General features: G+C 44.5%; 2 protein-coding genes across 4 annotated transcripts in view; one reads left to right on the forward strand and one right to left on the reverse strand.

Moving 5' to 3' along the window:
- Positions 1 to 9,750, forward strand: part of SCLT1 (sodium channel and clathrin linker 1) — a 281,942-nt gene extending 272,192 nt beyond the window's left edge. The window contains exons 21-22 of the mRNA XM_068279885.1: positions 3,499 to 3,594; positions 9,413 to 9,750. Coding sequence (XP_068135986.1) covers positions 3,499 to 3,594; positions 9,413 to 9,475 — 159 coding nt within the window. The 3' untranslated portion in view covers positions 9,476 to 9,750. The remainder of the gene's footprint in view (positions 1 to 3,498; positions 3,595 to 9,412) is intronic.
- Positions 9,751 to 63,390: 53,640 nt separating this feature from the next.
- JADE1 (jade family PHD finger 1) lies at positions 63,391 to 229,074 on the reverse strand. 3 transcript variants are annotated; one of them, XM_068279870.1, is made up of 11 exons: positions 229,006 to 229,074; positions 184,326 to 184,401; positions 131,556 to 131,635; positions 127,564 to 127,721; positions 98,258 to 98,448; positions 96,822 to 97,033; positions 95,061 to 95,228; positions 94,740 to 94,856; positions 81,806 to 82,327; positions 76,283 to 76,403; positions 63,391 to 70,991 (listed from the first exon to the last, which is right to left on the reverse strand). In XM_068279870.1, the coding sequence occupies exons 2-11, from the start codon at positions 184,375 to 184,377 to the stop codon at positions 70,108 to 70,110; spliced, it is 2,505 nt and encodes an 834-aa protein (XP_068135971.1). In that variant the 5' UTR covers positions 184,378 to 184,401; positions 229,006 to 229,074; the 3' UTR covers positions 63,391 to 70,107. The 3 variants fall into 3 exon arrangements, with proteins under 3 accessions (XP_068135971.1, XP_068135954.1, XP_068135962.1); XM_068279853.1 differs by lacking the exon at positions 229,006 to 229,074 and adding an exon at positions 228,839 to 228,988; XM_068279861.1 differs by lacking the exon at positions 229,006 to 229,074 and adding an exon at positions 227,358 to 227,470.
- Positions 229,075 to 288,358: the final 59,284 nt, after the last annotated feature.

The raw sequence follows: 288,358 nt of genomic DNA on the forward strand, positions 1-288,358 counted from the left end.
TCTCACCACCAGAATCCCTGATATATATGTGATACTTTACCTTGGACAGTAGAGTATTATCAGTTGTGCAAGGAATGGCCCTTAAAAAGACTCATGTTTATTCTAGTTAAGTTTTTCATCATTTTTCTTAACACTAACAGAAGTAAGTAGAACCATAATAAGAGTTGTACATTTGCCATATGACTTTAACTTGTAGATTAAAAATAGATTTGAGTGTATTGCAGTTGTTGTAGTGCTGCATCAGCATTTTATAACTCTTTAGAATTCTGTTTGTGAGATCTTCTGGCTAGAGAATCCTGTGTTCTTTAAAGGACAACTGTAGAGAGAGGTGTATGGAGGCTGCTATATTTATTTCCTTTTAAGCAATACCAGTTGCCTGGATATCCTGCTGATCCTCTGCCTCTAAAGGCTCGTACACACGTCCGATGAAAGGCAACGACGGGTCCGTCGTCACCTCTTGCTGGGCGGGTTTTCAGCAGACAGTACAGCGTGTGTACAGTCTGTCGGTGGACTTATAAGGCTGTTTGTGAGCGATCAGACGTGTGTACGAGCCTTAATGCTTTCAGCCATAGACCCTTAACAAGCAGGCAGCAGATCAGGTGTTTCTGACATTCTCAGATCTGACAAGATTAGCTGCATGCTTTTTTCTGATGTGATTCAGACACTGCTGCAGCCAAATAGACCAGCAGGGCTGCCAGGCAACTGGTATTGTTTAAAAGGAAATTAATATGTCAGACTCCATTTTCTTCTCAGTTAAGTTGCCCTTCAAACGAGCAATTTCATGGTGCACCCTTTTATGTAAAGACATTATTATCATGATTATTTAGTATTTATAAAGCTCTGACACATTCGTCTGGAGTGCCTTGAAGAAACCTATGAGGAGAACATACAAACTCTGTGCAGATAGTGCCCTGGCTGGTATATAAACCACGGAACCAAGCACTGCAAGGGGAGAGTGCTAACCACTACACCACTGTGCCATTTTGTGTAAAATGTTTCTTCGCATTATGCTATGTCAACCTGCTTTAGGTTTTGCCTTCAACTACCAAAGATCACCTTCTCTAATAACCTTACTAACCACCCTGATAACTATCAGTATAATCTGATATCACAACTCCCATTCCTGGATGAAATACTTATAATATTGTAACTGCTATCTATATTGGCATATCTCTGCATCCTATACTCTATATTTGTAAACCTACAGAGAAGTGTGAGTTAAGTCCGTTTATAAGAAAAGAATAATCATTTAAAAAAAAAAAGTGTAATAAGGGTGTAGAACAGGGGTGGGCAAACTTTTTGACTCAAGGGCCACATGGGGTTCTCAAAACTGACTGAGGGGCCTGCCCAGAATAGGAGTGAGTGCGGCGTGCATAGAAAAAATTGGTGTGGCCACGACAAGGTGAGGGCGGAGCTAACTGTAATTTAAAAAAGCAACACAAAGACAGTGGGTCCGAATTTTCCCCTAAAACACAGACAAAGTGACCCTAAAGGTAATTAGACAATGTTCCCCTCCACCCACAAAAAGCACATGGCAGCAGCCAGACTTCTTTTACAGCCCAGGGACACCAGACAGACCCCCTCAGACAGCAAGCAAGTGAACAGCAGGCGGTTCCCCAGAAAATTCAGATAATTTGCAGCATTTCCCCAGAAAATTCACATATGTAGTGTTTCCCCAGAAAATTCACATAATGCACAGCAATTCCACACAGCAGTCACAAAATGCGCAGCGTTTCCACAGAAAATAAACAAGGCAGTGTTTCGACCAAAATACACATAATGTGGCAGCAACTCGCCAAAATAAACAATTGGCAGCATTTCCCCTATACAAATATATATTAGGCAGTGTTTCCCCCCCTTAAACATAAGGCAGTGTTCCCCTGGCCCTGGTGCTATTGGTGCAGCTGAAAAGAAAACCATTCTATTCTCCTGGCAGTAAACTTGTCTCTCAGCTTTCAGCGTTGCTCCTTGATCGATCTCTTCCGCGCCGTAGTTTGTTCACCGTTGGTGTAGACCATCTTTTGGAGAGTAGCAAAAACTAACACAACCTGCAATCAGTTGCAAATTCTCATGAATGTCCCAGAAACGCAGAGTGAGGGAAGATCTCCCTAATGGGGACACAGCTAGTAGTTAACCCCTTAAGGTAGCCATACACTGGTCGATTTGCTATTAGATCAACCAGCTGACAGATCCCTATCTGATCGAATCTGATCAGAGAGGGATCGTATGGCCACCTTTACAGATCTTTACAGATTGTGAATCGGTTTCAGCCTGAAACCGATCACAATCTGTTGAGCTGCTCCTGCCACCTGTCCCCCCCCCCCGTATACATTGCCTAAAGCTGGCTCCGGGTCCTCTTCTCCGTGCTGCACCCCGCACCGCATCCCAGCGTACACTGTGTCACTCCGTGACCAGGAGGTTCAAATAGAGCGCCCTCTATTTGAACTTCCTGGTCACTGGAGTGACACAGGAAGTTAATGTACGCTGGGATGGAAGCAGGAACAGAGCGGTGCAGCGCGGAGAAGATGCCCGGGAGCCAGCGTCAGGTAATGTATACCTGATAGGATCGGCCGCCGCTAGCGACGCGCTCCCTACCCGCGGGTGATCGACGGTATTTTTCCGCACGGCGCGATCGACGGACCAATCCGATTTCGGGAGGAAATAAGATCGGCGGGTGCGTTTAGCGTGAACGATTGCCAGCAGATTCGATCCCAGTGATCGAATCTGCTGTCGAAACGGCCACAAATCGGGCCAGTGTATGGCCAGCTTTACTCCTTTTCCACACTATGCAGAATTAAAAACAGTAAGAGGATGTAGGGCTGCCGGTGATTATCCACCGCCTCCTCATTAAAGCGCTTTAAAACTCTGACAATTTTTAACAAAAATGTGTTTTCCTACTTTTTATAACCCATACAATTATCATATTTGCTTTTGTGCACAATTATTATTATTCATTTAGACATTATAACTTCCCAACGTTTAGTTAATTTATTTTTAAAGCTGCTGGTGCATTTTATCCATAACTGTTGTAATTCTGTTGTGAATGTAGCTACCAGTGATTTCTGACCTGTGTTTCACCCCAGGACTCAAGTAAATAATGTGTACACAAGATAAGCTTAACAGCAGTTCGGATGCGTGTTCTCCCTGCAGAAGAAAGAGTCAGCCCTGTGATGTAACCCTTTGAATGATGTTTTGCTAAAAAAAACAAAAAACATTGTGTTAGTATATTATATGCTGTAAATAATATACTTCCACAGGTAAAGCCCTGTAGGGGGAGAAACCGGAGTTTCATCTCTTTCTTTTCATTTTTTACAATATGGCCGCTAGAATCGAATTCTACTGTCTTTTGCATGAGGCCCAAGCATTATTAGCATAATTAACATCTGAACACAAAACAATTACAGTGCTATTCATATGGGAATTAAAAAGTGCTAGAAGAAGCATTGCGCTCATTACTCACTTAATGCACTTAACTTACTTGTATTTGTTATTGAACAGCTCGAAAAAATGGTAGTGGAATTGCAGGAAAAGAGCAACAGACTGCAGAAAAGGCTTGACCATGCAGAAGAACAGGCAGTAGAGGCGTCAAAACAGGTACAGTAGATAACTTCTATTTATTATAGTTTGCTGGCAATGCCAAGGAACAGAGTGACTGTATTGTGTAGCTGTTGTAATTGTGTTTAAAGTGATATTCCACCTCATCCACTGTTAGCACTTCTGTATTTCATAGAAAAGATTACCTGTACTGGTGACTTTCAAAGCACACCTGAAGTGAGGATATGTAAGCTAACATATTTATCTTTCAAGCAATGCACATTGTCAGGCTGTCCTGCTGATCCTCTACCTCTATTACTTTTAGCTATAGACTCTGAACAAGCATGCAGATCTGGTGATCTGACTGAAGTCTGACTGGATTAGCTGCATGCTTGTTTCAGGTGTGTGATTCAGACACTACTGCAGCAAAAGAGATCAGTAGGATGCCAGATAACTGGTATTGTTTAAAAAGAAATGAATATGGCAGCCACCATAAGATTCTCACTTTAGGTGTGCTTAAAAGGAACCAGAAGTGTGGGACCTATGGAAGCTGCCATATTTATTTCCTTTTAAACAATACCAGTTGCCTGGCAGTCCTGTTGATCTTTCTGGTCAGTAGGGTCTAAATCACACGCCTGAAACAAGCATGCAGCTAATCTTGTTAGATTTGTCATAGACCTCTGATCTGCATGCGTGTTCAGGGGATCAGCAGGACAGCCAGGCAATGTGCATTATTTAAAAGGAAATAAACATTTCAGCCTCCATATTCCTCTCGCCTTGGGTTCCCGTTAAGCAGTGTCTCACCTGCTAGAAAGTCCATCGCTTTAGTGCCTCTTCAGGTATCCCAAGTGGGTAGAGAGAATGTCAGTACTGACTTGTCAGGAGCCAGATATGTGGACATACCTGTGCATACATCAAGGAAACAAAGCCATACTTTGTGTACAGACTCTGCCCCATGGAGAGATGTGTGGATGAACAGGGCAGGGATTTTCAGCCTGTCAGCCACCTTACACTGCTGGAAGTCAGCTACACAAGTCATCTTTACAATCCAGTATGGAAACACTAAAAGTGCACAAGGTGGACAGTGATATTTAAACATAACTTTAACCACTTTATCCACCACTACAAGTATGTCTACATCCTCTGTGACTTCGTCTTAGCCACGAGTCAGTAGATATACGTCTTGTAGCAGAAGCAGTGCTGTGCAGGATTGGGCTTGCTCCTGTGCACATTTCTGGCACTATCTGATGCAGCACTAATTGGTGAATGGGAATATATGTTTCCTGAGCTAATGAGATTGATTTTTACCATTAAAAATACTTTTATTTTCTCAGTTCATAGTGAAAAATACACTCTGTAGCATTATTTCAGAATCAAATATCTTCACCAAAAATTGTGACCGGAACATAATCTAAGTTTTGGGATAAGCAGTAAGAATAGCCAAACAAAATTTTTGTTTTTTATCTACAGTAGCACTTTTTATTTTTATACTGGAATTGGTAAAACTGAGAAATGTTTTTTCTATTTTTTTCCTCGTTTTTCCATTACAATTCATAGAAAACAAAAATGTTTGAGGAAAAAAAGGCATACAATGAAAGCCTAGTTAGTCTTGAAAAAAAAAAAATACATTTCATTTCTGTGTCAAGTAAAATTATTTCTGATTGAATAAGGACATAGCTAAACTGTCAAAACTGCTCTGGTCCATAAGTGGGAAACAAGGTCTGGATGCAAAGTGGTTACATTTTGTTGTTAAACAATATATATATATATATTCATTGTGTATTAAAGCTGTGCACATTTTGGCTCATTAGCAATATGAGAGAAGCCTTTTTTCAGATCATGATCTTGTGTAAGCGGTCAGTTCAAACACCCGGCATTGTTTTGCGTGACACCTTAGGTTGGAGTGCTGTACAGATGCACTGCTCAGTTCTTGGCCAAGTAGCATGTTCTGTTCCATAGATTGTCTACCAAGATAAGTAATGATCATTAGATCCCACTTTATATTTTATTTAGAAAACTGGGGAAGGAATGTTTGCATTAGAGCACAACACATAATAATAGTTCTGCCTTTCTCAGCTCTTGAGATCTGATACTGTACATGAATATAATGAACTGAAATAGTTCACCAGAAGTAGGTGAAAAAGTACTGTCAACATTATTCTGAGTGTATTCTTGCTTTTTGGTGGCTAAAAGGCATTTTATTGATATGCTAATGAACTATCCCCTAGGAGAAAATTAAGGAAATAAAGTTAATTGAATAAGGGCCATTGAGCCTGATGCACTGAAGTACGGTAAAGTTGCCATCGCACAGCAATTTTACCATTAGTAGCGCAGGAAGAGCATCAGCAGTTAACCCATTAGCGAGTTACCAGGTTAATGTGTGTTGCTTTGGTAATACACACATTACCATGGTTACACACATACCACTAATGGGTTAACAGGCGGTGATCCCCCTGCGCTAGCAACAGTAAAATCGCAAGGCACTCCTTGCGCATGGCAACTTAAGGGCTGGTTCACACGGACGGCAGGCGGCGGTCGAGTGGCTGGAAGCTGTGACGTCTCGTTCGGGGGTCGGCAGTACGGCGATCGTCTGCTTCCCGTCTCGATCAGCGTGTTTTGTCCCTGCGAGGGGACATGAATCCACGGCGGCTAGGCGACCCTGGACGCTGCATGCAGCTTCTAGGGACGGCTGAAACGACGCAGTAAATCGGGATCGGAACGCCGCATTTGTGCAATCGACGGTAATTGGCAATAACCGCACGATGTTAAATGCTCCCATTCAAGTGAAGGGAGCGTTTAGCCGACGAGTCCCGAACGCTTGCCGGTAAATGCCGCCAAGTGTCCGTGTGAACCAGCCCTCACTGTACTTTAATGCATCAGGCCCATTGTATCTAACAGTACAAAACACTTTGCTGGAATTAAATTTCAATTGCAATTTATTTTCTGAGGATGAATTGACTATGAAAATATTAATGTATTTTCCATAGGTTTCTAATATGTATATAATTGAAATCTGGTCAGATATGGTAGCCACAAAAGCATTATGTAATAGGGTTGATTTCTTTAGCGCTAAAAAAAAAGGGGGGGGGGAGCTGCTGCTCATATTACAACTCAAAAGGACACTATTCTCTGTTTCCTTGTCAGACTAATGTATGCAATTGGTCCCATTAATGGTCATATAAATTATACATATATAGAAAGTTGATATCGCTATACATATTCATGGTCATACACTTGTGGAACAGCGTGATAAAGTATAAGCCATATAGAAATGTCCTTGAAGAATTTCTGCCAAAGTATAATTATAGCGCACTGAAGAATCAAGCACAAGCTTTGTTTAATGTAGAGTCAGATCAGCTAGGAATTTATATATCGTCTACTTGCTAATTAACACTTTTTAGTTACAAAGAGAGACGCTATAAAATGAGTGGCAGAATGATGTACAAGCCAATTATCTAAACAACAAGTGATAATCATTTATCTATTTTTTTCCTCTACTGAGACTGCGGTTCACTCTGTGAAATATTCAGGAAAAGACGCAAAATTTGATCTCTTTCAAGTAAAGTTGAGTTTTATGCATGCAAAAGAGGCTCTCTGCTTGATGTTGGTTATTGTGAAGTTATAAAAGTCAATTGATGCTCTAGAGGCAAAATAATTTACACCTTTTTAATTGTGGATTATTGTGTTAGAGTTTTTTTTTTTTTTTTTTTTAATGCCCTCAACAACAAAGAATGTCTGTGCCGTAATCGTATAATGTGTATTCTTTATTCTGTGTTTATGCTGTCATCCGTGTGATTTGGGCCTTTTTAATCCCGGAGTAAGCATTTTGATAAGCTGTCAAAGGCAAGCTAGAGCCAGACACAGTTGCCAGAAAGTTTGCAGAGAAATAAACCACCTACCTGCTGTGAGGCATATGTGAAAAAAGGGCACAGGGAAAAATGTAGGTGCCTGGGTGAAGCCACTAGTAGAATACTGGCAATGCTGCCAATATTCTCCAAATGCTTTACCTGAATTGTCTCTCACACTAAACATCTTCCTACTCCCAACACTAACCCTACCACTAACTACACCCAACACTAGCCCTTCCACTACCTACCCCCAACACTCACCCTCACCCTACCAACTCCTAACACTATCCCTCCCTCTATCTACTCCCAACACTAACCCACACCCTACCCTCCACCCACCACTAATCGTACTTCCTGCACTTTACCTTGTATCCGCTATACGTCAAAAACCAGATTACCTGCCTTGGCTATGAGGCCCGGAGGCATGGGGTAAATAATTCAAGCTGAATTACTCCAAAAAGTGCTACTTGCAGCATGTCTGCGTTTTTAACCAAAGTTCAACACTACTGTGGTAACAGCCTCATTTGGTGACTCTGCACTAGGGCTTTGCCCAATCACCCCCAGTGTAAAGCAACGCTCACCGTGTACGAGAGGATTCGCCGCCGGGAGACGGGTGCAGGATGCAGGTGGTATGGTTTATCCTGCTGCTGCACAACTTCCCAGCCACGTTAATTACTATTCCCCCGTCTAGGTCCACGTGGATGGTGGGGAATTATGTAATTCGGCTTCCAGCTATTGCTGGAGGACGAATTAGAATTTTCTTAAAGTAACTTCAGCTTCATCTTCTGACGGCGCCAAAGTTACTCCCTGTGCACTGCTATAGCCGCAATTCCTATTACGGTCTATGGTGGGCCCTGTTGCGCCCAAGTCTCCTGCGCTAGATTGCCAGTGTTCGCAGGCAGGGCATTCTTAAAGAGAATCTGTACTCTAAAATTCTTACAATAAAAAGCATACCATTCTATTCATTATGTTCTCCTGGGCCTCTCTGTGCTGTTTCTGACACTCCCTGCTGCAATCCTGGCTTGTAATTGCTAGTTTTAGGCAGTGTTTACAAACAAAAGACATGGCTTGTGATAGGCTGAGAGGAGCTCAGTCTGTGACTCATACAGAGCCTGCAGGGGGCGTGGAGAGGGTGTGTATAGCTTCTGCCTATAACAAGCAGCGCAGCACATTCTTGCCTGAGTGCCTGAGCCCGACAAAGCCGTCAGAGGAAAGAAGATTAGATTATATAACAGAGATAATACAGCCATCGTGCAACTAGGAAAGGCTGCAGTAAGACAGACCACATTAGAACAGGTATAAAAACTTATAGGATAGAATAAATAAGGCTGAAAATGTTGTTACAAAGTCTCTTCAACAAAAAATAGATCAATTGCCAGTGCTGGTACTCTGACATGTTATTTTCCTGGTGTCTGAAGCAATGCCAATAATTTGCATTATACATTTTATATACTAAAAATGAAAACATACAGAGGGTTGACTTATTTAATTGAGGGTCAGGAGAGGGGGGAAAAAGTGTAAGCATGAAAGAGAGGGTGGGTGGACAGTATCAAAGTCCAGACCTTAATCCTATTAAGAATCTGTAGCATGCCTTGAAGACTGGTGTACACAAACACAACCCATGTAGCTTGAAACCGTTTTGACATGAGGAATGTTCAAAAATCCCAGTCTCTGAATGTGCTAAGCTAATGGAGAAATATATCAAGAGACTTGCAGCTGTAATTGCAGCAAGAGGCGTCTAAAGATTTTTTTAGTACTGGATGAAATTAATTTTTTTGCTTGCTTTATATTTTTGTTTGCAATAGTTTTCAAATCAGTAGCAAAAGATATTGCCAAAGCCCACCAGATAGCATTACTGTTCTGTGATGGCCACTGACACCATAATATGTCACAACTACAGCAATGTCAGGCTGATGATTTGGATTATTACTAATATCTACTTGTCACAGGTTGCTTTCAATGACCTCTTCCTGTCTCTAGTATTACGTATACTTAATACACGTTTATAACACATTTGTATTTGCTTACAGCTCAATCTTGTTGTTTCCCAGAGGAGGAAAGCTGCTCACAAGCTGGACCTTGGACATCTCTAAAAATAACATTACATGTGGTTTAATTGGGATTATATAACCTGCAGCACCACCACCAGAGAACACGATATAACGACTTCTTTCCTGCAATGTGCTGGATGCCAATAAACACCTGAACTTAAAACAGTGATATTTTCACTTATAATGAGAACAAAAGGACTTTGCCGTCACATTTTTTGTAACAATTAATTACTTGCTCTGAAAACCGTTTACAAAATGAAATTGTTTAACAGTTTGTTCACTTATATTATTAAAGTACTTATTTTTATACATAGAAACCTGTATTTAATTTTTTTTTTTAATCTCGGGCCATTTTATCATTTAATCTATACAGCAAGTTGAATAGTAAAAAAAAAAAACATATTGACCATAAAGAATAAAACCGTATGAAGAAAGAAACAAGGATGGAGAGGTTCAGGGTCTTCCTCATTAGAGTCTGCAGTTTGATAGGGGCTGGGGATTATATGAAAAGCCTTCAAGTCTTGATAAGGGAGAACCAGCTGTGTAGAATTCACTGTATAACAGAAGAGTGTATGGGGATGGTGCAAATAGAATACTTGGAATGCATTCTTCTCCATGGTGTGTAACAGTTCACAGGTTCAGGATAAAGCCACACTTAGGATTTCGGTTACATTTCTTTACTATGGCAAATTTAGAAAGTTACATTACATGGCTTATTCTGTGCACAGGTTGAGGATGATAGCTGAATATTGGTAACCAAAATATACCGATATTCTATCAGCTTTGCAACAATGCTTTTGTCTGAATTTTCATGGTTTCTTCCCCATTTGTGGCTATCCCCTAAACAATTCCTTTTTTCCTCCTCATTTCTAACCTCCTTGCCTAACATAGACCTATTTGTGATGCCTGCCTGCCCGCCCTGATAATTACCAAGATGGAGCCTATGAGTGTGGGGTCCCGCTTCCTGAGCAACACCAATCCATGTGGTTTCTAGCATTCATAAATCAGATCCTGTAAGTCCATGAACCCAAGCATAACAACTTGCATTGAGACTTTATAAAGCCATGGTGTTCGTTGAGGTCTGATTTACACATGGAAAGTAGTACTGGATCACCATGACTCACCGCAACAGCCAAAACCAAGGGGGAGAGCACAGCAAAACACACGTCAATCAAATTCTATCGTTATATAATAATTTATAAATGAATATTGTAGAAAAATAAGTAATTTTGTTGCCATTTTCACTACAGTTCCTCTTTAACCACTCTGCAACCGCCTAACGCCAATCGGCGGCCGCGAAGTGGCTCCCCCAGGACTGCCTAACACCGATCGGCGGCTGCAGAGTGGCTCCCCCAGGACTGCCTAACGCCGATCAGCGTCAAGAGCGGTGGGTGGGGATTAGCAGGGTACGCCCGCGTATGCGTGATTGTTCCTTGCCGAGACACGGAGTGGAGCTCAGTGATCACCCTGTTAGCCCGTGATCACGGCTGGCAAGCTGTTAAACCAGTTTTGTTTTTTTTTATTTTTCTTTTGCACAGCGCTGCTATCTAGAGCAGTGCTGTAATGGGGACAACCCTGTCGCTTGGCTGTCCACCTTGAGTGGCTCCGAATCTGATCTGAGAGGTGATCATGGTGATTGGGTCTCCGGGGGGACACAAATTAAAAAAAAAAAAAGACATTTTTGTTCCAAATTAAAATTAATTTAAAAAAAAAATAATCGCAGCAGCAATCAGATGCCACCAACAGAGAGCTCTGTTGGTGGTAAAAAAAAGAGGCAACGTGCAGCAAACTGTTAGAGCTGCAGAATGCTTAATTGTAAAAAATGGCCTGTTCACTTGGGAAGGGGCGGGGGGGGGGGTGTAAGCCTATGGTCCTCAAGGAGATAAGAACTCTTTTTAAGTAAACTACATCTTTACGGTTACTGGAGATCCAGTCTCTTTAACCACTTAAGGACTGCAGTCATAAAACCCCTTAAGGACCGGACACTATTTTCCCATTCAGACCACTGCAGCTTTAATGATTTATTGCTTGGTCATACAACCTACCACCTAAAAGAATTTTACCTCCTTTTCTTTTCCCTAATACAGCTTTCTTTTGGTGCTATTTGATTGCTGCTGTGATTTTTAGTTTTTATTATAGTCATCAAAAAAGACATGAATTTTGTCAAAAAAATGATTTTTTTAACTTTCTGTGTTGACATTTTTTAAATAAAGTAAAATTTCTATATACATTTTTGTCCACATTTATTGTGCTACATGTCTTTGATAAAAAAAAATCCAAAAAGTGTTTATTTATTGGTTTGGGTAAAAGTTATAGCGTTTACAAACTATGGTGCAAAAAGTGAATTTTGAAGCTCTCTCTGACTTTTCTGAGCATCTCAGACTTTTCTGAGCACCTGTCAGGTTTCATGAGGTGCTAGAATTTCAGGATAGTATAAATAACCCCCAAATGACCCCATTTTGGAAAGAAGACATCCCAAAGTGTTCACTAAGAGGCATGGTGAGATCATAGAACATTTTATTTTTTGTCACAAGTTAGCGGAAAATGACACTTTGTGACAAAAAAATAAATAAAAAAAGTTTTCATTTCTAACTTGTGACAAACAAAAAAGAAATCTGCCACGGACTCACCATGCCCCTCTCTGAATACTTTGGGATGTCTACTTTTCAAAATGGGGTCATTTGTGGGGTGTTTTTACTGTCCTGGCATTTTGGGGGGTGCCAAATTGTAAGCACCCCTGTAAAGCCTAAAGGTGCTCATAGGACTTTGGGCCCCTTAGCGCACCTAGGCTGCAAAAAAGTGTCACACATGTGATATCGCTGTACTCAGGAGAAATAGTATAATGTGTTTTGGGGTGTATTTTTACAAATACCCATGCTGGGTAGGAGAAATATCTCTGTAAATGAGATTTTTTGGATTTTTTTTTTTACACACAATTATCCATTTACAGAAATATTTCTCCCACCCAGCATGGGTATGTGTAAAAATACACCCCAGAACACATTATACTTCTTCTCCTGAGTACAGCGATACCACACGTGTGGCACTTTTTTGCACCCTAACTGCGCTAAGGGACCCAAAGTCCAATGAGTACCTTCATGATTTCACAGGTCATTTTGAGACATTTGGTTTCAAGACTACTCCTCATGGTTTAGGGCCCCTAAAATGCCAGGACAGTATGGGACCCCACAAATGACCCCATTTTAGAAAGACACCCCAAGGTATTCAGTTACGAGTATGGTGAGTTCATAGAAGATTTTATTTTTTGTCACAAGTTAGCGGAAAATGACACTTTGTGAAAAAAATAAAAATCAATTTCCGCTAACTTGTGACAAAAAATAAAATCTTCTATGAACTCACCATATGCCTAACAGAATACCTTGGGGTGTCTTCTTTCTAAAATGGGGTCATTTGTGGGGTTCCTATACTGCCCTGGCATTTTAGGGGCCCTAAAGCGTGAGGAGTAGTCTTGAAACCAAATGTCGCAAAATGACCTGTGGAATCCTAAAGGTACCCATTGGACGTTGGGCCCCTTAGCACACCTAAGCTGCAAAAAAGTGCCACACATGTGGTATCGCCGTACTCAGGAGAAATAGTATAATGTGTTTTGGGGTGTATTTTTACACATACCCATGCTGGGTGGGAGAAATATCTCTGTAAATGGACAATTGTGTGTAAAAAAATAAGTCATTTACAGAGATTTCTTCCACTCAACATGGGTATGTGTAAAAATACACCCCAAAACACATTATACTACTACTCCTGAGTACGGCAATACCACATGTGTGACACTTTTTTTGCAGCCTAAGTGCGCTAAGGTGCCCAACGTCCTATTTTCAGGCATTTGGTTTCTAGACTACTCCTCACGGTTTAGGGCCCCTAAAATGCCAGGGCAGTATAGGAACCCCACTAGTGACCCCATTTTAGAAAGAAGACACCCCAAGGTATTCCGTTAGGTGTATGGTGAGTTCATAGAAGATTTTATTTTTTGTCACAAGTTAGTGGGAAATGACACTTTGTGAAAAAATAAAATAAAAAACAATTTCTGCTAACTTTTGACAAAAAATTAAATCTTCTATGAACTCATTATATATCTAACGGAATACCTTGGGGAGTCTTCTTTCTAAAATGGGGTCACTTGTGGGGTTCCTATACGGCCCTGGCATTTTAGGGGCCCAAAACCGTAAGTAGTCGTCTAGAAACCAAATGCCTCAAAATGACTGTTCAGGGGTATAGGCATCTGCAAATTTTGATGACAGGTGGTCCATGAGGGGCCGAATTTTGTGGAACCAGTCATAAGCAGGGTGGCCTCTTAGATGACAGGTTATATTGGCACTTAAGTGCAGGAAGCACAGGATGTTCTCAAATCGTGACCTGGACATGGCAGCAGAGAAGATGGGCATGTGATGTATTGGGTGCGTAGACCAATAAGACCGCAATACATTGTTTTTGACTAGACCCATGTTAAGGAGAAGGCCCCAAAAAATGTTACGTTCGGAATCTTGGAGTGGCTTCCACCGAAAAGGCTGGGCATAGTAGCTTCTTGGATTGGCGGTTGCGTATTGTGTGGCATAACGGTGGTCTCGCCACAGTTAAGTCGTACCAGCAGTGATCAGGAAAAAAAAATCTGTCACTGCGATGGGGCGGGTGAGGGTTTGATCAGGAGCCCACATGGGTCAAATTAGGGCCTGATTTGATGAGTAGGTGTGCTAGGGGGTGACAGGAGGTGATTGATGGGTGTCTCAGGGTGTGAATAGAGGGGGGAATAGATGCAAGCAATGCACTGGGGAACTGATCGGGGGTATCTGAGGGCGATCTGAGGGTGTGGGCCGGTCATTGGGTGCCCACAAGGGGCAGATGAGGGTCTGATATGATGGGTAGCAGTGACAGGGGGTGATTGATGGGTGATTAGAGGGGAGAACAGATGTAAATTATGCACTGGGGAGGTGATCAGAGGGGCTGGGGGGCTATCTGAGGGTGTGGGCGGGTGATTGGGTGCCCGCAAGGGGCGGATTAGGGTCTGATCTGATGGGTAGCAGTGACAGGTGGTGACATGGGGGTGACGGGGTGATTGATAGGTGATTAGTAGGTGATTACAAGGGAGAATATATGCAAGCAATGCACTGTCGAGTTGATCAGAGCAGGTCTGGGGGGCTATCTGAGGGTGTGGGCGGGTGATTGGGTGCCCGCAAGTGGCAGATTAGGGTCTAATCTGATGGGTAGCAGTGACAGGTGGTGACATGGGACTGACGGGGTGATTGATAGGTGATCAGTAGGTGATTACAAGGGAGAATATATGCAAGCAATGCACTGGCGAGTTGATCAGAGCGGGTCTGGGGGGCTATCTGAGGATGTGGGCGGGTGATTGGTTGCCCGCAAGGGGCAGATTAGGGTCTGATCTGATGGGTAGCAGTGACAGGGGGTGACGGGGTGATTGATAGGTGATCAGTAGGTGATTACAAGGAAGAATATATGCAAGCAATGCACTGGCGAGTTGATCAGAGGGGGTCTGGGGGGCTATTTGAGGGTGTGGTGGGTGATTGGGTGCCCGCAAGGGGCAGATTAGGGTCTGATCTGATGGGTAGCAGTGACAGGTGGTGAAGGGGTGTTTGATGGGTGATCACTGGGTGATTAGAGGGGCGAGCAGATGTAAACAATGCACTTTCGGAGGTGATCTGAGGGTGGGTCCGTGGGCAATCTGAATGTGTGGGCGGGTGATCAGGTGCCCACAAGGGCAAGTTAGGGTCTGAGCTGATGGGTGGCAGTGACAGGGGGTGATTGATTTGTGATTGACAGGGGAGAATAGATGTATACAGTACATCTGGGGGGGGGGGCTGGGGAGGATCTGAGGGTGTGGGGGGTGATCAGGAGCCCCCAGGGGGCAGTTTAGGACCTAAGCTAAAAAATAGTGGTGACAGATAGTGACAGGTAGTGATTGATAGGTGATTAGGGGGGTGCTTGGGTGCAAACAGTTTTCTGGGGGGCGGGCAGGGGGGTCTGAGGGGTGCTGTGGGCGGGCAGGGGGGGGGGGCAGATCAGTGTGTTTGGGTGCAGACTAGGGTGGCTGCAGCCTGCCCTGGTGGTCCCTCGATCACTAGGACCACCAGGGCAGGAGGCAGCCTGTATAATACACTTTGTATACATTACAAAGTGTATTATACACTTTGTAGCGGCGATCGCAGGGTTAACAACCCGCCGGCGCTTCCGAATGGCCGGCAGGTTGACGCCGCGTGTGGGCGGAGCCTAACGCCGGTGGATCCCCGGCCAGCTAGTGTCCCAGTACCCGACGCCAATTGGCTTTACGTGGTCCCGGGGCTGCCACTTTGCCGCCGCCAATCTACAGTGGGCGGTCGGCGAGTGGTTAAAGGGAACCTAAACTGAGAAAGATATGGATTTTTCCTTTTAAAAGAATACCAGTTGCCTGACTTTCCTGCTGATCCTGTGTCTCTAATACTTTTAGCCACAGCCCCTCAACAAGCATGCAGATCAGGTGTTCTTACTGAAGTCAGACTGGATTAGCTGCATGCTTGTTCCGGGTGTGTGGTACAGCCACTACTGCAGCCAAAGAGTTCAGCAGGACTGCCAGGCAACTGGTATTTTTTTTAAAAAGGAAACATCCATATCCCTCTCAGTTTAGGTTCCCTTTAATTACTATTGGTTTTCTGGCAATATAAAGCACTGTATATATACTCAATTATAAGTCTAGAAATGTAGGACTGATCTACTGCAGTGAAGTAGGGGAGGGTGACTTATACTAGAGTCTGACCTAAATTTCTGACTTCTAGTCGAGTACTAAATGCCCCTCTGCTATACCCCCCCCCCCCCCCCCCAATCTGGCCGCCTGAAATGCTGCCACCTCCGCTGGATCAAGTGCCCCTCTGTATTTACCTGCATTTTGGCCGCCAGTAATGCTGCTCCCCCTGCCTTCTGATAATTTACCCCTTTGGATTTACTGATAGCTAATTTGCTACTCAGCTGCAGTGTCCGTGATTGGTGCCCAGTCTTTGGCACGTCTTCAGGTGCTGCCGGAACTGCAAGATACAGTGCTGTATCTCTTAGTGAAGCCCTCTGCCACCAAGCCTGCTCATCTGCTGTCATGCCAGGAGTCTCCACCAATATCATGCCGGCTGTCTTCTCCCACTGCAGCCAGAGGGCATCCCCGTCCTGCAAGGACCCAGCCCCAGGTGCCTGTAGTGTCCGGGGCGCCTCAGCACTCCTTCCGCAACTCCCAACTAATGGTCTGCCTCCACTTACGTACCCGTCCACACACGAGGCTGCTCTTCCAGACTGCTACAGCCATCACTGTGGACCTGGCCACTCACGATGCTGCAAACAAGAGCATCCAATCCTGCTGTGCAGCATCAGAGCAGCATGACAGGTATCAGAACCCTAGCAATTAACCCCATCATGGTCTGCAAGCATCTTCTCATTATTGTGCTGCTGTTAATGATATGTATTAACACATTAATAGCAGTATAGTGTTGGGAAGATGCATGGAGATCATGAAGAGTTAATTACTCCATACATCTTGCCTCATAAATATCAGCATCTGGGGCATCTGACAGTGTCACTACAGGCAGGGCACTTATACTTGAGCAATCATAAAATTCTAGATTAAAAATGTCAAATACTTGGGTTGACTTATACACAAAGTCGACTTGTATTCAAGTATATACGGTAAGTATTGCATTTTGGTAAATACTCTGCAGTAGTTTCCCTGTTTTCTCAAACTTTGATTCACTTACCCATACAACTACTTTTTCAGTGCATAATTTAAACCTGCAGTCGCTACTCCAAAACCTATAAACAAGACCGATGACATCATTAAGGAAATAGGACAATTTTTCATCATAAAAGCCTCAGATCTGTTAATATTATCAGACTTTATGCGCAGTAGTGACGGCATAAATACAACAAAAGGACAGTTTTGCTGTGGTAAGAATTGACAAGCTCTATGACTCTGGTGACAGCAGCTATACTCCTTACTGTGAGAGAAATATATATGTGAGAACATCCACCCATGTGTGCTACATCTTGTGGAAGTATGCCAGCCTGTCACAGCTCAGAGCTTCAGGCCAAAATGGCCCCTGCATTATTTTTATTCAGGAAAATATTTAATCTTCCATTAGTCACCAAGAATAATTTGTACATTAAATTTACACTTCAAAAGGAATGCAAATGATGTGATTTCTCCCTTTAATGAAGGGCATATTTTCCTCATATATTAGCTGGCTCCATTAGATAGGATTTTTAAATATATTTCTTGTTCAAGATAAAAGGTAAGATGTATTTATTATACATGCAAAGTGGGTGATTTGTACTATATATCTAATATGGGAAAATGTGTTTGGAAAGAAATAGCTTTTTATAGTTCTGGTAGAAAAAGTTTCTTATCTGCAGCTTAAGATGTGCAGAGATAAGATATGAAGGTAAAATGAGACCCTAGGTAAAGATCAACACGAGGCCTCCTACATTTTAGTGCTATACTTACCCTAAAGGTGGCCATACACTGGCCCGATTCCCGGCCGTTTCGACAGCAGATTCGATCCTGGGATCGAATCTGCTGCCAATCGTTCGCGGTAAACGCCGCCGACGATCCGATTTCCTCCCGAAATCGGATCGGTCCGTCGATCGCGCCGTGCGGGAAATTACCCTCGATCGCCCGCGGTTAAGTGCGCGTCGCTAGCGGCGGCCGATCCGATGAAAAATACATTACCTGATGCGGGCTCCCGGGCGTCTTCTCTGCATCTTCTCAGCGCTGCACCCGCTCCATCCCGGCGCTTCCTGGGTCACTGCAGTGACCCAGGAAGTTCAAATAGAGGGCGCTCTATTTGAACTTCCTGGTCACGGAGTGACACAGGAAGCGCCGGGATGGAGCGGGTGCAGCGCTGAGAAGATGCAGAGAAGACGCCCGGGAGCCCGTATCAGGTAATGTATACGGGGGGGGGACAGGCGGCAGGAGCAGCTGAACAGATTGTGATCGGTTTCAGGCTGAAATCGATTCACAATCTGTTTGCAGTAAAGGCAGCCATACGATCCCTATCTGATCAGATTCGATCAGTTAGGGATCTGTCAGCTGGTCGATCTGATGGCACATCGACCAGTGTATGGCTGCTTTCACAGTGGGACGTTACAGGCGCACGTTAGAGCAGCCAGTAACGCAGCCCAACTCACAGTAATGAAAAATCAATGGGCTGTTCACAGTGCCCACGTTGCGTTACAGTGTAACGCTGGACATTCAAAGTGCAGCATGCTGTGCATTATAGGTGGTTTTAGCTGCGTTAGACTGTTTGCACATGCTCAGTAAGGGGAGAGTCCGCTATTGTTCCTAGACACATGGCTAATTAATATTCACTGCACTGTAGTGCTGTCCAGAACAATTCGGATCTTTGATCCGGATCTTTTTTGTGAGTCGAATGATCCGGATCATCACAATGAAGGATTCGGTTCGCAGTGGATCTCTGGAAGAAACAGGAACTGCAGCTTCTGTGCACAAGCACAATCTTCCTGCTGCATCTCTCCCTTCCCCATTAGCACCCTCAATGTGCCCTCATTCTCCTGCACCTCCCACTCTGCTGCACCCCTGCTTCCTGCTTCCCTAGTAAAATGATTCAAAGATTTGGTTCAAAGATCCGGATCTTTTCAATGATCCTATTTGAATCATCCGAATCATTAAAAAGATCCGGACTTTCCAGGATAGCACCAAGAGCCTCATAACGCAGCTCAATCTGATGTCCAACTTCAACACCACCATGCATTGCATTAGGGGCACGTTATGTGACCTTAACGTCCTCTAAAACGCAACGTCCTGGTGTGAAAGAGGCCTTAACCTATGCTGACTAGAGTTGGGCCGAACGTTTCGCCTGCGAACGGTTCCATGCGAACTTCAGTGGTTCGCGTTTGCGTCCCGCAGGCGAACTTTTGCGGAAGTTCGGTTCGCCCCATAACGCCCCAACTTTGACCCTCTACATCACAGTCAGCAGGCCCAGTGTAGCCAATTAGGCTACACTAGCCCCTGGAGCCACTCCCCCCCCTAATAAAAGGCAGGCAGCGGCGGCCATTATGCTCACTCGTGTGCCTGCGTTAGTGAGAGTAGGGCGAGCTGCTGCAGACTGTCTCTCATAGGGAAATATTAGTTAGGCTTAGCTTGTTCCTGGCTGCATACCTGTTCTGTGAACCCACCACTGCATACTTGTTCAGTGAACCCACCACTGCATACCTGTTCAGTGAACCCACCACTGCATACCTGTACTGTAAACCCACCACTGCATACCTGTACTGTGAACCCACCACTGCATACCTGTTCTGTGAACCCACCACTGCATACCTGTTTAGTGAACCTGCCACTGCATACCTGTTTAGTGAACCTGCCACTGCATACCTGTTCAGTGAACCCGCCACTGCATACCTGTTGTGTTCAGTGAACCCGCCACTGTATACCTGTTCTGTCATTCAGCTACATCAGCCAGGCGACCATATGGGCTGTAAAGCCACCAAAACCTGCACTCTCGCCATGGTGCGCACCAGTCCAGCACGGCCGTCACTACACAAACAGCTGTTTGCGGTGCGTTACACGGTGAGTTTGGTGTGTCAGTGTGAAGCAGTACCTTAATTACACTACCTGATTGATGTATACACATGCAAGATGTTTTAAAGCACTTTAGGCCTGTCATTTAGCATTCAACGTGATTTCTGCCCTTAAAACGCTGCTTTGCGTCAAATCCAGATTTTTCCCGGGGACTTTTGGCATGTATCCCACTCCTCCACCTGGGGGTCCAGGTGTTAGACCCCTTGAAACATCTTTTCCATCACTTTTGTGGCCAGCATAATTTTTTTTTTTCAAAGTTCTCATCCCCATTGAAGTCTATTGCGGTTCGCGAACTTTTCGGCGAATCGAACTTTCCGCAAAGGTTCGCGAACCCGGTTCACGAACCGAAAATCGGAGGTTCGGCCCCACTCTAATGCTGACCTATACAGTCCCTTTTGGGAGGCTCCTTACAAGCTCAGGCCCCTAAACAGTTGCCCATATAGAAGCTCAGCCCTAAATATTTGGGATTATTTATTTATTCAAGTATTTACAGTATATAGCGCCGACATATTACGCAGTGCTATACAGAGTATATAGTCTTGTCACTAACTATCCATCAGAGTGGTTCACAATCTAATCCCCACCATAGTCATATGTTTGTGTATATATTGTGTAGTGCATGTATCATAGTCTAGGGCCAATTTAGGGGAAGCCAATTAACTTATCTGTATGTTTTTGGGATACGGGAGGAAACTGGAGTACACGGAGGAAACCCACACAGACATGGAGAGAACATACAAACTCCTTGCAGATGTTGACCTGGCTGGTATTCGAACCGGGGACCCAGCGCTGCAAGGTGAGAGTGCGAACCACTACGCCAAGAAATATGCATTTATTCCTCTTCTTTCAGTTACCATATATACTCGTATAAGTCTAGAAATTTAGGTCTGACTCAAGGTCTCAAGGTGGGTACACACGTCAGATAAAAGTCTTTGGAAAATGAAAGATCACAGACCAATTTTACCCCCTTCCATGTAGTATGAGAGCCATACCTACACAGTCTATTCTATGGAGCTGAACTCCCCATCAGATAAAAATCTTGGCAAGATGCTGCACACAAAGATGCTGTACACATTCAAAATATCAGTATCCGCAAAAGATCCATTCCTGCAAAATGCATTCAAAGTCTATGATATCTGCAGATCTCATACACACCTTGTTTAACGGACAATTATCTGCTAATTGTCTGATCTGCAGATGAAGGTCCGTTAAACAAGGTGTGCATGAGATCTGCAGATGATATACACTTTGAATGCATTTTGCAGGAACGGATCTTTTGCAGGAACAGATCTTTTGCATGTGTGCAGTATCTTGGTGTACAGCATCTTGCAAAGATTTTTATCTGATGGGGAGTTCAGCTCAATAGAATAGACTGTATAGGTATGGCTCTCATACTACATGGAAGGGAATAAAATTGGTCTGTGATCTTTCCTTTTCCAAAGACATTTATCTGATGTGTGTACCCAACTTTAGTTGTACCCACAGTTATATTGCCTAGAGCCCGATCAATGTTCTTTGTACTGGTCTGCACCCTCTACAAGTACTCTTGTATACCTTAAGTATAGTAAAAATGCATCCCTGGTGTACATAAAAAACACAGAGGTACAGTAATCCTTAAAAAGTTAGAATGTCACAACATTGTTTAACCACTTGAGGACTCAGCCTTTACCCCCCCTTAAGGACCAGCGCTGTTTTTTCCATTCAGACCACTGCAGCTTTAACGGTTTATTGCTCGCTCATACAACCTACCACCTAAATGAATTTTGGCTCCTTTTCTTCTCACTAATACAGCTTTCTTTTGATGCTATTTGATTGCTGCTGCGAGTTTTACTTTTTATTATATTCATCAAAAAAGACATGAATTTTGGCAAAAAAATGATTTTTTTAACTTTCTGTGCTGACATTTTTCAAATAAAGTAAAATTTCTGTATACATGCAGCGCGAAAAATGTGGACAAACATGTTTTTGATGAAAAAAAACCCATTCAGTGTATATTTATTGGTTTGGGTAAAAGTTATAGCGTTTACAAACTATGGTGCAAAAAGTGAATTTTCCCATTTTTAAGCATCTCTGACTTTCCTGACTACCTGTCATGTTTCATGAGGTGCTAAAATTCCAGGATAGTATAAATACCCCACAAATAACCCCATTTTGGAAAGAAGACATCCCAAAGTATTCACTGAGAGGCATAGTGAGTTCATAGAAGATTTTATTTTTTGTCACAAGTTAGCGGAAAATGACAGTTTGTCACAAAAAAAAAAAAAAAAAAAGGTTTCCATTTCTGCTAACTTGTAACAAAAAAAAATGAAATCTGCCATGGACTCAACATGCCCCTCAATGAATACCTTAAAGTGTCTATTTTTCAAAATGGGGTCATTTATGGGGTGTGTTTACTGTCCTGGCATTTTGGGGGGTGCGGAATTGTAAGCACCCCTGTAAAGCCTAAAAGTAGTCATTGCACTGTGGGCCTCTTAGCGCAGTTTGGCTGCAAAAAAGTGTCACACATATGGTATCGCTATACTCGGGAGAAGTAGTACAATGTGTTTTGGGGTGTATTTTTACACATACCCATGCTGGGTGGGAGAAATATCTCTGCAAATGACAATTTTTTGATTTTTTTACACACAATTGTCCATTTACAGAGTTATTTCTCCCACTCAGCATGGGTATGTATAAAAATACACCCCAAAACACATTGTACTACTTCTCCTGAGTACGGCGATACCACATGTGTGGCACTTTTTTGCACCCTAACTGCGCTAAGGGGCCCAAAGTCCAATGAGTACCTTTAGGATTTCACAGGTCATTTTGAGACATTTGGTTTCAAGACTACTCCTCACGGTTTAGGGCCCCTAAAATGCCAGGGCAGTATAGGAACCCCACAAATGACCCCATTTTACAAAGAAGACACCCCAAGGTACTCAATTAGGAGTATGGTGAGTTCATAGAAGATTTTACTTTTTGTCACAAGTTAGCGGAAAATGATTGTTATTGGGTTTTTTTTACCAAGTGTCATTTTCCGCTAACTTGTGACAAAAAATAAAATCTTCTATGAACTCACCATACTCCTAACGGAATACCTTGGGATGTCCTCTTTGTAAAATGGGGTCATTTGTGGGGTTCCTATACTGCTCTGGCATTTTAGGGGCCCTAAACCGTGAGGAGTAGTCTTGAAACCAAATGTTTCAAAATGACCTGTGAAATGCTAAAGGTACTCATTGGACTCTGGGCCCCTTAGCGCAGTTAGGGTGCAAAAAAGTGCCACACATGTGGTATCGCCGTACTCGGGAGAAGTAGTACAATGTGTTTTGGGGTGTATTTTTACACATACCCATATTGGGTGGGAGAAATACCTCTGTAAATGACAATTTTTTGATTTCTTTACACACAATTGTCAATTTACAGAGATATTTCTCCCACCCAATATGGGTATGTGTAAAAATACACCCCAAAACACATAATACTACTTCTCCTGAGTACGGCGGTACCACATGTGTGGCACTTTTTTGCATCCTAACTGCGCTAAGGGGCCCAGAGTCCAATGAGTACCGTTAGCATTTCACAGGTCATTTTGAGAAATTTGGTTTCAAGACTACTCCTCACGGTTTAGGGCCCCTAAAATGCCAGGGCAGTATAGGAACCCCACAAATGACCCCATTTTAGAAAGAAGACACCCCAAGGTACTCAATTAGGAGTATGGTGAGTTCATAGAAGATTTTACTTTTTGTCACAAGTTAGCGGAAAATGATTGTTATTGGTTTTTTTTACCAAGTGTCATTTTCCGCTAACTTGTGACAAAAAATAAAATCTTCTATGAACTCACCATACTCCTAACGGAATACCTTGGGATGTCCTCTTTGTAAAATGGGGTCATTTGTGGGGTTCCTATACTGCTCTGGCATTTTAGGGGCCCTAAACCGTGAGGAGTAGTCTTGAAACCAAATGTTTCAAAATGACCTGTGAAATGCTAAAGGTACTCATTGGACTCTGGGCCCCTTAGCGCAGTTAGGGTGCAAAAAAGTGCCACACATGTGGTATCGCCGTACTCGGGAGAAGTAGTACAATGTGTTTTGGGGTGTATTTTTACACATACCCATATTGGGTGGGAGAAATACCTCTGTAAATGACAATTTTTTGATTTCTTTACACACAATTGTCAATTTACAGAGATATTTCTCCCACCCAATATGGGTATGTGTAAAAATACACCCCAAAACACATAATACTACTTCTCCTGAGTACGGCGGTACCACATGTGTGGCACTTTTTTGCATCCTAACTGCGCTAAGGGGCCCAGAGTCCAATGAGTACCGTTAGCATTTCACAGGTCATTTTGAGAAATTTGGTTTCAAGACTACTCCTCACGGTTTAGGGCCCCTAAAATGCCAGGGCAGTATAGGAACCCCACAAATGACCCCATTTTAGAAAGAAGACACCCCAAGGTACTCAATTAGGAGTATGGTGAGTTCATAGAAGATTTTACTTTTTGTCACAAGTTAGCGGAAAATGATTGTTATTGGTTTTTTTTACCAAGTGTCATTTTCCGCTAACTTGTGACAAAAAATAAAATCTTCTATGAACTCACCATACTCCTAACGGAATACCTTGGGATGTCCTCTTTGTAAAATGGGGTCATTTGTGGGGTTCCTATACTGCTCTGGCATTTTAGGGGCCCTAAACCGTGAGGAGTAGTCTTGAAACCAAATGTTTCAAAATGACCTGTGAAATGCTAAAGGTACTCATTGGACTCTGGGCCCCTTAGCGCAGTTAGGGTGCAAAAAAGTGCCACACATGTGGTATCGCCGTACTCGGGAGAAGTAGTACAATGTGTTTTGGGGTGTATTTTTACACATACCCATATTGGGTGGGAGAAATATCTCTGTAAATGACAATTTTTTGATTTCTTTACACACAATTGTCCATTTACAGAGATATTTCTCCCACCCAATATGGGTATGTGTAAAAATACACCCCAAAACACATTGTACTACTTCTCCCGAGTACAGCGATACCACATATGTGGCACTTTTTTGCACCCTAACTGCGCTAAGGGGCCCAGAGTCCAATGAGTACCGTTACCATTTCACAGGTCATTTTGAGAAATTTGGTTTCAAGACTACTCCTCACGGTTTAGGGCCCCTAAAATGCCAGAGCAGTATAGGAACCCCACAAATGACCCCATTTTACAAAGAGGACATCCCAAGGTATTCCGTTAGGAGTATGGTGAGTTCATAGAAGATTTTATTTTTTGTCACAAGTTAGCGGAAAATGACACTTGGTAAAAAAACCCATTAACAATCATTTTCCGCTAACTTGTGACAAAAAGTAAAATCTTCTATGAACTCACCATACTCCTAATTGAGTACCTTGGGGTGTCTTCTTTCTAAAATGGGGTCATTTGTGGGGTTCCTATACTGCTCTGGCATTTTAGGGGCCCTAAACCGTGAGGAGTAGTCTTGAAACCAAATTTCTCAAAATGACCTGTGAAATGCTAACGGTACTCATTGGACTCTGGGCCCCTTAGCGCAGTTAGGGTGCAAAAAAGGGCCACACATGTGGTATTGCCGTACTCGGGAGAAGTAGTACAATGTGTTTTGGGGTGTATTTTTACACATACCCATATTGGGTGGGAGAAATATCTCTGTAAATGGACAAATGTGTGTAAAAAAAATCAAAAAATTGTCATTTACAGAGTGATTTCTTCTACCCATCATGGGTATGTGTAAAAATACACCCTAAAACACATTGGTCTACTTCTCCCGGGTACGGCGATAGCACGTGTGGCACTTTTTTGCAGCCTAACTGCGCTAAGGGGCCCAACGTGCAATGACTACCTTTGGGCTTTACAGGGGTGCTCACAATTTAGCCCCCCCCCCCCACATGACAGGACAGTTAACAAACCCCACAAATGACCCCATTTTAAAAATAAGACACCACAAAGTATTCCATGAGGGGCATGGTGAGTTTATAAAAAAAATTCTTTTTTGTCACAAGTTAGCAGAAAAGGATACTTTGTGAAAAAAAACAAAAAACAACAATTTATGCTAACTTGTGACAAAAAACAAAATCTTCTATGAACTCACCATGCACCTCACGGAATACTTTGGGGTGTCCTCTTTCCAAAATGGGGTCATTTGTGGGGTCTGTCCTGGCATTTTAGGGCCTCTGCAATCATTACATGTATGGCCAGTATTTCTGCTATACTCCTTATATTGGGCATACAGGTAGTGCATTCTGGGCTGAAAGGAAAAATGAATGGCAAACATCCCTTCATTCGCATCGATCAATGTGGATGAACAAATATCTGCCAAAAAATGTGAAACAAAAAGAAAAGAAAGAGAGACATAGGAGCTGCCACCCCAAAAATCCAAACCCACCAGCTCGTATGCCCAGGCAATCCTGATTTATTCATCCACATTGATCGATGTGAATGGAGAAATCATTGCTTGAGTTCTTTTTTGATACAAAGTGCTTGCCAAAGCATATGAACCCCAACACCACACCTTGGCCCATATGCCTCGGCAAACGTATCTTTTTTACTGTGGAGGAGAAATCTCGTCCTACAGCGCTGCATGCACTGATTTTGTGTAACCTGACAGAAGCGCAATGCTTCTGTCAGGATGCACCATCAGTGCTGCAGCTGATTGGTCGGTCGGTCGGTCGGTCTGGATAGAAAAAAGAGAGAAGAAAAACGAAAAAAACAAAACAAAAAGGAGGGGAAGGCGTCCGCCTGGACATAGGAGCTGCCACCCCAAAAATCCAAACCCACCAGCTCGTATGCCCAGGCAATCCTGATTTATTCATCCACATTGATCGATGTGAATGGAGAAATCATTGCTTGAGTTCTTTTTTGATACAAAGTGCTTGCCAAAGCATATGAATCCCCAACACCACACCTTGGCCCATATGCCTCGGCAAACGTATCTTTTTTACTGTGGAGGAGAAATCTCGTCCTACAGCGCTGCATGCACCGATTTTGTGTAACCTGACAGAAGCGCAATGCTTCTGTCAGGATGCACCATCAGTGCTGCAGCTGATTGGTCGGTCGGTCGGTCGGTCTGGATAGAAAAAAGAGAGAAGAAAAACGAAAAAAACAAAACAAAAAGGAGGGGAAGGCGTCCGCCTGGACATAGGAGCTGCCACCCCAAAAATCCAAACCCACCAGCTCGTATGCCCAGGCAATCCTGATTTATTCATCCACATTGATCGATGTGAATGGAGAAATCATTGCTTGAGTTCTTTTTTGATACAAAGTGCTTGCCAAAGCATATGAATCCCCAACACCACACCTTGGCCCATATGCCTCGGCAAACGTATCTTTTTTACTGTGGAGGAGAAATCTCGTCCTACAGCGCTGCATGCACCGATTTTGTGTAACCTGACAGAAGCGCAATGCTTCTGTCAGGATGCATCATCAGTGCTGCAGCTGATTGGTCGGTTGGAAAAAAAGAGAGAAGAAGAAAAAAAAAAAAAAAAAAAAAGCAAGCAAGCAGCAAAGCACTTCAATAACATTAACTTTTTAAACTTTATTAAATATGTTCAAACCAAACAATAAAATTGGTAACCAAATATTAACTTTTTTGCTTACCTGTTTTTTTTTTTTTGTTTTTTTTTACCTGCGAGCTGAGGATAAACTTCTCCTCCCCCATGGGTCAATGTGCAAAGTGCAAATCGCACAGATATGTGGCGAAGTACATTATGCATTCTGTCCCAAGTGAAAGGAGAGGTTTCTGGCAGGCCAGTGTATTTGGATCTCTCAAAACCTGATGTTTGGGTTCACACTGCATACTGGCCTATCCGGTCGGTCGAGCCCGCCGCACCGTCTCGCCCAAAATAGATCTTCAGGGAATACCACAAGAGTAGCATTCGGCCTAGTAATTAACTGCGTCGCCGTAGACTAACATGACTTCCGGGCCGACCTAAATTGCCGCAGAAGCCACGCAGTAACGTAGGCATGCACTAGCGTTAAGTCAAGCACTTCCGGCGTAGGGGGGGACCGCAAAGTGTGACTTTTGCTAGGCAATTTGCCCTAACGCATCGCGCCAGTGTGAAATAGCACTGAGAGACCCTTGTGTGCCTACTGCTGTGTCTGTAGTTCCCTAGGTTCTAAAAGTGTGCCTTCTCATGGTACCTCTCATAACACTCCCCTAGGCATAGGCCAGGCTGGTCAGGACAGCGGGGACAGTAAACGGGGGTGTCATGCCTTATTCCAGCCTTGCTGCAGACACGACATCTTTTTCTGGGGTTGCGTTGAGTTGGGGTACTGGGAATCGGGTAGGCGTAATGCCTTCCATGCAGCCGGCTAGTTGCATTTGGGGGTTGGGCTCTGTCACCTTCTGGATAGAGGAGTGCCGAAACAATGTCTTCCTGGAATTGAAGGAAAGATCCAGTTCTCCCAGCCTTACTGTAGAGAACAAAGCTGTTGTACATCGCCAATTGAATTAAATACACAGACACTTTCTTATACCAGCGTCTGGTTTTCCGGGAAATTAAATAGGGCCCTAACATCTGGTCATTGAAGTCCACCCCTCCCATGTTGGCATTATAGCTGTGGACGGCGAGGGGCTTTTCAATGACCTCTGTTGCCCGTGTAATTTGTACTGTCGTGTCTGTGTGAATGGTAGACAGAAGGTAAACGTCCCTCTTGTCCTTCCATTTCACCGAGAGCAAGTCATCGGTACACAAGGCGGCCCTCTCCCCCCGTTGAAGTCTGGTGTTAACGAGCTGTTGGGGGAAGCCCCGGCGACTAGGCCGCACGGTGCCACAGCATCGGATTCCTTCTAATTTTAAGTGCTGAAAGAGGGCCACACTTGTGTAAAAGTTGTCCACATAAAGATGGTACCCCTTCTGGAACAAGGGTGACACCAAGTCCCACACAATCTTTCCACTGCTCCCCAGGTAGTCAGGACATCCGACCGGCTCCAATTTTGAGTCTTTTCCCTCATAGACCCTAAAACGAGATGTATAGCCTGTGGCCCTATCACAGAGCTTATACAGTTTCACCCCATACCGGGCGCGCTTGCTTGGGATGTACTGTTTGATGCCAAGGCGCCCGGTAAAATGTACGAGGGACTCATCTACACAGATGTTCTGTTCAGGGGTATAAGCATCTGCAAATGTGGATGACAGGTGGTCTATGAGGGGCCGAATTTTGTGGAGCCGGTCATAAGCTGGGTGGTCTCTTTCATGACAGGTGTCGTTGTCATTGAAATGCAGGAAGCGCAGGATGATCTCAAATCGCGTCCTGGACATGGCAGCAGAGAACACGGGCATGTTATGTATTTGGCGTGTAGACCAATAAGAGCGCAATACATTTTTTTTAGTAATACCCATGTTGAGGAGAAGGCCCAAAAAAATTTTAAGTTCGGAAACTTGGAGTGGTTTCCACCGAAAAGGCTGGGCGTGGCAGCTTTTCGGATGGGCGGTTATAAATTGTGTGGCATATAGGTTGGTCTCAGCCACAATTAAGTCAAGGAGATCCTGGGTGAGGAACAGTTCAAAAAAGTCTAGGGCCGATCCTAGTTCAAATGTCTCCACCTGGACTCCAGACTGGGCGGTGAAAGGGGGCAGTATGGGTGCGGCGGGATCAGGGGAATGCCAATCAGGGTTTGCCAGCACCTCTGGAAAACCAATGGGAGTACGGGCCCGTCTACTTGGTGGCTGCGGATCGGATCTTAATTCACGTACCACCGAACCAGTTTCTACTTCCAGGATGGTGTCCGCCACTTCATCAGGGTCTTCTGCGGAAGTACTGGTGTTGATAGGCCCAGGAGATGCTGCGCTGCTGGTGCATGCCTCACCAAGAAAAATAAGATCAGCGCCACTCTGCTGCCCTTGAGACTGATCTTCCGCCACCTGCAGTCCAGTGACATGGGGTGTGGTACGCCTGGCTCTAGCCGGGACCTCAACCTCGTCATCGGAACTATCGGTCTGAGAGCCACTGCTGTCTACAGGATCGTACTCTGAACCCGAAGATTCGTCGAATAAGTCGACCCAATCATCCTCATCCGACTGGTCCATGTACCTGTAGATGTCTTCATTGGAAAACCTCTTTTTTGCCATGGTGGCCTGCTAAATTTAGGAGGTATTCCTCTGAGACTACCCAGGAAAAGAGCACCTACCTAGCGAAAGGGAGTACTTGAGAGGTAGAAAGCTGTGGTCACTGAGTTTAGATAAAAAAAATCAAAACTGATGTTTACAGTGCCACAGCTTGTGTACAGTGTTTTTTGCAGTGATCAGAAAAAAGAAATTTCTGTCACTGCGGTGGGGCGGGCTGAACGCAGTGCAGGCGAACGATCAGGTCTGATCGGGCAAACACTGCGTTTTTTTGTGGATCCTAGAGACCCTAATATAGATCTGACTGTGATCACTAATAATCACTTACAGATACTATATAGTACCAATGCTGATTAGCGACAGTGATGACGCTAATTAGTGACTGTGGTGCAGTGGGCTGAGCACTAACTGACACTAACAACCCTTTTGCTTAGATAACTGGCCTAACTGTTTGTTACCACTAGTGATACTAAAAATTTTTTTAGATCACTAGGACAGTGATAGTGATGGTGATGGTGAGGGGGGGGTTGGGAATCAGAGAGCAATCACAAATAATCAAAAACAATCACGAGACAATTACAACACAATTACAGCAATCGGCGCAATCAAAGCCAATCACGGACCAATTGAATCCAATAACGTGACAATCAAAAACCAATTACGTGACAATTGAAGCCAATCACACGACAATCGATACTAATCACAGGGCAAAACAGCCAATCAGTGGGCAATTGGCACAATCAAAACCAATTACGGACAATTGAAGCCAATCACGCGACAATCGAAGCCCAATTACGTGACAATCGAAGCCAATCACACGACAATCGATGCCAATCACAGTGCAATTGAGACAATTGTAGCCAAACAAAGCACAATCAAGCCTTACAGACAGGAGATAAGATACACAATGGCAGGGGGGAGAATATACGCAATCAATGAACTAGGACGGTGTGGGGAGGATCGGAAGGGGTGGGGGGTGATCAGATACCCCTAAGGGGTAGTTGGGGGTCTAATCTGATGGATAGGAGTGACAGGTGGTGATAGATGGGTTATTGACGGGTGATAAGTGGGTGTTTACAGGGAAAAACAGATGTAAACAATGGACTGCTGATGTGATCAGGGGGGGGGGGGTGTCTCGGAGGGATCTGAAAGGGTGGGTGGGTGATCAGAAGCCCCTAATGGGCAGTTGGGGGTCTGATCTGATGGGGGGCAGTGGCAGGTGGTGACAAGGGATGATTGACAGGTGACGGATAGGTGATTGACAGCTGATCAGCGGGCAATTACAGGGAAGATAGATGCAGTATACGGGGGGGGGGGGGGAGATCTGAAGGGGTGGGGGGTGATCAGATACCCCTAAGGGGCAGTTGGGGGTCTGATCTAATGGGGGGCAGTGACAGGTGGTGACAAGGGATGATTGACAGGTGACTGATAGGTGATTGGCAGCTGATCACTGGGGAGATAGACAGATGCAGGGGAGATAGATAGGTTCAGTATACAGGGGGGGGGGGGGGGGGGTCGGGGGGAGATCTGGAGGTGTGGGGGTGATCAGATACCCCTAAGGGGTAGTTGGGGGTCTGCTCTGATGGATAGAAGTGACAGGTGGTGACAGGGATTTATTGATGGGTGATATGGGGGGTGGTTAGGTCTGATCTGCGGGCTGCAGGGGGGTACAGGGGGGTGTCTGATGGGTGCTGCGGGTGATCGGGGGGTCTGTGGGGCTCCTAAAGTGTGTGTGTGTGTTGCTATACTATGCCTGCTCTCCTCGCTGGTGGTCGATCGCTAAGTGTGACCACCAGCGGGAGGCAGGCAGTATAATACAGTTTGTTACATAAACAAACTGTATTATACTCATTCTATTGGGCAATTTGAATGTTTACAGCCCGCCGGCGGTGCTGATTGGCCGGCGGGCTGAAGTCACATGGGGGCCGAAGAGTGTGACGTAGCGATCGCGCGGCTACAGCCGCGCGATCGCTCGTTAATCAGGCTGCAGCCGGCGACGCAGTACTGCGTCGCTGGTCCTGCAGCTGCCACTTTGCCGACGCACGGTATAAGCGTGCGGTCGGCAAGTGGTTAATAAGATTCACTGAACCCCTGTATCAGCTCGGTTACGGTTCATAGCTCCGCTTTCTTGCAGAAAAGGGCCCTGGCCTTTTCTATATCACATATAGAAAGGTAGAGGCCTTTTTCTGCAAGGTAGCAGGGCTACACACTGGAACCAGGCTGATATAGGGCTCCGGTGAATCTTAAGGTCCGTACACACGCCGGACTGGAGGCAACGACTGGTCCGTTGTCACCTCCCGCTGGGTGGGCGTTCCAACGACAGTCCAGCATGTGTACGCACTGTTGGCGGACTGATACGGCTGTTTCTGAGCGATCCGCCGGGCGCGTCGTTGCCTCCAGTCCGGCGTGTGTACGGACCTTTATACAGACGACATTCTGGGACAAACACTTTGGCAATGACAGGCCAGGATGGCCTAGATATCTGAATCCCTAAATATTTTAGGCTCTGTGTTTGCCATGTGAACTGGAACTGTCCCTTAAGTAAGTTATCTAGTTGGGGAGTGAGCTGTATGGGTAGAGCCTCGGTTTTTTCCTGGTTGCCTTTCAGCCCCGAGGCTAGTCCAAATGTTTTTAATAAGTTTAAAACATTAGGGAGTGAAGTGATATGTTGAGTTATCGTCAGGAGTAAGTCGTCTGCAAAGGCGTTGCACTTATAGCAGATGCTATTTTAATATAACTTTAACCACTTGCCGACCGCACACTCATACCGTGCGGCGGCAAAGTGGTAGCTGGAGGACCAGCGACGCACATCTGCGTCGCCAGGTGCCTCCCTAATTAATCAGGAAAGGCCGCTCGCGCGAGCAGCCGTTTCCTGTTAAATCACGGAGCGGGTCTCCGTGAATAGCCTGTGAGCCGCTGATCGCGGCTCGCAGACTAAATGTAAACGCAGGAGACATTTGTCTCCTTTGTTTACATTGAACGGCGCTGCTGCTACAGCAGCGCCGTAAGGCAGATCGGCGATCCCCGGCCAATCAGCGGCCGGGGATCGCCTCCATGTGACAGAGGACAGCCTCCTCCCGTGATAGCGTCCTGTGCAGCCCCGATCACCAGGGGTGAGAGGGAGGGGGGAATTTCGCTGCGGAGGGGGGATTTGAGGTGCCCCCCCCCCCTCGCAACACTCAGGCAGGCAGGAGCGATCAGACCCCCCCTGCACATCATCCCCATAGGGGGGAAAAAAAGGGGGGCGATCTGATCGCTCTGCCTGCAACCTGATCTGTGCCCACCCAGCACAGATCATAAAAAACCACGCTGGTCCTTAAGGGGGGGTAAAGGCTGAGTCGTCAAGTGGTGAAAATTCCTAAGCTTTGGCAGTGATGAAATGCCTTTTATGTTACATTTTTGGTGGGGGTTGGGGGCTTCCCGCTGGGGCAGTTCACTTACTCAATCTCGCGCTATGATATATTTTCTTGATGACATGCCTTGGTATTGCTATAGGGATGTTCTCCATCTAGGTGCAGGTGTGCGATCAGCGCACTCTCCACTCTAAGGGATGGGCTTATTTGGTTATTATTGAGCGAGTTTATGTTTACTATCTATTATAATTCTAAATTATGCTGGCCTTTGTGCCGTATTATACATTCATTAGGGTTCTTTATTTACAAAATAGACAGATTGTATATTGGGGGCATTGCTCCATTTATCTGCTAATATGTGTTGGACGCTCGCTGTTTTTGTGCCGCCGCCGTCGGATCCAGCCGCCCTCTGGTGTCTCCCGCCCCTTCCCCTGAACCTGCGTGCGGGGGGGCGGGGCTTGGCGGACGCGTCGGGTGCGCTATTGGGCGCGCCCGCCGTGTCTGCCTGCCCCCTCCCCCCCCCCCCCCCGCATTGGCCCTGGGGTGGGGGCGGGAGATGCCATATCTGTGGCCGGATTGGATGGCGACCTTTTCACTGAGCCACGACAACCGGGCTGAACAGTGATACATATACTGCTTCTGCATGAACTTGACGCTTGATGTGACCATATGCCTTGCTATACTGATACAAGCTAGGCTGCTGATCTGTGTGCTTTGTCCAAGTGCTTGCCTGCTGAGCTGCATACATAAATTGTGCTTTTTGCAACAAAGATAATATGGCTGTCAACCATGTCTGAACTCTGGCTGCACTAATACGTCTGAGCTGCTGCTTCAGTCTCTCTGCTAGCACATCATACTGGCTGTCTTATGGACATCTTGTGAATTCTGTCATGATATGTTGCTGTGGTGAGTCACAAGTATAAGGAGATATGAAGATTTCATTCTGCCCTGTTGGGCTGATACACCTACATTGACTGTATTGAATTTGCAACCCTCTTATGTGGAGAATCAGGGATCTAGTCCTGGAAAAAGAAGTGAGTGGATTCACCCTAAAAACCTCTGCGGCGCGCAGCTAAGCATAGCGTGGGCGTTGTCATGGGTGGGGCCAAATATACATGGCCTTAGCAGTGGTATAAAAGGTCTGCCAGGGGAAGTTTGAGCTCTGTCGTAGTGTATCCCCAAAAAAGTAGATGTAATCTGACAGCATTTCACCAAAAATACACATAATCTGGCAGTGGTTCCCCCAAAATAGACAATCTGGCAGCAGCAGTTCCCCCAACATACGCATAATCTGGAAGCAGTTCCCCAAAATACGCGAAACCTGGCAGTGGATCATCCAAAATACACGTAACACCCAAAATACATGTAATCTGGCAGTAGTGGTCCCCCAACATACACAATCTGGCAGCAGTTCCCCAAAATTCACGTAATCTGGCATCAGCGGTTCCCCAAAAATACAGATCTGACAGCAGTTCTCCCAAAATAGGTACCCCCAGTATAGCTAGCCAGGTCTATAGGTGTCCCCAGTATAAGTAGCCATGTGTATAGTTGTCCCCAGAATAGGTGGTCAGGTGTATAGATATTCCCAGAATAGGTGGCCAAGTGTATAGATGTCCCCAGAATAGGTGGCCAAGTGTATAGATGTCCCCAGAATAGGTAGCCAGGTCTATAGGTGTCCCCAGTATATGTAACCAGGTGTTCAGCTGTCCCCAGTATAGCCAGGTGTATAGGTGCCCCCAGTATAGCCAGGCGTATAGGTGTCCCCAGTATATGTAGCCAGGGGTATATGTGCCCAGTATATGTAGCCAGGTGTATAGGTGCCCCCAGTATATGTAGCCAGGTGTATAGGTGCCCCCAGTATATGTAGCCAGGTGTATATGTGCCCAGTATATGTAGCCAGGTGTATAGTGGCCCCAGTATATGTAGCCAGGTGTATATGTGCCCAGTATATGTAGCCAGGTGTATAGGTGTCCCCAGTATATGTAGCCAGGTGTATATGTGCCCAGTATATGTAGCCAGGTGTATATGTAGCCAGGTGTATAGGTGTCCCCCCAGCTGGAGGGGAGCAGCGCAGCAGAGAGGAGCATTGTGCGCAGCGTGGGGAAGGGCGGATGTTTCCCCCCCCCCCCTCCCTCACCTTGGGGCTCCTCTCCGTGGCTCTCCCCTCCATAAAGAATGCGGCGGCGGTGGCTAGCAGCGGCATCAGTGGGCGGGACTTACCTCCTCCAGCGTTCCGGCAAGTGGACACTGTTCGTGCAGCTACTCTGGTCTAGTGAAGACCAGAGCAGCGGCACGCACAGCGTCAACCCGGAACGCTGGAGGAGGTAAGTCCCACCCACTGATGCCGCTGCCAGTCACCGCCGCCAGCCACCGCTGCCGCATTCTTTATGGAGGGGAGAGCCACGGAGAGGAGCCCCAAGGTGAGGGAGGGAGGGGGGGGGGGGAACATCCACCCTTCCCCACGCTGCGCACAATGCTCCTCTCTGCTGCGCTGCTCCCCTCCAGGGTGCTGGGGGGACGGCGTCCACTGTCCAAAAAAAGTGAGTGGACGCCGTCCCCCCGCATTCACGCAGGACTCGACCCCTGTGGAGAATGTACCTGTTCTGCCTGCAGGCAGTAAATTAAGTGAAATTCTAGTGGAATTTTTCAGGTTCACTCTGCAGATCCGAGTCATTTGCGAATTTGCAAAATTGTCTTTATCTATTTTTTGAGCTCAGACAAAAACTGGGCAGTTATAGAACCGGTTTATGTGTATATGATACAATTTTTGAGCAGCCTGTCTGGGGGGATAAGGGGGAGCGGGTGGGTTTATGTGGATGGGGGCCATTTGGTGGGAGTTATTTCATGTTGTATGTTTTAACATTTTTGATAAATTAATAAAGTTTTGTACTTTTTTGAATTAGATTCGTTTGTATTCAATCAGGTCACACCCCTCCTTTACCTTATCTCACAGTTTATTTTATGTTACATACTTTCTACCAATAAGATTGTTATATGCAAATTAGAGGAGTCAGTGGAATCGGACAAATCTGAGTTGGATGATTTTTGTACTGACACATCCCTGGTTTAAAAGGAATACAGTATAATCTTGTTATAGTAATCTGAAAGGGCCAGGAAAGGAGGTTTACTATATCAGAAATTGACCTAGTACATTCTCTGCTGCAAAGGAGCAACTCTGTCCTCCCATTTGGTGGACTACAATGTTAAGCATACCATAGGGCAGCGATGGCGAACCTATGGCACGCGTGCCAGACCCGGCATACGTAGCCGAATCTGCTGGCATGCCATCACTGCTGCGCTATGTCCCATCCGATTGCATTAACTGGCCGCTGCATCTAATAGACGCCGCACCAGTTCATAGCCCGCAGCCCCGCTCCAGCCTGCATAGTCTTCCAGCAGGCAGAGCAGGGCTATGGGAAGATGGCATCCGAAGCCCTGTACTGGAGACTATTTGTGTCTCCAGTACATGGCTTCAGGCGCCATCTTCCCGTAGCCCTGCTATTTGCATTCAGCGCAGGAGATATGCAGGAGCAATATCTACGGGGGAGCTGCACGCCAGAGGCCGGCCGGGAGAGGAGACTTCTGTCAGGTGAGTAAATTCCTTTTTTTTTTTTGCAGGTGAAATGTTGCCTACTGCGTTATTTTCTGCTGAAATGTTGCTCACTATGTTATTTTCTGCTGAAATGTTGCCCACATTGTGTTTATTTTCTGGTGTCTGGGGTAAATGTTGCTGCATTTATTATTTAATGGTCATAGTTGGCTATATTTGCTACTTTGGGGTTACGGTATACTAATAAATAGCATCACAGTTTCTGCACACCCATGATGCGAATCCTCGTTTCACCACATCATGGCGGAAACACTGCTTTCTTATGCATCGCTGTTACATCATTACGTTAGCTCCACCCATACAATGTCATGACCACCCCCAAAATCTGGTCACTGTAGGTTTGAGGGCCTGATATTTGTCATCTCTTATGTTCTGAGGAGGAGGGGGGGGGGTCATTTTGTTCAAATTGGCATGTTGGCACTTTACGAGAGACAAGAGATTTTTGAGTTGAAGTTTGGGCACTTGGTCTTGAAATGGTTTGCCACCACTGTCTTAGGGCTTCATAGCCAGGGCTCCTTAAAAATTGTAGCAGTCACTGAATAGAGGCAACCACTTGTTTCCTGTGCATGGCTCCGATACCTCCGTGGGCGGGACTTGCAGCACGTGTCCTGCAAAACTTTCTGCTCACACTTGAGCCAATCATGAAGCTTCTCTTCAAAATGCAGCCAATCATAATAAACCACTTGCATCTGTAATGCGAATGCCTGATACCTCTGCGGGTGAGACTTAGCACTCCCCTTTCCTTAGTTTTTCAGCGAGAAGGCACGCTCTGATCTACACTACAAATGAAAGTAGCCTGTACTGCACTCCACACGCTACCAGGGGCATCATCGCTAACAAGGAAAGAGATACCCAAGAGTCCGTACAATCCCGTGGGAGGACTGTGACAATACTTTTATCGGTGACTGTAAAGTATAAGTGGTAGCACCGCATCCTGTTTTGTTTGGGTTCACATTATTCCTCATTTTCCCCAGGCTGCTCATTTGTACAGTACTGTATATCCTGCACCAGTGCCATTCTTCTTGTCTTACAAATGTTATCAGGCATCAACTCCCTTGCAACCAACCTGAAGACAGCAACCGACTATGGTGGGTTTTATAGGCCGCATGCACCGCCCAGGTTTTACTTTATCCGGAGTCAGCATCACATAGGGGCCAAAAAACATGTTTACTATAACAGAAGTTTTATTATATCAGAGTTTACTATACCAAGCGTTGCTCCCATAGACTTATGGATTGTCTGGGACCTGGAGAGGTAGTTTACTATATCAGAGTTTATTATAACAAGATTATACTGTAAATATCCCTCTCACTTCAGATGTCCTTTAACCTTGTATGACTTTAATATTCCCTACTATTCTGTACCCGACTACCCTCCTCCTCACCCCCTACAATCTTGACCCTTAGCGCCTTTATTACAACCTCCTCTCCATATAACCCCAATCATAACCTTTTTGACCATCACTTTTTCCACTCAACCCCAATTCTAACTTTATGCCTTTTATAAAATTCCCAGTATAGTGCCTGAGCTATTGTCAACTCTAACCTTAACCATACCCTCTTCCTAACAATGCCCTATAGCTTAATGTTTTTTTTTTTTTGAGGAGTATGCATTAGGACTCATTACAAATATTGATCCATTTTTAACTAGTATAGAACTCTTGAAACATAATTTTTTCATTCCCAGTAATCTATTTTCTTCAGTTACTACATGTTATTTCCAGCACTGGCTGGTACAGGGAGAGCGAGAGAGAGAGTTTCGTTTCTAAGTGACTGGAAGCCCAGTGTCAGCAATGGTTTGTGTATGCGCCAGTGACAGTTCTACTCTCTTCCATAACAACCACGGAATATTGTTAACATATATCTAAAGTTACCAAGTCAGTCTAATGAATCAAGTTACAACAGACCATCAATGTATAGGTTGACAGTGGAATAAATACATGAGTTTATTAGGAGAATCACTATCCTTTAGCCCCCATCATACTGCTGGAGACAGCTGATGGGAGAAACTCTGTAGTGACATCAGATCTTTGCAGCTCTATAAGGAAATGATGAGATTTGACACGCCTGTCAGAGGAAAAGGTGGAATCCTTTTATGAAAGATATATTTAGACTTAATGATTCTAAAGGCTCACTAGCAATAGTATCTACACCTTAGGAAATCTGCACTCACAGTATATTATTGGTCAGACTTCTCCATATGTAAACTTCTAACAACAACCATCTTAGCAAGACTGTATAAAAAATAAAACCAGTTACTAGTGCCAACTACAGAATAACGAAGCACAACTTAAAGGAAATCTGATGAGTGTGGAGGCTGCCATATTTAATCTTTAAAAATGTAATTTGCTCTGTTGTCATACTGATCTTTTGGTTACAGTAGTTCCTAAATCATAACCATGTAACAATGGAAACTACAAACTGATTGGAGTACTCAGTCGTGGCATTTCAGCTATGAGGTCAGAGCCTGAATGTGTGTGTCAGGCAAGTATTTTAAATAGGGAATATAAAAGCGTTTAAACTAGAATAACAAATTTGAAATGTACAGCATAAATAAAGAAATATCAAATATAACAAGCTAATGGCAAAGATCTATCCACTTTTATTTGTGCATGCTGTGGTGTTTTAGAAGTGTGTTAAAAAAAAGAAAACTAATAACTGTTCAATAACAACCAACTTATCTATGAACATTTCCTGCAGCTCTGTGAGGAAATTGTCAGGGGCAAAATATTTTACAGCAAAACGTGAGGAGAATTTGCTATCTCCTGGCATCTGTCATTCTCTGTAAGAGTGGCTTTACCCAATAAATAAAATACAAATATAATATACTGTAGATGTGCACACATACAGAAAGTAACAGTGCCTGTTTCTGTCTTCCGCTAATATACATTCATAATAGTAGTAAAGGAAAATGTTGTATTACGATATTGTGTTATTTAAAGAAATATAGATTGTAACTGCTAAAAATTAACATGAAAACTGGCCAGAAAAATCAAATGTCTTCTTTATAAGGACAGCAATAATACAGCTTGATGTCCTGCACAACCCCCACATATCTTCTGGCATTTAGGCCAAGTTAACATTATTTGTGCTGTGTAAAACCTGTGCTACAACGTGGGCATGATACCAGTGCACAACTCATAACGTGCATGTTATTTTCATGACATGTAGAACTGCTATGTACAATAACATACCGATTATTACACACGTTATCAAAAAACCCACTGTAGGTCCATTGCAATGCATTTTCCCCCCATGCAAACTCGGATGGGAATCGCAACCTATTGAAATCAATAGCCTGCTTCCTGATTTGCATGCAGGACAGGAAAGGGGTGGGGGGTGTTAATGTAGCAGTACAGGTGTACTGTAGGGGGAATAGGGGAAAAAAAAAAAAAAAAAGAGTTGAATTTACCCGAGGCTTCTAACGGTCCCTCGCAGACCTCCTGTGCCTGCACAGCCACTCACCGATGCTCCGGTCCCCACCTCCGGTACACTTCCGGAATTTGCGACTTCAAAGTCGGAAAACCACTGCGCCTGCACAGCCGCACCCCCCCCCCCCTCCCCCTTGAAGTCAACGGGAGTGTACGGCACAGGCCTAGTACAGTCTGCGCCTGCACAGTACGCTCCCGGTGAGGTCAGTGGGAGCAAGGAGGTGGCTGCACAGGCGCAGTGGTTTTCAGACTTTAAAGTCGCAAATTCCAGAAGTGAACCGGAGGCGGGGCCGGAGCATCAGGGAGTGGCTACGCGGGCACAGGATGTCTGCGGGGTACCATTAGAAGCCCCAGGTAAGTTCAACTCTTTTTTCCCCCTCCAGTATTCCTTTAAGGCATGTGCATTGTTGCTTTTTTTCTTTGCATTTAAATTTTGTATTTTTTATACATTTGTTATTTATTCACATTTTCAAAAAATGAGACTAAAAATACATTACTAGATCTCTTTATAAAACTACTTGCCTCTGCAGCTCCATAGGAAAGCATTGTATGCTAATCGCATACAGCATGTGAGAAAAAGGAACGTGCGATTTAAAAAACGCCCCAAAAAATTCGCATTGGAAATCACACACCAATGCAATTTTTGTTTAGAGCAAAGAGGTGCAGTATATGCAATTCACATGCATTTTCTTCTATACGGGAAAATGCATGCAATTCCAATAAGTCAGGCCTGGGCAATGTTGATTCTTCCTCCACCCCCTCCCCACCGTAAAATTGCGGGCGGGCGGGGGGGGGGGGGGGGGTGGATTTGAAATTTGTATAATACGTGTTTAATGAACTGTGTGTAATACGCTGGCGCATCCTGACTTCACGTCATGTGATGTCCTGTTGTTATGGAGATGTGACGCAGGACATCGGTGAGCAAGGTGAATTTCAAATCCCCCACTGCCCGCTCACAATTTTACAAGGGGGGGGCAGGGAAGGAGTGCAATCCGACCGCCTGTCGGCGTGCTGAGAAGCAGCGCACGCGTGGCGGATGCAGTCCGCAGGCTGTAGTTTGCCCACCGCTGCTCTACAGTGTAAGCTCACAAGGGCAGGGCTCTCTCTCCCTTCTTTTGTGTCTCATCGGTTGTTGTACAACTGTCCCTGTAACTTATTATATATTGCCTAATATTTTTTTTTATTTTGTACCAATGTCTCTTTGGGCCCTTTTCCACCAGCGCTGAATCGCAAAAACGCAAACCGCTAGCGATTTTACAATCGCTACGGTTTGCTTTTTAACATAGGAATCGCGGTAGGTCATTTCCACTACCGCGATTCGTTTTTGTCGGGAACGCGAACGCGCGGCGGAGCGTTATTTGCCACGATTTTGCTATGCAGTGCATAGCAAAATCGCGGCCGCGAACGTCGGGGAATCGCCGGTAATTGCGATTCAGCAATCGCTAGCGTTCAGTGTGAACGCTAGCGATTGCTAGTGGAAAAGGGCCCTTTATGTACCCACCCTGTTTTTACTCTGTACAGGGCCACGGAAATGATAGCACTATATAAATCAAAAATATAATTGTATGGGCAGTGCCTTCACAAGCAGCATTGCATGTAGAGTGAATAAGAATTGTGTATGTTGAACACTAAGTAATATTAGGAACCCCATGAAACATTATAGCCAACAGAGAGGCCACAGACAACACAACTCAATGCAAATTGCTAGGGCCACCTCCACATTACTGGTTATACTGGTACTCCTCTCGACTGAGGCAGAGACATCATCTGATCAGGTTGACTGGTAGCGCATAATAAACCATGGAACACAGGAGTAGGTGAACCAGCTGATTTGGGCACTATCGCTGTATGGAGATTCAGCTGAGTGCTGCACAAATTAATAGTGTAAGAAAAAAAATATTTCGGCCGCCAGCAATAGACTATCTCCAAATTACATGTTCCCCCCTCCCCCTTGTGGCTACAACTTGGAGGGGGAATAGAAATCAGCGCAGGTCTGGAGTTTGTGCAGAAGCAGGGTGAGCTGTTTTTCAGCTTCACCTTGCACCAAGATTGCCCGCACCGAGAATAAATTATTATTATTATTTATTGTATTTATAAAGCGCCAACATATTACGCAGCGCTGGACATTAATTTAGGTTACAGACAATATTTAGGGGTGACAAACAGCAATATGACAATACAGGAATACAAGAAAACCAGATCATGCAACACAGTATGAGTAATAATAATAATAATAATCCGAACATTTGTATAGCGCTTTTCTCCTGCCGGACTCAAAGCGCTCAAGAGGCCACCCTGCAGTGTTAGGGAGTCTTGCCTTGGACTCCTTACTGAATAGGTACTTGACCTAGCCAGGATTCGAACCCTGGTCTCCCATGTCAAAGGCAGAGCCTTTAACCAGTACTCTTTCCAGCCACCACTACCAGGTAATGCTTAGTCAGTCACTGGAGGGGAGCATGGAGACTAGGCAAGTTAGGTTCACTCAAATGCATAGCATGGGTGCACAGTAATGGAGGTGCATGATCAAGTAGGACACAAAAGGAGGAGGACCCTGCCCAAAGGCTTACAATTTAGAGGGAGAGGTAGGGACACGAGAGGTAGGGGACCAGAGTTTAGCTGTGGGTTTAGAGCAATTGTGAGGGGTGGTAGGCCAGAGTGAAAAGGTGAGTTTTGAGGGCCTTCTTGAAGGTGTTGAAGGAGGGGGCTGCCCTAATGGGTGGAGGTAGGGAGTTCCATAGTGTTGGAGTGGATCTTGAGAAGTCTCGGAGGCGTGCATGGGACTGGGTGATGCGGGGACGGTCAGGCGAAGTTCATTGGAGGAGCGGAGTGAGCGGCTTGGTGTGCGTCTCTGAGTAAGATCAGAAATGTAGGTTGGACAGGTTTTGTGGACGGATTCGTAGGTCAGACACAATATCTTGAATTTGATTCTGGACTGGATAGGAAGCCAGTGGAGGGATTCACGGAGGGGAGCCGCCCTGGTGGAGCGATGGGAGGAGTGGATATTTCTGGCTGCCGCATTCATGATGGACTGCAGTGGGGCTATTCGGGTCATAGGGAGACCAGACAAAAGGGCATTGCAGTAGTCGAGGCGGGAAATTATGAGGGCATGGATGAGGTGTTTGGTGGTGGCAGAGGTCAGGAAAGGGCGAATCTTACAGATGTTACGAAGGTGGAAGTTGCAGGACTTTGTGAGGTTTTGGATGTGGGGAGTGAAGGAGAGTGTGGAGTCCAGGGTAACACCCAGACAGCGGGCTTGAGAGGTAGGGCGAATGGTAATGTGGTTAACAGTGACCTGCACATCTGAGAGGTCCAGGGATGACCGTAGTGGGAAGATCATAAATTCAGTTTTGTCTAGATTTAGTTTCAGGAACCTAGCGGACATCCAGGAGGAGATGGCAGATAGGCAGGAGGAGACCTTGTCCATGGTAGTGGTGGATATGTCGGTGTGGAGGTAGATTTGGGTGTCATCTGCATACAGATGATAGTTAAAACCCATGGAGGAGATAACCTTGCCAATGGAGGATGTGTTAAGGGAGAACAGTAGGGGGCCAAGGACTGAGCCTTGGTGGACGAGGACTCATTGAAGGAGGTCGTGAAGGAGCGGTTGGAGAGGTAGGATGAAAGCCAGGTCAGGGCAAGAATCGTGAATGCCCATGGATTGGAGGGACTGGAGGCGTAGGGGATGGTCTACTGTATCAAAAGCTGCTGAAAGGTCAAGGAGGAGGAGAATGGAGTATTTACCTTCAGCTTTAGCCAAGGCAAGGTCATTGACCACTTTGGTGAGAGCCGTTTCGGTTGAATGGGCAGGCCGAAATCCAGATTGCAGTTGGCATTGAGGTACTGGGTCAGGTGTTTGTGAACCAGACGCTCAAGGAGTTTTGAGGTGAAGGGGAGGAGGGAGATCGGGCGGTAGTTGGAGGGTAGCGAGGGGTCGAGGGAGGGTTTCTTGAGCAGGGGCAGTACTGTGGCCTGCTTGAAGTCTGAGGGGAAGGTGCCTGTGGATAGGGAGAGGTTAAACAGCGTAGTGAGGACTGGGGCCAGATCCATGAAGTGAGGCTGAAGTAGATCAGAAGGGATAGGGTCAAGGGGGGAGGTAGTGGTATGGGAAGTAAATAGACCCCTTATAAGAGATCACATGCATCAGAGTACTTTATACCACCCTCACGGGCAGGCGGAAAGTGAACAGAACACTATCCTCAGACTCCAACATTAGAAATGGCACCAGTCAGCACTGTCCCCTCCCACTGCTGTGTTATGCAGTCTTTAAAACCCTTGGTCTGTAAAATTAGGAAAAACGTAGATGTTACCGGCCTAAAAAGTGCTCAAAAACAGTAAAAGGTAGCGGATTGTGCAGATGACGTGCTTTTTTTTTCCACATCATAAATTCCTTAATTGCCTATTTGCCTCACCCAACCTCATGACAGAGTTTAAACATTTCAGCAACTCCACATTTAAAATAAACCACGACAAATTAGTAGCAATGGGAGTGCCGATTCATCCATGATTAAAATGAACCTTTTTTCCCTAGACTTCTGTAGCACTGTAGCACTTTCCCATCTCTGGCCAGTTCCTTAACATTATGGATGGGATGGATGGCGTGTAAGGAGACACCAAAGTAACACTACACAATGCACAGTTCTATTAATATACAATAATCGGAGTAGATAGGACCCTCAGCATCATTTTGGAGATCTTGCAATACTCACATACATGGACTACATCTTCCTGCATGCATTGCAAGGGGCACGACACCGCCGGTAAAATGAAAAATGCAACACTGTTCGTGTGAGGAACATGGTGCTCTCCATATGGACAAGAGCCTTTTTCCTCTTTTGTGTACTAATGATGTGTAATATACAGTTAGGTCCATAAATATTTGGACAGAGAACTTCTCTAATTTTGTATCTGTACATTACTATAATGAATGGTAAATAAAACAATTCAGCTGCAGTTGAAGTGCAGACTTTCAGCTTTAATTCAACGGGGTGAACAAATTGATTGCATAAAAATTTGAGGCAACTAATGCATATTTTTTTTTTTACACAATCCCCATCATTTCATGAGCTCAAATGTAATTGGACAAATTAAATAACTGGAAATAAAATGTTAATTTCTAATACGTACTTGAAAATCATTTGTTGTCCATGAGTTCAAGACTTCAGGCGATCATTGGCCATCACCAGATGCTGGGTTTCCTCCTTTTTAACTACGGACCTTGATGATTGAAATCTACGCCCTGTTTTGATGGCTACCTAACGTGGATTTTAATCCATCGTTGCCGTGCGTTCTCGCCGCTTTCGCCGCTCCTGACCATCTCGCGGCTGTCTCCATCTTGGCTGGATAGTGTAATGGTTAAGGGCTCTGCCTCTGACACAGGAGACCTGGGTTCGAATCTCGTCTCTGCCTGTTCAGTAGGAGACCTTGGGCAAGTCTCCCTAACACTGCTACTGCCTATAGAGCACGTCCTAGTGGCTGCAGCTCTGGCGCTTTGAGTCCGCCAGGAGAAAAGTGCGATATTTTTTTTTTTTTTTTTTAATATCTTTAAGACAGCAGAGCACTGTGAGCAGGTCAGGAGCCGATTTCATTGGCTCCTGACCCTGTCTTATCAACATAAGTTGCTCCCATTGGCTTACATTGATAGGCAGGGTCAGGAGCCAATGAAAGCGGCTTCCGACCGGCTCACAGGAACTCTGCCGTCATAGAGACGGCAGAGTGGGTGGGCCAGGTTCCCGACGTGCGTCGGTCAACGGCAGGTATGTGCGGCAATTGCTCGGTATCAGTCGCTATTCCGCTGTTTCTGGTACCAGCAGTCTATGGTCCTTAAGGGGGCAGAGACCGCTGGTACTTAAGTGGTTAAAGGATACCGGAACTAAACTCAGTTGGAAAAACGGGGAGGGGGAGCAGGCATGTGTGGGAAGCAGTCCTCAAGCTCCCGACTGTGGGTGAGCAATGGCTTCAATTCACTAAGCAGTTTAGACTAGTCTACAGATGGTTTGGTGTCATGTTTTATGCTGGGAATACACGGTTCGTTTTAAATGATCAATCGAGCAGCTAATGGCTCGATTGATAATTTCCAACCTGTCCGATACCCCGCCGGAACGATTCCGTGCTTGATACCAGCAGGGAGAACAAAAGAAGAAACGCACAGAAGATTAGGAAATGCCCGCGGGGTTGAGCGGGAATCGATCCGCACGCCCGCGGATTCCCAGCTGTATTCCCAGCAATAGACCTGGTTTTAGACCAGGTCTAGCATTCAGTAATTACACAATTCACAAAGGCAAACAAGGAGTAACCACGCCCACTTTTTCTGACAGATTAGACCAGCTGATTTCTGTGGGTAAAGTAATTCTGTGAGGTATTTTAGATGTGGGGATAGAACCTTTTTAATTAATTACGCAGGCGTTTAATTGTATGCAGAGGAGAGCTCATCAGAGGAGAAGGATGTCAGTCATAGCTAATCGTTTGTGAATTGCATCTTTTGATCATTTCCCCTGCTTTACCAACCTAATTACCGAATGTCGATAGACTGAACGCAAATGATCGCAACTTATGCTTCACTATGATTTATGATGAGACGTCGATCTCTTTTTTGGACATCCGTATTTTTATAGACGCGGATGGTCAGGTTTCAACTGACTTGTTTAGAAAAGAAACAGCTAGTAATGCACTTTTACACGCAACTAGTTTTCACCCGTTTCACACCATCAGGGGAATTCCGACTGGACAATACCTGAGAGTGAAGCGCAACTGGTCATCAGATGAGCGGTTTCGCGTTCAGGCAGATGCCTTACGCTCACGATTTATAGATAGAGGATATCCTGATGGGATACTCCGACGGGCATTTAAGAGGGCCAATACAAGGGATCGATCGAGCCTTTTATGTCCCAAATGACGGGGTTCTAGTATGCGTGGTCAAGCCAGATAATGAGTTGCGGTTTGTGACGAGGTATTGTGTCCAGCATCCCGCCCTGCGTCGGATCTTGCGGAAGCATTGGTATTTGCTCCGTAGTGATCCAGTAATTGGTCAAGTTGTGTCAGAACAACCTTGCCTTACGTTTAGGAGGGCTAGTTCCTTGAAGGACAAGTTAGTTCAAAACCACTTTATGGGAGTCAACCCTAGACGTCATTGCATCGTCTTAGGGACATACACTTGTGGAGGTTGCCCTTATTGCCGTTATATTAAAGTCGGCAATAGTGTCCCTTTACCTAATGGCACGATATATACACTAAACATTATGTAAATTGTCAAACGGAGCTGGTAGTATATCTTCTCCTCTGTCCCTGCGGAGCTTTTTATATAGGCAAAACTAAGAGACCATTATGGAGACGCATCTCTGAACATTTACAAAATGTCGGCAACGGGGAATCATTAACCCCCATTGCACGACACGTGAGAGTCTGAGAGAATGTAAATTATGCACCGGCGACAAACTGCGATTCGTCGGACTTGATAGATTTCATGGTACGATACGCGGGGGCAATTTTGATCGTCTCTTATTACAGCGCGAGACGCGCTGGATTTATAATTTGAAAGCGAGTCAGCCTCCAGGCCTAATGAGTCTTTTAGTTTTGCACATTTTTTGCCCCTTTAGAAACAAAATGGTTTTAGGATGCTGCGGTGCCCCTCTGTTCCCTGTCTAATGTGTGCCCTTTTGCTCCCCGCCTCAATGGCGGACTGCCTCTCACTGCGGCTCTATTTGAGTGCTTCTATTTTTTGAAATATTAAGATGCGTAGTGATTGTTATCACAATGGATGATCCCCTTAGTGGGATTCATCATCATTTCGGTTGTAGATACAGTTTTTGACACTCCTCTTTTTCTACATTTTTTCTTATGTATTTAGTTTAGATTTGATATCTTTGCATGCATTGGAGTGTTAGAATTGATGCGTGTGGCTGATGGTTGCCTGGTCGCCCTCAGGGTTTGGTGGTTAGCATCGCTGCGGCTGGGAACGGAGGCGACTTCCTGCTTCCTCTTCTCTGCTGGAGCGCATACGTCATCTCCTGCTTACGCCTTTCCTGCCCCAGCGGCCGAATTGGATAAGGACGTGCGTATTGGGACACGCCTTCTGAAGACGCGGGAAGCCGGCGAAACATGTCAGGGCTGTGACCCTCATGAGACGCCGTCCCACCACTTGATCCGCGCCTCCCCGGTCATCTTACCATCCAGAATGGGACTCACACTCCACTCCATCAGGTCGGATCTTCTCCACCGTGGATGCCCCTGTAGCCGCATGGTGAGCATTCCCATAAACTGTTCATGTTTGCTTCATCGTTGCCCCCAGTGACTTGCCGCTCCTGGGAGACGCTTTTCCAGTCTCAACTGCACTGGGACTAAGCTTACTGTAGCTACGTGCAATTTATGCCTGTGCTGGGAACTTTGCTTGCTTTTGCTTTATCCGCTAGCTGTCTCGTGTATCATGCATGACTTGACCCGGGCGGTTGCAGCTGTCTCTTGCTATTTGTTCTTTTAAGCATGCAAGCTACGCATACATGTGTATAGACTCTACTGCTGGAGTTGGTGTATACCCTTGACGCACAATCAGGCACGTACTGGATCTTGCTGCAGTTCAATATTGCGCATCATGGTGGAACTCTGATCACTTTGGGTAGAGAAAAAAAAAGAAAGAGAATCGAGAGCCCCCAATAGTGTATTACTGTTGTACAAGTTGCGTATTAAGTAATGAAAGAGATTATACTCACAAGTGTAGGTTGCCAGCCTCAGGCAACCACTCTCAGTGCGTATGGGGAAATCAGACCTGTCCCCACTCAGGCTAAAAGAAGTCGCTCTCCATAGAAAAAGAAAAAGGGTACAATCACCCATCCACCAGGTGGATTCCAATCTATAAGAAAGAACAGAGGCGCCAGCAGATTAAAATAGTAACCAATTAAAACCAATTAAAATGTTGGTGGCGAGGGTGGACTCGTCTCCCCAACAAAAAAACACAACCGCTGTGTATGTTACAACAATTTTAATCAAATTTAGTAAGTACTCCAAAAACAACTGCAACGCGTTTCTCGGGTCTCAAGCCCGCTTCATCAGGCAAAAATGCAATAGGAGTAACTGAAACATAAACATATAAAAACAATACATATAATATAATATAAAACAAACAAACAAACGTTTTCTTATATTCAAAGATTGTATGTTACTCAAAAAAAGCTGCGGCAGATAAGACTTCCAGCCCCTACTGGGATCAACAGTAAATTGCAATGAAGCAAGCATAAGGTTGTCCATTTTTAATGTGTCATAATGACACAAACAATTTCTATATATAATAGTTCATCCCCGTATGTATTAGAGCAGACCTTCTAATTAATAAATTATTACTTTCTATATTAACCCCCCCTAGAATTACCTTTATTAGTAATAAAATAATAATAAACATATGAAAATAATACACAATTCGCCCAATGTAAGTGGTGGGTAGTCTTTAATGCTATAAGTCCCCTAAATGACAGCATGGTCCTGTTCCCAACATCCCCATGTATTGAATTTCCGTTTGGGTAAGATTAGTAATAAGGAGAGGGACTTACCAGCGCAGTAGTGTGTGCTAGTGTAGCATCTCTGCAGCGAACGGACGCCACACCAGCTGTTCAAGTACCCTCCGTCCATAGACTGACGCGGACGCGACCTGTAAGGGGGCGTGGTCCCACAGGGCGGAAGCAGCCATACGTATCCCCCTTTTTTTTAGGCCAATCTCCCAGCTCATCCAGCTACACTGAAGCAATGTGGATATAAAACTTCTTGGAGTGGTTTTCCATAGCATAACACAGGCTTTCCCTGTAGCGGTGCATGCTTATCTGGCCAGTGGGCGAGTGTGTTGGGAGGACCTGTGTGTGGTGGGATGGCCATCTCATGGTATTTTTAACTAAATGTGTTTTTAGATTACTAGAGATATTTAATAAAGTTTTTTGATACTAGCAATAATATTTTGTTATTTTTATTTGGATTACCCATAGTTCTGCTTCCTCTCCAATCTTTTCAATACTAATTACCGAATGGTTTAGACCAAGTCTAAAAACAGGTCTAAAACATTTGGTAATAGTGAATACCCCTTTGATGCAACTGACCAAACCATCAGTAGACTAGTCTAAACTGCTTAGTGAATTGAGGCTTATGTAGGCTGTGCGAAGCTGGGCCAGTGCCTGCACACTAATGCTTGACCCGAAAGAGGCTGCCCCCCACATTTAGTTAGCAAAGGGGGACAGAGAACGGGGCGGGGAGCGGTGGGCATGAGGACAGCTTCCTATACATACCTTCCCCCCCTCCTTTTCTCAACTGAGTCCAGCTCTGGTATCCTTTAATGCTCTGTCAAGCCTTTACTGTTTCTGTCCTGTGTCACATCATCAATAAACACTAGTCCCAGTGGCTCTGGCAGCCATGCACACCCAAGCCCTCACACTGCCTCCACCGTGTTTTACAGATGGTGTGGTATGCTTTGCCTAATGAGCTGTTCCACGCTTTATCCATACTTTTTGTTGTTGTTGTCGTCATCATTCTGGTAGAAGTTGATCTTGGTTTCATCTGTCCAAAGAATGTTTTTCCAGAACTGTGATGGCTTTTTTTTTTTTTTTTAGATCTGCTTTAGCAAAATTCAGTCTAGCATTTCTATTCTTGAGGCTTATTAGTAGCTTGCACCTTGCAGTACACTATCTGTATTTCCTTTAGTTTTTTTTTCTGTTTTTTGCAGCTCAAAGGAGTCATCAGAACTACTGCACTTGCGCACTACGCCGCGGACAACATGGGCTTCATTGACAGTGGCGCTGCACACAGGCGCAGTAAGGACAACGTAAATATCGAAGAAAAAAGCGGGTTGGCACTACTTTATGAGCGGGTGCTCTGCAGTGGTCCTTCACTGATCCCTCTTCCAGCTGAGCGTGCTCTGGTAACAAGATATGTATTGTGGCATGAAGACAGAGCATGAAGAAAACCGGCACTGCTGCAAGCTGACTTTATTAAAGCATCAGGTTGTAGTACAAAATTATGCAGTGTGGCATATCGCGGTGCTGCAACAGTACAATAGTATAAACGTTCAGAAGGGATACCTTGTGGTGTGGTGGGTGCCGGGTGGTTCTATGCCTGACGGCCGTTTCGCGCACGTCTGCGCATCTACGGAGGCTACCTCAAGGTTGTCCTCTGCACCGTGCAGGGACCCCGGGCCGGCGGCTGCGAACGGAGCCGTCAGTGTGGGACAGACAGCTGCAAGGGGCTAGAGAAAGCCCCAGGTAAGTAAATTGGCTTTCCTATTCTTTGCCCGATGACTTCTTTCACCTGCATGAAGAAATCCTTTGACCACATCTGTTCACAGCAAAATCTACAACATGCAAGCAACTCCACACCTGGACCACCCACTGGTGTGTATCCAGGGATTTTATCAGAGTGCCATCTGAAGTCGGGAAGGAATTTTTTCCCTTTTGGGGCTAATCGGAACATGCCTTGTAAGGACAATTGAAGGTAAAGAGGCGCCCTGGTTGAAATAAAAGCATCTAAAAACAGCTTAAAATCGAGGAAATAATATGAGGTGGCTTACCTCAATAACGAAATCCTTGTATATGGCAAAAGATTTTTATTTAGCACAGGCAACGCGTTTCGCGGGTCCAAGCCCGCTTCATCAGGCCAATAAAAGTGCCAAATGAACAAGTCGATATGGCAAAGGGAGGCTCCCTTTGCCATATCGACTTGTTCATTTGGCACTTTTATTGGCCTGATGAAGCGGGCTTGGACCCGCGAAACACGTTGCCTGTGCTAAATAAAAATCTTTTGCCATATACAAGGATTTCGTTATTGAGGTAAGCCACCTCATATTATTTCCTCGATTTTAAGCTGTTTTTAGATGCTTTTATTTCAACCAGGGCGCCTCTTTACCTTCAATTGTGCATAGCTATACCCCCAAACAATCTGTGTTTGAGGGGTGGTGACAGACCACCTGTGGGTGCCCCACAGTGGACACCTGTCCCTACTTTTTCAAGGAGAGCGACCACATCCAGGTCCCGGCTGGGACTACCCCGAGTGGAGTCGGGTTTATGGTCTCCACCTGCTTCCTACGGTTGGTTGCCCTTGCAACCTCCTTTTGTGAGTAGTAATTTATTGAAATTTCTTTTTTCAATTGCATACTAATATACTACACTATTGGGCTCCCGTATTTGTCTCCTATATTTTTTTCCCTGCAAGGTGCTGAGACACCCCCACTACACTATATGCCTTGTAAGGGTTTTTCACCTTCCTATGGATCAACAGGGATATGTGAGGGAGCAGGCTGGGGTTGTACTTTGCTTTCTGGTTAAACTCGATGGACATATGTCTTTTTTCAACCCAAATAACTGTGCAACTATGACTTGACAGTTATAGCCTAGTTTATTGTACTATTATACGCATTTGTTTTAAGCTATGATACTACAATAAACAAAGCTATAACTGCTAAATCAAGGTGGCTACCCAGTCACTTTCTTAAATTAATTGGACAATGCAGACAGTCAATTGGACAATCAAAATCAGATGGAATTATGCAGCACATAACTCCCACTACTGACAGGAGAGTCCTTGGGTGGGTGCTCTCCTCAGTGTGGGTACTACCCAGACTCAGTAAGGCTATTATTCCACAATGCCGTTCAGCATTGTCTTCCTTAAATAAGCAAGGCCATTTCTCCAAAAACATTGAGGTTGATGAGGATAAGAATACATCATTTTTGCAAATCTATATGTAGATGTATGAGAATGTATGTGCATTCATGTGAATGAAGTCAATGGGCATGAGAAAACACCTTTTTTAAATCTTATTTTTGTGTAATGTGTATCGCAAGAAAATTATTGTAAAATGTCCAGGTCGGCGAAAGTGCAAATTTAAATACAAGAATTCAAGCACATCCGAAGTGAAGATTTTTAGCCTTTTAATTTTTATTTATAGGGGTTTAGCACTAAAAATATATTCCCCTTTCAAATAGAAATATGAAAAATCATTTCAGGACACCACCTACATTTGACTGGCAAAGTTTTAATTGTCTCACTTTACTGTTTCTGTACAAAAGCAAAAACGAGGCCTTGAACTATATCAACATTTACCGACCAGCAGTAAAGTAATTTCTTGAACATACCACTTGCTGGTCTAACCAGCAGGAAGAGGACCAAACAAGTATTAAATAATTGTTTGTAGTAAAGGAGCCGTTTGACACTTTTTTTTTTCTTTTTTAAGCAGTGAGTAAACATACTAGGAACCCTGGTGGCAAAATGGGGGATAATGAAGTCACGGACAGGGTCAGTTAATGCTAGGGGGGGGGAGTTAAAGGGAGGACAATAGTGGCATATGAGGGACACAGAGGGGGGTAGTGACTGCATATGGGGACAGTAGAGGCACAGAAAGGGGACATAGAAGGCACAATAGAGGGCAGAGAGGGACCCTGGAGGGACAGATGTGAAACAGAGGTGGGGGGAAATGACAGACACTGGAGGCACAGTAGTCACAGTGAACCAGAGGAAGCACAGAGGGGGATACTTGCATATGAATTCAACTTAACAAGCTTACAGTCCCTATCATTTATTAACCAGGGGCAGCCTGTAATCAATATTTTCCTGATTAAATTACTGTTCAGTACTAAACCTCAAAATCACTAGGTTTTCACTAAAGCTCTTTTTTCCATGTATTTTTGGATTAGAAGTCTCGCTTTTTCTCCCCCAAAAATGGGGAAACAAAACAAAAAAAAATTAAAAAAACATGCAGGGAGTTCCTGACTTGTGAACGCCTGCCAATACGAACCTCCCAACCTACCGCAATGTCGGGGACTTCCAGTACTGGAGGACACAGGATGACAAACAGAGGACACAGGGAGGCACAAAGGGTCATAGAGGAGGACACAAGAAGGACAGAGGATGACACAGGGAGACAGAAGAGGTACAAGGGGGCATAATCCACAATATGCCCCTTCACCATGGATGCATCAGGTTTAGTTATATACATTAGCAGTAAAAAGTATGTGAACCCTTTGGAATTAGATGAAGATCAGATCACATTTTATGACAAATTTGTGCAGAAATCCATATAAGTCACAACATTAGCCAATCACAGTATGCTTAACCTTCTGGGGACCGCTGATCATAAATCCTGTGCACTTGTGGCTGTCTAAGCAATGATGCGGCGTAGGATTTACGGTACCTGCTGATTCCGCTCCCGAAGCGATGGTGCACCCGAGAGAGGAGATTAAGCTGTCATATGACAGCTGACATCTCCCCTAAGTGATCAGGAGCCATCACGATTGGCTCCTGATCACTACGATCGCCAGCCAATCGTACCGATCACTATTGTGCAGCAGCAGGGAGGATGGAAGACGATGGGACTCACCTTCCTAATGGTCCCCCGGCGATCATCGGCTCTGACTTAAGTGTCGGGTCCCGGCTTGATGACGTCATCAAGCTGCGACCCAGAACTTAAAAGAGTCAGTGTGAGCAGGGATGCCGACCAGGCATACGAGATGAATGGACGCGGGAGACTTGATCGCAGGAGAGGAATCGGCGCGGGGGACTTGGGCGCAGGATACAGCCGGTATATGGCTGCTCCTGCTGTTGCACAAGTTCCTGGCCGTGTTAAATACTATTCCCCCTCCAGGCCGCCATGGATGTTAATTTGGCTTCCAGCAATTGCTGGAGGCCGAATTATAGTGTTTAAAAGTAACTTCAGCTCAGTCTTGTGACGGCACCAAAGTTACTCCCTGTGCGCTGCTATAGTCGTAATTCCTATTACAGCCTATGGTTGTGCCGGCTGCACCCAAGTCTCCTGGGCTGGATTCCGCGTGTTCGCTGGACAGAGCGCAGGGGGCTAGGGCTGCTCATCGCAGGACCCAAGATGGTGAGTAAAGGCTGCTGGCAATACGAGGGACACCTTACTATACTGGGGACACTAATACCTAGCTAACCATACTGGGGATCTGACTGCCTGACCCCCCAAATGCCCCCTCCCCCCGCCGGTAAAATGGCCTGGTGCTTAAGGGAGGGGGGGGGTTAGGCAGTCGGTCCCCAGAAGGTTAAACTAATGATCCATGTATTTATTGAACACACCATGTAAACATTCACAGTACAAGTAGCAAAAGTATGTAAACCCTTGGAATTAAGAACTTCAACCAAACGTTTCCCGGAGTTGCAGATCAGACGTGCACAACAGTCAGGAGTAATTTTTGACCATTCCTCTTTACAGAACTGTTTCAAATTATTATTTTTTATTGTTAATTGCATTATTCTTGGGATGTCTGCTGTAAATCACTTTGAGGTCATGCCACATCTCAATTGTGATGAGCTCAGGACTGACTGGGCCACTCCAGAAGGCGTATTTTCTTATATTTAAGCCATTCTGTTGATTTACGTCTATGCTTGGAGTCGTTGTCCTGTTGCAACCCTAATCTTCTGTTGAGCTTCAGCTGGTGGACAGATGGCCTTAGGGCCTGTTTCCACTACACGCAGATTGGATGCAGAAAAACTGACTTCAATAAATGCCTATGGGAAAATCTGCATTAAAAAAAAAAAAATCGCGTTTAGTGGAAGTCAGTTTTTTTGCATCCAATCTGCATGTAGTGGAAACAGGTCCTTAAAGTGAACCTCCAGACTAAACATATACTCAGCAGCACTGAAAAAGCTTGGTGATTATTCAACATTTTCACAGCATCAGAACTTTGTTTTTCTTATCCAAGCCTCATTTATAGCTGCACAGAAGCTAAGCTCTGCCCCATCAAATAAATCTGCCCGGGCAAGTTTCCTCTGATGCTGTGCAAAGCACACTGGAATTTCTGATGTTGTCCATCTGCTGTTTTGGTGCAAATCTGTTTTTTTTTTTTTTTTTTTTTAATTTGAGATTTGAAGCCTAGCGCGCGCAACTGGGAGGGGGTGATTGGGACACAGGACAATTGGAACGGTGTCTCATGCTCCCTGTCACCTCCCTTCAATCAAAAAGATGGCTGCCCCCATGAAATCACAAACATTTGCCTGTTCTTTTAAAACAGGGTGGGTAAGATAACATACAGACCCCCATTTATCAATTCGCCAGTGCAATATTTACATCTGTTATTCCCTGTAATAACCCACTGATCACCTGTCAATCACCTATCAATCACCCCCTGTCACTGCCACCCATCAATCACCCCCTGTCACTGCCACCCATCAATCAGCCCCTAACCTGCCCCTTGCGGGCAATCTGATCACCCACCCACACCAATAGATCGCCCGCAGATCCGACATCAGATCACCTCCCAAGTGCAGTGTTTACATCTCTTCTCTCCTCTAAACACCCACTAATTACCCATCAGCTGGGGGGCACGCCCCCGCCCATCGGCTGGGGGCGGTCGGCAAGTGGTTAACAGTATATTTGCTTAAAGAGACTCACAAAATTTTGAGCCTTATTTCTTCTATCCTATATGTTCCTATAGCTGTTCAAATGTGATCTGTCTTACTGCAGCCTTTCCTATTTGCAGTGGCTGTATTATCGCTGTTATATGATCTAATCTGCTCTCCTCTGTTGGGCTGAGGAAGTCAGGCTGGAATGTGCTGTGCTGCTTGTGATTGGATAGAAGCTATACACACCCTCAAGGCCCCCTGCACACACTGTATGACTCACACACTGAGCTACTCTCAGCGTATCACTTGATATGTCTTGTTTGTAAACACTGCACAAAAATGGCAATTACAAGCCAGGATTGCAGCAGAGAGAGGCAGAAACAGCACAGAGGGGCCCAGGAGAACATAATGAATAGAATGGTATGCTTTTTATTGTAAGAATTTTACAGTACAGATTCTCTTTAAGACGAAGTTCCCCTTTAAGTTCTCCTGCAAAATGTCTTGAGATAAACTTGGAAATTAATTTTTAATTCAGGCTGCTTTAACAGTGGGACGTTACAGGCGCACGTTAGAGCAGTCTGTAACGCACCCCCACCGCACAGCAATGAAAAATCAATGGGCTGTTCACAGTGCCCACGTTGCGTTACACAGTAACGCTTCACGTCAAGACAACGTACTGCATGCAGTACTTTATACGCGGCTAAGCCGCGTTAGACTGTTTGCACATGCTCAGTACGGGTGTTTTTTTTTTATTTTAGGGGCGAAGAGGGGGTGGGGAAAGGCCGCTACATAGCCAGGCACATGGCTACTTGGCATTTACTGCACTTGCAGCGTTTACTCTTTAGAGCGGCCGCTGATTGGCTGGCGGGACCACGTGATGCGGAGAGCTCCGCTCACGTGGTCTCCGCAGCACCTCCGGCAGAGCAGGCGCACCAAGAGCTGCTTGTAACGCGGCTCTTGGTAGCGTCCTGCTCCAACACCACCAGGCGTTGCGTTAGGGGCACGTTATGTGCCCTATAACGTCCCCTAAACGCAACGTCCTGGTGTGTAAGTAGCCTCAATGATAGCAATCCATCCAAGCCATGGCGCAGCAAAGAAGCCCCAAACCATGATGCCCCCACCACCATACTTCACAGTTGGGATGAGGTTTTGATGTTCGTGTGCTGTCCCTCGTTTTCTCCTTAGCTAATTGTGGGTTTCTTCCAAACAACTCAACTTTTGTTTCCTCTGTCCAGAATATTTTGCCAGTACTGCTGTGGAACATCCAGGTACTCTTTTGCAAACTTTAAACGTGCAGCAATGGGTTTTTTTGGACAGCAGAGGCTTATTCTGTGGTATCCTCCCATTAACTCCATTCTTGTTTAGTGTTTTACGTATCATAGTTTCGCTAACAGGGATGTTCGCATGTGCCAGAGACTTTTGTAAGTCTTTAGTTGACACTCTAGGATTCTTCTTCACCTTCTTGAGCATTCTGTGCTCTGCTCTTGCAGTCATATTTAAAGGAAGGCCATTCCTAGGGAGAGTAGCAGCAGTGCTGAATGTTCTCAATTTATAGATAATTTGTCTTAACGTAGACTGATGAACAACAAGGCTTTTGGAGATACTTTGATAACCCTTTCCAGCTTTATGCAAGTCAAAATTCTTAATCGTAGATCTTATGAGAGCTCTTTTGTGCAAGGCATCATTCACATTAGGCAATGCTACTTGGGGAAAGCAAACCCAAAACTGGTGTGTGTTTTTTTATAGGACAGGAGAGCTGTAACCTATGTGTCCAATCTCAGCTCACGGATTGGACTCCAGCTGGCTAACGCCTCACTCCAATTAGCTCTTGAAGTCATAAATATAGGGGTTCACATACTTTTTCCACTTGCACTGTGAATGTTTACATGGAGTATTCAATAAAAACATTTAATTATTTGTGTAGTATTAGTTTAAGCAGACTGTGATTGTCTATTGTTGTGACTTAGATGAAGATCAGATCACATTTTATGACCAATTTGTGCGGAAAGACATAGAATTCCAAAGGACTCACATGCTTTTTACTGCTACTGTATATATTTTTTCCCCTGGTTTTGTCCTCTAAAATCTAGGAGCGTCTTATAGTCTGAAAATACAGTAGTTAGTACCTGTGTCAGTTGCATGCTGGCCTAGTCAGCTGTAGTGAACTGTGTTTGTTTTTAAACACAACTTGCTGTTAACCTAAGGTAAATTGGACAATATTCAGACTGAATAAATACAAAGGATGCAAAATGTTTAGCAAAATGTACAGCATTTATTGACAAATAGACAAAAAGATACAATTCTACATAGTATCAGAGCTGAAAAAATAAAACTGGCTTTAACTAGCTTATAAATATTTAAATAAAAAGAATAGAAGGATAGAAGCAGAGGGGGGAAAAACACAAGAGCGAAGTTCATACAACCTGGCTGAAATCCTTTTTCCTTCAGCTTTTATTTCCCTCCAAAAATCCATTCACTTTCTGCTGTGAGTAACAAATCCCAGGACAGAAGATAATCAACACAGAAAGAAGCATTCAATGTTTATGCATCAAATTACTACTTGGCACTAAAAATATTTTGTGGTAACTCAATGAGCCTGATTTACTAAGGCCTCCTGTGCTGGGGAACACTGGCGACCACAAATGATCCTGCAAACATGACCTGGATTTATTAAAAATTTTCTTATTGGGTGGAAAAAAATTGGCAATTCTCAACATTGCCTAGATTAATCTTAGTAAATCAAACCCAGTGCACTTAAATTCAAAGTAAACTGGTTTATATTTATTGTTTTGAATGACAATCACCTATCACTACTTTTATTGCAGGAAAGATTTGGTAGGGTGCTTTGAAATAGACTATAGGCCTGATATACTTGGGCACTTCCAGTGGGATGCCATAAGCAATTTAGTAAACCTGGACTAAAAGTGGATAACATAGGATTGTACACGTTAGTTGTCTATCTCTGGTGTGAACCCAACATAAGGCCGCAATCAAACATCTATTCATTTGTAAACCTTTTATTAGATCCCAATATTTTCTATGATGACTCAACAAGGACCACAAACATCTTTTCCCACCTAGTTGGAAAAAACTTTAAAAAATAAACACATAGATAGTGCAAATATGCTGGATCACATGTGATATTCCTACTGGAGATGACATTGTAAATCATAAGCCAGGCATCATAGTATAATTGCCAAGTCACACTCTGCACTGAACTATGCTCCCAGGCAACCTTCTGGATATGTTTCCTAGGGTAAAACTGATGCCAGATGTTTAAGTTGTGTAATAACATTTCCATTCAAAATTGGCATTAAAGAGAGAGTTAAGGGGGAATCTAAATCATGTCACACATTAACTTCTTAGGCCTTAACTTTCACTGACAGGACCAGTTATTGCACAAGCTGCATCACAAATGTTGAGTTTGGTTTTAAAACATCATTTGCATACACATTTGTGATGGTATTTGTAGCTCCTTTATATGAAGGTGATCTTTTCAGACTTTCACCCCTTTAATCCCACCTAAACCCAGGCAGCATAATCAGGGTCCATGGCCTATCACTACGTTACGTATACAATTTCAAAATGTTGGCTTTTGTCTTTAGCATGACAGGAGGGAAATTAATGAAAAGTACATTATTGTGGATAAATCTGGGTACAGGAAACTGTATCTGGAAAAACAAAGCATCATCTGACTTCAGAACAATCTTTCATATGAATGACCCTTGTACAATTTCATAAGGTGATCTTTTCAAGAAAGTTCATCTTAGAGTGTGGCAAACTGGATAACACTAAGCGCTGAAAGAGGAGAGTGCTGTCCATTCTACATTCTCCCACTGTTTGTACTCTGAAAGTACTCTGCACAGTGTTGCAAAAAAAAAAAGTCAGCATTGTATAAATACATAATAAATCAAGACTGGTCTTTGCATGTCTTACTACAGTTGCCTTTTCATGTAGCAGGGGAACGGAGGATCATTGAGAATCGGTGCGGGCACAGGACTGCTTGGGAAGCAGGTAGAAGCCCTAGTTAAGTGAAACTTTATTTAGTACGGTTTAGGTTCCCTTTAAAGCACCTCATCTCGGGCAGTAAAAACACAGCTAAATATTCATTCTGATGATTGACCCACCCCCTTCCCACTACAGGAAGATCAGGCTAGGAAGTTGAGGGAAGACATTGAGACATGATTGTTGCCTGGTCCTACTCAGCATGGATGGATCGGGTGGAGATCATCTAGTGTCTGTACAAACCTACCACCCAGCCCTTTATGGTGTGTGGATTGTCTGTTCAATGCAATTCCATCCTACATATAATCTTACCTCTTTCTTAAAAAGCATAATCTGTGGTGGTAACACCCTGTTCTGTTCTACAACTCAATATGAAAAAACAATTACAAAATTTGAGTCTATACTATTGGAAGCACAAAGAAAAAGGAGGACTAGAGGGGAACTAAAAGGGTTCAGACCTGTATTTACAGAGCAGAGACAAGCACAACACTGCATAGTGATCACAGCCTCCTGTGTTATGTACATGTCATATTCAGCCAACACAAGTCATTTGGAACAAGTTCAGTTTTTGTTCAAATCAGATAAATATTGGAAGAAACACAGATGAAGGCATAGGTTTTAAAAAACTTAGAAATTCACAATAGTGCAAATAAACAATGCTAAAGAAGACCTTCAGATTTTGCATGAGATGGAGAAATGGAGCACATGAACAGATTGAGTAAATGTTTCTCAGCTGCATGATTCGAAGCACTCATAGGATCATCTTTCAAGATCAGATTTATAGGTGACAAAAAATACAAACCAGAGTCTGAAGACTGGGGTTTGGCTGTCATGCAATTAATGACTGAATCTTGAAAAAGATTGTGCATACTCCTGATTTGAGTATGTGCACATCAGAACTTGAATTGAAACATAATAGTCTATTAAAAGGAGAACTCCAGGATGTGCAACATAAAACCATTTCCCAGTATTATCGGGTATTGCATTGAATCTTTGAATACGGTCTTAACTTTGATTAGAATATATTGTACTTGGAAAGACTGCAAAAACAGCATTTCTGCTATTGAAACCCTTTCAGGCAGAGCGCTTTATGGACTTCTACAATGTTTTTCCTTTTTTACCCCACGACATAAAAGCAGACCTCCAGTGTAAAAATAAAACCAGCACTGCCAATACAGGAGGTGAAGTTAAAATAGACTAACAGGAAAAAAAGTTTTGCAACACCAAATCCTGGTTTTGTTGGATAGCCACGCTTTCTGAAAAACTGCCATGGCATTTTTCTTGCTCTAAAGCAGTGTCCCATATTATATCAACTTTCCCTGCATGCAAATTTTGGATGTGATCTGAATTGGCGCTGGGTGAAAAAATAAAAAAATCATATTCCATCACACATGCGCATGAAACTTTGAAGTCATGCCATTTGGATGCATTTTCACATTACAAATGTCGGCATCACATCTTGCAGATGCATGCCCACACAACTGAGATCTAAGCCTAAGAGATCTGTGGATGAAAGGTACCTCATAGCGTGGTCTGGGTGCTCTGCTTCTAACTGTGCCAATAAGTCAGTCAGCCTGCTGTCAACAAGAGACGTAATGAAGGGCGAAGGTGGTGGTGGTGGGGAGACCAATCATAGTGTCATCCTGCCCTTTTTTCACTTTGAAATTTACATTTAACAACAAGTAACAAATCCCAGGCAGAGATCACACACACCACTAATGTCCTTGAAGCTACAAATATTAAACCGGTCTCTATGAAATCTCAGGGCTTATACAGACAGGTGAGTAACAAGCTTGTTAGAAGGGGCAATAAAAAAAAAAACAAGTAGTTCAAAAGTCGTCAGCTACAAAATTTGTATGTAATAAATGAAAATGTTATTTCTATCCAATCTTTAAATCCATTGAAACACCATGGAGTTCTCCTTTAAGGAAGTGTCAAAAGTTTGCAGCATCTTCCTATAATGAAATCTCACCTCACTGGAACTGAGAGTTGGCTGCAGTTGCACAACTAGACATAAGGTGCCCATCAATGATGCAATCTTTAGTGTACAATCTCACCACTTACTGTATGTGTAATGTGAAGGACTACCTCTAAAGTATCTGTTCAAAGTATATTTACACAGTTTACCCTTCTACTACATACATTTGGTAAGACTGTATCATTAATGGGCACTTTTAAAGTGCCAGAACCACACAAGGGGATATCATTTAGGAAATCCACCCAGAGCTCCACAATTCTCTATTTAACAAGCATAAAGGTCTTCTTTAAGTCATAAAGTGTCAAAACAGGCAACAAGTCGGAAACGTTCATGAAATGGCTTTGGAGAACAGATTTTTCATTTTGCCCTAGACACTTTTGAGTGTGAAAAAGCAAAACCATCCTAAAACAGCTATAACCCTAATAAAAAATAAAATAAAAAAAATTATTAAAAAAAAAGGGGCTAAATATCAAAAAGATACTGGATGAAATCTACAGACTATACTACTGGAGCTCATATTATAAATTGAAACCCATGATAAATTGCTGTAATGTTAAAAAAAAAAAAATAAAAAAAAAAAATGATGCAAATTATAGAGAAGAGCCTATGCTCTGCACAAGATTGATTTTATAACAAAAGAAAATGTAAAATAATACGCTTTTTGCTGTCCCAATCGGTAACAAATGCATTACTAGAAGGACTGACCAATAGGCATGATCAATGAGATGCAAATATTTCTAAGTTTATGCAGGATTATGTAAATTTGAATGCAAATGTATGCAGCTTGAAATTGGACCAATCAAGTCCCACCAAGGTTTAAATTGATCGGTCCATTTTTTAAGCTGCATATACTGTACTTGCATACAAATTTACATAATCCTGCACAAACTATTTGTATCTCATTGATCATCCCCACTGACCAATCCATGTATTGTATGACAACTGTCATTCAGGATGTATATTTCTACAGAGGTCAGGGGGAAGCAGGAAATTTGGGCACCCGTTAGCTGCAGAAGTTTGGGTGCCGCCATAGGGGCCCATTGAAATTATCGTCAAAGAGGAGAAATGTGGGCGCCCAATAAATATTGGGAGTCTGGGCTGCAGGTGTCCAAATTTCCTCTCCTTGCCGATAATTACAATGGGTCCCTATCGCGGTGCCCAGTTTTATTTTTTTTATGGTGGCAGGGACCGTTAAGGTTAGGAGCAGGGTAGGAGGTGCTAAGGTTCGGCAGAAAGGAGTTTCCATTGGCTGGAATGGTTAAGGTTACACATGGGGGGAAATTGGTTAGTTAAGATGTCGGTAGTGGGAGGGTTAATTGTGAGAATAAGCTTAGGTTTAGCTATAGTAAAATATCAGTATTTAATACAAATATTGTACTATAGTTTTTCCACTAATAGTAAAATATTTGTAAATTTGCAGATATGCTACAATTGGGATAACTGGGCGCCCAAATTTCCAGGTGCCCTTTTCAACGTACGCAGTCAATACCCCACGTGAAGTTCCCAGCGAACCTTGTTTCTACAGCTAGAAGAAGTTGGAACTGTGTTACTGCTCCCAGACATGGTCTGTTCAATAAGAAACCACAACAATAGAAAATAGAATTTTTCTGGATTTTCATAAGTATAGAGGTCTAAAGCTTATTATACATGCGTTACTTTTACTGGCCGATTTATGTCCAAATCTGACAAAAATATTTTACTCCCGACACATCTGATCACCTAATTTTCAATTTTTGTATCCAATGGACATGTTGGATAATTTCTGTGCAATCGGTCGCGGAGCAGTGGTGAGGGATCATAAGCTGAAGACTGATGCACTGCATCAAGCTGTACAATATTAGTAATTTGATTGATGCGTAACAGATTTTTACTGAAAACTAGTCAGGAAGGGATAGATGTCCAAGGTGGTGGAGAATCAATCACCAGCCAAAGATCTTTCAGTCTGGGAGAGATTGTTTGGCTTGCCATACTGGGCTGTAGTTGCCCCACATACTGTATGCCTAAGGGCCAGTTCACGATGCAACACAAAATGGTCTGTTTTACAGGATTGAAAAAACTCAGTAAACAGATCCTGTGTTAGTAATAGGATCTGTTCACACTTGTCAATCCCAAGCAGATTGGTTTGATTCATTACAGTTAATACAAACTTCCGGCATGCATGATTCTTCCGGACAGCGAGTGCATTTCCCACATAAGCCTGTGGTGTAAATGTATCTGCTCCTGATTCCAACCAGACACCATAAGAGCGCACACTACACCATCTGCTTCGAATGGGCCGATTGTGATCAGGCTCAATGTGAACCAAGCCTAATAGTCCCCATATGTTTCAAATGTAAAGAAGAACAATGAGGAAGAGCCGAGAAGTTCAGCGATATGACCTGATTCTGTCCAAGGTCACTTGTTATTGCAAACCTGAACCAAAAACACCCTAAACAAAAAAAACTTGATATAATGAACTGTATGTGTAGTACGGATAATTAATAAACATTAGTAGCAAAGAAGAAAAAAAAAAAAAAAAGTCTATTTTTGTTTTCAGTTGTATAGCTTTTATTTATAACATTGCATCATTCTGTTACAATTGCAGTTTTAAAACCACACTATCTTTTGCTAGAAAACAAAGCAGAAATAATGTTCCTGCAGTAAAACCTTATCACAGGCTGTCTCTCACGGTTTAGGTGCTTCAGAAAACAGGACTGTATTAGACCCAATGTGTCAAATAGCTCATAGAAGCTCTTTTGCATAGAATTGTTTTAACTCTTCCTGTACTGGAAAACAATGAGACTTTTCTTTGCTACCAACGTTCTATTTATTAGCGGTTTTACACATACTATTCATTATTTCAGAAGTTTATTTTCGCTTCAGGTTTGCTTTTAACTGTTTAATGATGTGACTAAGAATCCCAATTGCTCATAGACCAGTGGTAAGTAAGAGAAGCTTAGGCTTCCTCGGTTACCAAATTGTCTTCAGGATACAAATCTATCTACTATATAAACAGTGATGTAAAAAAAACGAGGAATATTGGAGGGAGCAGGACCATATTAAAATCCAGAAATTACTTTTTATTGTTGAGGTTTTCGACAGGAAACTTAAGGTGTGAGGCAAGTTGATGACAACTTCCCTTTTAAAATTGCCATTTGCCTGGCTCCTGTGGTCATTTGTCTCTTCTGAAACAGTAACCCAGAACTAGTATGCAGATCAGGTGGTTGGACTCATCTTGACATATCTAGCATGCATGTTGTAGGCGCAACCAAAAGATCAGTACAACAGTCATTCAAATAGCATTATTAAAATGAGATTGCATAATGGCAGCCTCTATATAGCTTTCACTTCAAGTCCCCTTTTAAGCAGCATTTGTTATGTCAAGGATTGTAGCTGAATGCACAGTTCTGGCTTCAAGACCAAATAACTAAAGCATTGTGGACCTTCTAGAGGTGTGCTGACGACCTTGGCAGAAGTTCATATTTCACGTGTGATTTTTCCAAACATAGAAGCAAAAGGAAACATCTCCCCTTTGTATCTCTAGTTGTAAGCTTATTGACTTTTTTTTGGTAAAGCTCTTGAAACAACTTGTAATAAGATACCAGTTAAGCTACGTACACACGTCCAACAAAGTGCACGACCAACACCACAAACAACGACAACTTGTTTTCCCACGCACCTACCAACTGAACCACCAACTCATTTACATACTGCACGCGCAAGCGAAACGACGGACTGCACAACATGTCCGCTTTCAAAACAAGTACGTAATTCAAACAACGTTGTACACACGTGGCCATCTGCACTATATCAGCCCAAGAGACGTGCGAGTTGATCCCCCGGATGGATCTGGCAAACCGTTTGTTATCAGATGCTCATCTAGTCGTTTGCCACGTGTACCCACGCCTGATTGTCATCTGATTCTGGTCTGTTGGACAACAATCAGGCGGTTAGTTTAGGCGTGTGTACGGGCCTTATGGTGGACCTCCAATGTCATGGCTACACATCCACCATAGTGATACAGGTCTTCAGTGATTGATCATCCCCATGTACCTTGGAGGGTGCGGCTGCACAACCACAAAACAACAACTGCAGAGTGTTGCAGTTTAGTGTCTTTTTGGAAATATTACACATTAATTCTTCTGCAAAGAAAATAAATAAGGAGATTTCTCTTTAATTACGTTATGAAGTGATTTATTTCCCCATTTTAAGCATATCCCTGTGAGACTATTCTCATGTAACCAATAGCTTATTTGCCCTATGACAACCTTGCCATAGCAGGAAAACAAGACTTACTACACCATTTCAAAAGTTTGCTCAACCTGCTTTTCTACTCAAGTTCTGGAATTTTTAGTGAAATGTCACTTTTGTAGAGAAAAGACATCTTCAGTTCAGCTTTATTCATGGCAATTATTAATAAGCATTTCAGCTTACTTCACTTTGTGCATACAAAACACTGCTGTTCCTTAGGGCCCTTTTACACAAAGCGTTTTAATGCGTTGCATTTTGATGCTTTTTTCTCCATAGCATTGCATGGTGAAAAAGCTTCAGATTTTCAGTGTTTAGTGTAAAAGAGGCCACAGGGAAACATGGGCACTGGACTGCACATCAGTTGTCCTTTCAGTTACAAATGACAGTAACTGATATAGTGTAAAAGGACCCCAAGTGTTAGGGCTCAATTCCATTGCAACGCACAGCAGCGCGGGGCTCTGCGTTGTGCGTCACTCCCGGAGGGCGGATTACGATCCCATTAATTATAATGAATGGGATTGTGGGTGCAATTGTCCCGAAATGCAGGCAACCATGTGCTGTGATTCAGAAGTGAGCCGCAGCGCATGAATGGAAACAGCAGACAGTGCAGTCCTTGCACTGTCTGATGTCCCGTAAGCGTGGCTGAAAGTGTGCTATATGGAAACAAGCTGTAAAGTAAAACAGTGTGAATGCAGCAGTTTGTGGATTAGTCCAACATAAGCGCATGTCAGTCATTTTAATTACTCATGTGGTACCCATAGGCAGTCTAACTGCACTCCAAAGAAAGTACAGATATGTGCAAATGGTGGCAAATTGCCCTTTACAGTCAGTTTTGGAAAATCATAGCTGACTGGGAACAGATTTTTTCAAATAAGCTTATATTCCAAAACAACTTCCACAGTAGTGACAAAATGTACATAGTGAATTTTTAACAAAAGTGGAATTTCTCTTCAAGGAATTGTCTAGGGATGCAAGGTCACAATGCATAAAATGGAGCACATTAGGTTTGTATTGTACCAGAATGAACTGATTTGGTTCTACATGAGCAGGATAGCAACATGCTCTGTAGAATGGAGAAGACCAGGAGAAGTTAATGGTTACTGCACAAGAGTTCCTGTTCAGTTGACTTTACTAGTACAACTGTACCTCATCCTAACTCAGATGAAATAATGCATTCATAATTATTACAAAAACCATCATTTGGACAGATTAGCTCCAAGTAGCCTTCTAGCTAAACAAAGGGCTGAAAATATTTGTGTAAGTAATATATTTCAAGGGTACCAACACCACTACAAACACAGAACCCTCTTACCTGATGTCCTCTTACGGAAAGCTAACAGTAACCCGAGTGGGCTGTTAGATTGTACGTTTGGTGGTGCATGCTGGAAGAGATCAAGAACGTGACAGTTTCTGTAATTTGATGCAGACTGTAGCTGGACCAATCAAACGCAGCTGCCATTGATTTGATTGTAGCAACTTTTGAAATGTATTGATTATTTCTACTGTATGTGTTATTCTTGTAAACTGAAAGCCAGAGATCATGTATTACATTAAGTTATCTTTACAAATTCATTTGCTTTAGAGAGTTAATGGGCATAAAGGAAACTCACAGATCATTTGTTTTAGCAGTACAAACTTCATCAACAAAGTTCTGGGTTTCCATCAAGGACATAGTCAGTCTATCATGAGCTACCACCAGTACCTTCTTTTCAACAGAATTAGTTGAGGAAAGCAGTACCTATAACTGGAGATGGAATGTATGTGTTGTCTGTACAAAGCCTTGCTGTTTGTGGCACCCCATGTACATCTGTATAACAGAGTCTGCATATACACTGTATAAGTATCTGAGCAAGATGCATGTAGGCCACACCGTAATGGTCTGCTAGCGAAATTCATTCAGGGGCAAAGTCCTGATGCTTTTCATTACTCAAGGACCGATACATGAGTGTTAAAAGAACATGTAGTCCACTGAGTGCTATGGTTAGATGGAAGCTTAAATAACCCCACAGAAGAGACGTCCAGTAAATCGCCTACTATTGCAACACTGGACACAACCAGGAGGCTGAAATGGCATGGGCAAGAGACAATCAATGCAGATAAAAACATGAAAACAGAGCCAGAACTAACTCTGGATAGCTGGGGATACATGCCCACAAATGGACTGGCTAGTGGTGGATTTGTTCAATTACTTGCTCAAATTTACTTAGATGCAAGTGCAGCATTGTGACATCCGGGAATGTCTATTGTCTTGTTTCCTTGCAATATGCAGGGAGATCATAAAGCCATTCATTTCATCTTTATCGTTAACAAATGGAACATCCATTAATCAAACCACAGCAATAAGCAGAGGTACAGTTTTGCCACAAAAATGCTTTCCACTATACAGTCTGTAATTGTATAGCATTTGTACTGTCACTACACTACACAGTGTATTTGTATAGCATTTAGAATTCTGTGTGTATAATGAACAACTTGTTTTTTTCTCTTTTTTTTTTACAACAAAGGAGGTTCTCCCTTTAATTCCAGTTCCACAAACTTAACATATAAGTTCAAGTGCATACTGGTTCATGTCCGCAACAGTGAGTGATCAAGTGCTTCCCTACATGTATTTCTAAAGACTTCTCGCTCTGGCCCAATATGTACCCAACACAACTGGCCATTGCGCTAACATAACAGCTTAACAGGCAAACAAAAGCTTAAGACCATGCCTGGCATGTGGATCAAACGCAAGGAAATGTAACGGACTAGAAGTGCAAGTTTGTGTATCACTCCAAAATGTCTTTGTGCTTTCAGTGGAAAAGTGAAAGCACTTCCAGTGCATCCTACCCTCACCATGTAAATATTCGTCAGACGCCATGTCTGACAAACAAATACATGAACAATGCATTTCAGCAAATCAGAGAAAGGAACTAACTGAGTAGGAAGAAAGTCCTGGATTTTCAAGTGCAAGTAAACAGGTTGAAGCAAGTAAAGGAAGAGCTGGCGGTTGACCTGTCCATTCATAGCCGCAATAGCAAGCCTTTCCTTTTCTCCTCTGTACATAAAAAGGTAATGCTTGCCTGCAGATAGTCCTAAGTTTATAGTGCTGAGGACTTCATTGGGTCATCCAGTCAGGAGGCTAGGATGCTCCTCCTAATGTCTGTCTCGTACCTGCGATTCATACTGCTGCCAGATGACAACCTTTGTAGTGAACACTTATCTGTTGATTCTGTTTCAGAGTCACTCATCTCGGCATCAGGGACGTACCCATCGTTGTCACTGACAAGCTTAACCTTGCCTTTCCTCCTGTCGTTTGGTGAGACTAGTCCTAAGTACTGGCAGTTGGCTTTCGTTTGACAGCTTTCTGTCTTTTGTTGCTGTCGCTCTCCTTTCTTTGGAATCCGGAATCCCCCCCAGTTCTTCACTGGGCTTGTAGGCACTTTTACGGAGGAAGTTTGATTACAGTGAATTTTGATTAAAGAACCACTGTACTTTGATAAGCTGTTTCCAGCTGAAGTCTTCTTTGTGAATAAAGTAGTGGTTTTTCCACTACATTGGCCTGTGGTCCTCTTATTTTCCACCTGCCTTTCAGACAGATCTCCAGGCTTACAAGTTTTATGCTGATGCTTATGAGGCTTCTCTTTGAGTTCTGCTCTTACAAGGTCACACTGAGGGCGGCTGTCCCGCCTTTTCCTGTGATCTGGCATAGTCATCTCATTCTTCTGCTGCACAGGTGCCACTTTGGCAACGGCCTTTTCCAAAGACAATGTGGGGTCAGGAGACACAATTTCCCTCCTCTTATCAGAGGAGCTGGAGCGTGAGTGCAATGTCTTCATGCTGCTTGACGACCTATCTTTGTCCCTGTTCTTTTTGTGAGACAATTTCATGGATCGCCCCAGTGATGAGCCCAGCTGTTTCCTAAAGTAAGCAGAGTGCCACTTCAAATCTTCAATTTTTGGTGCATCTGGGTCAGTTGGCTGGGTGTTGAAGAGTAGAGCGCTCTCAGATATGGCACCTGGTACAAACAGAAATGCAATAAAGAAAGAAGTCAAATTATTAATAATAAATTTTCAGAAAAAAAACTGGTTAAAAGATCACTTGATCTTGATGAAGAATACATTTGAATTCTTTTTACTATTAAAACAATATATTTAATGATTTGATTACATTGTGTATTGTCACATTAAAGCCCATCTTAACCTTAAAAAAACAAAGCATTTGGATAGGTACAGTACTAGCTAGATCACAATTTCTAAACACATTTTAGGGTTCATTCAGACAACATGCATTGCTGTTCAGATTTCAGCCATATGTATAGTGTGCAATAAGCATGGACATCACAGATGGAGCAGTATAGAGCGGGTGGGGCAAGTTTGGATACCAATACCCTTGGACAGGCAGATCGCTGGGTCAAGGCACCGGTGGTGGTGGTGGTGGTAGTACACACACTAGATTCTCCTAAGAGGCAGCTCTGATCAACCATCTTGGCTAAGAACTGTTGGGGTCTTAAAAGAACCAACAGGAAGCTGCAAACCTTACCCACCCAACCACACACACTTTCCCCCATGTCACAGTATGGTGCTGTCTGCACCTGGACAGCAGAATGTCAGCTGCTAGTCTGTGTTTCCACCTTGGGAAATCTCAGATACACTTTAAAGGTACTCACTAATGATACAATCTTGACCGTTCAATCTTACCAAATCTATGTTGTAGATGGGTAAACTGAGTGAATATACTTTGCATGGTTCCTTTAGGTAGTATCTCATATTACGCAGAAGTAGTAAGATTGTACAGTGGCCACCCTAGATCTCAAACACTACCTGCATCAGGCAATCATTATGTAAAGTTAGGTCATCAGTTCCCATCTTTGGTACATGAAAGTGTAGAGCAGAGCCAGTCTAGTGGTCTATGGCAGCAAGTTTTGTTTTCTTAAAGGACTTACGATGCTTAGGAAAAAAAAAAAAGGTACCTCTAACACTGCAGTCATCCTGGTAGACAGCCTGCACCCTCCGTTTCACTTTCCATAGCTCTATTAGTTTATTCCAGGCTCCGGAGAAGACCCCGAGCCTCCCCAGGGTTGCCCTATGTGATATCGATAAGGTTCGCCGTTTTAAATTTAGCGGCTGCATGACATCTAGGAGAGCATTAGGAGGATGGGAGCAATGATGCAGGGAAGAGGGGGCTCTAGAGACCTGCGCAGCCGCACTGGCGGCAATGCGAACTGCGCAGGTGCTAAATTCAAAGTGGCGATCCTAGTGCAGCTGCGCCGGTATAGAGCCCCGTCTTCCCCACATCATTGCTCCCAGCACTCTCATAGAAGTCATGCGGGCGCTAAATTTAAAGTGCCGATCCATATCTATATCAGATAGGGCGACCCTGGGGAGGGTCGGGGTCTACTCCGAAGCCTGGAATAACCTAATAGAGCTATGTAAAGTGAAATGGAGGGTGCAGGCTGTCTACCAGGATGACTGCAGTGTTAACCACTTGAGGACCACAGTCTTTTCGCCCCTTAAGGACCAGAGCCTTTTTTTCCATTCAGACCACTGCAGTTTTCACGGTTTATTGCTCGGTCATACAACCTACCACCTAAATGAATTTTACCTCCTTTTCTTGTCACTAATAAAGCTTTCTTTTGGTGCTATTTGATTGCTGCTGTGAGTTTTACTTTTTATTATATTCATCAAAAAAGACATGAATTTTGTCAAAAAAATGATTTTTTTTTTTTACTTTCTGTGCTGAAATTTTTCAAATAAAGTAAAATTTCTGTATACATGCAGCACGAAAAATGTGGACAAACATGTTTTTGATAAAAAAAAAACCCATTCAGTGTATATTTATTGGACTGGGTAAAAAGTTATAGCGTTTACAAACTATGGTGCAAAAAGTGAATTTTCCCATTTTCAAGCATCTCTGACTATTCTGACCACCTGTCATGTTTCATGAGGGGCTAAAATTCCAGGATAGTATAAATAACCCCCAAATGACCCCATTTTGGAAAGAAGACATCCCAAAGTATTCACTGAGAGGCATAGTGAGTTCATAGAAGATATTATTTTTTGTCACAAGTTAGCGGAAAATGACACTTTGTGACAAAAAAACAAAAAAAAGTTTCCATTTCTTCTAACTTGCGACAAAAAAAAAAATGAAATCTGCCACGGACTCGCTATGCTCCCCTCTGAATACCTTGAAGTGTCTACTTTCCAAAATGGGGTCATTTGTGGGGTGTGTTCACTGTCCTGGCATTTTGGGGGGTGCCTAATTGTAAGCACCCCTGTAAAGCCTAAAGATGCTCATTGGACTTTGGGCCCCTTAGCGCAGTTAGGCTGCAAAAAAGTGCCACACGTGGTATTGCCGTACTCAGGAGAAGTAGTATAATGTGTTTTGGGGTGTATTTTTACATATACCCATGCTGGGTGGGAGAAATCTCTGTAAATAACAATTTTTTGATTTTTTTACACACAATTGTCCATTTACAGAGATATTTCTCCCACTCAGCATGGGTATGTGTAAAAATACACCCCAAAACACATTATACTACTTCTCCTGAGTACGGCGATACCACATGTGTGGCACTTTTTAGCACCCTAACTGCGCTAAGGGGCCCAAAGTCCAATGAGTACCTTTAGGATTTCACGGGTCATTTTGCGACATTTGGTTTCAAGACTACTCCTCACGGTTTAGGGCCCCTAAAATGCCAGTGCACTATAGGAACCCCACAAAAGACCCCATTTTAGAAAGAAGACACCCCAAGGTATTCCGTTAGGAGTATGGTGAGTTCATAGAAGATTTTTTTTTTGTTACTCATTGGACTTTGGGCCCCTTAGCGCACTTAGGGTGCAAAAAAGTGCCACACATGTGGTACCGCCGTACTCAGGAGAAGTAGTATAATGTGTTTTGTGGTGTATTTTTACACATACAGATGCTGGGTGGGAGAAATATCTCTGTAAATGACAATTATTTGATTTTTTTTTACATACAATTGTCCATGTACAGATAGATTTCTTCCACCCAGCATGGGTATGTATAAAAATACACCCCAAAACACATACTACTTCTTCTGAATACGGCGATACCCCATGTGCGACACTTTTTTGCAACCTAGGTGCGCTAAGGGGCCTAACGTCCTATTCATAGGTCATTTTGAGGCATTTGGATTCTAGACTACTCATCACGGTTTAGGGCCCCTAAAATGCCAGGGCAGTATAGGAACCCCACAAGTGACCCCATTTTAGAAAGAAGACACCCAAAGGTATTCCGTTAGGAGTATGGTGAGTTCATAGAAGATTTTATTTTTTGTCACAAGTTAGCGGAAAATGACACTTTGTGAAAAAAACAATAAACATCAATTTCCGCTAACTTTTGACAAAAAAATAAAATCTTCTATGAACTCGTCATACACCTAACAGAATACCTTGGGGTGTCTTTTCTAAAATGGTCACTTGTGGGGTTCCTATACTGCCCTGGCATTTTACGGGCCCTAAACCGTGAGTAGTCTGGAAACCAAATGTCTCAAAATGACTGTTCAGGGGTATAAGCATCTAAAAATTTTGATGACAGGTGGTCTATGAGGGGGCAAATTTTGTGGAACCGGTCATAAGCAGGGTGGCCTCTTAGATGACAGGTTGTATTGGGCCTGATCTGATGGATAGGAGTGCTAGGGGGTGACAGGAGGTGATTGATGGGTGTCTCAGGGGGTGGTTAGAGGGGAAAATAGATGCAATCAATGCACTGGGGAGATGATCGGAAGGGGGTCTGAGGGGGATCTGAGGGTTTGGCCGAGTGATCAGGAGCCAACACGGGGCAAATTAGGGCCTGATCTGATGAGTAGGTGTGCTAGGGGGTGACAGGTGGTGACTGGAGGTGATTGATGGGTGTCTCAAGGTGTGATTAAAGGGGGGAAATAGATGCAAGCAATGCACTGGCGAGGTGATCAGGGCTGGGGTCTGAGGGTGTGGGTGATTGGGTGCCCTAGGGGCAGATTAGGGTCTAATCTGATGGGTAACAGTGACAGGTGGTGATAGGGGGTGATTGATGGGTAATTAGTGGGTGTTTAGGGTAGAGAACAGATGTAAACACTGCACTTGGGAGGTGATCTGACGTCGGATCTGCGGGCGATCTATTGGTGTGGGTGGGTGATCAGATTGCCCGCAAGGGGCAGGTTAGGGGCTGATTGATGGGTGGCAGTGACAGGGGGTGATTGATGGGTGATTGACAGGTGATCAGTGGGTTATTACAGGGGGATAGAGGTATACAGTACACAGGGGGGGGGGGGGGTCTGGGGAGAATCTGAGGGGTGGGTGATCAGGAGGGAGCAGGGGGCAGTTTAGGGTTAAAAAAAAATAGCGTTGACAGATAGTGACAGGGAGTGATTGGGTGTAAACATGGGTCTGGGAGGTGGGCAGGGGGGGGTCTGATGGGTGCTGTGGGCGTTCAGGGGCAGGGGGGGGGGGGAGAAATCAGTGTGCTTGGGTGCAGACTAGGGTGGCTGCAGCCTGCCCTGGTGGTCCCTCGGACACTGGGACCACCAGGGCAGGAGGCAGCCTGTATAATAGGCTTTGTATACATTACAAAGCCTATTATACACTTTCCGTGCGGCGATCGGGGTGCTAGTAACCCGCCGGCGCTTCCGAACAGCCGGCGGGTTACGTTGCCGGGGGGGGGGAAGCCAGTCGCCGGCGGCTGATCGCGTCACGAATGACGCGATCGCCGCATAACCACGCCCGCCGCCGATGGTCGTATTGCCCATCGGCTTAAGGCGGTCGGCAAGTGGTTAAAGAGCCACCTAACTTTTTCATATTTCGCATTGTAAGTCCTTTAAGGGCGTGGGGACAGGTAGCATTTTGCACCCTCACTGTTTAAATATTTGAACAGCATCCTGGCATAACTACTAACAATGGAGAGCATGGAGGACAGGATTTTAGTTAGGCTCTAACCAATGACTGACTACAGTGACGTTTTGCTCAGAACAGAGAAGTGAACTGCAGCATTTCAGTTCAGTTGACATCTGCAGGGATACAGCAACAAAGTACGTTTGTCAGTACATGTAACAAAATAAATGAACATACAGGTCTGACTCACAGAATGTGATCGTTACGTAATTTGAGAATGTCATGCACAGCAAGTAAAACATACAAATGCTATTAACAGTCTAATACTATGTACACACATTCGATTCTCTTCAACCAATCGCTGATTGGAACAATCATTCATTGAAATGATCAAACGACCTTTCATGGTGATTAGTGAACGTGTGTACGCAGGTTAACGCATTACTGTTATGCGATATGTAGCATATGGGTATCATACCAGCACTGGTTCTGTCCTTTTCCAGGAGTTTGGTGTAGAGGTTAAAGATCTGCTCCTGCACTTTACATACAGACCGCTTCATCTTTTCCCTTCTGGTTACCATGTAAGTGAGATTGCGAACCTAAAAACAGAGGAAAGGGAATTTTAGATCTTGATATAGGATTTGTTGAGCACACAGGAAGCATCTTGACTTTACGCTACAATCCTCCCTTGGCTCAGTGAGGATTAGAACAACAGAACAGATGTACAGATGACAGTATAAAGCCACAGGACTCGTGTAACAAGATCCAGAGGATAAACAGCCAGGGACTAGTGCCTAGCCATCCTGATGCAGCACTGATACATTGCACTTCCTGCATTTATTCTGAAGATCAGACAGATTTCATAAAAATAGGTGTTACAGAGGAAAACAGCAGCAACACTTGCATCTGTCCTAATTGATCTAAAGGCAGTGCAACTGAAATCTATTACTGAGCAACTGTTTAGGTCTTTATAATAAGCACAGCATTAAGAGACAAACCAAGAGACAGCTTTCTTGGTTTTATAACAAGTCGCCCATACGCAAGATTGGATAAGAAATTAGAATTTCTATGGTTTGCTTCGTATATCAGTATATTGGATGGTAAGGCTAGCTGTAGCCACAACTATTACACCATATTAGTTGCATTTTCACACTGAACTGAGTGGGTGTCTACACGCAGTGCTCGGTTGTTGGATAACGTTAAAGAGGCACTGCGGTGGCATAGAACGCAGTAAATTATTTAAGATACCCAGTTTCACTTCCTATAACAATATATTGCAGTATATTGATACGCAGCCCCATCCTCCTACTGATGCTTAGCCTATGTTGATTAGCTATGTGGAACTCTTCTCTCTCTCCCCCCCCCCCCCCCCCCCCAAGCATTCTGGTAGACCAGGTATATTTTCTACTGGCTTTGGAACTCTCAGTACAAAAGCATTCGGTAGAGATACAAATGGCAGGACTTAAGAGGTTGCTACCTGTGATAAATGTCAGGATGTAAATCAGGGAGAGGAAACATTTTACAATTGGCAAACACTGATCAAATCTCTAAAGTTATATTGTAAAAAAAAAAAAAAAAAAAAAAGTAATATTGTAAAAAAAAAAAAAAAAAAAAAAAAAAAAAGTAATATTGTAAAGAAAATTTTTTTTTTTTTTTTTTTTTTATTAAATATGTTATTTTCACTACAGTTTCTGGGAAAGTCATGTTTAAGAAGGCACTAATTTGGGGGACCAGCCAGCATTGAGACTGTCAGAAAAGACAATAAGTAATTTTTCCCCCCATTTTGCCCAGAGCTTGAGGGCCCATTCTCACCTGAGCGGGAATCGCGCGATTCCCGCTCACGGCAAACCGCTAGTGGTTCTGCAAAAACCGCTACACAATGTAGCGAGTGGCAGTTCTCACTGCCGCGGTTAGCGATAACCGCAACCGCGCTGCATGCAGCGGTTTGCCGGCGACGAGTGTTCCGCAATTAGCGATCGTGATTAGCGTGCACAGCACGCTATAGCGATCGCTCCAAAACCGCCGCATTTTCCAGTGATTTTTCCACGCTAATCGCGGGAAAATCACTCCCGCAAGTTCTGCGATTGTAAGTATGAACGGGCCCTTACTTTTACCACTATTGTGTGCAATAACAAAATATTAAAACCATACTTATTGCAATGGGAGGTCAATAAAAACAGACTACTTTTTTACAAACTAAAGCTGGCCATACACTGGCCCGATTTGCCACCGTTTCGACAGCAGAGTCGATCACTGGGATCGAATCGGCTGCCAATCGTTCGCGCTACACGCCGAATTTCGATCCATTTCGTCCGATCCCGTCGATCGCTCCGTGCGGAAAATTACCGTTTATCGCCCGCGGGTAGGGAGCGCGTTGCTAGCGGCGTTCGAGTGCCCGACGCAATAGAGCCCGCATACATTGCCTGCTCCGCCGGCGCAACTCCAGCCCCCCGGTCACCGCTGCTCTGTCTGCGCTCTGGTCTCCAGGTCCGGCATGCCTCACTTCTTCTAGCCCGGCAGGAAGTTTAAACAGTAGAGCGCCCTCTACTGTTTAAACTTCCTGCCGGGCTAGAAGAGGTGAGGCATGCCGGACCTGGAGACCAGAGCGCAGACAGAGCAGCGGTGACCAGGGGCAGTCGCGCCGGCTGAGCAGGTAATGTATGCAGGGGGGGGGGGGCGGCGTCAGCAGCAGCACCACAACAGATTGTGAACGGTTTCAGGCTGAAATCGGTTCACAATCTGTTTGCAGTAAAGGTAGCCATACGATCCCTCTCTGATCAGATTCGATCAGAGAGGGATCTGTTGGTCAAATCTGATGGCAAATCGACCAGTGTATGGCTACCTTAAGTAGCGTTCCTTACAGTCTCCTACAGCAACAGGCAATCTGAGTGCTTTCTATAAACTTTATTAAATATGCTTGTCACTTTCATCACCAAAATAGTCTATACTACAGACATTCACAAACAAGTAATCAGTCGGAATATGACACTCACTGCTTAACTTCAAAGAATATCCAAGGTGAAAATAAAATAAATGGATGAGATAAACAACTGCATCTATCCTCCTACTCCTAAATTTATTATTTTTTTTCAGTTTCAGTCTCTAAAATAGTATTGTCTCGATTGCTAAAGTCATTCTCACAGTCTGATAGCCAAAACATATAAACCATTGCCTTTTTTTTTTTCTCTCCCCTGAAAACTCAGAAGCTATTCTCTGGCTGGAAAAGGTTTTATGGTTTTAAATCCTTATCAGTGAGGATTATTTTATAGTCCCACTTGGTCCCGAAACTCACTTGCATACCTGATGTTTAACGCTTTCAGGTGGAAAAAGAAGAAAAGGAACACAATAGTTATTTGTGTGCATGGCACCGTGCAAACATAACTACCTCATCATGTCACATCACCTTGAGTATCCTTTAAAGCATACTTGTCGAACTCCGGCCCGCAGGCCAAATCTGGCCCTCAGAGCCATTACATTTGGCCCTAAAGTGGTTTCTCCACTGTGCATTAGATTTGGCCCACTCTAGACCACCAGGGAAACAATATTGGAGCTGAAGCCCTATATCACCAGAGAAGGCATATGGGGGTAGGGAGGGGGAAAGCACTTAACACCAGGGAACTGTATAGGGGAGGGTGGAGGCCACTAGACACATGGAAACTGTATAGGTGAGAAAGGTGATTAGACACCTGGGAACTTTATAAGGGAGGGAGGTGGCCAGTAGACATTGAGGTTGGCCCAAGACTTTAGGCTCATACACACATCAGACTATAGTCTTTGGAAAATGAAAGATCACAGACCAATCTTACCACCCTTCATGTAGTATGAGAGCCATACTCTACACAGTCTTTTCTATGGAGCTGAACTCCACATCAGAAAAAAATATTTGCAAGATGCTGCACACACAGATGCTGTACAGACACAAAAGATCAGTATCTACAAAAGATCTGTTCCTGCCAAAAATCCATTCCTGCAAATTGCAATGATAGTCTATGAGATCTGCAGATCATCATACACACATGATTTAACTGACATTCATCTGCAGATCAAGCAATCATCTGCAGATCTGAAAATCCATCCTGGTGGATCTGATCTGCAGATGAATGTCAGTTAAATCATGTGTGTATGATGATCTGCAGATCTCATAGACTATCATTGCAATTTGCAGGAATGGATTTTTGGCAGGAACAGATCTTTTGTAGATACTGATCTTTTGTGTCTGTACAGCATCTGTGTGTGCAGCATCTTGCAAAGATTTTTTTCTGATGTGGAGTTCAGCTCCATAGAAATGACTGTGTAGAGTATGGCTCTCATACTACATGAAGGGTGGTAAGATTGGTCTGTGATCTTTCATTTTCAAAAGACTATGGTCTGATGTGTGTATGTGGCCTTTGTCACAGTGTACAATTTCGGCCCACTTTGTTTTTTGAGTTTGACACCCTTGCTTTAAAGGGAACCTAAACAGAGGGATATGGATTTTTCCTTTTAAAGTGACTCTGTAACAAAAATTACAACGTTTTTTCTACCATCCTACAAGTTCCTAAACCTATTCTTATGTGTTCTGGCTTACTGTAGCTCTTTCTACTATAACCATCTCTGTAATAAATCAATGTATCTTTCCCCTGTCAGACTTGTCGGCCTGTGTCTGGAAGGCTGCCAAGTTCTTCAGTGTTGAACTGTTCCTCTATGCACACTCCAGTGTGTGTTTTATTTACATAAGCCAGCAGCTTCTCTGCTATCTTATCAGTGATAGAAGAGAGCTGGATAAAAATCCTCCTCTGGAGGCTGTGAAAGGAGCTGGTCTGTCACATACTAAGGAATTAACGACATAGGCAGAGCTGTCTGCAGGAAGCCTGTAATGTTCAGTGCATGAGAGAAGCTGGGGACAGAAGGTAAACACACACAAGTGATCTCTTGAGATTCAGAAGTAAGGCTGTATACAGCCTGCTTGTGTATGGATGTATTTTCTATGTGTGGACATGCTGTACATCAACCTACTTCCTGTTTTGGTGGCCATTTTGTTTGTTTATAAACAAACTTTTTAAAACTGTTTTTGACCACTTTTAATGCGGCGGGGAGCGGTGAAATTGTGACAGAGGGTAATAGGAGATGTCCCCTAACACACTGGTATGTTTACTTTTGTGCGATTTTAACAATACAGATTCTCTTTAAAATAATACCAGTTGCCTGACTCTCCTGCTGATCCTGTGTCTCTAATACTTTTAGCCACAGCCCCTCAACAAGCATGCAGATCAGGTGCTCTGACTGAAGTCAGACTGGATTAGCTGCATGCTTGTTTCAGGTGTGTGATTCAGCCACTACTGCAGACAAAGAGATCAGCAGGACTGCCAGGCAACTGGTATTGTTTAAAAGGAAACATCCATATCCCTCTCAGTTAAGGTGCACTTTAAGAGGTGAAACTCCCAACCATTCAGTGTTTACAGGTGGTCATGTTGGGGGGTGGGGACTTTTTTTCTTTTTGCGCTGAGCACCAGTAAGATTTACCAGACACAAAATTTCATGATTTGCCTGACATAAACACCCCCCCCCCCCCCAAATTGGCCCTACACTGCAATCCATTACACATACATAGGGATCATGCTATGTAGGTGAGTATATTGTGAGTAGAGCTCGATCGCGGTGCTGTGCACATAAATAATTGATTCCCTGCTAATCCCCGGCTCCAGGACTTGACGACAATCAGCGTTAGGCGGTCCTGGTGGCGCCACCCACCGCCCATCGGCGTTAGGTGGTCGGGAGGTCGGTTAATAGTGAGCTCAAGAGCCCTGGTTAATATTAGTGTGCTGCATAGATATAAAATATGCAGAATAAGTAAATAATACACTGAAAAGACACTGCCTAAAAAAACTGCATTTGTGTAAAAAAAAAAAAAAAAAAAAAAAAAAAAAAAAACACAAAACACTTTATATAAATTTCTACCTCGCCTCCACATTCTGCAAGAACCACACACACGCACGAATTTACATTTGCCTTTTCGACTCACCCTTTCCAGATCCTGCCTCAGGTGAGTAAAGAGCTGCAAGCGACGAATCAGAAAATCTTGTTCCCGTTTGGCAAGGTTATCTTCCTCATCTTTCTTAGGAGTTATGAGTGGTTTGTTGAAGTTTGTTTTTCGTTTAAGTTTCCAGTACTGGTAAATATAATCTGTCACCTCATGTGGTATTTGCAGAGCCTTACTGACATCTTGTACATTGACAAATGTATAGAAGTCATCCTCGAGCTGCTGGAGTTTCAGCTTGCGCTGGCTTCCATGTTTTTCCTCCTGCTGGGAAGCATCGAGGCCTTCCAAAACCTCAGGACACAGTGGTGAAGCCTCAATAGCCCCATTCAGGTCACTGGCACTCTCACTGGTTTGACCATCCTCTGCCTTCTTGTCTGTACTGTGCTTTGGACAGTAGGACTTGAATTTTACTTCATCTTCCTCTGTCAGGATGGTCTTCATTTCCAAACCCCGATCGAAGGCGCACGTCACATGAAAAGCGGTGCGACAGTTTTTAATGGAGCACTGGAAACACAAAGCAATTGGAAATGGTATTAGTGATGTGTGTCACGTAACTAAAATAAGATTTGAAAGATCATATGACTTGTTATAAAGGGGATTCTTTACATAATCCTCTAACTGTCCAAACTGCAAAACCAACCAGAACTTTTAACGTTCCAGAACACCAAACAGCAAATGGAGTAAACATGAAGCATTGGCCCGAGACAAGCAATTCAGGATAGGGATGTTAAAGAGGCACTCCAGTGAAAATAATGTAATCAAAAAATGCTTCATTTTTACAATAATTATGTATAAATGATTTAGTGTTTGCCCATTGTAAAATCTTTCCTTTACCTGATTTACATTCAGACATTTATCACATGGCAACATATTTACTGCTGGCAGGTGATGTCACTGGAAGGAGATGCTGCTTGCTTTTTTGGCAGTTGGAAACCGCTGTTACTTCCCACAATGCAACAAGGCTCCCACAGTGTGATGTCAGTACCTCAGTGCTGTGAGGTGCTGACATCACACTGTGGGAGGGGTTTCACCACAAAATCAGCCATACAGAGCCCCCTGAGGGTCCATTTGAGAAAAGGAATAGATTTCTCATGGGAATGGGGGTATCCGATACGGATTGGGATGTTCAATGTTCAAGTTCAATTCTTGGTTACGGTTTCTCTAAGTTCAATGAGAGCAGAAAAAGGTTGCTATTTCCAGCATAGCCATGGCTGCAACCTCCAAACTTCTCTCACTTCACATGCAAGGGCAGGGTGGCTAGAGGATTCAGAGGGATTTTTTCCTTGAAGAATTTATAAACCAGGAGGGTATTATTGCAGTACAAATGTGTACTGTGAGAATCAAATTGGTGCAGAACATTTTTTATGTTTGATTAGCAGAGCATGTTGGGGCCTCACAAAGTCATGCACTGTAGAAGTCACAAGTGAACGGTCAGTACAGCATGACAATGTAAGGGGACCACATTCATTTTTGCCCACAGTGTTGGGACCCTCTTAAAGCCATTAGCAAGGGCACACGTCTGCACACTAGCATGGAGCTGAATGGGCTTGGCTATTTCTGCTGAGCCCAAGTGGCTGATCCATACTACTGCACAGATGCGAGCCATCCTGCCTAATTCTTGCACGGGGTCGTGGTGGAATGTTTTTCGGGGGTCCCAGCACAGGAAGGTGGAAGGGTACGGGAGCAGCCTGTGGAAGATCTAGATACTTCCCTCTACTGAAGCAAGTACGTTTTTGGGATTACAATCCTACAGGTTTGCTTTAGGGTTAACCTGTTTTTCTATAAAGCATGCTATGTATACAAGGTGTTGGTGGTGATGAACATGAGGACTGGATTCCATTCTTGACAGCCGAGAGCAATATTGAAGATAGGTTTTAAATAATGCACCACTGGATATTAGAAAAAAAAACCAAAATGCTTGCTACTCAAAGCAACCACTCATGCTCGCTTGGTTTGCATTCCAGTGAAGGAAGATGTCAGGAATGACGTGATTGGCTGCTAAAGGTAAAGCTGCACTTTCAGGCAATCGACCTTAGCAGGGGAAAAACTGGAGGTGTACAAATAAACTTTTAAAACTGCAATCAATGTAGAGATTTATTTTACAGGAAGTTTTTTTTTTCTTTAGGCATATAGTTGTACTTAACAGCTTCCTAACCTGAGAGACTAACAAATAATGACAAGAGAATATTTCTTGGCTCTCTTGAAGAGAAGCCAAATCTGTCTCCTCTGGGCTCTCCTGCTCAGGTTGATTCAGCACGCGGATGTAACAGAAAGCACACAAGACAGTTATTAACAGACTTTACATCATCCCAAGCTCTGCTACTCTGGAGCTGGAAATCAATACAGGGAAAGGGAAAAAAAAAGTAAACATAAAGGAAAGGAGGAAACGGGAAAATACAACACTATAAAGTACAAAAGATGTTATTGGAAAATGAACAGAAGACTGCAGGGTGTAGAGAGGTGATCAATACTACATAGCTCAGCTGAGTGCAATCACCTGGGCCATGTCTAACAATTAAACCCTGGAAAGGTTTCATTCATTATCCCTTGGCATTTAAATGACTGCTGTTGTTGCAATTCACTGCCAGCCTTTATTGGAATTGTAGCCGTTCATTTACAAAAGTGAATTAAGATACAGACCACACACTGTGCTCAAGACGGCTGCTCTACTCCAAAGCAACAGGCTGTGCATCAGTTTGTGATGTCCTAAAGAGCACAGCATCCTCAGACATCTACAGCTATCCGTTTAGTATGCAGACCGCTAGGGATTCACCTGCGCACCATATAAAAATTATTATGTCTGTGGGAGCCATGCAACATCCTACATGGAATATAATTTATTTTTGTGTAAGCAGGCAGTGGGTCAGAAGTTCATGCAGGCACGACGACAATGATAATAATGCATATTAAATCTGGGGAAGACCATTATCTATTACTGCTTGATAATTGCTTTGTTTTGTGACAACATGCGTTAAACATCCATTTATATTCTACATGCAAAGGAAGGACATTTATTTTAGTGTTTAATTGTGTCAGCTTAAAAATGATTAAGATTTTCTGTTCATGGTAAAAAAAAAAAAAAAGAGCAATCTACTCAGTTCAGACCTACATTTTACAAGGACTTTAGCAAATAGATTCACATCTATGAATCGTAGCATGGCAGCCTCGGCTCTTGACTGTTGGACATTATACCACCTTACCCTCACCATCCATTTTACCCCAGTGCCTCCCTCCTCTCCCTTCCTCTCTATGCAGAGTTGCGACCACAGCATAAACTAGGTAACTGACCGACTCTCGGGTCCCACCGCCGATCTCCCTTCATCTGTGCATTCAGTGTCCCATCCCTATGACTACAGTGGGGTCTCATGGTGTAACCTGTCACCAGTACATGCCAGCGGGACACATTAACAGCGACATGCTGTGGCCATAGAGAGGACAATGGTCTGCATTTGAGGGAGAGGCACATCTGCTACCTGTACGGGGAGAGGAAGCTTCCTAATACTGGGGCACACCTGGCTATCTATACTGGGGGAAGGGCCTACCTAATACTGAGGGCACATCGATCTGTCTACCTCTACTGTGGATAGGGCTACCTAAAGGGAGTCCGAGCAGTGCAGAAACTATGGAAAGATGCACATCATTTTAAAGCTCTCTTTCTCCTCTTCCCAATGATATATAAACCACCACCCTACGTCTTTTAGTTTTCGCTATTTTCGCGATTGAAATTGCCGCGACCGCGATTTCGATCGCGAAAATAGAGAAAACTAAAAGGCGTAGGGCAAAGATTTAGGTGTAGTCAGAAAGAGGAGAAAGAGAGCTTTAAAATGATATCCATCAAGCCATAGTTATATTGTAATACACAGGACGACACTTTCCCCAGTGTCAGCAGCTCCATTCTGCTGAATGCAGCTGCTGACTTTGACAAAAAGTCGCCCTGTGTAATACAATATAACTATGGCTTGATGGATATCATTTTAAAGCTCTCTTTCTCCTCTTTCTGATGACACCTAAATCTTCACTCTACGCCTTTTAGTTTTCTATATTTTCGCGATCGAAATCGCGGCCGCGGCAATTTCAATCGCGAAAATAGCGAAAACTAAAAGGCGTAGGGTGGTGTTTTATATATCATTAGAAAAAGGAGAAAGAGAGCTTTAAAATGATGTGCATCTTTCCATAGTTTCTGCACTGCTCGGAGTCCCTTTAATACTAGGAGCAGACCTGGCTACCCATATAGGTTGGGGGAGGGGCTAATTTCCTACCTGAACTGGCCTGGCCCACCTGTCAAGTTTAAGGACCATTTGCAGCTCACAAGTCAAAAAGTCCGCCCACCCCTGCATTTACCCAAAGCTGTGAACTGAAAAGTACTGAAGCCTGCCTCTGAGTGTGCTGCTGAACTATCTTTTACAAACTCTGGGTCACCATGTCACAAAGAATGAAAGTAAGTAATGCAGACATTCCTTAAAAGACAAACTGCATTTCTGATCTGGCATGTAGGTCGTGTTTTCACTTAAAGGGGAACTGAAGAGAAAGGTATATGGAGGCTGCCATGTTTATTTCCTTTTAAGCAATACCAGTTGCCTGGCAGCCCTGCTAATCCACTGCCTCTAATACTATTAGCCATAGCCCCTGAACAAGCGTGCAGCAGATCAGGTGTTTCAGACTTTAAAGTCAGATCTGACAAGACTAGCTGCATGCTCGTTTCTGGTGTTATTCAGATACTATTGCAGAGAAATAGACCAGCAGGGCTGCCAAGCAAATGGTATTGATTAAAAGGAAATAAATATGGCAGCCTCCGTATACCTCTTACTTCAGTTCCCCTTTAAAGAGACTAACAAAATTTTCAGCCTTAGTTCTTCTATCCTATAAGTTCCTTTGCCTGTTCTAATGTGCTCTGGCTTACTGCAGCCTTTCCTAATTGCACAGTGGCTGTGTTATCTCTGTTATATGATCTAATCTGTTTCCTTCTGTCCGCTCTGTTGGGCTAAGGCTTGAATGTGTGGAATGTGCAGGGCTGCTTGTGATTGGATAGAAGTGATACACACCCTCTGCAGGCTCTGTATGACTCACACACTCTGCTTATGTGAGCCCATCACAAGCTGGTTAGTTTGTAAACACTGCCTAAAACTGTTAATTACAAGCCAGGATTGCAGCAGAGAGTGGCAGAAACAGCACAGAGGGGCCCAGGAGAACATAATGAATAGAATGGTATGCTTTTTGCTGTAAACAATTTAGAGTACAGATTCTCTTTAACCACTTAAGGACTGCAGTCATAAAACCCCTTAAGGACCAGAGCCTTTTTTTCCATTCGGACCACTGCAGCTTTCACGGTTTATTGCCCAGTCATACAACCTACCACCTAAATGAATTTTACCTCCTTTTCTTGTCACTAATACAGCTTTCTTTCGGTGCTATTTGATTGCTGCGGCGAGTTTTACTTTTTATTATATTCATCAAAAAAGACATGAATTTTGTCAAAAAAATGACTTTTTTAACTTTCTGTGCTGACATTTTTCAAATAAAGTAAAATTTCCTATACATTTGAGCGCGAAAGTTATTCTGCTACATGTCTTTGATAAAAAAAAAAACATTCAGTGTATATTTATTGGATTGGGTAAAAGTTATAGCGTTTACAAACTATGGTGCCAAAAGTGAATGTTCCCATTTTCAAGCATCTCTGACTTTTCTGCGCACCTGTCAGGTTTCATGAGGGGCTAAAATTCCAGGATAGTACAAATCCCCCCCAAATGACCCCATTTTGGAAAGAAGACATCCCAAAGTATTCAGTGAGAGGCATGGTGAGTTCATAGAAGATTTTATTTTTTGTCACAAGTTAGCGGAAAATGACACTTTGTAACAAAAAAAAAAAAAAAAAAAAAAGTTTCCATTTCTTCTAACTTGCGACAAAAAAAAATGAAATCTGCCACGGACTCACTATGCTACTCTCTGAATACCTTGAAGTGTCTACTTTCCAAAATGGGGTCATTTGTGGGGTGTGTTCACTGTCCTGGCATTTTGGGGGGTGCCTAATTGTAAGCACCCCTGTAAAGCCTAAAGATGCTCATTGGACTTTGGGCCCCTTAGCGCAGTTAGGCTGCAAAAAAGTGCCACACATGTGGTATTGCCGTACTCAGGAGAAGTAGTATAATGTGTTTTGGGGTGTATTTTTACACATACCCATGCTGGGTGGGAGAAATATCTCCGTAAATGACAATTGTTTTATTTTTTTTTTACACACAATTGTCAATTTATAGAGATATTTCTCCCACTCAGCATGGGTATGTGGAAAAATACACCCCAAAACACATTATACTACTTCTCCTGAGTACGGCGATACCACATGTGTGGCACTTTTTTGCACCCTAACTGCGCTAAGGGGCCCAAAGTCCAATGAGTACCTTTAGGATTTCACAGGTCATTTTGAGAAATTTCGTTTCAAGACTGCTCCTCACGGTTTAGGGCCCCTAAAATGCCAGGACAGTATAGGAATCCCACAAATTACCCCATTTTAGAAAGAAGACACCCCAAGGTATTCCATTAGGAGGATGGTGAGTTCATAGAAGATTTTTTTTTTTTGTCACAAGTTAGCGGAAATTGATTTGAATTGTTTTCTTTCACAAAGTGTCATTTTCTGCTAACTTGTGACAAAAATAAAATCTTCTATGAACTCACCATACTCCTAACGGAATACCTTGGGGTGTCTTCTTTCTAAAATGGGGTCATTTGTGGGGTTCCTATACTGCCCTGGCATTTTAGGGGCCCTAAACCGTGAGGAGTAGTCTTGAAACCAAATGTCGCAAAATGACCTGTGAAATCCTAAAGGTACTCATTGGACTTTGGGCCCCTTAGCGTACTTAGGGTGCAAAAAAGTGCCACACATGTGGTACCGCCGTACTCAGGAGAAGTAGTATAATGTGTTTTGGGGTGTATTTTTACACATACAGATGCTAGGTGGGAGAAATATCTCTGTAAATGACAATTATTTGATTTTTTTTACACACAATTGTCCATTTACAGAGAGATTTCTCCCACCCAGCATGGGTATGTATAAAAATACACCTCAAAACACATTATACTACTTCTTCTGAGTACGGCGATACCACATGTGTGACACTTTTTTGCAACCTAGGTGCGCTAAGGGGCCTAACGTCCTATTCACAGGTCATTTTGAGGCATTTGGATTCTAGACTACTCCTCACGGTTTAGGGCCCCTAAAATGCCAGGGCAGTATAGGAACCTCACAAGTGACCCCATTTTAGAAAGAAGACACCCCAAGGTATTCCGTTAGGGGTATGGTGAGTTCATAGAAGATTTTTTTTTTGTCACAAGTTAGCGGAAAATGACACTTTGTGAAAAAAAAAAACAATACATATCAATTTCCGCTAACTTGTGACAAAAAATAAAATCTTCTATGAACTCACCATACTCCTAACGGAATACCTTGGGGTGTCTTCTTTCTAGAATGGGGTCATTTGTGGGGTTCCAATACTGCCCTGGCATTTTAGGGGCCCTAAAACGTGAGGAGTAGTCTTGAACCCAAATGTCTCAAAATGACCTGTGAAATCCTAAAGGTACTCATTGGACTTTGGGCCCCTTAGCACAGTTAGGCTGCAAAAAAGTGTCACACATGTGGTATCGCCGTACTCAGAAGAAGTAGTATAATGTGTTTTGTGGTGTATTTTTACATATAACCATGCTGGGTGGGAGAAATATCTCTGTAAATGACACATTTTTGATTTTTTTTTACACACAATTGTCCATTTACAGAGAGATTTCTCCCACCCAGCATGGGTATGTGTAAAAATACACCACAAAACACATTATACTACTTCTCCTGAGTATGGCGATACTACATGTGTGACACTTTTTTGCAGCCTAGGTGCGCTAAGGGGCCCAACGTCCTATTCACAGGTCATTTTGAGGCATTTGTTTTCTAGACTACTCCCTACGGTTTAGGGCCCCTAAAATGCCAGGGCAGTATAGGAACCCCACAAGTGACCCCATTTTAGAAAGACGACACCCCAAGGTATTCCGTTAGGGGTATGGTGAGTTCATAGAAGATTTTATTTTTTGTCACAAGTTAGTGAAAAATGACACTTTGTGAAAAAAACAATAAAAATCCAATTTCCGCTAACTTTTGACAAAAAATAAAATCTTCTATGAACTCATCATACACCTAACAGAATACCTTGGGCTGTCTTCTTTCTAAAATGGGGTCACTTGTGGGGTTCCTAGACTGCCCTGGCATTTTACGGGCCCAAAACTGTGAGTAGTCTGGAAACCAAATTTCTCAAAATGACTGTTCAGGGGTATAAGCATCTGCAAATTTTGATGACAGGTGGTCTATGAGGGGGCAAATTTTGTGGAAACGGTCATAAGCAGGGTGGCCTCTTAGATGACAGGATGAATTGGGCCTGATCTGATGGATAGGAGTGCTAGGGGGGTGACAGGAGGTGATTGATGGGTGTCTCAGGGGGCGGTTAGAGGGGAAAATAGATGCAATCAATGCACTGGGGAGGTGATCGGAAGGGGGTCTGAGGGGGATCTGAGGGTTTGGCCGAGTGATCAGGGCCCACACGGGGCAAATTAGGGCCTGATCTGATGGGTAGGTGTGCTAGGGGGTGACAGGAGGTGATTTATGGGTGTCTCAAGGTGTGATTAGAGGGGGGAAATAGATGCAAGCAATGCACTAGCGAGGTGATCAGGGCTGGGGTCTGAGGGCGTTCTGAGGTGTGGGCGGGTGATTGGGTGCCCGCAATGGGGCAGATTAGGGTCTAATCTGATGGGTAACAGTGACAGGTGGTGATAGGGGGTGATTGATGGGTAATTAGTGGGTGTTTAGAGGAGAGAAGAGATGTAAACACTGCACTTGGGAGGTGATCTGATGTCGGATCTGCGGGCGATCTATTGGTGTGGGTGGGTGATCAGATTGCCCGCAAGGGGCAGGTTAGGGGCTGATTGATGGGTGGCAGTGACAGGGGGTGATTGATGGGTGGCAGTGACAGGGGGTGATTGATGGGTGATTGACAGGTGATCAGTGGGTTATTACAGGGAATAACAGATGTAAATATTGCACTGGCGAATTGATAAGGGGGGGGTCTGAGGGCAATCTGAGCGTGTGGGCGGGTGATTGGGTGCCCGCAAGGGGCAGATTAGGGTCTAATCTGATGGTTAACAGTGACAGGTGGTGATAGGGGGTGATTGATGGGTAATTAGTGGGTGTTTAGAGGAGAGAATAGATGTAAACGATGGATTTGGGAGGTGATCTGATGTCGGATCTGCGGGCGATCTATTGGTGTGGGTGGGTGATCAGATTGCCCGCAAGGGGCAGGTTAGGGGCTGATTGATGGGTGGCAGTGACAGGGGGTGATTGACGGGTGATTGATGGGTGATTGACAGGTGATCAGGGGGGATAGATGCATACAGTACACAGGGGGGGGGGGGGAGGGTCTGGGGTGGTCTGGGGAGAATCTGAGGGGTGGGGGGGGTGATCAGGAGGGAGCAGGGGGCAGTTTAGGGACTAAAAAAAAAAATAGCGTTGACAGATAGTGACAGGGAGTGATTGATGGGTGATTAGGGGGGTGATTGTGTGCAAATGGTGGTCTGGGGGGTGGGCAGGGGGGGGGGTCTGAGGGGTACTGTGGGCGATCAGGGGGCAGGGGGGGGCAGATCAGTGTGTTTGGGTGCAGACTAGGGTGGCTGCAGCCTGCCCTGGTGGTCCCTCGGACACTGGGACCACCAGGGCAGGAGGCAGCCTGTATAATACACTTTGTAAACATTACAAAGCGTATTATACGCTTCCTATCCGGGGATCGTCGGGTTAACAACCCGCCGGCGCTTCCGATTGGCCGGCGGGTTGACGTCGCGGGTGGGCGGAGCCTATTGCCGGTGGATGCGCGCGCATCCCAGCGCGCGATCCCCGGCCAGAGAGTGCCCCAGGACCTGACGCCAATCTGCGTTACGTGGTCCTGGGGCTGCCACTTTGCCGCCGCCAATATGAAGTAGGCGGTCGGCAAGTGGTTAAAAGAAACCTGTAATAACTTAAATCAATAATAATAAAACGTTTCAATTGGAGCTTCTGCCAGCCCCCTGCAGCCACCCTCGCCATCCATTAATAATCTTCCGGTCCCCAGCCTAGGCTCCGTTTTACTTTCGACTGTCGCCAGCCACTGCGCCTGCACGTCTGTGCCAGTCCTCGTTTACACTCCCATCGACAGGATCATCTTGAGCTAGCGCAGTACAATGTTTTCTCGCACTGCGCTGGACACTCCCGGCAACGGGACCATGAACGAAGACACGGCAAAAGCTGTGCAGTCGCATTGGCCTTCAACTTGTAAGCCAGCGAGTGAAACGGAGCCATGGCTGGGGACCAGAGCATCATTCCAGGATGGCGAGGGCACAGGGCAGCTGCAGGGGGCTGGCAGAAGCCCTAGGTAAGTAAAACTTTTTTATTTTAAGTTTGTTACAGGTTTCCTTTAAAAACACTTTTAAAACACTTTAAAAACACACAAATTACTCTAATTGAACAAGGGCAAACAGATTGGTTACACTGCCCTGTGACGCCCCCTTTAATCAGGCTGGTATTTAAAGGACAACTGTAGCGAGAGGTAGGTTCAGGGACGATGAAAAAAAAAAAAATCCACATCCACTTACCTGGCGCTTCCTCCAGCTCGTGGCAGGCAGGAGGTGCCCTCGGCACCGCTCCGCAGGCTCCCGGTGGTCTCCGGTGGCGTGCCCAACCTAGCCAAGCCGGCGGCCAGGTCGGGCCTCTTCTGCGCTCCAATCTGCGTCTCATTGGTGCGCGCTGCCGTCATTGGACGTCCTCCAGGCTGTACTGCGCAGGCTCTGAGCCTGCGCTGTACAGCCCGGAGGACGTCCGTTGACAGCGCGCACCAGTGAGACGCAGATTGGAGCGCAGAAGAGGCCCGACCTGGCCGCCAGCCTGGCCAGGTCGAGCGCGCCACCGGAGACCACCGGGAGTGGCGCCGAGGGCACCTCCTGCCTGCCACGGGCTGGAGGAAGCCCCAGGTAAGTGGATGTGGATTTTTTTTTATCACCCCTAAACCTTCCCTTTAAAGCGGAATATAACCCTGCATTTCAACTTTGCTCTAAAACATTTTTTACAGTATATTATATGCAACCAGCATTTTTTTTTTTTTTTACTAGACCAGCATTGGAAGGCTTACACAGAGCTTTAAAGTTCCTGGAGAGAACCGCAGACGCATCCGAAGCTTACATAGATACATTTATGTAAACAAAATGTATCTAAGTGTTGAATGTGACTCACTAACTGAGAAGGAGCTGGAGGACAGCCAAAGAGTGTGTAACATTTATCACTTGTTACATTCTATTTAGTTAAATGTATCTATCTGAACTTCTGCATATCTCTCCACGGAACTTTAAACCTCTGTGTTTAACCCTTCCAATGCTGGTCTAGTAAAAAAAAATGCTGGTTGCATATAATATACTGTAAATAAAGTTTTAGAGCAAAGTTGAAATGCAGGGTTATATTCCGCTTTAAGCAATACCAGTTACCTGGTAGCCCTGCTGGTCTATTTGGCTGCAGTAGTGTGTGAATAACACCAAAAACAAGCATGCAGCTAAACTTGTCAGTTCCGACATTAATGTCGGAAACACCTGATCTGCTTTTTAGAGACAGAAGAGAATCAGCAGGACAGCCAGGCAACTGGTATTGCACAAAAGGAAAAAAAAAAAAAACATGGCAGCCTCCCTACAGTTGTCCTTTAAATTACTGTCAAGATTGCTGAAAAAAAAATCTATGTACATCGTGAGAAGCCAAATATTATAGGATGATGGCAACTAGGGATGATCGAAAAGAGCAAGTTCCGTTACGCCAGAATTCGCAGATTCCGCCAGCGCTGAATTCCGTCGCTATGAAAATTCCACCGGATTTTTGCGGAATTCCGGATTCCGGCGGAAAAATTAAAATAATCGCAAATGTAACCTTATTTATGCTAAATGGTAGCCCATAGAACCTATTGACTGTTCTTGGTCCTTTTTCTCCTTTCTACTTTTCCCCCCTCCTTCCCCCTCGGAGGGTCTTGTCTTCCAGGGAATTGTAGGATTTCAAAAGCCAGCTTACATACCTTGGCCGGGAATCGAACCCAGGTCTAGTGCTTGGTAGACAGCTCTCTTCACCACTATACCACCACTACATGCTGAAGCCAGCCTAGCATGTATTATGATATATCCAAGAGAAAAATGAGCTTGCTTAGGGAATTGTAGGATTTCAAAAGCCAACTCACATACATTGGCTAGGAATCGAACCCAGGCCTACCGCTCTGTAGGCTGCTATCCTAACCATTATACCACCAACAACACACTACAATGCTACATGCTGAAGCCAGCCTAGCATGTACCATTGTGATATATCCAAGAGAAAAATAAGCTTACTTAGGGAATTGTAGGATTTCAAAAGCCAGCTTACATACATTGGCCAGGAATCGAACCCAGGCCTACCGCTCTCAAATTCTGGCCGGAATCACGGAATTCTTAATTCCGCGGAATCCAGCGACAACAGCTAATTTGTAAAAGTTAGAAGTGCCACGTGTAAAGGCCTCAACCTTTTTGGATGCTACAAGCGCACAAAACGCTTCTATCATCTTCCAGAAGCTCCAGAAAGAGGGCAAAAGTACAGCTGCTCCCATGTATCTTCCATTACAGCTGTCACAGAAGGAAAGGGTAATATTCTGAAGCTCCATTCTTATACTGTACTGTGGTAACCGTGAAGTCTAGCCAGTCAGAAATTTCTATGACTATTTGCCTTACTCCTAAAATTTTAATACATCAGCGCAATTCCCATGCAATTTGCCACAGAAGTGACTAGAGAAATGACAGGTTTGCAAAGCAGAAATACTTTATTCACCCTATTTTCTCAGAATCCCAGTGGAACATTTACCTGTATGCAGGCACCAAACTTGTCGTTACATAAGCTGCAGATGAGTGCCCAGCGGCTGCTAGGGATGTGAGACACCTTGGTGATGGGCTCCATCTTTTCCGGACTGCCAATGCTCACCTACAAGAAATAGCAAAACAAACCCCCATTCATTCTTGGCTACTGCAGAATAGGACATTATTTTTCACACTGCTAGCAAAACACAAAAATCATAAGGGACATTATGAACAATGGCGATAGCTAAGCAAGTATAAATAATGCTCTCGGGGAAGAAGAATGAAGTGCGGATAATAAGCAAGGAGACTGTATGAGTGAAATAATTACCTCAGGGATCCACAAAGCACAGCTAACATGGACCCATTTAGTGCCACTGCGGGTGGGCTTCATGGCACCTCCTTTCTTTGGGCACAGTAAGCATTTTGGTTGTACCCCTAGGGCACATGTCCGACAAAGCCAGCTTCCATCTGGCACTTTAAGAATCCCATAACATGCCTACAGGGGAGACAAAAGAAGAAGACAGATTTACAAACCTCATTATCCTTCCCCAAATGTTTAGAATATGAGAAATAAATGTGATTACCGTATTTTCCGCTTTATAAGCCCCCTGTTTCCCCCCCAAAAAATGGAGAGTGAAAGAGGAGGGAGGAGAGGGAAGACAGCCACAGCGGGACACAGGAGGAGACCGGAGGGCACTTGGGGAAGACAAGAAGGACACTTGGGTGGGAGACCTGGGGGATACAGGACGACACCATTTGGGGGAGGTCACATACAAGACGCTCCTGAAATATGCATGCACCAGGTTTAGTTTTTTTCCCTGGTTTTTGCCCTTTAAATCTAGGTGCATCTTATATGGCGAAAAATACAGTACTTTCTCTAAACAACCCTGAAAGTAGAAAACTAACACTGTTACGTATTGCCCCCCTTAAAATGTATAGCTAAAGCCCCATTATTATTCTGCTGACTCCCTCCCACTCGTCTTGCAAGAATAAACATTAAAAGGACCACTACAGCGGAAAAAAACTTAAAATCTGACAAAACCGACAGGTTTTGGAGTAGGTTCATCTTCTCATGGGGATTCTCAGGGTTTTCTTTGTTTTCAAAAGCATTTCCTGAAGGGCAGTTGCTAAGTCTAATTGCCAAAACAGTAACATACCAGCCAGCCTCCCTACTCACCATTTTGGCAGTTGGACTTGGCAAATGCCATTCAGGAAATACTTTTTCAAAACAATGGAAAACCTGGAGACTTCCACATGAGAAGCTAGACTAGTCCAAAACCTGTTAATTCTCTCAGATTTTAAACGGCTTACCTACTTTTTTTCCCACTGCACTGGTCCTGTAAAAGTCAAAAAGAAAGAAAACAAAATGGAAAAAAAATAGCCTATTTACAGTCTTCCTCACCAAGTCTTGCTGTACTGCACTGCTTTCTGGATGGATAGGTCAAGCTGCCAGTCAATCCCCACCCCCACGATTTTTTTGCGATTCTCATTCAAGCGAATAAGAGTAAAAAACAAACAAAAAAAAAATGCTCTGCAAAATGCTGGCAAGTATGCCTCAGCCCCAAGGGGCTTAAATAGACTAAAAATAAAAAAACCTATACTAAAGAGCAACACTTATAAGCTATCTGCTTATTCTGTAGTACTAGTCTTCCCTGGTTCGGCCCACCAAATCTCTTATACCCATCTGGGCACAGCTGTAAAAGTATAAGAATACTGTGGATGACAAGCCCCGTGTATAGGTAGTCCCCGGTTAACGAATGAGATAGGGACTGTAGGTTCGTTCTTAACCTGAATCTGTTCTTAAGTCGGGAACACTGTGCCATCTCTGTCCCCTGTACCTCCTCTGTCCCTCCAGTGTCCCCCTCTGTGTCACCTCTGCCCTCTGTATCTGTTCATACAAGTTTAAAAGCCATTTTTTCTTAGATTTTATTTTCTCAAAGTCCAATTTGAAAAAAAATTTTTTTTGACTTTTTCCTATGCAAACACAGAATCTATGCCGTTCGTATCGGCGGGTCGTTCGTAAGTCGGGGACTACCTGTATATATTACGCACACATCCTTTTCTGAAACACACTGAATACTGTACCAACCTGGTGTACGCAGATGTTACACTTGTCACAGAAGACCATTTCATTCCCATCCTCTCCATCTGGGGACTGGCAAACATCGCACACAACATCCTCATCATACTCTATGCCGAGGCCCTCCTCTGTCTCTATGGCATGGTTCATATTATCGTAGCACCTCTGCTCAAACTCCTCCATTGCTCGCTCCATCATGAACTCATCCAGCTGTGGCATACCTACAATGAGGAAAACAAACAGCAAGAGGTTAGAAAAAAGTGTTTAAACAGTTATAACTGCTGCAGAAATTACATCTTTGGTCAATTGGACAATTTAATAACTAAAGGTGTCCATAAATGATATCTTGATTGTACAATCCTACCAATTCTTTGTAATATGAGGGACTACATAAAGTATCCGTTCAAAGTACATTCACTCAGTTTACTCTTCTATTACATAGATGTGGTAAGGCTGTACAATCAAGATTGTTTTATTAGGGGCACCTTTAGGCAGTTGTCCATTGAATATGTGGTGATTGTAGGCTCAATAGTGCACTATTGATAGACAGATTAGATACCACAATAGGAGATCTAGCAAGAAGTGTTGTCGGTCTCTGAGTGGGATTGTGATCTAGATGTGTGTGTGCGCATGTAGCATATTTTCATCATTTATTTTATTGATTTATAACTGTATGAGACTGTTTTATTAAAGGATTATAGTATTTATACTATTGGAGGCGCAGGTATTTGTTTTACTATTTTTGTCAAGGTGGGGACGAGAGTAAACCTCTTTTATACTCTTGCAGCCTAACAGAATTACATTATTCCTCTAGCGCTACAACTGAAATACTGTTAGTTGTCCATTGAAGGCAAATAATGCCGCAAATGACGGCAGATGTAGGCGCAGGGCAGTTTCTAGGCTAAACTGCACCCAGGTCGAGGGTGTAAAAATGCACATCACATAAAAACACAGAAATTCAGATAATGCAATATGCTAAAAGGTTTATATTTATACGTGTGTGTGTATGTGTGTGTGTGTGTGTGTGTGTGTGTGTGTGTGTGTGTGTGTGTGTGTGTGTGTGTGTGTGTGTATAAATACATACATACATACATACATACATACATACATACATATATACACACACACACACACACACACACACGTACAGAGGTAGAAACTGGTTGCTAGTCAGAAACAGACAGACATTTTCCACACTGCAACAAGGTTTACAGAAAGGAAACCGTCACAATGTGGGAGGGGTTTCCCCAAAACATCAGCAATACAGATGTCCTTGATTATCTATTCGAGAAAAGGTAATGATTTCTTGTGGTAAGGTGGTATCAGCTACTGATTGAGATTAAGTTCAATCCTTGGTTAAAGTTCCTCTTTAAGTCTATAGTATTTTATAGGTGCCAAGTGACATTTATTCAAAAAGCTACACAAGACAGCACAAGTCAGTTTACCCATTTCGCTGAATTCTTCATTTGCCATCTCCAGCCAGGCAACATCCATTTCATTTAGATCATAGCGACACATGCCATCCGCCAATGTCCTAATGTCAACATATCCCAGTTCAGGAGGATCAGATCCAGAAGAATGGATGTACTTGCGGGGTCTAGTGTATGTCACTACTTTATCTTTCTCTGCAACAGCCCTAAAGGAAAAAAAAATACAAGGGAAAATAGTTTACATGAATGAAGACACAAGTAATTTAACTTACCACATGATGCTGTAACTACGGAAACTACTGTACTTTTAAATTTGAAAAGTTGATGGCTCCCATCTTAGAAACCCTTTAGAATGCCAGAAGAAATCAGATGCAGTTTATGCATAGCTTTGGTTAAGGGAAGAACTCAGGGAAAAGCAATAAGACGTTACAATGCATTGCATACTAAAAAGCATGCTTTTCTAGCCGCGTTTTGGAAACAAGTGCGGGAGGCCGACACGCATGACATCCGGAACGCATGCTGCATGCAGTTTTTGCAGAAAACGCGCTGCTGTCCCATTCACTTTTCAGTGATGGGATCAGCCACACAATGCATACAAACGCGGTTGGCGTGCGTTCGCATGCGTTGCGTTCCGCATGCGTGGCCGTCCGCGTTTGTGATGTGAACGGCCCCTTATAGTATTAAAGGCCAAGCATCAACACAGAAAACAGGCAACTAGCATTGTTTATGAAATATGGCAACCTCCATATTCCTTTCACTTCAGCTTTCCTTAAAAACATTTGAAATATAAAAACAGGACTTGGCAGGGATGGGTTGTTTTTTCCTTACAGATTGGCTATATTTTAATAGCTTGGCCTTACATTAGCAGGAAATCTTATCACATGACAGCATTATGTACTGCAATGATATGAGACAGTAGACCTGAATGAACCTGTGCCATGCAGTACATAAACACCAGCACAGCTCACAGAGGACAGCATGTGGATTCTATGTGGTATTTCAGAGGTAAATTGTTCTGTATGCTGCAGGTTTTACCTCACATAAACCCACGTCTTTCCTTCCATTGCCATACCATTATTAGCACTTTTCTAGAAAAACAAAGCAAAAAAAACAACTCTCCTGTATGTTAGAGTTACAGTGCAAGGAAAAATAAAATAATAAGTAATTAGATGCAGGTAAACATCTGTTGTATCTCCACAGGCACATTCTAAACAAAAAGGTGAATGTGAAATAATATAGAGCCAGGAATGCTGATTTGTCTTCCCACGCTTGCCTGCAGACCGCTGTTTACAGTCATCGCTTCACAGTGTGCAGTCAGTCAGAGTGCAGCCAATGCTGCACGACGACTAGAAATTAGTCGCTGATTTTCACCTTACACACCCAGCAGGGACACCTCAACTGGAGAGCAATTTGTCTAGAATAATTGTAACCATATTATACTAAGCTAGCAAGAGAAATTCACTTTATTCAACAAAAATAAATACTATATTATATCTTCCGATTGCTGCTGTATTAAGTAACATCATGTGGCAAGCTGCACACTAGGAAATGTTATGTGATCCAGCTGTGATACAATTGTCACCTCTGCAGGTATGGCCAGTATACAGATCATTCATGTACAGCTTATACAGAAATCCTCCAGGCTAATAAATACAATACTATCAGTGTTCACCTGACTCAGGCCAAACAATGCTGACAGCTCACATGGAACAACAAATAAACCTGTATTTATGGTTACCGATACCGTTCATTCATGCCAAAAATGAAATCTGTTCTTGGATAGGTGTTTGCACTATGAAATAGAGACTTTGCATTATGAAAAACTACACAGACATGAGCTCAAATTACCATCCACATTCTCTGCTGCATCATGATGACAGCACAGAACTGAGAGTTTGCTTTGCACTAAAGGATCAGAGGTGGTTTTTTTCCATGGATGGAGACCTGACCAGCTGGAATATTTGTAGAAAAGTGTTCACACTACAACAAATGGGCATCAAGGTAGCACAAAATGGTCAGTTCACAATTTGTGATAATGTACGCCTGCATGAGTATGTGTGATTTTCTCTGTGCTGGTGTGTTTTTGTGTATGCATAGGTTTTCTACCACTGTCCTCAACAGTAAAATGAGTGTGATCACATGAAAAAGCAAGCTGTGCAGCATGCAAACATGCCATGGAAAACCATGTGCAGTGTTTGTAAAAGTTGCATGTTCTCACAGTTAGCTAAAGGTGTGTGTATAATATACAGTGGCTTGCAAAAGTATTCGGCCCCCTTGAATTTTTCCATGGTTCGTCACATTACTGCCACAAACATGCATCAATTTTATTGGAATTCCACATGAAAGACCAATACAAAGTGGTGTACACGTGAGAAGTGGATCGAAAATCATACATCATTCCAAACATTTTTTACAATGTATAGCAGGAAGCCGGCACCATCCATTTAAATGCTCTTTTATTGAATCAGATGCTTGTAATCCATTATAGCAACGTTTCAAAGCATACACGCTTCTTTAGCAAGCTAGGTTACAAGGCAAATACACTAAATGCATACACAGCACTTCCTTTTATATAACATGGACCTGTAAGCAACCAATCACACTCTCAGTTTTGAACCACCTATCGGTGAAGCTCCTCATGGAGCGGACCTGATGGGGAACTGCTAAGGTACTTACAGATTGGTCGGCAGTATGTGTCGTCACCTCTACGTTAGTTTAAAATTACTTAATTCTACTCTATGGCGGCGGTTAGCGGTCTGCGTCCCACCTCTGCCTCCTCCCACTGTGCCGCCGTCATCGGCGGACCAGATGGGGAACGTCGGAGTCACGTGGGCCGGGCATGACGTAGCCAGTCACCGCCCTCCCCCGTAGCGCAGACCTATCAGCATGCGGTGCGTCATGAGCGGCGCACCGCCTACTGGAGATGTAAACAAACCTCCGCAACAAAGAGTATATGAACGTATGGCCTGATAATTGAATGTGAAATGTCCTGCATATAATAATTTACATAAAAGGGGACTGCAGGGGTATGGCAAGAAACGGAGAAAGCTTATCTTATAAGCAGAACCTATTTTACCCAATACATATAATGCCACACAGTGGCAATGCTCATATATTGTAAGAATGCATGCGTGCACCATACACATATGCACGCATGCTGTAGGTAGACATCCTCAAGAGGTGGACTAGAGAGCCAAAGACACAGATACCAGCATAAATCACATGGATCCCTCACACCATGGAGACAAGGGGAAACTCTAAAACATCGCAATGATACAATCAACAGGAGACATCACCCATCTCCTACACATGTCTACAGAAAAGGAATCAGATCTAATTCTCGATTGAGTCCCCTTGGCTCCATGGTGTCAAGTTTCTTGATCCAGTGTGTCTCTCTCTATAGTAACCGCTTCAACCTATCTCCTCCCCTTCTGGGCTGCAATACCTGCTCAATAATCATATATTTAAGTTGGCTTACATTATGTCTAGCCTGTCTAAAATGGTAGGGTACAGCTTGGTCTATCAAGCCTTCTCGTATGGCATGTTTGTAGGATGACAATCGCACTTTAATTTTTTGAGTTGTTTGACCTATATATAAGCCACAAGGGCATTTTAATGCATATACCACATATGTGGAATCACACGTGTGGCAACCCTGGATCTTGAATTTAGTGCCCTTGTAGGGGTGGGTTATTTGGTCTCCTTTTATGACTGAACTGCAGTGTACGCAGTTCAGACACGGAAATGTGCCCCTACGTGAAAGGCTGATATGTGGTCCCATTTTAGCGCTATCTGCATGTACCAGCCGGTCCCGCAGATTTGGGGCTCGTTTATAGGAAAACATGGGGGGATTTGTAAATTGTTCAATGTGAGGGAAGCTATCTGATAAGAAATGCCAATGTTTTTTTACTATCCTTGCAATATCCTCACTCATAAGATTGTACTTAGAGATAAATGGGATCCTACTGCCTATATCTTTTTTCTTTCTATATCCTTGTCCTGGCTTCTTCTCTCTAGCTCTCTGAACCACCTCCATGGGATAACCCCGCTGGATGAATTTTTGCTGCATTTCATCTAGTCTCCTGTCCTGAGTCTCACCCCCCTCCACTATCGTCCTTACCCTCTGGAATTGACTTATCGGTACCGATCTTCTCGTGGCCCACGGATGGAAATTCCCGTAATGAAGAAGGGAGTTTACATCCGTGGGCTTTACATAGAGATCGGTAACCAACTGCTCCCCCTGACATTTTACCAGAGTATCCAGGAAACTCACTTCGTCCACCGAGCTGTGTATTGTCAATCTGATCTGTCTACATCTGCCCATCAATTCTGACACAAAGGTGTCAAGGGTCGAGCGTGGCCCCGCCCATAAGCAAAAAATATCATCTATGTAGCGAAACCATTGCAGAGCATATTTTTTAAAAAGCTCATTAGTATACACAAACATTTGCTCATACACGCCCATATAGATGTTTGCATAGGACGGGGCCACGTTCGACCCCATCGCAGTTCCCCTAATTTGCATATAGAAAGTATCCTCAAAACGAAAATAATTAAGCTTAAGTACTTTTTCTAAGAGAGAACACACAAAATCCACCTGTGCCCTAGAATAATCAGAAGCTATTTCAAGCATATACCGAACGGCCTCTACATCCATGGTAACCAAAAGACACTCTCCCTCAATCGGAGAGATATTACGTAGCACATTAAGAAACATAGGTGTATCTCTAAGATAGGACTTTTGAGATGTTACATATGGTCTCAATATCTTATCGAGGTACTTTGCAATGGGAGCAAATATTGAGTCTACCCCCGCCACAATTGGTACTCCAGGGGGATCCACAAGACTCTTGTGGATTTTGGGACAAATGTAAATCACTGGTGTAATAGGATGTGACTGGATCAGATATTCGGCCAGTTTATCATCAATTAGTTTCTCTCCTGAAGCTCTGGAGACAACCTGAGCTATCCTGGACTGTATGTCCTTAAGAGGGTCAGTTTTAAGTACTTGATATGTTGTCTGGTCCTGTAGCTGCCTCAAGACTTCCTTCCGGTATTTCTCAGTAGCCATCACTACTATCGCTCCGCCTTTATCGGCCGGTTTTATCGTGACACTAGGATTGTCCACCAGTTCCTGTATACCCAATTGTTCCATTCTTGAAATGTTCCTATGAATCTTAGGGCCAGAAGCATTATTTCTCCTAAATAGTTGGTTAATCTCATCCTGGACTTTCTCCATAAAGATATCAATAACTTGACAAGAGGAGGGTTGGAACTTGCTCTTAATTCTCAGGCCTGATTCGGCTAGTTGTAAACAGTCATCTTTCGTGCTGGAGAGATTAGTAGGAAATTCTCTGGGTATTGAAAAGTAATACTTAAGTTTGATGGATCGAAAACATTTTTGTAGATCTATATTGATCTCCAATGGGTCCGGCGAATATATTGGGGCAAAAGACAGGCCATGATTCAATGCTGACAGTTGTGGTGGGGTGAGCTCAACAGAAGAGATATTTACAACTATGGTCTCCTGTAGGGTTTGTTGCCGATCTCTCATGCCTCCTCCGCTTCCTGCCCCCCCCCCCCCCCCCGTGTCTCCTCCTTGATTTGATCGATGGTCTGATAGTCCCTCCTGGGAGGAACTTGTTAAAAAAAAAAAAATCAGACGATTCCTGTCGCGGTTCATTAGATGGAGCACCACCTGTGCCACCTGCCCGCATTATATGCAGGACATTTCACATTCAATTATTAGGCCATACGTTCATATACTCTTTGTTGCGGAGGTTTGTTTACATCTCCAGTAGGCGGTGCGCCGCTCATGACGCACCGCATGCTGATAGGTCTGCGCTACGGGGGAGGGCGGTGACTGGCTACGTCATGCCCAGCCCACGTGACTCTGACGTTCCCCATCTGGTCCGCCGATGACGGCGGCGCAGTGGGAGGAGGCAGAGGTGGGACGCAGACCGCTAACCGCCGCCATAGAGTAGAATTAAGTCATTTTAAACTAGCGTAGAGGTGACGACACATACTGCCGACCAATCTGTAAGTACCTTAGCAGTTCCCAATCAGGTCCGCTCCATGAGGAGCTTCACCGATAGGTGGTTCAAAACAGAGTGTGATTGGTTGCTTACAGGTCCATGTTATATAAAAGGAAGTGCTGTGTATGCATTTAGTGTATTTGCCTTGTAACCTAGCTTGATAAAGAAGCGTGTATGCTTTGAAACGTTGCTATAATGGATTACAAGCATCTGATTCAATAAAAGAGCATTTAAATGGATGGTGCCAGCTTCCTGCTATACATTGAAGTCTGATCTGGAGTGCTGCCGGATCTGGCCGTGGCACATCGAACGAGAAGCAGAGGAGGTGCTCCACTATATCTTTTAGAACGTGAAACATTTTTTACAAATAAATAACTGCAAAGTGGGGTGTACGTAATTATTCGGCCCCCTGAGTCAACTACTATTCTACTTTGTAGAACCACCTTTTGCTGCAATTACAGCTGCCAGTCTTTTTGAGATATGTCTGAGATATGTCTCTACCAGCTTTGCACATCTAGAGACTGAAATCCTTGCCCATTCTTCTTTGCAAAACAGCCCCAGCTCAGTCAGATTAGATGGACAGCGTTTGTGATCAGCAGTTTTCAGATCTTGCCACAGATTCTCGATTGGATTTAGATCTGGACTTTGACTGGGCCATTCTAACACATAGATATGTTTTGTTTTAAACCATTCCATTGTTGCCCTGGCTTTATGTTTAGGGTCATTGTCCTGCTGGAAGGTGAACCTCTGCCCCAGTCTCAAGTCTTTTGCAGTCTCCAAGAGGTTTTCTTCCAAGTTTGCCCTGTATTTGGCTCCATCCATCTTCCCATCAAATCTGACCAGCTTCCCTGTCCCTGCTGAAGAGATGCACCCCCTCGAGCATGACCTGCCACCACCATATTTGACAGTGGGGATGGTGTGTTCAGAGTGATGTGCAGTGTTAGTTTTCTGCCACACATAGCGTTTTGCATTTTGGCCAAAAAGTTCAATTTTGGTCTCATCTGACCAGAGCACCTTCTTCCACATGGTTGCTGTGTCCCCCACATGGCTTGTGGCAAACTGCAAACGGGACTTCTTATGATTTCTGTTAACAATGCCTTTCGTCTTGCCACTCTTCCATAAAGGCCAACATTGTACAGTGCATGACTAATAGTTGTCCTATGGACAGAGTCTCCGACCTGAGCTGTAGATCTCTGCAGCTCGTCCAGAGTCACCATGGGCTTCTTGATTGCATTTCTGATCAGCGCTCTCCTTGTTCGTCTGTGAGTTTTAGGTGGATAGCCTTGTCTTGGTAGGTTTACAGTTGTGCCATACTCCTTCCATTTCTGAAAAATCACTTGAACAGCGCTCCTTGGGATGTTCAAAGCATTGGAAATCTTTCTGTAGCCTAAGCATGCTTTAAATTTCTCAATAACTTGATCCCTGACCTGTCTCGGACCTGTCTTGTGTGTTCTTTGGACTTCACTGTGTTGTTGCTCCCAATATTTTCTTAGACAACCTCTGAGGCCCTCACAGAGCAGCTGTATTTGTACTGGCATGAGATTACACACAGGTGCACTCCATTTAGTCATTTGCACTCATCAGGCAATGTCTATGGGAAACTGACTGCACTCAGATCAAAGGGGGCCAAATAATTATGCACACACCACTTTGCAGTTATTTGTAAAAAATGTTTGGAATCATGTATGATTTTCGTTCCACTTCTCATGTGTACACCACTTTGTGTTGGTCTTTCATGTGGAATTCCAATAAAATTGATTCAGGCTTGTGGCAGTAATATGACAAAATGTGGAAAACTTCAAGGGGGCCGAATACTTTTGCAACCCACTGTATAATAAATAAATATATATACATATACACACACATACACACATATATACATACACACATACACACATATATACATACACACATACACACACACACATACATATACACACACACACACATACATATACACACACACACACATACATATACACACACACACACATACATATACACACACACACATACATATACACACACACACATACATATACACACACACACATACATATACACACACACATACATATACACACACACATACATATACACACACACACACACACATACATATACACACACACACACACACATACATATACACACACACACACACACACACACACACACACACACACACACATACATACATACATACATATATATATATATACACACATATGTATACGTATATGTGTGTATGTGTATATGTGAATACCGTATATACTCGGATACAAGTCGAGAAATTTAGGACTAACTCATAGTATAAAAGTGGGGGGGGGTGGACTTATACATGAGTAGCCCTAAAAATCTCTCTCCCTGCCGTGCACTAGTGGCCGGCGGGTATTGAGACCCTCCGTAATCCCCGCAGCAGAAGTGAAGTGATTGCCGGGGACTTTAATCCTACCTCCCTCCATCACCCAAAGTGCAGCCGCCTCTCACTAACCTTCCTCCCCGTGTGTAATTGAATGCAGCAAAACATCGCAGCAGAAGTCATTTCCCTTCCAGCGCCGGTTGCCATGCCCGCTCACCCTACTCACTCGCACCGCGTCATGCGACTTCAGGAGCCGGCGGTACGTGCATTAGCGCGGGCCAGGAGGGAGTGTGTGTGCAAGGTGTGTGTCTATATACACATACACACACACACACACACACGTCGGCTCACCTCCTATGCTATAAGCAGAGTTGTGCACAGAAGCACCGGCCCTGCATTCTCTTTCATTGCCCCACCCGGCTAGGTTTTCATGCCAGTAGTAGTAGGGAAATCTAAATGCCTAATATTATAGGCGCTGTGCCACTTATGATCCTCCTTCCTAGGTGCCCCTTGTGCTTTCCTGTGTCTGCCACCCACTTCTTTGCAACCTGCATATAGGAAATGCCACTAAAGAGCTCAAAAGAATCACCGGTTTGAACAACAAACAAGGAAAACATTTTAATTTACACGATTTATCATTTCTTGTCCTATAAAAGTTATGCCATCTGGCAGATTTGCTTATTCACATGAGTCTAGAGAAAACAGGTGAAGCCAATTTCTGCATTCCTGCTGCAAGGGCAAAAGCGTTATTTTAAAAATACTGAAGCATGCCTGTGAGAAACCACTGCTGTGAGAAAATGTGGAAGCAAGATCATACTGTATTTCGATGGGGAAAAAAAACAATGCTTTCATCAATGTTTAATCAAAGAATATGCTAAGGGAAAAAATGATAAGATCAATTACAAGAACTCATAATTACAGGTACATTTATTACATCCAGAAGTTCTACTTTAGTACACTTTAAAACTAACAATTTAATCTCGATTTTAAAAATATAAAAACATTTAAAATTAAGTAACACTTTATGCATTGTAAATTATGATACATCCCACAAAGTATGCATTAAAAATACCAAGCCTCAGAACCAGGGCTTCAAAATTAAGGAAAAAAATATAAGTAGATAGATGGGAAAACTTCATGCAAAAAGAACAAAGTCTTACTTTGGTAAGTCACAATGGGGTCGATGCACAACACTGTGGTAATATTGCTTTGTGTAGACAGCGCACTGCAATATTACCACTACTACCGCCAGTAGGTTACCGCAAGTTACGCTATTAGCATTACTCAAGTAATGTGAGCTTTGCTATGGTAACATACAACTAGAGTACCTAGAGTAACTAGGATTACCACGGTCCCAATAATAGCACAACTTGCAGCACACTGATGGTAACACTGCTGTCTGCACACAGCAATATTATTGCTGCTCTGTACATCAACCTCAATAACATTTGTGTCCCTTCCTGAAAAATGTCCTATGGACACCCATGTGTGCCTGAGCTGAATTTATCCAACGGCTACGAAGGTGGCTAACATAAATCTGTCTAAGAGCCAGTAAAATAATGCTTAACCTTTTGGGGACTGCTGAGCGTAAATCCTGCGATGCACCGTAGGATTTACGCCACCTGCCATTTTCGCTCCCGACGCGATCATGTGCACCTGAGAGGGGAGATTAACCTTCCTGGCGGTAAGCCCGATCTGAGCTTGGGCTATGCCGCGCAGGAGGATTTCTCAGGCCCTGCTAGCTACGTGTACTGCCCAATCGCCGCCGCTACCCGAGGCGCTGAGGGGTATATCGGGACTCCCTTAGACGTCACAACGTTGATGACGTCATCCCGCCCCGTCGCCATGGCGACGGGGAAGCCCTTCAGGAAATCCCGTTCTTTGAACGGGATTTCCTGATCAGAGATCGCCGGAGGCGATCGAAGCGGGTGGGGGGATGCCGCTGTACAACTAGGCTCGCTACATGATTTAAAAAAAAAAATAATAATAATTAAATAGTGCTGCGCTGCCCCCTGGCGGTTTCTAATAGACCGCCAGGAGGGTTAAAGGACCACTATCGCAAAAATTTTTAAAATACATGTAGGACATATACAAATAGAAGTAGGTTTCTCTAGAGTAAAATGAGCCAAAAATTACTTTTCTCCTATGTTGCGGTCACTTACATTAGGTAGTAAAAATCTGACAGAACCAACAGGTTTCGGTCTAGTCCATCTCTCCACGGGGGATTCTCAGCAAGGGTTTTATTGTTTATAAAGACATTCCCTGAAAAGGATTTATACAATGATGCTCGTCAGCTTCCAGCCGCACACTTTTTTTTGGCAAATAAACAGAGCAACTGCCATTCACTAAGTGCTTTTGAAAATAAACAAAACCCAGAGAATCCCCCAAGAGAAGATGGGCTAGTCCAAAACCTGTCGGTTATGGCATATTACTAGTACTTACTGTAAGTGACAACATAGGAGAAAAATAATTTATGGCACATTTTACTCTGGAGAAACAGGCTTCTTATTTGTATGTCTACATGTATTGTAAATTTTACTATTTTCATGATAAAGGTCGTTTAACCTGTCATATGACAGCTGACATCTCCCCTCAGTGATCAGAAGCCATCGCAAATTGTTCCGGATCACGTGATCACTACAATCACTGGCGAATCATGGAGATCACCATCAGAGCAGCAGCGGTAAGAGGGAAAGAAGACATGGACTCATCTTTCTGACGTTCCCCCGGCAATCGTCACTCCACTCCGCTCTGGCCGGCATCTCTGCTCACTTCGACGCAATTGTCGGGTCCTGGCTTGATGACGTCATAAAGCCGGAACCTGGAACTTAACGGCAGTGCGAGCGAGGATGCTGGCCAGAGCGGAGGGGGTTAGAGCTGCTCATCACTGGAGCATGGGAGGCGAGTAAAGGCTACTGGCAATGTGGGGACACCTGGACACACCATTCCCAGCTACCCCTACCAGGAATCTGGCTGCTTGACAGCCCCCCCCCCCCCCCGCATGTAAAATGGCCTGGTCGGGTGTTAGGCAGCTGATCTCCCAAATCGTGGTGAGGTAAATATTTACCTACCACAATCCTGCGCAGGCCATCTAGCCGCACTTCATTCCGGTTAAGGCGGAAATAGCCAAACCCAATCGATCCACTATACTGTGCAGACGCAAGTCCTTTGCGCCTGCGCAGCAGAGCGGATACGATCGGGCTCTGCCATTTCCGCCTAGCCTGAACGAAGAGCCGCTGGTGTGCCTGCACAGGATTGCGGAGTGGTAAACAAATCTCTGCTTGTCACGGCTTGTTGGGGGAGGTTTCAGAGGAGCAAGCGCTAGATTCCCCGAAGCTACAGGGGATGCGGCACCCTCATTCGGACCCTGAGGCTTGCCCCTCCTGGAGGTAAGTATCCTCCCCCCTCCCAGGGTTTTTATTTTGTTTTTTTTCCCATACAGAGTCTTTTTTTAACATCTACCGGTACATTTATTTTATCTAGGGAAAGCTCAGGGACTTAAAGAGACACTGAAGCGGGAAAAAAATTATGATATAATGAATTTGTTGTGTAGTACAGCTAAGAAATAAAGCATTAGGAGCAGAGACATAAGTAATGTTTCCAGTACAGGAAAAGTTCAGAAACTCCAGTTATCTATGCAAATTGCCATTGAGCTTTACAACTTTGAAAAGTCTCAGAGAGCTCTGACTTCTGATTAGGTGATCTCAGCTGTATTGGGTTTTTCTTTTGCAGAGAACAGTTCAGGACAGGTCAAAAGTTCACTGCCTTTCTGTAAAAACTTTTAGGGCCTGTAGAATGCTGAGTAATGTGTAAGCTGCAAATATCAGAGAATGATGCAATGTTATATAATAAAAAAAAAAAAAAAAAAAGCTGTACAACTGAAAATAAAAATATGAGAAGATATTTTTTGCTACCAATGTTCTAGTAATTACCCCTACTACACAACCAATTCATGATATCAATTTTTTCCCCAGCTTCAGTGTCTCTTTAAGTTGTGTCCAGGCAGCAAAGCAAAAAGTGTCACGGACTGCAAGAGCACTTTGTCTTGAAGGATATACCAGCAGAATGCCCAGAGGGGCAAAACCCTGAGGACCAGAGCAAAGGAGAAGCCTGGAAATTACTCTGCTATGGCTGGGAACATTTTAATTTCCCAGAGGGGGTTTTATGTTTTGTTTTTAAATCACATAACTATGTACAACCTGTGTACTGTCGTTCAGAAAAAAGAAAAAAACTTGAACTACTGTAAAATCTACCTACAGATTTGTCCACCTAATTCCTTAGAGTATACACAGATCACCAGCATGTGTTACTATAAATAAGCTACCCTCCCAAGTGTATATCAACTATTGCAATTCATTTTTAACACCTGTTCCCAGCCCCTCACCCCCCCCCCCCTCTCACTTTTGCTCATAGAACATTGTCTGCTCTTATAAATCACAATGTATTATAGACTCTAATCCGACTCTCAGAATGCATATTTACACCAGTTTGCAGTTTCTCCAAGGCAAGTACAGCCATCCTTTTGTGTTGGAGCGGTTAATAAAGCAATCTGTTAAGCTAAAGGTGCGTACACACGCACTACTTCCACCAACCCTCCCGCTGGGCGGATGTTCAGTCGACAATAGCATGTGTGTACGCGCTGTCAGCAGACTAATAAGGCTGAGCGGATCGTCCAGGAACAGCCTCATCAGTCTGCCGACAGCGCATACACACGTGCGGTCAGCTGAACGTCTGCCCAGCGGGAGGGTGTGACGGACCTGTCATCGGCGGAAGTAGTGCGTGTGTACGCACCTTAAAGGCTCAAGTCTACATGAGTTAGAAAGCTGGCAGCAGAGTGTGTATGAGAAATTCAGTCATCAATCTGCCAGCTGCTGAGCGCCTTCTGGCTGTAACTTCTTTAAACCACATGGCAGCTTTTGTAACCTCTGCAGAGTCTGCGCTTGTAATGGTCAGAACTTTTAAACCTCCCTCCTCACGGCGTGTCCGCGCTTGTAACCTTCCCCCGGCGAGTCAGTGGTGGTAACCCTTGCTGTGTCACCCCCAACCCCCCCTGGTGTGTCAATGCTTGTAACACCCCAGTGTGTTGGCATTAGCCACATAGTATGGTTACTGGCCAGCAATGAACCACTTCACGTCACAGATGTGTTTCCATGAGAGTTCAGCAGGTGCACAACAGCAGCTGACAGGCAGTATATTCACTGCGTGCAACTGCCTGTGTGAAATGGGCCTTATGAAGGCAAACGCAACTGGAGCGGTTGGGAAAAATGCATCTAATTAGTAGTAGTTGCATTTTGCATGCAAATTTAATGTAAACACAGAAAATGTTAACAGTTGGTTCAATTCCAAATGGCAGACATATTGCATTAAAAAGCATCTGATTGATCAGATCTAGTCAATGAGTGCCTGAATGCAGATACTGTACCCGGTTAATAACTGAACAGGCAGCTAGCTTTGCCTCTGCCGAAAGTGGAGCAGCTTGTCTGCATAAAGGTCAGTTAACAGTACCCCAAAACAATCAGTTTCTGACAACACTGACTCTTAAGGGCAGGGCTGGAAAATAACGTGAACACAAAATATTGACACTTTGGGCACAATTGTGACATTCTCCACTTAAAAGACAACTGTAATGGGAGCTATATGGAGGCTTCCATATTTCCTTTTAAACAATACCAGCCGACTGGCTGTCCTGCTGATCCTCTGCCTCTAATACTTAGCCATAGCCCCCGATGCATGCAGCAGATCAGGGGTTTCTGTCAGATCTGTCAAGATTATCTGCATGCTTGATTCTGGCGTTATCCAGACACTACTGCAGCCAAATAGACAAGCAGGAATGCCAGGCAACTGGTATGGTTTAAAGAAATAAAAATGTCAGCCTTCATATCGCTCTCGTTACAGTTGTCCTTTAAAGAACTCGAGGTGAAAATCATTTTTACTTACCTAGGGCTTCTTCCAGCCCCTAGAAGTCTGCAGAGTCCCTCCCCGCAACCCCGGTGTCCCGATGGCTTGCCGACCAACGGGCAGGTTGGCGCCTCTGTGTGCGTGGCTGCCAAGGACACGACCAGCGACGTGGGCACGCGTGCGCAGAAGCATTGACCTGCCGATCAGTTGTGAGCTTTGTGGGCGGCCAACGGAACAGGGGAGGAGCACCGGAGCTTCTACTAGGAACTCAGCAGACATCTAGGGGCTGGAAGAAGCCCCAGGTAAGTAAAAGTCATGTTTCTTTTTCACCTCAGGAGTCCTTTAAGGGTGTACTCACTTTTGTTGCCAGCGGTTTAGACATGAATGGCTGTATGTTGAGTTATTTTGATGCAACAATAAATTCACATTGTTCTACAAGCTGTTCACTTACATTGTATCAAAGTGTCATATCTTCAGTATTGTCCCATGTAGATATAATAAAATAGTTACAAAATGTGAGAGGTGTCCTCACTTTTGTGAGCTAATGTATAAGTGTGATGGTGGCTGGCAGTTACTGTACCTAGCTCAACACTGAACACCATTTGGGAACGCAGTTCATTTTCTTTTACACTTTACACAAGCAGGAATCAAGCTTCTATATTTTACCTATATTTAAAGTGAACCTTAACCTATTTTGGTTCCTGGACGTAGTTTCTACGTCCAGGAACCATGCGTGCTACCGCGTGCCCCCGCGGCCGATCGTGCGCGTGCACGCGCATTCCCGGCCGCGGATTCGGTAGCCAAGGAATCAATGTATCGGGCTATGGAGCCCGATCATTGATTCCTCTCCCCCGCTGAAAAAGTGACAGCTTCTCTCGGAAGCTGAGCTTTTTCTGGCCGTCTCCTTCCCGATGCGTCACTCTAAGCGCGTGCTACGCTTAGAGTGACGTCATGTAAACAAACTCGTGGCCAAAAAGTAATACTACACCTGTAAAAAAAAAATTAAAATTAACACACATTTACATTATAAATCTATTGTTTTACCTCCCACCCTCCCAAAACTACCCAAATAAAATGTTTACTATAAAAAAAAAAAAACCATTACAATAAAAAAAAAAAAACATGTAAATATTTACCTAAGGGTCTAAACTTTTTAAATATCAACGTAAAGATGAAATTTCTATATTTTTTTTATTTTAAACTTGTAAATAGTGAGATGCAAAATGGAAAAAATGCACCTTTATTTCCAAATAAAATATTGTCGCCATACATTGTGATAGGGACATAATTTTAACGGTGTAATAACCGGGACATATGGACAAATACAATACGCGAGTTTTAATTATGGAGGCATGTATTATTTTATAACTATAATTGCTGAAAACTAAGAAATAATGAATTTTTCCATTTTTTTCTTATTCTTCCTGTTAAAATGCATTTACAGTAAAGTGGCTCTTAGCAAAATGTACCCCCCAAAGAAAGCCTAATTGGTGGCGGAAAAAACAAGATATAGATCAGTGCATTGTGATAAGTAGTGATAAAGTTATAGGCGAATGAATGGGAGGTGAACATTTCTCACGTGAAAACGACGGAACCTGAATGGGTTAAGCCAGAAAAAAAAAAAAAAGTTTTTTACTCACCTGGGGCTTCTACCAGCCCCCTGCAGCAGTCCTGTGCCCTCGCAGCCACTCACTAATCCTCTGGTCCCCCGCTGCCAGCTAGTTTCGTTTTTGCCGACAGGCCCGTCGGGACTGGCCACGCGTAGCTTTTTCCGCAGATTGCATCTATTATCCCCTCTAACCGCCCCCTGAGACACCCATCAATCACCTCCTGTCACCCCCCTAGCACTCCTATCCATCAGATCAGGCCCAATACATCCTGTCATCTAAGAGGCCACCCTGCTTACGACCGGTTCCACAAAATTTGCCCCCTCATAGACCCACCTGTCATCAAAATTTGCAGATGCTTATACCCCTGAACAGTCATTTTGAGACATTTGGTTTCCAGACTACTCACAGTTTTGGGCCCGTAAAATGCCAGGGCAGTATAGGAACCCCACAAGTGACCCCATTTTAAAAAGAAGACACTCCAAGGTATTATGTTAAGTGTATGATAAGTTCATAGAAGATTTTATTTTTTGTCAAAAGTTAGCGGAAATTGGATTTTTATTGTTTTTTTCACAAAGTGTCATTTTTCACTAACTTGTGACAAAAAATAAAATCTTCTATGAACTCACCATACTCCTAACGGAATACCTTGGGGTGTCTTCTTTCTAAAATGGGGTCACTTGTGGGGTTCCTATACTGCCCTGGCATTTTAGGGGCCCTAAACCGTGAGGAGTAGTCTAGAAAACAAATGCCTCAAAATGACCTGTGAATAGGACGTTGGGCCCCTTAGCGCACCAAGGCTGCAAAAAAGTGTCACACATGTGGTATCGCCATACTCAGGAGAAGTAGTATAATGTGTTTTGTGGTGTATTTTTACACATACCCATGCTGGGTGGGAGAAATCTCTCTGTAAATGGACAATTGTGTGTAAAAAAAAAAAAATCAAAAATGTGTCATTTACAGAGATCTTTCTCCCACCCAGCATGGTTATATGTAAAAATACACCACAAAACGCATTATACTACTTCTTCTGAGTACGGCGATACCACATGTGTGACACTTTTTTGCAGCCTAACTGCGCTAAGGGGCCCAAAGTCCAATGAGTACCTTTAGGATTTCACAGGTCATTTTGAGACATTTGGGTTCAAGACTACTCCTCACGGTTTAGGGCCCCTAAAATGCCAGGGCAGTATAGGAACCCCACAAGTGACCCCATTTTAGAAAGAAGACACCCCAAGGTATTCTGTTAGGTGTATGATGAGTTCATAGAAGATTTTATTTTTTGTCACAAGTTAGCAGAAATTGATATGTATTGTTTTTTTTTTTCACAAAGTGTCATTTTCCGCTAACTTGTGATAAAAAAAAATTCTTCTATGAACTCACCATACTAACAGAATACCTTGGGGTGTCTTCTTTCTAAAATGGGGTCATTTGTGGGGTTCCTATACTGTCCTGGCATTTTAGGGGCACTAAACCGTGAGGAGTAGTCTTGAAACGAAATTTCTCAAAATGACCTGTGAAATCCTAAAGGTACTCATTGGACTTTGGGCCCCTTAGCGCAGTTAGGGTGCAAAAAAGTGCCACACATGTGGTATCGCCGTACTCAGGAGAAGTAGTATAATGTGTTTTGGGGTGTATTTTTCCACATACCCATGCTGAGTGGGAGAAATATCTCTATAAATTGACAATTGTGTGTAAAAAAAATAAAAAAATTGTCATTTACGGAGATATTTCTCCCACCCAGCATGGGTATGTATAAAAATACACCCCAAAACACATTATACTACTTCTCCTGAGTACGGCAATACCACATGTGTGGCACTTTTTTGCAGCCTAACTGCGCTAAGGGGCCCAAAGTCCAATGAGCACCTTTAGGCTTTACAGGGGTGCTTACAATTTAGCACCCCCAAAATGCCAGGACAGTAAACACCCCACAAATGACCCCATTTTGGAAAGTAGACCCTTCAAGGTATTCAGAGAGGAGCATAGTGAGTCCGTGTCAGATTTCATTTTTTTTTGTCGCAAGTTAGAAGAAATGGAAACTTTTTTTTTTGTCACAAAGTGTCATTTTCCGCTAACTTGTGACAAAAAATAAAATCTTCTATGAACTCACCATGCCTCTCAGTTAATACTTTGGGATGTCTTCTTTCCAAAATGGGGTCATTTGGGGGTATTTATACTATCCTGGAATTTTAGCACCTCATGAAACATGACAGGTGGTCAGAAAAGGCAGAGATAAAAAACCAAAAACTGCGCTGATATTATTATTGGGTGTAACTCCTTTTGGTGGTGCGCTGCTGCATACAATATCGTCAATAAATCTCAAACAATAGCTGCGCACAAAGAACTTCAGCAGGCTGCGTTCCACACTCCAAGTGGTAGATGTTACTCTTCCACTCAGGGTCAGATAAGTCACTCCACTTCAGTGAGACACCACCACCACTCCCCAAGCAGTGGCCACTCACCGTTAAATGAGACCCTCAGTTAGATGGGTCCACAGCGCTTGTGGGGTCATCTGGCTGCCCCCTGCCGTTTTAGCTGGAAGATTCCCTCCTCACCACTTTCTGTGTCATCTGCTGGTCCTTTTCACCTCAAAAGACATATACCAAAGCTCCCATAGCGTAAAATTGTATAAAAGTTTTATTAATAAAAAGATTGCTCACTTACAAACATATCCAGTGTCATTCGCATAGAGTTTTTGTGGGCTCCACCCCAAACGCTGGCCACCGGGTTGGCTGTAGAGCGCTGTTTCTATCGCCTTCCCCTCTGCGTCCACGTTCCTCCCCTCTGGATATTAGTGAGACCGCGTGCACTTGACCGGTTTCGTCGCTCTAGGCGACTCCTCAGAAGTATGCGCGGTCTTCTCCTGTCTGTATTAAATACCCTCTGCTGTAGCTAAAACTCCCTCCCCTCCCTCCCTAACCCGGAAATGGTGACCTTTACCTCATGACTGCCAGCCAATGGCAGTCACTGATCTGTAATCCCTGCGTCCCAGGGTGGTTCTACACATCCTGAACGCTTCCTGTTCTCAAGTGACATCCCGCTCGCCTGAAGGGCGTGCCCGTTCTCTTCCGTCCCCTCCTGCATCATTGGATGCCCACTTCTACTGGGGGATTTGTTTGCCGCACGTTCAGCGCGCGTCTCCTCCCCGCCGCATTCGCGGCAATTGGCTCCTCCTCCCTACGCCGATGGTGGTAACCATGGCAATCCACTAGGGCTCGCTCACCGCGCATTCAGCGCGCCTCTCCGTTCTCCCCGCCGCATGCGCGGCCAATGGCTCCGCCCCCCTTCAACAATATTAGTAGCCATAGCAACCTTCCTTTTTCCCAGCGCTTCTCACTGTACATCTATCAAGCGCTCCAAAGCCCTCCCGATTGCCATCCAAATTAACCCTCCCCCACCTGTCCAAACAGGCTACAAATGAATTACAAATACAACATAAATGGGATAATGTGTTACAGTACTTTGATTTTTGCGCTTCACATATTAGCATATATTACAATTCCATCCACATTATGCTTTATATGTTACAGATTTTCTTTTGATGAATAAATTCCCCATTTCATAATAATCATCATATATTGTCATTAGTTGCTACTTTCCCTTTCACCCTTTTTTTTTCTCTCAGACAGTTAGGGTTGCCTCCAGGATATTTTCTCCCACAATCCTTGTAGTGACCTCAAAAATATCCCTTTCCATTATGACGCTCACTCAAATACCCCCCCACCCCCTTGTCCCCATTTGACCTTTAGTGCCCCAAACATAATTCTCCATCAACATATTTAGTGTTAAGTGCTTATATCCAATGTCAAAAAAAGTGAAAACTTCATAGGATGTTGGGGTCCTAATCCCGGAGGCATCCCCCCCACCCCTCTAATCATCCGCAAGGAAACAGACCAAATCAATCTCAGCATTATGTCCCCTCGGTTTCAGGGTATCCAAAAGATATATCCACTTGGTTTCCCTCTGTGAAACCTCCTTCACCATATCCCCTCCCCTCCATGGTCTCATAACCTTTTCCACTCCGCAGAAGGTCAGGAGTGAGGGGTTACTGTTATGTACTTTTTTGAAATGAGCTGACAGACTATGGCTCATCAGTCCCTTAGCAATATTCCTAAGATGTTCCCCTATCCTTTCTTTTAATGGCCTTGTTGTTCTTCCAACATATTGTGTTCCACAAGGGCACCATGCCACGTATATAACAAACCTATCATTACACGTAATGAAATCTCTTATTTTTATTTCCTTCCCATTGGACTTTCCCCTTACGTGTGTCACTCTTCCTGCTCTGGCCTCCCTACACCCCTTACAATCTCTGCATGGGTGAAACCCCGGGCGTTGCCAACCCTGTAATCTGGACATCTGTTTTTGGGGTTCCACGCAGCTTGGGGCTAATATGTTCTTTAGATTTGGGGCTTTTCTATATATGAACCTGGGTTTCGGTGGCAGTATTTTACTTAGTTCAGTATCAGACAACAGAATCTCCCAGTGCTTAGTCACTATTCCTTCTATTTCTTTATACTGACTATTGTACTCCGTGATAAATGCCAAATTGTCTTGGTTTTTCTTGGTTTCCATCATTATTCACTCTGTGCACCAGTGACCGTCTATCTATGTGTCTAACTCTATCTATTTCCCCATCCAAGAAGGTCTCCCCATACCCTTTCTCCATAAATCTTTCTTTTAAAAGTTGTGATTGGGCCTCGTAATCTTCCATACTGCTACAATTCCTTCTTAATCGTGTGAATTGTCCTCTAGGGACATTCTTGATCCAATTAGGATGGTGCCCACTCTTTGTAGAAATGTAGCCATTACGGTCCGTGGCCTTAAAATGTGTCTTAGTTCCAATTCTATTCCCCAAGACCATAAGTTGAAGGTCCAAGTAACTAATTTTTTCAGTGTCGTGCTCATATGATAATTTGATATTTAAAGTATTATCATTTAACTGTGCCATAAATGTATCCAACTCTGTTACCGTACCCCCCCACATAATTAACAAGTCATCAATATACCTTTTCCAAGTGATCACCCTTTGTGATGCCCCCCTTAAAACCCCCTCCTCCCATCTACCCATGTATAGATTCGCCAGACTAGGTGCGAATCCCGCCCCCATCGCACATCCCCTGTGTTGTCTGAAAAAGTTGCCCCCATGCCAAAAATAGTTTTTCTCTAATGCAAATCTTAGTAACTCCAGCAAAAATTCTACCTGTTCCCCTGGCAGCTCTCCTTCCCTTTCCATGTAATATCTGACTGCTTCTACACCTTTGTCTTGTGGTATACTAGTATATAGTGAGGAGACATCTGCCGTCACCAGCATTGTCCCCTCACCAACCTCCAAACCCTCCAGCTCTTGGATGGTGTGCTTTGTGTCTCTCAATAGGCAAGGCAGTTTAATGACCAACGGTTGAAGAAAGGTATCAAGATATTGGCCAAGTCTGTGGGTCAGGGAACCCAGTCCACTCAAGATAGGTCTACCCGGGGGATTGACCGGGTCCTTGTGAACTTTAGGTACTTGGTAGATCACAGGGATTCTTGGAGAGTTGGGGATAAGATACCTATATTCAGAGTCCAACAGGCACCCCATATCAAGCCCCTTTTTCAGTAATATTCTTAGTTCAGTCATATACTGTTGTGTTGGATCCCCTCTAAGTTTTTCATATGTGTCCTCGTCCTGTACTAGTCTGTTCAATTCAGTCCTATATTGCACTTTATTGAGGACCACTACCCCACCTCCCTTATCCGCCGGTCGCACTACCAGTCCTTTTTTGTCTAACAGGTTTTTGGCAACATTTTTCACCCCCGGGTATCGCTTTTCTGGGATCTCCCTTATTTCATTACTAACCAACTTTTTGAAAGCTCCTATAGCTTGAAATCCTGTTTCTTGAGGGTTAAACACTGACTTATTCTTAAGGGTGGTATGTGTATACCGAGTGGTTTGGGTCAGATTTGCTGGGTTATATGTTCTCCCGTTGAGCCCCTCCCTTTTAGAAAAATACTTTTTCAAATTTAACTTACGTGTAAACTTCTCTAAATCAATATAAGTCTCAAATTTGTTCAGACCTTTTTTAGGGGCAAACTTCAGGCCCTCATCTAGGACCTGTATCTCCCCATTAGTAAGTGGAACCCCACTCAGATTGAAGATTCCTTTACCTTCTATTTTTTCTTTATTTTTTTGGCGCTCCCTTCTTCCACCCCTTGTCCCCCTTCTGCTCCTCTTTTTCCCGGGAGGTAGCCTGTTTCTTCCACCCAATCTGTTTGGTGGTACATCCTGCCCTCCCCCAAAAAATTCTCATATTGGCTCTGCTGGGCTAGGGGGTCATATCTATTACTCAGAGGTATGTGGTATGTGGGTTCTTGTCCCTGGGGGTTAAATTGATGGGGTACTGGGTGTGATCTATATTGTCCTCCCATCGGACGTCCTCCCCTCCCCCCACCCCCCGGCATCCCCCTGTATGGCCTCCAACTCGGCCTGCTCTGTACATGCGTTGGCCCCATGGGCTGTGCTGGTCTATAAATCTCTTTAAGGTGTACACCACCCCAACCCCCCCCTCCCTCCTCCCTGTCCTCCCCCTCCCCTCATTCCCAGGCTCTGTCCCCCCGTGGCAACTGTTGGCCCTTGCGGTGCCTGAGGGTTGCTTTGTGTGGTTGAGTTATCCTTCCTTTCTCCCACCTGAGCTTGCTGGGTCACTTTCTTTTTTATTTGCCATTTATATGCTTCCTTGTTCTTATGTGCATGGTAATCCCTTAGGAATTTCTGTCTCTTAGATACTATTATTTCTTTCTCTGCTTTCTGCAGTATTTCACTAATTCTTGTGGTCCTTTTATTATACTCCTCTGTCCCTTTACATATCTCTAATCTCTGTCTGATTTCGTCTATTTCCTTCCCCACTTTAGTGTGCGATGGGGGCGGGATTCGCACCTAGTCTGGCGAATCTATACATGGGTAGATGGGAGGAGGGGGTTTTAAGGGGGGCATCACAAAGGGTGATCACTTGGAAAAGGTATATTGATGACTTGTTAATTATGTGGGGGGGTACGGTAACAGAGTTGGATACATTTATGGCACAGTTAAATGATAATACTTTAAATATCAAATTATCATATGAGCACGACACTGAAAAAATTAGTTACTTGGACCTTCAACTTATGGTCTTCGGGAATAGAATTGGAACTAAGACACATTTTAAGGCCACGGACCGTAATGGCTACATTTCTACAAAGAGTGGGCACCATCCTAATTGGATCAAGAATGTCCCTAGAGGACAATTCACACGATTAAGAAGGAATTGTAGCAGTATGGAAGATTACGAGGCCCAATCACAACTTTTAAAAGAAAGATTTATGGAGAAAGGGTATGGGGAGACCTTCTTGGATGGGGAAATAGATAGAGTTAGACACATAGATAGACGGTCACTGGTGCACAGAGTGAATAATGATGGAAACCAAGAAAACACGCACAATTTGGCATTTATCACGGAGTACAATAGTCAGTATAAAGAAATAGAAGGAATAGTGACTAAGCACTGGGAGATTCTGTTGTCTGATACTGAACTAAGTAAAATACTGCCACCGAAACCCAGGTTCATATATAGAAAAGCCCCAAATCTAAAGAACATATTAGCCCCAAGCTGCGTGGAACCCCAAAAACAGATGTCCAGATTACAGGGTTGGCAACGCCCGGGGTTTCACCCATGCAGAGATTGCAAGGGGTGTAGGGAGGCCAGAGCAGGAAGAGTGACACACTCTCAGGTGGGAGAAAGGAAGGATAACTCAACCACACAAAGCAACCCTCAGGCACCGCAAGGGCCAACAGTTGCCACGGGGGGACAGAGCCTGGGAATGAGGGGAGGGGGAGGACAGGGAGGAGGGAGGGGGGGGTTGGGGTGGTGTACACCTTAAAGAGATTTATAGACCAGCACAGCCCATGGGGCCAACGCATGTACAGAGCAGGCCGAGTTGGAGGCCATACAGGGGGATGCCGGGGGGTGGGGGGAGGGGAGGACGTCCGATGGGAGGACAATATAGATCACACCCAGTACCCCATCAATTTAACCCCCAGGGACAAGAACCCACATACCACATACCTCTGAGTAATAGATATGACCCCCTAGCCCAGCAGAGCCAATATGAGAATTTTTTGGGGGAGGGCAGGATGTACCACCAAACAGATTGGGTGGAAGAAACAGGCTACCTCCCGGGAAAAAGAGGAGCAGAAGGGGGACAAGGGGTGGAAGAAGGGAGCGCCAAAAAAATAAAGAAAAAATAGAAGGTAAAGGAATCTTCAATCTGAGTGGGGTTCCACTTACTAATGGGGAGATACAGGTCCTAGATGAGGGCCTGAAGTTTGCCCCTAAAAAAGGTCTGAACAAATTTGAGACTTATATTGATTTAGAGAAGTTTACACGTAAGTTAAATTTGAAAAAGTATTTTTCTAAAAGGGAGGGGCTCAACGGGAGAACATATAACCCAGCAAATCTGACCCAAACCACTCGGTATACACATACCACCCTTAAGAATAAGTCAGTGTTTAACCCTCAAGAAACAGGATTTCAAGCTATAGGAGCTTTCAAAAAGTTGGTTAGTAATGAAATAAGGGAGATCCCAGAAAAGCGATACCCGGGGGTGAAAAATGTTGCCAAAAACCTGTTAGACAAAAAAGGACTGGTAGTGCGACCGGCGGATAAGGGAGGTGGGGTAGTGGTCCTCAATAAAGTGCAATATAGGACTGAATTGAACAGACTAGTACAGGACGAGGACACATATGAAAAACTTAGAGGGGATCCAACACAACAGTATATGACTGAACTAAGAATATTACTGAAAAAGGGGCTTGATATGGGGTGCCTGTTGGACTCTGAATATAGGTATCTTATCCCCAACTCTCCAAGAATCCCTGTGATCTACCAAGTACCTAAAGTTCACAAGGACCCGGTCAATCCCCCGGGTAGACCTATCTTGAGTGGACGGGTTCCCTGACCCACAGACTTGGCCAATATCTTGATACCTTTCTTCAACCGTTGGTCATTAAACTGCCTTGCCTATTAAGAGACACAAAGCACACCATCCAAGAGCTGGAGGGTTTGGAGGTTGGTGAGGGGACAATGCTGGTGACGGCAGATGTCTCCTCACTATATACTAGTATACCACAAGACAAAGGTGTAGAAGCAGTCAGATATTACATGGAAAGGGAAGGAGAGCTGCCAGGGGAACAGGTAGAATTTTTGCTGGAGTTACTAAGATTTGCATTAGAGAAAAACTATTTTTGGCATGGGGGCAACTTTTTCAGACAACACAGGGGATGTGCGATGGGGGCGGGATTCGCACCTAGTCTGGCGAATCTATACATGGGTAGATGGGAGGAGGGGGTTTTAAGGGGGGCATCACAAAGGGTGATCACTTGGAAAAGGTATATTGATGACTTGTTAATTATGTGGGGGGGTACGGTAACAGAGTTGGATACATTTATGGCACAGTTAAATGATAATACTTTAAATATCAAATTATCATATGAGCACGACACTGAAAAAATTAGTTACTTGGACCTTCAACTTATGGTCTTGGGGAATAGAATTGGAACTAAGACACATTTTAAGGCCACGGACCGTAATGGCTACATTTCTACAAAGAGTGGGCACCATCCTAATTGGATCAAGAATGTCCCTAGAGGACAATTCACACGATTAAGAAGGAATTGTAGCAGTATGGAAGATTACGAGGCCCAATCACAACTTTTAAAAGAAAGATTTATGGAGAAAGGGTATGGGGAGACCTTCTTGGATGGGGAAATAGATAGAGTTAGACACATAGATAGACGGTCACTGGTGCACAGAGTGAATAATGATGGAAACCAAGAAAACACGCACAATTTGGCATTTATCACGGAGTACAATAGTCAGTATAAAGAAATAGAAGGAATAGTGACTAAGCACTGGGAGATTCTGTTGTCTGATACTGAACTAAGTAAAATACTGCCACCGAAACCCAGGTTCATATATAGAAAAGCCCCAAATCTAAAGAACATATTAGCCCCAAGCTGCGTGGAACCCCAAAAACAGATGTCCAGATTACAGGGTTGGCAACGCCCGGGGTTTCACCCATGCAGAGATTGTAAGGGGTGTAGGGAGGCCAGAGCAGGAAGAGTGACACACGTAAGGGGAAAGTCCAATGGGAAGGAAATAAAAATAAGAGATTTCATTACGTGTAATGATAGGTTTGTTATATACGTGGCATGGTGCCCTTGTGGAACACAATATGTTGGAAGAACAACAAGGCCATTAAAAGAAAGGATAGGGGAACATCTTAGGAATATTGCTAAGGGACTGATGAGCCATAGTCTGTCAGCTCATTTCAAAAAAGTACATAACAGTAACCCCTCACTCCTGACCTTCTGCGGAGTGGAAAAGGTTATGAGACCATGGAGGGGAGGGGATATGGTGAAGGAGGTTTCACAGAGGGAAACCAAGTGGATATATCTTTTGGATACCCTGAAACCGAGGGGACATAATGCTGAGATTGATTTGGTCTGTTTCCTTGCGGATGATTAGAGGGGTGGGGGGGATGCCTCCGGGATTAGGACCCCAACATCCTATGAAGTTTTCACTTTTTTTGACATTGGATATAAGCACTTAACACTAAATATGTTGATGGAGAATTATGTTTGGGGCACTAAAGGTCAAATGGGGACAAGGGGGTGGGGGGGTATTTGAGTGAGCGTCATAATGGAAAGGGATATTTTTGAGGTCACTACAAGGATTGTGGGAGAAAATATCCTGGAGGCAACCCTAACTGTCTGAGAGAAAAAAAAAGGGTGAAAGGGAAAGTAGCAACTAATGACAATATATGATGATTATTATGAAATGGGGAATTTATTCATCAAAAGAAAATCTGTAACATATAAAGCATAATGTGGATGGAATTGTAATATATGCTAATATGTGAAGCGCAAAAATCAAAGTACTGTAACACATTATCCCATTTATGTTGTATTTGTAATTCATTTGTAGCCTGTTTGGACAGGTGGGGGAGGGTTAATTTGGATGGCAATCGGGAGGGCTTTGGAGCGCTTGATAGATGTACAGTGAGAAGCGCTGGGAAAAAGGAAGGTTGCTATGGCTACTAATATTGTTGAAGGGGGGGCGGAGCCATTGGCCGCGCATGCGGCGGGGAGAACGGAGAGGCGCGCTGAATGCGCGGTGAGCGAGCCCTAGTGGATTGCCATGGTTACCACCATCGGCGTAGGGAGGAGGAGCCAATTGCCGCGAATGCGGCGGGGAGGAGACGCGCGCTGAACGTGCGGCAAACAAATCCCCCAGTAGAAGTGGGCATCCAATGATGCAGGAGGGGACGGAAGAGAACGGGCACGCCCTTCAGGCGAGCGGGATGTCACTTGAGAACAGGAAGCGTTCAGGATGTGTAGAACCACCCTGGGACGCAGGGATTACAGATCAGTGACTGCCATTGGCTGGCAGTCATGAGGTAAAGGTCACCATTTCCGGGTTAGGGAGGGAGGGGAGGGAGTTTTAGCTACAGCAGAGGGTATTTAATACAGACAGGAGAAGACCGCGCATACTTCTGAGGAGTCGCCTAGAGCGACGAAACCGGTCAAGTGCACGCGGTCTCACTAATATCCAGAGGGGAGGAACGTGGACGCAGAGGGGAAGGCGATAGAAACAGCGCTCTACAGCCAACCCGGTGGCCAGCGTTTGGGGTGGAGCCCACAAAAACGCTATGCGAATGACACTGGATATGTTTGTAAGTGAGCAATCTTTTTATTAATAAAACTTTTATACAATTTTACGCTATGGGAGCTTTGGTATATGTCTTTTGAGGTGAAAAGGACCAGCAGATGACACAGAAAGTGGTGAGGAGGGAATCTTCCAGCTAAAACGGCAGGGGGCAGCCAGATGACCCCACAAGCGCTGTGGACCCATCTAACTGAGGGTCTCATTTAACGGTGAGTGGCCACTGCTTGGGGTGTGGTGGTGGTGTCTCACTGAAGTGGAGTGACTTATCTGACCCTGAGTGGAAGAGTAACATCTACCACTTGGAGTGTGGAACGCAGCCTGCTGAAGTTCTTTGTGCGCAGCTATTGTTTGAGAGAAAAGGCAGAGATGCTGGAAAATTCACTTTTGGCACCATAGTTTGTAAACGCTATAACTTTTACCCAATCCAATAAATATACACTGAATGTTTTTTTTTTTTTATCAAAGACATGTAGCAGAATAACTTTCGCGCTCAAATGTATAGGAAATTTTACTTTATTTGAAAAATGTCAGCACAGAAAGTTAAAAAAGTCATTTTTTTGACAAAATTCATGTCTTTTTTTGATGAATATAATAAAAACTAAAACTCGCAGCAGCCATCAAATAGCACCAAAAGAAAGCTGTATTAGTGAGAAGAAAAGGAGGTAAAATTCATTTAGGTGGTAGGTTGTATGACGGAGCAATAAACCGTGAAAGCTGCAGTGGTCTGAATGGAGAAAAAGGCTCTGGTCCTTAAGGGGTAGAAAGACTGTGGTCCTCAAGTGGTTAAAGGTCCCTTACACTGGTCAATTTCAGCCATTGATCGTCGAATCAATCGATCGGCCAATCGATAGATTTGCACCCGATTTCGATCGATTTGATCTGACTGTATGGAAAATCTAGGTAGAACTGCTGCTGGCAGCAGATCGTTGGCCCATAGAGTTTTATTGGATCTAATGGTGCAATAATGCGTTTAGATTGATTTTCAATACATTTCCAATTGATTTCATTCTGAAATCTATTGAAAATCTGTTCCTAGTGAGTGGCACATACAGCTTCCTGTCAGATTCAACCTTACAGGCATTTGACAGAAATCGGATTGTCGAATCTGCTGCAAATCTGTAAGTGTATGGCCAGCAATACTACATAATGGTCGGGAGGCACAGCTTCTCACTGACTGGGAAGGGTTGGGGGAAGTGAGCAGGCAAGAGGATTTGCAGAGGATGACATAAGCATCTATGAGTTGCTACAGCAAGCATTTTAGCATTTCCAGGTATTTTCCTTTTATACTTTGAAAAAGAAGCAGCAATTTCCTCAAAGCCTTTTTCAGGTTTTGAGCCTTTATTTATTTAAATAAGGCTCTATTAAGTGCATATAAAAAAAGTGCCTGAACTTGGGCTTTAATTATATTATTCCAAGTCTGAAACATTACAGGCAGCTTTCCCTGATAAAAATGTTTTGCTTTATCTGACAGACAATAAGTCAATTACAGTTCAGAAGAGACAGGACCTTGCAATTACAGCAAGCTACAGCCAGCATTTATAAAGGATCAATGAGCAACGCGATTTATGAGTTTATGCTTCACCATGCAAAATAAATGGCTGGAGCAGTGTGCGATTTCCTGTGTGCGTAATCAGCGCTCGTGCCTTGTGTTAGAATTCACAGCCCATCTCCTTACCTGGCAACTGGCTCTGGGATTAACTCATGATTCACAGGGACCTGCACCCCCTTCTCCCAATCCTGCCGCCAGGGATCCTGCAGGATGTAATAGTCCTCTGGGTTCAGCTGGTAAGAGTCATGCAGCTTCATAGCAGTTATCAGGTCTGTTCGGAACACCTGCATGACAGCATGGAACAATTATCATTTTAATAGATTTCACTAGTCCAACGTAATCACCAGAATCATCAGGACAGGCATTAACTGTAAAGAACCTATTCCGGTGAGCCAAATAACTGCCTGAGATTCGTACACGACTGATTCTGCCATCCAAACGTGTAAGAATTCGTGAAAAATGAGAATGGAGATAAAATGTGACAAAGAAAATGGGAGTTTGCATTTGTATGCCACAACAATTTACACAAAGGTTTCCTGCATGTGTGCAGCAGCTAGAGCAGCAATACCAACTCTGACCAGATCACACATACTGGATTGTGCGCTTTATGTTTGGGATTCCATTACATTGGCTAGCATCCTCAAAACTGCATTTCTGAGCTAAGCTTTTGAACACAACAGAAAACTATCAGGAAAAAAAAAAAGCACTGGAAGGCACAGTTACACTACACACACACACACACACACACACACACACACACACACACACACACACACACACACACACACACACACACACACACACACACCTATTAGGTTCTGAGTTAAGTGGAAGTTTTAGTATTAACCCCTCAAAGAACTTGAAACCCAGTCAGGACCTTTTTTTTTTTTTTTTTTTTTTTTTTTTTTACTATTAGTTTTGTGGTGTATTTAAGGTCATCAGCGATAACATTTGAATTCCATATAACTTTAATGCCCAGGTCCAGGAGGAAGTATGTGAAAGTGGATCAAAACCTTATTTTGTATTTTTATCACTGTGCCCCCACTGGTGTGTTACCCACCTATGGAGGTTTTTCAGCTTAAATATTTTTTCATGGCTTGATAGTATCTTTATAACAACTACGTTTTTCATGTTTTTATAAAACAGTGTTCCATGGTGCTTCAAAAAGCATGATTCAGTAGGGTCAGGTAGGAGTTTCCGATGCTTGTCAATGGATTTGTCTAGGACTGGTGTTGAAGGAGTAGGCTGCCCAGTGCATCCAACTCCTGCAGATAGGTGAGAATTTGTGGTTAGGCTAAGGGCCCTTTTCCACCAGCGCGTTTGCGCTGGCTGAATCGCAAAACCGCAAACCGCTAGCGATTTTACAATCGCTACGGTTTGCTTTTTAACATAGGAATCGCGGTAGGTCATTTCCACTACCGCGATTCGCTTTTGTCGGGAACGCGAACGTGCGGCGGAGCGATAATTGCCGCGATTTTGCTATGCAGTGCATAGCATAGCAAAATCGCGGCCGCAAACGTCGGGGGAATCGCCGGTTTTGCGATTCAGCAATCGCTAGCGTTCAGCGTGAACGCTAGCGATTGCAGGTGGAAAAGGGCCCTAAGAGCACTCCTAACAAAGTACTCAGAGTGCAGACGGTCCCCTACGAGCGACTCGAGTTACTACATTGCAGAGGTACAAAAAGCTGTCTTCATGTACAAAATATACAGAACTGCTTAAAGGGAAGGTTCAAGCAAAAAAAAAAAAAATGAGTTTTACTTACCTGGGGCTTCTACCAGCCCCATGTAGCCATCCTGTGCCCTCGTAGTCACTCACTGCTGCTCCAGTCCCCCGCTGGCAGCTTTCTGACCTCGGAGGTCAGGGCCACATTGCATACATTTTTACGCATTCCAGCTAGTGCAGGAACAAAAATTTACGCGTTGCACCACTAACGCGTAAAAATGTATGCGTTAATGTTCCTGCAGGAGCGGGAATGTGTAAAAATGTACGCAATTCGGCCCTGACCTCCGAGGTCAGAAAGCTCCCAGCGGGGGACTGGAGCAGCAGTGAGTGACTACGAGGGCACAGGATGGCTTCATGGGGCTGGTAGAAGCCCCAGGTAAGTGAAACTCATTTTTTTTTTTTGCTTGGACCTTCCCTTTAATATTATAGCAAAGTCCCAGTTATCCAGAACTCAGCTAAACAGAAGTCTCAACCAACCTGAACAAATCTCGGCAGTACTCACAGTGGTGAAGGCCAACTTCTTGGGCTTTTTGTAGGCTCTGCTGTGCTTAAAGACTGGATTCCATGGTCCTCACAAGGATAATATACTTTCAGTTACTGTATTTTAACATTTATTACAGAGTTCATGGTATGTATACTGAGTCAGGGATTGTACTGCATTAACTAAGCCCATTTTTAACACTCAGTCTCAAGCAACCAGAAAGCACACTTATCCAGCATCAACCAATCCCTGTGGATGTCGGATAATGGGGACTTTGCTGTACAGATATTTGTTGTTAAATGTTATAGCATTGTATAAAACAGTTATAAGTAGTTTAAAAACACATTGAAAACTAACAAACATGGTTGATACTAGAGGTCGTAATCCTGAGTTGTCCGAAAGTAAATAAATATAGACATTTCCCCATATTTAACATAGGACTAAACTTACAAATTCAACTTACAAACGATCTCCCAGAACGGAACCTGTTTGTAAGTAGAGGACTGCTTGCATTGCTGATGCTGCAAAGACAGACTAGGTTTACCATTGACAGATTTATTTATTTTTTTTTTTTTTGCGCAGAGATTTAAACCTGAGGTTTATATTAAAGGGAACATGAAGTGAGAAATATATGGCAGCTGCCATATTTATTTCCTTTTAAACCGTACCAGTTGCCTGGCAGCCGTGATGATCTACCTGGCAACAGTAGTGTTTGAAATGGACCAGGAACAAGCATGCAGATAATCTTGTCTGATTTGACAATAATGTCAGAAACACCTGATCTGCTGCATGCTTGTTCAGGGTCTATGGCTAAACGTTTTGGAAGAGGATCGACAGGACAGCCAGGCAATCTACATTGTTTAAAGGACAACTGTAGTGAGAGGTATGTGGAGGCTGCTATTTTTATTTCTTTTTAAAGAGACTCTGAAGCCTCCTTAAAATCATGTTTTTATTTTAAAAACCTCTTAAGCATGTTTGCCCAACCTACTCCGCATCCCGCAGCTGAAATCTAAATTAATCACCCCAAACTCCCCGGGGCTGATTGCGGGGCTCCTTCTGGGAGAGGCAGAGATTTATGCTAGGTACACACCATACAATTTTCTGTTAGATTTTCTCTTAGATTTACCTGCCAGATAGCTTTTTTCCATGTTGTAGGTAAATCTAACAGAAGAATCTAACAGAAAATTGTATGGTGTGTACCTAGCATTAGGCTGTAGCTCTGCCTCTACCCGCGTCCATCGGCGGCTGATCTCTGCCTCTCCCCGCCCCTCTCAGTCTTCTTTCACTGAGGGGCAGGAGAGGGGCGGGGGAGAGGCGGAGATACGTGCTGATTCACGCAAATGGAGGCAGAGCTGCAGCTGAAAGCTTTGCCTCCTTAGGGCAGTAAAATCCACGACCAAGAAAGTAGTGGATTTTGCCAGGGGTATTTAATTTAGTTTTCAGCTGCAGGGATGCGGTGTTTTAGGTTGAGCAAGCATGCTTAAGAGGGTTTTTAAAATAGAAACATTGCTTAAAGAGACTCTGAAGCCTCATTAAAATCATACCAGTTGCCTGGCATCCCTGCTGATCCTCTGCATCTAAAATTATAGCCATAGACCCTGAACAAGCAGGCAGCAGATCAGGTGTTTTTGACATTGTCAGATCTAACAAGATTAGGTGCATGCTTGTTTCAGGTGTTATTCAGACACTACTGCAGCTTAATAGACCAGCAGGGCTGCCAGGCAACTAGTATTATTTAAAAGGAAATGAATATGACAGACTCCATATACCTCTCACTTCAGGTGTCCTTTAAGCCCACCTTTTATCTTTGCAGGTTTTGTACTGCTCTGAAATAACTGAGTGTGGAACACTGTGTGACAGAGATAAACACTTGTCTCGCACATAATTCTGTATTATTAACAGGCAGCGGCAATACCTCAGACGGTTTCCGATCTTCATGTCTTGAACTCCTGCCATGGCGAGACTTTGAATTCTGTGACCACGATGTTGACAAGCCTGAGGCAGAAAAACAATCAAATATAATACATTTATTAAAACAGACCCATCACAGTAGTTTTCTGAGCAGTTTCCATTGTCAAACTCATATTCTCATATTGAAGAAGTGTTTTCAAAGTTTTAAGGAGTTTAGGAATACAGTAGAACTTGTTTTATGGCTCTCAGTGTTTAATAATTTCCTTTTCTACCAGAATGTGGGTAATTTCCTGCAATAGGAACAGAATTTTTTTTTTCCTCCTTTTAAAATGGAGAAGAGTTAAAAAGGTACCTGAAGCAAAGACTGTATTACAAATTCATACCTCAATAGTGGGAAGTCTCGGGAGAGTCCAGAAGCTTCCCAGCTCCTCCTCCACCCCACTGTTCCACTGCTGGGTCTCTCTAAACATATTGACAAGAGCTGGCTGAATAAGCCACTTACTGTGGCCGTGCTCCTGCCAGAGTATGATCTGCGCATGTCCAGTAGAATGAAGCCAGTCGCCCACTTCTTTTCCTCTATGTGCACAAGTGTTTTGTTCTAATGGGCATGTACGGGCCTTACTAGCAGATGCCCAGTACAGAGAAGCGTGTACTCGGATGAGGGCTTGGCCACATGAAGGGGGATCCTGGGCAGCAGCAGTAAGCTTGTGGAGGTTCTGGGAATCTTCTGGACCATCCTGAAACTTTGTACTAAAAGTAACTTTTTTTCCCCCCCTCACAGGACACTTGAAGCGTGGAGGATGCCATATTTATACCAGATGCCTGGCATGCTGCTGATCTTTCTGGATTCAGTAGGGTCCGAATCACCCATCTGAAAACCTCAGTCAGTACTTGATCTGCATGCATGTTCAGGCAATTTTCATTAATTAAAAGCAAATGCCAGTCTCCACATTTCCCTCACTTCAGGTGTGCTTTAACACCTTGCCGACCGTTCAACGCCGATTGGTGTGAATGCGGCAGCAGTCCCAGGACCACTCCACACCAATTGGTGGCGCGCGCATCTCCGCTCCCAGCGCCGATCGCCGCTAGGAGACTGTTAGAGGGCGAAACCACCTTCTACTTACTGTGTACAGCGCTGCTATCTACGGCAGCGCTGTACTGGGGACAGCTGTGACACGGCTGTCCCCCGGGTGGCAGGGAAGCAATCTGCTGTCATAGGCTATAGCCGATGACAGCCGATCTCGCTGATTGGTTGGCAGGAGGGATAAAAAAAAAAAAAAAAAAAGCATATTAATTATTAAAAATAAATAAAATAACATTTATAAAATAAACAAACATCCTGCCAGTGATCATAGCCAACCCACAGAAAGCTCTGTTGGTGGGTAGAAAAGGGGGGGGGGATTCACTTGTGTGCTGAATCGTGCAGTCCTGCAGCGAGCCTGCAGTGCCCTAATTGTAAAATATAGCCTGGTCACTAAGGTGGTTTAAGACCGTGGTCCTTAAGTGGTTAGAACAACATCTGGCAAGTTTTAACCATGAACCCACATTTTCCGTCACTAAAGTGACCTATGTCCTGAGGAAAGGATGTGATAGAAATAGGACACAAAATTTAAACCCGAGGTGAGGGAAAAAAAATAAAATTAAAAAACATACCTGGGGCTTCCTCCAGCCCCCCTTAAGACTTGGAACCCACTAGGAGTGCTTTTCTGAGCGCTTTGTGATTGGAAAAGCTCTTAATGTAATGCTATGGGTGTGATCCCACTTGTGGGATGTGATTTTATAAAAATCCCCCATAGCATTACATTAGCAAGAGCTTTTTCAAATCATTAGCGCTTAGAAAAGGCTTCTAGCGGGTTTGAGCCCTCAGACTGAACGGTTCCTCGCCATCTTCCCACGTCGCCTGGATACTTCATTAACCCCCTTGGCGGTATGAAAAATACCGCCAGGGGGCAGCGCAGCAGTTTTTTTTTTTTATTATTTTTTTTTTAAATCATGTAGCGAGCCGAGGGCTCGCTACATGATAGCCGCTGCTCAGCGGCATCCCCCCAGCCCCGCCGATCGCCTCCGGCGATAGGCGATCAGGAAATCCCGTTCAAAGAACGGGATTTCCTGGAGGGCTTCCCCCGTCGCCATGGCGATGGGGCGGAATGACGTCAGCGACGTCGGGACGTCATTGGGAGACCCGATCCACCCCTTGGCGCTGCCTGGCACTGATTGGCCAGGCAGCGCAGGGGTCTGGGGGGGGGCGCGCGCCGCACCGGATAGCGGCGATCGGGCACGCGGCGGCGATCGGGGTGCTGGCGCAGCTAGCAAAGTGCTAGCTGCGTCCAGCAAAAAAAAAAATTATGTAAATCGGCCCAGCAGGGCCTGAGCGGCACCCTCCGGCGGCTTACCCCGTGTCACACACGGGGTTACCGCTAAGGAGGTTAAGCAGCCTGCTAAGTTTGCAAATCATGCCGTACTGCACATGTGCAGCACAGCCGCGCGCCTCATCACCAGGAGAGTTCTGCACCTACGCAGCAATACCGCACAGGCGCAGAACACTCCCGTCCGTGTGATGGGGAGCACTCGTTGCTGGACTACTCCTGCAGCGGGTGGATGAATTTCTGGATCGGCTAGCGGAAGATCCAGGCAGTGTAGGAAGACAGCGAGGCACAGATTAGCTTGAAGGTGGCTGGAGGAAGCCCCAGATATATATTAAAACGAAAAAAAAAAAACTACCAAAACCCTCCCCCCATCTCAGGTAACCTTTAAGGCTGGTATACAAATCCACTTTTGATTGGCCAGTTTTACCACTTCCATATAGTATGAGTGCTTATCTGCACATTCTGTTCATAGTATTCAAAAACTGTTGGTCCTCATACTACATAGAGGTGGGGAGATTGACTAGTCAAAATTGGATCTGCATACCAGACTTTAGATTGGCTTTCAAAGTTTATGTTCTCACTGTCCCCTTTACAGAAACTCCACTAGCTTTCTATCCCTCGCACCGAAATTACAACACAAAACTCAGGAAATGTGTAGAAAGTAACAGTACAGTCCAAAATAAACTGCCAGTGATTCTAATATATCCCTATACTAGAAAAAAAAAGAAAACCTAAACGGTACAGTTTAGGTGGAGTGGAGCTTTTAGCTTCAGGGGCTTGCAAGAAGCATGTAGCCATGGAGAAAGTGAGAGATGATGGCTGCGTCCACAGGGGACTTCATAGAAAGGTACTTTGCTTTGTGAGAGAAACTCCTTTAAATAGATACAATTATCTGAAAACAAAAGTGGGAGAAACAAGACCACATCTTACATGAAATAACTCAAATTCTGCTTAAGAAACGACATTTTATTCATAAAACCTCTACACGATTCTGCTGTGATTTTTTTCCCATAACATTTCAATCTTTTATGCTTTCCACAGAGAACACTTGAAAATTATCACCTGTGACGACTTTCGCTACACATTTGCATTGCCATTATTCAACAGCCATTTGTGCAAATCCTTGAAAGGCTTTCAATTTAACATACGGTAGGCTAAAATTATGTGTCAACTCAGCCTGCTTTCCAAGAGGCAGCTGAAGGCTTTCATGTTTCCATCTAAGATTTTGGAGACTACAGAATAAGGCACTTGATAAGGCAACTTTTAACCCCAATACACGTACAATAATATATATGAATATACATACACAACATAGACATACATACACACATTGCAAACATACTGCATTGTACTACCTTTCATGAGGATGCATGTTACTGGACTTGGTGTCAAATACATAAAATATTATAAAATTAAAGACTTTTTACTTTTTAAAAATTTGCCAAATACAAGAATTGTGAATATTTATCGGCTCTTTAACCACTTCCATACCAACGTAGTTGGAATCTACATACTGCTGATGGGTTTGCAGCTCTGACAGGACGTAGATTCCATCTATCCACCGCCACACACTCCTGCCGCTGTTATGTCGCTGCACCAGAGCTTTCGCATATAGGTCACCTGTGATTACGGTGAGCCAATCACAGGGCACAATAGGAAAAGGACGTGGCCGGAGGCATCCAGTCCCGAAAGGGTTAATCAAGGTCCAAGAGAGCTAGATGGGCATAACTGATCAGTTTTTCCCACCAATATCCAGCCAACTCAATCAGCTTGATCAAATTTGCTAGAAATGGATGCCACAGTTGGCCCGATTGAACACTCAAGCAATCTTTAGCTGTAATCTATATAGAATCGGATGGTCCAGATAGCAGTTATTGATAGACAGCCCACAGTGTTATACTACATCAAACAGTGCGGCTTTTCTGTTAGACTTTTAACCTCCCTGGCGGTAATCCCGAGTGTAGCTCGGGCTAGCCGCCGGTAGCTCAATGCAGAGTATAGCACGCAGCGGGCACTTTTACTCACCTCCCGGGGATCCAGACGTCGGTAGCCGTTCTCCTTCCTGTCCTCCAAGGCTCTGAATCACTCTGGTGAGATCGCTTTCATCGATCCCACTACAGAATTACAGTGCCACCCGGAGGACGAAGGTAAGATTGCAGCGCTGGAGCCCAGGGAGGTGAGTGAGAGCAGCGCTGCTGCAGAGACTCTGGCAGCATGATTTTTTTTCCTGATTTTAGGGTCTGAAACGTTTAAAAAAAAAAAAAGACCCTAAAATCTGGAAATAATCATACCGCCAGGGAGGTTCATAGATTTCATGCTGAACTCTATTCAAAATCTATGCCTAGTGTGTGGCAGTAAAGGTGGCCATACACTTATAGATTTGCAGCAGATTCGACCATCAGATTTCTGTCAGATGCCTGTCAAGTCGAATCTGACAGGAATCTAATGCTTGCCACACACACTAGGAACAGATGTCTAATAGATTTCAGAATTAAATGTATTGGAAATCGATCTAAAAGCATTATTGGATCCAATGCAACTCTATGGGCCATCGATCTGCTGCGACCTAGATTTTCCATCCTGTCAGATAGATCAAATCAATCGAAATAGTCCACAAAATCGATCAATCGATTTCATAGGCTCAATTTCCAGTCGATCGATTCCATAGAGTCTATCAATCAATTAAATCGACCAGAGTATGGGCCCCTTAACAGTAACAGTTCCCTCAACTCAGATTTCATAGGGATCTATCCGATAGTCAAATCTGGTGGCCATCTATAAGTGTACAGCCACCTTAAAGACCTGTACAGTCTGCTGGCACCTTGGTGACAGTTCATGCTCGGCTCAGCCAAGTGCTCATATGGTCCTATATAGGGTGGTGGGGGGAGAAGGAGCAAGTGGTTATCCACAGATCCCCAAAAACCAAACGAAAAAAATAGCCACGGCTGAGTGTTTGTCGCTTGTGTCCCTTGACAGGTGCAGAAGACAATTGTACTGCATTGATGGTTTTCCCAGATTCTGTAGCACAGTGTGCTTTATTTGGGGGGGCGCGAGGTCCTTGAACTGAAGAACTGATAAGATTGACTAACTCTACAGACACAATAAAGTCTACTCTAGGGGGAAAAAAAACGAACAATACACAGGTCTAGACTGGATGAAAGTCATATAGTTCACACGAGCAGGGGGTCCACAAAAGGGATGCAAACAAATATACAAGGAAAAACTATTATAAAAATAACTTGTAGGATACTCTTACATTAGTAGTTCATGAATTAAAGAAGGCTCTACAGTCCAAGTTCTTTTATTCTGATAGCATGAGAAAGAGAGCGCTGTAATACCAGCGCAGGAGATTTGGACGCAGCCTGTGCCACCATAGACCGTAATCGGAATTACGGCAATAGCGGCGCAGTCAGTAACTTCAGCGGCGTCAGAAGACAGAAAATCAATAGCTGGAAGCCGAATTACATCATTCCCCCATTATCCACGTGGATCTAGAGGGGGAATAGCATTTAACCCCGCCGGGAACTTGTGCAGCAGCAGGATAAGTCATATATTTGCTGTATCCCGCGCCCAAGTCTCCCGGCGGCGAGATCACAGGGACGCTGAGAAGAGGTTATAAACTCATTTAGGGCCCGTTCACACTGGAGGTGTTCTGGGATTTTTTTCAAGCGCCTACAATTTTTCAAAATCACCCTGAAAGCGCTTACACCATGCTATCCTGTGTGCTAGTTTAGATTAGGGCGATCTGTCCGCTTTCCGCTCAGAGAAGCGCTGCATGGACCACTTTCCGGGCAATTTTGTTACAATGGAAGGTATAGGAAAACCGCAAAATGCTCACAAAAATCGCTTTGTGCAGCGATCGCGTACGCCTTTTTAAGAATAAATACATTTTATGTATTTTTTCCGTATCAAAAAGTTCACTTCCTGACTGATATCAGGAAGTGAAAAAACGTAATCGCTCTGCAAAAAAGTCTACAAAAACGCTTACCAAAAAAACATCTAACGAACAGAAATTGCCAGGAATGAGGAGGAAAAAAAATGCATTTGGGTACTACCAGCTCAATGTAACAATTCAGCTGAAAATATGATCAAAAATAAAATCAATTACATTTTCAACTACCTTCCCATTAGAAGAGTTTAAAAATGGTAACATTTTCTAACATGCTATAACACCTCTTGATTTGAAGGGGGGGGGGGGGGGGGGGGGAGAGACAAATGCAGTTAAAAACATTACCTTTGCTAGCAAGACTTCATTTCCTATTTCAGTGAAGCATAAAGCACTACTGTGCATAGATATGTTTTGGCAATGTGGAGTTCAAACTTCCAGATGACTTCTGGTAAACCGCTATTCATGTCAGTGCAGAGCAGCATTCCTGGCTTTCCAGACATCTGTGGACACTTTTCAAGGCATTCTTTGTGTAGCTAATCACCACAGTAAACATCTTCTACAGAATATGGATTATACTCTACTGTTTTCTTGGCATTTCACAGCACTGATGCCGTATTAAAGTGTTTGATTTCCCCTCATTCTGCACCCTGACAAGTGCTGTTGCTGACAGCCATCTCTGAAGACATCCTGTCTGAGGCAGAAGAGGTTATGCCTGAGGTTCAAGAGCATAGCACAAAAACAAAATAACTAACCAGAGATAGATTTAACTCTGAATATCTGATATCTACTGCTGAATACAGTCAGATGCCTCTCAGTGCAAATAGGCACAATCTGACTGCCAACAGATATTTTCAGTATTATTAGTAAATGATCAATATGCATGGTAACCAATGCTAGGAGCCTTGCAAATAAAAATGGACAATTGACAAATGCTATGACATTGTGGGAATAACCATGACTGGATAGCAAATGTAGAGGGATGCAATGTGTTTAGAAAGGATAGAGCAGGGAGAAAAGGTGGAGAGGTTTGTCTCTTTGTTAACTCTTTTACAGCTGTCCTGAACGATGAGATGGATGAAGATTGTAAAGATGCTGAGTCCATTTGGGTAAATATTCATGGTGGAAATAACTGTTGCCATTTGCTTATTGGGGTATGCTACAGGTCACCACATACTGTATTCATAAAGCTGCTGAACTGCAATTACTACCGCAGACTAAAAAAGCTGCAAGTAAAAATTAGGTCATAGTTATGGGTGACTTCAACTTTCCAGACATTGACTGGAGTATTGAGGCCACCCATTCTGGTAAAAGCGTCAGATTTCTGGCAACACTACAGGACAGTTACCGACTCAAATGGTAACGGAACCAACTAGGGGGCATGCGTTACTGGATTTTGATCATTTAAAATAGACCAGATAACGCAGTGTTCTCCCCAGAATCAAATAGGTGGGTGGGCCGCCCAGGTGAGAGAAGCCCCCGCCTGGCTGCATCACACGCTGGGCTCTCTCCTCTGTGTACGAGATCTCATGCTTTCCAGCAGGCTCGTACAGTTATTGGCTCAGCTCGGCGGTAGGCGGGACCATCTGACTGCAGCGTGCTCTTCCAGGAACGAGGCGCATACAAGCAGTCAGTCACAGGGAAGGGACTTTGGTGCCTGTGTGGCTATAAAGGCAGGGCTTGGCAAACTACCGCCATTTAGCTTTGTAATTCGGTGCCTCCTTTCCTCCTCACAGCTGCGTCACTAGGTCAGTTGTCTGTCTCCCTCCCTCCCTTCTGAATGTGTATCCGTAATTACTTGCCATACTAACTTGCCCGTCTCTGTGAAATGCTTGCCGTACTAACTTGCCCGTCTGTTAAATACGGCACTTCTGTTTAGAAGACTGTAGAGAGGAGTGGGAAGTGCAGGTAATCACTCACCTCCTCCCCCGGCTGTCACAAGATGCACGGAGCCGCTCCGGACTAGTTGCATAGAGAGGGATGTTTTGGCTGCCTGGAAAATGGAGCTCACTGACAGCAGCACTGAAGGGAAAAAAACCTTCTGATCTGAACAGATATAGGCAAACCGCATGTAGCTGGCAGCCCAGCTGTGACCTCAGTCAGTAAGGTTAGTTGGCACACGAAAAAAAAATCTGTTCTGACGTTTATTCTCCCCTCCCCCCACCTTTTCTAACCCTAAGGATACACTAATAAACCCCTGAAATCACAAGGGCCAGAATGTCCTTTCAGACCAGGCTACACTTGGCATTTTCACACTCACAAAAAAACAACAAACAAAAAAAAAAAAACAGTTCTATCTATGTGTGAAATTGCAGCTTCTCGGTGTAATTTGTAGGACATGGACATGCGACACGATTCCTGATCGAATTAATGCATTCAGCCGGAAACAATCGATGGGGTCCACAAACCGCAAGGAAAACTTTACCAATCAGATGATTGGTAGAGGAATCGACCCCAAAAACATTGACTGAATAATCACGTTCGATCGGTACCATTAGGGCTCATTCACACCAGTGCACTTCTGACCGCTTTTTTCAGCAACATGTATCTGTAACATGATGTGCTGAAAAAAAGCAGACAGAAGTGCACAAAGTGTGAATGAGCCCTTAACGATGCCCAATACATATAACTGTCTAGCTCTGGACATGTGTTAACTATATGATGTCTGTTTCACCTGCACTGTCAGACGGATTTCTGTAGCTGCAAATAAAACAAAAAGCACTGTTCACTTTAAAGTGTCATTCAAGTAAAAAAAAAAAAACGCAAAACAACGTGCACCTTCCGTCTCAAAATGGTTACTTGAAAAAGTGGTTCAGCAAATTTCATATACAGACATCAAAAGATGACAACAGTCAATCAATATTGCGTGGGTGAGTGATTCCAAACATGGCTTTCGTGTCCTTGGCAAAAGTCAGGCTGAGCGGTGTGGAGGTGGTGAAGCTTTTTGACGCTGTGTACCACTGAAGTGAAGGGACGCGGCATCCGGCCTATGTGCTGGGCCAGGCTCCGCCCTTTCCGGTGACGTCATCCCTTTTATAACAAAGGCTAGTTGCCTTAGAAACGGGAGCTGCAGTCTTGCATCTTAATGGGCGGATATCGACGCTAACGAAATAGGGCGCCATATTATGCACCTCAAAGAGCGGAAGATAACCATTGGTACAAGGGATACCAATGCGGAAAAAATTCCGCATGCAAAATAGCTGCCAGCTGGGCCAAAAATTTTTATGGTCTCAGTGATTCTTTCTGGCGACATGCTTGCAAGCTAACTGGTCCAAATAACGAGGCAGTTGGGCTCATACTATCTAACAAGGCAACAAGCTGAGTGAATTAAAGTGACAGTGCATCAATAATAAAAACATGCTAAGAAAGCAAATGGACATCTCAATTATGCAATATAAAAGGCATCGAGATTTGCCGGACAGTAGTATCAAACCTATGAACCAACATCTGAATAGGACTGGAAAAGTATGTATGCACAAAAATATATATATATAGCTCCGCTTTGGTCCAGTACCATCCCAACTCTAGCAGAACAAAACAAATGTATGCTTCATTCAAATGTTACAGTAAACTGTTGGGATGGGCTGGACCAACGCGGGCCCAACATCAGGCACAAAGCAGGTACAGACCTACCGTATTTTCCGCCATATAAGACGCACTTTTTCTCCCTAAAAAATGGGGAGAAAAAGTCCCTGTGTCCTATATGGCAAAGGCAGGGAATACCTGACTTATGAACGCACACTGTTATGAACCGCTGACATCGGGGATTCCCTGCCCGCTCTCTCCTGTGCCTCTGCTTCCCTTCTCTGTGTCCTCGCTACTTTCACTGTGGCCCACGCTACAGTTAGCATGTGTCCCCGCTGCCTGTTTAAGTGTATAGAGGCAGGCTTTGCCTCCCCCATGTCGCCGCAGCCTGTCCCCGCTGAAGTGTATAGAGGCAGGCTTTGCCTCCCCCATGTCGCCGCAGCCTGTCCCCGCTGAAGTGTATAGAGGCAGGCTTTGCCTCCCCCATGTCGCCACAGCGTGTCCCCGCTGCCCGTTGGAAGTGTATGGAGGCAGGCTCTTACCTCTCCAGCAGCGCCCGCGGGGATAGCCGACCTCTTCACAGCCGCACTTCTCGCTCTAGTGTTGGCTTGTACTGATGACGCGAATATTTAAGGATCCAGCATGCATGAAAGCTCAATTTTATCATTAAGCCCCAAAGGGCCCATAGCTTCTGTCCTTAATATCAACAATGTCTCTCTTCTTAAAAGTAACTGCTCTCTTTCACCCCCTCTCCTGGGAATCTCCGGCTTTTGCAGACCTTCAAATTTTATACATCCTCTGTTCCCATCGTGTACTTCTCTTATATGTGATATAAACCGGGTACATCCTTTGCCCGATTTTATGGAATTTATATGCTCTCCCACTCTTACTTTCATAGGCCTAGTTGTTTGTCCTATGTAGAAATATTCACAAGGACAAAGCATTACGTACACTGCGAAGTCGGTCTGGCATGTAAAAAAATCCATTATTTGTATCATTTCCCAATCTTACACATTTAAAGGAGGATCTATTACCACAAAGATTGCAGTGTCCGCACTTGTGGACTCTCTAATGATAGGGCAACGTTCAACCAATTTATGGGTTTAGGAGTAGTAAACTCCCTACTAGTTTAAAGATTTGCTAGAGTGGGAGCTTTCCTAAATGCAATTCGAGGAGGTTCTCTAGTACAAACATAAAGGTCAGGATCTTGAGAGATAATAGACCAATTCGAGTAGATAGTTTTTCTTATGCGTTCTGTCATTGATGAATAGTCAACCGTGAATGTAGTTAGCTCATTTTTATCTTTACTTTTAGGGGACAGTAATGACTCCCTTTCTTGCATCTGTGCCCTGTATTTAGACCTTAACAGGGTCTCGTCAGAAACTCTTTTTCTAAACCTTGTAGTTGTTAACTCATTGGCCTGAGACTCAAAATCTGCCTCCTCTGTGTTTCTCCTAATTCACAAGTATTGCCCATAAGGGATAGCCTCAATAACGTGTCGAGTGGAAGCTTTTTGCGTGGAGAACTGAATTGATGGCAGTAGCCTTTCTGTATCTTACTTCACTACTTAGTGCCTGATGCCCACCTCCACACCGCTCAGCCTGCCTTTTGCCAAGGACAAGTAAGCCATGTTTGGCATCACACCCACACAATATTGATTGACTGTTGTCATCTTTTGATGTCTGTATATGACATTTGCTGAACCACTTTTTCAAGTAAACATTTTGAGACGGAAGGTGCACATTGTTTTGCTGTTTTTTACTTGAATGAGACCATTTGTTTTTCGCCTATGTGTACACGGAGCACACGCCTCTGTGGTGGTTGTCATTTAAATGGACTGAGGTGGCAGGAGAGCGATAGTTATATTGCCTGTGTCTATCCTTGACTCATCATTCACTACAAATGGGAAGTGCCAGACTATATGCTCTGTATTTGCTGTGAAGTTCACTTTAAAAAGTGTACCAGAGCTGAAAATAGTAAAAAGATTTATACATACCTGGGGCGTCCCTTTTAGACAGATGGTGTATTTCTTAAAGCACACCTGAAATGAGAGCCATATGGAGGCTCAGTGTTCGCCACAGGCTCTTTTGTCCAGATGCTCCACCCATCTAATTTTGATGTGCACCCAGCTGACATTAGCTCGTTTCCTCCTCCTATGCTGTAAGCAGAGTTGCGTCAGCCCTGCATTCCCCCAGTTGTTCCCCACCCGGCTACTTTTTCATGCCACCCGGCTGGAAAAAAATTCTGGGGAGAACACTGTAATGTATCAAATGTGCGGGGAAATGGTGATAACGTTTGATCTGGTGACTGATAGGTTGCGGAGCAGCAGGACAACTAGAACTATGAATCTTAGAAAAGCAACATTCAATCAACTCAGGCAGGCACCACGTTTGGTGAACTGGGATAATGTACTACCAGGGAAGGACACTGAAGGGAAATGGCAAGCTTTTAAAATTATTCTCAATCAACATTGTAGTAAGTATATCCCGTATGGAAACAAAATATCTAGAAATAAAAACAAAAAGGCCTCTGTGGATGAATAGAAAGGTTAGAGATAAAATGAAGTGGAAACAGAATGCCTGTAAGGTCCTAAAACAGGAGGGGACCGAGGCTGCATTACCGTATATACTCGCAAGCAAGCCGACCTGCATATAAGCCGACCCCCAACTTTTACCTGGAAAAAACAGGAAAAAATTATTGACCCTCATACAAGCCGGGGGTAGGAAATGCTGGCCGCGTGATCCCCCCAGTGTGTCCCAGTATAGCTAGTATAGTGCCCAGTATGGGTAGGTTGTGCCCTAGTATAGCTAGTAAAGGTCCCAGTATAGCTAGTATAGTGCCCATCATGGGTAGGTAGTTCCCCAGTATAGTGCCCCAGTACAGCTAGTATAGTGCCCCAGTACAGCTAGTATAGTGCCCCAGTACAGCTAGTATAGTGCTTCAGTATAGTGCCCCAGTATAGCTAGTATAGTGTCCAGTATAGGTAGGTAGTGCCCAGTATAGTGCCCTAGTATAGTGCGCAATATAGGTAGGTAGTGCCCAGTATAGTGCCCCAGTATAGCTAGTACAGTGCCCAGTATAGTGCCCCAGTATAGCTAGTACAGTGCCCAGTATAGGTAGTGCCCTCTCCTCTCCCCCGCCCCGCGGTCGCCGCTATTACCTGAGCTGACGCTGCATCTTCTATTATTCCCCTCCGCTCGTAAAAAAAATCACTCACAGCAGCGCGCCCCACGTGGCTGTTGTGTGATGACGAGGCAGGAAGCCATAGAGGGAGCGGTTCCCATAGCTACAGGCAGCCGCTCTCTCTCTATGGCTTCCTGCCTCGTCACCACACAGCAGCCGCTGTGGGGCACGCTGCTGTGAGCGAATTACCATACGAGTGGAGAGGGGAATAATAGAAGATCCGGTACCAGCTCAGGTGATAGCGGCGGCCGCCGGGCGGTGGGGGGGGGGGGCGGGGTTCGCGCGGACCACAGGTGACTCGCAAGCAAGCCGACCCCCCCAACTTTTGACCCCCTTTGTGGGGGGCAAAAATTCGGCTTGCTTGCGAGTGTATACGGTAAGCAATTATAAGGAGTGGAATAAAAGTTGTAAAAAATAAATTAGGCTGGCAAAGATTGAAGCTGAAAATCAAAATCGCTAGGGATATCAAATCTAACCCTAAGAAATTTTACAAGTACATCAACAAAAAACAAAAAAATAGAAAAAGTAAGAAAGATGGACTGTATTTGACTCCTAAAGGAGGAGGGTGGGAACTCAATGGTGGAGGACCAAGGTAAGGCAGAGTTATTACTGTATTTTCCACCGTATAAGACGCACTTTTTCCCCCCAAAAAAATAGGGAGAAAAAGTCCCTGCGTCTTATATGGCAAAGGCAGGTAATCCCCGACTTACGAACGCCCGCCGATACAGAACCGCTGACCCGCCGCCATGTCGGGGATTCCCTGCCTTTCAGTGCCTGCCTTCCTCCCTCCTGCCTGCTTGAGTCTCCCGATTCCCCCCCCCCACCCCCCGGGAAGTGTCAATAGCAACAACTTACCTTTGGCATGCTCCCACGCTGATCACAGATCATTGCGCTGCCCCCCCGCTAGCCTACTCTGCCTCCCCCTAGCGTATCTGGCCCCACCGGGGGTTGGAATGAGTAGCGGCAGCTTACCTCCGCAATGTGCCCGCGATGACTGCAGACATCCGTCTCCCCGGCACTTCTCGCTCTAGTGACCGGCTTGAACTGTGCGTCATCAGTTCAAGCTGGTCACTAGATTGAGAAGTGCCAGGGAGACGAATGTCTGCAGTCATCACGGGCACGCTTTGCGGAGGTAAGCTGCCGCTACTCACTCCAACACCCGGGGGCCGGAGACGCAAGGGGGAGGCAGAGGAGGCTAGCGGGGGCAGCGCAATGATCTGGGATCAGCGTGGGAGCATGCGAAAGGTAAGTTGCCGCTATTGACATTTCACCGGGGGGCCAGGAGACTCAAGCGGGAGGCAGGGAGGAAGGCACACGGGGAAGGCAGGGGGGCACAGGAGCACGCGAGGACACATGGGGGGCACAGAAGGACACATGGGGCAAATGAGGACACAGAAGGGCACAGGAGGACATACGGAGGGCACAGAAGCACACATGAGGGGTCACAGAAGGACACATGGGAGGCACATGAGGACATATGGGGGCACAGGAGCACACGAGGACACACAGGAGGACACATGGGGGGCTCAGGACACGGGGGGCACATGAGGACACACAGAAGGACACATGGGGATTTGGGGGGCACAGGAGCACACAGGGACACACAGAAGGACATATACAAGACGCTCCTGGAATATGGACGCACCAGGTTTAGTATTTTTTTCCCTGGTTCTTGCCCTCCAAACATGGGTGCGTCTTATATTCCGGAGCGTCTTATACGGCGGAAAATACGGTAAATGTTTTCTTGGCTTCTGTCTTCACAAGGGAAACATCGCTGTTGCTAGTCATGCTGATTTGATAGTCATGATCATGTGCTAATCATGCTGATCATGTGCAAATGCTTCTCCATGAGTTCTCCTAGACATGACCATCACTAGCTGTAACATGCGCATGCACTGGTATGCATATAATGCCACGGGTACTAAAAAACAAACAAACAAAAAAAACCATATGAACCTGCTACAGATTTGTTACTTCTGACCAGGGATGCTCTCACGAGTAATAACGACATAACGAGTGTGTAAACACTCAAATTCTTAATTTCAATGAACATTAATTAGCTCAGGTGTGCGGCGGGGACATGAGGGGTTAGTTACCCGTAATTCCGCTTTCTCTATGCGCTCCAAATAGCTTGCACGCATCCTAATGGACGCGTTGCAAGCCTCATCACCACTCACTTTCTCCTTCCGGCTTGAAGGAGGAAGTGCCCGCAGTGAGGCTTGCAACGCGTCCAATATTGGACGCGTGCAAGCTATCTGGAGCACAGGGAGGACGAGGAATTATGGGTAACTAACCCCTTATGTCCCCGCCGCACACCTGAACTAATTAATGCTCATTTAAATTACGAATTTGAGTGTTTACACATTCATTACTAGTGAGAGCATCACTGCATTCTGACCTCTGCCAATGATCTGTATATTAAATTCTCTATTGTTGAGCTGGCTTACCTGGAATTGGCCTTGATTCATAAACAGCAGCGCGATAAAAAAAAAATCTTGTCGGGAAAATACCGCGCTCGGTATTTTCCCGGTCTGTGTGCTAATTCATAAAGATTTCCCCAGCTGCCCTTGGAGGTCGGTAAATTACCGCAGCCCATTGAACGGTAGAGTAGAGCAGTGTCTCGATTCCCTCTTTGCCCTGCAGAAATGAATCACACAAATGGCTCTCTCCACTGATGACTCAGACAGACTTCGGCTCTCTGCACTTTTGCATTCATCAGAGCTGTCAGAGCGGTCGGTAACTTGTTAATGCCTCACTAGAGGTGTCGGTAACTACCGCCAGGCTTACCACTTATGGAAGGCTTTATGAATTGACATTTGCTGACAATTTACTGACACGTGTTGTCGGTAACTACAGCCAATTCGGTAATTTATCTCCCTGGTCGGTAATGTCAGCTTTTCATGCGGTAACAGCCTTTATGAATTGACATTTTGCTAAGTGGTCGATAAAGTCTGCCGTTTTCAGCATTACCGCATGAGGTAATGCTTTATGAATCGAGGCCTTTGCCGCTACCTGACATTTTTTTATGATTCCTTGCTACCAACCCATAGGACCACCAACTCTATTCCTTGCTTGCAGACTCGCTTGTTCTAAAGTCTGCTACAACCAAAATTTTGTCACTCCACATCTCCAGTTCCCCTTCTTCAGCTTCAGGAATTCTAAACTGAGGTACAACGGTTACACGATACTGGGACTTTAGAGCTGCAAACAGATCTTTCTGTATGAATTCTCCTTCCATGAACAGGTCTGTCTAAATCAGAAGTGTGCATGTCCACACTAAGGAGTAGACATAATTATCCCTGGTGCCAGTCAAATGTAAATATGAATACGATAGTCTTCCCACAATTCAGAGTAGGTTCACACTTATTGTAAAAACGTATCCGTGGGTCCGGTTTTTTTTTTAGCTCAGATCAAAAAAATAATAAAAAAAAAAAAAATGGAGCCACGGATACCAATGTTAAAAATAGCAGCCCTCTTCACTCAATTTAAAAACAGATCCGTGTGTGTTCAGGGGGGGTCCATGTTGAAAATCCGAGTGGATTTGCAGGATTTTCATGGACCCCGGATAGACAGAGGAGTAGTGAAAATCAATAGAAAAATTGATCCCTCTCTACACAGGCACCTTTGGACACAGAAACGGATCCGTTTTTTGTGTCCCAGCCTGTGGGTGGTGAGTGGGCCGCCATGCGAAGGGGGGGGGGGGGGGGGGGGTTGGCACCTGGGTCCCCCCATCCCTGCTCCCCTTTCAGCTATTTGCGCAAATATTATACTTTAATGTAATGTAATGTAATGTATGCAGCGAGCGGGGACGCTTACCTTCTTCACTTCCTACACATCACTTTCTGCAATGCCGCCCTCCGAAGTATAGAGGGCGGCATTGCAGGAAGTCAAGTGGCCAGCGGTGGAACGCAAGGGAGGGAGGTAAGCTTCCCCGCTTGCTGCATACTTTACATTAACAATTTGTGCAAATAGCAGGAGAGGGAGCGGGGATGGGGGACCCAGGTGAGGAGGGGGCTGCCCACCCCATCCTGGCTACTGCCCCCTCCAATTCGGCGCCCCCACCCCCACGGTTGGGCATATGTTTCCACGGACTGGGAATGTATGTTGCAAAAGTGACATTTGCAGAAAAAACGGATATCCAGGAAGTGGCATGCCCATTCAGAAGGCAGCAAGCTTCAGTCACTGCACACAGCATTGCTGAAGTTTTAGGATACATCTCCCCTTCCCTCCATTAAGCAAATCTGTAGATCCATTTGTGCTGGTTGCACATCATGCTTCACAGCAAGTGTCTGCTGCTAGCCTCACTATACACTGTGTGATTTACAGCAATGTGCATAGTGCACAATTCATACAGGACTCAAACACTTCACAGAAAGTATTTTCTAATGTCACAACTTACATGCTGTTGGATAGTACATTCGGAGAATATCCTACTGCTCACCATTCAGTTCATAGTTATGACAGTTTTTTTCTTTTTGTGATTAATGAGGTGTATCTATGTGTAATGGCTGCCAATATGGCTACAAATGTGTCAATTGAGCATGTGCTTCCACAAGGTTTCTATTAAACTAGGGAAAGGAAGTTTTACAACATCCTAGTTCCTTTTCCAATGAAGTTCCTGTGGGGTGGGACTGCCTAGGAGATAAAAAAGGAATGTCTGTAGACAGTCTAACAGGAGGGCCACTCTGTTCAGGGGTGCAGCCGAAAGAGAAGGAGCTCTAGAGTCTGAAAAGACACAGACATTAGTACATGCACTGTGTTTGGTGTAGGTTTTCCATTTGTGCCTTGTTCGGGTTTTGCTGTTGTGTCTACATATTGTGTAATTTGGTACATTGTTTACTAAAGAAAGTAAATAGTAACAAGTGTGCTTATCCTTTGTGTACACAATATAAATAACTGATTGTTTCACAAAACCAAACCAAGTACGGTAGTACTGTCCCATTCTATGTAATGAAAAAATAGCATAAAGAAAATCCGGCACTATAGTGTTTTAATATGGCAAAACATATGACACAAATCATGCAGTTGGTAGTGAGCATATACAAGATAAGACGACCATGCAATGGCAATCAAAAAGTCATACCAAGGTGTCTTTGGTGGTGCCTGGGTGTGGATGGAGGATGGCGGTGGTGGGTGCCAGAGGGTGCACGGCCCGGGCCCGACGACCGTTTCGCGTGGCTTACGCCAAGCTTTTTCCGAGGTGTAAGTGTCCTGACTTTTTGGTCAGGAGGTATCCCACTTCTGCAGAGTTTCTTGGAGTACTTAAACTGTAATGATGTGAACATGCTCTTCACTATGGAATGGTCAGTTGACAAGATCAGCTTTCTTGATTTGAAACTGGCCGTTTCAGATGGGGGCATAGTTACAAAAAGTTATCGCAAACCCACTTCTTCTAATACCATCTTACACTGCAGAAGTTACCACCCACAACATGTCACCACGTCTCTTCCGTATTGTCAATTCCTGCGACTTCGCAGGAATAACACTACTCTCCAAGACTTCCTCCATCAAGCGGAAGACTTAAAACAGAGACTCCTCATTCGAGGATATGATGAGAAAAATTTAGACCTGGCCATGGATAGGGCCCTTAATAAAGATAGATCAGATCTTATTAAAAGGAAAGGGCGAGACAGGACAACCAAACAATCAGTTTTCTCCTTTGACTTTTCCCCTATGGCCAATCAAATTAAGTGGGCTTTTAGCAGAAATTGGTCTCTCCTGTTGGAGGACCCGATCTTAAAAAGCTCCTTACCCTCTCAACCACTAATTACTTTCAAGAAAGCACCAACTATTGGTGACCTTTTGGTACACAGCGACCTTCGCGAGCATCCACAACGCACTTGGCTGAGCGATTTTACTCCTTTAGGTAATTATAAATGTGGCTTTTGCAAAGCTTGCCAGTTCATGAAGACTGGCAAATCATATCCCTTGGGACCAGTTCAACATAATACAACCTTTTTCGCCACTTGTAGAACAAAATTTGTTGTTTATGCCCTGTGGTGTCCGTGCCACAGATTCTACATTGGTAAAACTACCAGGATGGTGAAAGAACGCATCCTGGAGCATATACGGTTGCTTCCTAAAAATAAAGGCTGTCCGAGGATCGTTGAACATATGTCAACTTTCCATCAAAGTAATCCTAACCTTTTGTCATTCGCTTGTATCGATTTCTGTGACGTCCCTCGCAGTGGGGGCGACAGGAAAAGACTACTGCTCAGACAAGAGGTGCATTGGATCCTACGCACAGACGCTATGGGTCCTTTGGGTCTTAACGATTATGTGGACTTAGCCTGTTTCCTTTATCCTTGATCACCTCTTTGGGTGTTCCTTGTGTTCTCATAACATCTCCCCTGGGCCGTCTCCTGTTGCCCATTCAATCCTATAGTGGCTCTTTTTATCCTTTATATTTTTTCAATATTAATAAATTGCTTTTTAGCACAACTTCATATAAACAAATAAAATTTTTATCATCCTCTTTTTTCCTAGAGGACGAGCCACTCTGGGAATTGCTAGTGGTCTCTCCACTTGGTGGCTGTTTCGCTACTTCCAGTCTCTCTCCTCTTTAGTGTACCCATTCATCCCTTTCCCTCCTTCCCTTTTCCTTCTTTCTTTGTTCCACCACCACCCTACCACTTTCCACTCTTTTTGGGTTCACTTCTTTCTCCTCTTCTTCCCCCTCTTTGGTAATTGCTAGATACCACTTCCTTTCCCTTTAGCCTAGAACAGAAGTATTAGCTAATGTGGCTCTTTAATGTGAGCATGTTTTCATAGTTTCCCCTTCCACTAATCCGTTTCTGGTGGAAATATCCCACCGATCCATCTGGAGTGCATCTACTACTATTTGCCTCCCCTCAGCGTCCTCATTGGTTTGAGGAATACTGAGGTTGCCATGGTTGCCGGTTTGTGTACGATTTGAGCGCCTGAGAGTAGCTCCGTATATGGAAGAGGTTGACGCGCTTAGTGATTGGCCAGCGTGCACTTACGTCATGTTGGACGCGTGCACGCGACCGTTCACATGCAATGGTCCTTGCTCTATTAGTTAAACACAGCGGCTGGCCAGCGTGCACTCGCGTCATTTGGACGCGTACACGCGACCGCGCATGCGCAACATTATGCGTTCCAACAGGCCAGGCTGGGGATCGGTCAGTGTGACCTGGCAGTTCCGGAAGGGGTGGTTTTCACTGCGGCAGACCGGAAGTGTATCTACATACACTTTATATGCTCCGCCGCTCTTCCAGTATTTGTTGCACTTACACCTCGGAAAAAGCTTGGCGTAAGCCACGCGAAACGGTCGTCGGGCCGTGCACCCTCTGGCACCCACCACCGCCATCCTCCATCCACACCCAGGCACCACCAAAGACACCTTGGTATGACTTTTTGATTGCCATTGCATGGTCGTCTTATCTTGTATATGCTCACTACCAACTGCATGATTTGTGTCATATGTTTTGCCATATTAAAACACTATAGTGCCGGATTTTCTTTATGCTATTTTTTCATGAATATGCTGTGCTGTCCTTATCCTGAGCACATAGGCTATCATTCATGAACAGGCTGTCGGTAAGGGGAACCCGTGCGGGAGAATACCGCCGTCGGTAGTTTATCCTTCTGGGTGGTCATTCATAAACTTTGTGCCTGGGGCGGTAGCAGTGCGGAGGTTTTCTGGAGAATGGTGTCGGCAGGCGGGCGGTAGGCATGCGGAAACAGAAAAGCTGGCCGAGACCCTCCATGCTCTCTCTGCTGATGTGTGGGAGGTCCGTCCCATTCACTTACATGTACTCCGCAAGCTTCCCGCTACATCCAGGGGATCGGTAATCCCTTTCCGCATACCGCTATGCGGAAATGTTTATGAATGAACATTTTGATACTTTTTCTGGATAACTGCGTATCCACACCGCAGAAGGCGGTACGTTGTCACTCTGCACGGGAATGTCAGCTCCGCATGCGGAAAGAGGCTTTATGAATACAACACTTGCTCAGTGCTCGGTAAAGTCAGCGGTATTACGCATTTCCGCATGCGGGAATGTTTTATGAATGATAGCCATAGTCGTTTGGGTGTCAACATAGATCTTGCCCCGAGTGCCCGCCAACTCTCCCATTCTATGTAATGCTGGGTACACACTGAGATTTTCTGGCAGATTCACTGTCAGATCGATATCCAACATGTTTGATTTACTTTCCGATCGACTTCTGAGCATTTTCCGATCGATTTCCGTTAACATGTTTGATTTGCTTTTCAATCAATTTCAGAGCATTTTCTGATCGGTTTTCGTTAGCGTTAATAGAAAATTGATCAGCAAATTCTCGGAAATCGACAGAAAGCAAATCGAACATGTTGGAAATAATCGATCTGACAGTAAATCGGCCAAAAAAATCTCAGTGTGTACCCATCATAACTGAATGGAAGCAACACTGCAGCAAGCAGCAGTACAAGTCCTACGAGGTGCATTATGCTGGGAAATACACGGTACGTTTGAGCCATTTAGATGGCTCGATTGATAATTTCCGACGTGTCCGATCTCCCGCACGATCCATTCCGCTCTCAATTTCGCATAGGGAACAATGGGAAAAGATAAGGAAAACAAATGGAAGATAAGAGAATTGGCACGAAATCGAGCGCGGAAAACGTACCGTGTATTCCCAGCATTAGGTTAACATTATGCCAGACCGGATGCAGCGTCATTGCAAACAGGATACTTTGCAGTGTCTGCTGCCGTTACATAGATGAAGAGGGCCATCTCTCAAATCAACAGCAATAAAATCTGAGATTTTGCCATTGTCTTGTCGGAACTCTGTGCCAAGGATGTCCTGCAACAGCGGGCGAATCACAGTCATCCTAACTTGTGTGACGTGCCAGTCCTTTGCCAGAGTACCTGTGATAGGCAGAAGTGAATTTCATCAGTAAACCACATCAGATGACATTCACTGGTCTAGTTGTGATGATGATGCCGATACCAACACAAAAGTGAAGCCCTATGTTGAGGGCTATAATGGCAACCCAGTGGGGGCTGCCATGCGTAAGGCAGCCTTTTGTTTATAGTTTGGTTGCACTCATGCGGAATTAATGATAGTGGCTCAAGTGTAATTTGGGTCCCTAAAAGCAGTTCTGCGAATCTACTAGTCTGCACTCTGCTGTGCGCCTGTTCGATCTACTCTTTAAACTTGTTCTCTGAGGTTTCTGCATTCATCTTATCACACATTGCTGAATGGCACATTGTGCCCAACATGCATGGCAATTGCACACATTAACAAATTCAGGAAACAGCTCCAGAATATGGTCTCACCTAAAACAAAGCATTACAAGATCCAATACGCACGAAAACGTAATGATTTACTTAGGACGACCAGTGCTCGGAGGATTGGTAAGTTTTTTTTCACTGTGCTTTCTCTGCAAACCTAGAAAGGAACAGCCCCATTGCCATCACCCCCCCAGCCATGCCGGTTGATTGACACTGCTGGATGCCTGCGTTCCAGTCAACTTACGTTAAAAACCAAAAAGCAGAAGTTCCAAAGGGACGCCCAGGATTACGTCAACAACCAGGTATACACTTGGAGCCTTATTCGCCGAGCACAGAGACAAGTAAGGCGAGGTTTTGGAAATCGAGGTCAACGGCCACAGAGAGTTACTGGAGAATCTGATTCTGAGCAGGAACGACCAGGGGGCGCCCAACGTTTTTTTCCCAGGGTCACTGCGGCAGATCGAGGTGGAGGAAGCGCCGTCACCACAGACGCAGGCGCAACAGAGTTGCGTTCCAAGCCTCACTCCAGGAGGGACAATTCACAATACAGGAAACAGAGTGCCGCGCGAGCTCCGTCCGAGCGAATCACCAGGAGTCAGAGCCGGCGACCACAGAACTATCACAACTGACAGTGAGTACTATGGGGAACTGTGTTAATGTGGTGGGAGCGATGTGCCCCAGGACATTTCTATCCAGATCGGGTATTAATACTCAGGAGGTGGCTCATGGAGAGGTGGTGAGCAATAGTACAATGGACGCTCCCACAGAGGGGCTAGTGATCAATATTGCTAATAGAGTGTTTGACCCCGCTGAACTGTCAGTGTTGAATCGCGGCCTGAGCTTTGTGCCTAGTTTTTATCAAGATTTGTTCGACATCCAAGTAGATATGTATAAATTTATGAGAAAATTGAAGTGGAAACTGTGGCATTTCTTAAGGAAACCTATGAACTGCCTTGATAGAATTGGGATGAGCGAGGACTGTGATGTTCCTATTAAGCTTAAAACTAAGAATAAGTCAGATCCCCCTATTGACAATTCCATTTTGGATGTTTTTGAAAATATGGTAATGCATACGTTGAAAAAAGATTGGCATCAGGAGAAGTATAAATCTATACACAATTTGTCATATAAGGAAAGAACTGCACTTAGAGAGTTACAGAGGGATGACTCTGTGGTGTTTAAGAAGGCGGACAAGGGGGGCTCCCTGGTGGTGCAGGATAGGGGTGATTACATTTCTGAATTAATGAGACAGGTTGGTGACGTTGATACCTATTCTGCACTACCAGGAGATCCATCATTTAAGATTAAAGAACAAATAGAGATGGTTGTCACGGAAGCATGTGATGCAGGTGTAATATCTCGATCCCTGATGTCATCATTGATTAGGGAACAGTTTAGGATTCCCGTGATGTACATGTTGCCCAAAGTTCATAAGGATCTTGAGCACCCACCAGGGAGGCCAATCGTGTCTGCGGTTAACTCCCTGGTGGAACCTTTGGGTATTTACATAGATAGTATCCTTCAGCCTATTGTAAAGACCAATCAGTTCTGTCTGCAGGATACCACGCATTTCCTGAATTATCTAGATACGATTGAAGCTAAGGAAGTTAAATTTCTAGTAAGCTTGGATGTAACTAGCCTGTATACTAACATTCCCCATCAGGAGGCATTAGATTCCATACAGAAAGCTTTGGAAAAAAAAGGGGGGCAGGATATTGACATATCATTTGTGCATAATCTGCTGGGACTTTGCTTGAGATCCAATTATTTTCGTGTACAGGGAGATTTCTTTTTACAGGTGAGAGGAGTACCCATGGGGGCACCGTATGCTCCGACGTTAGCTAATGTATTTATGGCGGACTTTGAATCGAAATTCATCCTCTCGAATGAGATTTTTGAAAGATTTGGAAAGGGATACTGTCGTTTTATCGATGATTTGTTTTTTTTGTTGGACAGGGCCAGAGGAGGCTCTATTGGAATTTTTTACTCGATTAAATCTCTGCCATGAATCCATTAGATTCACACTGGAATTTCATCCCAACAATCTACATTTTTTGGATGTAGACATCTCATTGGAAAGCGGGGGTTTTCAAACAGATGTTTATAGAAAGGCTACTGACCGCAACAATGCCTTATTGGCTAGTAGTTGCCATCCCCGCTCCCTGTTGAGAGGTCTCCCAAAGAGTCAATTTATCCGCGCAAGACGCATTACATCCAGTGATGAGGCCTATCAGAAACAGGCAGATAGATTGGTTAAAAATTTTGTGGAAAGAGGGTATGAAAGAGGGAAGGTGATGGATACAGCATCTGAGGTAAAGAAATTGGATAGAAAAACCCTAAGACAGAAATCTGAAAAAAGAAAAAATAATGAGGATATACAATTCATTTCCACCTTCGACAATCATGCCCAACTGGTGAGAAAAAGTATATTGGATAATTGGGGAATGATAGAAGCTGACCCTCTCCTGTCTAAGGTGTTTCGTGCCCCGCCCACTTTTGTATATAGAAAAGGAAAGAGCATACGCGATACATTGGTTAAAGCAGATTTAAAAAAAGAGTCAAAAGCAGAGTTTCACTTTTTTACCAAAAAAGCAGGGGACATTTGCATGTTTGAATTGTCAAAATTGTTCTAGCATAATCAGGGGAGACCATGTGGCCCACCCCAGACTAGGCACAAAGATTAGGATCAATGGAAATTTTTCATGCCTTACAGCCAATGTGGTATATTTTTTAAAATGCCCGTGTGGGTTGGGCTACGTTGGCCAGACCTCTAGACCTGTTCGAGTAAGGATAAATGAACATCGTAGCAATATAAGATTGTATAAAAAATATTATGATAATCCAGAAAAAAATATTGACTCTCCAATAGGTAAACATTTCTTTGAATCCAATCACATGGTCAGTGATCTACGTTGGTGCATTTTGGAGAAGGTCACTACTGGAGAAGGAATGGATAATGAAATAGCCCTCTTACGAAGGGAAAGCAGATGGATCAGTAGATTAGATACTCTTGTCCCCAACGGACTTAATGAGGAATTCAGTTTGAAATGTTTTTTATGAAATGTATTAGTACTGATGCTGTCACTTTAAATCTCTCTTGGAATGTTTCACTTAAGTTTGTGCCCGCCCTCTTAGGGGTGTGTTTTATCATGTGGTATGTGATTTATATGTGAGCATTTGCTCAGTGTTTTTTAAGCATTTGATAAAGGCCTTACGGCCGAAACGTCATGTGTGTTTTTACTATGATACAATAAACGCAGCCTTCCAGGCTTAAATCCAGGTGGAGACCCAGTCATCCTTTTCCTTCTACAGTCCATTGATGCACCCTGATGGGATCCAGGTGTGGACTGGTTGACTCCCTGGTGAACAAAAGATTTGCAGTGTGAGCTTGGGATTACCTTTTCTTGTACTGTGGGAAGTTGGATCCTATGTCCCAGAGCTCCTGCTTTTTCAACCACTAACTAAGTATGTCACTGGAGGATATTGCTTCAGATGTAAACTCATCAATTGATTATCATAGTTTTTCGGATGAAGAGAGACTTGCAATCCTTGCACTAGGAGGATCTGTTCGTTATACCTTTACTTCAGAGGAAACTGACCCCATTGAAAATTTGAAGAAAGAAATTGAAAACTTGTCGCTCAAGGAGGTCAATCTTTCATTGCATGTATCCACTCTTACGGAATATTTACGTGTGGAAAGGATCCCCAGAGGTCTTAGAGTCACCCTTACTCCGATCTTTTGTAAAGATGATGCAGATTTCATCAAGAAATGGTATGGAATCTTAAATAAGTGTTCTATGGACCTTATGTATCTCACTATACAGCATTTACATCCACAAATTGATAAAATCAAATCTGAAATTGATCGGTTAAAGAACGAACTGCTGACGAAGGATACAATTGAATCGTATGCACAGTTCAAGTGTAAATTGGATGAAACTATTAAGGAAAGTAAAGAACTTACGTTAAAAACCAAAAAGCAGAAGTTCCAAAGGGACGCCCAGGATTACGTCAACAACCAGGTATACACTTGGAGCCTTATTCGCCGAGCACAGAGACAAGTAAGGCGAGGTTTTGGAAATCGAGGTCAACGGCCACAGAGAGTTACTGGAGAATCTGATTCTGAGCAGGAACGACCAGGGGGCGCCCAACGTTTTTTTCCCAGGGTCACTGCGGCAGATCGAGGTGGAGGAAGCGCCGTCACCACAGACGCAGGCGCAACAGAGTTGCGTTCCAAGCCTCACTCCAGGAGGGACAATTCACAATACAGGAAACAGAGTGCCGCGCGAGCTCCGTCCGAGCGAATCACCAGGAGTCAGAGCCGGCGACCACAGAACTATCACAACTGACAGTGAGTACTATGGGGAACTGTGTTAATGTGGTGGGAGCGATGTGCCCCAGGACATTTCTATCCAGATCGGGTAATAATACTCAGGAGGTGGCTCATGGAGAGGTGGTGAGCAATAGTACAATGGACGCTCCCACAGAGGGGCTAGTGATCAATATTGCTAATAGAGTGTTTGACCCCGCTGAACTGTCAGTGTTGAATCGCGGCCTGAGCTTTGTGCCTAGTTTTTATCAAGATTTGTTCGACATCCAAGTAGATATGTATAAATTTATGAGAAAATTGAAGTGGAAACTGTGGCATTTCTTAAGGAAACCTATGAACTGCCTTGATAGAATTGGGATGAGCGAGGACTGTGATGTTCCTATTAAAATTAAAACTAAGAATAAGTCAGATCCCCCTATTGACAATTCCATTTTGGATGTTTTTGAAAATATGGTAATGCATACGTTGAAAAAAGATTGGCATCAGGAGAAGTATAAATCTATACACAATTTGTCATATAAGGAAAGAACTGCACTTAGAGAGTTACAGAGGGATGACTCTGTGGTGTTTAAGAAGGCGGACAAGGGGGGCTCCCTGGTGGTGCAGGATAGGGGTGATTACATTTCTGAATTAATGAGACAGGTTGGTGACGTTGATACCTATTCTGCACTACCAGGAGATCCATCATTTAAGATTAAAGAACAAATAGAGATGGTTGTCACGGAAGCATGTGATGCAGGTGTAATATCTCGATCCCTGATGTCATCATTGATTAGGGAACAGTTTAGGATTCCCGTGATGTACATGTTGCCCAAAGTTCATAAGGATCTTGAGCACCCACCAGGGAGGCCAATCGTGTCTGCGGTTAACTCCCTGGTGGAACCTTTGGGTATTTACATAGATCGTATCCTTCAGCCTATTGTAAAGACCAATCAGTTCTGTCTGCAGGATACCACGCATTTCCTGAATTATCTAGATACGATTGAAGCTAAGGAAGTTAAATTTCTAGTAAGCTTGGATGTAACTAGCCTGTATACTAACATTCCCCATCAGGAGGCATTAGATTCCATACAGAAAGCTTTGGAAAAAAAAGGGGGGCAGGATATTGACATATCATTTGTGCATAATCTGCTGGGACTTTGCTTGAGATCCAATTATTTTCGTGTACAGGGAGATTTCTTTTTACAGGTGAGAGGAGTACCCATGGGGGCACCGTATGCTCCGACGTTAGCTAATGTATTTATGGCGGACTTTGAATCGAAATTCATCCTCTCGAATGAGATTTTTGAAAGATTTGGAAAGGGATACTGTCGTTTTATCGATGATTTGTTTTTTTGTTGGACAGGGCCAGAGGAGGCTCTATTGGAATTTTTTACTCGATTAAATCTCTGCCATGAATCCATTAGATTCACACTGGAATTTCATCCCAACAATCTACATTTTTTGGATGTAGACATCTCATTGGAAAGCGGGGTTTTTCAAACAGATGTTTATAGAAAGGCTACTGACCGCAACAATGCCTTATTGGCTAGTAGTTGCCATCCCCGCTCCCTGTTGAGAGGTCTCCCAAAGAGTCAATTTATCCGCGCAAGACGCATTACATCCAGTGATGAGGCCTATCAGAAACAGGCAGATAGATTGGTTAAAAATTTTGTGGAAAGAGGGTATGAAAGAGGGAAGGTGATGGATACAGCATCTGAGGTAAAGAAATTGGATAGAAAAACCCTAAGACAGAAATCTGAAAAAAGAAAAAATAATGAGGATATACAATTCATTTCCACCTTCGACAATCATGCCCAACTGGTGAGAAAAAGTATATTGGATAATTGGGGAATGATAGAAGCTGACCCTCTCCTGTCTAAGGTGTTTCGGGGCCCGCCCACTTTTGTATATAGAAAAAGGAAAGAGCATACGCGATACATTGGTTAAAGCAGATTTAAAAAAGAGTCAAAAGCAGAGTTTCACTTTTTTACCAAAAAAGCAGGGGACATTTGCATGTTTGAATTGTCAAAATTGTTCTAGCATAATCAGGGGAGACCATGTGGCCCACCCCAGACTAGGCACAAAGATTAGGATCAATGGAAATTTTTCATGCCTTACAGCCAATGTGGTATATTTTTTAAAATGCCCGTGTGGGTTGGGCTACGTTGGCCAGACCTCTAGACCTGTTCGAGTAAGGATAAATGAACATCGTAGCAATATAAGATTGTATAAAAAATATTATGATAATCCAGAAAAAAATATTGACTCTCCAATAGGTAAACATTTCTTTGAATCCAATCACATGGTCAGTGATCTACGTTGGTGCATTTTGGAGAAGGTCACTACTGGAGAAGGAATGGATAATGAAATAGCCCTCTTACGAAGGGAAAGCAGATGGATCAGTAGATTAGATACTCTTGTCCCCAACGGACTTAATGAGGAATTCAGTTTGAAATGTTTTTTATGAAATGTATTAGTACTGATGCTGTCACTTTAAATCTCTCTTGGAATGTTTCACTTAAGTTTGTGCCCGCCCTCTTAGGGGTGTGTTTTATCATGTGGTATGTGATTTATATGTGAGCATTTGCTCAGTGTTTTTTAAGCATTTGATAAAGGCCTTACGGCCGAAACGTCATGTGTGTTTTTACTATGATACAATAAACGCAGCCTTCCAGGCTTAAATCCAGGTGGAGACCCAGTCATCCTTTTCCTTCTACAACCCAGTGGGGGCTGCCATGCGTAAGGCAGCCTTTTGTGAATAGTTTGGTTGCACTCATGCGGAATTAATGATAGTGGCTCAAGTGTAATTTGGGTCCCTAAAAGCAGTTCTGCGAATCTACTAGTCTGCACTCTGCTGTGCGCCTGTTCGATCTACTCTTTAAACTTGTTCTCTGAGGTTTCTGCATTCATCTTATCACACATTGCTGAATGGCACATTGTGCCCAACATGCATGGCAATTGCACACATTAACAAATTCAGGAAACAGCTCCAGAATATGGTCTCACCTAAAACAAAGCATTACAAGATCCAATACGCACGAAAACGTAATGATTTACTTAGGACGACCAGTGCTCGGAGGATTGGTAAGTTTTTTTTCACTGTGCTTTCTCTGCAAACCTAGAAAGGAACAGCCCCATTGCCATCACCCCCCCAGCCATGCCGGTTGATTGACACTGCTGGATGCCTGCGTTCCAGTCAATCAGGACTTTACTATACAGACAAAGCATCCTTATGCTAATTTAGCATCTGACCTAACTGCAGAGATAAAGCTTGGCTGTGCCCCAAAAGCTAGAATGCAGTGGAGGATTCTTATAGGGATCCTGAGGTGAGACATATAGAGGCTGACACATTACTTTTTGAACCATGCCTGGCTATCTTATCCACTGTCTCTTGTACTTTTAGCCATAGACCCTGAGCAAGCATTCAGATCAGAGGTTTCTGACCAGATTAGTTGCATGGTTGTTTTAAGTGTGTGATTTAGACACTACTGCCCAGAATTATTTGCAGGACAGCCAGGCAACTAGTATGGTTTAAGGTAGCCATACACTGGTCGATTTGCCATCAGATTAAACTAACAGATAGATCCCTCTCTGATCGAATATGATCAGAGAGGGGTCATATGGCTCCTTTACTGCAAACAGATTGTGAATCGATTTCAACCGAAAAACCGATCACAATCTGTGGTGGTGCTGCCTTGCCCCCCATACCCCCCCCCCCCCCCCCCCGCCAGCTATACATTACCTGCTCCGGCTGGCGCGAGTCCCCGCTGTCTTCTTCTCCGCTGGGTTCCGCGTTCCGGTCCGGCCGCCTTCACTTCTTTCTGTCCGGGGAAGTTTAAACAGTACTGGGCGCTCTGCTGTTTAAACTTCCTGCCGGGACAGGAAGTGAAGGCAGCCGGACCAGAACAAGGAACCCAGCGGAGAATAAGACATCGGTGACAGCGGGGATACGCGCCAGCCGAGGCAGGTAATGTATTGCCACTAGCGTCGGTCGTTCGAACGCTGCCATCGATGCACTCCTGACCCGCCGGCGATCGAGAAAGATCTTCTGCACAGGCGCATCAACGGGAACGATTGATTTCAGTGGCAAAATCGATAGTTCTGTCAGCGTTTGCGCAATGATTTCACAGCAGATTCGATCACAGTGATCGAATCTGCTGTATATCGTCTGGAAAATAGTTAGGTGTATGGGCCCCTTTAGAAGGAAATCAACATGGCAGCCTCCACATGCCTGTCATCTCAGGTTCCTTTTAATCACAGCCAAATTATCTCCCTGCAGTCAGGACAGTGCTGATATTCAGGGTAAGCTCCTGGAAAACGAGGCTGTGATCGTTCATAAAAAAGTAAGGCAATGTAGGTGAGCTTTCCATAAGCTCTCCAGAGAATATTTAATCAAGGCGTTTAAATTTCACCTCAGGTATGCTTTAAGATAAAAGCCATGATAGAAATCAGAGACCCTCAGAAAACAGGAAGTGTTTCAGTGTTATTTAAATACAGAATGATCACATTTAAACAGTACAACACAGCCTAGGGAGTAACACTGACAGCACACGTGGAATGTTACTCTTTTTAAGGGGCCACTTGTGGGAAAAATGATCTGTCTCATCTGGTTTCAATGACATTACTTGACAGTTTGCTACAAAGATCAGACATAACATCCAGTGCAGGCAGACAGTGTAGAGGGAGTGTGGTGTACACACAGGTCTGCCTCTGTACATTAGTGTTTCTCTAGTAGACCTATGAATTATTAATAGGAAAAAGTTTAACATGCTTCTAACCACAGTGACCAAACCACCTCTGTTAATGGAGTCCTGTGAGCTCATCAGCCTCTGCTGTACACAAATATCACTCCTCGCACAAACACCAGCTTGAGGGTGTGAGCGTGTGTTCTATTTATTTCATACAAATGTAGCTCTCCCAGTAATGACACAATTTTACCAAATTACAAACAGCACCATGTTAAACCAGTGATCTATTTGTCATTACATGCTGCATCAGCCTGTCTGAGTAACAAACAGGGAGCAACATAAATCATTCCAGGAGCTTCTAGCCTGGCTGACTGACGTCCCATGCTTGGGATGCTGTACTAAACTATACCTCTGCACAATTAAGGTTATCAGTCAGTTATGCTTGCGCATGCATTTCAGTTGTGATTGTTCCATGGCACTTTCCATTTCATATAACTGTAAACTGAAAAGATTAAAGCTCCTGTCAAACCTCTTTTTCTTTGCTTAATAAATGAATGGATCTCTCCCCCTAGCTCTAGTCATGTAGTGCTGGGTACACACTGAGATTTTTTGGTCGATTTACTGTCAGATCGATTATTTCCAACATGTTCGATTTGCTTTCCGATCGTTTTCCGACCATTTTCCGATCGATTCCCTATTAAAGTGCACGGAAATCGATCGGAAATCGATCGAAAAGCAAATCAGACATGTTGGAAATAATCGATCTGACAGTAAATCGACCAGAAAATCTCACAGTGTGTAACCAGCACAAGATAGCATAAAGATGCCTGTTAAATGCCTTTATTTTGAAGAAAACAAAAAGCAGTTACATGAATAACTCCAGACTCCAGAGCCGATCACTATGGCACTGTGCAGTCACGTGGGCTACATGATATGCGCAGCTCCCTGTCCTACTCCAGAGCCAATCACTATGGCATTGTGCAGCAATGTGGGTTACAAGACTGGCACAGCTCCCTGTCCTACTCCAAATCACTCTGCTCCTTGTCCATATCCAGAGCCGATCACTATGGCATTGTGCAGCCATGTGGGTTACATGACTGGCACAGCTCCCTGTCCTACTCCAGAGCCAATCACTATGGCACTGTGCAGCCATGTGGGTTACATGACTGGCCCAGCTTGCTGTCCTACTTCAAAGCCCAGCACTATGCATATGCGCACTACTTTAAGCCTCATAGCCACACATGCACAGACCAGGAGTGTAATCAAGGACGCGCCGAGTCAGGCAAGCGCAGTACTGTGTGACTTGGCTGCTGTAGAGGGCCGAACAGCTGAGAGAAGAGGACAGTGAAGGAGATACAAGCATATAGGGGCTGGAAGAAGTTTAAATTCACCTCAGGTATTGTTGATGTTCACATTACATGCATTGCGGTCCTCGAACGCATGCTGCGCACATTTTTTAGAGAGATGCTTGGCTGACCCATTCACTACAGTGAATAGAATTATCAACGCAACACATACAAACGCAGATTGCGTGCGATCGTACGCGCTGAGTTTCGATCGCGCGGCCATCTGCGGCTTGTAATGTGAACGAGGTCAATGATATGTTTTAAGAAGGCAAACTTGTTTTAAAATTTCAGAATGTGAGTGTCAGGGAAATGTCAGGGAAAGGAAAGATTTTACATTGGGCAAACATAACTAAATAATTTAGAAGGTAATAAAAAAATAAAATAATTTAATACATTGTTTTCACTACAGTTCAAGCAAAATAAAAAAATGAGTTTCACTTACCTGGGGCTTCTACCAGCCCCATGCAGCCATCCTGTGCCCTCGTAGTCTCTCACTGCTGCTCCAGTCCCCCGCTGGCACTTTGCTAGCTGCGTGTGCATAACGATCGCCGCCGCCACCCGCCAATTCACCGCTATCTGCCACGCTGCGCTGACCCCCCCCCCCACGAGACCCCTGCGCTGCCTGGCCAATCAGTGCCAGGCAGCGCTGAGGGGTGGGATCGGAACACCCGTTGACATCAGGACGTCCGTGACGTCATCGCGATCGTTTAGAACGGGATCCCCTGCAGAGTAAAAGAGCCGGCGGCGATCGGAGGGGTGGGAGGGATAGCGAAGGGAGGGGAGGGGGGGGGGGGAGCATGTAGCTAGAGCTAGGCTAGCTACATGCTTTAAATAAAAATTAAAAAAAAAAAAAAAAAAAAAAAAAAGCACTGCCCCCTGGCGCATTTATTGTACCGCCAAGGGGGTTAAGTGATGGAAGCACACAGAGTTACAAAACTCTGATCTCTGTGGGCATATTTCTGTATCTCAAGCCTATTAAAAAAAAAATCATTAAAGCTAGTAAATGAAAACAGCGAGAAGTGAACAGGCCCATAATCAATTCTCCTGTCCTGCTCTCCAGTCATGATTGTCAGCAGTCACAGCAGAGCGCTATACAAAGCAGAAGGGCCACCTGTGCCTGCCCACATGCTACTGTCAGAATCCCAGCCAAAACATGACAGGTGAACAAACAGAGCCTGCACCACCATACTGCCAATGTAAGCAATTCCCTCTGCTACACAGTGGTCTCAATCCTGGCTAAATCAAAAGGTTTAAAAATAAGAAAATATAATGCACTTGAGTAAAGACATACAGTACTGGTTACTAATTCCCACTTGAGACACTATTTTGCAAAGCAAAGTTTATAAACAAGTCTGAGCATCAGTGATAACACGACATTAAAATTACAAACAGCAAACTAGCAAAATTAACAGTACAACTTAGGCTAGGTTCACATTTGGATCGCAAAATGCACAGACTGCAATTTTTTCTGTGTGTTTGTTTCAGTGATTTTCCTTGCGTTTGCAATTCTCATTTGGGGGAATTGCATTGTGATCACTCCAAAAATACTGCATGCAGCAGGTTTGCGATTTTTACAAATTGCAAATGCTGCAGTGAGAATGGTTCCATAGGGATACATTGTTACAGCGCTTTGCTGATCGCGGCAATCAAAAAGTTGAACTTACCCAGGGCTTCTAATAGTCCCCCGCAGATGTCCTGTGCCCGCGCAGCCACTCTCCGATATTCTGGTCCTCACCTCCGGTTCACTTCTGGAATTTGCAACTATAAAGTCAGAAAACCACTGCGCGGCAGTGTCCTCACTTCTGCTGAAGTCACCAGGAGTGTATTGCACAGGCCCAGTATAGTCCGACTTGCAAGTTGCAAATTCCTGAATAGAACCCGAGGCAGGGACCGGAGCAGCAGTGGCTGCGTGGGCACAGTATTCCTTTAACTCAGTAGAGTATTTGTGTAAAAGCTTGACATTACCAACAAGAGTACACAAGTATATGTGAAACAGCGTCAGTTACAGTGCAGAGTGGATCATTATACCTAAACTAAAGGTGCGTACACACATGCGTTTGAAACGATCGTTCCCGATCGTTTCAAACGACGATCGTTTAAAAAAAGCAACCAACGATCATTAAGTCTAACGACGGACGAGCTAGAGCGTTAAAAACGAACGATCTAGCTTGGCGGATTTTTACCAACGACGATCGTTTGCAAAAGTAGTACATCGTTGGAAACTGTCGTTCGTACCAGGCTTGACATGCGCATTTCGCTATTTCTCCATGAAACTTCTCATTTTTATGCGCAAGCGCAATAGTTGCTTTACGTGATGTAACGTTCGTTCTAACGATCAGATCGTTACACACATTTTAAAACTTTACTTAGGTCGTTCTTTCATCAATTAACAGTTCGTTGTCGTTCTCAACGAACGATCGTTGTCGCATGTGTGTACGTAGCATTAGACTAGGAAACAAATCATGACAATGTGAAATAAAAAGAAATTAATCTCTACATGGCTTATTCCTTAAGCAGGGAATCCTGCGTGTGCTGAGCACTGTCTCCTTACTAGTTCACTACAGGTTATGCTCATGACCAACAAGCTCAGTAAAGAGTGAGGTCAAAAGTACCATTTTACTGCTTCACCTATTCTACAGTAACCAGCTGACAGATAACTTGCTAAACACTAAAATATATTTCCTATGAAACTTGTATGGAGATCCAGGTGGACAATCACCCATACGGGGACAAAGGTGTGCTAAAGTGGAAAGACTCAGTAGCCCCACAGTCAAATGAAATTCAGGAAGCGAAGAATCCACACCACCACGTCGGTAATGTACAGCCATAGCAGCGACAGACGCAGTTTCGGACAGAAGTCCTTCCTCAAGCCATATCAAGCTCTCGCTCGAGCGGAGAGAGAGCCTGATATAGCTTGAGGAAGGACCTCTGTCCGAAACAGCGTCTGACACTGCTATGGCTATCTCTTTGTATTTTTAAATGCAATAAGAGAGCTATACATTACCGACGTGGTGCTGTGCATTCTTCCCTGCCTGGATTTTAAACATGTATGGACAGAATATATTTCTTTTAGCCACCAACTGATACAACAATGTGGTAAAATGGATTTGAGAGATATAAAACAAGACACATTGGCACATATGCAATTCACTTTTTCACCCGCGTTTTCTCATAAGGTGTTATTTTCACTCAATAAAATGTCCTTGAAGTCGCTAGCAAGCAAGAAAATACTTATAATATTTTTGATAGTACTTTCCACCTACCTTTTGCTACTTTTTCAAGTGCAGATTGCTGCCCCAGCCACAGCTCATTTGTAAACACAGAATGTTAATTTGTCTGCTTCTATGAAAGCAGGAAGTAGACACTGCAGATTTATTGCAGGATTTGTATCAGCTGTAACAATTTTTTTTTTTAAGTTTGTTGTTGCTGATCTTTAACGGTTATTAATGCCATCCGTTTTGGCCTAGTTTGTGTCCTCATGGGGGATTCTCAGGGGTTTCTTTGTTTTCAAAAGCATTTCTTGAACAGCAGTTGTAAGTCTAACTGCCAAAATAGTGAGCAAGTGAGTAGGGCAGCTGGTTGGTATCGATTTTGGTAGTTAGACTTCGCAAATGCCTTTGAAAAACAAAAGCCCATGCATCCCCCATGAGGAGATGGACTAGTCCAAACCGGTCCACATTTATAGCAGTTAACCCCATCTACAGAACCAAATATACCACACCTAGCAGCTTAGTAATCACAGTCGGTTCTGTCAGATTTTAACTGCTTACTTTTTTTTTTCGCTGTAGTGGTCCTTTAACTTTCTGGGTGATCCAATAATATCGCCAGGGGGCGGTGCAGCACTTTTTTTTTTTTTTTTTTTTTTAATCATGTAGCTAGCCTAGCGCAGTGCAGCGGCATCCCCCCACCCCTTCCAATCAGAGAAAACAGGAAATCCCGTTCAGAACGGGGATTTCCTGTTTGGCTTCCCCCGTCGCTATGGCGACGATCAGGATGACGTCGTGACGTCAGAGGGAGCCCCGATCCAGCTGCCTGGCACTGATTGGCGGCACGGCGAATCAGCACAGAGCGGCGGCGATCGGTATATACACACAGCTAGCAAAGTGCTAGCTGCGTGTAACAAATAAAAAAATTATGCAAATCGGCCCACCAGGGCCTGAGAAATCCTCCGCGGTGGCTTACCCCGAGCTCAGCTTGGGATTATCACCCAGAGGGTTAATAAACATTTTTATTGCTATCAATGTACTTGTTGGGAGGAATGTTACTCACTTCTTGTCCCTTTACCAGGTGTCACAAAGGAGAGCAATGGGGATAACACTAAACATTACTTGAGAGGTTTCAGCCCTTTTCCACCTTACCGAAAACAGAAAGCTTTGCCTTGCTTGGCTTATGCTGACCACATACGTTTTCAGTTGTAATTATCTGATTATATTTTATATTTAATTAACAAACTGTACCGATGCAAAATCAAGAATGATTATTTCATTGCTACTGTTTTATCAGCTGGAAGAGCCAGGACATTTTGACTGCAATGAATCAAATGGTTCATTTTAAACTAAAGAATAGGATTCCAAATCAATAGTTAAGAAGAGTGCATTTAAACCTGTGTATAAAGTCAGCATTTGTGCCTGTATTCAGACAGCTGGGAGTCTCCATCCACACAATGCTCTGTTTACATTCTGAGCAGCGCGGTTTCAGTGATGACAACACACGTTGTCACAAACAGTAGTCATGGCAACAGCAATATTGCAAAAGTTTACACGTTGCTTAGTCACAGGGCTTACCATTCACAAAAAGCATCTCTGAAAGAAAAGACAAAGGTGAACTTTAATCGACACTTGACAGCTATGTAACAATTTCCTTCAGGGCAGGATATATAGGTAGAAAAAAAACAACGGTTTGTAAAAAAAATACATTTTAATGGCTAACTGATAGAGTTAAATTATGTAAGCTTTCTGGGATCCTATCCCCTTCTTCAGGCATATTTCCAGATGTTAGCTAAAGTAAAACACTGATGCAGGTAAATAGTAAACACAAAGATGACAGTTGTGCTGGTTGCTGTTTATCCGTTAGGTGTCAGGTGATCAGCAGGCTGGAGCCAGTGAGTTAGTGCAACCCTACATGAAATCCAGCAGGTTTCTGAAGATCATAAAGCCAAATCAATCATGTTACATAAGGAGTCAAGAATCCTGTTTCACAATTTAAACCTTCTGTTAACCCTCTGGGCGATACAAGTGCATCGCCCAGGAGGGGGCGCAGCACTTTTTTAAATCATGTAGCGAGCCCTGGGCTCGCTACATGATAGCCGCTGCGCAGCGGCATCCCCCCACCCACTCCGATCGCCTTCGGCGATCAGAGTAAGCAGGAAATCCCGTTCAGAACAGGGTTTCCTGCTGGGCTTCCCCGGTCGTCATGGCAACGGGGCGGGATGACGTCACCGACGTCGTAACGTCAGAGGGAGTCCCGATCCACCCCTCAGCGCTGCCTGGCACTAATTGGCCAGGCTGCGCAGGGGTTCCGGGGGTGGGGGGGGAGCTGCGCAGCACGGCGGGTAGCGGCGGATCGGCGGCGATCGGAAGTTACACGCAGCTAGCAAAGTGCTAGCTGGGTGTAACAAAAAAAAAATTTAGGCAAATCGGCCCACCAGGGCCTGAGAAATCCTCCTGCGCGATATACCCCAAGCTCAGCTCGGGATTATCGCCCAGGAGGTTAATGTCTTGAACATTTTCATAAATTTGTACTTAGAAAATTTTCTTGATTGTTCATTTTTGAAGTTACTCTTAAGAACAAATACTTTTAGATCTTGCATGCTGTGTCCTGGTTCACAGAAATGTTGGCCCACTGGTGTGTCCATTTTATGCTGGGTACACACTGAGATTTTCTGGTCGATTTACTGTCAGATCGATTATTTCCAACATGTTCGATTTTCCTTTCGATCGTTTTCCAAGCATTTTCCGATCGATTTCCTATTAAAGTCCACGGAAATCAAACGGGAAATGCTCGGAAAACTATCGAAAAGCAAATCGAACATGTTGGAAATAATCGATCCGACAGTAAATCGACCAGAAAATCTCATAGTGTGTACCCAGCATTACTCATTGATTTTAAAGCGGTGATGGTTCATTCTTGTGTGCAGTTTTTGTCCTGTTTCTCCTATATAGATTCCTCTGGAGGGGCATTTCATGCAGCGTATGAAACGGGACAAAAACTGCACACAAGAATGAACCATCACCATTTAAAATCAATGAGGGTAAAATGGACACCAGTGGGCCAACACTTCTGTGAACCAGGACACAGCATGCAAGATCTTAAAGAACTTGTTCTTAAAGAAAACCTGTACTGAAAATTAAAAGTCAAAATAAGCATACACATGTCATACTTACCTTCCATGTAGTCTACTCCTCAGTGTCTTTCTCCTGTCCCGCGTCCTGTTTGTTCACTGTGATCAAGGGAATTTTCCGTCCTCCATTTTGAAAATGGCCATTACCCATAACAGCTTTCTGGTCAGCACACAGTTAAACTGTAACATCGCCCACTTGAGCCATAGGGAAACATGGACATTTACCTGGTACATCAGTTTTCCTCTCAGCTATAACTGACAGCAACTGATATATTTCAGATCTGACAAAATATTGTCAGAACTGGAAGGAATTATTGTCAGAAGAAAATGGTGAGCTTCTGAGAGGAACTGATGGCAAGGTAACTATGTAATGTTCATTTTAAGTTACCTCATGTGTTTATTTTAAATATTTTTACTCAGTACAGGTTCTCTTTAAGGGTAACTTAAAAAATGAACAATCAAGAAAAATTTCTGAGTACAAATTAATGAAAATGCTCAAGACATTAACAGAAGGTTTTAATTGTGGAACGGGATTCATGATTCCTTATGTAACATGATTGATTTGGCTTCATGATCTTCAGAAACCTGCTGGATTTCATGTATGGTTGCACTAACTCATTGGCTCCAGCCTGCTGATCACCTGACACCTAACGGATAAACAGTAACCAGCACAACTGTCATCTTCGTGTTTACTATTTACCTGCATCAGTGTTTTACTTCAGCTAACATCTGGAAATAGGTCTCAAGAAGGGGACTAGATCCCAGAAAACTTGCATAATTTAACTCTATCAGTTAGCCATTAAAAGGTATTTTTTACAAAACGTTTTTTCTACCTATATAATTTGTTTGGCTAACACGGTACAGAAACATTTTTTGCTACTAACTTCAGGGCAGGTAAAACTGCATCAGGAAATACATCTGCAAAATTATGAAGCCAACATGTAGAAAGGTCTTCTCTAAAGTCAAGTAATGCTAAAATAAAAAAGTAAACCACAGAAAATGGTAAGACTTGTGACAGCTCTTGGGTCATGAGAGCTTAACAGAGCGCAAGTTTCCCAGGGTGTAACAAATGAGATGCTGCCACTGGGGGAATTGTGGTAGCAAGCACACATCACTGCTGCATAAGCTGTCCCCAGGATCGCCTGCTGGCCCTGGAAAAACATGGAGGGGCCATTGCATGCCATCACATTCATGGCTACAGAGAAGATCACACTGCTTCTCTGCCAAGCATATCAATGATAAATCGAAGCATTCATAGCTGGCCTGTCAGGAGTCACAGAATGCATGACTGTACACAGGGGGGGGGGGGGGGGGGGGGGAAATCAGATAGAAGAGGACTCCAGGGGGTTTTGAATAAAAATCTCCCTCTATAAACCGATCATTGCAATTAATCTTAGGTAAGTTTAAAAAAAAAAAAAAAAAAATAGAAAATCAAAAAAGGCGTTTACAATGCTAACCAGCTTCTCCATACTAAGATCTCTTTTTCTACACTAAGCAATACGCTGTGTGCCTTACACCACACTGACTGCTACTATGGGCCCTAAAGCCCAAAAAGATAAGGACAAAGACCGGGAGAAGACGGTGGGCCCGTTGGACAAGTACCGCCAGACTGTCCAAGATGGCGTCTCCCTGGAAGCCAATGTGGCACACTCCGCAGATACTGAAGCGGAACCGGCTCCCACAACAGCACAAATACTAGAGGCCATCAACACCATGCATACCTCGCTGACCCAGACTTTCACTACCAAGGTTGAGGAGGTAAAAGCCGACATACAATTACTGCGGGCTGACTTAGGAAACTTACGTGATCGAGTGCGCGACACTGAACGACGGATTTCCGACCTCGAGGACAGCATAAAAAATATACCAAAGGAAGCAGCCGATACACAGAAACAGCTTAAAACCATGATCCTGAGACAAGAGGACATGGAAAATCGTCTCCGGAGGAACAACATTCGGCTGATAGGCCTTCCAGAAAAGGCGGAAGGTGATGACGCAGAGGGCTTCCTAGAACACCTTCTCATTACACACTACGGCCGTGAGGCCTTCACATCCTGCTTCTCGGTAGAAAGAGCCCACAGAATCCCGTCTAGAACACAGCCTCCTGGAGCCCTGCCTCGTACCTTTATCGGCCGCCTCCTCCACTTTCGAGACCGGGACACGGTCCTCCGCCTAGCACGAGAACAAGGCAACATACAAATGGGCAATGTGTCGGTCTCTATCTTTCCGGATTTCGGTGTTGAAACTCAAAAGCAAAGAGCCAGCTTCATAGAAGTTAAGAGGCTGCGTAAACGCGGCCTACAATATGCCATGATGTTCCCAGCTCGCCTGAAGGTTATTGCTGAGGAGAAGACACACTTCTCTACTACTGCCACGGAGGCCTCGTCCTGGATAGAAAAGCTTCCAGTAGTTCAACAACAGCAAGATACTTGAAACCTTCAGCTTAATACGGGCCACGCAAGTATTTCTGCAATGACTATATTGTTTCCTATAACGGCACCTATGCCGCCATACGCCACTTACCCTGATGGCCTTTTTACAGGCTAGGACACTATGGTAATAGCTAATCGGGCACGGTATAGGCGCCACGTAGGAGCTATAATTAAGCTCTTAGATTAAGCAGTTCAATTTTACTATTATTAGCTTTCAGAGCTATCTCTGGTTTTCTGTTCTCTCCCACACTATGTTATATTACCATAATAGGCCCACAGATGTTTAATCAATGTTGTAGCAGGATGTCTTTATGTATGTCATTTTAAACTTTAGCCGGATTGAGCTGATGAGCTCCTTAACTACCGTGCTGAGCATATAGATTTAACCCCCCCTGGGATGGAAACTACCCCATTTGCAGAGTGCAGAATTTCCACAGGCTTGTTTTATATACCTGCGGCACTGTGCTTTTGGGACCTCTACCCCAGTGAAGGTTTGTTCTCGGGTATAATGCTCCGGCCTTGTTATATTGGCAAGGAGCTGGGTTTTTGGTTAATTTTTTACTTTCTTTTCTTTCCCCTTAGCCCTCCCCACTGCACTAATACTCTCCAATGTGCTTTTGTCTCTCATGAACCCATGATTCATTTATCTACAGATCTAACATGGCTACCAGGGTATCCTTCCTAACATGGAATGTACGAGGGGTGAGGGACAAAATTAAACGATCAGTAATTCTTAATGTGCTTAAAAAATACTCTGTGGATGTTATTGCCTTGCAAGAGACACACATGGACGAAGCCATGGAACGTGCCCTCATGAGACCCTGGATTGGGTGGAATTATCACTCTAGATTTAATTCCTAGTCAAGAGGGGTATCCTTACTAATTACGCGCAGAGTACACTTCCAATACAAGGACTCTGTAATAGATGATGAGGGAAGATATATCTTCCTCCACTGTATATTGTATGACACCCCAATGCTGATCCTGGCACTATATATACCTCCTCCATTCCAATACGAAATAATTAAGAAGGCAATGTCCTTTATATCAGACCACCCCCAAATACCATCCATCTGGATGGGAGATCTGAACTATGTCCTTTTCCCGGGGATAGATAAACAACCTGCCCCAAATAGTACTCCCCCCTCCACTAAACTGCTTCAGATGCTCCGCTTGGTTTCGGTATCCGATCCCTGGCACGATAAGCATCCTGATACTCCGATGTACTCTTGCTACTCTGCTACCCATCATACTAGATCCCGTCTAGACTATGTACTGATGAGTGATTCCTTATTACCTAACTGCACCACAGTAGAATACTTACCAGCTATACTATCAGACCATTCTCCGTGCAAAGTTACTTTATCTTGGTCCTTTCCTCCAAGATCTGATATGTGGAAGCTAAATACGTACTGGCTCACTAAATTATCCCCTACAATGCAACTGGAGCATAAATTGCAGGAGTACGTTGGAGGCCAGGGTGTGGATGCTTCCTTTACTTCGATTTGGAGTGTTATTAAAACCTACATTAGGTCCCTCTTTTGTAAAGAGATTAATCTATGCAAGAAGGCTTCTGCCAGACAGGAGCAAGCAGCTAAGAGAGCACTAACTGAAGCAGAAGAGGCATATTCTAATACCCCTAACACACTGACAGAACAAGAATACAAACATAAATTAACAGCATATGAGCAACTATTAAAGGAAAAGACACAACGTAAACTATTGTTCTATAGACAAGATTGGTACGCGTTCGGGGAACAATGTGGCGCACTATTAGCAAAAATCTCTAGACAAAGATGCTCTCCTCAAGTGATTACTAGTATAAGTGACGCGGGGGGTACTATACTGACCAGTCCAGACCTAATCCTTAACAGGTTCACAACCTACTATAACCAACTATACACCAAACAAACTAACAAATCACCCTCTGAGATTGCAAATTACCTTAATTTGGTTACATTGCCAACTCTTACCACTGAACAAGCGGAGCACCTGGACAGACCCATTACAATTGCTGAGATCTGTGATGCAATAGCTGATCTACCCTCAGCCAAGTCTCCTGGCTCAGATGGCCTACCTGCCGAGCTATATAAAGAATACTCCCCCTTATTTGCCCCCCTACTCCTGAAATTATTTAATACTGCCAATGAACAAGGGATGCTGCCATATTCTATGAGGGAGGCTATCATCACTATTATTTTGAAACCAGGGAAAAATCCCCAGGAGTGTGGAGCCTATCGCCCAATCTCCTTGCTGCAAACAGACGTTAAAATTTTAGCCAAGATCCTATCCAACAGACTGAAATCAGTTATACCTACCCTGATACATAGAGATCAAACTGGGTTTATTCCCAATAGATCCACAGCTCTAAATCTACGACGTCTGTTTATTAATTTACAAGCAAATCACTCAAATGTAGGAACACGAGTTTTAATTTCACTAGATGCTGAAAAAGCATTCGATACTATAGAATGGAATTTTCTGTTTGCGGTACTGTCTAAGTATGGATTTGGCGATGGGTTCTCCTCCTGGGTAAAACTGCTGTATAAAAGGCCAACTGCGAGAATAAAACTCAATGGCTGGCTATCCCCCTCTTTTATGCTCCAGAGAGGTACCCGGCAGGGCTGCCCCCTTTCCCCACTATTATTTGATCTAGCACTGGAACCCTTAGCTGCACTGATACGGGACACTAGCACAATACGGGGATGGGAAATGGGACACATCTCTGAAAAAATAAGCCTCTATGCTGATATGCTCCTTTATATGGCCGACCCTGGGGAATCCCTGCAAACAGCCCTCTCCATTATAGAGAATTTTGGCTTATTCTCTGGCCTGCGTATAAACTGGACAAAGTCATATATCTTACCAGTGGACCACTTCGCTCCCTCCCCAGAACAACTTACTACACCTCTTACATGGGTTAGTGAAATCAGATATCTAGGTATCAATATTTCACGTCTCGTGGATGATTTCATTCCACTGAACCTCACCCCTCTGTTGCATTCCATGATCACCAGGCTCCAAACCTGGGAAAAGCTACCATTATCTACACTTGGTCGTGCAAATATGTTTAAAATGATCATTCTCCCAAAAATTCTATACGTGTTATGGCATTCACCAGTGTATCTTCCGCCTCATACCTTTGTAAAACTAAATACACATCTAACCCAATTCATTTGGTCACATCAAAGACACAGGTTGTCCCTTACAGTTCTACAACATCCTAAAGATCTTGGAGGTATAGCACTACCTGACTGCTACTCTTACTACCTAGCTGCACAATTATCTCTTCTTTATGATGGATTCAGAGAGGATAAACAGGCCCTACAAACCCTCCTCTTTGATAAATTACCTGTCAAATATACAGACCCAGTATACAATGTCTTAAAAGGCAAACAAGGTACAACCAATTTCCAGTCTCTTCCCCCAACCTTAAAACAAATACTATCTGTATGGGATAAGGCTCATGTAAAACTTCTTCATAAGTTTACCATACGATATTTACCCCTCTGGGAAAATAAAAGCCTACAGGAACTCTTCAAAATTGAAGATTCTGGATTTTGGATTAATAAGGGCATTAAATATCTCTACCAACTTTTACAGGGACCAAGACTTAAGTCGTTCTCTCAACTCTCAGAGGAATATGAACTCCACCATACATCCTTCTATAAATACTTGCAACTATATCATGCCATTTATATGCAATTTAAATCCTTCCCGTCGGAACTAAAGGACTCAAGTATACTGCAGATAATTAATGGTCTTAATCCTAAACAACTAATATCTGCTTTATACAATGTGATAGTTACTCCCTCTGCTAGTGTACGTGCCAATCTCCGCAAAGCTACGTGGGAAATGGATGTGGGACCAATAGATGAACAGGAATGGGAGGACACCCTTGATAGAGTACTCCTAGTCTCCCCCCATGCCCCCGATCGGCTGATATATCTCTATATAATACACAGGGCCTTCTTAACACCTATAAGGCTCTCTAAATTCAAGCCCAATGTTTCACCTAATTGTCCCAAATGTACAACTGAAAGGGGAAGTTTTTTCCATATGATCTGGACCTGCCCTGATGTAAATCTATACTGGACGCATATTAAATTCCTGAACGACTATATGGGTTGTCCAATTACTTGTGACCCCAGAATATGTCTCTTATATATTTTCCCTGAAACTTTTACAGGAAAACACACTCGTCAATTCGTGATTGAAGTACTACATATAGCTAGGAAGCTTCTCACTAGATACTGGATACAGTCCAAGGTACCTACCCGTAGGGAGTGGGTGGTCTCCGTCAATGGTGTCCTCCCCTTAAGAAAAGCAACTTATGAAAAACGAGGTGCATTACATAAATATAATGCAATATGGAGAAACTGGCTAGATTCTCAACATACAAAACATTGAATATTAAAATATCCTTGTGTATGGTATCCCTTTTTCCTCACCAACACTTTAAGAGTAGCCTTGGTGGCCATAATACAATACATCAATATAGCTAAAATCTGAGTAGACTCTAAGATTATTACTCTTGAGAGACTGGAGGCAACAAGACCTTAACTCTTTTTCTGACATGCCCCTGTGCAGTGGGCAATATAAAGGTACACATGCTTCTACATCCTTATATAAAGGGCTATATCTACCCTGACCCTTTTTTATTTTTTTATTATTTTCCCCTCCTTTGTTTTATATATTATTTCCTTTTATTCGATAGTTATCTGGTTATCAGAAAACACTTCAAGAGTTGATAAATAATGTACGACAACTGTATATGTTATATACTTTAATACTGTTTATTGTCACTGTACATGCAAGTATACTGTATTATTCGATTATATTCTGCACAATAAACTTAAACTGTTTTCAAAAAAAAAAAAAAAAGTCATTTGGAACGTCTAAAAGATTTTGACGTTTCAGACTACAATCGTAGAAAATGTAGCTGAACGACAAGCGAGAGGTTTCAGGCTGATCAATTCAGACGACTATTGAGCAGATACAGTGGCTTTCAAAAGTATTCGGCCCCCTTGAACTTTTCCACGTTTTGTCACATTACTGCCACAAACCTGAATCAATTTTATTGGAATTCCACGTGAAAGACCAATACAAAGTGGCATACATGTGAGAAGTGGAACGAAAATCATACACGATTCCAAACATTTTTTACAAATAAATAACTGCAAAGTGGGGTGTGCATAATTATTCAGCCCCCTTTGGTCTGAGTGCAGTCAGTTGCCCATAGACATTGCCTGATGAGTGCTAATGACTAAATCGAGTGCACCGGTGTGTAATCTAATGTCAGTACAAATACAGCTGCTCTGTGATGGCCTCAGAGGTTGTCTAAGAGAAAATTGGGAGCAACAACACCATGAAGTCCAAAGAACACACCAGACAGGTCAGGGATAAAGTTATTGAGAAATTTAAAGCAGGCTTAGGCTACAAATGATTTCCAAAGCCTTGAACATCCCACGGAGCACTGTTCAAGCGATCATTCAGAAATGGAAGGAGTATGGCACAACTGTAAACCTACCAAGACAAGGCCGTCCACCTAATCTCACAAGCCGAACAAGGAGAGCGCTGATCAGAAATGCAGTCAAGAGGCCCATGGTGACTCTGGACGAGCTGCAGAGATCTACAGCTCAGGTGGGGGAATCTGTCCAAAGAACAACTATTAGTCGTGCAAGTTGGCCTTTATGGAAGAGTGGCAAGAAGAAAGCTATTAACAGAAAAGCATAAGAAGTCCCGTTTGCAGTTTGCCACAAACCATGTGGGGGACACAGCAAACATGTGGAAGAAGATGCTCTGGTCAGATGAGACCAAAATGGAACTTTTTGACCAAAATGCAGAACGCTATGTGTGGCGGAAAACACTGCACATCACTCTGAACACACCATCCCCACTGTCAAATATGGTGGTGGCAGCATCATGTTCTGGGGATGCTTCTCTTCAGCAGGGACAGGGAAGCTGGTCAGAGTTGATTGGAAGATGGATGGAGCCAAATACAGGCCAATCTTGGAAGAAAACTTCTTGGAGTCTGCAAAAGACTTGAGACTGGGGCGAAGGTTCACCTTCCAGCAGGACAATGACCCTAAACATAAAGCCAGGGCAACAATGGAATGGTTTAAAACAAAACATATCCATGTGTTAGAATGGCCCAGTCAAAGTCCAGATCTAAATCCAATTGAGAATCTGTTGCAAGATCTGAAAACTGCTGTTCACCAACGCTGTCCATCTAATCTGACTGAGCTGGAGCTGTTTTGCAAAGAAGAGTGGGCAAAGATTTCAGTCTCTAGATGTGCAAAGCAGGTAGAGAGATACTTTGAGGGCCCGTTTCCACTTGTGCAGTGCGAATCGCCACTGTAAAAATTCGCGTACGGATGCGAATTTCGCATGCGAGTCTACGCGAATTTTCTTGCGAATTCGCATGGATGCTGATGTATACGAATTTAACCATGGCAGTGCTGGTGTGTTTTTCCATTGTTTCTATGTGAATTCGCATGAGAATTCGCATACCCAAACCACATGCGAATTTCCTATTAAATACATTGTATGCGATTCGCATAGCGGTATGCGGCATGTGAATTCTGATGGCTCTGCGATGCGAATTCTTTCTGCACAGAAAACCGCAAAGGAATCCTGACAAGTGGAAACAGTCCCATTCACTTGTATTGCTATGCGAAGTTGCATGCGAAAAACGCAATGGAATTCGCGATAGTGGAAATGGGTCCTCAAAGAATGGAAGCTGTAATTGCAGCAAAAGGTGGTTCTACAAAGTATTGACTTAGGGGGCTGAATAATGAATTACGCACATCCCACTTTGCAGTTATTTATTTGTAAAAAATGTTTGGAATCGTGTGATTTCCGTTCCACTTCTCACATGTACACCACTTTGTATTGGTCTTTCACGTGGAATTCCAATAAAATTGATTCATGTTTGTGGCAGTAATGTGACAAAATGTGGAAAACGTCAAGGGGGCCGAATACTTTTGCAAGCCACTGTATCGGGCTGTTGGCCAGTGTGTACTAGTTTTTCAAATAACATTGTTCCATGCGCACACGTGAAATATAACCTATGCTTGTGCATACAGTTTTCAGACAAAATTATTGTTTGGAATATCGGTGTTTGAACAAAATAATTTCAACTGCTCGTTTTGTTTTGCTGGGAAAGGTTTGCTCGTTTGTGTGAGCTGACTTGTGTAGCATGTACAGACCATAATTTTTCTTGAAGTTCTCCTTACAGGAACTATCAAAACAAGTGTTCTAAAACAACAATGTACAAATAATGTCTAAGTAGCTGTACTTTTCATGTTAAACAGAGGCAAAATCTGTAATTCGTTGTGTATAGATTTTAGCTACGTTTGGAATGTCTCATTTGCATAAGTGAATTTCTGCAGTCTGACATTCTAAGAACAGTGTAATATTGAAGCAGAGATATATGAAATGCCTCTGGTGTCAGATTTCACACAATATTACAAATGTTTATGTTGTACATAAGATATATTTCCTCTGCTTTCTGCAGAGAGCTCTCAGAGACAGGCAGCTGCAGTGAGAGCTTTCTCTCACACACAGGGTTAACAGATGTAGTGTGAGAAAATCCCCCCCACCCTCCCTCATCTCAAGGTTCACTGGCACATCAGAATCAGCGTCAGGGAATTGTGAAAGAAATTTGATAACAGTAAACAAACAGATTAGCAGTCAAATGTATACACCTGTACAAGCACTTCCCAAACAATTCCTATCTCAATTGAAAAAAAAAAATATACAGGTTCACATAATACACAGTGACTGCACTCACTTCCTTGAATCTATTTCGCTAGAGGCACACAAGCAGTGCTTTTGCAGCACTTGCCGATCATCTAGGTTAAACACTACCCATTCCGCTCTGTCCCCTCCATAGAAGGAGAACACATCGCTAACCTCTTGCCTATAGACTAGCATCGCATCTGTACAGCATCGGGCTCTCTTTCACTCTGTCATGTCGCATGAATGTACCTTGCTCTAACTTTGGCAGCTTGTCTGCAGGCAAACCCAGCTGCCACTTCCTTTTCAGGTGTTCAGTCAGCTTCTGTATCTTATACTGCAATTCTCTGACATTTCTATCCCAACAGACAATGAAAGACAGTGCTTTGAAGTCTCTTAAAATCATTTCAATATATACTTTTTTTGCCAGCTGGAGAGTGTACAGGTGACACCACTTTTGACACAGGAGACCAGCATTCAAATCCTGGCTGCAGCCAGTTACCTATTCAGCTAGGAGTCCTTGGGCAAGATTTCCTATTGCTCAAGGTTGGCCTAATGAGCTTAGTGGCTGTAGCTCTCAGAGTAAACCAGAGATATTAAAGTCTAAAGATTTGTAGGAAGCCCCAGGTAAGTATCAAATCTTCAGACTTTAACGTCTCTGGTACACTTAGTGTTTAAAAGTGAACCTGAAGCGAGGAACCTGCAGGCAATTTATGGTTTTCCTTTTAAACAACACCAGTTGCCTGAGACTCCTGCCAACCCTTCTGCCCCTAATGCTAGGTACACACGATACAGTTTTCTAGCAGATTTACCAGCCAGATTGCTTTTTTTCAACATGTCCGATCTGAATTGCGATTGACTTTTTCGATTGAATTTACAATGCATTTTCTGTTCACTTCTATGGAAATTGATCAGAAAATCAATCAAAATTCAGTTTGGACATGTTGAGAAAAAAAATCGATCTGCCAGAAAATTGTATTGTGTGTGTACCTAACATAACACTTATACCATAGACTCTGAACAAGCATACATATCAGATGCTTCTGACAAAAATCTGACAAAATTATCTGCATGCTTGTTTCAAGTTTCTACTGCAGCAAACAAGATCAGAGGGACTGCAAAGAAACTGGTATTGTGTAAAAAGAAATAAATATAGCAACCTCCATATACCACTTGATTCATTTTTTTTTTTTAAATCGACATGAGAAAAATCGCTATACAAACGTTAACATGATTGATCATTAACATTACTTTTCATTTAGATACCACTTCCTTAAAGAACGTGAGAGCAAAGTTGTTTGGACTAACGAATAAACAGAACATAGTCCCATGATGTGCATTTAACACCAAATACATTCGCCATAAGAAACGATCAGTAGTCAGATATGCCAGCAACATGAGAGCCATTACTAGGTGCCTTGCAATTATTTAAGGAATCAAATATCTCTCTGGTTAACATTCCAAATAAAAACATCAAGTCATTGGACACAGCTAGATAATGCAGCAAGACTAGGAGTCCTAGCAAAAAAGGAGAGAACTACTGAAAAATCTAAATAAAATGACTATTGTGAAGTACTGTATTTTTTGGACTATAAGACTCACTTTTTCTCCCCCAAAAGTTGGGGGGGGAAGTCACTGGGCCAGATTTATCAAGAGCGTCTGAGACAAAATGCTGGTAGGTTTGTAGAACTCCGTGCAGAACTGTGTCTCAGGCACTTTAAGAAGCCACTAGATGGTGCTGTCTCCTTCCTAAAAATTGTTCTAAGTGAGGAGGAGCTAGTACGGTGTCTCAGACGAATGAACACAACAGTGTATGACTTGTTTGTTTATCCATCTGGGACAGGAGCAGCCCAGGCTGTAATTACTCTCCTAAACTTCCATTCTCAAATAATCCCCATGTCTGTTCGGTCTTTTACACACATTTTTAACATGCTCTAAACAGTCAATTCTCCACAATTCCCCTCCTTCTCTTCAACAAATAAACATCACCAGGGTGAATGGGAGTTCACCTCAGTAACAAATGAGGGTGGGTAGATGGCAGTAAATTAAAAAGGAAGCTATGAGGTGTCAGCGTAAACCTGCTCTGCGGGGTTAAGAAGTGGTATTAGCCACTTCTTATTCAGGGACAGTTCTGCGCTGTTCTTAATCTAAGGAAAACTCCCAGAACTGCTGCGATCTCCCTTCACTCAAGAAAGCATTGGGGAGCTCACTTCCCCCCCCCCTTCTGTTAAGGACCGTTTAAGAAGAAAAAAAACTGTCGGTAATGCTTTGATAAATCTGGCCCACTGTGTCTTATAGTGCAAATGCAGGAAGTTCCTGACTTGTGAATACCTGAAAATATGAACCTCCAACCAGCCGCCATGTCCGAGTCTCCCTGTTCTCTTCCCATGAATCGGAGGACATGGGGGGACAAAATGGACATAGAGGAGGACACAAATGGGCATAGAAGAGGACAGAGGCAGACACATGCGGGACACAGGGAGACACAAGAGGTACAAGGGGACATAATCCACAAGATGCCACTTCACCATGGATGCACCAGGTTTAGTATATATTTTTTCCCCCTGGTTTTTGTCCTCTAAACCTATGGTCTTATGTCTTATGGTCAGGAGCGTCTTATAGTCCGAAAAATACGGTAGTTGATGGAAAAGACAGCCAAAATGATTTTGTGAATAACTTTTGTAATAAACTAGCTTTGAAGCTGGGAGCACACTGGTCTGTGCAGAAAACCATGGCCCATATGCAATTCACTTTCTCACCTGAGTTTTCTCCTAGGTGAGATTTTCACAACTTGTCAATAAAATACCTTTTAGGGCCCATTTCCACTAGCACGCGTTTGAATAGAGTCCGGAAATCTGCATCTGTTTTTAATGCATTTTCATGTGAAAATTCACATTGCTATTTCAAAAGTGCCTAGCAACATCACGTCACGTGTACTGTCCAGCAACTCATTAGCATAATTTAACTTGGAAATAAAGCTGTGCTTGCCGGTTAAGTGCGCATTTGTAACGCGGATTTCTGCATTTGTAACGCGGATATATGCGGCCCCATTGACTTACATTAGCTGCGATTCGCATGCAGATCGCACCCGCTTGTGAAAAAAATGCAGCATACCAGCCAGATTTTTCCTGCATTGTCCCCAAATATTCGCATTGAACGGAAACGGCTCCATTCACAAACTTGTTGCATTTTGGATGCAGAAATTCGATTCCAGAATGCGGGTGTAGTGGTCGTTTAACCACCACTTTTTGGTACTTTTTCCATTGCTGTGCTAAAAAGTTATTTTAAATCAAAGATGAAAAATATCTTAGGAGAAAACTCAGAAGAAAAAGTGAATTGCATATGGAGCCATGAGTTTTCTGCAAATCTGTGCATCTGCAGAGATTTTTTTTATCATGCATTTAAATTTCATGTTTTTAATAATCTGCCTTGTAATATGAGGAAAAATAAAAAGTATCAGATCACTTATACAAAAATACATGCAAAACATGCATTTTTATACCCCAAAAGGAAAGCAATATAAATGGGAAGAACCAACATGTTTTAGACAACCACATCACCTGAAAACCCACTCTTCATCTCTGAGCTAACCCGGTGATCAGAATTTCAATACACCGTCTTTTAGCTTCAGAAGCCTCAATTCAAAGAAAACATGCAACATCTGAGCACTCAAATTTATTTTTAAAGGCCACACACACACACACGTACTAGACTTACTGGCATTGTCATCTGAATCGTCGCTGCTGCTAGGTAGTCGTGAACGTTTCATGGCTTGCACAGTGAAACGGGCAACCTATAAAAATAGAACGATAATCAAGTTATTTCTCGGGGTTAAGAGGATGACATTTATGAGCATAGCTCAATTCTAGAAACACCATTTTGAAGTTTTATCCAATGACAAACAGCAGCAATTTAAGCAAGAGTTTTGCATCCGTGAAAATGTTTCGCCACTAGCCAAACTAGCCAAGTAGCATCATCAGTTTAACCACTTGAGGACCTAGGGCTTTCTACCCCTTAACCACCCTGGCGTTCTGATTAAATCGCCAGGGTGGCTGCGGGAGGGTTTTTTTTAAATAAAAAAAAAACTATTTCATGCAGCCAACTGAAAGTTGGCTGCATGAAAGCCCACTAGAGGGCGCTCCGGAGGCGATCTTCCGATCGCCTCCGGCGCCCAGAATAAACAAGGAAGGCCGCAATGAGCGGCCTTCCTTGTTTCGCTTATATCGTCGCCATAGCGACGAGCGGAGTGACGTCATCGACGTCAGCCGACGTCCTGACGTCAGCCGCCTCCGATCCAGCCCTTAGCGCTGGCCGGAACTTTTTGTTCCGGCTACGCTGGGCTCAGGCGGCTAGGGGGGCCCTCTTTCGCCGCTGCTCGCGGCGAATCGCCGCAGAGCGGCGGCGATCAGGCAGCACACGCGGCTGGCAAAGTGCCGGCTGCGTGTGCTGCTTTTTATTTCGTTAAAATCGGCCCAGCAGGGCCTGAGCGGCAGCCGCTGGCGGTGTTGGACGAGCTGAGCTCGTCCAGACCGCTCAGCTGGTTAACCTGCCTGGCGTTCTATTAAGATCGCCAGGGAGGCTGCGGGAGGGTTTTTTTTTAATTAAAAAAAAACTATTTCATGCAGCCAACTGAAAGTTGGCTGCATGAAAGCCCACTAGAGGGCGCTCCGGAGGCGTTCTTCCGATCGCCTCCGGCGCCCAGAATAAACAAGGAAGGCCGCAATGAGCAGCCTTCCTTGTTTTGCTTACATCGTCGCCATAGCGACGAGCGGAGTGACGTCATGGACGTCAGCCGACGTCCTGACGTCAGCCGCCTCCGATCCAGCCCTTAGCGCTGGCCGGAACTTTTTGTTCCGGCTACGCTGGGCTCAGGCGGCTGGGGGGACCCTCTTTCGCCGCTGCTCGCGGTGGATCGCCGCAGAGCGGCGGTGATCAGGCAGCACACGCAGCTGGCAAAGTGCCGGCTGCGTGTGCTGCTTTTTATTTGAGCCAAATCGGCCCAGCAGGGCCTGAGCGGCAGGCTCCGGCGGTACTGGACGAGCTGAGCTCGTCCAGACCGCCCAGCAGGTTAAGGACCGGCCACTTTTTTTCCATTCAGACCACTGCAGCTTTCACGGTTTATTGCTCGCTCATACAACCTACCACCTAAATGAATTTTGGCTCCTTTTCTTGTCACTAATACAGCTTTCTTTTGGGGCTATTTGATTGCTCCTGCGATTTTTACTTTTTATTATATTCATCAAAAAAGACATGAATTTTGGCAAAAAAATGATTTTTTTAACTTTCTGTGCTGACATTTTTCAAATAAAGTAAAATTTCTGTATACATGCAGCGCGAAAAATGTGGACAAACATGTTTTTGATAAAAAAAACCCCATTCAGTGTATATTTATTGGTTTGGGTAAAAGTTATAGCGTTTACAAACTATGGTGCAAAAAGTGAATTTTCCCATTTTCAAGCATCTCTGACTTTTCTGACCCCCTGTCATGTTTCATGAGGGGCTAGAATTCCAGGATAGTATAAATACCCCCCAAATGACCCCATTTTGGAAAGAAGACATCCCAAAGTATTCACTGAGAGGCATAGTGAGTTCATAGAAGATATTTTTTGTCACAAGTACGGTAAGCGGAAAATGACACTTTGTGAGAAAAAAAAAAAAAAAAAAAAAAAAAAAGTTTCCATTTCTTCTAACTTGCGACAAAAAAAAGTGAAATCTGCCACGGACTCACCATGCCCCTCTCTGAATACCTTGAAGGGTCTACTTTCCAAAATGGGATCATTTGTGGGGTGTGTTTACTGTCCTGACATTTTGGGGGGTGCTAAATTGTAAGCACCCCTGTAAAGCCTAAAGGTGCTCATTGGACTTTGGACCCCTTAGCGCAGTTAGGCTGCAAAAAAGTGCCACACATGTGGTATTGCCGTACTCAGGAGAAGTAGTATAATGTGTTTTGGGGTGTATTTTTACACATACCCATGCTGGGTGGGAGAAATATCTCTGTAAATGACAATTTGTTAATTTTTTTTACACACAATTGTCCATTTACAGAGATATTTCTTCCACTCAGCATGGGTATGTGTAAAAATACACCACAAAACACATTATACTACTTCTCCTGAGTACGGCGATACCACATGTGTGGCACTTTTTTGCACCCTAACTGCGCTAAAGGGCCCAAAGTCCAATGAGTACCTTTAGGATTTCACAGGTCATTTTGAGAAATTTCGTTTCAAGACTACTCCTCACGGTTTAGGGCCCCTAAAATGCCAGGGCAGTATAGGAACCCCACAAATGACCCCATTTTAGAAAGAAGACACCCCAAGGTATTCCGTTAGTAGTATGGCGAGTTCATAGAAGATTTTATTTTTTGTCACAAGTTAGCGGAAAATGACACTTTGTGAAAAAACACAATTAAAATCAATTTCCGCTAACTTTTGACAAAAAATAAAATCTTCTATGAACTCACCATACTCCTAACGGAATACCTTGGGGTGTCTTCTTTCTAAAATGGGGTCATTTGTGGGGTTCCTATACTGCCCTGGCATTTTAAGGGCCCTAAACCGTGAGGAGTAGTCTTGAAACGAAATTTCTCAAAATGACCTGTGAAATCCTAAAGGTACTCATTGGACTTTGGGCCCTTTAGCGCAGTTAGGGTGCAAAAAAGTGCCACACATGTGGTATCGCCATACTCGGGAGAAGTAGTACAATGTGTTTTGAGGTGTATTTTTACACATACCCTTGCTGGGTGGGAGAAATACCTCTGTAAATGGACAATTGTGTGTAAAAAAATCAAAAGATTGTCATTTACAGAGGTATTTCTCCCACCCAGCATGGGTATGTGTAAAAATACACCCCAAAACACATTGTACTACTTCTCCCGAGTACGGCGATACCACATGTGTGGCACTTTTTTGCACCCTAACTGCACTAAGGGGCATAAAGTCCAATGAGTACCTTTAGGATTTCACAGGTCATTTTTGTTTCAAGACTACTCCTCACGGTTTAGGGCCCCTAAAATGCCAGGGCAGTATAGGAACCCCACTAATGACCCCATTTTAGAAAGAAGACACCCCAAGGTATTCCGTTAGGAGTATGGTGAGTTCATAGAAGTTTTTATTTTTTTGTTACAAGTTAGCGGAAATTGATTTTAATCGTTTTTTTTCACAAAGTGTCATTTTCCGCTAACTTGTGACAAAAAATAAAATCTTCTATGAACTCACCATACTCCGTACGGAATACCTTTGGGTGTCTTCTTTCTAGAATGGGGTCATTTGTGGGGTTCCTATACTGCCCTGGCATTTTAGGGGCCCTAAACCGTGAGGAGTAGTCTTGAAACCAAATGTCGCAAAATGACCTGTGAAATCCTAAAGGTACTCATTGGACTTTGGGCCCCTTAGCGTACTTAGGGTGTAAAAAAGTGCCACACATGTGGTACCGCTGTACTCAGGATAAGTAGTATAATGCGTTTTGGGGTGTATTTTTACACATACCCATGCTAAGTGGGAGAAATATCTCTGTAAATGACAATTGTTTGATTTTTTTTTACACACAATTGTCCATTTACATAGAAATTTCTCCCACCCAGCATGGGTATGTGTAAAAATACACCCCAAAACACATTATACTACTTTTCCTGAGTACGGCGGTACCACATGTGTGACACTTTTTTGCAGCCTAGGTGCGCTAAGGGGCCCAACGTCCTATTCACAGGTCATTTTGAAGCATTTGTTTTCTAGACTACTCCTCGCGGTTTAGGGCCCCTAAAATGCCAGGGCAGTATAGGAACCCCACAAGTGACCCCATTTTAGAAAGAAGACACCCCAAGGTATTCCGTTAGGTGTATGGCGAGTTCATAGAAGATTTTATTTTTTGTCACAAGTTAGTGAAAAATGACACTTTGTGAAAAAAAACCAATAAAAATTAATTTCCGCTAACTTTTGACAAAAAATAAAATCTTCTATGAACTCGTCATACACCTAACAGAATACCTTGGGGTGTCTTTTTTTCTAAAATGGGGTCACTTGTGGGGTTCCTATACCGCCCTGGCAATTTACAGGCCCAAAACCGTGAGTAGTCTGGAAACCAAATGTCTCAAAATGACTGTTCAGGGGTATAAGCATCTGCAAATTTTGATGACAGGTGGTCTATGAGGGGGCGAATTTTGTGGAACCGGTCATAAGCAGGGTGGCCTTTTAGATGACAGGTTGTATTGGGCCTGATCTGATGGATAGGAGTGCTAGGGGGGGTGACAGGAGGTGATTGATGGGTGTCTCAGGGGGTGGTTAGAGGGGAAAATAGATGCAATCAATGCACTAGGGAGGTGATCGGAAGGGGGTCTGAGGGTTTGGCCGAGTGATCAGGAGCCCACACGGGGCAAATTGGGGCCTGATCTGATGGGTAGGTGTGCTAGGGGGTGACAGGAGGTGATTGATGGGTGTCTCAAGGTGTGATTAGAGGGGGGAATAGATGCAAGCAATGCACTGGCGAGGTGATCAGGGCTGGGGTCTGAGGGCATTCTGAGGGTGTGGGCGGGTGATTGAGTGCCCTAGGGGCAGATAGGGGTCTAATCTGATAGGTAGCAGTGACAGGGGGTGATTGATGGGTAATTAGTGGGTGTTTAGGGTAGAGAATAGATGGAAACACTGCGCTTGGGTGGTGATCTGATGTCGGATCTGCGGGCGATCTATTGGTGTGGGTGGGTGATCAGTTTGCCCGCAAGGGGCAGGTTAGGGGCTGATTGATGGGTGGCAGTGACAGCGGGTGATTGATGGGTGGCAGTGACAGGGGGTGATTGATGGGTGGCAGTGACAGGGGGTGATTGATGGGTGATTGATAGGTGATTGACAGGTAATCAGTGGGTTATTACAGGGGAGAACAGATGTAAATATTGCACTGGCGAATTGATAAGGGGGGGTCTGAGGGCAATCTGAGCGTGTAGGCGGGCGATTGGGTGCCCGCAAGGGGCAGATTAGGGTCTGATCTGATGGGTAACAGTGACAGGTGGTGATAGGGGGTGATTGATGGGTGATTGATGGGTAATTAGTGGGTGTTTAGATGAGAGAATAGATGGAAACACTGCGCTTGGGTGGTGATCTGATGTCGGATCTGCGGGCGATCTATTGGTGTGGGTGGGTGATCAGATTGCCCGCAAGGGGCAGGTTAGGGGCTGATTGTTGGGTGGCAGTGACAGGGGGTGATTGATGGGTGATAGGTGATTGGCAGGCTATTGACAGGTGATCAGTGGGTTATTACAGGGAAGGACAGATGTAATTAATGCACTGGCGAATTGATAAGGGGGGGGGGGGGGTCAGAGGGCAATCTGAGCGTGTGGGCGGGTGATTGGGTGCCCGCAAGGGGCAGATTAGGGTCTGATCTGATAGGTAAAAGTGACAGGTGGTGATAGGGGGTGATTGATGGGTAATTAGTGGGTGTTTAGAGAAGATAACAGATGTAAACGATACATTTGGGAGGTAATCTGACGGCGGGTTTGCGGGCGATCTAATGGTGTGGGTGGGTGATCAGATTGCCCGCAAGGGGCAGGTTAGGGGCTGATTGATGGGTGGCAGTGACAGGGGGTGACAGGGGGTGATTGATGGGTGATAGGTGATTGGCAGGTGATTGACAGGTGATCAGTGGGTTATTACAGGGAAGAACAGATGTAATTAATGCACTGGCGAATTGATAAGGGGGGGTCTGAGGGCAATCTGAGCGTGTAGGCGGGTGATTGGGTGCCCGCAAGGGGCAGATTAGGGTCTGATCTGATAGGTAACAGTGACAGGTGGTGATAGGGGGTGATTGATGGGTGATTGATGGGTAATTAGTGGGTGTTTAGAGGAGAGAATAGATGTAAACAATGGATTTGGGAGGTGATCTGATGTCGGATCTGTGGGCGATCTATTGGTGTGGGGGGGGTGATCAGATTGCCCGCAAGGGGCAGGTTAGGGGCTGATTGATGGGTGGCAGTGACAGGGGGTGATTGACGGGTGATTGACGGGTGATTGACAGGTGATCAGGGGGATAGATGCATACAGTAAACAGGGGGGGGGGGGTCTGGGGAGAATCTGAGGGGTGGGGGGTGATCAGGAGGGGGCAGGGAGCAGGGGGGGGGGGGAATAAAAAAAAAAATAGCGTTGACAGATAGTGACAGGGAGTGATTGATGGGTGATTAGGGGGGTGATTGGGTGCAAACAGGGGTCTGGGGGGTGGGCAGGGGGGGGGGGGTCTGATGGGTGCTGTGGGCGATCTGGGGCAGGGGGGGGAGAAATCAGTGTGCTTGGGTGCAGACTAGGGTGGCTGCAGCCTGCCCTGGTGGTCCCTCGGACACTGGGATCACCAGGGCAGGAGGCAGCCTGTATAATACACTTTGTAAACATTACAAAGTGTATTATACACTTTGTATGCGGCGATCGCGGGGTTAACATCCCGCCGGCGCTTCCGTATAGCCGGCGGGATGTTGCGGCGAGCGAGCGGTGACAGGCGCCGGCGGAGGATCGCGTCACGGATGACGCGATCGCTCCGCCCATGCCCTTAAATGGACCGCCGCCTCTGTGGGTGAGCCGGTCCTTAAGGGCTCCACTTCCCGGCCGCCTCTGTGCGTTAGGCGGTCGGGAAGTGGTTAAATAAAGTGAAGGGTTACTTAGAGTTTTGTGCAGGAATAGCATTTACTTCAGATTCCTAGAAAGTCTGCCATAAACTACATTTGGTGAACTCTGAAGAATATTGCCTCAGACCTAGCTCACAATAGTCAGTTGTGTTACAGAATAATTCTGCATGCCAACTCCCTGCCCATACAGTTATATGGGCCTGTTCAGAGTACTGTGTTGTAGCAGATCACTTTACTGTAACTTGCTGCATGTAGGCATTGTATTAACTCCCTCCAGACTGCCTAGCACCGATCGGCGTAAAGTCCTGGAGGCGGGGTTTAGCAGGGAACGGGCATGTGCATGCGCAATTGTTCCCTGCAGAGAGACCATGATTAGCCTGTCAGCCACTGACAGGCTGTTAGAAAAAGGAAAAAAAAACACCTTTTGGTACTTTTCCGTTAGCAGGGCGCATCCACTAGGTGGCGATAAAACGCCAGAGTTACATCTTTCTCTACTATCCATGGCGGCCTGGAGGGGGAATAGTAATTAATGCCACCTAGTGGTTGCGCCCGGCTAACAGAATAGTACCCACCTTTTTCTACATTTGTACAGCACTGCGATCTAGCGCAGCACTGTACAGGGGACAATTAGCTGTCCCTCCAAGCTGCTCACAATCAAATCCTTCTCGCAGGCTGATGCCTAAGAGAGGAGGGTAAAACTGTGGATCGCTGTCCAGGGGCAATTAAAAAACAAAAACTAAATGATTGCAGTAGCCATCAGAGACCACCAAAAGAAAGGCCTATTTGTGTAAAGAAAAGGAGGTAAGAATGTGTGTGCGAAGTTGTACAGCCATGCAGGGAGCTGTTTAAGCTGCAGAGTGCTGAATTTAGAAAAATCGCCTGGTCACTAAGGAGGTGTAAACCTGTGGTCCTCAAGTGGTTAAGGCTGGTTTCACAGTGGGACGTTACAGGCGCACGTTAGAGCAGCCTTTAACGCAGCCCACCGCACAGCAATGAAAAATCAATGAGGCTGTTCACAGTGCGGACGTTGCGTTACATTGTAACGCTGCGTCACAAGACAACGTACTGCATGCAGTACTTTGGACGCGGTTGAGCCGCGTTAGACTGCTTGCACATGCTCAGTAATGTTGGGGAGGAGCGGAGAGCGGCCAGGCACATGGCTAATTATTATGCACTGCACGTTGTGACGTGCAGTGTTTACATCCTGGAGCAGCCGCTCTGTGCGGCGATTGGCCGGCGGGACCACGTGATGCCGCATGCGCACAAGAGTGCGCATCACAGCATCACTGACGCCAGAGTGAGCTGCACAACGCGGCTCACTCTGACGTCCAGATCCAGCACCACCAGGCGTTGAGTTAGGGGGACGTTATGCGACCTTAACGCCCCCTCTAACGCAACGTCCTGGTGTGAAATTAGCCTAAAGTCTACACCCAGTCTACATTGCAACGCACACATCATAACGCATGCGTTATGCAACTGAACACTGAACTTGTCCTCACTGGAAAGCCATACCTGCATTATCTTGCACCATGAAATTCACTACACATATTTAATGCACCTTTATGGCTCACTTCCATATAGCACGCTTTCAGCCGCGCTTATGGAAACGCGATCACAGGGACAGCAGACAGTGCATAGACTGTTTCCATACATGCGCTGTGATTCACCACTGAATCGCAGCGACCGGTTGCCTGCATTTCGAGGTGATTGCACCCACGATCCCATTCACTGTAATGAATGGGAACACAAGCTCCGCCCCCAGAACTGACGTGCAACAATGGAAACGAGCCCTTAATAGAAATCGGCCTCTGTGTGAGCCAGAATTTAAAGTGGTAACGTTAGATGTGCAGGGTGGAGGCTCACCATATCTGAATCAACCACTTAAAAGAGTCACATAAGTGCTTAGAAAACCTTCCGTGGAAAAATAAATACAACTCCCTGCATCCTGTTTTAGGTTTACAGATCTTTAGGAATAAGACAGGAAAAGTCCAAATGCCCACACGCCCTGTAAAGACAGATTATAGAAGAAGATGCAATAGAGTACTAAAAACTAGCTTTTTATCTTCAGACAGACACAGGATAAAAAGACATCCACAGAAAAAACTGACGCACATTGGTCTTACAATCAGCCCTTAGGGTACGTACAGACATACGATAACGATCGTTCGTTCTGAACGACAAACGATGTTAAAGGAGGTATCGGCCGATGATCGTTTGAAGAAAGGCTACTTTGAACATCGTTCGTGTACGAACGATCTTGGAACGAGCGTTGCGTGCGCAACATGATTTATAAACTGATTTCAAACACAAGTGTCAAAAAGAACTGTTTGAGCATGTGCAAAGCTTTGAGAACGAACGATCAAAGACCGATCGTTGTACAGACATTACTTTTTGAACGATGGTCGTTGGAAAAGATCTGGCAGAATGGATCGTTCTTTACCAACGACATATCTCGTTGGTCGGTCGTTTTAACGATCGTTCGTGCACTTTTTACGAACGATCGTCGGGCAATGCCGTCGGTAACGATCGTTTTAAACGACTATAGTCGCATGTCTGTACGCACCCTTAGTCATAGTTGCCGCCGTGTTACAACTATGATTAAGGGCAGATTGTAAGTCTGATAGGTGTCAGTTTCTGTGGATGCCTTTTTGTCCTGGGTCCGCCTGAAGATGATAAAGAATCCAGTTTTTGGTACTCAAGCGGAGTCAGTTTTCAAACATCATAAGATGGTTTTTAGTACTAGAGTTCTGTGGTTCTTCTTTCACGGATCTTCTGGAACACGGTGCAATAAAAATTAGTACACTGTAAGGGCTCAATCCAACTAGAGCGATTTTGTGAGCGTTTAGGGAGCGATTAAAAACGCTAGCAATTTCCCTAAATGCTCAGCTAATGTTAATGGATGGGCCAAATTCCACTGGAGCGATGGTGATGACCAAAATCGCAAATGCAGGACATGCAGCATTTTTAGCGTTTAGCGATTAGTTAGCGTTTCTGCAATGTATATAAACGCTGGCATGATCGCCCTTCAAAACCTACACAGAGTGATTTTGCTAGCGTTTTACATTACTGCACACTGTAAAAAAAATTAAAATTGGAAGGACCAATCAGAATTAAAACGCTAATCGCTACACAGTCGCTGGCAAAAAGCTGACACTTTTTAAAAAAGCTGCCAAAATGGCCAGCAATCGCTCATGAACATGGCTTATTAAAAACACTAGCAATTGCAATTAGGGATAGCATTTTGTAGTGGGTTCCAGGCCTTAAAACTTAACCAAACAAAGTTTTGGCCAGTTTTACATTTGAGAACCACTATCAGTATGCTATTAGTGTCCCAAATGTGGTGATTCTTCTTTTGTTTTGTTTTGTAAATAAGTGGGATTTGTAGTGAGGAAAATTTCTCAGGGTCACAGACAACAGAAAAAAACCCTAAGAGGTATAGACAAAAGTTTTTATAGCAATGTGTCTCCACATTAACACTACTCCCTGTCCTTAAAAAACCCATATCAGCGACAGGAAATTAATGACAATGATTAGTGTGAAGACAAAAAAAAAAAAAAAGGAAAGGGGAAAAAAAAAAAAAAAGCAGGGCGGTGGAGTCGGGTACAAAAATCCACTGACTCCGACTCTTTAGGTTAGGATTCCCCAGACTCCTCTAATTTGCATATTACAATCTTGTTAAGTGAAAGCATGTAACCTGAAATGCATCTCTTAACTGCCAACGCTTAGGAATTTTAAAAGTCAACTGAAGTGAGAGGGATACAGAGGCTGCCATATTTATTCCCTTTTAGGCCTCTTTCACAGTGCGACGTTAAAGTCGCACTTTAGAAAATGTTTCAACATGGACTAACGCACAGCAATATTAAGTCTGTGCAACATTTACAGTGCACACGTTGCGTTGTGTGTAATGTGTAGCAATATTTAAAAAGTGCTGCACGCTGTGCATTTAGCAATAAATCTGCTGCGTTGTGTGTGTGCATAAAATTATGCAACGCGTTTTGCGAGTCCCAAGCTCGTTTCCTCAGGCAAATACAAGAGCAGGAATAACTCAGGTTGAGCTGATAGGTGCAACGCCTCTGTGACAGGAAGAGGGCTTGGAACCCACAAACCGCCCTGCATAATTTTACGTGTAGTACTGAATATATTATACATACATACATACATACATATATATATATATATATATATATATATATATATATATATATATATATATATATATATATATATATATATATATATATATATATATATATATATATATATATATATATATATATATATATATATATACACATATACCCCAATTTTTTTATTTTGTTTTAACCTCCCTGGCGGTAAGCCCGAGCTGAGCTCGGGCTATGCCGCGCAGGGGGGAGATCTCAGCCCCTGGTGGGGCGATTTGTGTCCTGTAAATTGCTGTGCGCGCAGCCAGCACTTTGCTAGCCACGCGCACAGCTTGATCGCCGCCGCTCTTCGGCGATCGGCCGCACGCAGCGGCTGAAGAGGGCCCCCCCCCGCCAGAGCCCTGCGCTGCCCGGATCAATGAGTTCCGGGCAGCGCTATGGGCTGGATCGGGTGTGCCTGACGTCAGGACGTCGGCTGACGTCCATGACGTCATCCCGATCGTCGCCATGGCGACAGGAGAAGCCAAACAGGGGAACGCGTTATATACGCGTTCCCCTGTTTGCTATAGATGCCGGCGACGATCGGACTAGAGGGCCACATGCGCCCTCTAGTGGTGTTTCATGTAGCTACCACTCTGGTAGCTTTACATGAAACAAAAAAAAAAAAATTAAAAAAAAAAGGATTTTTTTAATTAGGAAAAAAAAAAATTAACCGCCAAGGAGGTTAATAGACTACTCATTTTTTATTCTGCTGGCACCTCTGTAACTACTACAAATATTATCCACCTGGTGTATGGGTGTGTACACCCTTTTTTTTTCTTCTACGGAGAGCGACTTCTTAGGCCACATACACACATCAGACCATAGTCTTTTGAAAATGAAAGATCACAGACCAATTTTACCCCCTTCCATGTAGTATGAGAGCCATACTCTACACAGTCTTTTCTATGGAGCTGAACTCCCCATCAGAAAAAAAATCTTTGCAAGATGCTGAACACAAAGATGCTGTACAGACACAAAAGATCAGTATCTGCAAAAGATCAGTTCCTGCCAAAGATCCGTTCCTGCAAATTGCATTCATAGTCTATGAGATCTGCAGATCATCACACACACCTTATTTAACAGACATTCATCTGCAGATCAGACAATCATCTGCAGATCTGAAAATCCATCCTGGTGGATCTGATCTGCAGATGAATGTCTGTTAAATAAGGTGTGTATGATGATCTGCAGATATCATAGACTATGAATGCATTTTGCAGGAACAGATCTTTTGCAGATACTGATCTTTTGAATGTCTACAGCATCTTTGTGTGCAACATCTTGCAAAGATTTTTGTCTGATGTGGAGTTCAGCTCCATAGAAAAGACTGTGTAGAGTATGGCTCTCATACTACATGGAAGGGGGTGAAATTGGTCTGTGATCTTTCATTTTCCAAAGACTATGGTCTGATGTGTGTATGAGCCTTTAGCCTGAGTGGGGACAGGGTTAATATTCCCATATGCGATTGGAGTGGTTGCCTGAGGTTGGCAACCCAGACTTGTGAGTATATCCATATCTGCTGTACAAATTGAAGATTACCTTATATCAACAATAATACACTACTGGGGGCTCTCTGCTGTTCTTTCTTTTTGTCTTTCTACATATTTATTATGTGATAAGCAAACATTTCAGCTAGCAGGCCATGTTTCCTGCACAGCTTTTTATAGGAGCCCACTGCAGCTGCCTTCTTTACACTAACACTGGAGTATAAAAGGAAAGTACAGCATACAACTGGGTGAGAAGGGAAGGCAGTCCCAATAAGAAGCATGGGAAGTATTACGTGTATTATGTAAGATACCTATTAAAGTAAATAGAATTGTGCAAGCTGCAATTATGCATAAGCAGCTTACAACTCTCCTTTAAAAAGTTTCACCATATTGTTATCACCCTGCTTAGGACATTAAAGAACACCTTCAGCAACATAGAAATTGAAGTCATTGTATGGTTATTGGAAGTCCATATGAGTGCAGGGATACAATTTCTTTGTATTAAAAAAAATGCAGATATGGAATCATTTTCATTCACAGGAAAAAACATGATAAGCTGCAAGTTGACAAGCCCTATCAAGCAACATGACACTGGCATGTTTTGCCTAGAGGGGTATTTGCATTTCTTATACACCATGCAAAACAGGTATCAAAGGGAAAGAAGCAGAGAAACCTACACTGCATCCTAAAACAATCCTAATTAGATCGCTGCAACACGGGAATCCTTCAACTACCAGCAGCTGCAAAGCCTGCATAAATCATCCAGCACTACGTTTCTTGCTCTCAAATGATGTCCAGTTTAGTTTTTCTCAAATTTAGCATGCAAAAGTCAGTATGATCAAATTTAAATAGGATTGTATCTAGTCACAAATGTATTGTTTGTGATAAGGAAAATAGACAAGGTCATACCTTTCAACGTAAGGACAATCCGCCGGGCGGATCGCTCAAACTCACACTTATCACGCGAACGACAGTCTGTACACACGCCCGGGCGAACGACCCGTCGTTCACAAAAAACGGACGTGTGTATGGGCCTTTAGATTATTTTCTGTAGAGAATGGTCTTTATCTCTGGTGCATTGTCTTCTGTTTATCTCCTGCTGAGTAGAACAATGCCTAATTGCTCGGCAGATAGATCGTAAGATAGATACATTTCCAACATGTTGAACTTTATCTATCTGGCAGATAGATCTAAAGCTGGCCATACACTGGCCCGATTTGCCGCCGCTTCGACAGCAGATTCGATCACTGGGATCGAATCTGCTGCCAATCGTTCACGCTACACGCCGAATTTCGATCCATTCCGTCCGATCCCGTCGATCGCGCCATGCGGAAAATAACCGTCGATCGCCCGCGGGTAAAGAGCGCATCGCTAGCGGCGTTCGAGTGCCCGACGACCGACGCAAAAGAGCCGCATACATTACCTGCTCCGCCGGTGCGACTCCCGGGTCTCCGCTCTGGTCTCCGGCATGCTTCCCCTCTTCCTGTCCCGGCAGGAAGTTTAAACAGTAGAGGACGCTCTACTGTTTAAACTTCCCCCAGACAGGAAGAAGGGAAGCATGCCGGAGACCAGACCAGAGCGGAGATGGAGAAGAAGAGCGGAGACCCGGGAGTCGTGCCGGCGGAGCAGGTAATGTATGCGGGATTGGGGGGGGGGGGGGGGGGGGAAGCTGCGACAGCACCACCACAGATTGTGAACGGTTTCAGGCTGAAATCGGTTCACAATCTGTTTGCAGTAAAGGTAGCCATACGATCCCTCTCTGATCAGATTCGATCAGATAGGGATCTGTCTGTTGGTCGAATCTGATGGCAAATCGACCAGTGTATGGCCACCTTAACAGAAAATTGTATGGTGTAAACCCAGCATTAAGGTAGCCATACACTGGTCGATTTGCCATCAGATTCAACCAACAGATCCCTCTCTGATCGAATCTGATCAGAGAGGGATCATATGGCTACCTTTACAGCAAACAGATTGTGAACTGATTTCAGCCTGAAACCGTTCACAATCAGTAGTGGTGGTGCTGCCGCCTCCCCCCCCCCCCCCCCCCGCATACATTACCTGCTCCGCCGGCACGACTGCCCCCAGTCACCGCTGCTCTGTCTCCGCTCTGGTCTCCGGCCCCGGCATGCTTCACTTCTTCTTGCCCGGCAGGAAGTTTAAACAGTAGAGCGCCCTCTACTGTTTAAACTTCCTGCCCTCTACTGTTTAAACTTCCTGCCGGGCAGGAAGAAGTGAAGACCCGGAGACCAGCGCGGAGACGGAGCAGCGGTGACCAGGGTGAGTCGCGCCGGCGGAGCAGGTAATGTATTGCCGCTCTATTGTGTCTGTCGTCGGGCACTCGAACGCCGCTAGCGATGCGCTCCCTACCCGCGGGCGATTGACGGTAATTTTACGCACGGAGCGATCGACGGGATCGGACGAAATAGATCGAAATTCGGCGTGTAGCGGGAACGATGTAACATGCAGATTCTATCCCAGTGATCGAATCTGCTGTCGATCTGGCGGGATTCGGCCTAGTGTATGGCCAGCTTAAGTGTATAGATCTTTGGGTCATGCAGGCAATTATTACTAAAGGATTTTTTTTTTTAGAACAAACCTTAAAGCTCTATGAAATCTTTACGAGTTGGTGCAGCAAACCTGAAATCTCTACGAGTTGGTGTGGCAAACCTGAAATCTCTACGAAATCTTTGAGTCGGTGGTGCAAGTTTATTTCCTCTTACAAAAGATTTTATGCACAATTACGTCTCAAATATTATCAAAGTGCCCCAAAGGGGTTCTCATCTCAATAGAGGGAAGCCTTTTGGAAAATCCAGAGGCTCCCCCCTCTACCAGGCCGCTCCAGTGATGTCCCCTCTACTAAACTGTCGACAAGCTCTGCACGTGTCATGGTAGCATGGACCCGATCGGGCTCCACTGAAACCTATGTGGGTCCATGCTACTGCACATGCACGAGCCATCAACGCCTGCACAGTAGCACAGACCCGATTGGGCTCATTGTTTTCCACTATAACCCAAGTGGTCCGTGCTACTGCACATGCATGAGCCATCAGCACCTGCACAGTAGCATAGACCCAATTGTGCTGGGCTTTTTCCACTGAAACCCAAGTGGGTCCATGCTACTGCACATGCATGAGCCATCAGCACCTGCACAGTAGCATAGACCCAATTGTGCTGGGCTTTCGCCACCAAAGCCCAAACAGGTGTGAGCCTAATGGAGAACAACAGGGGATGCCACTGGAGGATCAGACTTTTCCATTTCCAAACCTCACGTTTCCTTTAAATATAAAAACTCACTGGAGTGGAGCTTTAAAAAAGAAAAAAAATCATTCCTGACTGCAAGGAAATCCAATAAAATCCCTGGATCAGCATTTTACTATGAAATAACACGTTTGAGTCAGCAGCTGCGGAGATGCACCAAAATGCTGCTGTGTAAGGAATATAAAGACCCATTCTCACATAATAAAGGTACTACGCTTCTGAAATGACTTGTACACTATAAGCTTGGCTTTTATTACAACCACTAGACTGCAATGAAGGTATGTGCATGAAAAAAAAACACACAGAATCTATATTCCTTTGATGGCATATTGGCATCTAAATAATCTGAATTAAAAGGCTGTCCATCACAACATAGATGTTGGATAAGCTGAATTGATGACGCAGCAAAAACCCATCACTTAGAAGGCTTGCTTTCTAGGAGCAATGCTACAGCTGACAGGCAGCATCAGCACTCGGCAAGTGATAACACTGAGCAGATGCAGATTGGGGTGTAATGTTATGACAGATGTTCTTAAAGGGATACTGTAGGGGGGGTCAGGGGAAAAGGAGTTGAACTTACCCGAGGCTTCTAATGGCCCCCCCACAGACGTCCTGTATCTGCGCAGCCACTCACCGATGCTCCGGCCCTGCCTCCGATTCACTTCTGGAATTTCAGACTTTAAAGTCTGAAAACCACTGCGCCTGCATTGCCATGTCCTTGATCCCGCTGATGTCACCAGGAGCATACTGCGCAGGCACAGACCATACTGGGCCTGTGCAGTACGCTCCTGGTGACATCAGCGGTAGCGAGGACACGGCAACACAGGCGCAGTGGTTTTCGGACTTTAAAGTCTGAAATTCCAGAAGTGAACCGGAGGCGGGGCCAGAGCATCGGTGAGTGGCTGCGTGGGCACAGGACATCTGCGGGGGACCATTAGAAGCCTCGGGTAAGTTCAACTCATTTTCCCCTGACCCCCCTACAGTGTCCCTTTAAAACCACTCCAGTCACCATGTGCTTTCTAAAGGTGGAAGATTCTCACTTCCTCACCCAAAGGTTTAAGAGCCCTAGTACTGTTCTGCTTATACTGACATTCTGGCTATATTCACTTCATAGATGCCCTCCTGATAACAATTACAGTGATAAAATATAAATGTAGAATACACTAAAAAGCTATGTTGTAAATCGCAAATACCGTTAGCTCCATAAATATTTAAACAGATAATTTTTCTCTAATTTTGGTTCTATACATTACCACAATGAATTTTAAAAGGCAACAACTCAGATGCAGTTAAGTGCAGACTTTCAGCTTTAATTCAGTGAGGTAAACAAAATGACTGCATAAAAATGTGAGGCAAGTAAAGCATTTTTAACAATCACTTCATTTCAGAATCAGAATCAGATTTATTTCGCCAAATACAGCACACGCTATATTCGGAATTTTTTGTGGTACACATGGCATAGACATAGTACAGGAGGAGGACAAGAAGCACAAACACAGACAATTTACAACTGCAGTAATGATATACATGACAAACTGGGTCGTCGGTAAGGGTTCGTTCCTGCCGTGCAGGAGCAGTCCAACAATAATACTAATAATAGTACTAATAATAATAAAGATGATGGTGATGGTGGCCCCAGTACAGTCTCTGGGCAGTGAGAACAAGGGCGTGCAGGGGCGTGAGCTGATGGAGAGACCCCGCTAGGGCATGCCGGTAGGCGGGCCCGGTGGGGGAAGGTTGGAGTTGAGCAGCCGAACCGCTTGGGGGAAGAAGGTGTTCATCCGTCTGGTGGTTTTGCATGGTATGGACCTGTAGCGGCGGCCCAGTGGGAGCAGCTTGAAGTGGCGACTGCCTGGGTGGGAGGGGTCACGGGAGATCACAGTGGCCCTCTTCCTTATCCTAGCGGAGTGGAGGAGGTCAAGAGGTGGAAGAGGGGACCCGATGATTCTCTCTGCATCAGCTATGACTCTCTGCAGTTTGTGTTTGTCGCTGGCCGTTGCGCCCGCATACCAGACAATGACTGAGGAGCAGAGGATGGATTCTATAGTGGCAGTATAGAAGCTGGTCAGCAGTTCCCTGGGCATGCCAAATCTCTTCAGCTGGCGCAGGAAGAACAATCTCTGCTGTGATTTCTTCTGTATTATGGAGGTGTTCTGCCCCCACTTCAGGTTGTTAGTGAGAGTCGTGCCGAGGAACCGCACCGATGTCACCCTAGAGACTTCGGTACCCCCAATGAGGATAGGTAGGAGGGGGGGGAGGGCTCCTACTGAAGTCTACGACTAGTTCAACAGTCTTTGCGGCATTTCAGGGCTCAAAAGTAATTGTACAATTGACTCAAAGGCCATTTCATGGGCAGGTGTGGGAAAGTCCACCAACATCAATTATAACCAGAATAAAATATAGTTATGTTCCACCCCTACATAAAGTACCAGAACACATGCTTTTATAAGAACAGATTCACTTTTATTCTTCAAATCAGAAGTCTTCTAAGTTGCGGACATAGCATGCAGACGCAGTTTTCAGGCTTCCTAATCACAAAAGAGATTGCCTGACACGTGTTTCACAGCCAAAAACCACTTCCTCAGAGGCATACAGTATACAAACATCTGTTTTATATCATGTGTTTTTTAACACATGTGTTTGTATACTGTATACCTCTGAGGAAGCGGCTTTTGGCAGTGGAACACGTCAGGCAATCTCTTTTGTGATTTGGAAACCTGAAATCTGCGTCTGTATACTATGTCCGCAACTTAGAAGACTTGTGCTTAGAAGAATAAAAGTGAATCTGTTCTTATAAAACCATGTGTCTGTTCTCTAGTGGACTTTTCAAGTCATTACTTAAAGAGAATCTGTATTGTTAAAATCGCACAAAAGTAAACATACCAGTGCGTTAGGGGACATCTCCTATTACCCTCTGACACAATTTCGCCGCTCCTCGACGCATTAAAAGTGGTTAAAAACAGTTTTAAAAAGTTTGTTTATAAACAAACAAAATGGCCACCAAAACAGGAAGTAGGTTGATGTACAGTATGTCCACACAGAAAATACATCCATACACAAGCAGGCTGTATACAGCATTTCTTTTGAATCTCAAGAGATCATTTATGTGTTTCTTTCCCCCTGCATCTCTCGTGCACTGAAGTTTCAGGCTGCTTGTTTCTTCCTGCAAACAGCTTTGCCCTTGTCTGTAATTCCTCACTATGTGAAAGCCCAGCCAGCTCAGAGGACGATTTATCCAGCTTGTAAAAGATAAGAGAGAAGAGAGAAGCTGCTCTAATCCTAAATAACACACAGGCAGTGTGCATACAGGGGCCTGGAAGGGGGAGTTCATAGCAGAACCACAACACTGAAGAACTTGGCAGCCTTCCAGACACAGGCTGACAAGTCTGACAAGAGAGAGATAAGTTGATTTATTACAGAGATGGTGATAGTAGAACGTGCTGCAGTAAGCCAGAACACATTAGAATAGCTTTTTGAACTTGTAGGATGATAAAAAACAGGATGCAATTTTTGTTACGGAGTCTCTTTAAAGAGATAAAAGGCCTGCAGCTGGTTTGCGGTGTGGTGCTTGCATGTGGAAGATTTTGACAGACAACATGTGGTCAAAATCTTTCCATGCAGGTAAAAAAAATAAATAAATAAATAAAGTCATTATTAACCTTTTCGGGACTGAGCGTAGTAAATCCTATGCCGCACTTGTGGCTGTCCAACTGATGCTGAGTAGGATTTACGCCGCCTGCTGCTTCCGCTCCCGACGCGATCGTGCACACTCGAGAGGGGAGATTAAGCTGTCATGTGACAGCTGACATCTCAACTCAGTGATCAGAAGCCATCGTGACTGGCTCCTGACCACTACAATCGCCGGTGGATCGTAGTGATCACTATTAGAGCAGCGGCGGTAGGAGGGGGAAGAAAAAGAATCCACTCACCTTCCTGATGTTCCCACGGCGATCGTCGCTTCCCTCCGCTCTGGCCGGCATCCCTGCTCACTCTCTGCCTCAAATGTCGGGTCCTAGCTTGATGACGTCATCAAGCCATGACCTAGAACTTAACGGCAGTGCGAGCAGGGATACCGCCCAGAGCGGAGGGGGCTAGAGCCGCTCATCACTGGAGCATGGGAGGTGAGTAAAGGCTGCCGGCAATACGGGGGACACCTGGCAATACAGGGGACACCATGCCCAGCTATCTATAGTGGGGGTCTGGCTGCCTGACCCCCCGCAAACGCCCCCCGCATGCAAAATGGCTTGGTCATTAAGGGGGTTAAGGCAGCCGGTCCTCTAAGGGTTAAACTGTGGGAATAGGGGAAAAAAATATATCTGGGAAATTGCTACAATATTACGAGTGTCAAAATCTAGTTTGGTACATCCTGAGAAAACAAGCACTTGTGAACTCAGCAACACAAAAAGACCTGGGTGTCCCACGGAAAACAAAAGTGGTGGATAGTTGCAGAATCATTGCCATGGCAAAGAGAAACCCCTTCACAACAGCCAACCAAGTGTACAACAATCTCCAGGGGGTAGGCCTTTTGCGATATCCAAGTCTACCCTATAGAGAAGACTGCATGAAAGTAAATACAGAGGGTGCACTGCGAGGTGCAAGCCACTCATACGCTTCAATAATAGAAAGGCTAGATTGGACTTTGCTAAAGAACATCCAAAAAAGCCAGCACAGTACCGGAAAAATATTCTTTCGATAGATAAAACCAAGATCAACCTACCAGAACGATGGCAAGATAAAAAGTATGGAGAAGGCGTGGAACAGCTCATTATCCAAAGCATACCACCTCATTTGTAAAACACGGTGGAGACAGTGTGATGGCGTGGGCATGCATGGCTGCCAGTGGCACGGGTTAATGGTGCATATTGCACTACACAATGCATACATAGACATATGACTGGGTTAGATACTAGATTGTGAGCCCCCCTGAAGGACAGTTAGTGAAATAAACAAATATTGGTGATGAGACACAGGACAGAAGCAGCCAAATTAATTCTGAGGTGTTCAGAGACATACCGTCTGCTCAAATCCAGCTAAATGCAGTCAAAAATGATGGTTTAATGATACAGATGGACAATGACCCAAAACATACAGTCAAAGCAACCCAGGAGTTTAAAACCATAGAAGTGGAAATTTCTTGAATGGCCAAGTCATTCACCTCATCTTACCCCAATTGAGCATGCATTTCACTTGATGAAGACTAAACTTTAGACAGAAATGCCCACTAACAGCAACAGCAAGCCGCTGCAGTAAAGACCTGGCAGAGTACAAAAAAAAAAAAAAAAGCAGAAACCAAGCATCTGGTGATGTCCATGAGTTCAAGACTTGTGGCTGTCATTGCCAGCAAAAAGGTTTTCAACTAAAATATTGGAAATTAACATTTGGTAATTTGTCCTTTTGAGCCCCTAAAATGAAGGGATTGTGTTAAAAATGCTTTAGTTGCCTCCCATCATTATGCAGTCGTTTTGTTCACCCCACTGAATCAAAGCTGAAAGTTTGCACATCAACTGCGAGTTGTTTCATTTAAAATTAATTGTGGTAATGTACAGAACCAAAATTAGAAAAAAAGATCTCTGTACAAATATTTAAGGACCTTACTATAGATGCCTGCTGATGCCTTTTAGTCTGATTCAGGGCTCGTTTCCACTATTGCGGTGCAGAATCGCCTGGATTCCACCGCTGATGAAATAGCATGCTGATGCGATTTTTTTCGCGTTTTTTTGCCGCGATAGGTGAGGGTATATGCGAATTTAACCATGTCACTGCCTGTTTGAAGTTACATTGGTACCTATGCAAATTCGCTTGCGAATTCGCATGAAAATTCGCATACCATAGCCGCATGCGAATTTCCTATTAAATACATTAACGGCGATTCGCATGCATTCCACTCGCAGGCAAATTCGTTGGCTCTTTTGTGCGTTTTTTTACCGCTGAAAAAAAACGCACCTCAACAACGCTACAGTGGAAACAGGCCCATCCACTTGCATTACATGTGCGAATCCGCATGCGTTGGACGCATGCGGATTCGCGATAGTGGAAACGAGCCCTCAGATAATTAACACAAACTAAAGCTGTGACTTCTACACATTTCATACAAAAAATGTTGTTCTGCTGGCTAGATACTTGGGTGCATATTGTCAGATTGCATTTTAACTCAGAAAAACACAGGCATACTATTTATAAAGTAAGTGATATGGCTAGAAGTATACAAAATCTCTCTGCAAGAACAGCCTTTTGCTGCCACAAAGGTGGCATATGCTGATCAGGTTTATGGGGCCACAGAAGAGCTTGTCATCACTGACCACAAGACCATCCCACACACAGGGTTGACCCTCAGTCAAACCCAGTTTTACAGTGCAAGCAAATCCCTACTGCAAGCACCTAATGTAACATTCAGAATATTGAACTACAGGTGAACTTCAATCTGCAGGCACACATGCAATTTTAAAAAAAATTAAAATTTAAAACTCATAGCGCAGTGTTCTCCCCAGGCTCTTTTAGCCGGGTGCTCCACCCGGCTAGTTTTGGTGAGCACCCGGCTGTCATCGGCTCACTTCCTCCTCTGCTGTAATCAGAGTTGTGCAAAAAAGCGCCAGCCCTGTATTCTCTGATCTCGCCCCACCCGGCTACTTTTTCATGCCACCCGGCTGGAAAAAATTTCTGGGGAGAACACTGTAGCGGATTCTATGATGAGCTGCCAGAGCCTGAAGCAGCAAAGCACCGCCAAATCATAGTATTTCTAGCACAATGCTTTACAATCAGTTTCTGATTCTAGTGTAAAGGCCCATACACACGTCGGATTTTAGCGAACGACCCGTCGTTTGAACGGTCCGTCGTTCGGACGTTTTCGCGTCAAATCCGACGTGTGTACAGACTATCGTTCGGGTGATAAGACTGGTTACCAACGATCCGCCGGGCGGATTGCTGGTAACCAGTCTTATCACCCGAACGATAGTCTGTACACACGTCGGATTTGACGCGAAAACGTCCGAACGACGGAACGTTCAAACGACGGTTTGTTCGCTAAAATCCGACGTGTGTATGGGCCTTAACAGTCTATCTTTGCTTTTTCCCAAACAGGTCTCCAGGAATTGAGGCCAAATAACTATCTTTGCCTCATTAGTCCAGTGTACATTGTTCTAAAAGTTTTAATCCTTGCCTGATTATTCATGAGCGTGTAGCCTTGCTCACATGTTCTTTCTGAACAGCAAAGATTTCCTCCTGACACAGCTCTCATGTACAGATAAGTCCAAATCCTCCCAATTCTGACAAGATAGGAACTGCATCCAGCTTCTGCACTTCCCCAAGTATCTCAGAGGACTTCGTCTGAAGCAAACATTTCCCAGTAGGGAAATTAAGTTGGCTGCACACCCTGGAAGTACACAGAATTGTAATTTAGGAACCGCTGAAAAATTGGGTGTAGACCAACCATGGATATTCACAATAATGTATACAATTGTTTTGGCCGTGTTCAGGAGAGGTCTGTGCACAAAAAGTTATTACCAACTAGGCGTTTTTGTGGACATCAATTCTAGTGGGCGCAACCATATTGACTATACAAAAAAGAAAGGAAAAAAAAAACACAGGTATAAAGCGCCACATCAGATTACGTCCAACACGATTTTTATTGCACAAAAATTGGGACACGTGTGCTCTAGCACCACTGAGTATTCCACATATATATGACAATTAAAATTGTTAACACAGACATAGACAATTAAAACCTGAGGTGCCACCTGGGTCATTTTACGCATATCAGGACATACACAAAAGGCTGATAAATCATATGCACTTCTGGTTAAGCTCCTAATATTTTACTGCAAATGTGCCACGCTTTATATTTACACAGCATGATGTCGCCTGTTTAACATGCGGTTAGTTGCCAAGCAAGTAATAAAGCTGCCAATTAGTAGGCATGGTCCTTCAGAAGTTAGAGATCTCATGCATATGCGCATATACTTGCGGTTTTAGGTGCAAGGGATTGATGCAGTGTTCCTCATACCGCTCCACGGGGGGACAGTTCCAGCTTCCAGTTTGTTAATTAAGCTTAGTTTCTATGGGCCCACAGAGTCCTCACCGGTGTGTTTAGGGCACTACGCAGGCTTGCCTTTTAAAGATGGTCTGGCTTTGACTTGTAGTCCACCACCACGTGTCAAAATAGGTAAGTAGATAGATCCCTTTTGTGCATACAAGCTGCCGTGCATGCTCTGCAGCGGCGCCTGCTCGCACTGGCCTGGGTATCAGTCCTTGCACAGAGCGGTGGCGTTGCCCGCATGTTATAGCTGGCTTTGCAGGTAGCAAGATCGCATGGCCGGCAGGTGGCTCCTCCCACCTACGCGTTTCACGTCATAAGACGTTTCATCCCCCCCCCCCCGTGGAGCGGTATGAGGAACACTGCATCAATCCCTTGCACCTAAAGGCCCATACACACGTCGGATTTGCGCGAACGACGGGTCGTTTGAACGTTCCGTCGTTCGCACGTTTCCGCATGAAATCCGGCGTGTGTACAGACTATCGTTCGGGAGATAAGACTGGTTACCAATGATCCGCCGGGCGGATCGCTGGTAACCAGTCTTATCTCCCGAACGATAGTCTGTACACACGCCGGATTTCATGCGGAAACGTGCGAACGACGGAACGTTCAAACGACCCGTCGTTCGCGCAAATCCGACGTGTGTATGGGCCTTAAAACCGCAAGTATATGCGCATATACATGATCAATGCATGAGATCTCTAACTTCTGAAGGACCATGCCTACTAATTGGCAGCTTTATTACTTGCTTGGCAACTAACCGCATGTTAAACAGGCGACATCATGCTGTGTAAATATAAAGCGTGGCACATTTGCAGTAAAATATTAGGAGCTTAACCAGAAGTGCATATGATTTATCAGCCTTTTGTGTATGTCCTGATATGCGTAAAATGACCCAGGTGGCACCTCAGGTTTTAATTGTCTATGTCTGTGTTAACAATTTTAATTGTCATATATATGTGGAATACTCAGTGGTGCTAGAGCACACGTGTCCCAATTTTTGTGCAATAAAAATCGTGTGTTGGACGTAATCTGATGTGGCGCTTTATACCTGTGTTTTTTCCTTTCTTTTTTGTGCATTCACAATAATAGTCTGAAAGCAGTAAGGTTGTAATGGGATGTACAGGTCTACCCATGGGGCATCAGTCCTCCATGAAAAGCTGAATAGGTGAATCTGCATAGGAGCTATGCCACAGACATGAAGGAAGACCAAGTGAAGTGAACCTAATTGCAGTGTTATTACTCCCACTTCAGCCAGCAAAATATCCACACAGTAGAAAACGGAGGTTTCAGTGCTGCAGATTATTTCTGTATCTGGAAGCCACCTACAGTGCTGGATTCTCACAGTACTCAGTGATAATGAGCACTTGGAACTGCATACACAGCAGGTGGCCCTTGCACAAATAAAGGCAAGCCAGGGCTGAAATCTCAGGATTTATCAAGTTGCAGCAGGATCAGTTCCATGTTAAAGCCCCATACACACGCTCAAAGGCGGTCTTTTAAGGCGCGTACACACACTGGATTCACGCAAAATGACGGGTCGCCAGACCCTCCCGCGGGGCGGCCGTTCTAGCAACAGTTTCCCTGTGTGTACAGTCTGTTTGCAGGCTAATAAGGCTGGTTTTGACAGATCCGTTAATCTGTCAAAACCAGCCTTATCAGCCTGCCCACAGACTGTACACACAGGGAAACTGTCGCTAGAACGGCCGCCCCGCGGGAGGGTCTGGCGACCCGTCATTTTGCGTGAATCCAGCGTGTGTATGCGCCTTTATGCAGTACAATCATCAATCAACTTTTGTTGTGAAACAAGTTGAACCAAAAAGGAAAAAAAAAAAAAAAAGTTGTTTGCGATTCTTCAAAGAACTAATAAGACGTCAATCCAACTGCTGTATTGACGGCTTATCAGTCTTTTCAGTTCTTTGAACAATAGCAAGCAACTTTTTTGGGGTTGTTCAACTTGTTTCACAACAAAAGTTGATGGATAGTTGTGCCGCATAATGCTGGGAATACACGGTTCATTTTTGAGTGATTAGATGGTTTGAAGGATAATTTCCAACATGTCTGATCTCCCTTTCGCCGCTCAATTTCTAATAGAACTGAATGGAAAAAAGATAAGAAAAGCGAGTGGAAGATAAGAGTATCGACTGCTGAATCGAGTGGCAAAAACAAATCGAGAGGAGAATAGAGTGCCAGAAAAAAAAAAAAAAACGTGTATTCCCAGCATAAAAAAAAAAAAAAAAAAAAAAAAAAGACAGCTGCTCTGCGTGTGTACAGGGCTTAAGAATATGAAAAGATAGATAGGCAGGCATACACAGACACAAGCCAAGATTTATTGTTTATTGCAACCACTTATTGTAGGAAGACTTCCCCAAAGGGGACACAGACTGCACTACAAAACAAAAATGAAGTTCTACCCATTGTCCACATTAGTTAGAACTTTATTTTTCCGTATCTCAGCTTGATTTTGAGCAAATCACTCTGCTACTTATTAAATGGTGCAGTGCTTTCTCTACATTTGTAGCATTCCTAGACAACCAGCCTTTTACTATGGAGTGTGAGAAAAATTTACTACGAATATAGCACAGCAAACAGTTGCACTTGTAAGTAGAAGTCTGCAGGAGGCTTTCAGTAACACAGTGTGATAGTGGAGAGAATTATGAATCAAGCTGCTTGTTATAAAATCTGTGGCATCCTGCTCCGCTTGTGTGGGAAGGACTTCATAAATATCCCACTTACTATTTTCCAAGCACTGACTCCACTCTGTTACATAATACTTCCTGGAGTGCTCCTATTAAGTTAATAGTATACAAATTCACTTGTTGATGCGCTTGGTCAGGTCAAAAATCAGTGCTTTAACACCACAAGTACCATATTCCACTAATATACATACGAGGTAACATGCAGCTCTGGTATTTGCACAGCTGGGAGCGGATCTATGCTGCTCCATAAAGTAAAGCAATCTGCAGTTAAACAACATAGCACATACTTGCATACAATGAACAGAGGCGCCAAAAGTATAAGATTAGATTAAATGAGCTTAAAAACCAACTTAAATGGCAAAATTGAAGGAGGAAGTGGTGGTTTTACCTCCCTCAAGCAGACACGACAACGACTGCGATTCAGACAGTCAAACACATTAGGAACTCCAAAAAGAAATGCAACGCGTTTCGCAGGTTCAACCCCGCTTCATCAGGCAATATAGGGAGGAGTATCAAACAATCTGCACAAGGATATAAATTAAAGTGAACCTCCAGACTAAAAAATCAACTCAGCAGCACTGAAAAGGCCTGGTGTTTAACAGTTTCACAGCATCAGAACTTTGTTTCTCTTATACAAGCCTCATTTTTAGCTGCACAGAAGAAAACTGCCCGGGCATTTTTCCCCTGATGCTGTGCAAAGCATGATGGGATTTCTGATGATGTTGTTCTCGTTGTGCTGTTTTGGTGCAATTTTTTTTTTTTTTTTACATTTTGAATTTGACATTTGAAGCCTAGGGTGTGCAGCTGGGAGGGGTGATCAGGACACAGGACAGTTGGAACTTTGTCTCCTGCTCCGTCACCTCCTTTCAACCAAAAAGATGGCTGCCCCCATGACAAAGATGGCAGCCCCCATGAATCACAAACATTTGCCTGTTCTTTTAAAACAGGGTGGGTAAGAGATTATATTACTTATCTATTCTAATTAACATAACTAATGTAACTTAATGACAGTATGTTTGTTTAGTCTGAAGTTCCCCTTTAAGCGCCTCTGAGGCGCTTAATTTGAATCCTTGCGCAGATTGTTTGATACTCCTCCCTATATTGCCTGATGAAGCGGGGTTGAACCTGCAAAACGCGTTGCATTTCTTTTTGGAGTTCCTAATAAATGTGTTTGACTGTCTGAATCGCAGTCGTTGTCGTGTCTGCTTGAGGGAGGTAAGACCACCACTTCCTCCTTCAATTTTGCCATTTAAGTTGGTTTTTAAGCTCATTTAATCTAATCTTATACTTTTGGCGCCTCTGTTCATTGTATACAATTTTAAGTCCACCCTTGGTGGAGGGTTGCTACCCTTTCTTCCTGTCTACAGAGAGCGACTTCTTAATCCTGAGTGGGGTCAGGACAATCTCCCCACCTGCCTTTACAGTGGTTGCCTGCTGGTGACCCTGACTTGTGAGTATTTATCTTCTACTCAGCCTGTAACCCAATTCCATTATACAGACATAGTCAACCAACCATTTAACTGGAGGATTACGGTAATCCCAATTTGTAAGAACAAGTTTCAATTTAATAATTTATTTTTAATAGGCTTCCCTACCTCCCTCTTTTTGATACATATGTAACAAAACTGTAATACAAACTGACAAAAGATACTTAACCAATCATAGGATACCACAAGAGAAATAAAAATCAGTACTTCCAGAGATCTGGGTATATTCATCAACATACGGTAAAAGGTGCTGTGCTTATGGCGCGCACAGAAATTTTACTGGTAACCATGATAGCAAAGTAGTAACTGTAGCAAGAAGCAAAGCGCCTGATACTTTGGTAATGGCAAAGTCAATTAACCCTTTGCACACTTGCACACAAATGCTCATTCAAACATGATAAGAAACTACCATCCCTACAGCTATGTCAAAGTCAGAGGTCTTAAGGGGCCCATACACCTAACGATTTTCCCGCTGATATACAGCAGATTCGATCACTGTGCTCGAATCTGCTGTTAAATCGGTGCACAAACGCAAACGATTGATTTCCATCCGAAATCAATCATTCCCGTCGAGCAGTCAGTGCGTCGATAGCGGTGTTCGAATGCCTAACACAATACAGCGGCAATAATACATTATCTGCTCCGGCCGGCGAGAGTCTTCCCGGTCACCGCTGTCTCTTATCCGCTGGGCTCCAGCTTTACTGAACTTCCTGTCCCGGCAGGAAGTTCAAACAGTAGAGCGCCCTCTACTGTTTAAACTTCCCCAGACAGAAAGAAGTGAAGCCTGCCGGTCCGGAACCCAGCGGAGAAGAGACAGCGGTGACACGCGTCGGCCGGATAAGGGGGGGGCAGCACCACCACAGATTGTGATCGGTTTCATGCTGAAGTCGATTCACAATCTGTTTGCAGTAAAGGCAGCCATACGATCCCTTTCTGATCAGATTTGATCAGAGAGGAATCTATCTGTTGGTCGAATCTGATGGCAAATCGACCAGGTGTATGGCCACCTTTAGTTGGCAAAACATTGCATTATTTTATGTAGTCACATACACCGTGCATAGGTTCTTTTATTAGCATGTGTCCTAATTCTATCCCTATCGCATGCATAATGCAGCATGCAAGTATACAGTGCATCAACATATCAATGATTTGGAGCACATATCCTTATTGCTCCTCTCCTGGGGCAGATAGTGCTTCAGGACTTCAGGAAGCAATTTTTCAACTTGTTTCACACCAAAAGTTGTTTGATAATTGTGTTGCATAAAAGACCGTGAGCATGTGTATGGGGCTTAACTGCTCAAGGGCGCTACAATACACACACTATAGTAAAACCTTATCTGTTGTAATAACCTTGCTCAGCACAATCTGATAATGTTGTAACAGCTAGGGCAATCTGGATCCTTATTCAGTGTATAACTCAGATACTACTAAAGCCTAATTACCAGCACGACAGCCAGGTGACGGGCAAATAAAAACAGTCACCGTTTCTCCCACGCACCTCTCACTTTAGGATTACTCAAAGTAAACAGATTGAATCAAGGCCAAATCTACAAATTGGGTATGAGGGGAGTGCACATGTCCTGTGGATAATCTACATACTGCAATACATGATCACTTGTAGGCTGTACAACTTTTTTTCAAACTCACAAGTTTCTCTCCTAGTTTTACCTTATGAAAAACCAATCTATTTTTGTAGTGACCCCCCCCCCCCCCCCCCAAAAAAAAAAAATACAAAATAAATATGTGCACAATAAAATTTCATTTAAAACTACTTTCCCCCAGCCATTACATTTTCAGATAATACGCATATTGCATTCCAGCTCTCACCTATTCTGAGCTGAATGAACAATTAGGGACGAGATAATCTTCTTGTGAGAATTATGAAACATCTGCTATCCCATCTCCACAAAATCTCAAAAAGGTCTCACAGATCAGAGAAGGATACTGATCAAAGCGCAGCTAGTACCCATCTCCTGGGTATTTCCGATGCCAACTTTAAAATTAAACCAAATTAATGTGAAAAAAAATCCTCAATCAGCCTACTGCTTCCATAATCCTCTTTAGCAGAAATGATTTGGATGAGGTAAACAAATATCACATATAAATGTACTTTATGAGAAAAGAACTTCAGCATAAAGTCTTCTCATTCAACACCTGTTACTGCTAGATACAGTGTCTATTGATCAAAGTCTTCATAACAATGACACAGAATATAAACAAGCACAAATAAAGTAGACCCATTCTGCACCATCCACAGAAACCCCTATGAAGTTTGGCGCTTATTGAGAAAACACCAAGACTTCCGGCTTTCCATACACCGCACAAGTTTATAGGAAGTATAATAGGAAGTATAATGCCTATGCAACATTTGTCAATGGACAACTGTACGAGGACTCTGGAAAAAAAAAAAAAAATACCCTGTCAGTTTATTTCTGCGGACAAAAACACAACGCACATTTAAATAAAAACAGCCAATTGATTTTACATAGGCTGTTAGTTCTAATGTGTTTTTCGTATGCAGAAAAAACACACATGAAAGGGGGCTAGAGAAAATGCAACCTAAATATGGTTTTAAAAAGAAAGAAAGATAAAAAAAAAAAAAAAAAAAAAGTGTATTGACAGAAGTGAATGCACACTGGTATAAATATAGTTATGTCATTGGCAATAAGACTGCTAATTAAAGGGAACCTTAACTGAACGGGGGGTAAAGAGTTTTACTTACCTGGGGCTATTACCAGCCCCCTGCAGCAGTCCTGTGCCATCGGAGCCGCTCTGGAATCCTCCGGTCCCTCGCTGTCGCTTAGTTTCGTTTTTGACGACTCAGTCGGCCGGCATGCGTATTATTGGACGCATTCCCTACTGCAATTAGCGCTGTTGCGGACTGCAACGCGTACAAAAATATGCATTGCCACATATCTACGCGTGCGGAATGCGCAACAGCACTAATTGCAGTAGGTAATGCGTCCAATAATACGCATGGCGGCCGGCCGACTGGTGAGTCGTCAAAAACGAAACTAAGTGACAGTGGGGGACCGGAGGATTCCAGAGCGGCTCCGAGGGCACAGGACTGCTGCAAGGGGCTGGTAATAGCCACAGGTAAGTGAAACTCTTTACCCCCCCCCCCCCCCCGTTCAGTTAAGGTTCCCTTTAATATGTTAGTTAGAGGAAGGTGTACAACTAGTATGAATGGAAGGTTGACATCAAATAAAGAACAAGCAATTTCTTACAGAACCTGTTACTGCTCAAAGATTCTGGGATGCCCTGTTAATGCACTCCTTGTAATTATGTAGACATTAGTGATTAGCATGAGCGAAAGAGAGAGACAGACAAAGGAAACACCTATATATAGTCCAGCGCAATGTCACTTTAAAATTTTGAAGTCTAAAGAGTCTACCCTAGAGGTCTTAGGCTAGTTACACACCAGGACGTTGCGTTTAGGGGACGTTATAGGGCACATAACGTGCCCCTAACGCAACGCCTGGTACTCTCAGGTGTGGACGTCGGAGTGAGCCGCGTTGTGCAGCTCACTCTGGCGTCTGTGATGCGTACTCTTGGACGCATGCAGCATCACGTGGTCCCGCACGGCCAATTGCCGCACAGAGCGGCCGCTCCAGGAAGTAAACACTGCACGTTACTGAGTGCAGTGAATATTAGCCATGTGCCCGGCCGCTCTCCCCTCCTCCCCAACATGACTGAGCATGTGCAAACAGTCTAACGCGGCTTAGCCGCGTAGAACGCACAGCATGCAGCACTTTGCTGCGTTACAATGTAACGCAACGTGGGCAGTGTGAACAACCCACTTGTGTTACATTGCTGTGCGTTGGGGGAGCGTTACAGGCTGCACTAACGTGCGCCTGTACCGTCCCTGTGTGCAAGAAGCCACAGGTTTTAATCTGGTCACAGATATGAAGAAAAAAAACAAAAACAAAAACAGCTCAAGTATTTGTTTTTAAAGCTACGTTTTTACCGGGGGAAAAAAAAAAAAAAAAACACAAAGGAGAGGATTCTCAAAGCTTTTTCACCCGTTTTCACCTTATCTATGTTACATTTTTAATCCCCCGAACAGCAAAAAATATAATTAAGGTAAGAAAAGTAATATTGAAATAAAGTTAATCAGGAACAACTTACTTTCAGTGATTATTTTGCTTGTAAATATGCTAAAAGGTTATTTTTATAAATTAGGTGAAAAATTAAGTCATTCACGAGAAGTTTTGTGAACCGACTCCCAAGAACTTATGTATGAACCTTAAGGCCAGGTTCACAGTGCTCAGTTGCGTTGCAGAAAAATTCTGCATGTCGATTTACTGCCCATATAGTTCTATCGGTCTGTTCACAGTACTAGATTGTGTTATTCTAACCTCACTGCATGCAGGCTTTGCATTAAAGCGGATCCGATATGAAAACTAATTATAACAAGTAACTTGTCTATATATCGTATCTAAAGATTAGATAGTTTACACAGCAAATCTAGCTGCAAACAGCTTCAACAGTTTATGATTATTTATTACTGTGATACAATGAGAGCAGCCATGTTCTGATTGTCACATTACACACAGGTAAACTGATCTGTATTCTCCAGCCCTCAGCCTGTGAAAACTTCAGTCCCATCTCCTACTCTCTTCTCCCCTCTGCCTCTGAAATCTCTGGCTAGTATCCTCCTCCTCCTGCCCAGACTGAACTCCCATAAGCCCTTGCGACATGAGTCTAAAGGTGCATACACACATCAGACTATAGTCTTTGGAAAATGAAAGATCACAGACCAATCTTACCACCCTTCATGTAGTATGAGAGCCATACTCTACACAGTCTTTTCTATGGAGCTGAACTCCACATCAGACAAAAATCTTTGCAAGATGCTGCACACACAGATGCTGTACAGACACAAAAGATCAGTATCTGCAAAAGATCTGTTCCTGCTAAAAATCAATTCCTGCAAATTGCAATGATAGTCTATGAGATCTGCAGATCATCATACACACATGATTTAACTGACATTCATCTGCAGATCAAGCAATCATCTGCAGATCTAAAAATCCATCCTGGTGGATCTGATCTGCAGATGAATGTCAGTTAAATCATGTGTGTATGATGATCTGCAGATCTCATAGACTATCATTGCAATTTGCAGGAATGGATTTTTGGCAGGAACAGATCTTTTGCAGATACTGATCTTTTGTGTCTGTACCGCATCTGTGTGTGCAGCATCTTGCAAAGATTTTTTTCTGATGTGGAGTTCAGCTCCATAGAAAAGACTGTGTAGAGTATGGCTCTCATACTACATGAAGGGTGGTAAGATTGGTCTGTAATCTTTCATTTTCCAAAGACTATAGTCTGATGTGTGTATGCACCTTGAGAGTGGCAAGGCTCTCTGGAGAAGCTGTGGGCCAGGCTTGTTCAGTTTATAGAGAATTAGAGTATTTTTTTTTTTTTATAAAAGTATTTGGCTTGAGGAATGCCCTGTAAACTATATGAAAGGAACATAATTATGTAATGAGTAAAAGTTTATCTCGGACCCACTTTGAAGTATAGGTCCAGTCTCAACTGCAGTTCACACACCATAAGGATCCTGCCTGTTGCTGATGACGTTTCCGCCGAGACCCGGGCAGAATCTGTTGCTTCCAGGTCTCAGGCTAAGTTCACAGTGGGACGTTAAAGTCGCGCGTTAAAACAACATTTAACGCAGAATAACTCACTGCAATGAAAAATCAATGCGCTGTTCACAGTGCACACGTTGCATTGGTGTCTAACGCTGCACGTTAAGTAAAAGCATTGCATGCAGTGCGTTATACACGTTATTAGCTGCGTTGGACTGTTTGCACATGCTCAGTACTGACTTGGAAGCATACTTTTCATTGCCTGTATTTTTTACTGTATCTGCTGTATGCGACGGTAACGCTGCATTGCCACTTTTTGGGCGCGTTGCGTTGTAAGCTTGCGGTGCGACTTTAACGTGGCATCAAAATGCAACGTCCCACTGTGAATCCAGCCTCAGCGCTTGCACAGGCTGCACATTCTGGTAGGCAAAGGGTGCTTTCCCAGTACGCCCTCTGCAGATGTAAACAATAGTCAGCTGACTCCGGTGTAGCAGACACCTAGGTAGGTGTACTACTGTGTGATTGGATGTATGGAATGTGGCTGGCCACTGATTGGATGAAACACATTTTAAACCTGCAGAGTGCTCCCAGTCATCGCCCGCCATAAGCATTGCTGTGGCTAGTTGCTGTGTGCGCACTCACATTGTTAGATTACTGGATCTTGACCTTTGACTTGAATTTGACTATTCTTGTCTGGTGTTATTAACCCTTGCTTTGATTCCTGAAAAACTCTTGCATGCCGCCTGGACCGACCTCTGCTTGTTAACTTGATACCCTTGCCTGCCGCCTGGACTGACCTCTGCCTGTTACTGGATACTCTTGCATGCTACCTGGACCGACCATTGCCTGTTACTGGAGACTAAGTATACTTGAACTAATCCTTGTCTGTTGCTTAAATAACCTTGCATGCGGACTTTGCATGAACTCTCTCATATTGCCTGAATCATTCACTGCCAGTTGAATAACCTTGCATATGGACTTTGCATGATCTCTCTCATATATACCTGAACACTTCACCACCTGTTCCTGATACATTCGTCATTACTGGCAATCGACGCTGAGGGCCTCATCCTCCTGAATCAAGGTAATAGCCCTGTGTGATACTTATGAACTATTGAGCTGTGTTACTAGCCTCATTGGGGTTCTGGTGGGTTATTGTCCTCTCTACTTCAGTCTGTATGCCTTGCACGTTAAGACCTGGGGGTAACTGTAGTCAGGAGACAAATAACGTGTCCTGTTCAAGCGGGGGCTTGTCTATAGGCGAAGACCGCGGACCGGACTCAGAGCCGTGGTAATAGATTGGGCCTAGAGACTGATTGGGGACATAACCTGTCAGAACACACACACACACACACACACACACAGTGAATCCAGCCTAAAGGCTCACACACACACATAGGACTATAGTTTTGGTCTAGGATCTTTCATTTTCCAATCTTACCACCCTTCATGTAGTATGACAGCCATACTTTCACAGTCTTTTCTATGGAGCTGAACTCCCCATCAGAAAAAAATCATTGCAAGATGCTGCACAGACACAAAAGATCAGTATCTGCAAAAGATCTGTTCCTGCCAAAGATCCGTTCCTGCAAATTGCATTCATAGTCTGAGATCTGCAGATCCCATACACACCTTGTTTAACTGACATTCATCTGCAGATCTGAAAATCCATCCTGGTGGATTAGATCTGCAGAAGAATGTCTGTTGAACAAGGTGTGTATGATGATCTGCAGATCTCATAGACTATGAATGCATTTTGCAGGAACGGATCTTTTGCAGGAACAGATCTTTTGCAGATACTGATCTTTTGAATGTCTACAGCATCTTTCTGTGCAGCATCTTGCAAAGATTTCTGTCTGAAGGAGAGTTCAGCTCCATAGAATAGACTGTAGGTATGGCTCTCATACTACATGGAAGGGGGTAAAATTGGTCTGATCTTTCATTTTCCAAAGACTATGGTCTGATGTGTGTATGAGCCTTTAGTGCCAGTACCCCAAGTCGTTTTTATTTTAATCCTGCTTGAAGAAATTGGAGCAGTGAAGTAACATTTTCTTGGATCGCCTTGCTTGTTCCTTGCACCAAGCGTTCTAGACCCTCTAAATCGTAACAAAAATAAACTTTTTACTGGTTTTCAGCTGTACAAAAAGGGTTTTTGATAATTAATTTGAACATCCCTTATCTTAAAGGACTTACAAGCCCAAATAAAAAAAAAAAAAAAAAAAAAAGTCTGTACCTGCATGAATTTTGAAGGCACGGAGGATGCCATCCGCGCTCTCCGTGCAGTTCCGCCGGGTCCCCGCTGCTTATTTCCCCCCCCCCCCCCCCCCCCCGGATTCCAACCCCACAGCCCGGGTCGGGCTCTCCTGCCTCCTCAAATATGGCCATCGGAGAAGGCTACGGCTGCGCAGTCCGCACAGACTCAAGTGCGGCTGCGCAGCTCTAGGGCCACCCCCCCCGATCCACGCTACAGGAGATGGTCTGCAGCGTGGATCGGGGGAGGGAAAAATAGAGGTCTTACCTTTCCTTAAGGCTACTTGCACACTAAGACGTTGCATTAGGTGCCAAGCTAAGGTCGCATAACGTGGCCTGGTGCTCTTTGATGTGGACGTCAGAGTGAGCCGCGTTGTGCAGCTCACTCTGGCGTCCGTGATGCCGTGATGCGTACTCTTGGACCCATGCGGCATCGCGTGGTCGCGCTCTCCGCTCCTCCCCAACATTACTGAGCATGTGCAGACAGTCTGACGCGGCTTAAAGAGACTCTAACATTAAAAAACGCCCCTGGGGGGTACTCACCTCGGGTGTGGGAAGCCTAGAGATCCTAATGAGGCTTCCCACGCCGTCCTCTGTCCCACGGGGGTCTCGCTGCAGCCCTCCGAACAGCCGGCGACAGACCCGACTGTGACTTCAATATTTACCTTTGCAGGCTCCAGCGGGGGCGCTGTGGCTGCTGTCGGCTCCGAAGTAGACGGAAATACCCGACCTCAGTCGGGTCCGCTCTACTGCGCAGGCGCTGGAGACTTGCGCCTGCGCAGTAGAGCGGACCCGACGGCGATCGGGTATTTCCGCCTACTTCGGAGCCGACAGCCGTCAGAGCGCCTGCACTGGAGCCGGGAAGGTAAATAATGACGTCACCGCTAAACGGAGGGCTGCAGCGAGACCTCCGAGGGACCGAGGACGGCGTGGGAAGCCTCATTAGGATCCTGAGGCTTCCCCCACCCGAGGTGAGTACCCCCCATGGGACGTTTCACGTTACAGTTCCTCTTTAAGCCGCTGTAACGCTATAGTATGCTGCACTTTCTGAAGAACGTGCAGCGTTACATGTAACGCAACATGGGCAGTGTGAACAGCCCACTTGTGTTACATTGCTGTGCGTTGGGGGAGCGTTACAGGCTGCACTAACGTGCGCCTGTAACGTTCCTGTGTGGAAGCAGCCTGAAGGTAAATGGCAAATCTCAGGTGAGAGTCCCCATAAATCAGAAGGAGCAAGTAAGCATGATTTTAAATATAGGGACACCAGAAATGATTAACCCTGTACAGGATGTCAATAACTGATATTTCACATACAGAAATTCTTGTAGCTATTGAAGTTGAGACATTTTAGATAGAAAAGGAAGGCTGATTAATAGTTCCTCCTAACCCCTAGAAAGAGAGTACTCCATTGTAACACTGCTAAAATGGACTCCTGTAATGCCAGAACACCTGCCAGATTCTTGGCATTACCTATAGTCTGGAAAGTTGCAGGTTATGAGCTAGCCCATAATTATATTCAGCACTTATTCTAAAATCTGCAGCATGCAGACGATAAAACAGATCTAAAAATGACTAGCCAATCCTCTGCTTTGTAATTCAACCCAGGTATGGTCAATAAGTTAAACATTTTGAGTTGATGCAAAGTTTATGGAAATGTATGCAAGCTTCACAACTGCCCAGATGAAAAAGATTTTGAATGGTAAAAATGCATACATTTACATAAAATGATGAGGTTTGCGTCAACTCTGAAATATTTGTTTTCTTGCTCATGATCTCTGATGGACCTGCTCTTCCCTTGCCCCATTCCCAGGCCTTGTGCAGCTGATCAGGCGACTACATGAGCAGCAATAGCAGTTGGCAACATTTTCTTTGAATCAGCAGTTAGGTTTTCTTTTAAAGCGGACCTGAATGCAGAACTTCCTCGCTGCTATAAAAGATACGCAACAGCATAACCTTTAAAGAAAAAAGTTTGTTACAGCTGTTACAAATCCTGCTGTAAATCTGCAATTACCTACTTCCTGCTGTCATGGAATCTGACATATTGTTAACAGCCTGTGTTTACAAATGAGCTCTCTGCCCTGGCAGTCAACTGACACAGCTCAGGGATCAAATTACAATTTGTGCTTAGTCACAGATGAAGGGGAATTAGGCTAACTTTCTAACGACATACAGGGAGCATTCTCTAGGTTTTCCTTCTGTCCTTTGCAAGAGTTCAGATCCATTTTAAGAATGAGTGAGACTTTTCTCTATTTATAGCTTGCGAGGCAGATTTGATTAGTTCCTTTCTGGCAGCTAACGGGGATGAGTTTTGGGGAGTTTGTGCATAAAAAGGATTTTTCCCTCACTGAATTTTTTGCATAAAAGTGGTTTTCTAGTCAGTTTCTAATTTTAGGCAATTTGTCATGAATCAACACAGCATTAACTGAAAAGCTACTCCTGTCAGTGAACATTACACATGAAATCAGATAAATAAATCTGTACTTGATCACCATAAAATGAAGTTGGCCTATGAATGATCTACAGTACGCTGTAGTAAATAACCACATAATCCATGTAGGATTGCAGCACAGCATGAACATGCATGGCTAATTGTGACCATCTGCTACCACATAGTTCTGCTGGTAGTTTGCCTATGTTTTACAGGAAGTGATTGATCACAGGCAACTGTCAGTCAAAAGGTGCAAAGACTTAAGAAAGCCTAATGCTGGGCACAAGCTTTTATTGCCAGTCAGATATTCCAGTAGGTTCCAAGCATTGTCAGCCTTTTACATGAAAATGCCAGGGCTTCATACAGACTTGCAGCACCTCAGAGTGTTGCAGTCATGAAACAGTAGTCTAACAACATTTCAATCATGTCAGCAGCAACACAAATCAATACTAGAGCAACTGAGCACAAATACAGTAATATAACCAGCATCTTACCATGCTTGAAAGCATGGTAACGAAGATGCTGGTTATATTACTGTATTTGGTAAGGCTGCCTTCCCGTCAGTTTTTGGTGCTGCTGTTAAAAACTTTTTTTTTAACAGCGGCACCAAAAACTGACTGGAAGGCAGCCTTACCTTGGATTTCATATTGCAAGCACATGACTGCTTAAGGCTTCTTGCACACCAAGACGTTGTGTTAGGTGGCACGTTAAGGTCGCATAACGTGCACCTAACACAACGTATGGTGCTGCAAAAGCCGACGGTAGAGTGAGCCGCGTTAGGCTGCTCGATGCCCATAATATCTCCCAGAGTGGCGCTGATTGGCCAGCGGGACCACGTGATGCGGAGCGAGACACTCCGCATCACGTGGTCCCGCCGGCCAATCAGCGCCCGCCAGTGCAGTGAATATTAAGTAGCCATGTGCGCGGCTACTGTAGCTGGCTCTCCCCGCCTCCTCCGCCCCCCACTGCGCATGTGCAAACAGTCTAACGCGGCTATAGCCGCTCCAACGCCGTAGCATGCTGCACTTTGCACAGAACGTGCAGCGTTACATGTAACGCAACGTGGGCTGTGTGAACAGCCCACTTGTGTTACATTGCTGTGCGTTGGGGGAGCGTTACAGGCGCACTAACGTGCGCCTGTAACGTCTTGGTGTGCAAGCAGCCTTAAAGTGAACCTGATGTGAGTTATATAGAGGCTACCATATTTATTTCCTTTCTAAAGTATACAAGAGGTAAAAAGGGAGAGAAACTTTACTCACCTGGGGCTTCTTCCAGCCCCTAATAGTCTATCTGTCCTGCATTGAAGTTTCGCCATGCTAGAGGCTGGGTCCTGGTCTTCTGGGGGGGGGGGGCCTCCAGCATGACGGAACTTAAAGGGAACCTTAACTGATCGGGGGGTATAGAGTTTTACTTACCTGGGGCTATTACCAGCCCCCTGCAGCAGTCCTGTGCCCTCGGCGCCGCTCTGGAATCCTCTGGTCCCCCACTGTCACTTAGTTTCGTTTTTGACGACTCACCAGTCGCCGGCCGCCATGCGTATTACTGGACGCATTCACCAATGCAATTAGCGCTATTGCGGACCGCAACGCGTACAAAAATACGCGTTGCCGCATAGCGCACGCGTAGATATGCGGCAACGCGTATTTTTGTACGCGTTGCGGTCCGCAATAGCGCTAATTGCATTGGTGAATGCGTCCAATAATACGCATGGCGGCCGGCGACTGGTGAGTCGTCAAAAACGAAACTAAGTGACAGCGGGGGACCAGAGGATTCCAGAGCGGCTCCGAGGGCACAGGTCTGCTGCAGGGGGCTGGTAATAGCCCCAAGTAAGTAAAACTCTTTACCCCCCCTTCAGTTAAGGTTCCCTTTAAGCGAGGGACAGGTAAACTGCTGGGCCTGGAAGAGGCCCCAGGTGAGTGAAGAGTATCAACTTTTATACCTCATGTATCAGTTCTGTTCATCTTCTGGAATCAGTAGTGTCTGAGCCACAACCCTGAAACACGCGTGTGCCTAATCCAGTCAGAAATGAGTCAGAGCACCTGATCTGCGTGCTTGCTCAGGGCCTTTTGGCTAAAAGTATGAGAGCCACATGGTTGGGGGAAAGCCAGGCAACTTGCATTGTTTAACTGGTTTGGTGACGCATGTAGTTAAAATTACACTACACTTATGACTGCTTAAAGGGAACCTAAACTGAGAGGCATGTGGATGTTTCCTTTTAAACAATACCAGTTGCCTGGCTGTCCTACTGATCTCTTTAGATGCAGTAGTGGCTGAATCACACACCTGAAACAAGCATGCAGCTAATCCAGTCTGACTTCAGTCAGAGCATCTGATCTGCATGCTTGTTGAGGGGCTTTGGCTAAAAGTATTAGAGAGACAGGATCAGCAGGAGAGTCAGGCAACTGGTATTATTTTAAAAGGAAAAATCCACATCCTTCTCAGTTTAGGTTCCCTTTAAGCCCGATGCGGCGTAGTTTAGACATTACCGGCTCCCATGCATGTTACCATGACATTGTTCTATTTAAGAACACCAAAATGAAAGCGCTATGGAACCTGCCACATTTCCTTTTAAACAATGCAAGTTACCTGGCTGTCCTGTTCATCATCTTCCTCTAATACTTTTAGCCATAGACCCTGAACAAGCATGCAAATCAGAGTTTTGATTGATATTTGACTAGATTTGCTGCATGCTTGTTTCAGGTGTGCGATTCAGACACTACTGATACATGAAAGATCAGCAGGAAAGCCAGGCAAACTGAACTCTTGCACAGGGCAGAAGAAAAACAGATATGCATCCTGTATGCATGAGGGCCCATTCACACTAGAAGTGCTTTTCGCGATTGATTAGAGTTTTTTTTAAAAATCGCTCCCATTCACTTTCATTAAAATTGAAAATTGCGATAATTTTTCTGCGATTTTAATCACCGTGAATGGGAGCAATTAAAAAAATGTGAATCAATCGCAAAACGCCCAGAAAAGTGCTTGTAGTGTGAATGGGCCCTTAGAGAGTTCAGTCTGTCTAATTCCCCCTCATCTGTGTCCAATTTCAAGACTTCAAGATTTACCTTTGCTGGCTCCAGCGGGGGCGCTGTGGCTGCTTTCGGCACGGAAATACCCGATCTCTGTCGGGTCCGCTCTACTGCGCAGGCGCCGGAAACTTGAGCAGACCCGACGGCGATCGGGTATTTCCGCCTACTTCGGAGCTAACAGCCATCAGAGCGCCTGCGCAGGAGCCGGGAAGGTAAATATTGACGTGACCGCTGCACGGAGGGCTGCAGCGAGACCCCCGTGGGACAGAGGACGGCGTGGGAAGCCTCATTAGGATCCGGAGGCTTCCCCCACCTGAGGTGAGTACCCCCCAGGGGACGTTTTGTCGTTACAGTTCCTCTTTAAGCCCAATCTACATGATAAGATTCTTTGTGCGATTCGATTACGATTCTATTCACGATCCGATTAAATCCAACATGTCCGATCGGGATTCAATTCAATAATGGAAAACAATGGCATATTGAATCGAATCCCGATTGGACATGTCGGATTTCATCGGATTGTAAATAAAATCGTAATCGAATAGAATCGTATCGTGTACATGGGGCTTTACACTGTACAATTTTTGCCCAATTAGACATTTAATGAGACAATGTGAAATCAATTGCAAATGGCGAAGTATTTGAACATTCAATATTATGAGCAATCATTAGATTGATGATATGACTAAGTTTAGGCCGGGTTTCCACTGCTGCGAATCCAGGCCGATTCCCCGCCCACGAATTCGGATGGATTTCAGCAGCCTATAGAAGTCTATGAGAGCCATCTGAATTTGTGGCCGAGGAAAAATCTGAGGCCCTGCAGCATAAGTTTATGCGTAGCTGTCCGAATCCCATACCCGCGCATAGTACGGCTAGAGGGATTCTCCTGCGGGAGGCAATAGCTGTGCCGGCATCGCGTCTCGCAAGACGCATGCCGCTGCACAAATGGAAACAAATGGAAACCTAGCCTAACAGAAGGGCATTGAGTTCCTTACGAAAAAAGCTAACAGCACATTATATGACCATGGCGTTGCATATAGCAAATGAAAAAATTCTTCATTGTTACCGCTAACAGACTCCATTAGATCCTACTGCATCAGCCACGCTGTTAATGTCGCATAGGTTTTGCGGAGTTAGTATGGTTGAGGTGAGCCAGCACAAAAGTCCATAGAAAACACTTCTTCAATCACAGCAACGTTTACAACTTGAAGCATTCTGATTGGCCATATAGCATGGGCTTATTAATACAACTTATCTGAAACCTAGCAGTTTGAGAAGGTACTGTCCACACAATCAATGTCAGTCCAGTTACCCTATGGACTTTCTGTCTGGCTCACCTCAACCATACTAGCACCTGTTTTGCATTGCATCTTCCTGCATTACAATGCAACCCTTACGTCACACCACAATGCCCCATTATGAACACAGCCTTGGTGATAAAACTGAACGAAAGATTGATCCACGTCGGATACGGGTCACTAGCAGGTGTGCACACACGGGGTCACGGGAGCATGTGCGCATGCAGCAGCAGAACACATCTAATCATGGTCATATTACTTGTTTAGACACCAGATTGTAATTCTTTAAACCAGTCAACCACCATTTGCTTGCACATAGTTGACAAATGTTATCTGTGCTGTACCTGGAACACACAGGTAGTGAAGAGTACAAACGTTCAAAACCACAGACTTCTGACAAATGCCTACAGAAAAGGGATACCTAGAGGTGTACTAGCAATGTTATGCAAGCAGGATTGTTTCCACAGAATCAGCTGATGGAGAGATCCCTCCTGGAGGCTACAATGAATGGGAGGGCCCGGCCAGCACAGCTGATCGCACCAGGTGTACCTCCTCCTCCTCCTCCTGGAGGATGGGAGGTGTGAAGGAAGGAGAGCACTGCAGGGAATGCCAGAAAGGCTGAGCATTACACTTTTCCTCTCCACCCAGTGATTATGTGGACAGTTCTGGAAAGCGCACCTCTCCTGACTCTGCATAACGCTGTCACTACGCCGAGCAGCCATACTAGTCGGAAGAGTTACATAAGTGTCTCACTGACACTGCACTTTACAGTTGGCGTAATGACGCGCGTATCAGCATATCGGAATCCGATGTCATGTTTTACGTGCTGAATCCCACCGCCTGTGTGACAAGCTCTGCACAGCTGGCCGCCCTCAGCCTCGGCTCATGTTATGAATGAAGCGGCGGCATGTAGGCCGTGCCACTGAGCGCAACACGTCTCACCTCAGGGAATGGGGAGGGCGGGAGGACCGTTATACGGAGCCGCCTGAAAGCTGGCAGCAGCCACGTGTTGGCCCCCCGGTTCCGAATGAGGCGGCAGCTATGTAAACATTGGGAGGGTTTCCCAGTGACCGTGCCCCACGCAATTCAAATCTCAGCCGTGACCCTGGCCGCTGATTGGCTTGTTTGCTTTCCACAGCGTACAGTGCAATCTGCTTCACGGAGCCCAAAGCCGAGTGAGCGTTAACCCCTCCGTGACCAGACTGCCACCTTCTGTTACGTAGCACTGCCCAGGGCCGCAGGGAAAGATGCCCAGCGTGCACCTGCCCCGGGCGCCACGCCCCTCCCTGCCTCAGGTGCACCCCCTCTACCGGCCAGCAAACAACACGTGTACCCGCCACTAGTAGGCAACATAAACAGGCGTCACTCGGCCTCCCCGAGGGGCCGCCCTGCTGCATCACAAATTGGGAGCACAGCCAAGCGCCGCTCAGCAATCTGCGACTCCCCCCTCTCATGTATGTGAACCCCCCTCTCGTATGTGAATGGCAGCTTCCATATACTGTATAACCAGCGCACAGGACTTTCCCATCAATAGGCCAAGAGGTCACGGGCGGCTGTGAACTTCAAGGCAGCGTCACGCTCGTAACACGCTCCGGCGCTGAAAGGGTGCCATATGTTAGCTCGTTATAGAAACTCTGCAGCCGCCCCCTCTCCCCGCCGCAGCCTCCACGTCTCCGCACACACCCCCGGCCCGGCACTCGCCACAGCAGCAGCCCGTGCCGGAGCCATGATCAAGAATTGGCGCCATATTAATGACGTACTAGATTATTTTTCCACTAGGCAGCGACCTTGGCAGCGCTCAGATTACTCGGGCTCCCCCCAACTCCTGTTCTGAGGCTAAGGAGACGCGAAGCACGCCAGAAGCCCTCCCCACTCCTCCCGCCGCGCACAGGGTGACTGTACCTGCCTGCTGATCCCGGCCACCTTCTGTGGAGTTTGCTGTCCCCCCTGCGCCGCTCTCAGATGCTCGCTCTGCTCACAGGTCCAGCCCAGCAGCTTGTCTAGCTAGGGGGAGCAGATTGTGTCTCCTCTCTCACACACACATGCACTCTATGACTGACGTTATTTACTTGTTATGGAGGAAGGACTCCGTGAATCAAACTCATTTCTGGGTCACTGCTGCCACAGGGGGGAGCACTTTGATCTCCTGCCAAAATAGAGCAAAATTGGGAGGGGAAATGAGGGAAGCAACGTTTTTTTTGTGCCTAGTTTGAACCTATTTAGCAGGCAGCAGCCAGTAAAAGCGTATTTGTCCACATCACACTTCTCATCACTGCTAAGTTTATAGGTCAAATGTATTTACTGGCAGCCAGTGAGAACTGACTTTCCGCTGACGACACAACATTTATATAAGATTCCTTAAGTGCACCACTCACAGTGACTTTTAATAACTATATGTTTTGGGGGGAAAGCTAAACTTGTGTGTAATATATAGATATATAAAAATATAAATTATTTTTTATGGTGATGGGCAAAGGAAACAAAAAATAAATCACAGAAATACAAATTTCAGATAGACCAAACATGAAAGTGGTCTTGGCTAATCAAAGGCAGATGACAAATTATCGGTTACAAGTTCATTACAATTGTTCAACAACCCATCTTTGATTTGGTGAGCATAAGGCCCGGTTCACATTAGCGCTTTTTACGGAACCGGACATACGGATCAGGCCAGCTGGATCCGGTGAAAATGGTCTGTTTTACAGCCAGTGTGCTGTAAAACACCCATTTTCATTGGTTCCTATATGCTGCAAAACCTTTCCGTTCCGCTGAGCGAAACGGTCAGGAAAATTGGGACCTGCAGCATTTTTTCGTCCGCTCAGTGGAACGGACCACGGAACCGAATGGCCGGTTCCGTTGGCAAACGCTAATGTGAATCGGGCCTAATGCTTGTTTCACACTGACGTGTTGTGTCGGACAATAAAATTGTATACCAAACAACACTATCATAATGGTCTCAGTTCAGTGGCGTAGCTAAGAAGCCGTGAAGCATGCTAAAGATAACAATTGATAGGACACACCAAAACCAATCAAGGACAACCACAGTGCCAGAGGTGAAAGAAGGGGATGGGAAACAGTGTGTAAATGTTCACTACTATTCAAATCATCTGTAGAAGTGAATATTCTCAGCACAGGACCAATAGACAGCTAATATTGTGCTTGAGGGAGGGTCCCTTTAGCCCAAAAGGCCTGATGCAGTCGCTATCTCTGCACCCCCTATTGCTACGCCATTGTCTCAATTCACAATGCGTTATTGCATTCGGTAATGCTAAAAAAAAAAAAAAAAAAAGCTGATTTCACTGCACAGTTAGTAATGTGTCAATTCACTATGGCGATTACCGCATGGGAAAAAATTTACCAGTGCTGTTAATTCCCGATTTGTGTGTTTTAACCTTAATTATTGTCCATTTACAGAGATTACCGCATTTCATAAAAGGAGAAAAAAAAGTTCAGTACAGTACTTAAAAGAAACCTGAGCAGAATATGGAAATCTGAACTTGCCTGGGGCTTCTTCCAGACCCCTAGCCCGCAAGGTCCGTCAACATTCTCTGGGTCCCTTCCATGGTCCCGCTGGCAGCTCCTTTAGGTGCGTGACTTTGGCCGAAGTCATGCACACACGTGACCGTCCACGCACCTGGCTCCATCACGCATGTTCTGCACAAGCGTGGTTTTCAAAAAAACTAAACCGTGCATGCGCAGGATGCTAACGGCGGCAGGCATGTGATCGAGCTGGGTGTGCAGTTGCACACGACTTCGGCTGAAGTCACACATCTAATGGAGCCACCAGTGGGACTATGGAGGGGAAACTGAGGATGTTGAGGGGCTACGGGGGGCTGGAGGAAGCCCCAGGTAAGCAGATTTCCATTTTTGTTCCTCTGCTCAGGGTCCCTTTAACACTAGCTGGCAGTTGTCAATAACTGGCAAACGGGCATATAGTAACATTGACTGACAAAGGAGACAGCCAGTTGAAATGAGTCCATACATTATAACACATGCGTTATGCAACAAGCACAGTGTGAATTCAGTCCAATTTCCCTATGGACTGTCTCATTGGCTCACCTCAACCATTCTAGCACTGGTTTTGTATTGCGACTTTTCGCATCACAATGCGACTGTTACGCTGCACTACTATGCCCCTCTGTGAACATAGCCTAAGGGCCCGTTTCCAGTAGAAGCGGTGCGATGTGGCTACATAGCCGCATTGCACCGCGGGTATGCTGAAACACATGCATGGCAATGGAACAGTTTCCACTGCATGCATGTTGTGCGGAACGATACGAGAATCTGCAGCATGCTGCAGATTCTTGCACGGCCACAGCCGTGTCCTATCCCTTCAATTTACTTCTGCATCGGGAGATGCGGACGTGACGCGGGCGCCGACGAAAGTGATGCTTGGCTGCATTGCATCACTTTCGGCAATGGAAAATGGCACTTAGTGATAAAATTGACCAAAAGATTGAACCACATTAGATGCGGGTCACTGTCAGTTGTGTGCGCATCGGGTCGCAGGAGCCTGTGCAACTGGGCCACTGCAGCACCCATTATCTAACCAGCTAAAGAGACTAGTGTGTGTGTGTATATATATATATATGTATATGTATGTATCTATGTTATTTTTATATGGTAACTGTAATTATAGTGGGCAGAACCAGATCAGACAGCTAATAAGATGCAGAAGCACCAACCCTACATATTCCATTAGTTATAGAGTGAGAGCAGGTCCACACTGCAGATCACATCTAATCATTGCCATTATATTTTTTTGTTTGGACACCACACTGTATTTCTTTAAACCAGACAACCACAAGCTGGTTTTACTCTGCAGGCCAGAACATATGCACTCGCCCAATCTAGTATACTATTTAAAGGGAACCTAAACTGAGAAGGATATGGATTTTTCCTTTTAAAATAATACCAGTTGCCTGAATCGCCTGCTGATCCTGTCTCTAATACTTTTAGCCACAGCCCCTGAACAAGCATGCAGATCAGGTGCTCTGACTGAAGTCAGACTGGATTAGCTGCATGCTTGTTTCAGGGTGTGATTCAGCCACTATTGCAGCCACAGAAATCAGCTGGACTGCCAGGCAACTGGTATTGTTTAACAGGAAACATCCATATCACTCTCAGTTAAGGTTCCCTTTAAAGCACACCTAAAGTGAGTAATACAGAGGCGGCCATATTTATTTTCTTTTAAACAATACCATTTGCCTGGCGTTCTGCCTATCTCTTTGGCTGCAGTAGTATCTGGATTACACACCTGAAACAAGCCTGCAGCTAATCTAGTCAGAGTTCAGTCAGAAAATCGGATCTACATGCCAGATAGTTGTTTTTTTTCTTAGAACTGAGCTTTGATAGGCTCACAGTGATCACATAGTCAGAAGCCAATGAAATTGGGCCCTGATTGGCTCACAGAGCTCTTCTGTCATTCTGACAGCAGAGTGATCGGGCTGCAGCAACAGCAGAGCGACGCGAATGTTGGGAACGATGAGACCCCGTGGCTTGACTGATTGAAATCTACACCCTGGCAGGGATAACAGCTGCCAAACAGGGCATAGACTTCAATCCTGGAGGTTCTGGAAGCAGTTAAGTATATGGAGAATAAAAGGGGAGAGAGAGTAGGTTTCTTGCAAATGTACAGGATCTTCTCAAAAAATTAGCATATTGTGATAAAGGTCATTATTTTCTGTAATGTACTGATAAACCTTAGACTTTCATATATTTTAGATTCAAATACACACAACTGAAGTAGTTAAAGCCTTTTATTGTTTTAATATTGATGATTTTGGCATACAGCTCATGAAAACCCAAATTTCCTATCTCAAAAAATTAGCATATTTCATCCGACCAATAAAAGAAAAGTGTTTTTAAAACAAAAAAAAGTCAACCTTCAAATAATTATGTTCAGTTATGCACTCAATACTTGGTCGGGAATCCTTTTGCAGAAATGACTGCTTCAATGCGGCGTGGCATGGAGGCAATCAGCCTGTGGCACTGCTCAGGTGTTATGGAGGCCCAGGATGCATCAATAGCGGTCTTAAGCTCATCCAGAGTGTTGGGTCTTGCGTCTCTCAACTTTCTTTTCACAATATCCCACAGATTCTCTATGGGGTTCAGGTCAGGAGAGTTGGCAGGCCAATTGAGCACAGTAATACCATGGTCAGCAAACCATTTACCAGTGGTTTTGGCACTGTGAGCAGGTGCCAGGTCATGCTGAAAAATAAAATCATCATCTCCATAGCTTTTCAGCAGATGGAAGCATGAAGTGCTCCAAAATCTCCTGATAGCTAGCTGCATTGACCCTGTCCTTGATAAAACACAGTGGACCAACACCAGCAGCTGACATGGCACCCCAGACCATCACTGACTGTGGGTACTTGACACTGGACTTCAGGCATTCTGGCATTTCCCTCTCCCGAGTCTTCCTCCAGACTCTGTTACCTTGATTTCCGAATGACATGCAAAAGTTGCTTTCATCCGAAAAAAGTACTTTGGACCACTGAGCAACAGTCCAGTGCTGCTTCTCTGTAGCCCAGGTCAGGCGCTTCTGCCACTGTTTCTGGTTCAAAAGTGGGTCCATGCTTCCATCTGCTGAAAAGCTTTATGGAGATGAAGATTTCATTTTTCAGCACGACCTGGCACCTGCTCACAGTGCCAAAACCACTGGTAAATGGATTACTGACCATGGTATTACAGTGCTCAATTGGCCTGCCAACTCTCCTGACCTGAACCCCATAGAGAATCTGTGGAATATTGTGAAGAGAAAGCTGAGAGACGCAAGACCCAACACTCTGGATGAGCTTAAGGCCGCTATCGAAGCATCCTGGGCCTCCATAACATCTGAGCAGTGCCACAGGCTGATTGCCTCCATGCTACGCCGCATTGAAGCAGTCATTTCTGCAAAAGGATTCCCGACCAAGTATTGAGTGCATAACTGAACATAATTATTTGAAGAATGAAGAAAAATGTTTACGTTCCAGATTTAGGGAGAGGGGCTATGGTGACAGAGGCCTTAGAAGGGCCTACAAGAGAGTACGTTATTGTAATCGTGATGCATTAATTTGCAAACCTCCATCTCGGAGACAGCCTCGCCCTGATACTACGAGATTTGTAACTCGGTTCTGCATTGAGAATTCCGAGATTTCAAATATACTAAAGAAACACTGGCACATTCTTCAGTACGACCCCCATTTGAGTCCGTTTTTGTCTCCTATACCATCTCTTACCTTCCGAAAGGCCCCTTCCTTAAGAGACCATCTGGTGAGCAGCCACTTTAGGGGGGCGGGTCCTGGTTCTAAACATTGTCGTGTAACCGGCACCTACACATGTGGTGGGTGCTCGGTTTGCCGCTATATGAGGGTCGGTAGAAGTGTCGAGCTGCCGGATGGTAGAAATTGGTCACTCACACACTCTGTGAATTGTGAGACCACCTTGGTGGTCTATCTTTTGACTTGCCCCTGTGGGGCTTTTTATGTAGGAAAAATGAAACGAGAACTACGCTCCAGAATTGGTGAGCATATCACCAATATACGGAGCAAGAAGAAAGATCTGTCTGTTATGACTCCGGTAGCTCGGCACTTCAAAACGGCCCATGGAGGCAATCCTGACCATATCCGCTTTATTGGATTGGATCGTGTTCACAGTAACATCAGGGGAGGGAATTTTGATCGCCTCCTTCTACAAAGGGAGACAAGATGGATTTATGATTTGAAAGCCACTAACCCACCGGGTTTAAATGAGTCTCTTGGTTTTTCATCTTTTTTACCTATTTAGCCTGCTTTGTCTGTGTGGTGTGTCTCTTTCTGTGCGTGCTTCCGGGGTGTCCCACTGTATACACACATTTACTTGTGTGTTTGGCCATACACTTCCCATTACCCATTTTTTCTCTTTCCCCGACCTATGAGATGGGGGAAAAAAAATGTCTTTATTTTTTTGGGATCCCCCTAACATGGGGTGACCTTATGTATATTGGTCCACTGTACATCTCCCTTCATTGGGGTATTTTGAGAACTGTGATCTTTCAGAATTTAGATCACTGACCAAGGCTACATCAGGTTTTGCTTTGGCCATCATTTAGTCTTAAAACAAGTGGACTAAAATGATCTGTTCAATATAAGGATATTTTTGAATTGAATCTATAAGTGATATGTAGGAGGAAACTCCATTGTTATATATTTGCCTTATGTTTTTTCTTTTTTTCTGTTTTTCTTGTTTTTTGGTTATATATGGACGTTGGCTTTACCTGCTGCGGCCGTTGTGAGCTTTTCCGCCGCGCTCCTTTTGGTTCCCCTTCTCCTTCATCCGTGATGTGAGCGCTGGACGCATTAGACTTCCGCGTTCCACGCGGCGGAAGTTGGGGAGGTGTACCGGATGTGCCCCCTGCTCTCCGCCGCTCCGTCCCAGCCGCGAGTGTCTATGGTCCTCGCGCTGGATATGGGCGTGCGGTGATTGGGTGGCCACATTGGAGTGTGACGTTTCCTTGACGGACCTCCTTCGATAGGTCCTATAAAACGTCCAGATAGGACGTAGCTGACCAAACCACGCCTCCCTTGAGAAAGCTGGCCGCTTGCCAGCGAAACATGTCGGGTCTCCCGGCGTGGCGTTTCTGAGAGCTGCCATTCTTCCTCTCCCTCTTCCCACTGCCGAGCCGCTTCCTACCAACAGAGCAGCAGAGCCTTGCCTTCCACACTTGATTCAACAAATGATCTTGCACGACCCTGTATGATCCACCGATCCATGGACATCTGTGGGGTGATTGGATAGCCCCCTCAACTGGACGGTAGCCACATTTGGCTGGACATCAGGCCACATCACCACTCTGGATGGGTAAACTATGGATGCATCTTTTGTGAACGTTTGATGCCATGCATGCTTTTGAAATCAGGTTTGGCATATGAGTCTCTGGCAAGCGTCTCAGTCAGTTGCAACTATAATCTCTATTATCTGCTTATGCATGTGCCTCTGCTTGACTAACAACTTGAACCAAGAAAGTTCACACATGTGCACATGTCAGCTGCATTATCTTTGAGTGCTCCTGTTTGGGACTGTTTGTCTCTATGCTTTTCTACCAACAGTGGCTGGATATGCTCTATATGCTTTGCATGCTCATTTAGGTCTCCATTTCTGCATGGCTCATTTGTTATATCTGTTTGTTACACCTGACATGTATTTGTGCATAGATCTATAGCAAGGTGATATTACCCACCCAATATATCGCATATGGAATCCATATTTGTAGAGCTGTTAGACCCTACCAAGATGTGGTAGCTAGGCATGCAGTAGGCGGGTACCCCAGGCGGGCGGGATCTGGGGGATATAGGTTAGAGGGCGCTTCCAGGTAACTTCTTTTATATGTATTTTTTTCTGATATATGAGTTTGTAATATGTATAGGTATATTATTTGTTAAAATAAAAAATTCGTTTTGATATTTTTATAACAAAAACCAGTGTGGTCGTCTGTCTCAATTTCCCTCATTTCCTATCCTAAAGTTTTTTGTATTGCATAATTATTTGAAGGTTGACTTTTTTTGTTTTAAAAAAACACTTTTCTTTTATTGGTCGGATGAAATATGCTAATTTTTTGAGATAGGAAATTTTGGTTTTCATGAAACTCAGAGTTTCATCCAAGGCAACCACAGTATGTGCATATTGGGAAAATACCATCCCCACTTGGCCTTTGGAGGTCAAGATGTGATCGCTCACAAAAGCTATAAATAATTTATGTGCAAGTGAAAAAAAATCTAGCAACCTTTTAAGAGGGTGAGGCTGCCTTATTTATTTCCTTTTAAGCAATACCAGTTGCATGGCCATCCTGCTGATTCTCTGCCTCTAATACAGGGGTCTCAAACTCGCGGCCCGCGGGCCATTTGCGGCCCTCGATACAATATTTTGTGGCCCTCGCCAGCAAAAGCTTCCTTACAGTTCGCTTCAGTGCTCCCAAGTAATCCGCCGCATCCCCGCGGCTAAACGAGCGCTGCAGAGCCCCCAAATTGCCCAGGGGGCAATCCGCCGGCATTTCCTGGAAGGGGCAGAGCTTTCAGTTTCAGCTCTGCCCTTCCTGACGTCAATCGCCGCACGGATCACCGCCCCTCTCTGTGAAGGAAGAGTGAGAGGGGCGGGCAGAGGCGGCGATGCACCGCGATTGACATCAGGAAAGGCAGAGCTGAAGCTGAAAGCTCTGCCTGTTCCAGGAAATGCCGGCGGATTGCCCCCGGGCGATTTGGGGGCTCTGCAGCCCTCGTTTTGCGGCGGGGACACGGCGGATTACTTATAATGGGAGCACTGAAGCGAACTATAAGGTAAAATAGGCAACATAGTTCGCTTCAGTATGAATTTGAAATAAAAATCAATGCTAGGGGGAGGGGTGGGGGGGGGCGGGAGCTGCTGATTGTGAAATCCCTTATGCGGCCCAGCCTCATCCTGACTTTGCCTCCTGCGGCCCCCAGTTAAATTGAGTTTGAGACCCCTGCTCTAATACCTTTAGCCATAGACCCTGAACAAGCATGCAGTAATTCACGTGTTTCTGATATTATTGTCACATCTGACAAGATTAGCTGCATGCTTGTTTATGGTGTGATTCAGACACTACTGCTGCCAAACAGACCAGCATGACTTACAGTAGAGATGGGAAGTTCGGATCTTTTCAATGATTCGGATGATTTGAATCGGATCATTGAAAAGATCCGGATCTTTGATCCGAATCTCGGATCATTTTACTAGGGAAGCATTCGGGGGTGAAATGACTAGCAGGACAGGACTTTCCCTGCAGTGGACAGAGAAGGGGAGGGGGGTGGACACACAGAGAAGGGGAGAAGGTGGACAGAGACGGGCAGGGAGTGGACAGAGAAGGGAGGAGGGACGAGCAGAGAGCAGAAATGTTTGTTTGCACACAATACCCACATGCTGCAATCATATGCTTTACATATATTTCACCTATATGTTCATCTGTATACTTTGAATGCAAACGTCGCACAGTGAAAGAAAGCATTCCCCAAAGTGAAGTGCAGCTGTTTTGAGCAGTGCAGGGGGATCATATTGCCCTGCAATCACAGTGCCTGTCTTTCTAGCCCAGCACGCTGTCTACAAAGTTACTGAGCTGTGCTTCTGAGCCAAAAGTTTCCAATTCGTTCACTGTGCACAACTACGGAACAGACAGCCTATAATGAGCAGCACATTATAGCCAGTATGTGTGCTCTACACATATCTGGCAGTGGCACCGATGTCCCCTCTCTCTGATCTACCTGTCCCTGCAAGGCTGGCTCCCCTCCAACTGAGCGATCCATCTCTGCTGCTCTGCTTCCAGGACCCCGCTGCCCGCTGAGAGGGGGGCGTGCTGCTCCTGGCCTCGCCCCCTTTGTGATCCGAATCACTCATTTTGATGATTCGGATGATTCGACTCACATAAGAGATTCGGATCAAAGATCCGAATCGTTCATGATCCAAACAACACTAACTGACAGGCATATGGTATTGCTGAAAAGGAAATAAATATGTCTGCCTCCATATACCTCTCACTACAGCTGTCCTTTAAAAAGGTAAGAGTCTTACATTAAAGCACACCAGAACTGAAAGGGATATGGTATGCTGATGTATTTATATCCTTTTAAACAATGACAATTGCCTGGCTGTCCTGCTAATCCTCTGCTTGCAATAAGTTTAGGCTAGGTTCACAGCAGTCAGTTGCACATGCTATAATGAGTGTGAACTGCAACTGAGACTAAACATAGACTTTAAAGAAAACCTGAACTGAAAATTAAAAGTCAAAATAAGCATACACAAGTCATACTTACCTCCCGTGTAGTCTACTCCTCAATCTCTTTCTCCTCTCCTGCGTCCTGTATGTCCCCTGTGATCAATGGAATTCTCCGTCCTCCATTTTGAAAATGGCCATTACCCCATAACCGCTTTCTGGTCAGCACACTGTTAAACTGTAACATCGTCCACTTGAGCCATAGGGAAACATGGACATTACCGGGCATATCAGTTGTCCACTTAGCTATAACTGACAGCAACTGATATATTTCAATTCTGACAAATTGTTGTCAGAACTGGAAGGAATCACTGTCAGAAGAAAATGGTGAGCTTCTGAGAGGAACTGATGGCAAGGTAACTGTAACGATCGGTGAAGCACAGAGAGGATCTGATTACCGGTGATCTGCAGTATCACTGGGAATACAGATGTATACCAGATTATAAGTGATCTGCAGTATCACTGATAATCCGATATACTTGCTAACCTCTGTTCACCTGAGTAGAGTGTAGTGTTTGGTGTAACGGTAACACTTAGAGGACTAGGCCTCAGTGCAGCAAGGAGTACTGCACAGATTCCTTCCGCAGACCTGAGCTCTCCAAGACGGGAGGAGTCAGACTGACAGTAGGAAGGATGGTCTGAAAGTGACACTCAGGAGGAGGTGTCACTGACAGGATGGGGAACCGCCTCCAATAGTAAGGTCGGTTCTCGAGGTCGGACAAGCCAGGTCGTACAGACACGGACAGATAAAGTACAAGATCAGGAGGCAAAGGCAGAGTCTAAGTACAGGCAGGGTATCGGCAACGGGGTATCAGAAATATCGAGGTACAAAATCAGGAGGCAGAAGCAGAGTCTAGGAACGAGCCGGGGTTCGGCAACAGAGTATCAGAAATATCGAGGTGCAAGATCAGAGTTCAGGAGGATAGTCAGGCAGGCAAAGGGTCATAACAGATAATCACAATCAAACTAGTACTTTAGCTATCAACAGAATCTAGCTAAGTGTAGGATTACAGCTCCAGCTGGTCCCGGCACACTTGCGGATCTGACTACGGATCTGGGTGCTCCCACATATGTGATTGCAACGCCAGACAAGGAACAAGTGAACAGCCAGCAGTATACAGGATCTTCTAAAAAAATTAGCATATTGTGATAAAGTTCATTATTTTCTGTAATGTACTGATAAACATTAGACTTTCATATATTTTAGATTAAAAAAACATAGCATTACATTGGGAAGAGCTTTTAGAGGTTTCAAAAGCTCTTCCCAATGTAATGCTATGTTTTTTTTTTTACAAAACCTCATTGCTCCAGTGTGCACAGACACATAGGATAACATTAGCAGCAGATTTAAAAACTCAAAACGCTCAGAAAAACTCCTCTGGTGTGCACCAGGCCTAAAAGTCCTCAATATTGTGCTGAACTTGTATTAGCAGTTTCAGTAGATTGCAAACACGCAAGTGGGAAAAGTCATTTAGCTTCAGATGTATATTGACCATTTCTATCAAAGTCCCAGTTGTATGACCTCCACAGCATAGTAAATTTGCAATAGTTGGTAGTAGCAAGTACCACCTTGATGTGCACAACACAACATAACATCACAAGCTGAATAGAGCATTTAGTATAAGTTGTGGTTAGCAGGTTTTGTATAGTATTAGTAAGTCTTGCATAGCACCAGCAGAGCATAAAGTCATTGGCAATGCCTCCATATTCCTCTCAGTTCAGGTGTCCATTAAAGAGAACCTAAGATGAAGGGGATAAAAGAATTGATGCTTACCTGGGGCTTCCTCCAGCCCCATGACCATCGTTGCCTCCCTCGCCGTTCCCCCAGGTGGCTCTGTTTGTCTGCTATCGGCCACACAAATCCTCGTTCAGTCGCATCAGTCGGGCTGTTCTGTGCATGCCTGGTCACATGTGCGCGTTGTTGCGTTCACCTAGCTGGGTGCGTTCTGCGCCTACCTGGCGATACTACCTATGTAGACACAGAATGCCAATGTGAATGCAAAAGGCGTGTATGCGGCCGGGCCACGCATGTGCAAAAGAGCCTGACTGACGTGACTGAATGAGAATTACCAGGGCCTAAAGCAGGCAAACGGAGCCACCCGGGAGGACAGCGAGGGAGGCCATGGTGGTCATATGTTTGGAGGAAGCCTAAGGTAATTCTCAACTCCTGTTCTCCCGCATCTCAGGTTATCTTTAAGGAACCACTCAACTAAAAAGCCATATTTTTTCAGAAAACAAAGGGTTTGACAGAGAGTTTCATGGACATAAAAATGCTTCTTCTGGTCAGCATCGAGTACATCTCATTAGAGATGCAAAGCTAAGAGTGCCTTTGTCAAGCAGGTGAGTAATTGGCAGCATGGAGTGGGGGATTGTAGGGCTGGTGAGATATTGGCAACATTAACTGTGGATAGTAGGGCAGGTGACTAACTGGGAACATGGAGTGAGGATTGAAGGGCAGGTGAGTAGTTGGCAGCATGGAGTAGGCATTGTAGAGCAGGTGAGTAGTTGGCACCATAGAGTAGGGCAGGTAAGTAGTTAGCAGCACACAGTGGGAATTGCAGTGTAGGTAAGTAGTTGTTAACATAGATTAGGAATTGTAAGACATTTGAGTAGTTGTCAGCATGGAGTAGGGATTGTGGGGCAAGCGAGTAGTTGGCAGCATAGATTGGTATTTGTAGGGCAGGTGAGTAATTGTCAGCATGGAGTGGGGATTGCAGTGTTGGCAACATGGAGTGGGTATTTTAGGGCAGGTGAGTAGCTGACAGCATTGAGCGGGGATTATAGTGTAGGTGAGTAATTGGCAACATGAAGTGGAAATTGTAGGGCAGGTGAGTAGATCTCAGCATGGAGTGGGGATTGTAGGGCAGGTGAGTAGTTAGCAACATGGAGTGGTAATTGTAGTGCAGGTGAGTAGTTGGCAGCATGGAGTGGGGATTGAAATGGCAGGTGAGTAATTTCCAGTATGGAGTGGAAATTGTAGTGCAGGTGAGTAGTTGGCAGCATGGAGTGGAAATTGTAGTGCAGGTGAGTAGTTGGCAGCATGGAGTGGGGATTGGAATGGCAGGTGAGTAGTTTCCAGCATGGAGTGGGGATTGTAGGGCAGGTGAGTAGTTTCCAGCACGGAGTGGAAATTGTAGTGCGGGTGAGTAGTTGGCAGCATGGAGTGGGGATTGGAATGGCAGATGAGTAGTTGGCAGCATGGAGTGGGGATTGTAAGGCAGGTGAGTAGTTGGCAACATGGAGTGAGGAATGTAGGGCAGGTGAGTAGTTGGCAGCATGGAGTGGGGATTGTAAGGCAGGTGAGTAGTTGGCAACATGGAGTGAGGAATGTAGGGCAGGTGAGTAGTTTCCAGCACGGAGTGGAAATTGTAGTGCGGGTGAGTAGTTGGCAGCATGGAGTGGGGATTGGAATGGCAGATGAGTAGTTGGCAGCATGGAGTGGGGATTGTAAGGCAGGTGAGTAGTTGGAAACATGGAGTGAGGAATGTAGGGCAGGTGAGTAGTTGGCAGCATGGAGTGGGGATTGTAAGGCAGGTGAGTAGTTGGCAACATGGAGTGAGGAATGTAGGGCAGGTGAGTAGTTGGCAGCATGGAGTGGGGATTGTAAGGTAGGTGAGTAGTTGGCAACATGGAATGGTAATTGTAGGTCAAGAGAATAATTAGCAATTTGAGGGGAGGGGGGGCATTGTAGGGTAGGTGAGTAATTGGCAACATGAAGTGGGGATTTTAGGGCAGATGCTTACTTGGCAGCATGGAGTGGGGATTGTAGGGCAGGTGAGTGGGGTGAAATCTTTAACCACTTCCTGCAATATAGACATTTATAAACATCTGATTTGTCCTCCTTTAGCGCAAATAGGACGTTTACAGAAGCACGACTATTCTGCTGAAGTGCACACGCGCGTGCATTTGTTACTTTCAGCCCATAATATGAAGTTGTTAAACTAATAATGTGTTTAAAATAAATGATCAATAATGTAGTATACTTGCTTTATTTTATACCCTTCAGGTATTCATAGTTGAGGTGTTACACTTCACTTTATGCTAATAGTAACCAACTACAGTCTGTCCTTGTCTCTGCTTGAGGGATCTGTCGATCTGTCTCAGACTTCCCCACTGCTTCTACAGGGTTAAGTTACTGCAGTCATAACTCCCTCTCTCTCTCTCTCTCTCTCTCTGTGTGCTAGCCTTGATAACATCTGTAAAAATTGTGTGGAGAACAGGCTGCTGAGTCATTTCTGCATTGTCAGCAGAAGCAATAGATTACATTATTGGTTAGAGTACAAAAACCAGTAACAGAATTATATTGCATTTTTTATTAGAGCCTCTTTTTGTGATATTTTAAGCACACTTAGTTATAAATACAGTACCACTTAATGCTTTCCATAAGGCCCCATTCCCACTAGCAAAAAAAACGGACAGTTTCTGCATCTGAGAATCGGATGTGATCACGGATCCTATGTTATTTATAGAATCCGGCCACACTTGACAGTCTGCAGTGGATCCATTTGATCTCTGGTGGTATGCAGAATGCAAATTTGGAACCTGGTGATCTCTGGTGGTATGCAGAATGCAAATTTGGAACCTGCGTAATTTTCCCCAGATCGCGCTGAAGCGGATGCTGACGGAATCAATGCAAGCCTATAAGAATGGACAGCGTCCGTTCCCACTAGGCTGGATGACGTGTATGTTCCTGCTCTACTCACCCATCTTCTGTGTCTTAGGTCATTCTGTGTCCTCCGCCGATACTGCCACACCATGGGACACTTTTCTGGTATGTTGATCAGAGTCTCGGCAGAAGCAGGCTACCATTGGATTGCAAAAAAACCCAATGAGAATTCTGCCTAGCAACAGCAAGTATTGTTATTGGTTCACTGAGTGGTGGACCAATGAGAATCCTCTCTGTTGCTAGGCAGGGTTCTCATTGCAATCCAACAGAAGCCTACTTCTGCCAGGTCTCCGATGTATATACTGGCGAGTGTCCCCTACAGTGGAGCCAAACAATGGTGGCAGCATAAGAATCAGAATCATTTTATTTCGCCAAGCATGACTGGATCACGCCCGGTATTGGGTTTAGCACAATGGAGCGGTACATAGAGAGAAAGGCAGGAAAAATGTCAGAATAACAGTAAAACATACACAAATATACAAACAGCATCAGATATACTGTACATATAGCTCTGTATTCATCTTTCAGAAACGCACTGCTGAAGACTACCACTCCTATGCAGGTGGTAGGGCGCTGATAGAGGGTGGTAGAATGTTAAGGGAGTTCAGGAGGCTGACGGCCATAGGGAAGAAAGAGTTCTTGTGTCTGGTGGTCTTGGTGGGGATGGCCCGGAGTCTCCGACCCAGTGGAAGTGGGGTGAAAAACAGTGGCCTGGGTGAGAGAGGTCGCCTGCCATCCTCAGAGCCCTGGCTCGCAGACTTGTGTTATACAGGTGGTCAAGTGGAGGCAGAGGTCTCCCAATGATCTTCTCCGCCAACCTGATGATCCTCTGTAGCTTGTGCCTGTCACTGGCGGTGGCTCCTGCATACCAGACCAGGATGGCGGAGCAGAGCATCGATTCAATCGTGGCAGTGTAAAAGCATAAGCGTAACAGATGCACAACAGTGAGTAGTGGGAACATGTAGACGGACCCATGATGGGGCACAGTGTATCCACTCAGGATACGCTGTGAACTTACTGTTGTGTATCCGGCGTAGTGTGAACTAAGCCTAATTGCCTGCTATCCATGGCTCCAAGCTATTAAATGACTTTTAGTTTGTGAAGAAAAGGGTCAATAACTCACCATGTTTCGGGGTGGAACTAAAGCTATGCAAAGATCTTAGTTTTGGCTCTTGAATTCGTTATTCATGGTACATTTTTCTAATAACTGTGCAGACAGTGAGAATCCTCAGCACTCTCTATTGCACTCCCACACACTGTGAAGCCTGCAGACACCCAGTGCTCAATATGGGCCGCATGCAATTCACTTTCTCTTCTTAGTTTTCTCCTAGGTGATAGTTTCAAAGCGTCTCAAGTTCCATACTTACCTGGGGCTTCTCAACCGCCTCACGCCGATGGGTGGTAGAAGAGTGGCACCTCCAGGCCCGCCGAACAGTGATTGGCATCAAGTCCTAGAGGTGGGGATTAGCAGGGAATGCGTGCGTGCATCAGAACATGTTCCCTACCCAACAGAGCTGCGATCAGAGCTGGCAGGCTATAATTTTAAAATAAAGCAAATAAACATTTGTACAGTGCTGCACAGGGGACAGCCCTGTCACTTAGCTGTCCCTCTGATTGGCTCACAATCTAATCCTTCTCATAGGCTGATGCCTATGAGAGGGTACTGCAGTGTACGGAGCGCAGTCTAGGGCTAATTTAACGGGGAATGAAGGGGAGAGTAAAAGAAATGATTTTTTTTTTTAATCATCTCTTTCTTTATTAATTAAAAAAAAAAATGTACCAGCAATCAGAGACCTCCTTAAGAAAGCTCTATTGGTGGCAAGAAAAGGAGGTAAGAATAATTTGGCTGCTAAGTTGTATGACCCTGCAGTGAACTTTTAAAGCTGCCGAGTGCTGAATTGTAAAAAATCGCTTGGTCACTAGAGGGGTATAAACCTGTGGTCCTCAAGTGGTTAAAGTGTACCCGAGCCAAAGCTCGGGTACAAAAGTAGATACCTACTCGGCGGATCAGTCAAAACAGTCTTATCAGTCTGATACTCACATGATACTGTGCTCACTTCTCAAGCAGTTATGGTGGCCATACACTGGTCGATTTGCCATCAGATTCGACCAACAGATAGATCCCTCTCTGATCGAATCTGATCAGAGGGGGATCGTATGGCCACCTTTACTGCAAACAGATTGTAAATCGATTTCAGCCTGAAACCGATCACAATCTGTGGAGCTGCCGCTGCTGCCGCCCCCCCTCCCTGCATACATCACCTGTTCCGGCTGGCGCGAGTTGCCGCTGTCTTCTTCTCCGCTCCGGCTACTGAACTTCCTGTCCAGGGGAGGTTTAAACAGTAGAGGGCGCTCTACTGTTTAAACTTCCTGCCAGGACAGGAAGTTCTGTGTAGCTCTGGAGCCCAAAGCGGAGAAGACCAGGGGACTCGCGCCGGCTGGAGCAGGTAATGTATTACCGCTGTATTGCATCGGTCGTCTGGCATTCGAACGCCGCTAACGACGCACTCCCGACCCGCCGGCGACCGAGAAAAATCTTCCGCACAGATGGGTAGACGGAAATCGACGGGAACAATCTATTTCGGACGGAAATCGATTGTTCTGTCAGAGGTGTGCACAACGATTTCACAGCCGTTTCAATCACTGTGATCGAAACGGCTGTATATCGGCGGGAAAATCGCTAGGTGTATGGGCTCCTTTACACCACTCCTGCATACATCAACAATTGTTCACAGTAGAAAGATGCAAACCACAGGCCGCAATTTGATGAACACCTGATAAAGGCCGGAGCCCAAAACATGTAGTGTGCAGTAGCAATGGTCAGAAATGCCCATTTCTGATTCCACGGAAATTCAATTTCTGCCAAATTTTCCGATTTTCGAGGAGTATTTTATTTGTCTTTTTTTTTTTTTTGGCATCAGGGAAAATTGGAAACTCAGAAAAACGCAAAATCAGTCTTGTGATTGGTCTAAAATGACCACAGTAATTAGATTTTTGCTGAAAAACTCTGCATTCTCTGATTGGTGCAGTGCGTCTGAGTTCTGTGATTTGGCTAAAATTACTGGTAAATTGGATTGAGATTTCGGCAAAACACTCAAGCACTAGCGCTTTTTAAAGCGCTAGTGCAATAATAACTTATGGGCCTGTTCTCACTTGGGCGATTTGCGTTAATCGCCAGCGATTAATGCAAATCGCCCCAAAAAATTTGTATCCTGCACCATTTTCAGCCGATTTCCCGGCGATCGTGTTTAGTGCTATAAAAGCGCTAATCGCGATCGCGGAAAAATCGCCCCAAGTGTGAATGGCGTTAATCGCCAAAAAATGCCAGAGCAAAACGCTAGCAAAAGCGCTAGAGTTTTGTAAGTGTGCATGGGGCCTTACACAGAATTCTGATTTCCACTTTACCAGTTCCAATCGGAAATGCGGAAATTTCAATTCCGCGGAATTCAAATGAGCATCCCTAATGTGCAGTCACTGTAATACACTTTGAAGCACAAGTTGCAGCTTGTGGTGTGTTTCTTTCGTAGGTTTTGTTCACATTATCTATCGCAAGCGCTGAGTGATTTATTGAGCTTTTTTTAAAGCTCTTTTCCCAGCACTTTTCGCTTAGGGCCTGTTCAGACTATATGCATTCCTAGCCGTTTTCAGGGAACGCGTACTGGTACCAAAAACGCATAGAAACGGCTCGTAATGCTTTTTAATGGGGTAGTTCACATGTATGCGTATGAGACGCATACGTTTCTCATCCGCATTGCTGCACGCAGTTGTGTGCGATACGCATAGAAACGGACGCAATGAAAGTCTATGGACGCGTATCAAAAACGCGTACTATTGCGTTTTTAGCGTCCATTTTCCTCTGCGGTTCCCATAATTCTTTTTCTTCCCCTGGGTCACGTGTTTGTGCAAAACGCAATAGAAAACGCATTCAAACGCAAGAAAAACGCATGCGTTTTTCAACTTGCGTTTCTTTGAATTTATACGCGTTCCACAAACGCAGCAAGTCTGAACAGGCTTAGAAAAGTGCTTTACTAAGCGCTTTTGCTCAGCGATGATTTTTTCTCAGGAAGTGAACTCTTTAACCTGGAAAAGAATAAATACAATGTATTTATTCATAAAAGTGCTCAGGAAATTGCTATAAAACGCTTTTTGAAGCCGAAGCGCTCAGAAAATGGTACATGTATCGCGTTTGCATGTGAACACTGTCATAGGAAATCATTACACAAACGCTTTTAGGGCGATTTGCAAAATCGCCAGCGCTGAAAAAAAAATCAGCTTACGCTCATAGGGCTTGATTCACTAAACCGTGCTAACTCATAGCGTGGCCGCGCTAGCACTTTTGCGCGCAATCGTGAAAATTTGCGATTGCGCACGAAAACGTGCGCAAGACGATAGCGCGCCCGTGCTATGAGTTAGCATGGTTTAGTGAATCAAGCCCATAGTGTGAACGAGCCCTGTGGACAACAGGTATTTACATGAATTGTTCAATGGTTTCTGTAAAACAGTACTAAAAATGACAATGATCCATAATGATAACAAGTTTTGTCTGTTCAAATTACAGCGCTTTTTAAACAATGGTACTGGATTTTCCCATTGTTCGCATAAATTCTGCGCTCAACCCCGCTGTCTCTTGTCCTGGACGCTACATGTAGTGTCCAGGATAAGCTATGGTCGGCACTTCCGTGAGCACCTAGGGACTCAAAATATGATAGCCAAACTACGGGAACCAATGATATACACTTCTCTGCTTGTTTGCATAAAAGCGTTTCGCCAGAGCCGGGACAAGGTCCTCCAGCACCCAAGGCTGAGACACCAAAGTGCGCCCCCCCATCCCTGCCACCCCAGTCGTCACACACTTATTGCTATTAGACTAAGAGGCGCCACAGGGCCCACAACCTCCCCAACACCTTAATCTCTAGTTATCTGGCTTGCAGTCACTGCCATGTATCCCCTTTTCTTATTTCTTTCTGCTTCAAACACAATTAGGAATGACAGCTGAATGAATTCTGCGCCCCCTCCTACACTGCGCCCTGAGGCTGGAGCCTCTCCAGCCTATGCCTCGGCCCGGCCCTGCGTTTCGCATCGGCTAAGTGAGATGTACTCGAGTGTCCATCTATACCGGCCCTTAACCTTCCTGGCGGTAAGCCCGAACTGAGTTCGGGCTATGCCGCCGGAAGGCACCGCTCAGGCCCCGCTGGGCCGATTTGCATAATTTTTTTTTTGCTGCACGCAGCTAGCACTTTGCTAGCTGCGTGCAGTGCCCGATCGCCGCCGCTACCCGCCGATCCGCCGCAATTCCTCTCGCCGCGGCCGCCCCCCCCCCCAGACCCCGTGCGCTGCCTGGCCAATCAGTGCCAGGCAGCGCTATGGGGCAGATCGGAGTCCCCTCTGACGTCACGACGTCGATGACGTCGGTGACGTCATCCCGCCCGTCGCCATGGCGACGGGGGAAGCCCTCCAGGAGATCCCGTTCTTTGAACGGGATCTCCGGATCTCCGATCGCCGGCGGCGATCGGAGGGGCTGGGGGGATGCCGCTGAGCAGCGGCTATCATGTAGCGAGACTTTGTCTCGCTACATGAAAAAAAAAAAAAAAAATTTAAAAAAAAAGATTTGCTGCCCCCTGGCGATTTTTTTGCAAACCGCCAGGAGGGTTAAAGTGTACCAGAGATGGTACCCTCTCCCTAATTTATACTTACCCGGGGCTTTCTCCATCCCCATGAGCAGAACTGAGTCCCTCACCATTCTCTTCAGCCCCTCCATTCTGGTGGTACGACTTCCTGTAATCCGGTCAGTCACTGCTAGTCGCGCTCCCAACCCTGGAGTGTTCTGTGCCTGTGCAATACTACTGCACAGGCTCAGAACGCTCCAGGGGACAGGAACGCGATGAGGGTTGCGTAGGCAACCGAGCCGAGTTTGTGCCGAAGGCTGTGACTGCCCGGATCACCGGGAGCCATAGCAGCTTAACTGAGGAGGCAAAAAGGACCATAAGAGATTCAGCGCTGCTCATGGGGTTGGAGGAAGTCCCGGGTAAGTATAAATTATGCCTACTAACCTAGTGAACCATCTCTGGTTCACTTTAAAGGACAACTGAAGTGAGAGAGATATGGAGGCTGCAATATTTATCCAGTTGTCTGGCAGCCCTGCTGATCCTGTGTCTCTAATACTTTTAGCAAGATACCCTGAACAAGCATACAGCATTTCAGGTGTTTCTGACATTATTGTCAAATCTGATAAGATTAGCCACATGCTTGTTTCTGGTGTTATTCATATACTACTGCAGCCAAATAAATCAGCAGGACTAACAGGCAACTAGTATTGTGTTTAGAAGGAAATAAATATGGCAGTCTCCATAGTCTTCTCACTTCAGTTGTCCTTTAAAGAGGAATTCCAGTGAACATTTTACTGTTGGCAGGTGATGTAGCTGCTGCATGGTTTTTAGCAGTTGGAAACAGCTGTAAACAGCTATTTCCCACAAAAGTTCGAACTTTTCTTGTGGGAGGGGTTACTTGTGGGAGGGGTTTCACCACAATATCAGTCATACAGCACCCCCTGATGGTCTGTTTGTGAAAAGGACAGATTTCTCATATAAAAGGGGGTATCAGCTACTGATTGGGATAAAGTTCAATTTTTGGTCGGAGTTTCTCTTTAAGTTCAAATCTGCTGGTTATGCTGTAGCTAGTTTTGGAAAGATAAAACTAATCACATACAATAAATGATTACATTGGGCTTGCAAAAGTCTGCGTTATCGGTCACGGGACTTTGTGCACGCAAAAGTCCGCTAGCGGCACTTCACGTGCTAACTGTTTAGCACGCCCGTGCTAACAGTTAGCACGGGTTTGTGAATAAAGGCCATTAAAGCATAAGGCTTCTTTGCAGGATAAAACATCCTTCTGTGCCTAGCAGTAGTGCCAAGTCTGCATACTGTAAAACACTATAGTTTCTCAAAGCAAAACTCTGCATTTTACTGCGAAGTCTGGTTTGTGTGCATTGCTTTGCTCATCACTAGCTACAGTGTCATGTTTTGTGGTTGTTCTAGTACTGCTTGTGGTACTTTACATTACTGGCTCAGCAGCAAAGTCAAAATTACTTGGAAATGTGGTTACCTATCCTTTGGCAGCTGCCAATAAAAATTGTATATGCATAATACTGTACACTATGCTGATTCTGCTAGAAAAGCATCAATGAAAAACAGTACCAATAAATTACAGAATATGTATTGTTCATTCTGCATTCCATAATATGTAAAATGGTTTACTGAAGGCAATCATCGAATGGCACCTGCAAGGTAATTGTCAGCTTATTTTGTTAGTATTATACAAAAATCTGAGAAAAATAAAATGTTATTATGCACCACATATCAAACTCCACTACAAAAACCCTCAGTGATATCCTACCACCAGCAGCTTGCATTTAGAGCAAATAGGTCACGGCATTAGGCTTTGTAAGCATTTTGCATCAGTGAGTCTGTTCAGAGACAGACATTGCAGCCCTATTTCTATTATTATTATTATTATTATTATTACTATTGTTTTATTTGCGTTATACAGCACTGAGGAAATGCAGATGCCAAACCAGTGTTCATTACAAATTTCACAGGATGTTAAAAGGACCTTGCTTAGATAGGGGCATTTCAAAGCATGGACAGCTAGAAACGGAAGTTCAGTCTTTAACCACTTGAGGACCGTGGTGTTAAACCCACTAAAAGACAAGGCCATTTTTCTTAAATTGGGCCACTGCAGCTTTAAGGGCTCACTGCAGGGCCGCACAACTCAGCACAGCACACAACTGATTCCCTCCACCCCACCCCCCCTCCTTTTCTCCCCACCAACAGAACTCTGTTGGTGGGGTCTGATCGCTCCCCCAGTGTTTTTTTTCTTTTGTTTTTGTTTTTTAATGAATATTTATGTGCTTTTTATTTTTTTTAAATAAATTGTACTATTTATTTTATTTTTTTCTTAAATCCCTCCCTCCCTCCCCCCCCCCCCCCAGCCAGCCAATCATGGCGATCGGCAGTCATAGGCTTCAGCCTACGAGAGCCGATCGCTCTCCTGTGTCCCAGGGGGACTGCCTTACATCACAGCGCTGTACTATGTGAATAGATGGCGGTTTCACGGTCTAACAGTTTCCTAGTGGTGCACGCAATCTCCTGCTAGCCCCATTGAAAGCCGTTCACGCCAATCGGCGTGTAGCAGTCGACTAATAGTTAAAGAAAACCTGAAGTTAAAATGAAAAGTCAACATAAACATAAACACGTCATACTTACCTCCCGTGTAGTCAATTCATCAATCTCTTTCTCCTCTCCTGCGTCCTGTTTGTCCACTGTAATCAATGGAATTCTCTGTGCTCCATTTTGAAAATGAAATGACCATTACCCCATAACAGCCTCCTGCTCAGCACACAGTTAAACTGTAATATCGCCCACTTGAGCCATAGGGAAACATGGACATTACCTTGCAAATTAAGTTGTACCTGACAGCAGCCGACATGTAACTGACAGTAACTGGTATATTTCAGTTCTGACTAAATATTGTATATAGGAATGGACGGTGAGGTTAGTATGCAATATTCGTTTACAGCTACATCATGTGTAAGAAGTCAACGGGACTTCCATAAAGGCCAACTTTGTACAGTGCATGACTAATAGTTGTCCTATGGACAGAGTCTCCCACCTGAGCTGTAGATTAGAGATGTAGCGAACGGTTCGCCGGCGAACGGTTCCTGGTGAACTTAGGTGGTTCGCGTTCGCCTGCACCAGGCGAACTTTTGCGGAAGTTCGATTCGCCCCATAATGCACTATGAGGGTCAACTTTGACCCTCTGCATCACAGTCAGCAGGCACATTGTAGCCATTCAGGCTACACTAAGCCCTGGAGCCCAGACCCCCCTTATATAAGGCAGCCTCCGGCGGCCATTACAGTCACTCGTCTGCCTGCTATTAGACAGACTAGGGCTAGCTGCTGCAGATTGTTCTCCTAGGGACAGATTAGTTAGGTTCTTGGCTGCTTAGCTTGCTCCTGGCTGATTATTATTGCTTTTATAGCACCCCTCAACAGCTCTTTTCAGAGCTAATCCTGTTCTGTTTTTTTTTCTGTGTGTCAAACTGACACTTTTGTTGCATGCACATCCTTGCTAATTCATAGTGTGTGTGCCACTGCCAGCAGCCCAGCACATTCAGTGACTACCTGTGTGTGTGACAGGGAGCTGCACATTGTACTACCCACCCAGTACTGCATATACCCAGTACCTGTTGTGTTTACTTAACCCACCTCATCACTGCATATACCTAGCTTTGTGTTGAGTAAACCCAGCTCACTGCATCTAACTACCTGTTGTGTTGAGTGAACCCAGCTCACTGCATCTAACTACCTGTTGTGTTGAGTGAACCCAGCTCACTGCATCTAACTACCTGTTGTGTTGAGTGAACCCACCTCACTGCATATAACTACCTTTATTGTTCAGTGAACCCGTCCACTGCATCTAACTACCTTTACTGTTCAGTGAACCCACCTCACTGCATATAACTAACTACCTGTTGTGTTCTGTGAACCCACCTCACTGCATATAACTACCTTTACTGTTGAGTGAACCCTACTCACTGCATCTAACTACCTGTTGTGTTGAGTGAACCCACCTCACTGCATATAACTACCTTTATTGTTCAGTGAACCCACCTCACTGCATCTAACTACCTGTTGTGTTCAGTGAACCCAGCTCACTGCATCTAACTACCTGTTGTTTTGAGTGAACCCAGCTCACTGCATCTAACTACCTGTTGTGTTGAGTGAACCCAGTTCACTGCATCTAACTACCTGTTGTGTTTAGTGAACCCAGCTCACTGCATCTAACTACCTTTACTGTTCAGTGAACCCACCTCACTGCATATAACTACCTGTTGTGTTGAGTGAACCCATCTCACTGCATATAACTACCTTTATTGTTCAGTGAACCCACCTCACTGCATATAACTACCTGTTGTGTTGAGTGAACCCAGCTCACTGCATATACCTAGCATCCCCCCGAGATGGACAAAATGGACAAACCAGGTAGAGGAACGAGGTAGAGGCAGACCCAGAGGAAGGCCACCAGGCACCGGCAGGTCTGTGCGAGGTGGTGTTGCTGTGATTTCGTGCTGACCTGTCCCAAAATACAGTGCTCAGAAGAAGGCACGTGCCATCACTTCCCAAAATTGTGAGGATGTGCTTGAGTTTTTAACACAGAACACCTAATCTCCCGCAGCCACCAGCGCTACAACAAGCACCACATCCGCTGCATTTGACACTTCGCAGGAGTTATTTGGTGGTGGTGAAATCACTGATTCACAGCCACTACTGCAACAACAAGAAGAAGGCGCAGGTACACCACCTCATAAGTCTGAGTTAGGTGGCGATAGTATGGACGTAACGTGTGAGGAGGGGGATGATGAACCACCTGAAGTTGGTGCAGTTGAGGAGGTGTCTGAGAAAAGCGAAGCTGGGCAGAAGGATTATGATGACGATTATACGGATGCCATGTATGTTCCCAGTAGAGGTGATGACCAGAGGGACAGTTCAGAGGAGGAGTCAGAGAGGAGTAAGAGGAGACTACTCCATGATAGAAGCAGAGGGAGCTTGTCCGGCGCCATGTATCGCCAGCTATGGACACCCAGCCAACATGCCCTTCAACGTCAGCTGCTGATGCCACCGTAGCGCCATCACCCCAGGGTCCATGACGTTACTCCGCTCGTTGCTATGACGACGAGGTAAGCGAAACAAGGAAGGCCGCTCATTGCGGCCTTCCTTGTTAATTCTGATCGCCGGAGGCGATCAGAATGACGCGACCGGAGCGCCCTCTAGTGGGCTTTCATGCAGCCAACTTTCAGTTGGCTGCATGAAATAGTTTTTTTTTATTTAAAAAAAACCCTCCCGCAGCCACCCTGGCGATCTTAATAGAACGCCAGGGTGGTTAAGCGGAGAAACAACTTGCTGGTGAGACGCTTGAATTGCGATAGCCCAACTTGCTGGAATTCAACCCTGCTGATGTTCAACCGCCTGCTACAACAGGAGAAAGCCGTCACCCAGTATCTCTACAACTACAGTAGAAGGACACACTCTGGGGAGATGGGGATGTTCTGGCCGAAGAACTGGACACTCATGCGAAGTGCCTGCAGGCTCATGCGGCCGTTTGAGGAGGTGACAAACATGGTGAGTCGCAGTGAAGGCGCCATCAGCGACTTGATCCCGTATGCTTTCTTCCTGGAGGGTGCCGTGCGCAGAGCGGTGGATCAAGCTGTGGACGAGTTTGAACAGGAACAGGAAGAAGAGTTGTGGAATCAATTCTCATCAGAACAAGATGTTTCCTCAACACCTGCGGCAGCACAGAGGGGGGAGGAGGAGGAAGAGTCCTGTGGGGAAGAGGAGTCAGATTCAGATGATGAGGAAGGTGTTTTTTTTTTTGGAGGAGGAGGAGGAGGCGGCAGAACAACTGCAGCAGGCATCCCAGGGGGCTTGGGCTGCTCAGCGTTCCCGTAGTATTATTCGTGGCTGGGGGAGGAGAACTTACCTGATGTCACTGAGGAAGAGCAAGAGGAGATGGATAGTACATCTGCATCCAAATTTGTGCAGATGGCGGCTTTCATGCTGTCCAGCCTGTTGAGGGACCCCCGTATAAAAAAACTCAAGTGGAATGACAATTACTGGGTGGCCACACTACTAGACCCTCGGTATAGGCACAAAGTGGCAGAGATGTTTCCAAATCACCAGCAGGCAGAAAGGATGCAGCACTTGCAGAACAAGCTGGCAACTATGCTTTACAGTGCGTTTAAGGGTGATGTCACAGCACAACGGAATAAAGGTACCACTGCCAGTAATCCTTCTCCCATGTCCACGCAGGCAAGGACAGGACACTCCAGCGATCTCATGGTGATGTCAGACATGTGAACATTCTTTAGTCCAATGCCTCGCCTTAGCCCTTCCGGATCCACCCTCCACCAATGCCTGGACCGGCATGTAGCCGACTACCTGGCCTTAAGTGTGGGTGTAGACACTGTGAGCAGCAATGAACCCTTGGACTACTGGGTGCGCAGGCTTGACCTGTGGCCAGAGCTGTCCCAATTTGCCATCCAACTTCTATCTTGCCCTGCCTCAAGCGTCCTGTCAGAAAGGACCTTCAGCGCAGCTGGAGGCATTGTCACTAAGAAGAGAAGTCGCCTAAGTCACAAAAGTGATCAGTACCTCACCTGTATCAAAATGAATGAGGCATGGATCCCAGAGGGCTACTGCCCGCCCGAAGACCAAGTCGCTCCCCACACAGCATCTCTGCCAGGACACCAGGCGGATGCCTGAATTTTTAAGGCCGCTGCTCGCAGCTATACTAATTTTTCTGGTGCGTGTACATGCCTGCCTAATTTTTCTGGCTGCACTGCAGCTGCAACAACAAAACAAAGGGCATGTACAGGGGGGGGGGGGGGATAATAAGGTCGTTGCTTCATTGTGGACAGACCAAATTCGATCAGCTGGACAGTCACTGTTCTGTCATTCAGCTTCCTCAGCACGGCGACCATATGGGCTGGAAAGCCGCCATCACCTGCACTCTCGTCATGGTGCGCACCAGTCCAGCATGGCCATCACTACACAAACAGCTGTTTCCAGTGCATTACACAGTGAGTTTGGTGTGTCAGTGTGAAGTACACTAATTACACTACCTGATTGATGTATACACATGCAAGATGTTTTAAAGCACTTTATGCCTGCAATTTAGCATTGCAATGTGATTTCTGCCCTTAAAACATTGCTGTGCATCAAATCCAGATTTTTCCCCGGGACTTTTGGCGTGTATCCCACTTATCCATGCAAAAACTCAGATGTTAGACCCCTTGAAACATCTTTTCCATCACTTTTCTCGCTAGAATTAATGTTTGTAGTTTTCAAAGTTCGCCTCCCCATTGAAGTCTATTGCGCTTCGCGAAAGTTCGCGCGAACAGAACTTTTATGGAAGTTCGCGGTCGTGGTTCGCAAACGGAAAATCGGAGGTTCGTGCCATCTCTAGTCACGGAGAGGGGATGCCAGCGCCGTTACAGGCCAGGAGATCCAGCACAACGGAGGACTCAGAGCAGCTGGAAGGGTGAGAGCACTTCAGCTGTGACTATACTCTGCAGGTCCCCTGGGATTTCCTTAGTGGGGGGAAGAATACTCTTACTGGGGGGGGGGGGGATTTTCTTAGTATGGGGGCGTTACTGTAACTGGGGCAGGTGGGATTTTTTTCAGTGTAGGAGTTTACTGGAAATGGGGGCATTTCCTTAGTGTTGGTAGGTTACTGTAACTAGGGGAGGGGGATTTCCTTAGTGTGTGTGTGTGGGGGGGGGGATTGCTGCAACTGGTGGGAGAATTCTTCAGTTGGGGGGTTACTCCAGCAGATGCCCCTGCACCATGGACGCACCAGGTTTAGTATTTTTTTTTATTTCCCTGTTTTTTGTTCTCTAAATATATGGTGTGTCTTAAAGGGAAGATTCAGGGACAGTTAAAAAAAAATTCAAATCCACTTACCTGGGGCTTCCTCCAGCCCGTGGCAGGCAGGAGGTGCCCTCGGCGCCGCTCCGCAGGCTCCCGGTGGTCTCCAGGGCCGACCCGACCTGGGCAGGCCGGCGGCCAGGTCGGGCCTCTTCTGCGCTCCATTGTGTGTTCCACGCCGGCGCGCTGACGTCATCAGACATCCTCCGGGCTGAACTGCGCAGGCTCAGAACTACTGAGCCTGCGCAGTAGATCCCGGAGGACGTCCGATGACGTCAGCGCGCCGGCGTGGAACATACAATGGAGCGCAGAAGAGGCCCGACCTGGCCGCCGGCCTGGCCAGGTCAGGTCGGCCACCGGAGACCACCGGGAGCCTGCGGAGCGGCGCCGAGGGCACCTCCGGCCTGCCACGGGCTGGAGGAAGCCCCAGGTGAGTGGATTTGGATTTTTAATTTTTTTTAACTGTCCCTGAACCTTCCCTTTAAGGCTTTATCTATCTATAGGAGCACAGTAAAAATTATAATTACGAAGCGGACAGTGGTACTTTTAGGACTATTCCAGAAGTTGATAATAGTAGGGCTGTTGCCGGATCAGACTGTCCTTCCAAACTGTATTGAGGAGCGAATAGTAAATTGGTCAGAGAGAATACCAAAAGGCTCTTGGTAAGTTAGCCCACATCATCTGTAACATCTTCTACTTGCTGACTGCTTTACACTGATAAAAGGTAAAATGCGAGTGGTCTGTATGATACAGCACACCACTGCACTTCAGCACACCAGCACACCCTTGTTCGATAAAACTAATAGGATTAACTTTCTAGAAAACACTGGCATTATACATGTTTCTTGTTTTTTCTCTGGCACATTTTTATAATGTCTAAAGCCCCATCTACACGATACGATTCTTTGTACGATTCGATTATGATTCTATTTACGATCCGATTAAATCCGACATGTCCGATCAGGATTCGATTTGATTCAATTCGATTTGCTATTGCAAAACAATGGCAAATCGAATTGAATCAAATCGAATCCCAATCGGACAAGTCGGATTTAATCGGATTGTAAATAGAATCGTACAGTGCAGTGCCCACACTTTAGTGGACAAGATGTAATCTGAGCTGCTTATACACACACACACGTGTGTCTGCTTCACCACTGATGTGCAGTTTATGTGAATTGGTGATGCTAATGTGTGCTGTATCTTAATGATACGCTCTCTTTCCATAGATTACATGAATAGATTACACATCAGGATTCACCACCTGACTTTTGATTGGGAGCATTACAACATCATACATGTTAACATTATGAAAACATATTTACATCTCTTGCATGGAAAACAGCTTTGCAGGCAATGTGAAACCATCTGCATTTCCTTTTAGATCTGCTTGTCTTCCTTTACTGACTAGAGGTACGGATTGGTCTAAATTTAGAGAAGCATTGCCCAAATTAAAAAAGCTTGCTGAAAAGGAAAGTCTTCATTGCTCATACACAAAACAGACAGATGTTTGCATTGAAGATGATTACATTTGTTGAAGAAAACCAATTAGACTCTAAAGATGTTTGGTAAATATTATGCGTTCCCCACAAAATAAAAGGACCTGATAATTTAAAGGAAACACAGTTCTAAGAGAAATGTGTAGGATGTCATTGTTGACCTGCTTCTAGAAAATGGCTGATGTCCTGGCATTCTTGCATGTCCAACGGGTCTAAGCTTTCTCTAGAACAAAACTCTTCAAACAAATATTGGGTAGATGTCAGCTATGGGAATGAAGAAATAGCGGAAGTAGAGATGGATTAAGATATCATGGGGCCCTAGGCTAGGAAGTAGATTTGGGCCCCTTGTGGTCCTTTTGGTAAGCTGCAGTGGAGAGATGTTGAAGAAGGAAGGTGGTGGAGGGGACCCTTGATGCCCACAGAGCCCCAAGCACCTGCCTAGGTTGTCTGGTGGATAATCCTGCTCTGAGCGTAAGCATCCTGTGGTAAGCACATGTTTTACTTCAAGATCCCAACGTACAAATAGAGAAAATTCAACATCAGTCTTACTTTCCCCAGAAGAAGGTGCCCTAAAAGATTTCACATGTAGCAAGACATGTACAGTATATACTCACAGATAAGCTGAGCTGCAAATAAGCTTGTGTGGGCCAGATTTATCAAAGCATTACCGACAGTTTTTTCTTCTAAAACTGTTCTAACCAGCAGAGGAACTGTTCTGCATGATAGTAAGAAACTTCCCAAAGCCTACATAATAGTGGCAGTTTAGCACGGATTTCTAGAGCTGCACTACAGTTAAGAAAAGTGCAAATCCATTCCTAAACTACTGCAGATTAAGAAGTGATTAATGGCACTTCTACAGATAGTGCAAGCTAGACATAATTTGTGAAGGGCTCCTCCCCCCTCACTCAGAGCCTGCTGACAGCAGATGTGTTGGTTACTGTGATGATCCGCTCAGCTGGCTGCACAGGCAGACAGCTGTTTGACCATTACTCTAGTCTGTGGGCTGCAGGTCTCTGGAAGAGAGACCTGTTTTTTCCATTGCAAGTTTCTGGTCTGTTCTGCTGCTGAGGAATTTGCATACATTCGTTATGCAAATCCCCTGCCTGCCTCCTTTGATGACTGGCACTATAAGAGCTTTCTGCTCCCAGAATGCTTTGCTGGTCATTCCTTCAGGGTTTGTAGTAAACACTCCTAGAGTGCCAGCCATGCTACTTCTTATTAAAGTTATTTTAGAGTAATTCTTTGGACTGCACTAGGCAGTTTCCCTAGTGCAGTTAGGATTGCATATCTGTTTGTTTGTCTGTTGCGATTGTCCTGTCCCAGCGGTGGTCGACAGGAAATCGCTCTGTTTGTCTGGGGTGCTAACCGGCACTGCGGTAGTTACTGGTAGCCCCTTCTGATCTGTCTTGTCTGGATCGCAGTAGCCTCTAGCAGTAGTGACTGTGGATACTTCTGATCTAGTTTCTGTAGTGTAAGCTGGAGCTGCGGTCGCTTCTAGCTACCTCTTCTAATCTGTCTTGCCTGGATCGCAATAGCCTCTAGCGTTAGTGGCTATGGATCCTTCTGATCTAGTTTCTGGAGTGTAAGCTGGAGCTGCGGTTGCTTCCGGCTACCTCATCTGATCTGTCTTGTTTAGATCGCACTAGCTGCTAACGTTAGCGACTGTGGATCTTTCTGATCTGTGTTCCTGCTTGGATCACACTTGCTCTGGCGGAAGAGCGGTGGATCCTTTCTGCCTAGTTCCTGTTTCTCGTTTGTCTGTCTTGTCTGACACGGGCGCTTGCTGTAGGCTCGGTGAGGTAACCGTTAAGCAAGCGTTCACGTTCTTTGTTTCGTGTTTGTCTGTCGGTGGTTAGTTAGACGTGCTTGTCTCTGTTGTGCTTAACACGCGGAGACCGCGCTATAAAAGCGTTCGCTGTTGCGAATGAGTGCGGTGTTTGCGTTTAGTTAGCGTTTGTTAATTTCTTTGTCATTCTCATTGTATTATTTGCTGTGCCTTTGCTCCTCTTGTGTTCTGTTCTAGTCTGTCTTGTGTCACTTCTGGCGATCGCCTTTCTCGCGATCGCGTTCCTACTTTTGTTTCTGCTGATGTGTGTTCACCGTCGCAGGATCGCGACTAGATTGGTGAACACACATTCATCCTGTCCCTGTGCTCTTTCTCTTTATGGGCTGTTCAGCCCCGCATTGTCTTGATCTGTACAATCCCCATCTGGCATCTGTGGCCGTAAAGCGATTGTACTCGTCTGCACTCCACAGCGCCATCTGCCGGTGGGAATTGTCCTCTGCTGGTGCATTGCACCTAGACTGGGTTCACCCAATTATACGCTTTTGGAAGGTTTTCGCTGTGTCAGTGCGCATCTCGTGCGCTGACCACGAAAACGATTCCGAATACGTTACAGTTACCTGAGCAACAGCAATTTCCCTCACACTGCAATGCCTGAGAGACCTTCCTAACTCCTCCTATTCTTAACAGTTTAAGAAGGAATCTGCACTATTTAGTGATTTCTTAGGATGTCTGAGACTATTCTGCACAGATTTCTAAAAACCTACTAATATTTTGTCTCAGACACTCTTGATAAATGTCCCCCACAGTAACCCCCTTCCCCATACATACAGTGGCTTGCAAAAGTATTTGGCCCCCTTGATGTTTTCCACATTTTGTCACATTACTGCCACAAGCATGAATCAATTTTATTGGAATTCCACGTGAAAGACCAGTACAAAGTGGTGTACACGTGAGAAGTGGAACGAAAATCATGCATGATTCCAAACATTTTTTACAAATCAATAACTGCAAAGTGGTGTGTGTGTATATATTCAGCCCCCTTTGGTCTGAGTGCAGTCAGTTGCCCATAGACATTGCCTGAGGTGTGCTAATGACTAAATAGAGTGCACCTGTGTGTAATCTAATGTCAGTACAAATACAGCTGCTCTGTGACGGCCTCAGAGGTTGTCTAAGAGAATATTGGGAGTAACAACACCATGAAGTACAAAGAATGCACCAGACAGGTCAGGGATAAAGTTATTGAGAAATTTAAAGCAGGCTTAGGCTACAAAAAGATTTCCAAAGCCTTGAACATCCCACGGAGCACTGTTCAAGCGATCATTCAGAAATGGAAGGAGTATGGCACAACTGTAAACCTACCAAGACAAGGCCGTCCACCTAAACTCACAGGCCGAACAAGGAGAGCGCTGATCAGAAATGCAGTCAAGAGGCCCATGGAGACTCTGGACGAGCTGCAGAGATCTACAGCTCAGGTGGGGGGATCTGTCCATAGGACAACTATTAGTCGTGCACTGCACAAAGTTGCCTCTTATGGAAGAGTGACAAGAAGAAAGCCATTGTCAACAGAAAAAGCATAAGAAGTCCAGTTTACAGTTTGCCACAAGCCATGTGGGGGACACAGCAAAAATGTGGAAGAAGGTGCTCTGGTCAGATGAGACCAAAATGGAACTTTTTGGCCAAAATGCAAAGCGCTATGTGTGGCGGAAAACTAACACTGCACATCACTCAGAACACACCATCCCCACTGTCAAATATGGTGGTGGCAGCATCATGCTCTGGGGTTGCTTCACTTCAGCAGGGACAGGGAAGCTGGTCAAAGTTGATGGGAAGATGGATGGAGCCAAATATAGGGCAATCTTGGAAGAAAACCTCTTGGAGTCTGCAAAAGACTTGAGACTGGGGCGGAGGTTCACCTTCCAACAGGACAACGACCCTAAAGATAAAGCCAGGGCAACAATGGAATGGTTTAAACAAAACATATCCATGTGTTAGAATGGCCCAGTCAAAGTCCAGATCTAAATCCAACCGAGAATCTGTGACGAGATCTGAAAACTGCTGTTCACAAACGCTGTCCATCTAATCTGACTGAGCTGGAGCTGTTTTGCAAAGAAGAATGGGCAAGGATTTCAGTCTCTAGATGTGCAAAGCTGGTAGAGACCTACCCTAAAAAGACTGGCATCTGTAATTGCAGCAAAAGGTGGTTCTACAAAGTATTGACTCAGAGGGCTGAATAATTATGCACACCCCAATTTGCAGTTATTGATTTATAAAAAATGTTTGGAATAATGTATGATTGTCGTTCCACTTCTCACGTGTACACCACTTTGTATTGGTCTTTCACGTGGAATTCCAACAAAACTGATTCATGTTTGTGGCAGTAATGTGACAAAATGTGGAAAACTTCAAGGGGGCCGAATACTTTTGCAAGCCACTGTACATACCCACTACGCACTGTAATGGACGGTAGCTCATAATAACATTAAATTACTATCCAGTATCAATTCTTCAATGATAGTTCAATCTCTATTTTTTTAGCAGCAGTAGTGGGTTAAAATTGCCCACCTGCATAAACATTAGATTATTACATTGCCTGAAAACTACCAGCTTCGTACATTGTCATTTAATGTCTAAAAAGTGGGAGGGGTTCATACCGATACAGCTGGCATTTTGTATGTAACTTTAGTACCAGATTAAATTACTTCCAAACCTAATAAGCAATGGAGGTTAGTGGTTTCCCCTCTCTTCCCTCCCCAGCCCTTTATTGATGGTCAGAACTAGTTTGGTTAGTTGAGTTCTGGAAAACTGGGACTTTACTGTACTCTCAGAGGTCTCAACCAACCAAAACAAATCGTTGGCTATACTCACATTGGTGAAGGCCAACTTCTTAGGCTTTTTGTAGGCTCTGCTGTGCTTAAATACTGGGTTACATGGCTCTCCCAAAGTTAATATACTTTCATTTACTATATTTAACCACTTAAAGTGAACCTTAAAGGGAAGGTTCAGGGAAACGCTTAAAAAAATAAAAATCCATATCCACTTACCTGGGGCTTCCTCCAGCCCGTGGCAGGCAGGAGGTGCCCTCGCCGCCGCTCCAGAGGCTTCCGGTCGTCTTCGGTGGCCGACCCGACCTGGCCAGGCCGGCTGCCAGGTCGGGCTCTTCTGCGCTCCAAGGACGGGCTCTTCTGCGTCCCACGCGGGCGCGCTGACGTCATCGGACGTCCTCCGGGCTTTACTGCGCCTGCGCAGTACAGCCCGGAGGACGTCCGATGATGTCAGCGCGCCCGCGTGGGACGCAGAAGAGCCCGTCCTTGGAGCGCAGAAGAGCCCGACCTGGCAGCCGGCCTGGCCAGGTCGGGTCGGCCACCGAAGACGACCGGAAGCCTCTGGAGCGGCGGCGAGGGCACCTCCTGCCTGCCACGGGCTGGAGGAAGCCCCAGGTAAGTGGATATGGATTTTTATTTTTTTAAACGTTTCCCTGAACCTTCCCTTTAAGCCAGAAAAAAAGAGTTTTACTCACCTGGGGCTTCTACCAGCCCCCTGCAGCAGTCCTGTGCCCTCGCAGCCACTCACTAATCCTCTGGTCCCCCGTTGCCACCTAGTTTCGTTTTTGCCGACAGGCCCGTCAGGACTGGTCACGCGTATCTTTTTCCGCATTCCCGACTGTAATTAGCGCTATTGCGGACTGCAACGCTTACAAAGATATGCGTTGCCGCATTACCTACGTGTAGATATGCGGCAACGCGTATTTATGTACGCGTTGCAGTCCGCAATAACGCTAATTACAGTCGAAAATGCGGAAAAAGATACGCGTGGCCAGTCCTGACGGGCCTGTCGGCAAAAACGAAACTACCTGGCAGCGGGGGACCAGAGGATTAGTGAGTGGCTGCGAGGGCACAGGACTGCTGCAGGGGGCTGGTAGAAGGCCCAGGTGAGTAAAACTCTTTTTTTTTTTCTGGCTTTAAGGGATACTTAAGTCTGGCCAAAAAAATGAGTTTAACTCACCTAGGGCTTCCCTCAGCCCCCTGCAGCTGATCGGTGCCCTCGCAGCTCCGCCCCGATGCTCCTGGCCCCTCCGGCGACGACTTCCGGTTTCGCCGTCACCGGCCGACAGGCATGGGAACGCGAGTGATTATTCGCGTTCCCAGTAGTTCTGAGCCTGTGCAGTAAAGCCCGGAAGACGTCCGATGACGTCAGCGTGCCGCCGTGAGGCGCATTTTGGAACGCGGAAGGAGCCCGACCTGGCCGCCGGCCTGGCCAGGTCGGGTCGGCCACCGGAGACCACCGGCAGCCTGCGGAGCGGCGCCGAGGGCACCTCCTGCCTGCCACGGGCTGGAGGAAGCCCCAGGTAAGTGGATGCGGATTTTATTTTTTTTAAACAGTCCCTGAATCTTCCCTTTAAGGACCAGAGCCTTTTTTTCCATTCAGACCACTGCAGCTTTAACGGTTTATTGCTCAGTCATACAACCTACCAGCTAAATTAATTTTACCTCCTTTTCTTGTCACTAATACAGCTTTCTTTTGGTGCTATTTGATTGCTGCTGCGATTTTTAGTTTTTATTATATTCATCAAAAAAGACATGAATTTTGTCAAAAAATGCCTTTTTTAACTTTCTGTGCTGACATTTTTCAAATAAAGTAAAATTTCCTATACATTTGAATGCGAAAGTTATTCTGCTACATGTCTTTGATAAAAAAAAAACCATTCAGTGTATATTTATTGGTTTGGGTAAAAGTTATAGCGTTTACAAACTATGGTGCAAAAAGTGAATTTTCCCATTTTGAAGCATCTCCGACTTTTCTGAGCACCTGTCATGTTTCATGAGGTGCTAAAATTCCAGGATAGTATAAATACCCCCCAAATGACCCCATTTTGGAAAGAAGACATCCCAAAGTGTTCACTGAGAGTCATGGCGAGTTCATAGAAGATTTTATTTTTTGTCACAAGTTAGCGGAAAATGACACTTTGTGACGAAGAAAAAAGGAAAAAAAAAGTTTCCATTTCTACTAAATTGCAACAAAAAAAATGAAATCTGCCACGGACTCACTATGCTCCTCTCTGAATACCTTGAAGTGTCTACTTTCCAAAATGGGGTTATTTGTGGGGTGTGTTTACTGTCCTGGCATTTTGGGGGGTGATAAATTGAAAGCACCCCTGTAAAGCCTAAAAGTGCTCATTGGACTTAGAGCTCCTTAGCGCAGTTAGGCTGCAAAAAAGTGTCACACATGTGGTATTGCCGTACTCAGGAGAAGTAGTATAATGTGTTTTGGGGTGTATTTTTACACATACCCATGCTGGGTGGGAGAAATATCTCTGTAAATGACAATTTTTTGATTTTTTTTACACACAATTGTCCATTTACAAAGATATTTCTCCCACTCAGCATGGGTATGTGTAAAAATACACCACAAAACACATTATACTACTTCTCCTGAGTACGGCGATACCACATGTGTGGCACTTTTTTGCACCCTAACTGCGCTAAGCGGCCCAAAGTCCAATGAGTACCTTTAGGATTTCACAGGTCATTTTGCGACATTTGGTTTCAAGACTACTCCTCACGGTTTAGGGCCCCTAAAATGCCAGGGCAGTATAGGAACCCCACAAATGACCCCATTTTAGAAAGAAGACACCCCAAGGTACTCCGTTAGGAGTATGGTGAGTTCATAGAAGATTTAAATTTTTGTCACAAGTAAGCAGAAATTGATTTTAATTGTTTTTTTCACAAAGTGTCATTTTCCGCTAACTTGTGACAAAAAATAAAATCTTCTATGAACTCACCATACTCCTAACGGAATACCTTGGGGTGTCTTCTTTCTAAAATGGGGTCATTTGTGGGGTTCCTATACTGCTCTGGCATTTTAGGGGCAAAATGACCTGTGAAATCCTAAAGGTACTCATTGGACTTAGGTACTCATTGGACTTTGGGCCCCTTAGCGCAGTTAGGGTGCAAAAAAGTGGCACACATGTGGTACCGTTGTACTCAGGAGAAGTAGTATAATGTGTTTTGTGGTGTATATTTACACATACCCATGCTGGGTGGGAGAAATATCTCTGTAAATGACAATTTTTTGATTTTTTTTTACACACAATTGTCCATTTACAGAGAGATTTCTCCCACCCAGTATGGGTAAGTGTAAAAATACACCCCAAAACACATTATACTACTTCTTCTGAGTACGGCGATACCACATGTGTGACACTTTTTTGCAACCTAGGTGCGCTAAGGGGCCTAACGTCCTATTCACAGGTCATTTTGAGGCATTTGGATTCTAGACTACTCCTCACGGTTTAGGGCCCCTAAAATGCCAGGGCAGTATAGGAACGCCACAAGTGACCCCATTTTAGAAAGAAGACACCCCAAGGTATTCCGTTAGGTGTATGGTGAGTTCATAGAAGATCTTATTTTTTGTCACAAGTTAGTGAAAAATGAAACTTTGTGAAAAAAACAATAAAAATCAATTTCCGCTAACTTTTGACAAAAAATAAAATCTTCTATGAACGCTTCATACACCTAACAGAATACCTTGGGGTGTCTTTTTTCTAAAAAGGGGTCACTTGTGGAGTTCCTATAATGCCCTGGCATTTTACGGGCCCAAAACCGTGAGTAGTCTGGAAACCAAATGTCTCAAAATGACTGTTCAGGGGTATAAGCATCTGCAAATTTTGATGGCAGGTGGTCTATGAGGGGGCGAATTTTGTGGAACCGGTCATAAGCAGGGTGGCCTCTTACATGATAGGTTGTATTGGGCCTGATCTGATGGATAGGAGTGCTAGGGAGTGGGTGACAGGAGGTGATTGATGGGTGTCTCAGGGGGTGGTTAGAGGGGAAAATAGATGCAATCAATGCACTGGGGAGGTGATCGGAAGGGGGTATGAGGGGGATCTGAGGGTTTGGCCGAGTGATCAGGAGCCCACACAGGGCAAATTAGGGCCTGATTTGATGGGTAGGTGTGCTAGGGGGTGACAGGTGGTGACAGGAGGTGATTGATGGGTGTCTCAAGGTGTGATTAGTGGGGGGAATAGATGCAAGCAATGCACTGGCGAGGTGATCAGGGCTGGGGTCTGAGAGCGTTCTGAGGGTGTGGTCAGGTGATTGGGTGCCCTAGGGACAGATAGGGGTCTAATCTGATGGGTAGCAGTGACAGGTGGTGACAGGGGGTGATTGATGGGTAATTAGTGGGTGTTTAGAGGAGAGAACAGATGTAAACAGTGCACTTGGGAGGTTATGTGACGTCGGGTCTGCAGGCGATCTAATGGTGTGGGTGGGTGATCAGATTGCCTGCAAGCGGCAGGTTAGGGGCTGATTGATGGGTGGCAGTGACAGGGGGTGATTGATGGCTGGCAGTGACAGGGGGTGATTGATAGGTGATTGACAGGTGATCAGTGGGTTATTACAGGGAAGAACAGATGTAAATAATGCTCTGGCGAATTGATAAGGGGGGGTCTGAGGGCAATCTGAGCGTGTGGGTGGGTGATTGGGTGCCCGCAAGGGGCAGATTAGGGTCTAATCCAATGGATAACAGTGACAGGTGGTGATAGGGGGTGATTGATGGGTAATTAGTGGGTGTTTAGAGGAGAGAACAGATGTAAACACTGCACTTGGGAGGTGATCTGACGTCGGGTCTGCAGGCGAGCTAACGGTGTGGGTGGGTGATCAGATTGCCCGCAAGGGGCAGGTTAGGGGCTGATTGATGGGTGGCATTGACAGGGGGTGATTGATGGGTGATTGACAGGTGATTGACAGGTGATTAGGGGGGATAGATGCATACAGTACACGGGGGGAGGGGTCTGGGGGGGGGGGGTCTGGGGAGAATCTGAGGGGTGGGGGGTGATCAGGAGTCCCCAGGGGGCAGTTTAGGGACTAAAAAAAAATAGCGTTGACAGATAGTGACAGGGAGTGATTGATGGGTGATTAGGGGGGTGATTGGGTGCAAACAGTGGTCTGGGTGGTGGGCAGGGGGGGGGGTCTGAGGGGTGCTGTGGGCAATCAGGGGGCAGGGGGGGGCAGATCAGTGTGTTTGGGTGCAGACTAGGGTGGCTGCAGCCTGCCCTGGTGGTCCCTCGGACACTGGGACCACCAGGGCAGGAGGCAGCCTGTATAATACGCTTTGTATACAATACAAAGCGTATTATACGCTTTGTATGCGGCAGATCGGGGGTTAACATCCCGCCGGCGCTTCCATATGGCCGGCGGGATGTCGTCACGGGTGGGCGGAGCCTAATGCCGGCGGATGCGCGTGATCCCCGGCCCGGAAGAGTCCCAGGACCCAACGCCAATGTGCGTTACGTGGTCCTGGGGCTGCCACTTTGCCGCCGCCAATGTGCAGTGGGCGGTCGGCAAGTGGTTAATATAGAGTTCATGATATGTATATAGAGTGGGGTTTAGTACTGTATTAGCTAGGCCTATTTTTAACATTGACTCTCAAGCAACCAGAAAGCACACTTATCTGGCATCAACCAATCCCCGTTGGTGCTGGATAACCAAGATTCTACTGTAATAGTATTCTGGGAACTGCAGATTGATGGTTGAGCGGTGCTGCTGTGTTTCCCACCTCTATCCTGATAGTCGGACCACTGGAAATGCACTAAAAATTGAATTGAGAAAAATATACGGTAAGTCTCATAGTCTGAACTGGGAGACTAGTCGCTTCCAGAGTCACAGTAGGAATCACACTTCTGTAAAGGCTTGTTGGAAGCCAGTAGCTGGGGCTGCTGGAGAGGAGACCATGACCACTTGCAGCACCAGGGAAACAAACCCTGTACTATTATGCACATTTAATGCTAGCACCATCAGGGACAGTAACCACTAGCATCACTTGGGACGAGAGAAGTGCCATCATGACCCTTAAGTACAATAAGTGAGTGACACCTCCAAGAAATATGACAGCTTCTTGTTGCACAGGTTCCAGTCTGTACTCTTTTTTTATATATATATATATATATATATTTGTTATGTCAACTGTGACTAAGTTTGGGTGTTTTTTGGAGGATTATACGGCAGCTAGTGATTGTTAATAATATCGTTACATATTTTATAGTGACCTTTCAGCCAGCTCACAACACATTGCCCTATTATGCCCTGCTGTGATATTCAGACAATACATTATAAGAAATAAATACAGGGATAGAGCCAGTTTCATTTATTCTTGGGGAGCTCAGTGAATGTAGCAGAAGAACATGGGTCACTATGATTGCAAGTGCAGAGAAGCCAATACTTCTTCATCTGCTGGATCAGATTGGCTTGGCTCACTGTTTGGCTTTAGTGTTAATGTTCACCACTATGCATGCAAAAGCTTTATACTGAAGTGCCATAATCATTGAAATGCCTTAAAGTGACACTGAAGCCTAAAAAAAAATGAGTTTTACTCACCTGGGGCTTCCCTCAGCCCCCTGCAGCTGATCGGTGCCCACGTAGAGTCGCTCCGATCCTCCTGTCCCCGCCGGCGGCTACTTCCGGTTTCGCCGTCACCGGCTGTCAGGCTGGGTACGCGAGTGATTCTTCGCATTCCCAGCCACAATATCGCCCCCTAGGCTGCTATTGCGGCAAGGAAGGCCGCAATAGCAGCATAGGGGGAGATATTGTGGCTGGGAACGCGAAGAATCACTCATGTTCCCAGCCTGGCGGCCAGTGACGGCAAAACCGGAAGTAGCCGCCGGCGGGGACAGGAGGATCGGAGCGACTCTACGTGGGCACCGATCAGCTGCAGGGGGCTGAGGGAAGCCCCAGGTGAGTAAAACTCATTTTTTTTAGGCTTAAGCTTCACTTTAAAGCAAACTCAGACCTCCTTCATACTGACAACAACAGCTCTCCTCCTCTTAGGCAGTGGTCTCCATTTTTCCCTGTGCCCTTTGTCATGTGATGATTAACAATGATCATATGATGTAGAGCCTAGTGTTGTAATTTAAATAAGTCTAAGTATGCAATGTGTATGTATTTGCGGCTGGAGGCACACACAGCAAAGTATACTGTTAGTATAGTAGCCTGCTCACAGTTCTCTGATTAGGTTACATACATGATGAATAATCAACATGCAGGCCTTTCCCAGTATGCCCAAACAGGGGAGTACATGTAAAAAAAGCACCTGGTATAAAGGGCGCTGGATGGATGCATCTTGCAGCCCGCAAAATCGCTAGATATATGGCCACCTTTTTTGAAAGAATTGATGTATGGCCATATTTATAATCCTGGCTGTTATGACAACCAACACAGTAGGATGATGCTTTTTAAATTCTGTATGGCATGGCATTTACTAATTACAATCTTTAAAGAAAACATAACAGTAATGATGCAGATAACTGCATATAATTAATACTTAGCTAGAATTATTAAAAGTGTCGGGATGCGGGTTGTTACTCCACTTTAATCTAACACTATACTGTATTTTTTAGACAGCTTACATCTTTACCTGTGATGCCCTTAATACACATCATTGGTTGTGTTCTTGTAGCTTGGGGAATAATAGCACACACATAGTATGATTCATTCCTAACTGATGTAGCCACATCTGTCATGTCTATACCACATTGTATCAGACTGTTTTATGCTTGTGGGTAGTGGAGCATGATATTCAATACTTACAGCAGGTACTAGAGAGGAGACAGTGCAAGTCAGATGCTCAGCAACCTTATTTGTAAAGGAATCTGTTATTTTATTTATTATCATTGGCAAATACCTCTACTCTTGTGCCAAATTACTAATAAATCAATTGGATGATGAATAAATATTACACCATGCTCAGTCAGTAGGCTTTAGGAAGTGACCAGTGGCCATAATTAAACACTTGCATTGATCATACAATTCTATCCCTCTCCCTCCCTGGCTGAAGAAAAGAAACACGCTTTCAGAAACAGTGGTCTGCTGCTATAGCTGTGCTAACTATGCTATAATTACCTAAATATTGCCCCCCCCCCCAAAAAAAAAAACACATTACAATCTATGCATGTTTCCCTTTGGGGAGAGGATTTTAATTGATTTCTTGTAAAGAAGAAATGTATTTTATTGATCCAGTACTGATGAAACTACAGTGCAGGAAGCTTACAGGGTGTCCAAAGGAAGCATAACCATTGACAAAAAGGACCATTACCAAATAACAAACTCACCAGCGATAAGCGCTGGTGAGTTCTTAAATTAGGAGATGGGAGCATCGCCTATTGCTATTTAATTTAACACCCCCCTGGGCAGTATTTAATTTAACACCCCCTGGGCGGTAAAGAACATGCTTGGGCGATATAAAAAAGCAAGTGTGAGCATGCTAACGCATGTCTTCTTCACTGCATCTGGGGGTCTCCCTTAATAAGGAGACTCCCAGTGCTCCCCGTCGGTCCGCCCATCTTTGCAAGTAATTTACCTGCAGCCGCCAAAGGTCCAGACAGCGGTCCAATGGGAGCTCCGACAGGAGGTTCAAAGACGCTTTGCCGGGGCTCACAGATAATTACAGCCACAGGACTTGCGGTGAGCGGCAGCGGATGTTCGGTGGCTGCAAGTAAATTGATTGGGGTGCCTGCCTCAGCTGCAAAGGGCTTTAAGGCAAGGATGGAGGGGCCTGATAGTAAGCTCTGGGGTTCTCCTTATTAACACACGATTGGTTCACATGATGGCCAGGGGCCCCGGACCTCTCTCACTGGCCGGGGCCCCAAGGCCAATGCGCGATACCTGGAGGGGAGTGCAGGTGGGCCTGGACCTCTCACACCCAGGCTCTGGACCTCTCACATCCAGAAAACCCACCAACACTGCCTCCATACTGAATGCTAAATTCAACACACACAAGCAATAGAACACAGCAGTACATGCATCCAGCTACATTTGAAATTGGTCAGCAGGTGCTCGTCAGCCAATCAGGATGCACTGTCATACACCCTTTACCTGCCATACCACATCTAGCAGCCATTAGCATTCAGGTGGGAGGCTTCAGTTGGACGCCATCGCAAGATTGCGTCGCTAGCAGGACCGCCCCGTGCAGGCATCCCTCCCACAGGGGTCCCTCCCTAACCGCTCACCTGTCCGCCATGTCCTAGAGCTGAAAGAAAATGTTTAAAAACACACGATTGGTTCACACGATGGCCAGGGGCCCCGGACCTCTCTCACTGGCCGGGGCCCCAAGGCTAACACGTGATACCTGGAGGGGAGTGCAGGTGGGCCTGGACCTCTCACACCTTGGGGCCCCGGCAAGTGAGAGAGGTCCGGGGCCCCTGGCCATCGTGTGAACCAATCGTGTGTTTTTAAACATTTTCTTTCAGCTCTAGGACATGGCGGACAGGTGAGCGGTTAGGGAGGGACCCCTGTGGGAGGAATGCCTGCACGGGGCGGTCCTGCTAGCGACACAATCTTGCGATGGCGTCCAACTGAAGCCTCCCACCTGAATGCTAATGGCTGCTAGATGTGGTATGGCAGGTAAAGGGTGTATGACAGTGTATCCTGATTGGCTGACGACCACCTGCTGACCAATTTAAAATGTAGCTGGATGCATTTACTGCTGTGTTCTATTGCTTGTGTGTGTTGAATTTAGCATTCAGTATGGAGGCAGTGTTGGTGAGTTTTCTGGATGTGAGAGATCCAGAGCCTGGGTGTGAGAGGTCCAGGCCCACCTGCACTCTCCTCCAGGTATCACGTGTTGGCCTTGGGGCCCCGGCCAGTGAGAGAGGTCCGGGGCCCCTGGGCATCGTGTGAACCAATCGTGTGTTTTTAAACGTTTTTTTTTTCAGCTCTAGGACATGGCGGACAGGTGAGCGGTTAGGGAGGGACCCCTGTGGGAGGGATGCCTGCACGGGGCGGTCCTGCTAGCGACGCAATCTTGCGATGGCGTCCAACTGAAGCCTCCCACCTGAATGCTAATGGCTGCTAGATGTGGTATGGCAGGTAAGGGGTGTATGACAGTGCATCCTGATTGGCTGACGAGCACCTGCTGACCAATTTCAAATGTAGCTGGATGCATGTACTGCTGTGTTCTATTGCTTGTGTGTGTTGAATTTAGCATTCAGTATGGAGGCAGTGTTGGTGGGTTTTCTGGATGTGAGAGGTCCAGAGCCTGGGTGTGTGAGGTCCAGGCCCACCTGCACTCCCCTCCAGGTATCACGTGTTGGCCTTGGGGCCCCGGCCAGTGAGAGAGGTCTGGGGCCCCTGGCCATCGTGTGAACCAATCGTGTGTTTTTAAACGTTTTCTTTCAGCTCTAGGACATGGCGGACAGGTGAGCGGTTAGGGAGGGACCCCTGTGGGAGGGATGCCTACACGGGGCGGTCCTGCTAGCGACGCAATCTTGCAATGGCGTCCAACTGAAGCCTCCCACCTGAATGCTAATGGCTGCTAGATGTGGTATGGCAGGTACAGGGTGTATGACAGTGCATCCTGATTGGCTGACGAGCACCTGCTGACCAATTTCAAATGTAGCTGGATGCATGTACTGCTGTGTTCTATTGCTTGTGTGTGTTGAGTTCTCCTTATTAAAGAAGATCCCCAGATGCAGCGGTGGATGTTAGTTGGGTGCACGCGCATCTCCTGGGGGAAGCGAGGGAGCAGTGTTGAAGGACAGCACCACAGTGTAAAACCTTGCTCCCTATTGCCGAGATATGGGAGAATCGCTCAGGCTTTCATCTGAGTAATGCTCCCTAACGATCGATTGATCGATTGCACGAGTGAAACCAGCAATAGGATTTGCCTGTAATCCTTGTGCAGTGGCAGTGTGATAGGATATGACCCATAAGTTTAGTGGTGTTTTCAGCAAGTGTTAATTTATAATGTAATTTCAAACATTTATTTATTAGTGCAGATTCCAGAATTCCTCTAATTCTAAGGTTATTTTTAATTAATTCTAAGCCTGTTTGTATTTTCAGTTGACTGATAAAGCTTTCAATACCTAAAAAGACTGTATCCATTTATTATAGTTTTACACTGAGCAATATTTTTACACATGACTGCATGTGAACATTTCATTAACTTCTAATTGTTTGCAAGAGTAAAACTCACAAAGACATTACTTCAAATGCACTGAGCTTGAATCTGTAACGTGGCAACTGAAACTTTTTCTTTATCTGTAAATTTTGCTTAATTACGTAGTATATCCTACACCAAGACTTGTATAAGATCAGGCAGCACACGTGGCCAGGACCATGCATGCATAGTGAAGTGCGACTGGGACTGTTTTTTTCACCACCAATTAGGCTTTCTTTGGGGTACTTTTTGCTAAGAATTATTTTATTCTAACTGCTTTTAACAGGAAAAATAAGACAAAATTTTGAAAAATTTCATTATTTCTCAGTTTTCAGCCATTATAGTTTTAAAATAATACATGCTACCTTAATTAAAAGCCACACATTTTATTTGCACATTGGTCCAGGTTATTGCACCGTTTAAAATGTTTCCCTAGTTCAATGTATGATGCCAATATTTTATGTGGAAATAAAGGTGCATTTTTCAGCTTTGTGTCTGTCACTATTTACAAGCCCATAGTTTAAAAATTAACGGTAATATACCTTCTTGACATACATATTAACATATACCTTCTTGACATACATATTAACAAAAGTTTAGTTTCTAAAGTAACTATTTATGTATTTTTTTTAATTGTATATATATTTTTATTTTTATTTTTTTAATGGTTTTTTTTTTTGGGGGGGGGGGGGGGGTGTAACTATTGTGGAGTGTGGGAAGTAAGGGGTTAATTTCAAATGTAAAGAAGTATTTTAATAATAAAAAAAAAAGTTTGTAGATGTAATTTTACTATTTGGCCACAAGATGTCATCATGCATAATTTCCCCATGCGTAGTATTACTACGCAAACAGGAAGTAATGCGTGGACGTGTAAGTAGCTTTTTTATGTAAATGGCGGTGCTGTTTTAGTGTGGTCATTTACACGGGGACTTAGATCAATGAATGGGAACATTGTTTCAGGCTACCACCATGTTTAACAATTCAAGCGCAAAATGCAAAGGCAAAAACACAAATTCAAAACATGATTTTTTTTTTTCATCCAATTCCCCAAGAATCGGCCTGTGGTGTATGGGCAGCCGACAGATCTCTCTCTAATCAGATTCAATCAGAGAGAGATTTGTCTCTTGGTCGAATCTGCCCATCATTGCTAGATGTATGGCCACCTTTACATTCATATTAGTGCAGATTGAGCAGCTGCAGCTCAGAAGTGTAAATGATCAGAGATTTTGGGGAGTCATTTTGAAATTTAGATTTTATTTTATTTTGTGTTTTGAGCTTTTATTATACTCAAAATGTATACTAGACCCTTGCTTGATGCATTGGGTAAGCTACATAAAAAAAAGTTATGAAAATTAATTGGAACAATTTTTTCACAGAAATCCAGCAGAAACTGAACGCCAAGAAGGTTAATGTAGCTCACCCCTGCTTTCTCTTGATTTGTGTAGTTCTTCTGATTCACAAGTTTAATTGGGTGTGGCTGCACTGTCACTGTGAAAGGATGTTTGGCATTCTTCATTTCTTGTAGATTGTGAAGAGTCCACTCTGAACACATGAAACACCTACTGTAAAGGAAATAGAGATAAACATGACAATTTGAAGAAATTATGTCCACCTAACAGTTGATGGATGTTGCTATAGCTGCCAGGTTTCAAGCAATGCCCCTGCTAATATATATTACTTCCTATTTAACCAAAGTAAACAACTATCAGATGTCTTTCTGTGGCCTCCTTTTCTTTCTACAGGCAATTTACACAGATTTTGAACATGTTTTCTTCTACAACTGTGGAATGTCATGACCAGCTCTTTTAATATGAACCTTATAGTGTTTATGCTTCACACACAGACTGTATGAAGTCTCTACATTAAATTCTGCTTGTATATCTATGCAGAATATTAAGGAATGTTGGGCTGTCACAACAAGCCATAGTTAGCTATGAAGGACATTATACACCTCTTTTATTGGTTACTATTATTATTTTACTTCAAAACATTATGTACTTTATTGGCTAACCCTATTATCAGACATGGGCTGACTCATGCTGTAATTTGGGCACATACATCTACACTGACTCACACAGCCAAATCTACTTCTCTGTTATTGCTAGCGCAGTTGCATTTAGTGAGACTCAAGGAGAAGTAGATGATCATTTTGATCAGGTAATAGATTTGTTATGCTCTGATTTGCTATTCTTGATCCTGTCACATGTTTCCTACATAGATTAACCACTTCCTGCAAAGTCCATTTTTTGCACTTGTCAGTACAAAACAGATGTTTTACTGTGGGTGGGCACACGCACACATGCGCCCACTTCCGCCACTTATGGGCAGTTGGGAAGTGGTTAAAGAAGGAAGTGATCACAGCAGTTTGAAACTTGACTGAACCAATCTGGGGCTTCTCCATCAGTTCTGCAACACATGAACAGCTATAATTTCTAGCAGTTAATTAAAGGAAACCTGTAAAAACAAAACTCACCCCTAAGGGGTACACACCTTGAGAGGGAGAGGCCTCTGGATCCTAAAGAGGCTTCCCCCATCCTCCTCCATCTTCTCGCTTAAGTGCTGGGACGCCTGAAATGTTGTCTCCATCCCGTTTGAGTTCCAGCATAAAAAGCCGAGTCCAATCAGACCTGTGCTACTGTGCAGGCGCGGGTGGCTTGCGCTGGGGGTTAAAACTCACCTGATCACCAATTCCACCATTATGGCAACAGGGGGTCACATGACATGCCACCAGGACATGCCAGTTAGTGAACTGAACCATGAAACAGAAAATTTGGCAACATGGTGCACCTGGTGATTTAGGCACCATCATAGCCCACAATAAACAGTTATAGTATAACCGAGTGCCCTTTGGCTCCAGGGGTTCGGATTAACATCAATACAGCAATGGGCATATATTATAGCGGCAAGAGGTTGGGTGCCAGAAATAGCGATGGGCACAAGTGCAAGATATCAGCAGTGGCATTCATGGAGGTAAATAACTGGGCATCCACGATTTTGCTATTATTTAACCGAACGCCACTTCAGCTGTAAGATAATGTTAGGCAGGTGGTGGGGATGGGGAGGTTAGTACTAGGAGTAGGTGGGAGGAGGTAGTGTAAGAGTTACGTTAGTTATGGTGATCGTAGAATATTAGTAACATTACCGATATTCTTTTATTGGCATTACCTGCTTCCCCACCCCCCACAAATTCTTGTGTTATTTTATGCATGCAATGCTCCATCCTAAGAATGGCAATTTCAACTATCTTTAAAACTTGTGTAATCTGTAAATATAGGAATCTTACTTACAGTATATGCACGTGCTAAAACCATTTTACTATACTGCAGTGTGTAAAACTCATACTGATTTCTGCAGGGATTTCCTTGTTTATTTATAACTAGCTGGTCGCCCGGCGTTGCCCGGGTATGTAATTGGCTAGTGTTAGCTCTGCCCACTTTTTCTAATCCTAACACACAATTACTCAAGGATGACCTAGTTTGTGAGCTTTGCGGTCTTTGGCATCAATAATTGGCATTGAAATGAAATAAATCTAATTGGCTGTTGCTCCACTCCTTTGAAAATCAATAGGTGAATTTTGATTAGCTTTTGTAGGCTCCACCCACTTTTCTGAATATTAATCCCAGTCACCCATTGACCAACTGTGCAAAGTTTAAGAACCCTGCCATTGACAGTGTAAGAAAAACAAAAGTTTGCTTTCTTAAAACAGAAAGAATTTGCGATAATTCAGCTTGGAGTGAGCTTAAAATGTCACCCAGTGCATCACTGTTTAATATATACAAACTAACCATTGTCACTCTTAAAAGCTAAACACACCCCCAGAACTGCTGGAATGCAATGATGTGTCATTTTGTTAATTTGTACAGAGCCATAATAATCCAACGTGCATACAGACTGTTTTCGATTGTTTGATCCTCATCATTGCATGGCATGAATTAATTTGGCTCTATGCTGTAGGGCTTGTAACACCGAGAGGTACAGACTAACCAGCAAGCTCATGGTGACCCAGAACTCATTGGAGTGTGTAAGGGACTACAATGGTCCTAAAAGCCCCCTTACTAAGATGTTAAGAAAAACAAAAGTCTGCTTTCTTAAAACAGAAAGAATTTGCGATAATTCAGGTTGGAGTGAGCTTGAGATGTCTCCCAGGGCATCACTGCTGAATATATGCAAATTAACCATTGTGCCCTTAGAAGCTAAACACACCTCCAGTGTAACAGTGTAAGAATGGCTGCAGTTTACATTTTCCAGTGAAATTTGTATTTGTCTCCGTCCCCTTTTTGGTTATGGGAATAAAAAGTATCCTATACTTTATTCCAGGTAATGTACTATGTGTGTGCCAAATTTCAGTTTACATTCTAGCAGTGAAATTTGTATTTTTCTCCACCCACTGATGTCCTAATGTTTCCCGGGTATGTATTTGGCTGCTGTTGGCTGTGGCCACTTTTTCTAACCCTAACACACAATTGTCAATAGTCAATTACCAAGTTTGTGAGATTTGTGGTCTTTGGCATGAATAATTTTCATTGAAATGAAACACATCTGATTCGCTGTTTGTGGCCCCACCTCTTTTCTAAATATTTAACCCCAGTCACCCAATGATCAACAGTACCAGGTTTGAGGCTTGTGCCATTAACAGTGCAAAAATGACAGCAATTAAATATTTGCCTTGAAAATCAATAGGTGAATTGTGATTTTTTTTTTGTAGGCTCCACCCACTTTTCTGTATATTAATCCCAGTCACCCAGTGACCAACGTGCAAAGTTTTAGAACCCTACAATTAATAGTGTAAGAATGGCTGCAGTTTACATTTTCCCAGTGAAATTTGTGTTTGTCTCTGCCCACTGATGACTTGGCATTGCCCGATTATGTATTTGGTTGGTGTTGGCTGCGCCCACTTTTCCTAACCCTAACTCTGACACACAATTACTCAATTACTCAATGACTAAGTTTGTGAGCTTTGCGGTCTTTGGCATCAATAACCTGCATTAAAATGAAACAAATTCAGATTAGCTGTTTTGGGCTCCACCCCCTTATATAAATTTAAACCTCAGTCACGCAATGATCAACCGTATCAGGTTTGAGTCTTGTGCCATTAACAGTGCAAGAATGGCAGCAATGAAATATTCCCCTGAAAAATCAATAGGTGATTTTTAATTGTTTTTTGTAGGCTCCACCCACTTTTATGAATATTAATCCCAGTCACCCAGTAACCAACTGTGCAGAGTTTGAGAACCCTACCATTAACAGTGTAAGAATGGCTGCAGTTTACATTTTCCCAGTGAAATTTGTGTTTGTCTCTGCCCACTGATGACTTGGCATTACCCGATTATGTATTTGGTTGGTGTTGGCTGCGCCCACTTTTTCTAACCCTAACTCTAACACACAATTACTCAATGACTAAGTTTGTGAGCTTTGCGGTCTTTGGCATCAATAACCTGCATTAAAATGAAACAAATTCAGATTAGCTGTTTTGGGCTCCACCTCCTTATATAAATTTAAACCTCAGTCACGTAATGATCAACCGTACCAGGTTTGAGTCTTGTGCCATTAACAGTGCAAGAATGGCAGCAATGAAATATTCCCCTGAAAAATCAATAGGTGATTTTTAATTGTTTTTTGTAGGCTCCACCCACTTTTATGAATATTAATTCCAGTCACCCAGTAACCAACTGTGCAAAGTTTGAGAACCCTACCATTAACAGTGTAAGAATGGCTGCTGTTTACATTTTCCCAGTAAAATTTGTATTTTTGACTTATGACCCTGCGTTGCCCGCTTATGTATTTGGCTGGTGTTGGCTGTGCCCACTTTCCTAACCCTAACACACAATTAATCAATTACTCAATTACCAAGTTTGTGAGCTTTGCGGTGTTTGGCAACAATAATTTGCATTGGAATGAAACAAATCTGATTGTCTATTTGTGGCTCCACCCCCTTTCTGCAATTGAACCCCAGTCACCCAATGATCAACTATACAAGGTTTGAGGCTTGTGCCATTAACAGTGCAAGAATGTCAGGTTTGAGGCTTGTGCCATTAACAGTGCAAGAATGGCAGAAATATTCACCTTGAAAATTGTCCAACTGTGCAAAGTTTGAGAACCCTACCATTAACAGTGTAAGAAAAACAAAAGTTTGCTTTCTTCACAGAGAAAGAATTTGCAATAATTCAGGTTGGAGTGAGCTTGAGATGTCTCCCAATGCATCACTGCTGAATATATGCAAATTGACCATTGTTACGTTTAGAAGCTCAATACACTTCCAGATCCACTGGAATGCAATGATGTGTCAGTTTATTAATTTGCACAGAGCCGTAATAATCCAACATGCATACAGACTGTTTTGGATTGTTTGATCCTCATCAGTGCATGGCATGAATTACTTTGGCTCTATGCAGTAGGGCTTCTAACACCGAGAGGTACAGACTAACCAGCAAGCTCATGGTGACCCAGAACTCATTGGAGTGTGTAAGGGACTACAATAGTCCTAAAAGCCCACTTACTAAGATGTTAAGAAAAACAAAAGTTTGCTTTCTTAAAAAAGAAAAAAATTGCGATAATTCAGGTTGGAGTGAGCTTGAGATGTCTCCCAGTGCATCACTGCTGAATATATGCAAATTAACCATTCTACCCTTAGAAGCTAAACACACCTCCAGTGTAACAGTGTAAGAATGTCTGCAGTTTACATTTTCCAGTTAAATTTGTATTTGTCTCTTTTTGGTTATGGGAATAAAAAGTATCCTATACTTTATTCCAGGTAATGTACTATGTGTGTGCCAAATTTCATTCAAATCCGTTCAGCCGTTTTTGTGTGATCGAGTAACAAACATCCAAACATCCGAACTTTCCCATTTATTATATTAGTAGGATTATATTTTTCTGTGCATATTTAATATACCGGTATAATTGTATTTTTATGTACATTGTTATTAATTTTTATTAAGTCATTAGTATTATTGTTATTGTTATTTGTATGTGCTTCGGTGAATCAGTGCCAACTGTGTCACAAATTTAACGGCTTACATTAATTTAACTTTCTTTTATTTATATACTTTGTGCCACCAGATTAGCCACAATATTTTGTAAATGTTATCAGAAAATATATTGATTTAGCATTTTTTTTTACTTCTACAGTACCGTAATTGTCACATCAATTTGTGGGCTGTAAAATAATTGATTACACATTGTTACACTATATATACAATGATGTCCAGTAGCACACTACAGTCAATCAAAAAGCAGCTTTCATTTATTTCTGGCAAGCTAACTGATCATTTTTCAGACTGTATGGAACAAATTACCTAATTAGCCTTCATAGTAAAGGGGGTTGAGAATTGCAGAAAAAATGAAGGTTCAACCGATTTTGTTCATTAGGAATGGCCATTGAAAAACCACTGGTGGTTTGGATTCATTATGTTGATACCTCCCTTAAACTGGAAAAGCTAGTATATCTACAAAGAAAATGTTGTCTGACAGATATTTGAATGGTAACCTGGGAAAGACTGAACTCATGTTCTTCCCACCTTTTCATCGAGTACTCTCCCTGACATCTCTCTCATTACCAATGTCCATTTGCCCTATTTTTCAAACTCGCTCTTCCTGATTGTCACCCTCGATTCAGCACTCAACCTTCACTTCCACATCCAAAACATTTTCAGGTCCTGCCAATTCCATCTCTGCAATATCACCAAAATTTTCCCCTACCTAACCCACAACACCACCAAACTCCTGGTCCATGCTCTTGTCATGTCCTGTCTGGAATACTTCAATGCCATCCTTTCTGGACTTCAAGACCAGATTCCAATTTCTGCAATATTTTATGAATGCAGCTGCCAACCTCATTCACTGCTCCCACGGCATACATATTATACAGTAAGCAGTGGCGTAGCTATGGAGCTATGGGCCCCGGTGCAAGTTTTACATTGCCCCCCCCCCAAGCACTCTATACGTAACACTTGATGTGGTCATCCACAGTATTAGAGGTGCAAGAAGGGGATGGGGAACAGTTTGTTAATGATTACTACTATTCAGAGCATCTATAGAAGTGATTATTAATTTATTACCAGCACAGGACCAATAAACAGCTAATACTTTGGATGAGGAAGAGCGTCATGGGGCCCCTCTGGCCCAAGGGCCCCGATGCGGTCGCTACCGCTGCACCCCCAATTGCTACGCCCCTGACAGTAAGTTGGGCTCAGGGCGAGCTGAATGATAGCTTTCCCTGCTGCCGCTAAACTCCCTGACTGCGTTAAATACTATTCCCTCTCCGAGTTGTAGCAGTGTAATTCGGAGTCTGGCAATCGCCGGATTCACAAACAACTCTTACGCGGGGTGTGCGTCATAGCATTGATGTTATGACGGCACACAGCTTCGGGGCTTGGTGCTGAGCGCCATGCGCCAAAGCTACCTGCTTTGTCCCACCAGTCCTCTTCAGTTGCCCCTCTTTACAAGACTCCCTGTCGCCCTCAGAATTAAATTTAAACTGCTCTGCCTGGTATACAAATCCATCCACTATACCTCCTCTTCGTACAACTCTGATCTCAACCAGAAATGCTACGGATGTCCATCCCTTGTATAATTTGCTTACTTGCGGACTTCTCCAGAGCATCCCATACTCTATGCAGAGTTCCCCAACCCTGTCCTCAAGGCCCACCAACAGTGCATGTTTTTGCAGAAAACCACAAACATTTACAGGTGGGGTTATTAGCATCTCAGCAGAACTGATTAACTACCTCCTTGGATTTCCACAAAACATGCACCGTTGGTGGGCCTTGAGGACAGGATTGGGGAACACTGCTCTATGGAACTCCTTCCCCCCATCAGGCCTCCCCCACCTTCAACTCCTAAGGGAAATGCTGTTCAAGACTTCGTATCAGAGAATAATCTTTTAATTTCTCAGCACCAACATGGGTTTACTAAGGACAGGTCTTGTTTGCCTAATATGCTCAGCTTTTATGAGGTGGTGAATGCCAAGGATAAGGAACTGGCTAATGGACAGAAAGCAAAGGGTTTTGGTCAATGGATCATATTCAAAATGGGTGACTGTTACTGGTGGGGTCCCACATGGGGTCAGTACTGGGTCCAATACTCTTCAATTTATTAATTAAGGACCTAGTAGATGAGGTAGAAGGTAATGTAGCTATTTTTGCGGATGATACAAAATTGTGCAGAATTATCACCACAGAAAGATAGTGACATAAGGATCTGGATAGAATGGCTCTGTAACGATCAAAGATGTTACCTCTGTGGTGGAAAGCAGCGCAGCTGCTTTCACACCTGATGTCACCTCTGCGGCCACGCCATCCCGGGTGTCGCTTCCCGACTCAGGTGGGACAGGGGTCTCTGTTGCACAGCAGCTTAAGTCCACACACCTGCGCATGGAGCAAAAGGACCTTTATGGGCGTAGGAGACAGATCAGCTGACATTGTGGTCAGCTGACTTCTACCTGTCAATCTACCTTGCAGGTTGGTTCAGCCCCTCAGGCGGGGCTGCTTGAATCTGCCTTCAGTATTTAAACCTGGAGTTGTTACTCTGTCCTTGTCTGTTGTCGTGAATGCTTGTGTGTCAGCACTCAGACCTTAGATGGTGTGATGCTAAGGATTTCACACCTAGACTAGGATATTGCTACGTTGATTCTGTTATTTGTTAGACTAGATCCCAGGTGTGATGCTAAGGATTTCACACCTAGACTAGGATATTGCTACGTTGATTCTGTTATTTGTTAGACTAGATCCCAGGTGTGATGCTAAGGATTTCACTCCTAGACTAGGATATAGTATTGTATGGATTTCTGTGTATGACTATTAGCTAACTACTCTGACTCTGATCCTGCTTTCTGGTCCTGTTATTCCGCCTGTCTGTCTTCTAGTTGCTGAACCTCTGCTTGATTACCGATTACTCTCTTGTCTCACGATTCTGTACCGATACTTGCTTCCCTGTTGCCGCACCTTGCCTGTCAGACCACCCTACTCACCAATGGGCCTTTGCCACTGGTGAGGTGATAACTTCACCAGCTCCTCTGGTGAAGTTATTCATTAATGCAGTACTATTTATATCTCCTGCTCCTAGGCTGCAGTACAGTCTGAATCACCTGCTAGTGCAGTACTGTTTGTATCTCCTGCTCCTAGGCTGCAGTACAGTCTGAATCACCTGCTAGTGCAGTACTGTCTGTATCTCCTGTTCCTAGGCTGCAGTGAAGTCTGTATCACCCGCTCCTTGGAAGATTCAAGCTCAGTTTCAGTTTCCCCAGCTTGCTGGGGTTTGTACTTTATTATACGGACGGCCTGTGTATCTTTAGTACCTCACCAGCATCTCTGGTGAGGTCTTGCCAAACTATACTGTTAGCATATCTGTTAGTATGTTCTCTGAGGGCCCCGGAGGTCTGGCCGTATTTAGCAGGGCCGTGTAGCTGGTCCTAGCCAGCACCTCTGTAGAGGTCTAGCCTTTATTACTTTCAGCTATTGCTAGCCTGCTTCTCTGTAGGGGCCTAGTCTGCATGGTGTCTGAGGCTCATCAGCTCCACTGATGAGCACCTGTTATATATTTACTATCCTCACCTGCTCCCCTGGTGAGGTAGAGCTTAGTGATTGATGGTACCTTCTCAGCTCCTCTGGAAGATTTAACCAAAGCTGTCTAAGTCACTTGTGTCACCTTTCCAGTTCCACTGGAAAGGCCTGGGGTAGCTTCTGGCTATAAACACACTTTTTAACCTGTTTGAGACCTAATAAAAAATAACTTTTATTTCATATTAATTAAAATCACATAGCCTATAATACATCCTTTAGTAAATAATTTCCTTTTATTTTCCTATATATGGATACTGACAATACAGTAGGCAGTGAGTAATCGGTTTCACCCCTGGTGACTCTGCATCAAAGTCGTCCACCTAGGGTCCCTGCCTAACAGTAGGATAGTGCTGAGTTTATTCTATTAGCAAAAATTAACCCCCCACCAAGAAACCGACATGTTTCGGCTCATAAAAGTAGAGCTGTCGTCAGGGCAATTATGAATAAAGTGCTAGGGTGCAAAGTGCATAGTAATAGAAACACACAGCTATTTACAAATCATGATCAAGGAAAATAACAAATGAGAGATGTTCTCTCAATCAAGGTCAGCTATCAAATGAGCAGGGGTATCAGCCTTCCTTTTATATCATAGGGGGTGGGTGGGGCCAAAGTCTTTGAACCTCCCATTCAATAGTAGAAACCCCATTGGTGCTTTTACCCATCAGTCAAGGATTTTCAAATCTCATTGGATAGACTATCTCAACCATGTAAATAAATTACCTTATTTCTATGAATCATATACCTCCATAACTTTCACCAGTTATAGTGTTTCCTCTCCTGCTGTCAATAATCCTACAGACGCATCTCCTGCAATAAAAACCAGCCAGAATGCCGTCCTCGGCGAGCTTCCCCATAGGAAAGCATTGGAGCTTCCCCATTGGTCAGGTCAGACCATGTGACCTGGCGTCCTCCGTACTGAGTGCGGAGGGCGTCATACTCATCACCGCAGTACCCGACATCAAAGAGGACGACGGGGGCGTGGTCTACCTACGTGTAGTGGTCGTCAAGGAGACGGCAGAAGCCGTCTCATACGCATTTATTCTGGACAGCAGCAGGGAGTTTCTTCCGGTATCAAGCTTTATTTACATGTAGTCATGGTTACCTTTCATTATACGCAAATCCACACTTTTACAGTGCTTTTACATCCAGATAATAAATCCCCTGATCTCTGAAGAGGTGTTATAGATTATATATATCTAATGTTATTACTTCATATAAACCTCCTCCACACACACTCTCTAATATTGCTCAAACAAGATATACAAATACTGGAAAGGGGTAAGTGATAGGCGTTTGGTACATACATATTGTTAATAAGGGGAATACACCCACATGGACCTATATATACAATTCCTATAAATCATCCTATGGACACATTTTAATTACACATAAATAGTCCTATCCAAGAGAGCTATAGTATTCTCATAAGGGACAGTGTATATCCATGTCATATATATAATTAATAAAGGGTGTAATTAAAATGTGTCCATAGGATGATTTATAGGAATTGTATATATAGGTCCATGTGGGTGTATTCCCCTTATTAACAATATGTATGTACCAAACGCCTATCACTTACCCCTTCCCAGTATTTGTATATCTTGTCTGAGCAATATTAGAGTGTGTGTGTGGAGGAGGTTTATATGAAGTAATAACATTAGATATATATAATCTATAACGCCTCTTCAGAGATCAGGGGATTTATTATCTGGATGTAAAAGCACTGTAAAAGTGTGGATTTGCATATAATGAAAGGTAACCATGACTACATGTAAATAAAGCTTGATACCGGAAGAAACTCCCCGCTGCTGTCCAGAATAAATGCGTATGAGACGGCTTCTGCCGTCTCCTTGACGACCACTACACGTAGGTAGACCACGCCCCCGTCGTCCTCTTTGATGTCGGGTACTGCGGTGATGAGTATGACGCCCTCCGCACTCAGTACGGAGGACGCCAGGTCACATGGTCTGACCTGACCAATGGGGAAGCTCCAATGCTTTCCTATGGGGAAGCTCGCCGAGGACGGCGTTCTGGCTGGTTTTTATTGCAGGAGATGCGTCTGTAGGATTATTGACAACAGGAGGGGAAACACTATAACTGGTGAAAGTTATGGAGGTATATGATTCATAGAAATAAGGTAATTTATTTACATGGTTGAGATAGTCTATCCAATGAGATTTGGAAATCCTTGACTGATGGGTAAAAGGACCAATGGGGTTTCTACTATGGAATGGGAGGTTCAAAGACTTTGGCCCCACCCACCCCCTATGATATAAAAGGAAGGCTGATACCCCTGCTCATTTAAAAGCTGACCTTGATTGAGAGAACATCTCTCATTTGTTATTTTCCTTGATCATGATTTGTAAATAGCTGTGTGTTTCTATTACTATGCACTTTGCACCCTAGCACTTTGTTCATAATTGCCCTGACGACGGCTCTACTTTTATGAGCCGAAACATGTCGGTTTCTTGGTGGGGGGTTAATTTTTGCTAATAGAATAAACTCAGCACTATCCTACTGTTAGGCAGGGACCCTAGGTGGACGACTTTGATGCAGAGTCACCAGGGGTGAAACCGATTACTCACTGCCTACTGTATTGTCAGTATCCATATATAGGAAAATAAAAGGAAATTATTTACTAAAGGATGTATTATAGGCTATGTGATTTTAATTAATATGAAATAAAAGTTATTTTTTATTAGGTCTCAAACAGGTGAAAAAGTGTGTTTATAGTAAAATCAGAAGTGTGTAGTAGCTTCTGGCTGCCAGTTAAGCTAGCTCCTTGCCAGCTCCTCTGTTAGGACTAGTCTGCTATCTGGAGAATGTCTGTTATTATCTGTCTGATTGGTTCTTGTCTCTCGCCGGCATCCCTGGCAGAGACCAGCTATACTACCTCCGTATTCTCTGTCTGTATCCTTCCCAGCCCCACTGGAGAGCCTTTTGTCTAATCTGTCTTGTTGTATCCAGATTGTTCCTTACCAACTCTTCTGGTAAGGTCCTGTAAAACCATTAAAGTTACGGTTGCACTAAACACTACACACTCTGCTCTTGGTCTTGCTATGCTGGTATTATTGGTGATTCTGCGGATCACACATAATCGGGTGTAGCGTCTGCATTTTTGGTGACTCCGCAGATCACCAATAATCAGACATCTGAGTTGTGGCACTAAACCGTCACAGGCTCGTTCTGTAAATGGCAGATGAAATTCAATGTTGAAAAATGTAAAGTCATGCATCTTGGTCATGGTCATACAAGTGGTCATACATTTAGACTTGGCACAGAGGTGCAGAATTATATTCTAGCTTTCCTGCCAGGGCTTCAGTCCTAGCTAGGGAGTTGTATACAAGTTCTATATATGGATGTGAGTCCATATATATATATATATATTTGAGTCCAATACAGTTTGTTAAATTAGCAACTTACATGAAATTAACCTTTGGATAAGTATGCAATGGTATTGTATGGGTGAATTATCGAAAACAGTGAAAATTGTTCTGTGGGCACTGCCATCCTTGCCAGGGGAGTTCTGTGTGAGTTACTGGCAGTGACAACTTGACATGTTTCTTAAATATTGAGTTTTGAATGCAGGAGATCAGATTATCTATGCTTGCTGTGGAATAAGTCCTTTGCAGAAATAAATCCTCTGAGCCGTGATAAGACCAGTACACAGAGAATAGAAGATATAATACTGACATAGCATAGTCTTTGTGTATTGCAGAGGTATCCTTACATTGTGGTGGTGTAGCACACTTGTCAGCA

This window comes from Hyperolius riggenbachi, chromosome 1 (genome assembly GCF_040937935.1).
Source record: "Hyperolius riggenbachi isolate aHypRig1 chromosome 1, aHypRig1.pri, whole genome shotgun sequence".
Taxonomy (NCBI): domain Eukaryota; kingdom Metazoa; phylum Chordata; class Amphibia; order Anura; family Hyperoliidae; genus Hyperolius; species Hyperolius riggenbachi.

Bases quoted from the DNA above. Each gene is read 5' to 3' on its own strand.
- JADE1 (XM_068279870.1), bottom strand. From the start codon at position 184,377: ATGAAACGTTCACGACTACCTAGCAGCAGCGACGATTCAGATGACAAT. The intron at 94,857-95,060 runs GTAATTATTTCA...TATTTCTTGTAG, and splicing joins GTGCTTTGTGGATCCCTGAG to GTGAGCATTGGCAGTCCGGA. The intron at 76,404-81,805 runs GTGAGTCGAAAA...CTCTGTTTTTAG, and splicing joins TGAGGCAGGATCTGGAAAGG to GTTCGCAATCTCACTTACAT.